Source organism: Crocodylus siamensis, chromosome 1, assembly GCF_052110815.1.
Source record: "Crocodylus siamensis isolate JL-2025a chromosome 1, ASM5211081v1, whole genome shotgun sequence".
Classification (NCBI taxonomy): Eukaryota; Metazoa; Chordata; order Crocodylia; family Crocodylidae; genus Crocodylus; species Crocodylus siamensis.
This window is the reverse complement of record NC_143395.1, coordinates 88,063,935-88,307,727: the sequence shown is the minus strand read 5'-3', so window position 1 is coordinate 88,307,727 and position 243,793 is coordinate 88,063,935. Positions and strand designations below refer to the sequence as shown.

The 243,793-nt window shown below is 44.3% G+C and overlaps 3 protein-coding genes and 1 pseudogene across 5 annotated transcripts; 1 reads left to right on the top strand and 3 right to left on the bottom strand.

The window, feature by feature from the left end:
* Nucleotides 1-1,076: 1,076 nt before the first annotated feature.
* Nucleotides 1,077-128,333, bottom strand: AFG1L (AFG1 like ATPase). 3 transcript variants are annotated; one of them, XM_090037644.1, is made up of 14 exons: nucleotides 127,988-128,294; nucleotides 118,296-118,519; nucleotides 105,110-105,161; nucleotides 104,391-104,492; nucleotides 94,273-94,403; nucleotides 87,650-87,749; nucleotides 84,589-84,647; nucleotides 80,724-80,810; nucleotides 63,436-63,518; nucleotides 57,132-57,202; nucleotides 56,775-56,875; nucleotides 26,278-26,418; nucleotides 7,398-7,511; nucleotides 1,077-6,460 (listed from the first exon to the last, which is right to left on the bottom strand). In XM_090037644.1, exons 1-14 carry the CDS (start codon nucleotides 128,133-128,135, stop codon nucleotides 6,326-6,328), a joined length of 1,548 nt encoding a protein of 515 aa, XP_089893770.1. In that variant the 5' UTR covers nucleotides 128,136-128,294; the 3' UTR covers nucleotides 1,077-6,325. The 3 variants fall into 3 exon arrangements, 2 of the variants coding, with proteins under 2 accessions (XP_089893770.1, XP_089893778.1); XM_090037652.1 differs by lacking the exon at nucleotides 80,724-80,810 and having other exon boundaries at nucleotides 1,078-6,460; nucleotides 127,988-128,146; XR_016441157.1 differs by lacking the exons at nucleotides 1,077-6,460; nucleotides 80,724-80,810 and adding an exon at nucleotides 19,775-20,090 and having other exon boundaries at nucleotides 127,988-128,333.
* Nucleotides 128,334-141,658: 13,325 nt separating this feature from the next.
* LOC149873008 (uncharacterized) lies at nucleotides 141,659-144,147 on the bottom strand (annotated as a pseudogene).
* Nucleotides 144,148-164,269: 20,122 nt separating this feature from the next.
* SNX3 (sorting nexin 3) lies at nucleotides 164,270-190,212 on the top strand. Its single transcript, XM_090037638.1, has 4 exons — nucleotides 164,270-164,559; nucleotides 184,972-185,067; nucleotides 185,461-185,585; nucleotides 189,531-190,212. The coding sequence occupies exons 1-4, from the start codon at nucleotides 164,398-164,400 to the stop codon at nucleotides 189,634-189,636; spliced, it is 489 nt and encodes a 162-aa protein (XP_089893764.1). The 5' UTR covers nucleotides 164,270-164,397; the 3' UTR covers nucleotides 189,637-190,212.
* A 9,175-nt stretch (nucleotides 190,213-199,387) lies between these two features.
* NR2E1 (nuclear receptor subfamily 2 group E member 1) lies at nucleotides 199,388-214,419 on the bottom strand. Its single transcript, XM_090031627.1, has 8 exons — nucleotides 213,832-214,419; nucleotides 212,375-212,462; nucleotides 211,408-211,643; nucleotides 210,034-210,180; nucleotides 204,706-204,802; nucleotides 204,167-204,316; nucleotides 203,805-203,910; nucleotides 199,388-199,925 (listed from the first exon to the last, which is right to left on the bottom strand). The coding sequence occupies exons 1-8, from the start codon at nucleotides 214,417-214,419 to the stop codon at nucleotides 199,763-199,765; spliced, it is 1,575 nt and encodes a 524-aa protein (XP_089887753.1). The 3' UTR covers nucleotides 199,388-199,762.
* Nucleotides 214,420-243,793: the final 29,374 nt, after the last annotated feature.

Here is a 243,793-nt window from a genome sequence, read left to right as displayed (position 1 = left end):
TACACATGCTTCCTTCTCTATACCTCCTGCCATCTGCAAAATTCTTCCTAGGTATTTCAAGTCACAGTCAAAACCACCATCTGTTACCGTTAGCTAATGGTTTTATAACTAGAATTTCAGAACTTGACAGAGATCTTTAAGAGATGTGGAACAGTTTGCATAGACTAGAATCATGGAGAAATCATGGAGTTCAACTGTACCGAGTAATTTTTTTTTGAAGCAGGTGGATATAATAGTGTTGAAGGAATTAAAAAAAAAAAAAAACTAAAGATGATTGCTGCCATCCCTTTAGTTCTTAATTATCATAGCAATTTCCTTTCTGGGGACGTTCATAATTTTAGCAGGAAGGTGAAATGGAGGAAATTCTGGATAGGTGCTTGTGAATTGGCTAAGGGCAGATATCGTGTCTGAATGCATGTAAAGAAGAATTTGGAATCTTTGTACTAGGAAGCGGGAATTCAATCTGGGAATGCAGGATTTGCATTGGAAAAGAGTGGATTTTGTGACTATTTAAATGAACAGTTTCAGCTAGAATGTGGATTAATTGAGCCAATCAAACTCTTCGCCCTGACAAAGAACTGGCTGGGGCGACTATGGCAACACATCCAAAATTTTACCAACATGAATGCAGAGCAATAGGTCAGGGAGAAGCATTTCTGTATTTTAATGGCACTCTCAGAATTAGAGTCATTTTAAAACAAAAGTAGTTTTACAAATATGTGGAGAATGCAGAAAGCTGGAGATGAGAGGAAATAAGTGGCTTGCATCCTCCATCTGGTGTCCTCCTCCTGTTCACTTGCACAATGGATTGCAACTACAAGTGCTTCTCCTCAGAAGCAGAAAATGAGAATGCCGCTATTGACCTACTCAAGGCAGGAAAAAAGTTCCATCTCAAAGGAGGCATGGATGGCTCCAGCTTTTGCTGAATCATACCAACTATTAAAGAGAAGTGGTCCTTAAATTCACCAGAAACTACTGAAAAATGATGGTGCATTCCACAGTAAGAAAATTCTCTATGACATTGTATTTCTCTTTAATTTAGTATTTAGGTGAGGGGGGAAAAGATACTCTTGTATCAAAGATCTTGTCCATCTTTGAAAGGAGACAAATAAAAGGGAACATAAAAAGAATATATTGAACAATACCAAGAAGATGAGAAGAACAGCAGCACCTGAACTGCCTCTTGGCAGAAGAACAAGGTGATATGTAATTAAATCACAAGATGGCAAATTCAAAATTGTAAATACTGGGAAATACTTTTTCACACTACATGTCATCAGAGCCTGGAAGTCACTGACATGAGATGCGACTAAGACAAAACTTTGGGCAAGGTTCAGATGCACTCAGATATGAGCATCAATGGAGAAGGTGCAAAAATAAGTTAAGACCCCTTTGCCTAAAATGCCTGCGTGGCACCTCTTTGAGGTACAGTCCAGACTCTCACTTTACCCACTCAGAATATGGAAGGTGAATGCAAACATAACATTTGAACACTTATAAGATTCTGCACTTCTCTATTAGTTTCAAGGTTTTTTTTTATTATAGCAAAAATGGTTTTTAAATAAGTGCATGTTTTAAAACCATTTAGCTGTTTACAGACAGAACTGAAATTCTAATTTATAAAACAATCAACATACAGGAAAATAGAAATCCCACAAAACTTGTTCAGATGCTTTATTTATCAATTAGAGGTCATTGTCAGAGGATGGTAAGAATTATATACTAAGTCTGTCATTGTAGAAAATAATAGTATAAAAGAATTGGTTAGATTTAATCACAAAATAAGTTTCCTTTATTTTTAAGTGCATGAATTGTTCAGGGAAAAGATGCAGCTACAAAAGAGGGACATGTACGTATAGCTCAGGACACGTACGTATTGCTCAGGAACTACACAGAATGTAAGTAGTGGCATTTATCCTCTATGCTCCTTTCTTGGTTAATGAAAATAGAGACTTATTTTCCAACATTATTTTTTCCACTGTTTATAGTTATTTATAAAATATTTTCTTCATCATAGTATCTGAGTACCTGATCTGAGTTATTAATTAACATCTGATAAAATTCTTGAGGTAGTAAAGTGGAAGCAACATTATCCCTACTTTTCAAATGGGAACCACAGGAGTACAGAGTTCAACCAGAAATCTGTGGCAAATCCAGATGTAAAATTAGCTTCTTGATGCTGTGTCTTGATCACAAGGTCATCCTTCCTTTTTATTGGATACTTGGCAACCATTCTTATTACCCTGTTTGAACTGTGATCATTTGGAAGGTTTAGAAGTGATATTCGTGGATGACATGCATATCCACTGATCTACTGCCTTCATTTTGGTCAAACTCATTCAAAAGGCTACTTATGGTTATAATAAGAATTTCTTCTTTTTATACCAAGAATTAAAAAAACAACAACCAAAAAACAAAATAACAAACAACCTCCCTCCCCACCAAAAAAAGACAAAAAACCCACCCTAAACACCAACTTCATTCTCAGCTAAGATCTTTGGAAGCCTACCTCATTATATTCAAAATACAAAACTGATCCTTTAAGGTCAGGTACAATAAGGTATAAATCTATCTTATCCAGGGTCTGCCTGAAAAAATAACTCCCCTTTGATTTTGTTTTGCAAGAGAAGAAAACAGCTAAAGAGTGCATAATTTAGCTAACAGGCACGGTTATTTGGGTAAATCTGATATCAGATTTACCCAAAGAACCTTGTCTGCTTAGGTCCTTAGACCAACACAGCTACAACTTATCCCCCTGTAATTCAGCTAGCAGGAATTTATTCCTTTTAATTGCCTGTCTGCACTTTTAAATCTATTCCAAATAGAATATTTTACATTTAAACATAAAAAATATCTCTGAGGTTGCAGGCCCTGCAGTATGATAGCAGTATGCTACAGGGACTAGAGTTCAAGTGCCCAGGGAACAGCTTGGGATGGATACAGTGTGTTCAACTACTAGAATTTGTGGGAAATATGAAATAATGTGCATTATTCATGAGTCACATGCTTTGGCCAGTGCCCAAAATGTAAATCACCTAGATTTGGAGACGCTTCATCCAGTCCTTATGTGGAATGAGGCTTGGTATAAATGTGGAACCTTTTAGGATGGTAAGAAGTACCATAAATAGAAGTGGGATCTAACTTTTTAAAGAAGATGTGTGTCCAAAATATGCCAAATTTATGCATGTGGTTACTGCAGTCACCTCTGCCAGTTTTCTCAGGTGTTCGAAACTATTTGGTCGCAGTAAAGTGGCAGTCCATCATGTGCAATTATATATATATAAGCCTTTGGCAGCCAATCAGAATGTGAATAAAGCATTATGGACATGGTGGCGGCGCAGTGGAGCACTACTATGACAGTGGGGACAGAGCAGGAGGGTGAGGCCAGCAGACCTCAAGCAGTGGGGGAGAGGGAAGACGGGGTGGGGAGTGGACATGGGCCGACATAATTGGGGGAGGGGGAAGGGAGGAGGAGGCCTGGGCCTGATGCAACAGTGGAGGGAGAGGAGGAAGGGCAGGGGGAGGGGAGGAGTGGGCTTGGCCCTGACCCCAGTAGGGGAGGGGGAGAAGAGGGCCTGTGCCTGACCCAGTGGGGGATGGGGGGAGAAGCGGGCCCAGGACTGATGTGCATGGGGTGGGGTGGGGGGAGGGGAAGGGGAGGAGTGGGACTGAACCCAACCTGGCAGGCGAGGGGTGGGGAAGAGAGGGCAGGGGACTGCCAGACAAAGGGCTCCATCCTGATCTGCCCATCATTCTTGATGGGCAATTTGCTAGTTCATCACTAAGTACAGTACAAAATTATGACTTGCTTGTCTTGGTGTCAGGCTCTCCACAAGTCCTCCACCAACTTTTCCATGACTATTACAAATGCTTCCCAAAAGTTCCAGACTATGACACTCTTGTGGAGTAAGGAGTCTAGGCCAAACAATAGTCCTGGCTTCTATTTTATGAACACGTTTGGGAAGTGGCATTGACTTATGGGGGCTTGATCTCCCCTCATAATTTTCTTTGACTCAGCAATATATCCTAGAAGGCCTTTTAAAACTTCTCAGAGGTTACTACTTTTGGAAGCTAAACAATTTGAGATAGATAACCAGGAAATAGAACACTGAAAAGTTTCAACCAAACTAGTAGGGATGCAAAACAGAGATGCAACTACTGAGAACATATACATACACCTATTGTGGGCATGTTGAACTAACAAATTTAATTACTCGTTACACCCTATCAATGAGAGACAATTCAATTCTCTAGCCTAGACACAGCCTCTGTGGTAGCAATGGAAACCTATATAGTAGCAGCATCTCTCCACATGAGCCCCAAAACCTTTCCCCCAGTTGCTCTTAAATTTTGGCTCTTCATTTCTTTTGCACCATATAGCGCAGGACAGTACTGTCAGAGTTAAAAAAAAGTCATGTTTAGCCTGAGGATTCATGAGGCACATCAGCCAAGACTTCAATATTTTTAAAAAAATTAAATGAGTTAATATATGAGCTTAAAAAATAAAAACACTCATCTCAATCTTATTTGCAGCTCCTCTCCTGGGACATTATATATTAAATCTACTTTGAGAATATGTCTGTTCTTTAGAAATTCCTAATTATATGCAAACTATGCAAACTCACCTATGGTAGAAATATTTTAAATAAATACCATACATTAAAATTTACCACTTATAATCATCCCATAGGAATAATAGATCTTACATTTATAAATTAAGAGTGTGAAGACTTTAAAAAGTATTTGAATGACTATTTTCCTGGGGAAACAGAGAAAAAGAAACAGGACTTACTAGATTAATACACCAACTATTAATCATCAACATTACCATAAAAAAGTCAAAGGACTGATTCTACAACTGTGGCAGTGGCTGTGATATGAGCATCATTAGGTTGGTAACAGATGGAGAGAGAAAAACAATACTGTGACAGGAGGTACAGAAATTTTTCACAGGAGAGTCAATGGTAAGATGAAAATTTAAGGCTTATACATCTTTTCCATTAAATAAAAGTCATGTCAAATTCTGTATGTAGTATATTTTCATCACTTCTCGGCCTCTTGAAGGCTCAGACCGAGCGAAAACATTTATTTTCCCTGTCCAAGTAAATTATTTTGCAGCATATTTTTAAACTGGTTTCTGACAGAAGTATTGTACCAGCCAGGATGGATAGTGCATAACATAGTTAAAAACCAGTCGAAAATACTATTCAATGAATTTTTTTTTTTTTTTTTTAAACTAAAGGAAACCTCACCCTAAACATGCAACTAAGCTTAGAGGGCACAATTACAGTATTGTGATTATCCCTACATCCCCCACTGATCAATACAGCTGTGTTACCAAAACTGTATTTAAAAATGAGTACCAAGCTAAGGGAAGTGAAGTATGGAAGATACCTCACAAACTTGAAGCTCCAAAGAATGAGTGGCTTTGAAAAACTGATCTACTACTGCCTTTTGGCAGAAGCACCCAGATCACAGTAGAGAAGCACTCTTCTTTCTTGAGCTCAGATGGACAGTCAAAAAAACAAAAAAGAAGAGTGTCCACTTTTCTATTATATTTATTCTGTCCCTAATATATTTTCTCTTGGCACACTTCTTTCTCTGGGCCTCCAATTTCTGAGGTGCTAAGTACCCTCACTCCTACTGGAGCTCCCTTCGCAGGATCAGGCCCCTTAGCTTTCAGACAGCAAGACAGCACAGATAAAAATGGTGCGTACATACATGCACCTGAGAAAAGGATCAGAATCACTGTGGTATATCCTTGTAGCAGAATAGATATCTGGAGTTCAGGAGATAGTTACATGTTAGAATTAAGATTTATTACCCCATAGTTCTTGAACATCACCGGCGGACTAATTTGTGAGTGGGAGCATCATACGAAGTACAAGTAGATTAGAGCTATGTGGTTTTGATCTTTCTTTTGCGAAAACTGTCTTCTAAATAACAAAATTAGTGCATACAGTCACTAGCACCATCTGAGTGTGGATATATCATATATCTACCATGAGCCCTGGCTTGTTCTGCAGACTTAAGAAGGATCTTGATCCAGTTTACCTTCTTGAATACTAAGTACATTTTATACTAGAGAAAGAAGCTGAAACATAAAAGCCCCACAAGTTAGTTGATGGTTTAAAAAAAAAAACAAACCCAACTTGTTGAGCCCTTAGATCTTAAACATAAAAACTGGAGATGGAAAAACTGTGGTCCAAGGAATAAAGTGCAACAATAATCAGTTAATTTATGTTAAAAAATCCTTCCAATTCTATTACAGTTTCTCTTCTTTGCATGCTATATTTTGTGTTTTGAGGTTTTGTACATCTTTGAATTACAACTGTTTCTTGCTTCTGTCTCCATCTTTCCAGTACTGCTCAGTCTGCATTTCTGTAAGCCGTGAGATAGTACGTTGAAATGCAAAGATTTCTTCCTCTCCTGTAAACATGGAAAGTCCTTCAGCTGAATCCTAGATTGATATGTAAAAAATAGTACAAAATTGTGAGAAACAGAACAGCATCTTATCCAAACTGTATCTTTCCATGCTTTAGAGAGCTAATACTACAAAACAGTTGACAATAAAAGTAAATAAATAAAAAAATTAAAATGCCAAAATTTAGTATAAAATTAAAAATCCAAAATTAGTGCTAAAGGAAATCCATACTTTGTCTAATAAATCCTCTGTAGAATTATAACAGACTTAGAAGTAAGACAATGATGTTGGAGCCTTCTATTTTCATTTTTCTTTTAATTTGAACTAAGTATACAACTACATTTTCTTGATTCTTTTAACGCACTGTTGTTAAAGTTTATTTGCTTATCTTAATCTCTGATAATACTTTACATTAAAAATAAATATTGAGTACTATGAACTTAAGCAAACAGAACTTAGCCAATATCTTTTGGGGCAATATTGCTTGCCTTGGTTATACTATGATGCAAAAATCTCCCCAAAATGCAACAATCGTAGAGAAGTGCTCTGTCTGGAGTCATTCAGTGAAAACTTTTTAAAAAGCTCTTAGCAGTTGTACTAAAATAGCTAGCTACATTCTCTGAGATGAGAGAAACCTATCAAGGGGCATTCAGAATAATATTCAGCATTCAGGATTAAACTTAGCTCATTGTTTTTGTACATAGCTGAGTGAACACTTGGAATAGTAAGAAAGGCAATGATCCACAAATTTATACAAAATGGTTCTCTATCTAGTCATTTTCTCTTTCAGCATATATAGGAGAGCATAAGTTTATGTTATAAAAGCAACAAATATGCCATACAGATTCTAGTGGAAAGCAGCAAATCATCAGTTAAACATTCACTAGACTTTTTCCTAAAATGCTGCCACGATTATCAGACCAAAACCAATTAGACTCTTGTAACAAATGAAGATGATGTTAATATCACTTACCTGGCTCAACCCCAAGTCATCCATCAACACTCTACTTTCCTCCAGCCCACCATCATGGTATTCTTGCAGAAACAAACTTTGGAGAGGCATGGATGCAGAACAAATAATACGAACCTGAAATATGGGAAAATGTGAAATGATACAATTACTTGTGCTTTACAGTGAAGGGGAAAAAAAATCCATCTTTCATGAAAAAGGCATTTGAAAAATTCTGCAGTAGTTTTTCCAAGTATCTTTCATCACTTTCATTGACCAGCATTCACCAATGCTGTTACCTGAATATATTATTTAGTCCTTTGCTAGTAAATAGACTTTAATGTATAAGAACCAAATTCTTGATCCAGAAATTATCACTGACTGCTGTCAGGGGAGAGGAGCCTTTCTAGTAAATAGTCATTAAATATTTTAAATATATTTGCTGTATGTTCAGGTGCAAAGTATTTATATGCCTGATTTACTGTTTAAAATAAACAACTCTTTAACATCTTCATTAATGATCTGGATTCAGGGGTCAGATGTGAACTGGGCAAGTTCGTGGACAATACCAAATTATAGGGGAGGGCGGTCACACCACAGGACAGGCTAGGGATACAGGCCAACTTGGACAAACTCTTAAGGTGGGCCGGCCAAAACCTGGTGGCCTTCAATGCAGAGAAGTGCAAGATTCTGCACCTCAGTAGGAAGAACCCCCAGCACACTTAAAGGCTCAACAGTGCTATGCTCACTCGCACCACGGCTGAAAGGGACTTGGGGGTCTTGATTGACCACAAAATGAATATGAGCCACCAATGTGATGCTATGGCTGGCAAAGCAAACCAAACTGCATCCAGTAGGATCACCTCTATGTGGTCACAAAGAAACAAAAATGATTTTTGGAACCTGGAGCATATGAACCTTAATGGACTATGCAAATAGTGACTGCCTCGAACGAAGGAAAGCAGTCGCCTCTCGTGAACTGAGTAAGTTCAACACTGATATTGCTGCCCTATCTGGAACTCCAGTGTACTGGAGAAGGACATCTGAAAGAAGAAGGTGGAGGATACACCTTCTTCTGGAGAGGGACAGCAGAAGAGCCACGGACACATGGAGTTGGTTTTGCCATCAAAAATGAACTGACTCTCAGAACTCCCAACAGGCGTTAATGAACACCTCATGACTCTCCGTCCGAAACTCACCAAAAACCAACAGGCGACAATTGTGACTGCATATGTCCCAACTCTTGAAGCCAATGAGATCATAAAGGAGAACTTCTACTGACAGCTTGACACCATCCTCTCAAATATCCCAAAGGAAGATAATACCACTCTTTGGAGATTTTAATGCCAGAGTGGGAAGAGACTCAAAACTTTGGAATGGTACTATTGGAAAAGAAGGCATTGGAAATTCAAATGCTAATGGGATCCTTCTCCTGACAAAGTGTGCAGAACACTGACTTGTCATTACAAATACCCTGTTCTGTCAAAGGAACAAAGTTCAAGATGTCCTGGAAACACCCTAGATCAAAACACTGGCATTTGATTGACTACATGATTGTTCGGACTCAAGATCACCAGGATGTCCTGATTATGAGAGCCATGACTAGCGCTGATGACTGCTGGGCTGACCACCGCCTCATCTGTTCCTGCATGTCCATCAGGATTGCTCCTAAATGAAGAATGCAAAGGAAGCAGATCAGGTGCAAGTTAAGCATCTAGTGCTGGAAGGACCTATTCAAGGAGAGAGAATTCCAGTAACTCCTGAATGAGACACTGCCAACACATCACCCAAGAGGAACTGAGGAGGACTTGAAACAGCTGTGAAAATACCATACGATACCAGACCAGAAAACACCTAGATTGGTTTGACGAAAATGACACTAAAATTCAAGATCTCATTTACAGGAAACGGAAAGTTTTGTGCCTAGCAGAATGACATCAACTCTGCCATCAAGAAAAATGCACACCAGCAAGGAAAATCAGAGGTGCAGAGGAGAACATGAGAACTGAAGAATGAGTGGTGGATTCAGAAATCAAAAGAAATCCAACATTTTGCTGACATCCATGACACTTGTGGCTTCTTCAGTGCTATCAAAGCTGTCTACAGCCCTAGAATTCAAGGCCTTAATCCTTTAAGATCAAAGGATGGAACAACATTCCTGAAAGACAGCGAATCCATCAATGCTTGCTGGAAGGGGCTCAGGAATAGAGTGGGCGCATGTGTGCAGTCAGCACATGTGGGTCCCCCATCCCAAACTCACTGGCAGCGGAGGAGGCGGTGGCGGCAGTGACAGCAGCTCATCCAGGTAAGTGTGGGGGGGGAGAAGGGAGGCGGCACAGCTGCAGAGGATCTGGAGGGGGAGCCCCCTGGATCCCTCTGATCTGAGCCAGCACGGAGCTGCGCTTCTGAGCCACGTGTGGGCAGCGTGCACAAACAGGCGCGCTTTGAGAGGGTGCGCCAGTGTTCACGCAAGGTGGGCATGCAGCAGTAACCGGAAGGAGCCTCCAGCAAGACAGAGAGGAAGACGCACAGCTCCATAGACATGGTAAGGATGCAGAGTACAGGTGCTACGGGTCCTACCCCGGCAGCACCACCTACCCTGGGCTCCTCTGAGGCCTCCACCCAGACAGAGCTCATGGTAGGGTCAGTGGCCCCTGCTCCCCTGTTTGTGGGGGCAGCCTGGCAGGGACCCAGAGGCCTGTGGTGGGAGAGGGGTCTGGTGGCTCCCTTGCCTGCCCCTCCTGTGCCTGACTTTGGGCTCTGGAGGAGCAGGTGGGGGAGCTCCAGGCTGAGGTGAGCCGGCTACAGGGGATCAGGGCTGCAGAGCATGAGATTGACACCTATTTCCGTTCACTGCAGGACCAGTTGTCCTGTGTACAGACCCCCCCAGGAGAGACACACAGCAAAGGAGTGGCAGAAGGTGCCCACCAGACCCACAGCTGCTTGGGCTAATGTGGTGGAGGCTCCCCATGTACAACTCAGAAACAGATAAGAGGCCCTGGCAGCTTTGGAGGAGAAGGACGAAGAGGATGTCTCCAGGGGGGATGGTGCCTCTCCATGCACAACACAGATGGCGCAGAGAGGGAGCACCAGGAGGAAGAAAGACTGAGTCCTTGTCATCGGAGATTCCATCCTGAGGGGAACAGAGGGTTCCATCTGCCAACCCGACTCCATGGCATGGGAGGTCTGCTATGTGCCTGGGGCTCAGATTCAGGATGTCACAGAAAGGATCCTGGCCTTCATTCGACCCTCAGACTTGTACCCCATGGTCTTAATCCATGCGGAAACAAATGACGCAGCCAGGGGCAACTCAGACCGCATCATGAAGGACTACAACGCGTTGGGGGCCAAGCTCAAAGAGACAGGGGCACAGGTGGTATTCTCTTCTATTCTCCCAGTAAGTATATGTGGATGGCATCACAAGGCCTGCATCAATGAGGTCAACCAGAGGCTTCAGAGTTGGTGCCACCAGGCAGGCCTCGGGTTCCTGGACAACAACTCACATTTTCGTGCAGGGGACATGCTCAGGTGGGATGGGCTTCACCTCTCCCCTAAAGGCAAGCGCGTCTTCTCTTCCAGGTTGGCTGATCTTGTATGGCGTGCTTTAAACTAGCTTTGCCGGGAGATGGTGCTAGAGGAGGACAAGAGGACACCTCCCAGCCAAGACAGGTGATGAGCACAAGAAGTACCCAGGTAAGTGACAAGGGTCCAGATAGTCCTAGGAATCAGGGGTGGGGGGTACATGCACCCACAGGAGCCTTAAATGCCTTTACACTAATGCTCAAGGTATGGGGACTAAGCAGGAGGAACTTGCCCTCTGGATAGCTGGTACAAACCCAGACATAGTAGGGCTCACTGAAACCTAGTGGGATTCAACCCACAACTGGGCGGTAAACATTCAGGGCTACAGACTATACAAATGGGACAGAATGGGGAGGAAAGGTGGGGGTGTGGCGCTGTACGTCAAAGAGCAATACACGACCTTAACTAACAGGATGGGGACAGAGGAGGAGCAGGCTGAAGTGCTCTGGATCAGAATACAAGGGGGTCGAGGGAAAGGAACTTAACAGTGGGTGTCTACTACAGACCACCCAACCAGGGGGAAGAGCTGGACGGGGAATTCTTGGGTCAGCTCGTGGAGGCAGTTAAGTCATGGGATGTGGTCGTCATGGGCGATCTAAACTACCCAGACTTTTGCTGAGAAGAGCAGTCAGCCAGGTCTGACTGCTCACATAGGTTCCTTGCTGGGATATAAGACCTCCACCTAACCCAGGAGGTGCACAGTCCCACCAGGGGGAATGCTCTGCTGGACCTGGTCCTGGCCACAGGCGGTGATGACCTGGTGAGGAGACTCCAGGTCCTCAACCACCTGGACGATAGTGATCATTGCCTACTGGACTTCACCATCCAGTGTAGCAAGGCAGCAGTCCTTGACTTCAGGAGGGCTGACTTCAGTGAGTTGAGGAGATTGGTAGGAGAGGCACTATGGTCCTGGAGAGTACAGGAAACTAGGTGTCCAACACGAGTGGTCATTCCTTAAGGAGACAATTCTCCGAGCCCAAGGGGTGACAGTCCCAATGTCAGAGTGGGCAAGAGTGCTCAGAAGGCCCCTTGGGTCACCAAAGGCATTCAGGAACATCTGAAAACCAAAAAGGAGGCATACATCCAGTGGAAGGGAGAGGCTATCACCAAAGAGGATTATACCTCCATTGCAAGAGTCTGTAGGGAGGCTGTTAGGAAGGCTAAGGCGAAGACCGAACTAGGGCTAGCAACAAGGATCAAGGACAACAAAAAGTCCTTTTTTAAATACATAGGGAGTAAAAAGAAGGCAACATGGGACCCCTGCAGGATATGCTTGGCAATCTAGCAGTTGCACAAGATGAAAAAGCAGGACTTTTTAACACATTCTTTGCCTCCATTTTTCTGAGCAGGGACCAGGACTTCTCCCCCACTGGGATCCAGGACGGACTCAGGAGTCACTCCTGAGTAAGGGAGGACCGAGTTAAGGAACTTCTGGGGGGGCTGGACGTATTCAAATCAGCAAGTCCAGATGCTCTCCACCCTAGGGCGCTGAGGGAATTGGCAGGGGTCATCGTGGGGCTCCTGCCACGGCTTTACACGTACTTGTGGTGCTCTGGCCAGGTGCCAAAAGACTGGAAGAAGGCCAATGTGGTCCCCATTTTCAAAAAAGGGAGGGAGGACCCAGGCAACTATAGGCCCGTTAGTCTTACTTTGGTCCTGGGGAAGCTCTTTGAAAAAATTATCCAGGAACATATCTGGGAGGGACCAGAAGGTGGGGGAAGATGCTCAAGGGCAACCAGTCTGGGTTCATTAAGGGCAGGTCCTGTCAGAGCAACCTGATGGCCTTTTACAGTCAGGTCAAAAAATGACTGGACACAGGTGTCGCGGTGGATGTAGTCTTTCTGGACTTCAAGAAGGCCTTTGACACCGTTTCCTACCCCATTCTCATTAAAAAGCTAAGCGACTGTGGCATTGATGCCTACACAGTCAGATGGGTTGCAAATTGGCTACGGGGCCGAATCCAGAGAGTGGTGGTGGAACGGTCATATTCGACCTGGAGGGAGGTGGGCAGTGGAGTCCCCCAGGGCTCAGTCCTCAGGCCCGTACTGTTCAATTTCTTTGTCAGCGACTTGGACAAGGGAATGAAACGTACCCTGTTCAAATTCGCTGATGACACCAAGATTTGGGGTGAGGTGGGGATGCTAGAAGGGAGGGACAGGATACAACTGGACCTGGACAAGTTACAGGGGTGGGCGAATGTGAATAGGATGGGATTCAATACTGACAAGTCTGCACTTGGGCAGGAAGGACCAGCAGCATACCTATAGGTTGGGAAACTCCCTTCTTGAAAGCACAGTGGCAGAAAGAGATCTTGGAGTCATTATCGATTCTAAAATGAACATGGGTCGCCAATGTGAGGACACAGCCAGGAAGGCTAACCACACCTTGTCATGCATCCACAGATGCATCACAAGTAGATCCAAGGAAGTGATCCTCCCCCTCTATGCAACATTGGTCAGGCTGCAATTGGGGTACTGTGTCCAGTTCTGGGTGCCACACTTCAGAAGGGATGTGGACAGCACTGAGAGGGTCCAAAGGAAGGCCACTTGCATGATTGGGGGAAGCAGGGCAGGCCCTATGAGGAGAAGCTATGGGACCTGAACCTGTTCAACCTCCACAAGAGAAGGCTGAGAGGGGATCTGGTGGCCATCTATAAACTTACCGGGGGGACCAGAGGGGAATGGGAGAGACCCTGTTCCCCCCGAGCACCTCCTGAAGTAACAAGGAATAATGGCCACAAATTGATTGAGAGTAGGTTCAGGCTAGACACCAGGAGGCACTATTTCACAGTCAGAGCAGCCATGGTCTGGAACCAGCTTCCAAGGGAAGTGGTGCTGGCTCCTACCTTAAGGGTCTTTAAAAGGAGGCTTGAGAACTACCTAGCTGGGGTCATATGAGCTTAACTTAGTAGGGGTCATACGAGTGCAGTATTCATCCTGCCTAGGGCAGGGGGTTGGATTTGATGATCTGCTCAGGTCCCCTCCAACCCCACATCTATGAAAGAACATTTCCAGGACCTTCTGAACTGTGACCCAACTGATGAGGAAGATAAGATCAACAACTTGTCGCAAAAAGCAATCAGAGAAGACCTCAGTTTGCCACCTACCCTGGCAAGGGTCAGGAGTGCCATTGGGAAAATGAAGAATAACAAGGCAGCTCGTGTTGACAGAATATCTGCATAGATTTTCAAAGGAGGAGGAGAACAACTTACGTGTCAGCTTTATGTCCTCATCCTTAAAATCTGGAACAAGGAAGAAATCCCAGCCAACCTAAAGGATGCCTTGATTGTTACCATCTTCAAGAAGGCAGATAGAGCTGATTGCAGAAACTACTGAGGCATCTCATTGTTGGCCACAATGAGTCATCACCTGTATCCTTGCTAACAGCCTCCTCCCACTTGTGGAAGAAATTCTTCCAGAATCTCAAAGCAGCTTCAAACCATCTCAAGGAACTGTGGACATGATCTTTGTAGCATGTCAAATCCAGGAGGAGTGTTGTGAGCAAAACTGACCTCTCTATTTCATAGATTTCATAGACATTAGGGCTGGAAGGGACCTCAGAAGATCATCCAGTCCAGCTCCCCCCCCCCAAAGGGCAGGAAGTCAGCTGGGGTCACAGGATCCCAGCAAGATAAGCATTCAATTTGCTCTTGAAGGTGTTCAATGTAGGCGCTTGAACCACCTCCGATGGCAGGCTGTTCCAGACCTTGGGGGCTCGGACAGTAAAGAAATTCTTCCTTATGTCCAGCCTGAAACAGTCTTGTAGTGGTTTATGACCGTTCGACCTCATCATTCCTTGGGGCACTCTGGTGAACAAACGTTCCCCCAGATCCTGGTGGTCACCCCTGATAAACTTATAGGTGGCCATCAGATCACCCCTGAGCCTGCGCTTTTCCAGGCTAAAGAGCCCCATGGCTCTCAGCCTGTCATCATAATGTCTGCTTTCCTGACCTCTAATCATGCGTGTGGCTCTTCTCTGGAATCTCTCAAGCTTCTCCACATCCTTTTTGAATTGTGGAGCCCAAAACTGGACACAGTACTCCAGCTGTGGCCTCACCAAGGCTGAGTACAGGGGGAGAAGGACATACTGGGATTTGCTTGAGAAGCATCTATGGATGCAAGCCAGCGTTTTAGTGGCTTTACTAGCTGCAGCATCACACTGCAGGCTCACGTTCACCTTGTGGTCAATGATGACCCCCAAGTCTCTTTCTTCCATAGTGCTAGCCAGCGTAGCACTGCCGAGCCTATAAGGATGCTGCAGGTTTTTTTCCCCCAAGGTGGAGAACCTTGCATTTTTCAGTGTTAAACACCATCAGGTTCTCATCCGCCCATTTGCTGAGCCTGTCCAGGTCAGCCTGGATCACCCACCTGTCTTCAGGTGTGGATGCTTTGCCCCAAAGCTTGGTGTCATCAGAGAACTTGGCCAGTCTGCTTCTGACTCCAATGTCCACATCATTAATGAAGGTGTTGAACAATATGGGTCCAAGGACAGAGCCTTGGGGGACCCCACTGGTCACAGGACACCATGATGAGTGACTGCCATCAACTACTACCCTCTGGGTCTAACCATGGAGCCAATTTCCCAGCCAGCAGATCATGGTGGACCCAAGGCCACATTTGGCCAGTTTCGCCAAGAGGTAATCATGGGATACCAGATCAAAGGTTTTTCTGAAGTCAAGATATATGATGTCAATCTCTTCTCCTTTGTCCAGGTGATAGATCACCTGGTTGTAGAAGGAAATGAGATTGGTCAAGCAAGACCTACCCACAACAAACCCGTGCTGGCTGTCCCTTAAGATGTTGGCGTCGGCCAGTCCATTAAGGATGGCCTCTTTAATAAATTTTTCTAAGATCTTTCCCGGGATAGAAATCAGGCTGATGGGCCTATAGTTAGCCAGATCCACTTTCCTCCCTTTCTTCAAAGACAGGCACCACATTGGCCTTCCAGTCTTCGGTCACTACACCAGAGCACCAGGAGTTTTCAAAGATCTGTGCCAGAGGCTGGGCTATGATGCTTGCCAGCTCCTTGAGTACCCTGAGGTGTAGACTGTCAGGGCTGGCTGACTTGAAGGTATCCAGCTTCTTAAGATGTTCCTTCATGAGGTCAGCATTTACGGAGGGCAGGGGATCTCCCTCACCTGGACCTCCCTGTCCTGTGGTGGGCATGGGCATCCCATGGGACTGATAAAAGACCAATGCAAAGCACCCATTTAATAGATTGGCTTTTTCCTGGGCATCGGTTGTCAGTTGCCCCATCTGGTTCAGCAGCGGTCCAATGTTGCCCTTGCTTTTCCTCCAACTCCCCACATATCTGAAAAAGGACTTTTTATTGTCCTTGATGCTCGAAGCTAGTTGGAGTTCAGTTGCAGCCTTGGCTTCCCTGGTTTGCTCCCTGCAGGACCAGACCAGTGCAGAATAATCCTCCTTGGAGGTGAATCCCGTCCTCCATCCTTTGTAGGCTTTCCTTTTTAGCCACAGGAGGTCTGCTAGGTCCCTGGAGAGCCAGGGGGGCTGCTGTGCCCTCTTGCTGCCTTTCCTCCGAGATGGAATAGACTTAGCTTGTGCATTGAGGATCACGCCCTTGAGAAGCAACCACTCTTCTTGAACTCCCCTCTCCCTGGGGTCATGGCCCCATAGGGCCTGACTGACAAGCCTCCCGAGCTTGTCAAAGTCGGCTTTCCTGAAGTCAAGGACTTCCGCGTTGCTGACTGAATTGCCAGCTTTACGGCAGATGGTGAAGGTGATCAGCTTGTGGTTGCTGTCACCCAGCTTCCCATCGATCACTAGGTTGCCGATGAGGTCATTCCCAGTAGCCAGAACCAGGTTGAGCAGTGCTTTGCCTCTCGTTGGCCCATAGACTTCTTGAGTCAGGTAGAGGTCATCTACGCATGAGAGGAAGCTTTGTGACCTCTCGGATTTTGCTGAGTGATCCTCCCACAAGATGTCCGGGTAATTGAAGTCACCCATGACAACCATGGTCCTGGAGCATGCGGCTTCAGACAGTTCCTGGGTGAACTCCTGGTCAAGCTCAGGACTTCGGGTGGGAAGTCTATAGTAGACTCCCACCGTTCTGTCCCCTGTGCTGTGTTCTCGTGGATTTTAACCCACAGGGTCTCCAGCTGTCCACCCTGGTCACCAATATCAGCTTGCAAGGACATGTAGCTTTCCTTAACATAGAGAGCTACACCCCCTTTCCTTTTATCTACACGATCCCTCCTGTACAGGGTATAGCCATCTATACCCATGGTCCAGTCATGGGTGGAGTCCCACCAGGCCTCCATTATCCCTATGACATCATAATTATTTGCATTGAACAGGAAGAGCTCCTCCTGCTTATTCCCCAAGCTCCAGGCATTTGAGTACAGGCATGCAAGTGTCCCCTTAGGGGCCCTTGCCTTGCCCACAGGTTATACCAGGGCTGGGACAAGGGTGGGCTCCATTAAGTGCCCTGGCCCACTGGCTTTGCAAGGGTTGCTCAACGGGACAGCAGTGGCGGTAGTCCCCCCATCCCCCAACAATCTTAGTTGAAAGTCCGGTGGAGCAGGTCAGCCAGTCTGGCTGAGAAGAGCCTCCTCCCCAGAGGAGAGAAGTGGAGGCCATCTCTTCCCAGCAGCTCGCTGCCTCTCTTGCCAAAGAAAGGGCTGTGGTCATGGAAGCCAAAGCCTTCCTGATGACACCAGCGCCGCAGTCTTTGGTTCACTACCTGGATCCTCCTCTCCCTCCTCAGCCCATACCCCCAGACTGGGAGGATCGACGAGAACACGACCTGTACCCCCAGACCCTTTAGCCCTGCTCCCAAATCCCTGTAGTGCCTCATGACCCAGCTGGGAGCCCTCCGAGCCGTGTCATTGGTGCCCACATGAATAAGGAGCATAGGATAGTGGTCTGTGGGCTAGAGGAGCTTTGGGATCTTCTCTGCAATGTCCCAGATGCGGGTCCCCGGGAAGCAGCAGGCTTCCCAGACTAAGGGGTCAGGGTGGCAGATTGCCCCCTCAGTCCCCCTCAGGATGGAGTCTCCCACAACAAACACCTTACGTTTTGTCTTGGGGAGAGTGGGGACGGTAGCTGCAGTTGAGCCTCTGTTGCCTGTGGGAGCTGCCAACTCAGCCGGCTCTGCTGAAGCAGCAAAAAGTGCATACCTGTTGCTAAGCTTTGGCGGGGCAGGGGCCTTGGTGCGGCAAGCCTTAGGGCTCTTGACTACCTTGGTCCATGCCCCTGACTGGACAGAGTGGGAGGTCCCAGAGTCCTCCTTTGTCCTGGAGGGAGATGGTGGTCTACCCTCTGGCTCCCAGGGGAGAAGGGCCTGGCAGTAGGAGTCTATCTCCTGCTCACAGTCCGTGATGGCACGCAGTCTCTGGACTGTGGCCTGGAGCTCCTCCAGCTGGCGCGCCAGAGACCCCAAAAGGGAGCAGACCCCACACGGGGAGGTGGCCATGCTCCTGGGTCCCAGAGCCTGAAAAAGGGACAGGCAGCCTGTGCAGCCGAGAGCCAGGGGCTCCATCTGCATGGAGGTCTCTGAGGTGCCCGATGGGGGAGCCACAGAGCCTGAGGGGACCCGAGGGGGGGTGGCACGTACCCATTTGTGTCATGCTTCTGGTAGGCTAGCTATAGCTGGGACCGTCTACACTAGGGTGGTTTGCAGGCAGGGTCTCGGGCCCTCCCGCGCACCCTCCTGCCCGAACTCCATGCTAACTCACGCGCCAGCAGACAAGTGTGCCTGTTTGTGCAGCCTGTTCGTGCAGCTCCAGTTGCATGGCTCCCTGAGGTGCTGGGTGCAGTAGGGGCCTGGGTGGGGCTTGACCCGGCCCAGCTCCATGCAGCCGCCTCCTCCCACTCAGTGAGGGGTTACCCCTTCTCACCATGGGCCCCGCTTGCCTCCGGCTGTGCTGGGGCTCGGCGGAGGCTCCGCAGCTGCTGGGGGGTGTCTGGGGGGTTTTGGGGAAGCAGGGGCGTGGCAGGATTTCACTCACGTGTCTCTCGCCGCTCTGGAGCCTAACTGGGGCTTTTTTTTGCTGTTGGCGGGCCCTTTTAAACTGTGGGCATGTGCAGTGGGCCCACCATTGGGGAAAGCTGCTCTTAGGCAAGGGGGGGGGCCCTGCCTGGGATTTGGGGGGGCCCTGCCGTACTGGAGGGGGACTGGTGAGTACCCCTCCTACCTCTCTCTCTCCCGAGGCTTGACCTGGCCCGGCTCCACACAGCTGCCTCCTCAGCAAGGAGTTAACCTCTTCCCACCACAGGCTCTGCTTGCCTCCGGCTGTGCTGGGGGGTGTCTGGGGGGTTTCGGGGGTGCAGCAGGCTTTCACCTGTGCATCTCTCGCTGTGATTTGGCCTTCATTTATCTTTCTAAAGCCTTCAATTTTATAAACCACAAAGCCCTATGGAAAATCCTGTCCAAAATTGGCTGCCCAAACGAGTTCATTAGCATTCTGAGACTTGTCTATGACAGTATGTCAGCAAGGGTTCTCAGCAACGGGAATCAAACAGAACAATTTGAGATGAAAACTGGAGTGAAGCAAGGTTGTGTCATCATTCTAACTTTGTTTTCCACCTTCATCTCCACCATAATGTACCTTGTCGACAGAAAGCTCCCACCTGGAATTGAAATTGTGTATAGGATGGACGGAAGACTCTTCAACCTCAACAGATTCAAGTCCAAAATGACCACGACAACATCCATAATGGAGCTCCAGTATGCGGATGACAATGATGTCATTGCTCAATCTGAAACGGACCTCCAAACCATTTTAAACATATTCTTGGAAGTCTACAAGAGTATTGGCCTAATTCTAAATATCAGGAAAACGCAAGTCCTTTACCAACCTGCTCCAAATGGAGAAACCACCCCTTTGCCCGAGAACATGGATCGCTTCACTTATCTTGGAAGTCATCTTTCATCAAAGGCAGACATCAACACGGAAATACAACACCAATTGAAGTGTGTGAGCACAGTCTTTGGAAATCTCAATAAGAGTCTTCTGAAATCATGACATCCTTGCTGAAACAAAGCTCTTGGTTTATCGAACACTGTCATTCCAACTCTGCTGTATGGCTTGGAAACTTGGACCACATACAGAAGACATCTCAAGAGTTTGGAGAAGTACCACCAATGGTGCCTTCGCAAGATCCTTCGGATTAGCTGAGAGGATAGATGCACAAACATCAGCATCTTAGCTGAAGCAAATTCCAACAGCAGTGAGGCCATGATCATCCAAAACCAACTTCACTGGACAGGTCACGTTGTTCGCATACTTGACTCCCACCTTCCAAAGAGAATCTTGTTCTCACAGCTGAAAGAAGGTCAGTGAAGTAGCAGAGGGCAAAGAAAGCACTTCAAAGACACCCTGAAGCCAAACATGAAGAAGCATAACATCGACATCAACTCTTGGGAGACCCTTCCTCAGGACTGACCAAGAGTTGATGGTGATGTACGTACCTACGTACCTTGCTGTACCAGGCATGGCTCATGAACAATGAGATGGTGGAGTGGATGGAGTATCCCACGGGAATGCGGGGGATGCATGCTTGGCAGCGGACCAAAAGTACTTCCATTCCACTTCTGGGTCACTGCAGAGTGCGCAGGGGACCCACCCCCCAAGCTCAGTGACTGGTGCCTCCTGGGTCTGGCGGGGCACCCAGGGTCCCCCTGCAGCCCATCACCAAGCCGTGGGGGTGTGGGAGGTCCCCCATGTGCTCAGCAGTGGACCCAGAAGTGGACTGGGAGTGCATCTGGTCTACTGCTTAGAGTGCGGGGGACCCCCCCTCCCCCACTCTCCTGTGGGATGCTCCATCCGCCCCATCATCTCAGCATTCATAAGCTGCACCTGGTACCTCTAGGTACATAGAAAAAACATCTAAAGCTGCGCCTATGGCTGAATCGCTGATTCCCTAAATCACCATCATATATTCAGATTTGGCCGAATCGAACCGGGACAGTGATCCAAATCAGCGAATCGAATCGCTGTCCCCTAAATGGGGCCTAATCCAAATCTGAATCGAATACTGCCTGCTTTGCACACCCCTCGTATTAAGCAGAGTTTGTTTAGGATACAATACTGGCTTGGAGGATGAACTGAGTATATACTGTATACATTATAAAAACTGTAGTTGACAACAAGGTCACAGATGGACCCCATAATTGTACTGGTATCCAATAATACTGGTATAAGCTGTTACAACATAACTATTACATCTTTTTGCTCCTATGGTGATAAAAAGTAAAGAAAAACATTGCCTCTTTAATCTAGTTTCATTCAAGATTAAAGTTACAGCAACTGAGCTCACCTGTCTGCTACAGGAACATGCATATGTAAGAGTTACGCTGTAACAGTTTATGTGCTCTCTTGATTAGCAGCTCTCCCTCCCCCTTTAAGGTAGTTAGAAGTTACATCTGTCCCAAGCTCCCCTTGGGTGGGGTAGCAGAGGACAGGATAACATCATCATCATAACTGACTGGGACACTGTGCTCAAAGAGCAGTCATCAATAGCTCAATGTCTAATTGAGAACAGGTAACAAGTAGAGTTCCCCAGAGGTTGTCCCTGGGTTTGGTACTGTTTTATCTATTCATTAATGATTTGGAGGATTGAGAGGACAGTAAACAAAATTTGAGGATGACACCAAGTTAGTTGGAACTGAAGCCACTTTGGAGGGTCGTTGCAAAAAAAAAAACAACCCCCCCAAAGAATACTGTACTGTATTAATATGAATATGAGCCACCAGTCTGATGCTACAGTTAGTGGAACAAACAATATGCTGGCATGCATCTACCCATGCATCTCAAGCAAAGCTAAGGAGGTTATTCTTCCATTGTACTCGGCATTGGTGAGGCAACAGCTGGAGTACTGTGTCCAGTTCTGGGCGCTGCTCTTCAAGAAGGATGTGGAGAAGCTTGAGAGAGTCCAGAGAAAAGCCACTCATATGATTAGAGGCCTGAAGAGCAAGCCATACAAGGAAAGGCTGACAGATATAGGACTGTTCAGCCTAGAAAAGAGAAGACTTTGGGGTGATTTGGTGGCAGCTTACAAATATATCAGGGGATAGGATCAGGGATTAGGCAAACAACTATTCACCAAAGCGCCTTAGGGGAAAACCAGGAGTAATGGTTATAAACTCCTCAAAGAAGGTTTCAGACTGGATATAAGGAAAAGACTCTAAAATAGATTCCCAGCAGGGGTGGTGCAGGCGCCTACCTTGGAGATCTTCAAAAGGAGACTGGATGTACACCTTGCTGGGGTTACTTGACCCCAGCAGTCTTTCCTGCCCAGAGCAGGGGGGCCAGACCCGATGATCTCACAAGGTCCCTTCCAGCCCTAAACTTCTGTGAATCTGTGAATATGAGCATCAATGGAAATCAAGGGAAGTGATTCTTCCTCTCTCTTCAGCAATGGTGAGGCCTGGTGACTGGTGTGTCTACGTTTAGTTTTGGGTGCTGTACTTCAAGACAGACATGAATAAAATTAGAAAGTCCAACAGAGTGTGACAAAAATTATCACAGGTCTGGGAAACGTGATTTATGAAGAAAGTGTGGAAGAACTGGCATTATTTAGCCTGAAGAAGAGAAGGCTGAGAAGGGATTTGATAACAGTCCTTACTTACCTGAAAGGTGGTTACAAAGAAGATGATGACAGACTATTTTCTGTGGCTGCAGGTGACAGGACAAGGAGTAATAGTCTTAAATTGCAGCAAGAGAAATATAGGTTGGATTTTTAGGAAGAACTTTCTCACTCTGATGGGAATTAAGCATTGGAACAGGTTATCTAGACAGGTTGTGTAATTGCCATCCTTAAAAGTTTTGAAGAACAGGATAGGCAATTGTCTTAGGGCCTTGTCATACAGGATGCTTAACACATGTTTTATCTAAGATTATAAGATAGTGGTCTCCAACCATTTTAAGTAGGAGATCACTTTTCAAATTTAAAAGCAACCCAAGATCTACTGTGTGCCTAGCAGGTAAGCCTGTGGGGAGGGGAGGAGCAGATCAAGGTGGAGGGAGAAAAACTTATTTGGGGGCATGCCCTCCCAGCAGGTAAGTCTATGGGGGAAGGGGAAGGGGGAGGGGGAAGGGCTGTAGGGGGGTGGAGCCGATTGAGGCCCCAGCCCTAGCCCCACTGCCGCTGGGGCCTCAGTCTGCCCCCCCCATGGTGGTGAGGGAGAAAGTAGGGCTGGGGCAGGGGCAGGCCCTGCACAGCTGGGACAGGGCATGGGACTGAGCCATGAGTGGCTCACCTGGGAGGAACGGGGGGGCATGGGGGACATGTGCCCCCAGATTTGCATGTGGGGTGGAGTGGGATGGGTTGCAGCGGCAAGGTGGGGCTAGGCTCTTCCTGGTGGGGGTGCTGGGCCATGCTGTGCTCAAGCCAGGAGACAGTGGTGCTGGGAGTGGGGCTATAAGGTGGGGGGGAGGGAGTTGCAGCCACCCAAAAGTTTGCCATAACCCTCCCCAACCCCTCCCTCCCAGCACTGCTGCCACCCTCCCCAAGCACAGCGTGGCCCAGCTCCCACACCAGGAAGAGCCCAGCACAGCCTCCCAGCCCCAACCCACCCTCTCCTGTGCACAGATCCTGGGCATATGGCCCCCATGCCTGCAGGGGGGGAGCAGAAGGAGGGGAAGGCTGCACTGGGCTCTTCCCAGAGGGGCACCTGGGCTGCGCTGCACTTGGGGTGGGTGACAGCGGTACTGGGACGGGATATTAGGAGGGGCTACAGTGAATTTTTGGGTGGCTGCAGCCCCCCTCATACCCTCACTCCCAGCGACACCACTACTGCTGCCTGACTTGAGCGCAGCCTGGCCCAATATCCTTGCGGAGAAAAGCCTGGCACTGCCCCAGCCCCAACCCACAGCCCACTCCACCTGGCGTGCAGATCCTGGGGCACATGCCCCCCATGCCTTCCCAGGGTGTGTGACCCACCTGCTTCCAGCGTCCCCCCAGATGAACCGCTTATGGCTCCGTCTCCTGCCCCAGCTGTGCAGAGCCCCAGCCCCACTTCCTCCCTCACCACTGCTGCAGCTGCCTATGCTGTCCTGTGTTGGGGAAGGGCATGTGCCCCCCCCATCTGTGTATGGTGGAGGTGGCTGCCATTGTGGGCTGGGCTTTGCACCCTGAGCTCCACTGCAGCTGGCCTAGGAGCAGCTGGATGCCATGTGTATCCTGCCGCTGGGCTGAGCTGCACACATACATGGCCAGCTGCAGCAGGGCTCAAGGTGCAGCAGGCAATGGCAGCAGCTTTTGACTCCCCAGAGATGGGGGGCATGTGCCCCCAGGGCCTCCACTGGGGTGCACCCAGCAGAAGGAGGCCTCCCCCACACCAGGCTCCAATCCTTCCGCCACCCGGCTGGGTTAGGGCCCCACTCACCTTCCCCTGCTCCTGTGTGCTGCATTCAGTCCATTCCTCACTATGGGGGCCTTGATCTGGCCACTGCATCTTCCCACCCCCACAGGCTGACCTGCTGGGCTGGGGGGGGTCACATGTGCACACACACCCAGGCCCCCCCAGCCTAGGATCAACCAAAAGAGGCTCCCCAATTATCTGGTTGGGGACCACTGCAGTAAGCATTACTGTGCCATATTAAAAAGTTCAAATGTGTTCTGAGTAGGCACATGATGATGCTTGCTAAGATCTCAGCTCACTATGGACAGGGCTGGAGCCTGCTGCGCCCACCCTCTATCCTTCCCTTCCTCCATCCCTGACACTGACCCCAGCAGTGGACACCACAGATCACATGTCTGCCCATGATAATATGCAACCCCCATACCCAAAGCCCATGCCCTCCCTGCTACATAACCAGGACTGCCTAATCTGGGAGCACCTGCTGCTGGCACACAGGGGCAAGCTAGGTTTCTTCTGCTAGCAGCAGGCAGAGGGAGGCACAGAAAGGCCAAGTCTAGAAGAAGGTGCTGCTTTTGCTGCTGGATCTGCACCTACCTCTGGATCCACAGAGTGAACTGAGTCCCTGCCACTGGAAGTCTTGAACCAGCTCTAGTGTGGTGCGGGTGCTGGAACTAAAAATCAGCTCATCTCAAGCTCCATTCTATGTGTGATCTGTTGATTGTCAGTCCCAGCCCCAGCACCACACCGGGGTCTTATATTCATGATATCTCCATGGAGCAGTCCAGTGACTGCTGAACATGTCTTACTTACTATGATCTGGAGATTCTCCCCCCATGAAAAGTCTTAACTTTGCTACTACAGGATTGTACTTTGTACATGTTTTACTCTCTGAACACATGGATGCTTGCATTTTAAGAGCAGCTAATACGTCTTAAATCTAATGTGACATGGCCGTTAGATAAGGCCTAAAGCAGGAGGTTGGACCTGATGATTTCTTGAGGTCCCTTCAAGCTTTACTTTTTTATGCTTTTGTTAATCTAGCCTACTGTATACATAATTTCTTAGAAAATATAACAATAGTTACAATTTCTAAAGCCATATATAACTTTAAGTAACTGAACTAACTTCAATAGACCACTCGTGAGATTCAAGTTAGGTACATGCTTAAGTATTTTGCTGAATCAGGGCCCTAGTGATCACTGATCATCTTGTCAGGACATTCTTGAGAAGTCTCAATCGATATGGCCTGATTACATAAATATTTAAGTGTGTGCATATGTAATCACACATAGTATGGAGCTTAATATCTTTCATTACTTTTTTAAAAAATGATCAGCTTAAACAAGAAATAGCTTTTTCTGTTGTTTTAATAGTGCTGATTTTGCTTTTATGATTGAAGCCTTTGTAAATCCAAGTTAAGTGCTATATTTATCATTACTATTCCATTAGCAGTTCTGCAACCTGATCTAATGTCTACAATGAATATTCTCCTAAAATTAATAACACGTTTGAACAAATCCATTAACACTTTAATACTCTGTGAATCCTTACCAGACAGGCAAACAGCCAAATGGTCCCTTCCAAGCTATTTTGAATATTCTGGAGGTGAGCTCAGTGATACAGTCATCAATTATTACAATGACAAAAATGTCAATGCAATTATTTATTTAATTGTTCCAGAAACCATCCTTATTCAAGATGTACATATAATCCCAGACCTACATTTATGCTGATGTTTAAGACTTAGTAACATATTTTAACACATTGTAATATTTACTGTTCTCAACTTAGGGTGTTGAGAACATTCTGGAATGTTGTTTTTGTTTTTAGCACATGGTAGCATTACAAGAAATGAATGACTTTCACATTACTAGCAAATAAATCAATAGGAAGCCATAATTTCTAAATTAGTCATTTTTCAAGACTAATGCATGTATATATCTGAAACAATTAGTTAGACTAATGCATGTATATATCTGAAACAATTAGTTCTCACCTTGTGCTCATAAAATGTATCAATAAGAGTAATAAAGCGGCGAGCTTGAGTCCTTTGTGCCATTGTCAATAGTGGTATGTTGCGAACAAAGACCGTATCAAAATTGGCAGATACTTCCAAATAGTCACTGGCTCCAAGTGGCTGAAATATAAAAACATTATTGCTGGAAACCCATTCTGGATTAATACATTAATTCCAGGTTTTGAAATACTACATTTAACCTACAGTGGGCAAAAACTAGCATATTTCTTACGTTCCTCCTTAATATATTTTATTTCTGTGATTCTTCAATTCTAGCTAAAGTCAACTATGATGTTCATTCCTAGAACTCGTATCTTAACCAAACAGTGCTTCACTGTTTAGAATTCAGCTCATCTGAAAAGTTCCCATTAACTACCTGACAAACATATTTTTTAGCTCGGACAACCTCAAACCCAACAACAACAACAAACCAAAGCAGAATAATAAACAGAATAGGGAACCTAGCCACAAAGTCCATTCAAAACATGAATAATTTAAGATGCAATTAGGAATATCCATTACTGATGCCTTTCAGCTGAAAGATCTGCAGTCAAAATACAAATCCATATTTTATACACTATATCTTGATCAAAATACTTATTTAATACTATCAAAAGTACTTGTGAATTCACAAAAATCCTTATGGTTCCAGATTCTGAAAGTAAATCACCTGTAAAAAATATCAATTATAGCAGTGTTCCCGGAAATCCCGCTTTATTTAAGAAAGATTATCATGATTTTACTTTCTTCAAACTTTAACCTATGATTAATGATGAATGAAAAGCTTTAGTAAAAAGTTTAGCTACTCACTTAAAGAACTGAAATCCTTAATAAAAGATATGCAGAGACAACTATCACATACAAGTACACATTCAGATGAATTTTTAAAAGATATTTTCTCGGTTACTTATATGTCAAGATCCTCCAGGAAAAATATGAGGGTAGGCAACATTTTATCATGAGCTATTCTATTCATAAATCATTGCTGTTAGAGGCAAAGGAAAAAGGTTCAAGTACTGATTTACAAGCTAGGAGTCAAATCTTATTTCCTTTTCTACAGGTAGCTCAGTATCTTGAATTGAGAGTTATGAGACTAGATGGGCAGGGTTTTGACCTATAAACAGAAATATCTTTACTCATTAATGAACTGCATCTAACCCCCAAAATGGAATATAGCAGTGCAGAGCAACACTGTTAAAAACTGGATATAAAAAACAAAGTGAAGCTATTTTCAGGGAAAAGGAATTTTCCAGGTAGGCCAAAGGCAATTACCTAGGCGACCTATAGCCCATGGAGCCTTTGGATCCAGCCTGCAGAGCCATGGCTTTGGGAGACGGGGGTTCTCCCCATGTTGTACTGCAATCAGGCATCCAGGGCTCTAGTAGAGGAGAGTTTTGCCCATGATGTACCACAGCTGGATGGCACAGGTTCCAGCAGAAAGGGAGCTCTCCCCTGAGCTTCAGGGAGAGGCATTGGAGATGGCCAGGACCTAGTGCTTGCTTGCCTCCAATCTGAGTTAGGTCATTCCAGCCGTCCACCAAAAAATGTTACCAACCGCTGACCTAAACTGTAATATAACATGGACTTTTCTTGCAAGACCTTGTATGAGAATTTTGGAGACTTTAAAATGATTTCTAACCCAATTTTCTTTTACCTTCCCTCATTCAAAATATCAAACAAAACAGACTCCTATGCAAAAGTTCTTTATTTTGCAAGCCATCTATGTGAAGCCGTACATGTAATTCCAGAGAACTCTTCTGAATAAAATGCATAGTTTTCAATTTATTAAGCTAACTGGCAAGTGTGGGTACCACAGAGGCTAATCCAGTCCCTCTCATAAGATCATCTCCCCTTCCATTACCAATTGAATGAATCATTTGCTTCCCTATTTATAATAAAGAAACATTCCTGTGAAAAGGACAACAGCTATTCAAATGGAAAAGTATGAGTATAAAAGTATTTATGTATTTTCATCTGTGTTTGTTGGGTACATAATATGGTCTCTCTCAAAACCTAAACATGCAGTATATTTGGTGTCACTCTCCTCCCTATTTCTAGTTGACAAGTGATACATAACTGACGGAAGGGGAAAGTCAGCACAATACGACCAAGCCACCAGTAATAGCTCCAAATACCATTATTTGGACTCTCTGCAGAATACTGACATGACTGCTTTCTGTATAAGAGTTCTAGGACCCTTTTCCCCCTTCTGAGCTTGCAAAGAAAGGCATAAGAAACCAAAACTGCGTTTGGTGACTGACTTGTGGTATGGGCATCTCAATGACACTCCTTTCCCTCATACCATATTCTTATTTCTCAAATACACTAGTAGTCTGGAGGGCATGACATAAGCACCTCTAGAGCAACTCTGTGCCATTAAAGGATATCTAGGATAGTTAAAACAGCTTTGTGGCCAGATTACATGTGCAGTGAAATAAAAAGCAGATGCAATGAATTAGAGCCTCTGTTTAATGATGCCATAGTAATATACAGAGGTTTCCATCTGCATGAAAGATTGGTAATCTACAAACAGAAAAAATATGGTTGCTGCCCTCATAGTGCCTTAGCAGATTTTCATGTTCCCTGAGTGCCACTTCACTGTTGCCAGCTGCACCTCTTCCAGAGGCTGCTCTCATGGATTGAGGAGATACAAAGCTGGGTGTTGCCAACAGCATTGGCAATGGAGCCCATGCATCTCTCAGACCAAAGCATTTCCTTCTGTCAGGATTCAGTGGGGCAAAGACTAGGTTTGACAAAAAAACCCAAACCCTACTTATTTTCCTCTTTCAAAGCATAGCATCAACACATACAAGTACAAACTACTGAACAAGGGAGGCAGTACATCCTAATGGAAAGCAACCCAGATCAAGAACCAGGAGACCTGGCTTCTGTTCTTGCCTCTCAATAGGCTGCTGAGTGACTGCAGGGAAGTTGATTCATTTGCCGCTTTGGCTCAGGATCTCACATATAAAAATGGGGATAATGACAGGCAGGGGGGTGGGGTGGGGATCGGAGGGTTGGGGGAGTGGGCGGGGCCAGGATGGGTCCCCTCCCATAGTCCCCTCCCTCTTCCTCCAGCCCCCCGACACCTTACTTATGGCACTGGAGCCCTGGTGCTAAAGCAGCTACCTGCCCTGCATAGGCAGGCCGCATGTTTCAGCACCAGGGTGAGGGGCAGCCAGAGCATCTCTGTGAAGGACCCAGCCTCTGGTAGACTCAGGGCACGGTCCAGGACTGTGCCCTGCCCCGCTTTAAGCTTCAGTTTTCTTAGACCCCCTGAATATTCAGGGGTCTAATTTTCTCGCCGTGCTGCAAACTTGCAGCAGGGGGAACATTTTTTTGTTCCTGCATGTGCCTCTTGCCCTGTCTCAAAGGGATTTGAGATGGGGCAAGAGGCACGTGCAGACTCATCTGGATGTGGCCAATAGAATTATAAAGATGTAAGTTATTTTATTTCATAAACAGTAATATAAGGTATTTTTCAAGCCAGAGTTAGTACTTTAAATTAGCATCATGTCCCATGTAAAATTGATTTTTTAAAATGAATTGAATACTGAATGGCATTTCAGTTAGGAGTATCTACAAGCATATTATCTCCACAAGATTATCTGGAACAAATCCTCATTATACAGATCACATTCCACATCATCCTATCTGAGCAATTAAAACACTTCAACACTGATACTTGTGGTTGTCGAAAAAGCAAAAAGGAAAAACACATATCTTGGTATTACCTATTCCACCTTAGTTTTGTAAAATTCTTACCAAAATGTGAAGAACTTGATATCATGCATTTACAGAAAATACCTGTCATTTACAGGGAGTATACAGTTGTCTCTAATACTGTGCAGACCTTTAATGGATAAAGATCTTACTTTATTGTTGAATTGTACGAAATGGGAAGGCAAGGTAGAACTGTTATAGATTTCTGTCATTAACTCTAATGCCAGGAGTCAGTATTTTACACTAATGTAAAACACATTAGCACTAACATAGGCTACCTCAAAACAAAGTGGCCAGTCCACTTCAGTTTGCACAATTGAGCTGTCAACTTTGTTCGTTTTTGTTTCACCATCTAGTTAATGCATTTTCTGCTATCATCATCTCAGTTCAAGTAGGATGTTTATTATCTACAGCTCTCTGTAGACTGTTTTAAGAGTTACTCTTCTTCTGTCTCCATTATATATTCCATGTAACAAGAGTATAAAGTGTCCTTCTTTGTTGACTCAGCAATGACAACAAAGCGCGTCTGTTAGGCTTGTTTTTAAGCAGACAAAAATGCTTTACATAAGTTAGGATGCAATATCTTTTTCTAATTTAAGGCAAAATGTTACATTAAATTGATGTTGAGAAAGATTACAGATTCAGTCTTAATGAAATATGTAGTTATCAATTGTTGGCTTTGTGTATAAATCAATTATTGAAATTCATGTGTATATAAAAAAAATAGGTATTTGGAAAAGAGAAAAAAAACAGATAAAGTTTGAGTGTACACATTCAACAATAAATATAAAAGGTCTTTCTATAGACTACAGGAAACTATACCTGCCAGCAGTATGGCTTATGCAGAAATAATATCTTTGGGGTGATGATTCAAGATGGAATTAACAGAACTTGAGGCATGATCAAAATTCAGTTACATTTCTAAATTTGAAGCTGAGGAACATGGATAACTAAGGCACTAACATCATGGTGAGGAGTGCAATATAAAAATGTAAATAAAAGGATGAATGGCATGTGCCCTGGAGAGCTTTGCAAATTTAAAAGGTAAAGGATAATGATTACCAGTGATCCCAGTTTCCTCCAAGTTAAAAAAACCCCAATTTTCAGATTTAAAAATGTATCCCAAAATCCACACTTTTCCGTGATCAAAATGAAACACGACTTCTATACATATATTCTAATAGTATAAAAGCCTTAGTCTGTCTGTTCATAATGCTTTATGTGCACTATGATTGGCTGACTGAAACAGCCAATCAGAGTGCTCCACAAGTGTTCAACAGGAGATGGCATGGTGGAGCACTGCCATGATGGCGAAGCAGCAGTAAGAACCGTTCCGAGCATGGCCTCAGCTCCCCTGCCTTGCTCCCTGCAAGTTGCACCGAGAACCAGGCAGAGTGTGGGGGAGATAAGGCCAGCACTGTCCATGCCTGTGCCCCCCACCCATCATTCGTGATGGGCAGTTGGCTAGAATAGACCGACAGACAGATTAGTGGTATTCATTTTGATCACAGAAAAATGTGGATTTTGGGTTACTTTTTTATGGCAAAAATTGGGGATTTTTTTATCATAGAAAACCAGGATCCCTGATGACCATATTTAGCGCATGGTTTTAGGCTGAAGATCTAATCTAATAAGCACATCTCCCAATTGACTTTCTCCTGAGAGGGACACAAAGGGCTGACTGCATTTAAAGTATCTACTGTGGAGATTCCTGAATCTTCTTTTGCACTAGATTTGGCAGTTTAAGAGATAAAATATTGACCAATGGTGGCTCCTATGCTATTTATTCATAAAATATGCAAAAAGAACATTATTAATAAGGTTGTGAAGTAAAGCACACAAATTTTAGGGAATGCCAGAATAAGTATCAGGATACAGTTTTTCATTATGATTTCTTGCACTATTTTTTTTCTATTGTGCCCCTCCTCATCTGGTGCACAAGTCACTTAGCACAAGTCTGTGCTACATGCATATGATACCAGCACTACTTGTGTATGGTAGCGAGGTCTCAAAACAAGCAGAAGGAACTGGCCCTCCTGCTAAACAAACAGAAGGAACTGGCCCTCCTGCTAAACAAGAATGACTACGATCTCATAGGGATAACAGAGACCTGGTGGGACCCATCTATGACTGAGCCACAGGTATAGATGGCTATACCTTGTACAGGAGAGATCGTGTAGACAAAAGGAGCAGGGGTGTAGCTCTCTCTGTCAAGGAAAGCTACACACCCCTGCAAGCCAACACTGGCATCCAGGATGGACGACTGGAGACTCTCTGGGTTAAAATCCGTGGTGAACATGGCACAGGGAACACAATGGTAGGAATCTACTACAGGCCTCCTAAGCAGGATCAGGAGCTCGAGCAAGAATTCACTAAGGAGCTGGCTGAGCTGCATGCTCCCGGTGCATGGTTGTCATGGGACACATCAACTACCCAGACATCTTGTGGGAATAGCACTTGGCCAAATCCGAACGGTCACAAAGCTTCCTCGTGTGTGGATGAGCTCTATCAGACTCAAGAAGTTTATAGACTGGCAAGAGGCAAAGCACTGCTTGACCTGGTACCAGCAATGGGAGATGATCTAATCAGCGACCTAATGATCGAAGGGGAGCTGGGAGACAGTGACTATGAGCCGATCACCTTCACTATCCACTGTAAAGCTAGCAAGTCAGCCAGCAATGCAGAAGTCCTCAATTTCAGGAAAGCTGACTTTGACAAGCTCAAGAGGCTTGTTGGTAAGGCCCTAAGGGACCACAACCCAAAGGAGAGGGGAGTTCAGGATGAGTTGTTTCTCCTCAAGGGAGCGATCCTGAAATCACAAGCAATGTCTATCCCATCTTGGAGGAAAGGCAGCAAAAGGGCACAGCAGCCCCCTTGGCTCTGCAGGGAACTTGTGGACCTCCTGCATCTCAAAAAGACCTATAAGGGATGGAAGACTGGATCCACCTCAAAGGAAGAGTATTCTGCACTGATCCTGAGCTTTAGGGAGCAAACCAGGAAAGCCAAGGCTGCGACTGAACTCCAACTGGCTACATGTATCAAAGACAATAAAAAGTCCTTTTTTAGATATGTGGGGAGCCAGAAGAAAAGCAAGGGTAACACTGGACCCTGGCTAAACCATACGGGACAACTGATGCCCAGGAATAAGCCAACCTGCTTAATGGGTATTTTGCATTGTTTTTTCACCAGTCCCAAGGGATGGCCCTACTTAATACGAAATGGGACGGCCAAGGTGAGGAAGAATTGTTACCCTTCAATGTAGACCATATGAAGGAGCATCCTGAGAGGCTGGACAACTACAAGTCAACTGGCCCAGACAGTTTACACCCCAGGGTACTTAAGGAGCTGGCAGGCATCATAGCTCAGCTACTGGCATGGATCTTCGAGAACTCCTGGCACTCAGGTGAAGTGCCCAAAGACTGAAAGAAGGCCAGTGCAGTACCTATCTTCAAGAAAGGGAAGAAAGTAGATCTAGGAAACAACAGGCCTATCAGCCTGACCTCTATCCCGAAGAAGAAAGATTATCAAAGAGACCATTCTTGACAAACTGGCTGATGGCAACATCCTGAGGGATAGCCAGCACAGGTTTGTTGTGGGTAGGTCTTACCTGACCAATCTCGTCTCCTTCTATGACCAGGTGACATATCACTTGGACAAAGGAGAAGAGATTGACTTCATGTATCTTCATTATAAAAAAGCCTTTGATCTGGTGTCCCATGATCTTCTCATGGAAAAATTGGTCAACTGCAGCCTCGGCTACATTACAGTCTAATGGCTGGGGAATTAGCTCTGAGTTCGGACCTACAGAGTGGTAGTCGATGGAAGAAAATCATCGTGGTGCGCTGTGACCAGTGGGGTCCCCCAAGGCTCCATCCTTGGGCTTATACTTTTTAATATTTTTATCAATGATCTGGATATTGGTATCAGAAGTGGACTGGCCAAGTTCGCCAATGACACCAAACTTTGGGGTAAAGCATCCACACCTGAGGACAGGATTGTGATCCAGGCCGACCTAGGCAGGCTCAGAAAATGGGTAGAGGAAAACCTGATGGTGTTCAACACTGAAAAATGCAAGATACTCCACCTTGGGGGAAAAAAAAACCTCACAGCATGCTTACAGGCTCGGCACCACCACAGCTGAAAGGGACCTGGGGGTCATGATTGACCACAAGATGAATATGAACCACTGATGCGATGTTGCAGCTGGTAAAGTGAGCAAGACTCTGGCTTGCATCCATAGATGCTTCTCAAACAAATCCCAGGATGTCATCCTCCCGCTGTACTCAGCCTTGGTGAGGCCTCAGTTGGAGTACTGCATCCAATTCTCCATAATTTAAAAAGGATGTGGAGAAGCTTGAGAGAGTCCAGAGGAGAGCCATGTGCATAATCAGAGGGCAGGACAACAGGCCTTATGATGAGAGGCTGAGAGCCACGGGACTCTTCAGCCTGGAAAAGCACAGGCTCAGGGGGAACCTGGTGGCTGCCTATAAGTATGTAAGGGGTGTGTATCTGGATCTGGGGGAATGTCTATTCACCAGAGTGCACCAAGAGATGACAAGGTCAAATGGTCACAAACTCCTCCAAGACTGTTTCAGGCTGGACATAAGGAAGAACTTTACTGTCTGAGCCCCCAAGGCCTGGAACAGACTGCCTCCAGAGGTGGTGCAAGCACCTACTCTGGACTCCTTTAAGAGATATTTGGATGTTTATCTTGCTGGAATCCTTTGACCCCAGCTGACTTCCTGCCCCTAGGGTAGGGGGCTGGACTTGATAATCTTCCAAGGTTCCTTCCAAGCCCTAATGTCTATGAAATCTATGAAAAATCTATGAACATTAATGTAGCGCTATCAGATGTTTCCTTTTGTATGATAAGCTCTCCATTCTCTTCTCTGCATCTGTTCCAATCTGAATTCAACTTACTTGAATATGAGTTGACCAGAATTGTTCATGGTATTCCAAACTAGGGTTGGGTATTTGACTGGTCAAAATCTCATTTAAAAAATGTAAAAAATTGCCAAGACATCTAAATAATACACAGATAAAGCACATATTTTCCACTAAGAAATGTGTCAAAAAACAATGAAAGAAATATTTTTTTCAATAAAACTGCAAAACATATGTATTTTTTGTAAAATTGCTATCTTTGGTCAAAAAATATGCTGTCAATTGACTGATCAATTAACAATATTTGACCCATCAATTGACCAGGTGGCCAACCCTATTCCAAACTTTTACAACTTCAGTCAGAAAAAAATACTGATAATTTTAGTTGATGACCCTCTTCTGTAGATCAGCACCAATGGACTAAATGGCTAGTAAGCATCACAGGTATTTGCTGACAGTGCTGGAAGGGTGAGACAGGACTGTTGCATTTCATTTCACTAGGAGCGTGTGTACTAGTAAAACACAGGATTTCTTTCTATTCCATACTAAGCACACAACCCCTTATATCCCATTAACACCAAACTGTTTCTCTACTGACCTCTCTTCACATCACTCAAATCCTCAATTCCAGTTTCATTCTCCCTACACAGCTACTACCAATCACTACTTCTTAAGTTTCTCATCCAAGTCCTGTATCTGTCTTGTATCCAAATTTCAGTCCCAGCTCCAAAGCAAGCTATGAGAACTTTTTGAAGAAAAAGGTATCAATATTGTTTAATGGGAACCGCCCCCCCTCCCCCCAATATATTTCATTAGATTCTTTCTATACTGCTTGTGGAAAATTTGTCTCCAAAAAGTTAAGGCAGATACTTGGCATGCAAAATATAGATTTAATGAGAAAAATTGCCAGTTATAAGCAACTGAAAAAACAGCCTTATAAAGAATGCTTGACACTTTCTTTATAACAGAGTAATTAAGAGTAAAGTAATAACCATGCAAGTTATAAAACATTCCCTTTTCCACTGGAAGAGAGTTCCCATTTCCCCAAAATTCAACTAAGAAAAACAATGAAAATGCATGCTTCTAAAATATATATTTTAAATAATTTGACCTCTATTTACTCTGGCACAGTTATTTGCAGCTATAATTATTTATTTAACCACCACCCCTCTTGAGGTAGATTAAACTTTACTTAGGATAAACAGCATTCAGGGACAGCAAAACTATTTCATAAGAGAAATTCTCTCCTCCAAATGAGTCAGAACCATCAAGCTGTAGATGTGCTGAACTATGCAATCATGCAGGGCAGGATTAACGAAAGGGTTCATGTGACACACAGTCAATGGAACTTGTATTCCTAAATTCCTTAGGTGCTTTTGAAAATTCCACTGGTGACCTTCTTAACTTACATTCACTTTCCATCCTTCCCCTCCATTTTCTTTAGCACTTGTTTGTTATATCTTCCATATTAAAAGAGCAAGCTATTCAGGCTAGACATTTAGTCTACTTAAATGTATATACAGTGCATAGGCACAATGGGGCCCCTGTGTATAATAACATCTGTGTATAAAATAATACATTCCACAATGGGGAACAGGGGAGTCAAACACACAGCTCTCAGAGCCGCTATATCCAGCCTGTGAGGCTACTGGTAGGCCACTAGAAGTTGAGAGTTGTGTCTAGAGGGGCCTGTTGCAGAATCTGGGGCCTTTGGGCCCCACTGGATACAGATCAGCAGCATGGGGGTAAGTGATAGCTAGCACAGCCCCAGCTGCCCTCCAGGTGATTCACCCATTGCCACTTCCACAGCCTTGTCTGCTGGTCCCACCATTGCTGCCACCTGTGCTGTACACTAAATCAGAGCCATAGTGGCTGTGTGCTCTATGCCTGAGCTGGAACTCCTGCCACAGCACAAGACATGTGGGCTGTAGCAGCTGCAGCTCTGGCATGGCACATGGGGTGGAAACCGGAGCTGCTGCCACCACTACAGGGTACACTGGACAGGAGCCAGAGCCACTGCCACCACCACCACCTGCACCAAGCAAGAGATAGATCTGGCACCACTGCCACTACGGCCACCCTGTGTTCTGAGTTGGATCCATCCCATAAAGAGCCCCATAGACCATGGTCTGGGGCAAGAGGTGAGTTTAACAGCCCTGCTTCATGAGATACATATAGCAGATTTCATTTTTTCTTTAATTACAATGTAATACATGATCCAGTAGTTAGAGCCTGCTTTGAGTCAGAACTCCTTGACACTATTTCTGTCTCCACCAGTAAAACACACACACACACACGCACACATACACCTTGGGCAAACCACTTAAGCTTTTACTCATTAATTTTCCCATTTACAAAATAGCCCCTACAGTTTACTGTGATGCTCAGAATTGGCTAATTAGTATTTGGACATAATTCTGGTCTGAACAACCTGCCATCGGAGGTGGTTCAAGCACCTACATTGAATACCTTCAAGAGCAAATTGGATGCTTATCTTGCTGGGATCCTATGACCCCAGCTGACTTTCTGCCCTTTGGGTGAGAGGCTGGACTTGATGATTTTCCGAGGTCCCTTCCAGCCCTAATGTCTATGAAATCTATGAAAATACAGTAAATATTGTATAGCATAACTTTATACTCAAATATCTGTCTATGTGAAAATAATTAAGATGTGCCTTGAATATGTAACATTAAAAAGCCAGTATTACCAGCAGAGGGCAGTATTCGCTACCCGTAAGCCAGAGGAAGAGTCTAAAAAGCAAGACCACACTGACAAGAGCCAGAACACATTCAAGTCCTTCAGATTAAGAACTACACTATGTCGGTAATGTGTACCTGATCCCACTTCACTTAAGACTGAAGAGTTCCAGCCCTTCTTAAAACTGGAAAAGGGAACAGAATCAATTTTTAAAAAAGCAGAATGGAAGAAACAAGAGAGCTTTTCCTAAGGAATCATAAAAAGCTAACTATAATATATGCAAATATGGAAAAATGTTACTTTAGTCCCATGAGGAGGAATTTTATTTGCAAATTTACAAAGATAGATACATATACACACAATCACTATATAAACACAAACATTGATTCTTTCCTCCTTCCCTTTTTGAAACAACTGTGATTCTACAGTCTTCTAGGATGAAGTGTAGCTAGTACACAATATAGACAAAGCACAGTTTTTATTCTTAAGGAACTGCTTGTGTTCTAGCTGCTGTCAATATAGTGTTTGCTTTTTAGACTCTTCCTCTTGCTGTTGAACAACACACACACACAATTATGCTTTATAAAAAATATATATATTTTCCCTTATTATATACTGATATCACTGTAGATGCCTGAATGGCAGAATGTGCTAACATAGGAAAGATATTGAAATTAACAATTGCATGGGCTTGTGCAAGGCCAATCCTGCCTGACTAACCTGGTCTCTTTCTATGACCAGGTAACAAAGAGCTTAGATGGGAAGGAGGAAGTCGACGTCATCTTCTTGGACTTCCAGAAGGCCTTTGATACAGTGTCCCACACAATTCTGGTGGGGCAAGCTGAGGGACTGCAGCATTGACGAATGCATGGTCACATGGGTGGCAAACTGGCTCTAGGAGAGAACCCAGAGGGGGGTGGTGGACGGGTTGAAGTCAACCTGGGAGGGTGTGGGCAGTGGAGTCCCCCAGGGCTCGGTCGGTCCTTGGGCCGGTTCTGTTCAACATCTTCATTAGCAACCTGGACGAGGGTGTGGACAGCACCCTGTTCAAGTTTGCTGATGACACCAAGCTGTGGGGTAAAGTGAATACACCGGCAGGCAGGGACCGCATCCAGGCAGACAGGGATTGGTTAGAGAAGTGGGCGGATCTGAACAGGATGCGTTCAACAAGGACAAGTGCAGGGTACTGAACCTGGGGAGAGGGAACCAGCATTATGGTTATAGGTTAGGGGCTGACCCTCTCAGCAGCACAGAGGCAGAGAGGGATCTTGGAGTCAGGATTGACTCCAGGATGAATATGAGTCGCCAATGCAATGAAGCAATAGGCAGAGCCAACCGCACCCTGTCATACATCAACAGGGGCATCACTAACAGGTTCAGAGTGGTCTTGCTCTCCCTGTACGCGCCGCACCAGTCAGGCTGCAGCTGGAGTAGTGTCCAGTTCTGGGCACTGCACTTCAAGAAGGACGTGGAGAACCTGGAGAGGGTCCAGAGAGGAAGGCCACTTGTATGGTCCAGGGCCTCCGTGGCCAGACCTATGAGGAGAGGCTGAGGGACCTGCATCTCTTCAGTCTCCGCAAGAGGAGACTGAGGGGGGATCTTGTGGCTGCCTACAACTTCATCAGGGGCCACTCAGTTATGGTGCTAGGTTTGCACACAGTACTTTCCTAAATGGAAGGAGTATGTCCATCTTATTGTGATGTAGTTTGCATGCGAGTAGCACTGAATTGGCTACACTACATCTGTGTGTACAACCTTCTGAACCAGAATGGACATAGTACATATCTCAGTATGCTGTTGTCTTGTGCCATTATTAAGCATTATGGATACACCCTTACACTCCACTGCAGTTGCAATATCTCTCTTTAGTTGCTAACTAGATTGCATATGACACTTAATAACAAAGTAAGTACTTTTTTTGTCCTTGTGTCACATAGGTAAGTTTATTTTTCACTGTACCAATGGAGAAATTGAGGGAAAGAGTTTAAGTGGGCAAAGAGAATGGGAAGTACTTACTCACTGCATTAGAACTCAGAAATTGTGACGGTCACAAGACATCACCAGAACAGATGGCTGCCTGACAACACCACAAATATTCCTGATCTCTGACCCCCTTAACTCCCCAAAAGCGTATCTTTTGTTTGTAAAATGCACACCCTATATAAAGGGGATCAATTTGAAAACCTACCCAGACAAAATTTGCTGAAAAATCCTCATTCAGAACCACTTACCACGTCTGTGGAATCAAAAATGGCTGCTGTACAGAGATAGAGAACAAGCAGAGGAGAAAAGGTAAAAGACAAAACAGCCTTTTTTGATCAGAATGGACTTTGGTGAGTCAGAAATCATAGCTTTAAAATCCTCTGTGGAAGCACAGTTTGATAAAAATCTAAGCAAAGATGAAAGAAATTGCAGGCAGGATCACAGACCAGGAGATAAAAGTGGAGGGAAGGCTGAAGTCAACAGCATATCTCCAAAATACAATTAAGGGGATTAGAAAAAAAATAGAAAAAGATCTTGTAGAGAAAATTGAGGTATCGAAAATTGTGAGAGAAGAAACAACCTAAGAATAAGAGGACTCCCAGAAGGTATGAAGAAGCGAGGTCCAGCAGAATATTTAGAGCAGGTATTCCACTCCTTCCTATAGCTGAAAACAATCAACAGTTTTTGTAGCCAGATCACATGGGGCTCTCTCCACACTCACAAATTCAAACATCCCAAGAGACATGATACTATATTTTCTCCATTTTGAACAAAAGCAGTAGATTCTGAAGGTTAGAGGCTATGTGCAGACTTTCAGTTTCTCCTGGGAGAGTCACAGTTCTCCTGGTAGAAACCACAAATGTACAATCTTTCCAAATTTTTCTACTAGAGCAAAAAATGCAGTTTCAGGAGACAAAATAAACCACACCAACTCGGCAGAAGTAATTCCTGATAGAGTTTCTCCTGGGAGACCAAATGTCTGTACACTCATCCTTCTGACAGAAGCTGCAGCATGATCCTTCAGTATCCCAGCACGCTTTATTCCCAACTATCCCCATATGTTCAGGGAGACTGTGTCACTTGAGTTGGACTCTACTACTTCCGCCAAGCAGGGAGCAAGACATTCCCCCCAAGTGCTCTGGGACCAAGAAAGTTTAGCCCCTTCACCATTCCCACACTGCACTCCAGGGCTGCAGGGACAGAGAGGTTCCCAAGGCATCTGTGTCGTCCCCCACCCCCCGGTGTGACCCTGAGTAGTCTGGGTCCGGTCCAAGAGGGGTAGGGATCCACTACAGGCTGCTGCCATAGAAGCTGATATTCCTGCAACTGGCAAGAGGGGAGAGAGACTCTGGATCTCCCCTCCCAAAGTCTCATAGGGAGGGAGGAAAGAGGTATTGTAAGCTGGCTGCCATGGGGCAGCCAGCAAATCAAACTGCCATCAGCTGCCTCCAGGTGGACAGGGGATCCTGCAGAGCACGCTAGAAAGTATACACAGAGGCTCCCTGTCTGTGGGCCACTGGCAGCACAGTCTCTATGTTCTTCACTAGGCAGGCCCCTCTAACATCTGGACTGTGCTTTACTGGTGGGTTCTTCTACCAGGAAAACAAAACCATGAGAATTATCTCAGATCATTTCAATGTGTATATGCAGCCAAAAAGACATTCTAATCCTATTCTGAGAAGACATAAAATCCAAGTGTTTCAAGACTTGTCACAGGCAACATTAAGGAAAAGGAAGGAACTTAGTGAAATTATAGCATCTCTCAGAGAAGCAAATAAAATAAAGATGGAATTTTAAATTTATCTTTACACATCAAGAACAGCAGTACTTTATACAAGGAAAAATAATGTCTTAAAATCCTTGAAAAACTAAAACTTAATGGAATCTCAACCTGAGACTGACGCATAGAGCAACAAGCAACACCATAAATAATGAAGTACAATTGCAAACTCTTAATAGGCCTGTGTGAATTGGCTTCGGATCTGGCCGCTACGGATGGCAGTGATCCGATTTGGAGCTCAGGACTGGGTTTCTGCCTCGATCTTGCCGAAGTGGCTACGAAGCTTCAGAGCCGCCTCAGAGATCCGGCCATAGGGTATAATGGGGGAATCAATGAAATATCTGTAACTTCACTGTTTTTTGTCTGATTTGGATGAAACTTGCAGGGATGGTAGCCTCTGGTGAGAGCATGAGACTTGCCAATCTCACCCATCTCCTCGACAGCTGGCAGGTGTCGTGGCCTCAGCAGGGGCCACCATCTCTGCAGCTGTCACCCCGCTGCACCTTAACACACACACAGTGTCACCCCTGGCATGAGTTTTGCTTGTCCACAGCTTGAGGGGCAGTTCCCCCCAAACCCCTGCACCGATCTTCTTGAAACTTGGCAGGCTTTGTGGCCTCAGCAAGAGCTACCAGCCCTGCAGTTTTGACCCCCATGTTGTAACAAAGACATGACAGGAGTTTTGCTTTCAAGAATTTGGGGTGCAGTTACCCCCAAACTCCTGCACCAATATTTTTGAAACTTGGCAGGCTTTGTGGCCTCAGCATAGGCTACCAACCCTGCAGTTTTCACACCCTCCTACGTTGTAATGCCTAGATGTGACATGAGTTTTGCTTTCAGGAATTTGGGGTGCATTTCCACCCAAACCCCTGCACCGAACTTCTTGAAACTTGGCAGGCGTCATGGTCTCTGCAGGGACTGCCACCCCTGAAAATGTAATCCAAATCAGACAAAAAAACAACAAAGTTATAGATGTTTTAGTGTTTCCCCATTATACCCTATGGCCGGATCTCCGAGGCAGTTCTGAAGTGCTTCAGAAGCTCTGAACTGCTTTGGGAAGCCTAACGAGGCCAACACTTCAACCCAGTCATGCTGCTTCGGACCCCAAAGCTATCAAAGCTTCTCCGGATCCAAAGCTCTGCCTGAAGCCTTGCACAGCCCTAACTCTTAAGCCCAAGAGAAAAAAAGATACCAAAGTACAAGGACAAGAACACTAGGTGAAGTCACAAAACTAGGGGTATTCAAGGATTTGAGTGGAACTGAATGAAAGAAAAGAAAAAAATGGAAGAGAGAATATCACAAATGGGAAAGAAAAGATAAAATGTTAATGTTGGGAACTGAAATAACTAGGAAAATGGGGAAATAAAGACACATTCTAAGGCTAAAAGCCAAAGGTAGGGGGTAGGAAAGGGGTATAAATATAGGGAAACATGGGAAGAGGCTGGGGACATGACTTACAAGGAAAGACTGAGGGAATTGAGCTTATTTAATCTAGAGAAGAGGAGACTGAGAGGAGTCTTAATAGCAGCCTTCAACTACCTGAAGGGGGGTTTGAAAGAGGATGGAGGTAAACTGTTCTCAGTGGTGGCAGATGACAGAGCAAGAAGCAATGGTCTCAAGTTGCAGCAGGGGAAGTTTAGGTTAGATATTAGGAAGAATTTTCTAACTAGAAGGGTAGTAAAACACTGGACCAGGTTGCCCAGAGAGGTGGTGGAAGCTCCATCCTTGGAGGTTTTCAAAACCCAGCTAGACAAAGCTTTGGGTGGGATGGCCTAGTTGGATCTGGTCCTACTTTGAGCAGGGAATTGGATTAGATGACCTCCTGAAGTCCCTTCCAACCCTAACTTTCTATGATTAACATATAAATTATTACCAAAGAATTATTATTTCCTTTGTAAGCATGTAATAACTCCAACCTCATGCAATTCTCATGTATCACTCCTGTGTTAGAGTTTTGTGGAGTATTTGCCTGAAGTTAAAAAGAAACTCAGAAATTTTAATCTCAATATTGTGCTCAGAACCTTTGCCAAGAACCTCTGACTAATGAAAACTATAATTTGCTCGAGATTTAGAAGAAAGAGGATGATGATGGGACAAAAAATCTGAGCTTAATAAAAGGGAGAAGTTATCTGGAACATCAGGAAAAAGAAGATCAGAAGTGGTTTGGGACAAGAAACCCCCCCAGAAAAACAAATGTATATTATCAGTTCTGACTGCTGGTAAAAGCAAGGGCCCTTCTACATGTGCAGGTAAAGGTGCAATGTGATCTAATGATGAGCAATCCACACAATTGCACTTTGTGCCACGCCACATGTGCATGGCAGGAGGCACGATTGCAGGATTGCATATTAGATCCCATCATGCATTACTGCCAGTGCAGGGGGGACCCAGGGTCATGATCGCTAATGGGGCTCACAGCGGGGGCTGCATTCTCCCTGCTGCCCTGCACCTCAGGAGGCTCACAGCAGGAGCAGTGTTCTCCCCACTACAAACCCCACAACTGACAAGGCTCACAGTGGGGGCAATGCCAGGAATGCTGCTGGCACTGAGTCTTGTCAGCTGTGGGACTGGTGGTGTACCCCTGTGACACCTGGCCACACATTCAGTTTATGGCATGATAATAACCAGCTACGAAGTTATTACACTTTTTTTTGTGGAATAACGTAGCTTATTACTTGTTTTATCACTCCATTAATTAGTGTAGCTGGGTCACAACTTAAAAAAATATCGTGTCTTAGATATAATGTGCAGATGAGGCCTAAGTGCTAATTATGCCAAGTCCTGCACTATCATCATAAATTTTTGGTGGGTCAGAGGATAAAACGGCCACTACTTTTAGGATCAACTCCCCACCCACCCTCAAACAAAATAGGTTAAACTTTTTTCATTCGGCTTTTCCTCCCATTTTCTTAAGCACTGTCGCATTTACTACTCACTTAAGAATTTATTGTATAGGTTTGATTTTAACTGAAGCTGGTCAAAACTAAGAAATTCTGTTGGATTTAGAAATTTATCAGCACTCTGAATCAGAATGAAAACCAATGATTTGTCATTACTGGCTAAACAGATATTCCCTCCAAAATAATTTTTAAAAAATATTTCCTTTTGCAAAAACAATTACAATTTTTACTTCCCAAGAAAAAATTTATTTTGAAATTTATTTTGATTTTATTATTTTACAGTATTTTGCGACGTCAGTAGTAAAAGTTCATAATATAATCTATCGGGTCAAGTCAATAACATGGCATGTCAGTAAAACATATTAGAAGTAGTCAAAATATTCTATTTATTTTTATGACTGTTAAGAACAGCTGCTACTTAGCACCAACTGAAACATTGTTTTCTAGATCAAAGAGCCTCCTGTTTATGTTGTAATGGAACAGTTTGACACTGAAACATTCAATAAAAAAAGCACTCGGTGTATTAATTAGAGGAGCAGCTGTTTTCTGTATTCTACTTTGATTTAGCAAATAAGAGAAGATTTTCAATCTGCATGAAGTAGCAGCTGCCCTTAATTTTAAAAATAAATTACAGGAATATTTCCAGTTATTATGCCATGATAGGACCTGACACATCAGAACATCTTATATTGTACACTATTATTACTGAAATGCTTTGGGATAATGTAACACAAAAATGAAGGGAAAAAAAAAAATCAAGATTTTATTTTGACATGAAATTTCAAAATCCCTCCTTCCTCCCCACCCCTTTGCCAAAACAGATATTTGATTGACATGATTTAGCAAAAAAGGCTTCAGCAAAATGTCATTTTCTTTCCATATTTCTTAATCTTCAAATAGTTGATTATAACTGGGAACTCTACTTATTTTTGGATTTTCATTAGTACAGACTGTACCATCACTGAGGCCCCTGACAGATGTTCAACTTAAAATGTAATGGGATCTAATCCTTGAGCCCAACAATCATTTGTCTTGCCATGCCATGTGGGCATGGCATGACATGAGATTTTGGAATCAGCAATTAGACCCCAATTGTGCTATACTTGCTGGGCTCCCCTGTGCAACAGCAAAATGGAACCAATCAGCTGATTGCCAATGGGGGCCAGGAACCAAACCAGTCCCCGGTCCCAGCTGACAATCAGCTCAATGTATGGGAAGCTTAGCATTGGGCTATAACAGCCCAGTGCTGGACTCCCCATACCTCAGAAGCTCTAAAATTAAGTGTGCTGCCCAACTGAGCAGCACACATAGTTTTGACAGGTCTAGGTACATGGGGTGCCTGGCACTGGGCTCCCTATGCACAAGGAACTGTATAAACCCTGTCTGCCACCAAGCTGGGTAGCACATGTGGTTTTATAGTTCTCTATATATAAGGAGCCCACCATCAGGCAGCACATGGAGTTTTGACAGGTCCTAGACACACATTCAATTTAAGGCATGATTCAAATGAGCATTATATATGGAATAACTTTGTGGCTTGTCTACATGCAGTTCAATTTATGGCATAATAATGCAAATGTGGCTGGTTACTACTTAAGGTGTAATTATCACTTAATTATGTTTTAAATGTAACGTGTTGGTCGTCTGAGTTACCATGAACAAATTTATAGCAAATTTCCATCCAGAACAAATATTAATTTTGTTTTCAGATTATAAATAACAGTATCTCTTTCTATATAGGAAGTCTTGTCATCTTGCACATCCTTGCTCCTTATGTACTCCAGCAGAGATTCATAAATTAAATAGCATTCTCTGAAATATTTAGGGCTGCCACAAGGTGGGAGAGGGGTGTCAGACTTGTGCGCTGAGCCAGATACAGACCATGGGGGTCCTTGTTAGCCAGACCTGGACCTGGGCATGAAGTTGCGGTAACAACTCCAGCAGTTCTGGCTCTAGACTGGAGAACATGGTGGTGGCTCCAGCCCCCACCAAGTGCCCTGCACTGGAGCTGCCACTTCTGTGTGTGCCCTGTCATTGCAGCAGCAGCAGTTTCAACTCCAGCTCAGAGTAGGTGGTAGGGCCTGAGGGCCACATCAGTGGTAACCAGCAAAGTGACTGGAGGGTGACTGTGGCTATTCTGCAGCAGCCCACTCTCCCTAGCCATGCCAGTAGTCCAGTGGGCTGGATGGAGTGGCTCTATGGACTAGATCCATCTTACAGACCACATATTTGACATCCCTACTGTACAGCCTTAACTTTACTGTGCTTCTTTGCCAAGAGATGATCATGTGCCAGACCAAGAAACTAGCATACACTTCAAATGTCACTACTACAATTACAGTGCACTCAATAAGAATTTCAAAGTGAAGTTAATACTCTCTAAATCAAGTACTGTTTTACAAATGGGTATACCAGTGATAAATGAGAGAGAGGTTTCATTTGTTAATGTATTTACATAAATATTTTAAGTTCCCCTGGTGGATGGTGATATAGATGCAACAGTGTCCGCACAAACTTTCTTTATAAACAAATACCTTATATATGTATCTCTACGTCTGTCAAGTAAATATCTCACACACACATGCTTGCACAGCAGATGGCTAGTCTCCATTATAAAACATGCTTCCTCTTCTTAAACCAGTGCGTTCAGCAGGGCTAGGGACAGAAGTTACACATAAACCAATTTAAGTGATCAGAAACTGGTTTAAACCTATAACAGAACAGAAGCTCAGTGCACATAAACCAGTTTCAAAAAGCCTGAAACTAGTTTAAGACAAACCTGGTTGAATGTAGTATCAGACTTAACTGATATGGGTCAAATCAGTTTATGACACTTCTGTCCCAGACCCCTTCCTGGTTCAAGTTAAATCACAGTCCCCCAGTATGCTTTGCAGCCCCAGATTGGGCTGTGCTGTCTGCTCCACAGAGTAGGGGCTGGCCCCGCCCCTGTGCTCCATAGCTTGAGCAGTGAGGGTTGGCTGACAAGAGTGTGGGGAGGCAAGTCCAGCTGGGGATGTAGCCCAGTCAGCAGCGGGGGAAGAGGAGGGAATGCCCTCCCCTCCCACCCCCCGGCAAACCCCAGCTGGAGTCTGAGGCCAGGGAGGGGGGAGTTAAATACCCCTTCCCGAGCTCAAACTTACTGCTGGTTGCAACTGTGGACTATAAATCCCAGAGGCACCTGGAAGCAAGAAGAGGAAGTGATGAGCAAGCATGCAGAGTCCTGTTGTTGTGATTGTGGACTGCAAATCCCAGAGACTTTAGGGGCAGCAGGAAGAGAAAGCAAATACATAGCCCACGCTGGCTATGTGCCAGAGAATCATGCTGTAGCACTCCCCAGCTTCTGGCTTGAACCCCTGAAGGCATGTGGCTGCATTTCCTGAATCAAAGGTAAATGTGTGTTCACTTCCATTTCAATTTAGTCTCTGTATCCTAGACTAACCTGCATGTACTGAATCAATACAGCCTAGGGCTTTTTGACTGTCTGTATTTAGCACAGAGGGTTTCTCCAATCTGCACTGAGCATACTTCATCTCCACATAGCTTCTGTCTGTGTGACCTTAGTGAGCACCAGGGATCTGTGTTTTCTGTTTGCCATGGGAAAACATGGATTTTCTCATTTAAAGGACAAAAACATGGATTTCCCCCCCTTAAAAGAGAACAATGCAGGAAACTTTGAGTTTTCCCTTGCAGGCTAGCAGTGTTCCAGCCTGGAAGGAGCTGCTTGGGGCTGGAAGGATCGAGGGAGAGGGCAACTGGAGGCAGGTAGGTGCCATATTCATGTATGCATGCACACATGTCTGGCATACAGCCAGGCAGGGTGGTGGGAACAGCGCCAGCAACTGGATAAAGGTAAGTCTATGGGGAAAGTTAGGGTTTGGGGACTATCCAGGGGCCTGTGGGGAATGGATGTGTGTGCGTGCGCATGTGTGGCAGGGGTGCGCAGAGTGGGGGTGGGCGCCTACCAGTGCTGGGGAAAGATATCCAGGCACAGGGGCTGTGGCAGGACAGCGGGGTTCTGAGGCAGTGTTGGGTGCCACCAGCAAGCCCAGCTCCGTGCTGTTGCCAACAGGGCCTGCCAGGGGGTGCTGCCCCTCCAGTGAGGGAAGGGGGCAGGGGGCCTTTTAGGCATCCCTCTTTTGCTTCCTCCAGCCCATGCTGGGACTGGAATTGCTGTGCTGCCACCTGCATGAGCCACAGTCACTGTGCTCCGACCCAGCTGGGATGGAGAGCACCTGGAGCCCCTTGCCATTCTCCTGCTGCCCACAGCATGGCCTAGGCCAGAACCACGCTTGGCTTCATGCCACTGCTGTGGAGCATGGCACTGCTCCTCCCCACAGCACCTGAGCCCCAGCCAGTGGTGCAGTGCAGTGTGGGGTGGCCCAGCTGCTACCTGTGCTTCTGCACGAGATGCACTGCATCCACCCCCTGCTGGAGGCCATCCTCACTGTGTCCCCACAGACCAACATCCTGTGAGTTGTGCAGGGCCAGTCAGGGTGGTGGGTAGCTGAGGGCCCCCTCTAGCAGGGCTTGAGTGAGAGGCACCAGTAGGGCTGGGGGCTGCAGACTGGGAGTGACAGGCACTGGCAGGGCCAGGGGTCAGCAGGTTGGGGGACTGTGGATCAGGACTGAGAGGGCACTGGCATGGGCACTTGGACAGGGGTAGGGCACCGGCATATCAGGACTGCTCAGCACCAAAGCACTGGGGCGGGTGGGGGACGGGGACTGCAGCTGGATCCTTACCCCGGTGAGCAAAGGGGGCAGGGGGAACTCTGATTTTCTATGACAAAAAAAAAAAAAACAAAATCAAATGCCAAAATATATAGGTATTTAGAATTTATTTTATTAAAGTGATTGAGGCACTGGTAGGCTTCTAGACTGCTTTAAAGCTGTAAATATATCAATAAAACATTGTGTTCAACTGATACCTATATTAGCGGTGTTTCATTTTAGTTGTGGAAAAATGCAGCTATGGGGGGTTTTAATTAGGGAATCTGCAGCATTTTTTGTCTTATTTTTTAATAAGAGAATTTGGGATTTTTAAACAGAGAAAACCAGGATCTCACTCATAGTCAGCACTCATTCCCCTGGAGAGTAATTAAGCATGACCAACCCCTGGGCTGTTGCGGCTGGGCAGCTTTCATGGCATTACTCCTTTTAACTGAGGGGAACCAGTGGAATAAATTGGCACCAAAAGACCATCTAGTATAACTTTTACATACCATTTAGTTCACTCACTCACCCCTCTATTGAGTCTAACAACTTATGTTTGTCTAAAATCTCTCTAATGGAAAGACATCCAATCTCTCTTATAGAAAGTTCTGAGAGATAGAGAATCCATTTCTTCCCTTTGCAGTTTGTTCAACTTTTACTGTTAAAAAATCTGCACCTAATTTCTGATTTGATTTGGTCTAGCTGTAGCTCCTAGTTAGTAGTTTTTTCTTATGTGTTCTTCTGTTGGATTAATCAGCTCTTTACATACCTAGTATTTTCTCTCTGTGAAGGTAGCCGTATCCTGTACTAAGGTACTTTCCCACCTTCTTTCTAATAAGGTAAACAGAGAGATTAATTTTTTTTTTACTGTAAAGCATTTTCTCTAGGCCTTGAATCATTTTTGCAGTTCTTTTGGCACTCTCTTTTTTCAACATCTTTAAAAAAATTGTTGACACACCAATATGGCATACAGTATTCTAGTACCAGTCTTATTAATGCTATGCAGAGATGTAAAATTACCTCCGTACTCTCCTGTTTATACATCCAAGAATCACACATTTTTTTAGCATCACTTAAGACTGAAGATTCATGTTGACTTGCTTTGGCCACTATAACCTCTAAATCCTTTTTAGGATTGCAGATTATTAAGTTATACAGAGTGCTCTGTATAACATTCATTTTCTTGCAATTTACCACTCTGTAACTCTTTACCTTAACTTAAATTTTTATCCACAGCAATTTCATATTTTCTTCCAGAAAACTGAAAAAAAAGTTGTTGAATAGCCCAGTACCAAGCCCTGTAGAACCTTGCATTCTTTTGATGATGATTCCCCACTGACAACTGTTTTGAGTTCTTTCATCTGGCCAATTTTTAATCCATTTGACATGTGCCTTCACATATCTCCCTTACCAATAAATAAGTATTCAATTACTGTGGTACTGTTGGAGTGATGTAGCTATGACAGTCTAGTGAGAGGCCAGGATATTTTTGGAGGTGATCTCTCTCTGGACCAAGTTCCTGGTCAGGAAAGATTTTAGATGAGCTTTTGAACACAAAGTACTGATATTTTATAGTGCCAATATTTTAATTAGCAGGTCAAATACCCTTAGTACATCATATCCATGCAGCTGCCTTTAAATCAACCAAATTTATAAATTACAGCAAAGAATCACAGCAGTTTTATTTGACATTACTTATTTTCCAGAAAACCATGTTGACTGGCATAAATTCTGTATCAGTTGAATCTTGTATCAGTTTTAACATTGGGCTGCCCAGAACCGGCAAAAACCTCACAACCCATGTCACTGCACTTGACATTTTAGAATGTTAACATTTTTGGTTAGTGGGAATTCCCTTGCATTCCGAAATTTATTAAAATGGATATCAGCAGGTCACAGATCTCTTTGATCAACTTTTTTAGGACTCTTAGAAGCAAATTATCCAAGCCTAATATCTAAACAATATCTAGTGATGATGTTCAACATCCTCCTTAGATACCAATGCCCTGGACAATACTTCATCGTTCTCCTGATATAAGAACATCAGCTGGCTTATAACCTAAAACAGAACAAAACTATTTGCTGAACATTTCTTCCATTTCTGTATTGTTATTGAAAATGTTACAATCTACATCTAGTAACAGGTCTATATTATTGTAAGAATGTCTTTTGAGCCTGTTAAACTTTAAAAATACCTTCTTATTGTCCTTTTGCCAGATATTTTTTCCTTGACATCTTTAGTTTCTCTTACACATTTTAGAAAGATTTTAATATTATTTGCCTTTGTCTATTTTTTTTTTATTGCTTCTTTATCTTTAAATTGGCTCCTTAACTGCCAGTGAATCAGGATAAACTTTTAGCCAAAAGGTGTTCAGGGAAATGGCAGCTTTTTGGATAACTAAAAAAACTTCTTTTCCTTAAGAAAGAGCTCCTGAGTTTCATTCACATTTTCTGTCAACATCTTCCCTCCCAGATAAATTTGTTTACGGTTTTCTTGAACTTCGGGAAATTTGAAGCACAGACAAATTTTATCAGTTGGGATTATTTTCAGCCATACCAAATATCATAAGGTCACAATCACTGGTCCCAATCCAAATATCAATCTCCAGTTCAGCAATTAATTAATCTTTATCTTAATGAGAACCAAGCTTATTTCATCTTGGGTCCAGGTCTGTTTATATTAAAAAATCTATCATTTTAGACCTTTTGTTTTAATACCTGCTGAATTATATTTTCAGCACCTCTCTCCCAAGCAGAAATCCCCCAGGATTTGTACAAACAATTTTTCTATATACATACTGCAGACAGATGTTTAAGAAAAAAACCACATCTGGTTTGATTCAGTGGCCTATCACGGATCGTTGTAAGTACTCCATTAAGCTACTTCCATAACCCAATCTGTGCTCTCTAAGCAGTCTATAACTATAGATTTTAACATTCTGATGACCCCAGTAGGTTTCAATAATATCAATTTTACCAGATTTCTTCTCATCAATTATTTTTTTCAATTCCTCCTCCTTGTTATCAGACTGCATAGGGTTGTATATAAAGCAATTGAGAAATGTTCTCTTCACTATCTTTGAGTACGGTTGTTAGTCACGTTAGTCTGAAGCAGACCACCTTTGAGTCTGTGGCCTACAAAACGTTATGCCAGTTAGCTTCTAGGGTGCTGCCTTGCCCTGCCTTCTGCTTCACTATCTTTGTAACATCAGTTTGTAACATCAGTTCAATTTATTTGTGACATAAGCAGCCTGTACTTCACTGGCTTTGGTATCATCTTTCCTTTGTATTGTTCACTTAATATGAACCAGGCTGCTACAAGCTAATCTCCAGCTGAGACTGACCTATGATGCAGACTGTCCTGTTCATAGAACTCCTCTTCCACTTAGCTGCCTTCTGATGTTCCACAAAATTAAAAATATTTAGTTTTGCTCCAGTCACTGAGCCAACAGCTTATCTCCAGGGTTTTTTTGTGTTTCTTTTCCCTCAGGCATGGTAGCAGAAGGGTCCCTGAGAAGATCACTTGGGAATTCATTGCCCTTCCTAACTCTCCAAAACAGTTTATAGCTGTATAGCTATAGATGAGGCCATAGCATCACTTCCAACATGGGATGATATTATACATCATTCATTAGTAATTTCATAGTCCCAGTTAATCTTGAAATTAAGTCTTGCATTTTCCATATTGCAAAATCTCTTTGTGAGGTCTGTGGCAATAAGTTCTGAGTCTGGTTGCCCAAGAAGCCATTATTTTCTCCATAGCTATTGTAGTATTTAAACTTATGCTTCTAAATTATGTATCTTTTCTCTACCATGACTTCCCAGCCTATACTTCATACACCAGAAATCAGCTGTGTCTACCAGCAGAAAGGAAAAACACAGGTCAAGCAGAGGTGTCTTTATTATCCATCTCTACTACTACTTGTAGAAACACCACAGCAGGAAAAAACTACCCACCACATCCTGTAAACTCGCTTGAAAACTCTCACTTGCCATTCCTGCCAGATTCTCAAGGATTTAGTAATTGACTTAAATATAAAGTCTTACTGCTTAGGTCTACTCCACTGCTGACAGGGAGAGATTAACCATTTTAATTTGAAACAATGAGTTTGATCCAAAATCTAAATATCCTTGTGTCTTGACAGTGACACAAAACAGATAACCGCTCTTAGCTGGGATATTCAGGACCCAAAACCCCAGTCTAGCATTTCTCATGAAGACAAAATGAACAAGAACATATCATTGAACACATACTTCCCTCTCTACTAATTTATTTTCCTTCCATGCACAGAATCCATGGCTATTCCTTCCAAAATCATGCTATCTGCAACTCACAGGATCGTAGGATCATGTTCTCATTGTCATGGTGTCAAGATAACAAGAAGAAAGTTGAAAGCTGCTTAGCTTGAATTCAGAGGGTAATGGAGGGAGAATGTGATACAAGAGGGCAATAACTAGTGTGGAAGGTTTAGAATGGGGCAAAGTAGAACAGGAGTGTAGGATTTTTAAATGTCAATGTTTTGCTGCTGCTGCTCAGGTACCCATTTTACCACTGGGATTCATGGCTACCTCTTATTTGTCCTACCCCTTAGGCAGTTGCTCTCAATTTTTTTAGACAAAAGACGCCCCTGCCTAACTTTTCTGAGTATAGTGGCTCTGCAATTCAAAAGTGTAATTATTACAGTGCATTAAAATAATGGTGTGCACATGCACACATGTACAAACACATACACATTTATAGCAAACTGGTCCATTAAATCAGCTGTACATGTAGCCACATGGAGAAATAGAACATGATGCCTTGACATGCAAGTGCAGAGGGCAGGGCATCTCCTTCATTCAGTGAGCCCTGAGTCTCATGGATTGGACCCTGGGGGTTCCACAGGGATTCACAAGATAGAGAGATGCCAAGGCAGGCTTCTTTGTTTCCCAGGGCAAAATGCACCTTATCTGCTAGGCAACTGATGGCACAACTCACCCAGCACCCTGGGAGAAAGTCAGGGCCCAATCCTCAGCTGGGGGATTTGGTACTGGAGTCTGAAGCATTGCTATTTTGCCCTGTCTGAGCCCAGCAGAAGAAGCATTTACTACAATGTATGTGGTCTGATTTCCTAGAGGTGCAACTAGTAAAGGTTGGGCCCTGAGCCAGCACTTCACAAATATGGTGGGTACTCTCATGCTTCCCCTTCTGCCTGCTGTGATGCTGCTCACCCTCCCACCCGCCTTGCCCTTCTCTACCCTGCTCCAGGAATTTCTCTGCACCACCTCCCCAAAGCATCCAAATGCCTACTGTCTCCCTAGCACTCCCAATCTGTACTGAGGGCTGCTCTCGCACACCCTACTGCAGCCTTGTCACTTACCCTGCTGCTGATTCACTTGTAAGCTGCACAAGCATGCAGGGGGAACCCAGAGTGGGTGGGCAACCACAGAAGTGCCCGCTGTACTTGGGAAATGTTGGCCCAGAGCACAAACCAGCAGGAAAAGGGGACCTCAGGTGGTCCTTTTCTAAAGTCAATGCCTGGGGCTCGTGTCCTCCTTAGCCGCCCCCTTCTGCCACAGCTGCTTCCTGCATGTCATCTCATAGAAACAGGCACAAGGTTGTTCTATCCTGAAGTGGCAGCCATGCACCATCCTGATCGTGAACAACTTCCCTAGCAAGCTGATCTCTATAATCTACTTTTGCTTCTAGTTATTGTTAGCTCACATGGCAGACATGTATTTTGTAGACCAAAAGTTCCTAACCACACTGATGATCCTAGACAGAGGTCAGTATGATTCTTCAGAATGGAATTCCCAAGTTTTTTAGTTTACTTCTTAAAATTCCTAAGGAATTGCCTAGGTTAAAAGACCACTGCGTCTGCAAAGTTGAACACTCCAAATTTAGGGAATTCCAGAATTAAAGTGTTCTTTGCCATCTTACTTGGCCACGAGTTTAATTGTGATACTATCTTGAATTACCAAGATCAGATGCCATTTTTCCACAGTACTGCTGTCTTATTGAGAGCACATAAGAAACAGCACTCACATAATGAATCAGGGTTGTATTATTTAACAAGGCTGTTGTCTATATTACTCCCACCTCCTTTGTTGAGGATTTCATAAGGTGCATAGCAAGTACATCAGGAGATTGCAGGAAAGAAAAGAAAAGATGGTCTCATGGTTCAGGCAGCTGAAGTCATCTCTGGAGAATTTAAATTATCTCTGTTTCTGCTGCAGAGTTACTATGTAATGCTGGATAAATCAATCCAAACTTTTTCATAGGTGGTCACTAACTGCATGTTTTCCATTTTGTGGGTGCCAGATCTGCTGAAATGATAAGCTCTCAGTGGCAACCGATGCCAATGGAAATTGGATATTGAATATACAAATGCTATCAAATGCTACATTCACTGAAAAAAAATCAGGCTCTTGGCATTTCAAGTCAGGCAACCAAACTTAGCAGACACTTCAGACATTTTGTGTTCCTTAATCCCCACCTGTAAAATGGACATGGTACCACCTTACCTGACACAGATGTTGTGAGGATGAATTAATTCACCTTTGTGAAACTCTTATATTATATTAGTGATGAGCACCATAGACAATTCCATGATGAAATAAATAATGCTGTATACAGAGCATGATTTGAATGGTATGTCACAAAAGGTATGAGCCACACACTGAATTATCAGGTTAGTACAGAAAATTGAATGTGTTCACATAAGCACTTTCCATCCTGTGCATTGAGGAAGACAGAGGGTCTATGTTAAAAAGTTTGTATGTGATCATGTAATGAATGACTACCATACTTCAGATATAGAACAAAATTGATTAAGCCTTATGGGCAGGGAATCCTGGCATATCCCAAATTCTGAGTGCCTGAATTTGTATCCTTAATGTTCTTTTAAACTTTGCTTTCATGTAATTTCTTGGAGGAAGGCTTCAGCTTAAAGAAAACAGTATACATAGATTCCTTTCCACAGAACCTTAATTACTCCCATATAGCTTAAAGCAAACAGTATACACAGATTCCTTTGCACAGAACCTTAATTACTCCAATATAGTTCGAATTTGGCAGAATCATAAGCAACTAAAAAAGGCTCTTCTAACAAAGAGTGCTGAAAAATGTTAATAATATATGTGTTATCAGTCTATCTTACAAATCCAGTTACTTAACAAGCTAAGATTATTATTTCAGAAACCAAATGAATGTTCAGTGGGCTACACTTGCTTTTTGACATCCATCTTCAAACTTTAGGTCATGTGTGAAACAATGTGATGCATCCCATTTACCTTATGACCACATCTTATAAATAGCATGGAGTGATGGCTGTTTACTATCTTTGCTTAGATGCAGCACAAGACTGAATAGCAGAACTAGTGTTAGTTATGACTGAGCTGTGCAATGACCCTAGCTGGAAGACACTTGGCATTCATTTGTTTGCTGCTTGGCAATGCCATCAGCCCCTTGAATGAGCATCAAGTTCTCCCAAAATCTTAACATCATGATAACTCTATTTAGATATGGATATATTTCAATATTCAACCAATAAAACAAAACTATTATATCAGCCACATAATTCTATTTGGATTCTCAATTAGATCCCAGATTGCCTTTAAGTGTGAGCTACTGTGCTATAATCCAAAAGGAAACATTTTCTGCTCTTTCCCAGGGCTATATTTCCCTTTTGAATTTAAATCTTTTCCCCAAGTTGTTAGAAGCTTGGAAGTTTGAGTTACTTGTAGTTCGGGAAATATCAAATTAAAAACATTGTGAAAAGACTGAGTGTTAACTGATCTAGATTTGACTGGGTACTCACTCTGTCACACAGCTCTTCAAATGTGAAGTCTGCAATGGTTCCACATGCTTTATTCAGCCTCAGCTCTCTGCCTTGCACTTTCAGAATCCTTGGTCTAGTTACTATGGGAACATGAACAAAGACTCAATCTTGTCTGGATAATTACTATAAAATTCATCTCTTACAGATAGGAAATGCATAGCTTGATGAATAATAGCACATGATTCAACACATAAATTAGACAAAATGCTGATACAATGACTGCCACTTGAGTGTGGCATCAACCCATATACAGCAATGGAACTTATTAATTGGTCAGTGGAGATTGGGCATTGTGTTCTAAATGTATTCTCTTTCAAGAGAAATTAACTTACGTACAATCATTTTGTTTCTGAGCCAGCTCATCAAACAACTTATCCATGACAGCCTCCACATCAGCTTCACTTGTGCTACAGTGAAAAGAATAATAGAATATGAAATTAATAACACTTGAAGCCAACATCAAACAGCTGCCTGAGCCTGCTTAGCTTTTTGCCCACAAAAAAAAAAAAAGAACAGGATGTTATGCTCTAAATACAAACATTAGATTTAGAATACACTTAAAAGTAGAGAATATTAACTCTCAGGTAGATGATTCTGCCTTATTTGCATACACTGAAAGACTTCTGTGTTTTGAGCTGTTTCCAGTAATGAGGCAATAGAGACATTGCAAATCCATTAACACTATGTGTACACAATGAGAAAAAAAGGCTTCTGGCTCAATCTGGCATGCAAAATAAGAGCAAATAGACAAGGCAAGGCAGTCAAGCATCTAAAGAAATATCCTTTGAAACCTCTGAGAGGGGACATAGCAAAATTAAATAGTGAAGCCATATTAAAAAAAAAAATCAAGTCAACTGATTATGCAGATCAAAAATTTATCAAAATTAAATCAACAGATCTGAGATGGCAACTGCTGTATATATCAATACCTGTATGAGAGTTCTTTGATGATTGTTTGGAAAAGGTCATCTATGAAAAGCAGTTTCACACAAAATGCTTTTGTTAGAAACTAAATAAACTTTCTACTCATCTGTAACCACTGTAAGACTTTTGCAATTTGTCTGATTACAGAATTTAAAAAAAATTCTAGTTAGAAGTTAGCATTTAAAGGCCCCAAGTTTACAACTGTGATAATTTTTGTGGCCTTTTTTCCTTACATTATTTATACAGATGAAGGGTAAATAATATACTCAGCAGAATTTAGAAACTGACAATAGTAATTAAAAGCTATTGCATACCTTCAAACTAAAATTTAGGTATAAAGTGCTTCCAACATGACACACACTGGCCATGTCTATATGAGATGCTTTACTGCACAGTAGACTAATCTATTGCATCTTAAAGCACCACAGTCTACATGTGCAGGCACCTACTGTGCAGTAAATTCGTTTACTGCGCAGTAAAGCTAAATAGCATTAATTGCATGTGTAGACATACAGACTAAATATAATTCTAATGTGAAACGTACATTTTGTAAAAGGCAGATATGCTGATGCTTCACTGATAATAAAGGCCTTCTCTAATTGAAAAATTATGATCAGTAATGTAATACGATTATTTTCTTAAGCACATTAACTACACTCATCATTGGAATCAAGTTGCAAGTACATTTGAGCTTAAGTTCAAAAATACAAAAAAAATCTTGTAAACTTACAAGAGAAAAGCCTCAAGTATTTCTGAGAAAAATGATTATAAATAGCATGAAGTCATAAAGGAGAATCAGGAGTGACAACTTCCTCAAGCACCATTTCAGAGAGTAACACTTAAAAGTGCTGCTGAATGGAAGCATTTTAGAATAAATTTCTACACATTTTATTTAAAAGTAGAATCTGTTTATAATAATAAATCAGTGGTGCGTTACTACAAGGAAATGATAATAGAAATGAACCAGCTCAAACCAGGAAAAAGATAAGTGTAAGTGAAACATCTATGCTACTGTTCAATGATAACAATGAGTATGAAGTGCATGAAAACTGCTTTTGGATATATATTTGTGCAGAGTTCCTGAGAATATTTCTTTTGAAAATGGAGCCTTTGGAGTGAAACAAAGAAAGTTTGCCTTGGACAGGACTCTTGTAACACTGACAAGCTAACCATTTGAAGATGAATGGAAAATAGTTTTAACAAATATTTATTTGCATATTTAAAATCAGAACAAACTCTATAAATTCTGGGGGAAGACAACGATTATGTTTTTAAAAATAATTCCAAGTCAGTGGCAGCCAACCCTCTTTACATGCATGCTACAAATTAAGCCCTGAACTTCCCCAAATGCCACTCTGATTAGCTACTTTCCCCTATCCAATCTGTTGCTCTGCCTGTTTCTCCCTCCCTGATCAGCTGCTCTGTTTTCTGCTCCCTGACCCCTCCTCCATCTGCCATGTGCAACAAAGAGATTGTCACTTGTGGCATGCATGCTGGAGGTTAGACACTCCTTTTCTAAGTGATCATTCTAGTGTCATTCCCAGTATGTTTGCATCTATTGAGTAGTCTTAAAACACAGCTAAAATAGTCATATATGTTGTTATCTACAGTCCTGCACTCAGGATAAACAGGGATCCTGACACCGATTAAACACACCTTAAGCTATTCACAGTTCACCCTGCTGGAACCAATGGAAATGAAACAGAAGTCATGTTCTAATCAATGGCATATACAATATTAATAAAGCATCTACAGAAGGCCATTAAAGAGGTTAGCATGTTTTAATCACACTTTCTGTTAAAATGTTTTGCTCATACAAACCTTTTATGAAGTCACATTTTTTTTTAAATGCAGATATAAAAAGGTACTGTATGAATTAAAGTTTTGCACGATGTATTATAGAATGATAAATGGATCCTTCTTTCCACCATTCCCTGAAAAATTTCCTCAGTTCCAAACTTCTATGGTACTAAAAGATCCAGACACTTTCCCCAAATAATCTTATGGAGAATTTTAACCTGCATAATTTAAAAAAATCCAAAACTTCTAGTACTCGGTAGGGTCATCATGCTACTGCAAGCAATATGTTGTTTTTGTTTTACATAGACAACCCTATTTCAGGTGAAGCTTGGAAGACTACCGCCCCAACTTCCACCCTGAACCTGGGGAAGTTTCCAATTTTCAGGGACACAGTTACCCAATTCTTTTATCAAAAGGAATACTGCTATGTAAGCAGAGGGTGTAAGAACTGGTTAATTCTGAAGAGGGAGGTAAGCAACAAAGATACAAGGTATAAGTGACAGCAAATGTTTTGCAGGCCTGACAGAAGAGTTAACACTGGCTTTGCAAGGCCAGAGGTCCTCATACACAATTTTAAAAATGATATGGTTCCCACACAGGTGGTCGGTAAGGTAAATGAAATCTCTACCTATGCATATAAAGGATCTCCTTTGTTTTTGTTGCTTTCTATCACTTTGCCTCAAGGACTTAAGAAGCAACTGATCTACTCCTGGTCTCAGAGAAGTGAATGGAACTACTATATTTATTTGAATATAAGATGATCCTGATTATAAGATGACCTGCCAATAATTATATTTTATATATATAGAAAAATTATAAATTTGTTATACTTTTCAGGTACAGAATCTAATAACTGGAGATTTATCTTGAATTTGTCCCCCTCCTATTGCTACAGCAAGGAAAATAAATGGGGGGGCCCGCGTTCAGGTATTCCCCTTGCCCTATGCCTCCCCTCAACTTGTTCCTCCTGCAGCCCCTTCCCCCCTTGCTTACTGTCAGACGCTGATCTCCCAGAGCACATGGAAATGAGAAGCAAATTTGAAAACAATGACCTTGAAATTAAACATAGCTATAGTAATTTGTATCTATATACTTAGTTCATGCAGAATTGATGCATGTCACCTTTTTTTGAAACTGCTGCAAGTTTTATCACTACTCCATAAACACACTTTTAAGCAACACTTAAAAATTAGCACTTACCTATTGTACATTATTTGGTATTAGTCCAAAGCCAAAAGGCTTGCAATTTACTATATAGGTCACTGGGCTGGGCCCCAGCAAAGTCAACAATGTTTCAAACTACGGTGATTCCAGAGCTCAGCACAGCTCAGTATGTGTGTGTACTCCAGACATTGCCCCCAAAGATCTATGTGCTAATTAGCTCCACTTATGATTGGAACTGGGTATTCTTGTCATAACTCCTGGGATGCTCCAAACAGTTATATGCAGATGAGGTGCAGGGCAACCTGGTCCAGTTCAGCTTCATAGAGGGTGGGACCACACTAATTATATAAGAGATGGAGCAACAAGGCAAACTGTTTGGGGCCTCATTTGGTGATGTTTGCCAGGCATTTAAGGCTGGTGAAGAAGTAAGAAACAGGAATAATTGGAAATAGGAAAAAGGCACAGTTCAGCTATGAGAGTGTAGAAGAAGTCAAAATTTATGTTGTATGTGTGTATATTGTGGCTCTTCATGACTTGGGGAAAAAAGCCAGCACTGAGGAGGACTATGTGCAATGGGGACTGCCATGTATCTTATTCAAATAGGCTGCACTAATCTGTCCTTGTGGTAGGCTCCCATTCATGATGAATACTACAACAAGTGAAAGGAATGGGCAAACAGGTGGGGGAGTTGGGGAGGGGACTGAGGTAGTCATTTGCATAACTGTGATGGGTTCAAGGTAACAGTAATGGGTGCATGGGTGAGCGGGCATGTGGAAACATGGGTATACAGTGCAGTCTTGGTAATGGGACTAAGAATGATGCAACTGTAAACGTGTGATTTGGACTGTCAAGTGAACCATAGTGGTCACAAGACAGGTCGTTAAATACAGTTGTGTATCTATTTATACATATAGAAATAAATATTTTTGCAAAAAAACAACACCAAAAACCCAACAAACCTGTTGTAGGTTCCCATCAGCATGTTTGATCAACATGGGTCATGTGTTTCATAGCCATGCTCAGTTTTGCTGCATTTAATCAGCTCCATAGTTGTTTTGCATTACTGGAAATGACAGCTGTGTATTTAATGAGGTTTCCTTGTATGCAAACGTTAGATGAGGGCTTTTGAGGAAAACCCCTTGTTTTATATTTGAGTATATCTTCAGTCCTTGTTGTTTATTCTGTAACAGGGTACTCACCATATATCCTAACAAATATATGCAACCTAGCACAAAAACTATGTTTTTTCTGAGGAGCCTGTAATTGCAGATGACATGTCTAGTCCTAGACATGTACAGGAAAGCATGTTTAAGATTTCATGTCTCTGAGGAGTAGGAGGTGGTGAGCAGACACTATACTTGTCAGAAAGAAAGCCTACAAGTTGGATAGGTGGCAGGAAACACAGCTTCAGCTTATGAGGGGTCTGGGAGGATTGTGAGTCAGAAGCCAGGATGAGACAAGGTAGGATGGCAATGAATAGTCTCAATTTGGTATTTCTAAGGAAACATAGAAAGCCAAGAATGACTGCCCAGTGGAGCTGACCACTTATTTACAGATTCTATCCCACAGAGGGTAACCATGTTAGATCCATCAGAGCATGTGAATAAGGAACTGGCATTTGAACCCTAGTCTCTCACATGACAGAATGCAGACCTATTCATAATTACCCAAATATTTAAGTGTAAGGTCCTAAACAGTGCCCAGGTCTCTGTGGGATCAGGGCCTAGATGCGTCCCATTTTAATCTAATAATTTCAATACTGCAGGAAAACATGCCAATACCAGACAAAAAGGAAAAATTCTCTAGCATCTAAATTTTGTTCTACTGTAACTTTTTTTATAAAGTAAATATTTAAAGAATAATTTCACTGCTGTAATTGTATTAATTAGTTTTTTCCAGATCAACATATAACTAATTCTAATAATAACTTAATTTTAAGAGGTCTGTCTCCCAAACTGGGAACCCCAAAGATGCTCAAAAACGTTTGTCACTGGAAACATACTTTGGTGCTAAATTAAAATTATACTTCAGGGGAAAAGGTATTACAGCAACACCTTTTATTTAAAACATATTTATCTGTGCTGCTTTTGTTGTCACTGATCTAATGATAGCTTACCCTAGCAGCAATTTGGAAAAGACAAGCATCTGCGATACAAAAGCATTCCAACATTTTAACTAAAAAAGTTGTTTCTATCAGATACATCCACAGTTGTAGTTATGTCTCTATTATGTATTACTTAAATATTTTATCTTCAAATAAGTGCTAAAGTAAATTCATCATAGTAAATACTAACAGATAATATGTCATAATAAGACTTTTTTTAAAATCCACAAATAGGAACACCAAACATTAAATGAATCCTTGTCAGAGAATTTCTATAAATACTTAATTACTTTAATACAATAAGGATGTTCTTCTATTACAAGTGAATTGTGCAATCTCTTTACAAGAGGATATTCATTACTTTGAAAGCATCTGTCACTTCAGTTCTCCAAACACTACACCTCCCCCCAAAAAATCTAATTAGTTTTAATTCAGTCACACATTATAAATGATGCTAGTGGGGATATTGAAAATTTAGCTAATGAAGTTAATATCATGGCATTATGCAAGGCGTTGTGCTGTACAAAATGGACCAGAAGGCCAAAAAAATTGCTAATTGTATTATGTATTTTTAATCTCTTCTTGACTAAGAAATTAACAGCTATTAAGAAGGAAAAAAGGGCAATACCTCACAATAAATCAACTTACAGGTAGTAGAGTTTCCCTGCTGCAGGAAGCACCCGTTTCCGGTAGTCTATTCCGGAATCAAGTTGGACAGTGTTGCAGTATTTCTAAAGAACAAAAAGAAGAAGAGATTGATTACTTTCTGCAAAGTGTTATTGCGATTGTACTTCTAATTCTTTGCATTAAGGGGAAGGCACTTATGCTGATGGCCTAACAGCAATCCAGCAGCTAAGTAGCTCCAAGTTAAGATTATGATGTCTATTTTGCATTCATTTTAGGAAAAATTCAACAGATTGGAGATCATTCACAAATTAGTAAGAAAAATAACTGAAAACTGATATAAGTTTGCTCAAAAAGAGAACATCTCTTTTCCAGGCATCAAACAGAAGTGTTTGATGGGACAAAAAATGTTCCAACCTTATGGAATGTATAAAACATGTATAAAACAGAAAATTAAAATAGTGGAAGTTTGTAGATAGAACATAGTCTATCATGCTCTAGCAATATAAAAAGTCCCCTAAAACTACAACTGTACTACAACTCTGTCAGCAAAAGAATCTTTATTTTTGTATGCAAGCAAGATGCTAATTCTTTGATCAAAGCAGAAATATAATCTTTTAAAATTATCAACTTATCTGAGTTTTGCTAAAAACAAAAACAAACCACAGAACACAGATAAAAACTTCCTCTTTATTCACTGTTTTATTTCTGTCTTACCTTAATAAGGAACGTACAATTTTATTCTTAAATAAACATTTACCAACTTTAAGTTTCCACATTTCAGCCATCCCCCTGATTAGTCACCAAATCTATTGTCACAACAATTCTAGCAAAAAGCATAGAAGCAACAGTACTAGAGTAAATCCTGATCCCACTGAAGTTGACAGTGAAACTCCAAATAACCAAAATAAGGTCAGGATGTCATCCTTCATTCTAAACCATGTGTGTGGTGGTGGCAGCAGCAGCAGTGACAAGTGCTCAAGATCCTTTTAGATGCTGAATAACCAGAAACCACAATGCTATGAACACCAAGAGAGGCCTTCAGAGAAAAACAGGGAACCTTTGAAGGTCGGACAGATAATTGTGAATCAATAAAATAATTAAAGCAATAAAGTAGATCAATCTATCTGTAAATCACTCCCATTAAGACCATCAAGGATTCCAAGAATCCACATGCTACCTAACTTCATGGATTTTCCAGATCTCCACCATCCCACACATTAATAGATTATTGTTAACAATTTTAATAGGGTTTCAAACTTTGTAGTTCAGATTTTTTTCAAAGATTCTCTAAAACTGTTCTATTAGCTTTGTTTGGTTAGAATTATATTATTCTCGTAAATATAATTCACAAGTATAAAGTCTAATTTATAAATTATTAGATTGAAGAAAAAAATTTTTTTTTTTAGAAGAACTACTTTAACTATTAACAATACCTCTTTCTGCTGAGTGTGCTACTTCCTTAGAACTTTATTAATAAAAAGTTCACATTGGAGACTGTGATAAGAGAATATATAGCATATTATAATTTTTCCTTGGTCAGTGTTGAAGATTCTGCAGATGTACATTTATCCATTGCATTTTTCAATGTATCCCTCTTTCAACTTTTAGAAAGTAGAAAAGTTAAAAGATGGTGAGACTATCAACATTGAAAGTACAAAATTCTAGGAAACACAATACTTAAACATGCCCAGGAAGAGAAAAGCCCTGCTATAAAACCAGTGTGGGGCTGAGCCAACATAGACCTGTGGGTCACAAGAATAAAAATGGAACGACATACAGTAATTGGAAAAATATGCTGCATATTATCAGGCTGCATCATGACCAAGCACATGAAGGATGTTTAAATTTCCCTCCACTTTTATCCATACCACCTGGTAGGCAAGACAAGGTAGTACAGTCCCAACTCCCACGCGTCATTACTGATCATCTCATTATCTTAGATAATCCAAGAAGTAGATAAGCCATTGAAGTATTTCCTTCAAAGTCAAGACATATATACTGGCAAAAGGTATCAGTGCTAGAAGGTCATGTAGATATGCTCTGGATTCTTGATAATACTCTGATCAGCTTTTTTTTTCTTTTGGAAACAACACAGGTATCTGAAAACACATGGGCATTCTGCTGGGGATTCTGGGAGTCTGGCCTCATTTCCTGCAATCTCTTCCAGGTTCTAGACAGCTTTGCAAAATTTTCCACTGCTCCAGGGAACTAGGCTAGAAGCTGCCTTGCTGCAACAAAACTGAAGTAGGGCCAAGAAGCAGAAGTGCACCTGAAACACTGGTTAACATGATCACTCCACACTGTGGTCATTTACTGGCGTTGTCTCACTGGTCTGACTACCAATGATTCTGTTTCAGCAAAGTAACTGTTCTGTAGACATATTCCTCAGAGTGCTGGAAAGGAACAGGGTCTGGCAGAAGTACATATTAGCCTGTGACCATTACAATCCACTGCTTTTGTTTCATCTTTGTTGTCCTGTTTAAATCTCCCATTTTTTGGGTACCATCTTTTTTCACTCCAAATCAGAACTTTCATTCACCGTCTCATTTCATATTTTTTAATCTCTTTAGCAGAAGATTATTAATTACTGTATATCAATACTTAGTGAATTAGATCTCAATACTGGTCTCCTTGTGCCATGGCTTGCCAGTCTAACACTCTACTCAGCATCATATATCAACAGTTGGCAATAAGCCACAGGGTTCCAACTAAGAGAGGGAAGTTATAAAAAGGATGTCCTTATTTTTTCTCTCTGGTCCTAGGAAAGATTTCCCTGAAACACAAAATCCCTATTAAAATCTGACTGTGAGCTATTTTGGGAAGGAATCATCTTTTACTTATGTGCATAAGCAGCAGCTAGCACAATAAAGTCTAGCTTAAGGACAGGGGCCTTTGGTGCCACCATGGAAAAAACATACAATACAAATAAAGGCCCTGGACACTAGTATAGAAACTGATGCAGCAAAGCAGTACATGTGAGTTCTGTTGTGAGCAGAGTTATTTACACAAAACTTAACATCTGTGCAAAAGAGCAGAGAACAGACAGGACATTTAATACGGGATGGCAGCAGGAAGGCTGTTTGTGCCAGTACATCAGTGCTTTCCACCCACACTAGTACATTTACTCAAATCCAAGATCAGCATTCCTCCCCCAACCCCCAAGTCAGCATTATGGGGAGCCTCATTTTAGATTCAACTACCAGTCCCTGTCAGGCACCAGCTAAGCTCTGGCTTTGGGCTGAAGCTGGAGCTGAGCCACTGCCTGTCCCAAGCCAGAATGGCTTGTTTGGGGGGAGAGGGGGAAATACAGTCAGGGAAAGCAAGGGTGCACTTTCAGCCTTCTTCCCCACTCCTTGCTCCCCATGCCTGTACTTTCTCCAACCCCTTCTTTCAACAGTGGCAAGAAAACCATACACCACTAAAGTCCATTGGTTCAGATACACAAGAGATGCCAAAAACATGGTTTTACATTCTAGTGTAGACAAGCCCCTGGCTAAATTATTTAAAAAAAACAACAAAAAACTTAGGATGCAAAAATTGCATGCACAAATACAGACTGGGAAATGAGTGGCTAGGCTACAGTACTGTAGAGAAGGACTATAAGCTAAATGTGAGCCAACAGCATGCTCTTGTTGCAAAAAAAAAGGCCAGCAGCATACTGGGTTGTATTAACAGTAGTATCACTTGCAAATCAAGGGAAGTGATTCTTCCCCTCTACTCAGCACTAAGAACTCATCTGAAGTACTATGTCCAGTTTGGGGCCCCATACTTCAAGGAGGATGTGAACAGAATGGAAAGAATCCAGTGCAGGGTAACAAAATGTGATTAGGCTCTTGGGAGGCATGACTTATGAGGAAAGGCTAAAAGAACTAGGGTTATTTAGTCTGAGGAAGAGAAGACTGAGGGGGAATTTGATAACAGTCTTCAAACACCTGAAGGGCAATTATAGCGTGGATGAAAATGGGCTTTTCTTCTATGGCCCTACAGAACAGGACTAGAAGGAATGGCCTCAAACTGCAGCAGGGGAAATTTAGATTGGAGATTAGGAGCAATTTTCTGACTATGTGGGTGGTCAAGCATTGGAACAAGCTACCCAGAGAAATTGTGGAATCTCCATCCTTGGGAATGTTCAAGAGCAGGTTAAACAGACACTTGACTGGGGTGATTTAATCGGAGATGATCCTGCCTTGAGCAGGGAGCTGGATTACATGACCTCATGAGGTCCTTTCCAGCATTAGTTTCCTATGATCCTATCATCATGTTTTGTTTTCATATTTTCAAACTGGATAACAGTTCCTTTCCCAATCTCACAGGAGTGTGGTGAAAAAAGTTAGCATTTGCAAATAACTCTGACAAGGAAATGCTATACATACTAGAAATAAAAATACATTAAAACATCAATTCAGAAGTTAGTTTTTACGTTTTGTTTTAAATTTAAAGGTGAAAATTACTGAAGGGCTATACCTACGTGGTTTCAAAAAGAAAAAAAGACCACACATATTGTTCAGAAGTACAAAAATGAAGTCATGGAGTGGGTGGATTGGCAATAAATCTCTATACTTTGGTTTACAGTAAGACTTTAAATTCATGCATTTAGGACTGGAAAAAATCTATTAAAATTTCCACATATGTTCTTAAAAACTTGGTCACAGACTTCCCTACCTTTTATCCTTCATCTTTTGTTAGCATTAAAAAGACTAATAGGAATTATACAAGTTTTAATTTCTCTCTCTTTGGGTAACTAACTTCTCCATCATAGGACTGATTAAACCCTACAGATGTGATTGCATTCTCACATTCACTAATCACCACCAAGAAATCCTAATCAGCAGCAAAAGAACTTTAACTGGAGTCCTTAGATTGTTAGTACTTAATTGACAAAGCCACAATCCAAACCACTGGTTTACATTTTTAAATAGAGTTTTAAACTTCAGAGTTCATTTGCTTATGATAGACTTCTCCTACTTTTATCCCTAAATAAATACATGTGGGGTCAAGGCTGCAGTTAGCCTAATCTGTCCTTGTGCAACTACTAATGGTTTTCAACAAATTTTCTGTACCATGGGGATATTTCAGAGCTGACTTCTTACCCTATTCAATTCAAATGCATAAAATTAATCAGCCATGCAATTTATTTTGAACTGGTTTATGTATTTATGTATACAAAGGGCAAATACAATTACAATCTGAAAATGTAATTAGTAAGTTAAAAATAGAGAGTTATCACGCACTCATTAACATAGAAGTGGGAGAATAGCTTCTGACTCCAAAAGGAAAAAAGGTGAAGCCTTAAAGGCACAACTTGACACAAACTGTGCTAAAGAAGAGGCCATGACACTTCAACCATAAGGGGTGGATTCAAATCACACTTTCAATAGCTCTAAAGCTACTGTCAAGAGTTATTAAATATACAACAGCTGTCTGAATAAAACATCCTTCCTCTAAGCACTATTTGTTACTGCATTTGTGTTTTTTGTTTTTAAATTTGTGATATCAAGGGCCCCCCTACATGTGGAGGTAAAGGTATGATGGGATCTAACGTACAATCCATACAATTGTGCCCCCTACCACACCACACAAATTATTCCTGCAGCATCTCATGTACCTCCAGGACTGGGAGACAGCAGCTGTCACAATCCTCCAGCCCCAGCAGTTTCACCCACCGTCTGGGTCCTGGCATCCAGCAACTGCAGCTGCGGGACTCTGTGTCCATTTGCTGCTGGGATCTAGAGTTGGCAGCTGCTGACACTGAGAGTCCCTTCAGTTGTGGGATGCTCATCCAGGCATGGTGCACCCTGTAGCTTGGAGCCCTGACAACTGATGGGGCTTCTAGCTGCAAATTAAAGCTCAATAGCAGCCAGCTATAATGTTAGTACATACTTTATAGCTGGTTGGAGCCTTTTATGGCATGATAGGTACTCTGCACATGTAGCTGGTCTCAAGGTAATTCCACAGTTAACTGCACGATCCCTGTAACCTGTAGAGGGTGCCTCATATACTGTACAACAGCTTGTTAAGTAGAGGAGCAAAGTTTTTAAAAGAAGTAAAAAATTCAGATGAACTTCAGACCCTTCTTTCTCTCACAGGCACAAGGTCCACAAGCAAAATCCCAGGTCTTAATTTTCTTTGGGAGCTGGTTCTTCCTCTGTACTGAACATTGGGAGCAAGCTAAACAGTTAGAGCTTTCCTACTGCTGACTTTAAAAGAAGGCTGAGTGAATAAGGACTCTTTCATTTTGGTGGCTACACCTAAAGAAAAACATTTCATTTCGAATCATACTAAAATTATGTTATTTAAGCCAACATTAAATATATTGTCCCTATATCATTGATTTCTTTTGTTTTTCTCCCACCCAGCCAATAGAAAGAAGGCAGAAGACCGAGAGAAAAGGGACCTCAACATTCATGAGCTGTTACCCTTTCAGTACTGTGCCACCTCCCTTCTGGTTGACCAACATTCCTTCTTGTGAATGGTCAGGGGTACATCCTTTGTGATCTTCTGTAGGAAACAGAAGACATGCACACACAAACACACCCATTTCCTCCCCCAGCCCAGCACACAACAGGCATAGGGAAAGTTGCTGTGATGCTGGGCTGTCAGCCTGCTGCCTGACCCCTGTGCATAGCGCCGCTGAACTCAGCGCCTGCTTTCCTTTGTTCTACAGCGGTCACTGCCCGTTGCCTCCTATACCCCACCATCCCCTAGCAACAAAATCTCCAGTTGCTGCAGCAGCATCTTCTCCCTGCAACCAGCCATGGGGGGGGTTGGGGTTACACCCTACACACTCACACCGTGCCCATCCGAGCTCTGTGCTCCTGCTGCCCGCCTGGGAGTAGGGTCCGGTCTCTGTGCTCTCCCAGCCCTGTCCCCATGCTCCTGGTGGCTACAGTAGCGGCAGCAGCAGCTCAGCCCAGCCCTGAAGCTGTGCATGCTGGCTGGGCTGGACACTTCTGCACATGAGGGTGGGAGCAAGGAGCACAGCCTGGGTAGGGTACAATTAATTGGTGGGTTCCTGCAGGCTGAATGAATGTGGATTTCATATCAGCTACCCTATTATCAAAACACAAAGAATAGATCACAGAATATATACATTCAAAAAAGTTTCAGATCAACTCCCCCCATACCATAATATGAAGCTTAATATACAGCAGATTTTGTAATTGCTCTCCCTTTTTCATAGCGTCATAGAATCGGCCTCCCCCTGCACCAGCATTAATGTGCAATGGGCTCCGATCCAGGAATCCAAAATCGCACCTCCTGCCATACATGTGTGGCATGACAGGAAGTATAATTGTTGGGAGCCCACATCAGATCCCCCTGTACCATTACTTTAAAATCTGTCTGAGGCAATAGTCTCTCAAGCTACAAAACTCTGCTCTAATAAAGTGTTAAAACTTTATAATACATTAGTCTTTTATGTGTGTATCAAAAATGCATAAGATGGAAAAATATTTTCCAAAAACAAGAGAAACCTGAAGAAATAAGTTCATTAATATTGCTACAAAGCAGAGGTAGTGGTTTTCAACTATTTTTCATTTGCAGACACCTAGAAGTTTTTTAATAAAGGTGAAGACCCCTTTGAAGTATTCACATACTTTTGATTGATCATAGTCATCTTTTGTGAACCCCTCAGGCATAGTCTGAGGACCCCTGGATGTCTGTGGACCACGGGTTGAAAGCCACCGTTACAAAGGGTTCCTCATCTCCATTCATAAAAAAAAGAGAAATAAGGAATTACAGATTCTGAGAGAGAACTTCTAAACTCATTTTAACATATACCTACAATATTTTAAAATGAATAAGTTTTAACTCTGAACATTCTTAAAAAGTGATGTAGGTTGCATCTCTCATCAAGAAATGTTGTTCACAAAGACAAGCTGTGTGGACTTGTATATTCCTCCAGGATACAAAATAAATTCTAAAAACTAAATTTTAAAACATTAACTCTATAATAATGCATATGCACGTAAGAAATTATTAAATTGGAGACTTGCTTATGTAAAACATAAGCAAATATTTAGCAGACAGGTGATGTTAAAAAACACCAACGTTAGAACAGCTGTTCTTACTCTGGATTTCAAATGTGTAATCACTGTTATTTTTTAAATGAACTAAAATGATTGACGGACATCTGAATCAGACATTTAAATACAAAAATGTATATGCTGCACTGTATGTTCTTTATAAATTTTTGAAAGCTAGCGTTCTTATATTATACAGTACTAAGCTGTTTGAACACTGAAATGCATCAAATATGAATACAGTATTTTTTAGTGCTGGAAAACCCTTATCCCCAATTACTACAGCAATCCAATCAACTTCCTGAGAGAGGTACTTAAAACCATTTAATAAAGGTCAGAATAGAAATCTAGAGTTGAAGCATACATGCAGGAGAACAAACTATGTCCTGGATCTTATGCTGAGCTTAAGTATTTCTAGTTATGCACATGCTCAACTTTGAGCTTCACTGTTATTACTCACATAAAATTAAATATATGGGTATATGCTTACATCATGAAGGCCTAAGGTTTAATAAACACATTCTGAATGATTGCAATATGCCCTAAATTGTGACAGTACCTTAATAATGAAGAATCATAGAAAATGAAAATTAAACATGTATTTTATACCAAGTTTATGTTTCACTCTTGAAAGATAGCTAAAGATCCAGTCTAAATTTTCAATCAATTGATATTAAACCAGCTTGTGGTTTCATTTTATTTTTGCCTGTAGGCTACTGTTCCCCTATGATAAGGTTTTATAGTATACTCTTTTACAGCACTATTTAAGAACAAATTACATACAACCTGTTTCTTCAAATTAACATTGCAGAAACTTGTTGGTGAATATATTTGATGCCTCAAATTTATATCTAAAAGAAAAATGATAAAATAGCTTATTCTTCCCCCAGCACAAGCTATTGTACTTACACATGCACCTGTAGTAAGTTTTAGAAAAATGCATGAACACTCACTATTCATAATCAAAGCAAGGCTAAGCCTGAGAAGTGCAACTCTGACTGAACTTTCTGAATAAAAAGATCAACGGCTACTGATTTAATTTCATTTTCCCTTTTCAATCCTACTCTCAATATCTAACTCCTTCACACAAGGTGACATCCAAACAAGCATACAGCAATAAGTGACACTACTGATTCAGACTCCCTTGTCTATGATTATTGATATGCTCTCCTTCCATTAAATTATGAAATAACGAGAAGTTCCATTCTCTTTTCCCAGTCTGGAGGAAAAGAAAAAAAACCCATTCTCTCCTCATGGAACCAATAAAACCATTATTGTGCCTGTACATGTACAGATAATTATAGCATGTCAGAGCAGACTCGATTAGTCAAGTCTGCTGGAGCATACTATTTAGCACACTCCAGCAAACCTCCATGTCTCATGTATTGGTGTCCCCATGCTTCAAAATGGCTGGGGGGGGGGTGCTTTAACTAAAGCTCTTTCAACAAGCCACTTTAATTAAAGCCTCCCCACCCCCCGCATCCAGAGCACATGTAAAAATGCCCTGTAAGTCTATCAGCAGCACTAGAATAAATACAGTTAAAATTCTTGGGCAAAGTCTAAAATTTAGCTGGTTTATTCAGTCTTTACCCAAATCTAGTTTAGATTAAAAGCAGTGCCCTTACTCTTAGGTTTTAAATTTCTGTCTGGGGAATATCATGAGAAGGCCAATAGATGCTTTCCAATTTGAATTATATCATTAAAATGGGAATTATTCACAACTACAATAAAACAAGAATTAACCAGGCATATATTTAATGAGTATGTTTTTCTGGGCCACCAAACTCATGATTTGAATTTTTTAATACTAGTCTATTTACAATGGGTAGTCTTAAAATCTTCAGTTTATGACGACCATAGTCTTTGTTCAGGATTTATAGATAAGAAGGCCAACATACAAACTGCTGAAGACAGTACATAACATAAGTTAATTCCACCTTTTATCTTGTTGGGATATACATAAGTAGTATGCTGGTTGCTCAAGGGTTCTCTCTCTACTTGGTCCACCTTCTGAAGAAATAGAGCCAGACTGAGGTGCACAGCAAGCATGACATGTAGGACCCTAAGAAGGGAGAGGTTTGCATGCTTTGTTTAGGTTTAAAATGGGCACAAATATTAAATGTGCATCTCACCTAACACTACAGTATGTAGACTCACAAGAATCTAAATTTGCTACAGCAAAAACAAGAAAAAGAAAGGATCAGGTATTTTGTGGCAAAAGAAAAAAATGGTCAAAGTATTGTTCAATATGCACTCGGGTTTTGTCTTCATGTTCAGATGTTGTTGAAACAGTAGACTTAAAAGAAAATGTCAATGAATCCTCACAAGCACTATACATGACCTCTGGGGTAATTAGCAATCATTCAAAAGCAACAAGACTAAAACGTTCTATTCTTTATTACTGTCAACTCTTATCTTGATCAGCATTTTAATAAAGATGGTTCGTTTCTAAGACAGTTTCATGAATCAGTCATAATTACATTCTGACATGCAGTGAATAGTAAAGCAAAACTAAATATCACTTCATCAACCTTTCTAACCTTTATGCAAGTATTAGCTGTAAATAATTTTTACACAATCCTACAACAGAAAATCTGCATATTTCTTAGCTTTGTACATACTCTACCCTAAGTGAATTTCCTGTGACCTATACCTGGAAAAAACAATCAGGCATAATTATTTAGTCCTGTGAAATATTCAGGTGTTGCCTTTCATAGCTCAAATCAACTTCATGTACAAAAGGCTACTTGTTCTGTACAACTCACAATGCTTCAAAACAGTTAACTGAAATGTTACTTTCTCTAGAGGCTTTCCCCCCCTTTTTTCAATAACTATGAAATAATAAAACATTGCAGATTACTTCAAGAGATTTAGAAATCCTGTGCGCGTCGCAATTTTAAAAACACATTGTTGAAAATCATCTACAAAGTTTATTTTCTCCATGTCATCTCGTTACATTTTGCACTTTATATTAAACCAAAATGCACGTACTGTTCCTGGAAGTTATGCAAGTTATATATGTGACTTTTTAAATAATGCTTTCATAATGGTTGAAACATCTAAGCAAATGAACAGTAGATTTTAATGTCTCCATCTTAGACTTGTCAGAGAAGCATTTTTAGCCTTAACCTGGATTTAACATAGGAATCATTTAGAAGCAGAATCCAGTTGATGCAAATTACAAATTTCTATCACCTGGAGGTGTTGTCCTAAAATTTCAACAATTAAAAAACAAATCACACTTTTCTAGCTTCTGCGTAAGGCCATAGGATTCATTTTAAAACTGTGATACAATGTATTTTACATTTCACCTATGAATAAGGTATACCTACAAGTAGGATGTAAACTACATAGTTCTAGTTTAAACAGTGGGTAATGACTGTAACAAAAATATTCTAAAGTTGAATAAACAGTTGAATGCATACTGAAGTTGAATACAAGGCACAATATTTTGGATAGTCAATCAAAATGAAAGATTTTTGTTTTTTCATTTTTGGGGAAGTATGGTTACAGCTGGGAGGAAAAAAAGCTAATGAATATGCTGCTTGTAGTAGGAGCTACTCTCAGTCTAAGATCTCTCACTTCACCTCACTCATTGAAGGAGACCTGCATCAAAGTATGTAAGATACATTTTTGACATTGCTTTGAAAATAGAAAAAACATTTAAAGATGCATACAACTCATAAGCTTAGTATTTTAACTGTTAGTGGCTTTAATGGTTTTCAAATAAGCAATATTTACTGATAAACAGAACATAACTGGAAGCATTTCACAATGGATCTAAAGTGTAATACTTAACAATGGGTCAAATTCATCCGTGGTGTAATTACTTTAATGAAGTTTCACCCCGGATGAGGCTGACCTGCTGTTTCTTGTTTTTCTTTTTTAAAATTCGATCTATATGGCTTTTCCCAGTATTAGCCTTTGCTCCTGCAAGAGCTGCCAGCAGGGGTTAAAAAAAAAAAAAAAGTGTTGATTTAAGAAACTAGATTTCCCAGAATAAAAAAAAAATGTGATTAAGAGCTAAACAAAAGCTAAAGATGGCTTACGCTTAGCTCTGATGAGGTCCACTACCTCATTACCAACAACTGAAAACTTCTGATGCATTTTGTTTCAAGAGAATCCAAAAGTCCTTGCTGTAAAGCAGGCTGGGGGGTGCAGAGTCCATTCACTCTTTCTGTATCACAACCATTATGTAAGAAGTATAAAACACTGCCTTTATGCTGCCAAACCACAATGACTCTTCTTACATCAAAGCATTTTCACCACTAGGGTTTTTTCTTCTAAATTTATTCAAGCCAAGGGCAGGGAGACAACAATTCATACACGCTAATTACACCTAATTATCTATTCCTTTTTTTTCCACCAACTTTGGCCAGTGTTATTTGCTATCTGGGTTTCTCACAACCTCCCCTTGCCCTGTCCATCCAGCTCAACAGTAAAGTCTTTGAAGAAAACAGTTGTGGCTTTTTAGAATTTTCACAATATAAGGTTCAACCCAAATTAAATTATTCTATTATGAGTTTTGACACGTTTATGTGTTAAATATGAAGGCCTCTTGGTTAATTTGGCAAATTCCTTACATCTCTTCATGGTTAGAATTGCTGGTAACACCCTCTCTTGTAGGAGCTTCTCCTCATGCTTTCTTTTCATGATCTAAATGAAATGTTTATTGGATTAAAGTTCTTCTCTGCAGACCTCCACGGTGGCCTGTGACAAAGAGCTTAAAAGCTTTATTAATTGGCTTGGGCTTTTTTTGGGAGGGGGAGGACCTTATTTCACATTACATCACAAGCAAAGAAAACTGCCACGTGTAATTAAACTAATTTAGCCTGTTACACTAAGAACTATTACATATCTATATAATATACTTTGATTAAAATGGAGGAATCAAATTTATTCACTGAAACACAACTGAGGAAAATCATACTGATTTAGGGAAAGAAAGTCAAGGAACACAAGACTCAGCTACAGTAGCAATTATTTTACTCTTTGGTGCCACAGCCTGCACTGGAAGAAGCTGCCTGGGGCTGAGGCTGATATTGCGAGAAAAAAAGGCTTTTAACACTATACTGTTAATAGTATGTATACAGGCCATGAGCAGATCATAAAAATAAAAAAGTCAAAAGCTCTTGAATTACACAGTTAAAGATAATGCTCATATTTACAAGCAAGAATTATATATTACACACACTATATTTACTTTTATTTAAAGTATTTAGAACAGAACTGTAAACCTCTAATCAAGCACATAGTTCTGTACATGCACTGTTTTACTTGTTAACATGTTCTGAAAATTAATTTGTAGCAAAAAAACCCTGTCCTTAACATCAGTATAGTTTAAGTAAAATGATTCATAACAGCAGTTACCCAAGACATTTTCTTGTTTAATTACTAGACACACTTCACAAAAATAAAACAAATACTGCCACAGCTTGCACAGAGAGAGAGAAAGAGAGTGAGCATGCGCACAAGCAAGCGAACGAGCCTTCTGCTCAAGAGTTTGCCTGGTTACATACTAAGAAGGGAAACAAAAGGCCTAACATCTTCAGTAATGAAAAAGTCAATTGATAGTCGAAACCATCACAATATCAAAGGATTAATCCCAGCAATTCTGACTCAGGTGACAGTTCAACAGAGGTCAGAGTGGCTGACACTGACCTCAAAAGCAGGTTTTAACTATTCAACATCCTGAAAGCTGCTGAGCTATCACAGAACTAGAATGGAACAAACTGACAAATCAATTTCATCAATAAAATGACTTTTTTAGAAATTGGCAGATCAACCAATCAACATATCTGTTTATTTCTAACACAGGTGGTTGGACAAAAGCTGAACACACAAAGAAATTTTATATCTCCTGAGTGCTTTTGTACTAAATAAGACTAAAAATTCACTTACGAACAGTTCTGAAGTTGTAAAATCCCAAACAGTTATCATCTTTGATATCCCCATATTTCCAACCTGCTCCCCCTCCCCCCCCCCCCCAAAAAAATTACAGTGAGCTGATAGGTATTTTAGAATTCCTTGAATGGTTTTGGAGGAAAGACACATGTTTAAAATATAATTATTCTATAGGATTTCTATGAATAAAATAGAAAATGAGGCTGTATAACCACTAACACTCAGAAAATGACAGTAATCTGCCTTCAACAGCAGTATGTAAGCAGTTCATTGTTTTGCATTAAGAGTTATTTTATACACAATAATTTAAAAACCTGAAATGACTGTTTTGGACTCAGAGAAAACTGAAGGCAAAGCTACAATAGTGTGCTATCACATGTCCCACATTATTTCCCTTCAGTTCAGAAGACAGCCCCAACCAAAACAGAGCATATTTGTGAACTGTACCAGTCAATAATATACTAATGCTATTAAGAACTTTTATTTTTAGTATTAGAACACACTGTAGTTTCAGTTCTATTTTATGCAATGAACTTGTATAAAAACAAGGTAGTATTTTCCACACAAACTGATGGTTCATATAACATCAAATGGTCTGAAGAGCCCTCCTTGATGGTCCAAAGAATTAAATGTTGAAGCAAACACAGAGGGATTAAGATATTGGAAAGTGCAGTGGGCCATGAGAGCTCTGTTACTAAGTGGACTAAGAGAATGAAGAAGTTGGTAAACAACTGCTAAAGAAAGTATTAAAGAATTCTTTCGTCCCTTTTCCTATTCAAACAAGAACTTGCTTCAGGTCTTGTCATCACATTTTTTTAAAGATGCATTGGTTTCAATTTTAAGTATAAATTATCTCTTAAAATGTCTAGAAAAAAATTCAGACTTAAATTTTGTTTCATTTACTTAGATTTCCTAAAAATGTGTGGCCAGATCCAGATGTGCAGGTATGCGGAGTCTGTGGCACCACAAACTGAATGCATTTGCTACCAGTATTTCCCAGTAGCAAAAAAAAAAAAAAAAAAGCAAAGCACACCAAATTGGCATGGAGGCATCTGTCTCTGCACACTTTTCACTCTGCACACTCCACGCTGGGCCACACTGCCTGAGGCACTCCACTCCATGCTGGGGCATCCTGCACCCCCTAGTGGCTGGCTGGGGTGCCAGGTGCCTCAAGACGGGGAGAAGGCAACCTTGGGCTGGCTGCTTGTCTCAGTGTGTCTCAGCATGGGGCCCCCACACTGAGGCACGTGGAGCCCCTGAACTGATGCACACTGAGTCCCAGCCAGTTGTGGCACAGCTGGCTGAGCCACAGTATGCCTTGAGACAAGGGAGCAGCCAGTCCAGCTGGCTGGGGTGCAGGGTCCCTCGGTGCAGGGCACTCCGCAGTGGGCAGAGATGGGTAGCCCTTGGTTGCCTGCTCCCCCGTCTCCATGTGCTGCTTCCCAGCCAGCCCCACCTGCAGCACATGGATCAGTGGGACAATGTGTCCCACTGCAAAGTACATGTACAGGGGTGTGCACTACAGCACAAATGTGCTGCTAGTATTTGTGATGCTGCAAATACACACCCTTGCTCATGTGGACACAGCCTCTGAGAGCAAAGCTTAAGGTGACAGCAAGAAGTGAGTATGCTCTGCCTGCTGAGAAACATTTGCCAATATGAAAAAAAAAAAGACTTCCATCTATGTTTATCATAAAGACACCTAAACTAGAGGTGTTGCATTAACTGTTCATACCAGAAAAAAATTGTAACAATGTGCAATTGTTGATTGATATCAACGTAACATCTCATATCTGAGTCACTATTCCTAAAATGGTTTGAACTGAAGCAGATGTCTGATTGGTTGTAGATTACAAGTCTATATGAATATTTTCCTACATTCTTTTCTTTAACATACCTACCAGAGGGGCAAAATGCAAAAATAAATTAATACTGGGTAATTCCCATGTTTCATTTTCATTTAATTTTAAAAAAATGCAAGAACCTAATATGACTGCCATGAAACTAAATACATCAGCTTAAGTATTACTGATATCTATCTGCATATTCCTCATGCTCTCATCTCTAACATACATTGGGCAAGAAACATAATTAATACCAATACATTATACTTAGCTCTCCTTCCGAGTTTGTATTATTAAAAAAATCGGCTGGTTTGGCCTTTCTGCAGCTACTTTTGTATTTGCACAGAGACTTTTGTTTTATGATCAACTCTAAAAGCATCAAGATCTGATTTTAACTTGTTTTCCACTATAGGAAAACAAGCCCACTATTTAAAAAAAAAAAGTCCTTTTATAATCCACCCCGAAAAGTTTCAGCCACAGCTAGTATGTTTTCTTGCTCACCCTACATAAACTGATTCAGGCTCTGTGTATGCACATAACAAAAAGTAATTTAAAATATGAACGCTTCATTAATACAACCTAAAAGACAAGGGGGAAAAGTGCAGATGAACATGGTAAAATGCAAAAGTCGAGTTCTCTTGGCTACCCATAGGTGAGGGAGATTACTTATCATATCATTGCTGCTATCAGGGTATTTGGGATCAGCATTGACTATACTGCGATTCCTGCTCTTTTCATAAATGTAGACTTTCCCTTCACTGACCAGCATTCCCAAAGAGCTGAGATAGTAGGGGTGCACTGACAGATTTTTTTGGCTGATACAGATAGCCAATTTTTAAGGAGGCATATCAGTTGATACTGATCCAATTTCCAATATGCAACCCTGAAGCTTGAAGAGCTCCATCCAACTGGAGTGTGTGGAGGGGGGCAGATCAAGGCACCTGTAGTGAGGGACAGAATGGGGTTGGGGCAGGCAGGGTGGGGAGGGATCCAGGACAGATCCGCAAGCAGCTTGTCCAGGGAGTGGGGCGGGGGGCAAGGGTGTGTCCCCTGGATCTGAATGGTATTGGATGGACTGCAGCTGTGGGCTGGGGCCGGGGAGGGTGCAGGATGGAGGCGTTGCTCATTGCAGGGGAGCAGGAAGGGGGTGGCAGTTCCTGTTGCTGTGTGCAGCTCGTCCAGTGCTCATCTGACAGCTCCTGTGGCTTGCCCGGAAGGGTATGGGGTGGGGGGCATGTGCCCCCGGAGCTACCCTGCTGGGAAATGCCCAGCCCCAGCCCACCCTGCCTCGTGCAGATCTGGGGGCACATGCCCCACAGATGAATGGACGGAAACCGCCAGACAAGCACCGGACAAGCCATGTGCAGTGGCAGGACCCGTCCTTCTCTCTTCCCTTCCACATCCCATGCCCGCCCAGGCCCTTGCCCCAGCTGGGCACCCCTTGCCGCAACCCCAGCCCCAACCCCACATCCTCACTCATCGTGGAGGCTTTGATCTGCCACCCCACACACCCTTCCCCCTCCCTCCACACCAAACTTACCAGCTGCATGCAGCTCCCCATGCTCCTGGCTCTGCTCCTCGCTGCATACGTGCTGTACTGTGGCTGCAAGCACACATGGGCATTTATCTGGCAAATTAAATTGCCCCATCAGGATGATTTCCAATACAGAAAACGTTCTTCATATTGGTGCCAATCCCATATCAGACCAAAGTATCAGTGCACCTCTACCAGATAGGGAATTCAAGTCTCTTCCATTGAGATGCCCTAGGCTCAAGGTGTTAAAACCTTATGGTTATGGTTCAAGATAATTATTGCCACCTCATGATGGCAAACAAGCCCAACGCTCGAATCTTAGCAGGAGGATATAAAGGGCTGGAGGAGATGTGTACAGTCTAGAAAGAGGGGTTAATACAACAGAAAATGTCCTGAAGACAAATCACAAATTCTCAGCTGAGTGCATTTATGTTGTGATATTTTTGAAATACAAAAAGTCACCCTAAGGAACCTGGTGAGGATAAGCAACAGGGGTCTTGCAGGCTCTGAAGATAAAATAGGGGCTGAGACCATTACAGATATCCACACTTCCATTTGGTTACTTTTTCATAAAAAACTTCAGAGAAAAAAAAGACAGTATTTTGGATTTTGTTTGTTGCACTTTCTAAATTTTACACACAAATAAGGTGAACACCAAAGAGATGCTTACAAGATTAATATCTTTAGTGTGAAAAAGTATGAAGCTAAAATGACAGTTTGCATACATACTTAGTTGCCTTTGGGAAAACAAAAATCAGCAGAATAAGTGACCAGAGAAACCAAACAGTTAAATTTTACACCTTCTGAACTGTGTTGCTCTATTTAAGATAACTTTTGAAGGTGGTTTTCTGTGCATCTTGTCATTACCATTCATGATGTTATTAAGGTCAAAGTAGCAGTTCCAGATAAGTCTCATATGATCTACATTTAAGACTTCACATTAAGGAAAAACAGCGTTATTTATAAGCAACCTTTGTTAAACTGATGCTTAAATATGGATTTAATTACACTGGTATGTAAGAATAGAAAACATTAAAAATATGCAGAACAGAGAAAACAAAAATTACCCTCCAAACTAATTTAAAAAGAAGCAAGCACAGTATCTTTCTGTGTTCTACATGCAAGGCTATGCATATGTATCTTTATTTGGTTTAAAAAGACATGAAGCCCACATTTAAATATTTTTCTCCTGGCAAAAAGGAAAAGCCAAGCTGGGATTCTTTAACCCAGCTATTAAAACAAAGAGAAGAATAAACTTCTTGGAAAATGAAACAGAGGAAGACACAGACAAATAAATGGCAAGGTAAAGAAGAGTTTCCAGTAATGAAGACTGAGCACAGAGTGGCATTTCAGGAAAATAACACACTTGAAATTGTCCTCTTTCTTGTAGAACAAGAAAATTTGCTTTAGAATAAACCCCTAAGAACAGAGTTCTGTATGAACTTAACTTTTATACTCTTATTTTTTATAAAGCGTTTACAGAAATTTAACATAAACCAAATGCAACAGTTGCCTTCCTGCATCTGTATATGCCATGCAATAGTAGTTTCAACAATACAGGATTTCCACATTCACCTCAATGAGATATTAAACTGAAATGTCAACATTAGATGGGATCTTCAAAAGGGGCTTATGCAATTATTCTCGCTAAACTTCAATTGTACAATTCTTTGCAAGTCAGTGAAATGACTACCAGTATTAAATATTATACTGCTTATCTTTTTAGAAAGAACATCAAACTAATATATTTGTACCACAACCCCAAACTGTTTCTGCTGATCCACAGATACCAAAACCTCCAATTTCCCTTTCCCTTGTTGACCTCAGGTACTTATATAGCTCATAGAAGATGAATGGCTAGTTAGCCTAATAAAAGATATCACATCTACCCAAAGAATCTTGCCTCACAATCTTTAAAGTATTTATGAGGCAAAGAAATATTGTTACCCTGTTTCACAAATAGGAAACTGAGGCAGAGAAGCTAGTATGACTTTAAAAAGATGATGAAGAAAATTTATTGCAAAGCAGAGATCTGAACCCCCACAATACCAGAATTGTAAGCTGACACCATGGAACCAAGATTACCGCCAGTGGCTACTGTACCAATTCTATTACTGATATTTAGCTCAATACCCTACTTTTTTAATTTAAATGAAGCTGTTTCAGAATTTCCAGTTTATTGTACCACAGTGCAAAGACTATAGGGAGCTTGCTTCAAAACATATGTCCACTTGCCATTCCTATTACACAGACACTCAGTAATACCCACTCAGCCAGCCATTGATACAGGAGAAAATTCACACTGACAGTAAAACTGACTTGAATTTTTAAAGATGGTGGGAGACCCAAAAATTTGAAAAGAAAAGAGACTGCCTCTAAGTAAAAAGCAAAACTATTAGACCCAACAATTAAGGTGATAATAGTGTGTCAGAATGATTTTCAAACTGTGGTTCACGGAACACTTGCTAGCAGTCTGCAGAGCTGGATGAACACATGGCAACGACTCTCATACTCAAACTTGTTGCTTTATTATTAGTAAGTGGAAAGAAGAACCTAGAAACAAAGGAATTAATCTGGCTAATGGTGCCCACCAGCAGGACAGGAACTCTCAGGAGCTCCATCAGGGGATGAGACCAATCAGGGGAAGAAAGTGGAACAGAAAAACATACAAGGTAAGAGAAGACAAAGGGAGACAAAGGCACAGGAAAAAGAGAAAGAATATAAACTGGTGGCCCCTCTCCATGGCCAAGACTACCCCCAACTCCCTGGTCCTTTTGGAGGGCTGTTTTATCCTCTGACATTTGGAAAAAACAAGGTATCAAATAAAACCATTCCTCTGTCCACTCTGCGGTACCAGTGCCAGAAGCTCCTTCTCTTCTATCCCCCTGTTCCTGACTCTACTTCAGTAACTTGTCCCTCTCCTGGGTCTTCTCTGACAGTCCTTTATGGAAAATGCTGAACCAACAGTGAGGTCTGTTAGTTAAACTTTACTGACACTCCCTCTCAGCCTTAAAAGGGGAAAGCCATGTTGTTACAGGATTTGAGCTAACGGGACTGCAGAGTTTAAAGTGAAAACTCAAAGCAAACAGTGGAATTACACACATATAGGGCAAGTAAAACTTCTTGAAAAAAATAATTTACTGTAGAGTATTGTAAAATACTCCTTCAGTTGTTTGCATTTTTTTTGTTAAACTGCATTAGCATAGTAATCACATAAGTAACATCTTTGTATACATGAAGACTTCTAAAAAAAAATTTCTGGTATAAAGAAAGCATGGCAGCAACATCTGCTTAACAGTATAGCAGGGGTGTCAAACTCACTTGGGGCCCAGGGCAGAACCTGGACCACAAAGTTTCTCATAGGTTGGATCCAGCTCAGGGCACAGAGGCGGCTGCTGCAGCCACTGCAGTGGTGGCAGGCCTAGTGGTAGCATGTGGTCCAGCAGCAGTGAGGTGCCCAAAGGCCTGCCACCACTGATGGCCACAGCCAGCAGGGCCAGAGAGCCCTGCCTTCTGCAGAGGCCATAGCACAGAACTTTCAGTAGCCTGACAGATTACAGAGAGATGCTCCACGGGCCAGATCTGAACTACAGGAATTATAGTCACACCACATACATACGCAGCAGTAATACAATGCTGTCCAAACAAATCCATTCTAGAGGGGTGTTTCTGGAAGTTAAATATTTTCTGTTAGACACTCAGGTGTTCTATTAACACAGACCACATTACCAATGAACAATTCTATCTGCTTATATTAATTTTGCTTTAAACCTATAATAATTAGTTTTTTTTCCCTGAAATCCTGTACAAACCCACATTTATCAACAGAGCAGACAAAAATGAAAAGCATTCAACAAGTGACTTTCCTTACCTTCAAGACAGCAATAAATGGTACAAAGTTGGCTCTCTGAAGCCCGTTTTTATAGAGGTCTGAAAGAGAAAACATGCATTAGCTTTGCCACTTAGTTTTCACATTAATGTCAGCTTGTCTTTTAGTCTGGTAAGTGAAGCTCTATGTTGATGGAGAGATAAAGGAAAAGAAAAGAAATAAGTGAAGCTAAAATTGACTTCTATTCTTTTGCTGTATGAAATTCATTATGTTCTTAAAAAAATAAGACAGACAAATGGAATTTAGTGTAATTAGATTTCAATCTCTAATGAGAACTAAACTAATTTTGGCAAAAAAGAGGTATAGAAAAGCTTCTGAATAAAAATAAGAACATAAAGAACTGGAAATATTGATAATCAGTCAGTGCAGCTATCCAGACAAACTATATACATGCTTAGTTTTAAAGATTTGGAAAAGGATTTGTACTGAAAATGAAATACTATAATGCCAATTTTCAGTTTTGATGTTGTAATTCTGTTTATTGGGATTACTTTTCTATCTTCTAGTAATTCTAAACACATCTATTACTTTTCAAGTCAAGGAAATGTGATTTTTACATAAATAAAATTACAAAGTATACAATCCTTCAAATTTTCACTAAATACCGCAAAAATTAAAATACGTTATAATGCAATATGTATTTGCATTTTAGAGAATATATAAAATAATAAATATAATCAGTTAAACAGCATTTTATATATATATATTTATATATAAAATGCTGTTTAACTGATTATATTTATTATTTTATATATTCTCTAAAATGCAAATACACACACACACACACACACACACACACCCCTCTTTAACTAAAATGCCTTTTCTGGAAAAATCACTACAGGGAGAGAATATTTTATTATAGTGGAGTTTTCACTTTAAAAGCTGTACTATGTACTACTAAGAATGGGCTATTCCATTTTATTAATACTGTTGCCATCTTTTTGCAAGGACCCAACACCTGTTAACAGGGCAAGACAATAGTAAAACAGAGGCACCAGTCACAAATTTCCACTAAAGGATGAGACTACATTTGATTTTTATTCAAAGGTACGTTGCAGTCATGTTTATGGGTTACAGCCATGTTGGGCTTCATTGTTTTATGAGATGTACTAACATTTAATGGTACAGACACAAGGTGGCATCCCTGAACAATCTGCAGGGTAGCAAATTCTGCATCCTAGCCAACAGCAAAGTTTGTATACAGACCTACAAGTGAAAATGGTACATGGCTAACAATGATTGTCAATGCATAATTTTTTAAAATAAGAAACAAGTGAGTGCAAGATTAGCTGGGGAAACCAGTGAATATTAAGAACTGTTTCCCATCTAGTAGTATTTTAAACATGCTGTTTGAGTATGATAAACCTACCTGTACTAGCTCCTCTAGTGAATGAGCACTAGTTGCCTTGTTTTCACTCTACTATTTTCTATTTTGGGAGAGCAAGGCGGGTGTGGGAAATGGAGGTTTTTGGAATCCCAGCTTTACTTTTCCCCCAACATACATTCAGTGTTTCCCTCTCACATTCCAGAACAGCAGTATGTGTAACGTAAATGTGGCACTTAGCCAATGAACAGGGTCAGTTTTCCCTCTAGCTAAAGTGCCACCTTGTGTTTCTTTATCCATAAGGAGGGGAAAAGAAATGCAGAACTCCTAAATTTTGGTACTTTAATGAGAATAATGCAGTGTATTAATGCCACACTACATCATGGACAAGGATTTTATTTCAGACGTGTCTTTAGATAGCAGGATTGATTCCATGTACACAAGAGGCAGGGGTGCTATGGTTTGCCCCATCAAATAGCACCACAACTCCACACCATGATGATAATCCTTACTGGAAACTGCAAGTGCAAACTAAATATACCCCATGCAGTTGCAGATTCTTTGTGGCCTTACATACCACTGAAGAAATGTACAAAAGCAGATAGATGACAGAACCCAACCGGTTTAGATTTATTTAAAAGGATAAAGAGGTGGGACCAAAGCCAAACTCACTATTTTATCACCCCTGAATTAAATTGTTTAAAGCTATGCTCTTAAAAACGACTCCCGAAACTGAACTAGTGCATGATTCTTTTTTGTGTACAGCTCAAGTTGCATTAATTATTCTCTTGCTATAATTCATAATTGGTCAAGCAAGTAACAAGCAAATGCTATGCAACATTCCAGTTATAACATTTAAACACTATTTTGCCTCATTCAAATATAGAATTTTTCTCTTTTTTAAGTTCAAAAGCTTTGGCAATTGTCTTACAAGCGAACAGAATTTTTAAAGCCTTTTGCTGTCACTTGAATTAAAAAAAAATTCATTAAAAAACAGTGCTAGACAATTCAAAACTTATGTTATTAACACTGTGGTTTTAAAAGTGTCATTTAGCAACAAAAATAAGATTCCTTTATCTTACGTGAATAAATCTTTTCAGATTTTGAGGTTTAACTATGTTCATAAACAGGCCAACTTTATGAATATATATAAGCTTTTGTTCATAATCTGGACTTCTCTGTTGTCAGAAAATGACCCCAAGGCAGGCAACACAGTCAGCTCAGTAGGTTGCACCCAGCCACCCACCTACCCACCCAAAGAAAAAAAGTAACATGAACTCCCAGGTTGCCAAAACTGAGGGAAGAAGAAATTACTTGCTTCCTCTGTGATCCACGCTCTGGCTCCTGCTTTCTTGCCTACCCAATCATGAGATAGCTTTTCACCCCTCTTCTAACTCTTCCCACATCACCAAACTCCCAGCTCTTGGTCTGGGGGGCGGGTGTGGATGGAATATAAATCACTTCAAGAGGCTGTAGATGTAGAAAAAAATTGGTAGTCAGGTGAGAAGACCTGAAGTCAGGACTCCAAATGCACCCTTTCTTCCAGATAAAGGGAAAAAACAGGAAGGGGTCTGTATTGTATAGCGAAAGTATGAGAGTCTCAAAAAAACACTAAAAATCTTGTCAGCATTAAAAGTTGAATAAATACAAACTAACTTCTATAAGAGGCTTCTTAAATTCACAGTGCTTGGATAGTGCTAGCAATGCATTTGGTTTTACCTTCCGGTGGCCTGTTGGATGTTGCCACAACAACCACCCCATTCTGGAACAGATTTTCAAAAAGCTGTTTCAGAATCATGGCATCAGCGATGTCAGTGACCTGTGGAAGACAACACATTTGTTTTATCCTGCTTTCAGCTTCTGCTGTATAGATCTGCAAATGGCTTCATAGTTTAAAAAAAAATGGCTTGTTAGTAAAATCCTTGGAGAAGGATTCTAATTATTGCTTGGGGAAAAATAAAGGGGATAATTAATAAGCAGAGAATGCATGACAGTCTTTTAAAACTTGTCTGCTCTTTATTACAGAACCCCATCATTTCTTTACCAATTGCTAAATGATTCCATGTTAACTTCTATTATAAAACTACAGGTGGGAGCCACAGAAAACAGACCTAAACATTTAAGAGGCCTAATTAATTAGAAGCAACATGAAATAACAGAAGATAGATAAAGAAAATACACACCGGCTGTTTTACATTTCTATTACCTTTGTAGCAAAGGTTCGGAGAGGTGACTTTAAATGGTCATGGGACTTTAGAAATAAAGACAAGTAGCCAACTATACATAATCAGCTGCTGTTGAAAATAGAATGATATGACATAGATACTATTGTGTGATTGTTGCACAAAACAATTCAACAGATGGCCCATCACAAAAATAAGCAATTTCATTGTTCTTTTTAAGTGCCTTCTATTACTGTCCATGAATAATCAAAAGGCACTGCAGTCACTTCCAGCATAGTCAGCCTCTTCTAACCTTCAGACACAAAACATTCACTTTAACAAAAAAGGGGTGGTACAAATAATACCAAAAAAAATTTGGCAAACAATAAGCAGTAAAGTGAAAATTCTTAGACAAACTATTTACGAAGGCTGATTATAACTCATAATATTTGGAAATGGAATAATACAAGCTTACAACGTCAAAAATACTGGGTGTGTCTACATGTGCACATTGAATTCGCATTAGCCCAATTTAAGGCACATTAAGGGCTTGTGTCTACATGTGCATGCACAAATAGTTAAATAACATTAGCGAACATGTAGACATGCTAATGTGCATTAATGAGATATGCGATGTGCCCATTGACTTAGGACTAACTTTAGTCCCATGTCAGTCCACACACCTGCCTTAACGTGCATTAGTGTGTGCACGTATAGACACACGGCTAAAAAGCCTTAATGTGCATTAGGCTAACATGCATTAAGTTTAGATGCATGTAAGAGCACATGTAGACATGCACCCTGTGTGTTAGAAAGAAAAATGTAGTAAACCTTTCTGAATACAGAGAAATCCAGTTTTATTGGTAATAATCAGAGATTATAGAATCTTGCAGACTGGCTAAAAACCATGGACCAAACAACAAACGAGGCTATGGGTAGGAAGGATGGATTCTTTCACCTCACCCCTCTGTCATATCCGCCTGTGCCTTGTCTTACAAGGGACCTGCCTATGTGGTGCCACATAGCAGGGCTGGAACCAGGGGCTTTGACCACGCAACTGACAGATGACATCCTGTGTGCACAGGAAGGTGGTAAGAGTGCTTCTGCCAATACAGCTTACTGATGTTCCCCAAATTGGGTAAGCTATACCAATAAAAAGCACTTTTTACTCGTATGAATGCATCTAAACTAGGGCTTTTGCCAGCATAAAATGCTGAAAAAACAATTACACTCCTTACAAACATTACTAGACTGGCAGAAGGTGTATACCAGACCTTAGGCTATAAATGCTTCAGAAGCAAGGTCATGGAGGAAATTAAAGTAAATGAAAGACACACTGCTTCCAGCCTCTGCTTAATCTACTGATTTGTGGGGAGCTAGGAAGGACAGAGATGGACCCTGCTTTGTCATCTATTAGAGGCAACAGGGGGAACCTTAAATGAAAGCAGGTTTTTCCTTACCTATCAACAATCTCTGGGCAACTATTCACTTAGTTCAAGGGTGAGGTTTCATTTTTTTTCTAGCTCAACATTAAACCATTTGATGAGTAATACAGTATGCAAACTGGATACATCATAAATTACCCAGTGTCCAGCCTACACTCTGTTCAGAGCCATGGAGATATTTCTTCCAAAGTTTGCATATGCTAACTCAAGAACACACTTGTCAAGTTTGGTTGCTTATATATTAGCTATTGTTTTCCTAAAGGTTCTCCTGAATTAATAAAATGTCATAAACTTCCAAGACAAGGCTCTTTGTGTGAATCTGATATCTTTTATTAGACCAACTTAAATAGTTGGAAAACAATTACTAAGCAAGCTTTTGGGTTCAAAAACCCTTTGTCAGGCTAAGGAAGTTTCAGCAGTTGGTGTGTGCTCTTCCTGGATGGAATGAAAAGTAAAGAAGTCAGAGGCTGGGCTGGTATGCATACAAGACAGGTAGTCCGTGAAAATGTAGAATGAGGAGTCAATGGGTGGTGGGGGGGGGAGAGAGAGAAGGGGGATGAATAGTGGAGAGATACCTAGGGAGTCAGATGTCAGGCAGGTTATCATGTGTCATAAATCCAATGTCTATATTTAGTCCATGATTTTTAATATCCAGGAGGTTGATGAAGTGGAGTTCATAGGCTCGTTGTCTCAAAAACTGAAGACATGGAAAGGGAAGTGGCACTTGCATCATTTGATTTGGAAGTCAAGATCGCTGAGTTTCTGCACAAACACTCTAGTACAAATAGTTTTGCCAACTGCTTGTACACATTGATAGTACTTTAAATAAGAAATCAGAGCACAAACACAAATTTTAAAAGCAACTGAAAACCTTAACTGAGCCATATAAGAGAGGTGTTAAAATTGTGAAATTATTCTGTTACAAACTAACATTTTTTTAAATTGCACAATATACAACACAGTATACTGTTTGAAAAAGGACATAAAGGACTGAAAAAAATTTATTTATCTATTCTACAAGGGAAATATTTATAATGGAGTAAAAAGAAAGAAAGTGATAGCTTTGTTGGCAACTTCCTGGGTGGAAGTTACAAAATTTTAATGTCACCTTACTAGAAAAAATAAAAACTTTTGAAGCTATATAAATAAAGCAAGAGTCACTTTGTATATCAGAAGATGATTTATGCTCTTTTGATCTTGTATAGTTTTTGAATGGTAGGATAATTTTATAGGGTAAGCAAACAGAAAACAATAACTCAAGCATTCTCATAGCTCAGGTTTTTTCTGTACCCAGCTTTCATTACAACCAAGAACAAAAGAGAAGGCTACAAATTACCAATAAGGAGAGTCTCCTAATGGAGAGAATGGAGAAATTTCATTAGCATTTAAGAGAAAAGATTTTTATGACCTAGCGCTGCTTTCCATTATGACTCACTTAAGTAAAAAAGAAAAAACTAATAGTTAATTTACATCTGTAAGTGCTTGAGACTCAGTCATCCACTGATTGGTACAGCTCCCTATAATGAATGACAAACATAAGCATGTATTATCAGTAATTAGTATTAGCTCAAAAAATAAGAGCATAGTTTTTTTATTAGAGGCTTTTAATAGCTTTGCTGGTTTGTAAAAACTGTCTAAATTGTAGTTCTTTTTAAACCCAAGTGATATCGATAGTATTTAAATACTGTCTCTGCATGATCATTCTGCTTACCAAGTCAGGATTCTATTTTCGTTAACATTACTACTTGCCACAAGTTACAGTATAGTACAAAATTAGAAGCCCTAATTACTTATGTATAGAGTTGTTTCAGAACTACCCAAAGTAAAAATAAATCTTTGACTTTACAGGCTTTTACTGTAAAGCAATAAAATTATAATTGTAAATAGCACAAATCTTGTTTTTTATGTTCAGGGCCAATTTTAAAAGGCCATACAATTTGCCTGGGTATAAAAAAAAAATTGTTAAATATTTACAGTAAAGTCCCATGGATCAAAGATTGTGAAAAGGAACACCACATAGTAAACACTGCAAACTTTGGCACTGAAGAAGTTTTTGGAAAGATGTAGTTGCTCAAAGGCTTAACGCAGCCAATAGCATAGCAGAAGCCACACCACTACCATAAAATGCACCTCTACTTCAAAACATTAATTATTTTAACATGGAAACATGTAAAATAATTCAATAGACTCATATACTTTTCTATGTCATTTAGTTAAGAGTAGTTACTCTAATTCCTTCTTTAACTCTTTATCCTACCACCTACTTTCAGGATACTTTATAACATTGTCTTTATAACATCATCATTGACTCTGGCTGGGGGTTTTGTTGGTCTTCCTCCAGATGTTAAATGAGACTTGCCAACTTCAACAATGAAGAAATACAATGATTTGCGATTTGATAACTGCTGAAATAAAAGTATCTTTAGTGTCTTCTGCTAGGAATAACATGGAATCTCCTGTCACTATATATATTTCTTCAGAGACACTGTCCACTTTTTTCCTATTTGTATCAATAAGTACCTGAAAGATATTTCAAGTCAATCTAAACAGCTATTCTGATCATGTCTACTTCCACATTGTAAGACCACGGTTCTACTGTGGGAGCATAGACCCTTGCTTCCTTCTGTTATCATTTAAATAAGTCCCAAGTTTTCAGTTTGGACAGCAATTTTGTCTGAATGGTCCATTATTTTCTCTGTCTCTTTTGCTTATTTTCCTCCTGTTGTACCTGCTTAAATGCAAACATGTGAAACTGTGAGTAAAATCTTGCCAGCCACACTTCTACTGTGAAAACAAATGAGTAGATGCAACTCAGTATTATGAACATTACCTCTTTTTAAGGTATTTTTTATTATTACTTCTACTATCAAAATAGATTTCCAAGTCATTCTATTCTATTACTTTGTGACTTGGGCAAGAAAGCAGTGTACTGAGAATGAGAGGCCTTAGTAAAATTTCAGAAAAAAATCAGAACTCTTTGTTAGTAATCAAAACCTATGTAGTACTCCATTGCTTATACATAATATGATTTGCTACAAATAAGACCCCTTGTGCTGCTGCTTTCAAAGCTTTAACTTCACTGTGGGTTTATAATAGAAGCAATAAATTAACAAGAATTGATATCTAAGATTTAAACGAAAGTTCAATAGCTGGGAAACCCCTGCATGTGTTCCAAGTAATCCTGTTGCATTTCCTTCTCAGCCAGACCACAAAGACAAAAAGTTATTTGATTCAGGAATGAGACTATTAAACCTTTAGCATGTCAACAGGGGGAGCAAGCAAGCAACCTGAGAAAAGCATCAAGAAGAATCAAAGTCTACCTTTGGAGTGCTGAAAGTATACAGTAGTGAAGCCCCTGACAAAGCAGCGGGTGAAAACCCACTCCTATGCAAGAGGAGAGTTATTTCCATTACCACACCCAAAACTGCGATTACAGAAAGGCCTCCTAGACAACTGTTTAAATTGTGCATCACTGAAAGCAGCGTGCTTACCAAAAATCTTCAGATTGCTTAACAGGAGAAGCATAAAATGCTGCATTGCAGAACCTGTGAAATATAGTTCAACACAGCTGTCTCTTCATACTCACTTCTATATAAAATTACCTTCAAACAATGAGGCTGGAAATCAGAAAAAAAAATACTGCATTCAAAGGCATAAGGTAAAATCCCCTGCATTAATTCAAGGTGAGTTTTTAAATTCCAATCCAAGTCCTAGAAAATGTAAGCTATAAGTGTCTTCCATTAGAATAGGACACGGGCAAAGAAAGCCAGAGAGCAATCAAAAACAAGGAGAAAACCCAGAGAAAATTCTACAGCGAGGCATGAAGATTAATATAGTAATGGCAAATACCTGTACCTGATACAGGGTTTGAATTGTCCTAGTAATATTTTCTAGATGGATAGAAGAGATCAGCAGTAAAACATAATGAATAAGTCAAGAACTCTTTTCCCAGATGGCAAATGAAGCATGCCTATCTGTGAAAACTTCAAAGACTAATCAATCTTTCATAACAGGAAAAATGGCACACACATTAAAACAATTAATTTTTACTTGTCTATTACAGAGTTTACTTGTCTTTGTAGAGCAGCTTCTCTCCCCAAAATTTCTTTAATGCACTTGTGAATTTTCAACATAACATTATGAGGCATATTAAAAATAAAGACCTCAAGAATTCTGGAGAATAAAAATAATTTAATCAAGTTAGTTTATGCAAAATATTTTGTCAGTTTATTATATATTTTCATACTGAATTCAATAAAAACTGCTTATGATTTAACTGGTGTTTACACAGTGCTGTCAAATAGACTCCAGCAGACCCCATACAAAATTACAGTTGCATTGGACACGATGTTCCCAAGTCCTTGATCATAGTCACTCAAAGATTTATTTGGTTATTTGAATGACAGTGACTAGGAGATACCAAGCAGGTATCAGGATACCAATGCACTCAGCACTGCACAAACATCGCAAAAAGGACATGTCTACCCCAAAGTGCTCATATAATCATCTCTTTAAGCATTAAATATCCCTACAGTGAATGAAATGATAATAATGTAGTGAAAATACTTGAAGTACATTAATCCAATTAACTTCTTCAGGAACTGGAAGCACAATTCCTATTCTTGAATTTTAGCCTTCTACCAATATGACTTATATGAAAAGTAAGAGATTCTAGAGTAAAAGATCAAAAACTTCAGGTTTTCCTGAAGTTATGAAACAATACCTACTTACTCACCTGAAATTCATCAAAACATAAGAGACAAGCTTCTTCACTTATTTCCTCAGCTACTGGGGCTATTGGGTCATATGATTTGGCCATAAGCCCTGGTTTTCTTTTTGGCAAGCTCTGTTTAAGGCGGTGTATCCCTGAGTTAAGAGAACAAAAATTAAAACATGATGTGTATTCCTTTATATGCTCCAGAGGAAAAGCTAGAAATGCACATTTTAATTTAGATACTAAAATGCAAGAGCATGAGCACTATATTTTAATTGGGCAAATAGAGTAATTTTTAAAACTTTTCATGTATTACAGATTTAGTACACTGCGTTTTCCTGCTTAAAATGTGTCAAATACTGCTTTGTAAGCCTCCTGGATCCTGATGATATCCACCTTCAAAGGGTGCAACTATTTTCATTGTTTCAAAAATCCTGCTGTTTTAATTGATAAAGGTTTAATTTTGTCATACTTAATTTATTACTTTGACTTTAGTTTGATTTCTTTGAGATCTCTAATATCCAGGACAATCTTCAAAGTATTTCAAAGTCAATCAGGGAAATATGCAATGTTTTAAGTCATACTTACAACTCTGTGGTCAAATTCTAGAATAAGAAGAAGAATCAGCTCAGAGAAACTAATCCCTACATTTCTGAACTTTACTTGAGAAAGACGGCATACAAAGTACTATAGTACAATATGACACTTTAGCTTATACTAAACAGAATCTCTAACACACTAAAAATCAACACTTGGTAAAGACAGACCTTGTGATGAGAAGTTAGTTTTATTAAGAACAGACATACTGCAACTTATGTACTTATTTGGTCTCCAAAATATGGACCACTCCGTGCAGTATTGGTCACTGTGTCACAGTGAATCATCATTGGTATGCTGTGGATGCAACATAGGACTACAACTATAATCAAATTTATGATTTATTTTGACATAAGGATGTTAAATTTTGAGGGAAAGATCAGGAAGGCTCCCAACTTGAAAACAGAAAACTTCAAAACAATCTTGAAGAAGTTTTGAGAGAGAAAATGAGTCAGCAATGTGACACTAACACAAAAAAAAGTATGAAAAGTTATGCAATCTGGGGCTGTATTAACAAAAGCACTGTATTCAAGACACAGGAGGTGACAGTATCCCTCTACTCAACTGCTGGTTAGGCCCCATCTAGAGTATTGTCTCCAATTCTAGGCACCACATTTTAAGGATGTTGAGAAAATGGGGAGGATTGGAGAGCAAGTGACAAAGATGATAACCGGGTTGGAATTCAATCCATAGAGGAAAGGCTGGTAGAACCAGGTCTGTTTAGTTTTAAGAGAGGGATATGATAGCAGTTTTCAAATATTTGAAAGCTGGTCATAAAGAATATAGAAAAGCATTGCTTTCTCTTACCACATAGGACAGGACATGAGGCAACAGATTTAAACTACAAGGCAGATCTATCGTATTTATTCAAATATAAGATGAGGTCCCCCCCATCAGGATATGGAAAAACACTGTTCATCCTGCATTGCATACAAGAAAATCTTATTAAATATGTTGCTTATCATTAAACTGTTGTCACAAGCAGCATGAAAACCAACTATAGAATTGATTAAATGAAGCCAACGCTGAGAATGACTATGAAACACATGGCCCATATTGAGCAATCATACTAGGAGGAAGCTTTTTTTGGGGCCTTTAAAAATAATGGAAGGGTGTTACTTCCACAGGGAACTGGCACCAGGTCTAGAGGTACTGCAGTATTAGGCTGGGATCAGGAGGGTCAGAGCCAGCCCTGACACCCTCCTCTTGGTGCCCGAAATGAACTTCTACATTTTTTTTTTTTTTTTTTTTTGGCTAAGATCAAAAGATGCTGATGGGAACCTACAGGAGGGTTTTTTCCAGGTCAAATTAGCCAAATCTGTTCTGAACCCTATCAGTTAAGCACAACTCAATCATTCAAAATGCCATATGTGGCACTACAACGAGCAAGTATCCTCCACCCCAGGCTTTTCAGTCTGGGGCTTCAGATACCCCCAAATCCATATGACAGGTATCCTACGTTCAGGCCCAAACCTGGAGGTCCTGAGGCTCAGATGTCCACCAGTCTCACTTGCCCTTAGCCAAATGGCCACACGAGCAAGCTGGGAATAGTTCCCACAAGGACAGCTTACTACCGACCATCTGAATTATTCAGTGCAAGATAAGATGCACCAATTGCGCTCAGTCCCTCTTAGCGCTGACTCTTTTTCAAGTCACCATGGGCCATGCCTACTAAATAGAATGTGACTTCTGTTTCATTCCCACAGCTGAGCTGTGCCTTTGTTTCCCATTTCCAATTATTCCTATATCCTCATGATCTTTAAATGTCTGGCAAACATCACCGAACAGGGCACCAAACAGTTCACCCAGAAACCCTGTCTCAGCCTGGTGCATAAGATTAGTATGTCCCTGCCCTCCATGGGGTGGAAGCAGACCAGGTCACCCTGTGCCTCATCTGCATATAAATCTTTGAAGGATCCTAGGACATTGACAATACCTAGTTCCAGTGGAGAGTATCTGGAGTATACAAACATACTGAGCAATTCATGGGGTTACCACGGCTTGAAATGCTATCGACTCTGCTGGGGCCCAACCCAGTGAACTATATGATAAATTATAAGCTTTTTGGCTTTCAACTAATATATTATGTATAGTTTGCACTAGTTGAATGAAATACTGGAGACTGTGGTGGCTATCTACAAGGAGCTGTACACCGAACGACCAGAGGACCTGTGGGACCTGTAGGATTGTCTGCAGATGCTCACCCAGATGTTTGGAGAGGGCAAACAGCTGATGCTGGTAAAGGAGTGGACCCTGGAGGAGGTTGACAAAACCCTCTGCAGTTTTGGGATCAGGTGGGCCCTGACCTACTCGAGGTCTTCAAAGACTGACTGCGAGAGGGCCACCTGGGGACAGGGATGGACCAGTGCCTCATGACCTGGGGGCAGGGATGGACCAGTATAAGAAGGGTCCAAGGGAAGAGTTGAAGAACTGGAGGCCCATAACTCTCCTGAACATCAACTATAAATTGCTGGCCAAGATGTTGGCTGAGTGCCTTAAATCTGTCATAGGGACAGCAATCCATGAAGACCAGATGTGCACAGTGCCAGGGAGACAGATTCATGGAGCCCTGATGCAGCTATGGGATGCTCTGCAATACCAGCAGGAGAGGGGCTGGAGCAGTGCCATGCTGAACTTTGACATGGGAAAAACCTATGACTGAATATCCCCCCGATTCCTGTTCGAGATGCTGAAGGAGATGGGGGTCCCACCAACCTTTGTCACCTGGATAAAGATACTGTACATGGACATAAGCAGCTGAGTGCTGGTAAACAGGCACCAATTGCAATGGAGTTGGGGGTCTGGCTGTTGGGGGTCCCACGCTTCACAACATCTGCACCTCTAGCTCAATCAAGAGGAAGCTAGGGTCCTGGCCTACATGGATGACCTCAACATCCTCTGCATGGACAAGCGGTCGATTAAAAAAGTATTGAAACACACACAGATACATGGAGTGATGGCAGATGCCAAGCTAATTTTGAGTAAAAGCACTTGCCAGGTACTGGGTGATCTGGGAGACTTGTTGTCTCTGGGGGTCCCCATACCCCCACAAGGAGGTGAAGATCCTCAGCTGGAGCTCAACACAGAGCTAACTGGGTGGAAGGTGTGGGAAAAGACAAAAGCTAAAGTTAATCAGAAATAGGAACTGTGCCACATGCACTGCCTGTCAAAGGGGGGGGGCACATAGCACTCAGGAAGGCAGTGCTGCTACTGGTGCTTCTGTAAGTTGCCCTTGTCTTCCCCAACTTGGAACAAATTGCCCACACAATCCAGAGGACCATATGCATCTTCTTTTGGGGCTCTGGATTGGAGAGAGTGAAGAGGAAAACCTTGTACAAGGCTAAATGGACAGGGGCCCGAGGAAAGCCAGACATAATGCTTTTCCTCTCGGCCAAATACATAAGCCAGATATGCAAACTGGTAACTGGGGCAGAGCCTAAAACAGTCTGCTTCATGAAGAATTTTCTGGTAACATGCTACGATGTTGGAGGATACGTGTGCTGTCACCTAGCTACCTGGGAACCGCCGTGGTTCTATAGAACCCTGGAGCAGTTCCGCAGCAAGTATGCACTATAGATGGCCTGATGACCCTAAGGAACCACCACAAAAATGCAGGAGGTGGTGAGGAAACAGGATGTGGTGTCAGCCATGGACCTACTCCCCAATGACACCTGCCAAGCCACGTGGGAGAGGGTCATCCACAAGGACCTGCAAAAAGAGCACAAAGACATGAAATGGCAAGTAGCCCACTGCATACTCCCAGTATCACAGAGAAACCAACTATACTGTTCCAGGAAAACCTGCCCATGGAAAGCAGAAACAACTGACCACCTCCTGTGGTAGTGTCCTTTAGTCAAAGGGGTGTGCAGGAAAGTGTTTATACAGTTCTCAAGATTGTGACAGGGTCCAAACCCTGACCAGAGAAGTGGTGCTCTTTGGGCACTTGTCCAAACAGAAGGGGTCCCTGGTGACCTACTTAAATCAGTTCATTTCCTACTTTAGAAATGCCTATGGAAGTCCAGGAACTTCTTCATATATGAGCGCACAAACCTCTCAATAGAGGCCTGTGTCAGAATGGGACTAAGCAAGATGCAAGGGTACTACAGGAAAGTGCTGGAAGATGTTGGAGAGGTGGTGGGGATCATCTAAAGGAGGATGAACTGGCAAAGATTGTTCAAGGGCGTGACCCATGAAGAAAGTGATGACAATGATGACAATGGTGGTGGCAGCGGCGATGAGGAGAGAGAAGAAAGTGACAATGGCAGTGATGACTGAAAGGACTGGGAAAGAAATAGACGGGGTGGAGGAGAAGGACGGGGTAAGCTTAGGGTGTAGGGAAAAGTTGCGTGTCTTTGTGACTGGCAAGGGTGATGGCGATGAAAATGCAGGTGTGTGGACATGTAAGAGCGCAGGTGCTCAGTGCAGATATTGTGATGGGAAGATGTATGACGTAATGGCAATGATATGCTTTGGACTGTCAAGTGAACCATAGCAGCCACAGGACAGTTTTCGTAGAAGTACTGCAATATATATATATATATATTTGCAAAAAAGTATATTTTGTACTATATATAAGTAGCTACAAAAGTGCTGCTTAAAAGTGCTTTTATGAAGTACCTGTGCTAAAACCCACAGCAATTTCAAAAAGGTAAAATACCTTAATTCTGGATAGTACCCATAGTAATTTGCCTATATGTAAGTTATTACAGGCATGTTCATTTCAAAGTCAGTGTTTTCAGCTTTACGCCTTACTTCCATGCATTTAAGGGAGAGCAGGGTCTGACAGTAAGGGGGAAGAGGTTGCAGGAGGAAGTTGTGGGGGGAGGCAGCAGAGGACAAACTGGCCACCTAACCCTCAAAATTTTATTTTCCCTGCTGTAGCAGTGGGAGGGGACAAATTCAAGGCAAACCTGCAATAATTAAATTCTATACCTGCAAAATTATAACAAATGTATACATTTTCCAGGTATAAAATTGAATTCTTGGGGTCATCTTGTATTCAGGGTTATCTTATATTTAAGTAAATACAGTAGCTCAAAACTCCAAAAAAAAATTTCTAGCTGCAATAATAGGAGGAGAAGAGAACAAGTCACAATAGGGCAAGAGTTTTCAACCTTTTTTAATAAGTATACCCCCGGTGGGCAAAGCAGAGGTGTGATGAGCAGTGGCAGTGCTCCATCCCCACCTGCCCCAGCGTATCCCCTGGGATCTTTCAAAGTATCCCCAGGGGTATGCCTACCCCCCCAGTTGATAACCCTTGCCATAGGAAATCTGTGGTGGTTTGCTTTTGGAGGTTTACTAAGAGGACAAGAACCTGTTTAGGCTGCTTTAGAATAGTGGTTCTTAATAGGGGTGCACTGATACAGATTTTTTGGGTCAATACCGATGGCCTATTTTTAATGAGCCACATCAGCCGACATCAATCCAATTGCTTTCGTGCATTCGGGCAGCTTGGAGAGCAGCATCCAGCAGTAAGTCTGTTGTGGGGGAAAGGGCATGGGGGATAGATCAAGGCCACACAGAGAGGGAGGGAGTGGGGCAGAGCTTAGGATGCAGCCATGAGTGGCTTGTTAGGGGGAAACAGGGGGTGGGGAGGAAGGGTGGTGTCTCATGCTGCTACATGCATTCCAGAAGGACATGGGGGGGCATGTTCCCCCAAATCTGTGTGTGCGGCAAGGGTGGGCTGCCGCTGTGGGCTGGGGCCAGGAGTGGCACTGGACTCTTCCTGGTGCAGGGGATGGGCTGGGCTGGGCTAGGCTCGGGGTGGGTGGTGGCAACACCAGGAGAGGGACTACAGGGGGCTTCAGCCACCCCAAAATTCCCCGTAGCCTTCGCTTGGTGCCTCCGCCTGCCCCAAGTGCAGTCTAACCCTGCCCCCAACTTGGAAGAACCCAGCACTGCTCCCAGTCCCAGCAGCAGCCCACCCTCGCCCTGCATGCAGATCCGAGGGCACATTTCCCCCATGCCCTCCCAGGGTGCATACAGCAGTGGGAGCTGCGCCCCCGCCCCCCCACCCATGGCCCCTGGACGAGCTGCTTACAGCTCCGTCCTGTATCCTGCCCCAGCTGTGCAACACCTGCCCCAGCCCCACTCCCACCCTCACCACAGGGGCCACCATCTGCCCCCTCCCGCCCCTTCCCTCACAACAGACTTACCAGCCAAACCCAACTGCTCCCCATGCTGCCAGGCTGAGTTCCTGGCTGCTTGCATGCTGCACTGCAACTGCACATGCATGGGGCATTTATCAGAGACATTATTAGCCACATTAGCCAAAAAAAAAGCCAACTGCTGATACTGTCAATTTTCCTTATATCAGTGCTGATCCAATATGGGTCTTATGTATCAGTGCACCTCTAGTTCTTAACCTTTTCAGAGTAAGGGCACCCCTCCATACCTTTATTTGAACATGGCAGTATTCCCAACCAAGAACCATTGTTATGCTCAACTTATCTCAGTGATTCTCAACTCGGTGTCACAACTGTCACTGGTAAAACTGCCCCATGTATGTTGTGCATAGGCAGACAGGAATGGGCTCTGGTACATGCATGCTCCTCCTGCATTAGGGTTCTCTGATAACTCTAAAGCAGGAGGGAGCTTGCTTATGCTGCTGCCCTGATGGTTTTAACCTACATGGCATTTCCTAGAAACAGAGACATGTGGAACTGTTTCATATGCCTCTGTTTCCACGTGGAACTTGATGGGAAATGGAAAGGCTGCAGCATTAACCAGCTCTCCTGCCTGATTTAGGGTTATCAGACACCCCTACTGCAGGAGATGCATGGGCATACTGCATCCCTGCACAGAGGGCGTTTTACCTGGCTGCTGCCTGTGTCACTACACCACTGAGGGGTCTTGGGGCCCGTCGTTTCAAAGCCACTGCCTTAGGAACAGCAAATCCTGCATCTGTACAAAGTAATGGGTACCATAAAGTCCCTCCCAGACCTGTGATTTCTAAAAACAGTTGATAGGAATTGTTTATAATGATAAAAACTTTGCATAATGTTGGAGTTACGATACTTGATGTGATTCTTCAAGAGGCTGAGAATTATTTCTTTACAAGTGTTCGGCATTCTGGAATCAAAGAACTTGTAAGTCATTGTCTAAGGTACTCTAATACAGTTCCCCAACTTGAAACTTGTAAATAGAGGTACACAGATATACTGGTCCATTTCTATCGGCACTGATAAAAGAAAAATTGACTTTATCAGCAATGGGCATTTTTTGGCCAATGTGGCTGATAAAGTCACAGACAAATGCCATGTGCATGTGCGTGCAACATGCATGCAGGCAGGAGTGCAGCCCCGGCAGCTTGGAGAGCAGCATCTGACTGGTAAGTCTTTGAAGGGGGGAAAAGGGGTGTGGGAGGACAGATCCAGGCCCTCACAGTGAAGGGGGGAGGGAGTGGGACTGGGTCAAGGGCAGAGGAAGGGGCTGCCCAGCTGGGCAGGGCAGAGCACGGGACAAGAGCCATGGGTGGCTCATCTGGGGGGCAGCTCCTGCTGCTGTGAGCACCCCTGGGCATATGTCCCCAGGATTTGTGCGTGGGGTGAAGGCAGGCTGTGCACTATGGGCCCAGGGCTGGGGGCTGTGCAAGGGCTGCACTCGGGCCTGGTGGTGGCAGTGCTAGGTTGGGGGCCTACAGGGGGTATGGGTAATTTTGGGGCAACTGTAGCCCACCTCATACCCTCCCTCCCCCAAGCACAGCCTCCTGCCCCAACCCACAGTGGACAGCCCACCTTTGCCCCATGCACAAATCTGGGGGCACATGCCCCCCATACCTTGCCAGAGGTGTGCGCAGCAGCAGGAGCTGCCCCCCCTCACAAGCCCCCTTGCCAGATGAGCCACCTGCAGCTCTGTCCCTCACTCCGCCCCAGCTGGGCAGTGTCTGTCCCTGCCTCAGCCCCACTCCCTTCCTCACCACGTGGGTCTAGATCTGCTTCCCCCCATGCCCCTTCCCCCTACAGACTTACTCGCCAGATACTGCTCTCCAAGCTGCTGGGCTGCATATCAGTAAGCTGACTGGTATCAGCCAATATGGCTGGTTAATAATCAGCCATCAGCACTAGCCAAAAAAATCCTTATCAGTGCACCCCTACTTGTAAATAAGTCCACAATGTTCGGATGCTTCCTGATATTTAGGATGAATTTCCTTTTACTATATTTATCAACATATTCCTAGTTGACATCAGCTTTGCCTCTCTAAAACAGCTCTCATCCTCAGTAGTGTTTAAACCCTTCAAATATTTTTATGCTTAAAAGGACTCCTGAGACTTCCCACTAATGATTTTCTCTTGCCTTATGCAAGGGCATCCAATATCATGTTGGACAGTCAAGCAAGGGTTTTTCCTTTTAAATATTCTAGAAATAAAGAGAGAAGAAATAACAGATGAGATTAAGTTCACTATTTGGTATTTCATGTTGTATACATTTTGACTTTTCCCCCCCTCCTTCCACCTCTTTCTGCCTATATTTTATTAATATTCTGAAGAGTTTTTCTTTTAGTGGTATATGGGTACAGATTACTTGCTGAAAACAAAATACCTCATGAAACTGAGAGAGGGGTCAGACAACAACAACAAAAGTAAAATTTATATTGCCCTATGTTACCAGCTGTGTTACCTGATCTGATCCTCACAACATAAGGTGCTGTGGTTGGAAACATTTCCATCCAGGGTTGAGAAAGGAAAGCAAAAGAACAAGGGTAGCAATGAATGAAATAACATGATTATTAAATAAGGTAAATACAGACCTTGATAGCATTAGCCTATATTCCTCCAGGCTTAATGAACTGATTTCATTATTTCTAAATTGTCCCTACTAGAAAAATGGCTAGTCTAAGGTTTAATAAATCAAATAAATCAAGTAATGAAGTGCCTTTTGAGGTTTTTTTGTTTGTTTGTTTTTTTAACTGGTTTTAAAGTGCTCATTGGGAATAATCAATCTCAGTCTTAAAAACATTCCTTTACCTAACTGTAAAACACGTTTCTGTTTGTCACATTCTCTAGGTGGAAGATATCTTCCCCCCTAGCCCTGTCTCCATTCTTTCCTCTCGCCCCCAAACTTAGTTTTATTTTCTCTCCTTTTTCTCTCTCTCCCTCTCTTTAGAACTGTGGAGTATTATGTTCAAATGAAGCCACCAACTGAGGCCAAACATAGTTAATTATAGTTCTGATTTTACACATAAAATCTGGCTTTTTTGGAACAGCATCACATTATCACATTCAACATATAATTCACTATTGGCATCAATAATCTATAGAATTTAGTGTAACATACTAGGTAAATAAAGGATATCAAGTAAATGAATACAGAATATACATCTAATTTCATACATACTCAGCACTATATTATCTTTTGAGGAGGCATTCCTAAACAAACATGCTGCTAGTATCTACACTGGAATAAGAGAAAATCCTTTCCAAAACCTGTTTTTATTAGTTTTTTAAAAGAGAGTCAAACTGGCTCATATGAAAAGAAAACAGGTTTGCTTTATAGATTTGACATTTATAAATCACAGTAAGTATACGAAAATTTGCACTTACTTTTGTGTACATCTAGCATGAAACCATGAAAATGGACTCTCTTTTTCCTCTCTACCTCCAGATGAGAATAAAATATGTCCATCACCATTGTCTTTCCTGTGCCTTCAAATAATAAAAAACAAAAACACAAACACACCCTACAGGTAGTTAATTTAACAACAGTAGGTACTGATTACAATAATGATTGTTCAATAGCTTTGAACTAATGAAAGTAGCTCTTCTGCAGAACAGTACAAGACCAGCTTGTTTGGGAAGAGGTTATATTTTATGTTTAAATAGCTAGAAGAACAGCTGTACTTTTATTTTTTCATACTGATTGGTGTACACAAATGGCTCAAAGCCCTGTACAAGGGGCTGTATGTCTTCATATGAAATATCCTCCATATTTTCCTTAAGAGCAAGGGTGTTTTTGCGGTATATTGGCACAGTTGGAATACATTCTTCCTTTCTTTTCTCTCTCAATCAGTATTTAATAATATGGTTAATTTGGGCAATACCATGTCAAAATCAGAAATAAATTAATGAACAAAAATGTAACTGCTCATAGACTCCTAACTCTATTTAAAAACCATCTCATATTCTAAAAGAAAACTAGCCTGAAAAGCTCATAAAATGCAAGTCATTTGCTATACAAATGAACTTTAACATAAAAATGATACCTTAGAACTTCAGTAAACACACAGAGAAAACTTTTTAGTGAAATCTCTGATGAAACTTACCAACATCTCCATAGACATAAAGGCCTTTTGGAGGTTTTCTTTTTGCAAACAGCTGCAAATCATGAGAAAAAACCATCATTTTATTTAAATATAGTATGTAATACATCTAAGTCTACTGCTGGCTGAAAGAAAACCAGGTGCATTGAACTAAATAAGGCTACAATGCAAAATATTTTTGATAAAACATTATTGATATGGTATTATTTTATACTCATTTGAAAAAAATGATGCCTCTAATAAATTACTAGCTCAAAAACTGATATGGAATCCATGTGGATTGAAAGGTGAAAATGGGCCAAAAATCCTGAAAACTGGTTCATGTGAAATGTGGCCCATTGTTCTTGGCACATGCTATTTAACATCACATACAAAACTACTGCAACTTCACTCAATTCATGATCAAAAACTCTTCCACCAAGCTCTTTGAGCACACAGAATGGAAAGAATTTAGGAACATTGATTTTGTACGGTGAACCAGTATTTGCAAGTATATATTCCAGATCAGCAGCAATGTTGAGGATGTGATTGTAAAAAGAAGGTAGAGTAGCAATGGTGAATATTCCATCATATCTCTTCATCCAGTACCTCTGAGCCTAACTTATGCTCCTTTAAACTTCATTCAAAGCAATGGAAATACAACAGCTAGAAATATGTCTGTTTATCCACAAATCATTCAACTTGGAAGCAAGTATTTTATTCACCACTATTTTATCTAGTTAAATGCATTTATCTTGAATGCATAATGTTGAAGTGTTTTCAGTCTCTGCTTACATGTATTTGACACACACTCTACTGCTTTTGAATGCTCATTTTTGGAATTTCACTTCTAACTGGAAATACTTTTGTATAGGTGGCTTTGTGAAATAGTTTGCATTTATCTTAAGAGTCTCAGTTTACTTAATTTTTTCAATAACTGAGCAGAAACATTTGCAAATATGTAACTTTAAGCAGAAATAGTTTATAAAGAAAAGAACCATTAAAAAATTCTAATCAATTTGCAAAACTAAAACTGACATCCACAACTGTATTTCACAAGGGTACTTGTTTGGCTATTTTAAAATGCTGCAATTTGAGAGCTATAAAAGCAAAGCAAGAACAGAGGAAAATTAAAATTACAACCCTGTGGTCTCATTTGGAGCTGTGTAATTGCTAAACAACTTGAATCTAGAGCACATTTCAAAATACAGTGTTATATTAAAAAACAGTGTTTTTTTTCTAGCAAAACAGTCATTAATAGACATATAAAAGAAAACATAATGCATGACCAAAACCAGCAAGATGCATTTCTTAGATTTACATGCCTTTATAGTACCAATATCTCTCACAAATATGCAAGGCTGACAATTATAATAGAACCACTTACAAATTTAATTTAGAGCTACATTAATATGATACTCAAAATTTATTAATCTAATCTGCAGTTTCAACAAGGTTTCAGATGTTCTGAAACAGTTCCATTAGCAGAGATGACTGCAACTATTTGCTAGTGCTTTGAAAATACAGCACGACAATTTAATTGATGAACATTTTTCTGTGTCCGTTTTCTTTAAAAGGCTTGCTCTCCATACAACTGCTAACTCTCAAAGTTGGACAGTTAAGAAAGAAAAACAGAAGAAATGGAGAAAGGGATATTTGTATAAAAATGCAGAACCAAAAACATATCTTTTAAAAAGAAAGAGAATTTCTCTAGATTAAATTTAAAATTACTGATCACAATTTGTCTTTTTTCATTTTTCACACAGAGAAATAAATACATTATTTTTAAAGATAAAAAACATCTACTAATGCAACACAGTTTCTACAGCTTTGAAACTCATATACACATACACACCAAGAAACTTAAAAAAGGCAAGGCTAACAGGTGCATTACATATACCTGTATGGTATGCATGGTATGTGCAGTGATACCTACACAATAACACAAACTACTGTACGCAATTTTTCTGCTCCAAAGCGCCTCTCTCAGCTGCTTAGAATTTCCCTGAAATTCAGTGTTTTGACAAGATATTCTGCATGTTTTGCTCTTAATTTAACAACTGGTATTTCTGGAAAGTCAACATGAAAATGTTCTGGGCCAAAGGAAAGACTTGTGATTATCTGGACTCCGTGAAGGTCCAAATTAATGTTTGGGATCAAAGAATTTGTCGTTATAACAACATACGTTTGGTAAATGATACAGAATTGAGAGAGGAAATGGACAGATACTATTAAAACAATCTCAGTGAATAATCAGTGATTGCCTCTGAACTTAAATTTAGTCCCGGGGCAAGCTCTACACACTAGCAGAAAATACATCAGAATCTTTTCACATCCTAATGAATTAATTTTTTCTTTCAGCTGAAGTTGCCAGGAAATACAACATAAGGATTACATTTCGGATACATCTTTGAAAACCCTGTCAAATAGTATAGCAAATGGTTTATTTAAGATTCTTAAACCTAAGAGTTATATTTTTAAAATTTGAATATTTTTCATTTAAAAAAATTACCAGAAGTTTTTGAGTACTGCCAAACACAAATTTGGAAAAGTCCTAAGCCAGGATGCAAAAGTCACAAGATTAGCTTAAAAGTCTCATAATTAAAAAATAATAATTTGAAGTTTTATTTATTTTGAGTATTTTGATTTATTAACTTTTTTATTTTGGTCATATTTCCAAGGGGTTTTTTGGTGATTGTAAAGGAAGAAATTATTACTGAATGAAATGTACACTTCTTCCCATAATCTTCAGAAGCTTAAAAAGGTCTATAAGTAAAACACGAAGGCTGTTTACAGACATGAAAAAAACCAAAACAGCATTTTACTTAAGCTCAGTACACGTCCACACCAAGCACAGTGCATGCCCAGTTTGACATGTCTCACCCAACGTCTGTATAGATCAGGCACTTCAGCGGGGCTTTTTGGTGCTTTTATCTAATAGCTGACTTTTTTCACATCTGTCAGCAGCCTATGATTGTGAAACTTGCAATACAATTGAGAGAACTGGCAACATTAGATGGATATCTTTAGGACAGAGCTAGCTGCCAGGCCAAACTTCTGTATTATATTGATGAAAGTCAGTGGAGGGTGTGGCAAAACAGGAATCTGAGCTAGACAGTATAGAAACCTGCAGGAGCCAGAGAAATGTAGGAACTTCTCCTATAAAAGGAAAGCCATAAGGTTGAGTTTATTAAACATCCAATGCACTTGAAGCTTCAAATAATGAATGAGAGAGAGGACTGCACATTCTAATATCTCATCTACAGGGGAAAGGTTTTATTGGTCAGACTAGTATAACCCTATGCACAGTTGCTTCTACTTCACAGCATTTTCTTCCATTTTTATTCTAAAACAGCTCCCAGGGAACAAAGTAATCTAAGGAAGGTAAGTTTTTGCCACAAACACACTTGCAAGAAAAACAGCTAAAGATTTGTGGCTTTAGCTAGTCTGATAACCCTCCCAAGAGGGGCATTCAGGATATTGCCGAGAAGTCTCAGTGGTTTCCTTAAGTCCTGACACAAATGAATTGGAATAATCTGGATATTATCTCATTAATACATTACATTCAACTACACCGCTTCATGTGAGGAATCACTGAAATAGGTACATACAGAAGATCTGTATTTTTATTATTTTGCCAAGTTTCTACATGTACTTTACTCCGTTGTATTGTATTTCAACTAGTAAGTTTCATCCAGCTTCATATTCTCCTGTTAAAACAAACAAATAAAACCAACCTTCCTTTATTTATCACTATTCTATTCCATCCCCAGTACCATTTTGATAGAAACTTTCACTTCAAGCCAAAAAAATCCCGCATTCTTCCCAATTTTAACAATGGGTCTTGCTTTTTATTTTCAATCTTGGAAATTACAAGAAGTGATAATTATTCCTAAGAAAGCTAAGAACTAAGTTTAAGCCATTTTAGGTCAGAATCTATTTGTCAATATCCAATTATTCGTTCAAATATACAACATTTGGAAGGCAAGTCTCTAGTTTCAAGAAAATAGTAGCAGGAGATTAGATATTAGGGTGGGGTAGGGTAGGTAAAATATGGCTTGAGGGATCTGGCCTGCCAACTGATTGGATCCAGCCCACAGGTGAGTACCCATGAGTTGATTGGATCTGGCCCGCAGCTGCCCTTGCAGCACCCTGCATAGGGCCGAGCCCTGGCTACTCCTGGCCACTGGCCCCAGCCCCAGCCAGCATGCATAACTTCTCAGCAAGGCTGTTCCCAGTGCAGCTGCAGCTGCCCATGTGCTGTTTCGCTTCCCCACCCCAGCCTCCAACAGCTCCACCTCCTCCTGCTGTGCCTCCCTCTGGGCAGGGGGAGGAAGCTTCAGCCAGGTGGATCCTGTTCCTGCATGCGGGGCTCCAGCTCCTGGTTGCCTTCCACCCGCTCTGCCCACCCATTGTGATGAGCAGCCACCCGCAGGCGACCAAGCAGGTGGAAAGCAACTAGGAGCTGGAGCCCCGTGTGCTGGGCCAGAATCCAGCTAGTTGGAGCATCCCCCATACCTGGAGTGGCACAGCAAGGGCAGGAGGAGAAGGAGCCGCTGGAGTTGGGGGGAGCTGAGTGGTACCTGGGGGACTATAGCAGCAGCAGGGCCAGGGCAGGTGTGGGTGGAAGCATGGTACAGGTTGCCCCAGATGAGAGTTGCTGAGGCTTGACACCAGCTACCTGTAGCTACTGGGCTGCACTGTGCCCCAAACCCCGCAGGGCTCTGCCTGCCCCCACTCACCCCAGCTCCTGCTGCAGCAGCTCCGGGAGCAGCCAGTGCCAGCTGCCTGTATGGGTTGCACCATGCCCTGGTGCAGGCAGCTGGTGTCAGCCACTCCTGGGGTCACCGCAGCCAAGGTGGGGTGAGTGCTGTACCCTGCACCACCCAGGGCGCTGCTTGTCCACACATACCCTGGCCCAGGGGTGTGCAAAATGTAGCCCACAGGCTGGATCCAGCCCATGAGGCCATTCTATTTGGCCTGCAGGACCCCTGAAAAAATTCAGAAAATAAATATTTATCTGTCCTTGGTCCCTGTCAAAAATGACAGAAGCCAGGGGCAGTAGGACCCAGGGGGAGCCCCGGCGGGCTCCTGCAAGAGCAAGGCCTGCCCAGCCCCGCCCCCCCAGCCAGAAGCCCCAGTATGGGCTTTTGGCCTGGAAGCATGTGGCTCCTTATGGCTGCCCCAGCGCAGGAAACTCAGGTAAGGCGGGGGGAGGGCAGGGGAGCACCACAAGCAGGGAAGGAGCTCTGGTGCTGAGTGTGGGGAAAAGCAGACCCTCGCCCACCTCATGGCCAGTGCTCCACACTGCAGCCACTCGCAGCCCACTCAGGAGCAGCACTCTTGTGCAGCCCTGGGAGCAGCACTCCTCCCCCCACCCCTTCCCTAGTCCCAGCCTCACCGCCAGGGGAACCTATCCCTATTTATTACATTGTAAAGTGGGTTCACTTTATGCAAATTCAATTTATGCACTGTTCTCTGGGAACGCATGTACCGCATAAATCGAGGGAAACCTGTATCTTATTAAAGGTGTGTGTGTGGCCCTCAACAGCTCACCAGAACTTAAGTGGCCCACCAGCCAAAATAACTTCCCACCCCGTACTAGGGAATATCCTTTATTAGAGAGTAGGTCTGGCACACACTCTCTTCTCAGATCTTCTTTTGGTTGCAACTGTATCTGAAAACATTTTCATGGCCCTGAGGCAGGTCTGCAGTTGTTCGTACCCTACTTCAACACATGGTTTCACCAGGAGTCGAGGCTGTCTCAAGTAATTAAAATATAGCCACCATTAAAATGTCCAAATTGGTGTTTATGCTGCAAAACTTGAGATCTGCAACATGTATACAAATTTGTGGTCTTGAACTTCAGTTCCAAGATCTAACAATACATAAACACATAGGGTCATCTTTTCTGAAAGTTGAAGAACAAAATTAAATAAATACAGTAAAATCACTGCTCAAAACCAAAGATTATTAGCTTTGAAAAACATAAATGTATCTAACTTCAAATTCATTTCAGCTAATCCAAGGAATTATCCTTCACTGTTAGCAAATGTCATGAGGAAGAGAGCATAACATTTTTAAAACCGCTCATTTTTTAATTTTCTGCTATGTTTAAAGCTAACATTGCTTTTTTGGGGAAACCTGCAGTAGGATTTTTAAATTATATATAATACTAAGGTTTGTATGCTAATATTATTTTCACTGTAACTTTAGCAAATTCATCTTGACATAGTGGGTTGTAGATAGGCCTGAGGATGTCCCCAAGTGACTGGATTTCACTGGTGGGTGAATGTGTGCGCAGCTGTTTGGCTGGAAACCAGTTCCAAGGCTGCCTTCATTGGGTGAACATGGAATAGTTGGCAAGTCATGATGCTGGGGAATTACTAGCTGAACACAACCACCTATGACCATCAGCTCCAAGCAGTAGAGTTCTACCACCAGAGCTACACCAGCCACCCCAAATTCAAGAGAGGCCAGGACTGGGGTAGAATCAGTGCATCATGGGATGCCTGGAAAATAGATTGGGCCAGTTGTCCCAAGACAATATCCTAGCACAACCTTTCATACACACATTGCAATGTCCCAACAGAAACTATCAGTACCTCTCCTGCGTTCATTTTCAGGCCTTGCCCTGGAACACCAGCAATGGATATCTGCTCATAACCTGAGACTTAAGTAATGCTAATTGAAAAACAGAAGCGTTTTAAAGGAACTAGTAGTCAGCACCACAAATGTAATAGTGAATTCTACACATTCTACAACTGAGGGCATCTGACCAGCAGTAGATAAAGAAATGTGCTGTTACATGATCCCTACTGAAATGAATATTATCCCTCAATGATCAAGTAGCAATCATGACTATAGGCACCATTGCCAACTAATGTGATGATCAGTCAGCCCTCTCAAACTACAACCCTATTGTGTTCATAGTTACATACTTTCTAGGGTCGGAAGAGACCTGAGCAGATCACTGAGTCAGACCCCTGCCATGGCAGGAAAGAGTACTGGGGTCAAATGACGCCAGCAAGGTGTACATCTAACCTCCTCTTAAAGACCCCCAGGGTAGGAGCCAGCACCACTTCACATGGAAGTTGGTTCCAGATCCTAGCTGCCCTGACAGTGAAGTAGCGCCTCCTGATATCTAGCCTAAATCTACTTTCTGCCAGCTTGTGACCATTATTCCTGGTCACTCCTGGTAGCGGTCAGGGGAACAGGGACTTCCCCAATGCCTGCTGGTCCCCTCTGGACTAGTTTGTAACAGGCCACTAGATCCCCCCTCAGCCTTCTCTTGTGGAGGCTGAACACATTCAGGTCCCGTAGCCTTTCCCTGCAGGGCCTGCCCTGCTACTCCCCCGATCATGCAAGTGGCCCTCCTCTGGACCCTCTTCATGTTGTCCACATCCCTCTTGAAGTGCGCCGCCCAGAACTGAACGCAGTACTCCAGCTGCGGCCTGACCAGTGCTGCATAGAGGGGGAGGATCACCTCCTTGGATCTGCTTGAGATGCATCTGTGGATGCATGATAAGGTGCGGTTGGCCTTCCTGACTGCATCCCCACACTGCTGGCCCATGTTCATCTTGGCATCAATGATGACTCCAAGATCCTTTTCTGCCTCTGCACTGATGAGAAGGGAGTTCCCCAGCCTGTAGGTATGGTGCCGGTTGTTCCTCCCCAGGTGCATCACCTTGCACTTGTCAGTGTTGAATCTCATCCTATTCTTGTCTGCCCACCCTTGTAACCTGTCTAGGTCCGATTGTAGCCTATTCCTCCCTTCTAGCGTGCCCACATCCCCCCACATCTTAGTGTCGTCAGCAAATTTGAACAGGGTTCTATTTACCCCCTCGTCCAAGTCACTGATGAAGATGTTGAACAGTGCGGGCCCGAGGACCGAGCCCTGGGGGACCCCACTGCCCACATCCCTCCAAGTCGAAAATGACCCATCCACCATGACTCTCTGGGTGCGGCCCTCCAGCCAGTTGGCGACCCATTTGACTGTGTGGGTGTCGACACCACAGTCCCCCAGTTTCTTAATGAGAACGGGGTGAGAGACAGTGTCGAAGGCCTTCCGAAAGTCCAGGAAGACTATGTCCACCGCTACCCCTGTATCTCAGGATTTGGTGATCTGGTCCTAGAAGGCCACCAGGTTGGTCTGACAGGACCTGCCACTAACGAACCCGTGTTGATAGCTCCTAAGCATGATCTTCCCTGCTGGCCCCTCGTGGATATGTCCCAGAATAATTTTCTCAAAAAGCTTGCCCAGGATTGAGGTAAGACTAACTGGTCTATAGTTTCCCAGATCCTCCCTCCTCCCCTTTTTGAAGATGGGAACCACGTTGGCCCTCTTCCAGTCTTCTGACACCACACCAGAGCACCACAGGTGCTTGTAAAGCCGTGCCGGGGTCCCACAATGACCTCAGCTAATTCCCTCAATGCTCAATGGTGGAGATAGTCCGGACTTGTTGATTTGAATACAACCAGTCCTTCCAGAAGTTACCTAACTAGTTCCTCCCTGACCCTTGGCCTAGGTGTGCCTCCCCTGGGATCTAAGGGGGAGCCATGGGGGGGGTGACTGTTCCGGTCCCTGCTCAGGAAAATGGAGGCAAAGAAATCGTTAAATATGTTGGCTTTGTCGTCTGGTGTGATGACCAAATTTCCTAGCGTGTCCTGTAGGGGCCCCACATGACCCGGAACCTTCTTTTTGCCCCCAATGTATTTAAAAAAGAACTTCTTGTTTTCCTTGATCCAGGAAGCTAGTCCCAGTTCCATCTCTGCCTTTGCCTTCCTGACTGCCCCCCGCTACATCCCCGAGCAACTGCAGTATAATCCTCCCTGGTGATGGCCCCTCCCTTCCATTGGGTGTGCGCCTCCCTTTTAGATAGGAGACATTCCCGGATGCTTTTGGTAAGCCATGGGGGCTTTTGTGTCCTCCTGCTCCCTTTGATCCATGTTGGGATTACCTCCCTTTGGGCTTGGAGGATCATCTCCTTAAGGAGCAACCACTTTTCTTGAACACCTGGCTCCCCTCCCCTCCGGGACCTCAGTGCTTCCCCGACTATCCTCCTTAGCTCACTGAAGTCCACCCTCCTGAAATCTAGGGCTGCTGCCTTACTGTAGGCCTTTGCCACCTTGCGCTGGATGAATTCCAGCAGATGATGATACTGTCGCCCAGGTAGTTGAGCACCCGCAGCTCCCTCACCAGGTTATCGCCCATGGCCAGCACCAGGTCCAACAAGGCGTCTCCCCTGGTGGGGCTGCGCACCTCCTGGGTTAGATGGAGGTCCTGCATTCTGGCTAGGAACCTATGTGAATGGTCAGACCTGGCTGACTGCTCTTCCCAGCAGATGTCTGGAAAGTTCAGGTCCCCCATGATGACCACATCCTGTTATTTAATGTTTGTCACCTGAAAGCTAGACTAGTTTTACCAGAAAAAAGAGAAGCTAGAACTGTGTACAATATTCTAAGCAGTGTATTATTTTTGTTCTGTGAAAAACAGATTTGCTTCCCCCATCACTCCTGGCACCTTCAAATTCTGGTCCAGATTTATACAGCCCTTAAAGAGATAATTACATATATACAATCATTCAGGATATTCTCATTAAGACAGCTTAGGTATAAATGTCAGGCATTGAAACTAAAGTTCTCTTAACAGTACTTCCAAGGCTTCTGGACAATCTCCCAGCTACTCATCACCTGTCTACAGTGCCTAATTGCAGGGCATGGGGCATACATATTAAGAGCAAGTGGATGGGCTTTATTTCTCAGTAGCAGTTCCAGGCTTGGAGGGAAGGCAATATAAACATGACCAATAAGACTCAGCTCTTCCCACTGCATTTTTTTAATAAAAACAAAAAAAGAAAGAAAAAACAGAAGACAGCATGTTTAAAAGATACAGAGGCATGTCTAGAGAGCTATTTAAATTGTGGTTTTACAATTTTCATGGAAACCATGAAAAAAGTGGTTTCTACAAATGGCCAAGAAAATGGTATTTCCTGTGATTTTGCATAGAATTGCCTGGGGAAAAAAAAAAATATCAGAAAACAAGCACTGCAATTCCTGCAGCCATAAAGCACGTGGTTTGAGAGAGAGCTACTGAGAGGCTGAGCTACTGATGTGGACTTAGAGAAGGCACCAGTCAGACAAGCAAAAGGGTTTTGGTGCCAGCTTTTAAGACGCCAGGTGCAATGCTGGAATCTAATGATGACTAACTGGCTTCTTGGCCAATCAATGACGAGGCATGGGACCATCAGGGACCCACGGACAGTCAGTGGTGAAGGAGGGCTTGCCATGAAAAGACTGCAAAATTGGTTCTGCACGCCATGAAAAATCACTTCATCCTGCCATGATTTAGTTAGGTCCCTAAGCCCAACTAACTCAAAGCAGGGCAAATAACCAGCTTCCCTTCCCAGTATTTCCCACTTCCTTCTCTTCTAATGCATGTACAGGGCTTGGGAAAAAAAAGATAGGGATGGGGACTTTAGAACTGATGATGATGAGACACAGGCAGCATGCACTGAAGCTGAAAACTCAAAAATAGGTCTGTGGCCACCTGTTGGGAAGCTCAGTGGAAGGTGAACAGCTCATGCAAATTTTAAGTCTGACAAGACAAGTTTATAAAGAAAAAATATGTTTGCTATTATCATCATGAGCCTACCTACAAAAAAAGGGAGCCTTAATAACTCTTAGAAGCTTTTGTTTAACATAAATAGAAATGCTGTACCCTTGGAAAGGAATAAGTCTCCCAAAGGCCTATAATATTTCAACTTTAATATTTTAAGTTCAGAACAGAAAAATCAATGTTTAGGTGTTCTCAGATGGCCATCAATTTTATTAAATACACCGATACAATATTTGATAGTTTGTTTTAAAGTCACTAGAGTGAATTATTTTGCCTTTCCTGTGATTAGCAAAGAGACTAACCTTTCCAGAATGACAGAGGAGAACAACTAAATGGAAATGTCAGTAAGTGGCTCAATAGGGAACAGTTTTCCCTCAACTAACTGGAAATAGTAGACATTTGGAATATTTGCTTCCCCTGAACACGCAATTGTCTTTCTTAAAAATACCCCCAAAAACTATGTTCCCTTTCTCTACTAGTAGCCAAAACTGATTTTCAGATATTTATGTTTAGAGTCAAAAGCAGTGCGTTTCAAAGGCCTCAAGGTAATTACCATCCCTGGGCATATATCACCTACAAAAGAAACCTCAAAAATAGCAGAGACATACATTTTCAGGCAACACACATTAACTAGTAATAAAGTCTCTACATGTATAATATACCAGTTTTTTTCTCAAATAAATCCCAAAGAAAGCAACAAGGCACTGTGAAGGGATAGGCTGATCCAACAGCTGGGAAAGGTCAAGATATGTTCCAAACACCTGCAGAGCACCAGTTAACTCCTCAGAGCCCTCTTTAACAAAGATTCAAAGCCACACAAGCCAAAATACACTAAGTGATCTTCAGGGTCTTGTCTTGCCCTTTTGTCCCTGTTGCTTCGTAATCTTTACATCCCTCTTTTCAGGGCTTCATCATCCTCCCCACCTGAGGTTTACCACCAGCTGACACCTGCTTCCTCACAAAAGGAGCAGAGAGTCTTCTTCCAGGTCTTTCTCTGATGACGTATTTCTCCTGCCTGCTAACCTCTGCTCTAGCTGCAGGAGACGCAGATGCTATTTCCTAAATGGCACATGACTGGTAAAATGTGACCTGCAGTGACAGGGCTTGGGGCCCAAGGAATACAACAGGTACACTGGAACACACACATATACTCCAAGGTTTTATACCCTGTTACAGATGTAACAAGCACTGCGCTAACCTTTCACTGGTGTAATTCTTGCCCTACAAAACCTTCTCCTTTTCACCTTCTATTTATTTTTATCCCATAATGTTTCAAATATATCATAGTCTACAACTGCCTAACTGTAGGACTTATAGTTTCATAGTTTCTAGGGTCGGACGGGACCTGAGTAGATCATCTAGTCCGACCCCCTGCCATGGCAGGAAGGATTACTGGGGTCAAATGACCCCAGCAAGGTGTACATCTAACTTCCTCTTAAAGACCCCCAGGGTACGGGCCAGCACCACTTCTCTTGGAAGTTGGTTCCAGATCCTAGCCGCCCTAACAGTGAAGTAGCGCCTCCTGATATCTAGCCTAAATCTACCCTCTACCAGCTTGTGACCATTATTCCTGGTCACTCCTGGCAGTGCTCGGGGGAACAAAGACTTCCCCAATACCTGCTGATCCCCCCCATGACTGGTTTGTAACAGGCCACTAGCTCCCCCCTCAGCCTTCTCTTGTGGAGGCTGAACACATTCAGGTCCTGTAGCCTCTCCTCATAAGGCCTGCCCTGCTGCCCCCTGATCATATGAGTGGCCCTCCTCTGGACCCTCTCCATGTTGTCCACATCCCTCTTGAAGTGTGGCGCCCAGAACTGAACGCAGTACTCCAGCTGCGGCCTGACCGGTGCCACATAGAGGGGGAGGATCTCCTCCTTGGACCTGCTCGAGATGCATCTGTGGATGCATGACAAAGTGCGGTTGGCCTTCCTGACTGCATCCCCACACTGCTGGTCCATGTTCATCTTGGAGTCAGTGATGACTCCAAGATCCTTTTCTGCCTCTGCACTGATGAGAAGGGAGTTCCCCAGCCTGTAGGTATGGTGCCGGTTGTTCCTCCCCAGGTGTATCACTTTGCACTTGTCAGTGTTGAGGACTTAATTGCTTCAGGCAGTACCATACTCATTTATGGCACTGTTATGGATATTGAAATAATTTAGGTTCACTCATTTTTTGTTTTAAATTATTTTACAAACATTCAGATGAATTAGAATCCTCTTCTTTGTTAAAATCAAAAAAAAGTTGGTATTTGCCTGCAATGTTCACGACCCAATCAGATCAACATTCTGAAACTGATCTGGCCCTTTTGCTGCAAAAGCAAAATACAAGAAAAGGAGACATGGCAAAATGTACCTTGGATTTAGTTTCACTTTAACGAGCCCGTTATTCCCATGCAAGAGACATTTTATAAACTAACATCATAGATGTAGGAACAAGTGTCAGGCTATGAAACTCTGATTGCATCCAAAGCTACTCATGAAAAAAGTTGGTTATATAATTGCCACTGCCCTTCTAAACATACCCACCTAGACAGGATGTTTCCAGAAGTTTATAAAGAAAAAATATGTTTGCTATTAATATCATGAGCCTCACCTTTGATAGAAGGTTTTTTGAACTAACACTGTAGCCTTTTAAGCTCTCATGTAACTTCTGCAAACACTGCACAACTTGCCGTTGCTGTTCATCACTCCTCAGATCTTCTTCTTTGATCAGAAAGTCATAGTGTTCCAATGGTCCACTGCAAACCAGCAGGGCTTTAGAGTTCACGTCTGATAGAGTTTTAGGAGCTACTTTCTCAGCAGCATAAACTGTGTATGCTGCAAAATAAAAAAATATTTAACTGTTTATAGATCAGTTCCTAAAACTGCCAAATATACTGTAAAACAACACATACCAGGTAGCTTTTTTAAATAAAATAATATGCTATGAAATACTTTTACTTTGTAGCAAGAGGAAAAATCAGATAAATATCCACCAATGTACTGTCTACAATTCTAATATTATAAAAGCCTAAGTCTGTCCGTAACATTTTAATCGCACTCTAACTGGCTGACAAACAGCCAATCAGGGTGTGAAGAAGCATTTGGACAGGTGGCAGCCCACCGCCATGATGGTAGGGACACAGAGCATGGAGTTGGGGGGGGTGAGGCCTCACCCCACCCCCACCTCCCTCCCCGGTGGCTGGAACATCAGCCCAACCAAAGAGCAGCAGCACTGGCCTTATCCCCCCTTCCCTGCCCTGCTCCCTGCGGGTGGTGACAATGGAGTTGGGGGTAGGGAGGGGAGACCACCAGAGCTGGCCGCACCCCCCTCCCTTGCTCCTTGGAGGTAACAGCGGCAGTGGCAGCATGCGGTCAGGATGCTGCGGAGGGGCGAGACCACCGGTGCTGGCCTCGGCCTGCCCCTCCCCTCCTGTCATCGCCGCCTGCAGGGCTGACTCAGTGGCAGTGGGGGGAGGAGTGGGCCCAACACAGAGAGGGAAGGAGCTGTCTTTGCACCCACACCCTGCTCCTTGGAGCCGGTGACGCCATGGGGTGAAGTGGGCCCAGACCCCGTGGTGGGGGTGGGGAGGGAAGCGGCCCTAGCCCCAGCTGGTCGTGGGCCCGGCCCAACCACAATGGCAGGGAAGGGAGGAGTGGGCCTGCACCTGCTCCTGCCCTCCCCCTGGTGCCGCAGTACAGAACAGGGGGAGCAGTCCCAGACCCCAAGTGGAAGGGCGGGGGAGCAGGCCCAAGCCTGGCATGGCGGGGGTGGGGGGGTGGGAAGAGTGGACCCACTGTGGTTGGGGGCTGGGGGGGGGAGAAGCAGGCCTGGGTTGATGCAGTGGGAGTGGGGGGAGGGGTGAACTGGGCCCAGTGGTGGTGTGGGGTATGGGGGAGGATCAGGCTCAAGGCGGGGAGGAGAAGCCAGCCTGCTGTGGCAGTGGGTGGATAGGAGCTGTTGCAGAGAGGGGAGGAGCAGTCCCAGACCCCAAGCAGCAGGAGGGAAGTAGGAAGCAGGCCCAGATGAGGGAGAGGAGGGCCACAGGGCTCCATCCCCACACACTCCTCACCCCCCGCCATCCCATCACTCTTGACAGGCAATTGGCTAGTCTTTTTCTATTTCTCTAAAGCAACTTTTAAAATATCATTCCTAAGTGGGAGTCACTTTAGTAGCATGTTTTAACATGTTTGCACATGTACACACACACCAGCCCAACCAAAGAGCAGGTCACAACTTAGAATTTCTTTTCCATGAGAAGTTCTGATGTTTCAAAGTTTGTTTTTGTTGCAACTTGAACAACACAGACCTCAATGCATGATTTCTTCAAGAACCTTAAACTTCTTGCCATTTCTTATTCTAATAGTTGTTTTTATTTATATCTTGTTTGAGGTATTTGTTATCTTTTCAATAATAAGCCCCCCATCGGGTTCCCCACAGGCCTGAAAATTTAGGGGCGGGGTGTGGTGCTGTCAAATATCCGGACCTGTGGGGAACCCCAGGGGCCAGATAACATGGCCCAGCATGCTGGATCGGGTTAGCAGGGAGATGTAGGGCCCAATCATGGCATGCAGGGTCAGGCATGGCCAGGTGGCACGGGGCTCAATCCCAGCGTGCAGGGGCTAGGCAGAGGCGGCACAGGTTCTCATCCCTGAATATGGGCTGGGTGGAGGCAGTGGAGGACTCTGTCCTGGCCTAGGGGCCCAACCCAGCCCACACCACAGCCCCATGCTGCTCATCTGGCCCACAGGCCCAGGAGGTTGAGCACCACTGTTCTAGAGCATAGAAACTGAGTTCCTACTGTGTCTCTTCCAGCCTTATTTTCTAGTCTTTGCATTACATATGGTTACCATAGTTCCAAGAGAACACCTGTTGGGTGAGGGGGGTTAATATGACTGGGGGGGCAAGGATATGCTACTACCCTACCCCTCATTCCCAAGCCACAGAGCACCCCCCCAGCCCTGCCGCTGCTCCTCACTCCCAACCCACATATCCCTGGCTGTGCCACTGCCCTGCACTCCCAACCCACAGTATGCCGCTCCCCGCCTCCCCACAAATCTGTGTTGATGACCCTCACTCCAAATCCAGAGTCCCCTGGGCACTACCTGTGCCCTGCACTCCTGACTCACAGTCCCCCACCCCTCCTGGTGCCTCTCACTCACAAGCCGCACAGATGCACGTGCTCCCCACTGTCTCCAGTTTTCCTTCCCCTAGCCCCAAGAAGCTCTTTGCTACGGTAAGCTGGAAAGTGCTGGGAAAAACTTCAATGATAAGCAAAGCAAAATCCCAGACATTTGATGATATTTTAAAAAAATGCCCATATAGAGATTGGAGGACATATCCAGAAAATCCCACATGTATGGTGATTCCATATCACATATTGCTCCCTTAAACTGTGAAATCCGTGTCTAATATTCCGATATGGTCACACCAGCCTGTAAAGTAACACGATCATTGCCTTTGCTTTACTGTACAGAAACGTTCATATTTATTCATAACCAGAATTAACTCCCAGAAACAAGCTGCATCACAAACTTTATGTTCCTATACACCAACAACCTTTCTAATTTTTAATTCTCTGCTTAGAGCTGCCTCCAGTTTATATGTTTTATTTCTGTTCTTAAAATGTACATATTCAAATTGATTCTCATTTTATTTCAAACAGCACAATTGGACACATTAATTTGTTCTGCAGAATATTTACTACCCCAGCTTTACTGATTAAAATACCAAAGGCCAAATATTATGCTACAACGTGAAATTTCTTTTTATTAGAAGACAGGAAAAAAATATATATATATATATACACACACACACACACACACACACACACACACACACTGAGGCAAATAAGAACATATGAGCTCAGTTAGGGTTTGAAATATTCATGTGCAAATACAAAGATTTCCCTGGCAGAGGAGAATCTCAGAACAACTTCCACAGAATCCAAGCTTTCCTTTAATTGTTTACAGTTGTAAAGATAATCATCTGAATGTGAACCAAACATAAAACAATGAAGTCTATTTCCCAAGCCTGGGGTCCCTCTGGTTTGCTAAGCTGGAGCAGAATGAAAGGCTAGCAGTTTTTAATACAGCTATTATGAACTTTGGAATGATTTGTCAGCAATGACGCTGTAGAGACTCACAGCAAGTTTCACCCGGTTGCTTGTGAAAGCAAGTCAGCAGCTCATGTGGACACAAGGGATTCACAAAGGCCAACCCAAAACAGAACTTGAGGGAAATACATACTAGCCTCACAGCACTCAGAAGGCTCAAGGAGGGATGTGACAAACACCTCTGTTCCCAGAAATCAGGTAGGTTGTGGGGTGCCCAAGATGCAGAATACTCTTTTTAATTTTATAGCAATCATAAAGTGCTACTGAGGCTTCAGACTAAATAGGTTCTGCCTGTCTACACACTGAAGAAACCCTAGCAATGCCCCCCCACCCCCAATTCCTTGCAGCAATTCTTAACAGGAGCAGCTTCTACATGTAATCCAAGTCCCCCCACCCCCCACCTCAATTTTCAGCTAGGAGGTAAAACAGAAAAGAAGCTGGGCCTAAATATCCCTGATAAACTCTCCTCCCCCACCTCAACTTTTCGGTTATACTCCAATTAACAGCTCTGATCCTCTGAATACTAGGTACCTGGTAAGTTTACTCAAGGTCTGAACTTTCAACAGTTATGCAAAGAAAATAGATCTTCAGTTTTAAATGTCTACCTGCTGTTCATAGGGAAAAATGCTGCTAGGAAAAGCACTTTTCACTCTTCTAATTGAGAGTTAAATTAAAATTTGGGCTACAAGACTCATTACTGTAATTAGATTTTTAACGTATATTAAACAACCATTACAAGTGCATTTATAATTATAGGTCTGCTTTATAGCTTTGATGGAGAAGTAACTATAAAAAAAAAAGGGAAAACAATGATAAGTAAGAAATCTCATTAAAGAAGAAGGGATTAAATTAGAACACACAAGTGGGACTTTTGTCCTTTTATACAAAAATGAATGTCACTATTTAGGCCTACAGAGGTGTAGGTTGTAGGCCTACATGTTAACAGAAAATTAGTAGAGAGAGGCTGAAGCAGATGCAGGATTTCATAAAGGAGAATGCAAGAGCACCTACCAGTTCTGCAGGGGTGGCTGCATCCCCTGTTCTTAGCCCCCTTCCCCACTCAGGGCAGTCAGATATTGCCACAGGAACAGCAATAGAGGACTTCTTAAGATCCCAAAGCAGGTAAGAATATCCCCCCCCTTCTCTTTCATGCTCAGGGGGCATGACTGATCCCCACCTGCCACTGCCCCCACTGTTCCAGCAAGAGAAGCTCCACAGCTCTTCCAGGCAGGCTCAACCAGGACAGCGGCAGCAGGCAGGCAGGATCCCCAACCCTGCATCCATTCCCAGAATGGCAGGGAACGGTGGGGAGACCAAGATGGGAGGGAGAACCGGCTCACTTGCTACTGCTGCTCTTGTTCCAGGTGGAGCCCAGCCCCTGAGCAGCCCAATTAGTTTGGGACAGGAACATCCATCACACCCAGGACAACAAGGACAGTGGCAACAGCAGGCAAAGAAAGGGGGCATGGAAGGGAAGGGGACATGCTTCTGAGCATGGAGAAGAATGGAGCAGGGGGAATTATTACCTTCCCAAGGAACTTAAAAGTCCTTCACTGCTGCTCCTACCATGTGGTCAGAAAGACAGATGCAGCTATGCTCCCTGGAGAGACGTAGTTAATTAGTCTGAAGTCAAGCAGACAGCAGGGAATATTGTCTTACAGACCAACTCAGAGATGCATAAGCCTTCATAAGCAACAGTTTACTTCATCAGATGCACCTGATGAAATGAGCTGCTTCTTAGGAAGGTTTATGAATCTCTGATTGAGTTGATCTGTAAAGTACAAGTCTACCTTGTCTTCTGGAAGATTAGTCCCAGACATCATATACCTGGAAGAGGTTGTATTATTCTTTTTTTCAAAAAATTATGTTGGAATAGAAACTCAAGCAACTGATAATGAGATCTTCAATCTGAAGACATCTTCCAGTTGTCTGGTACAGCAATGATCAGACACCATTTTCATTCATTGATTTATGGATGAATAGAAACATCAGGTAGCCACCTGCGTATCAGTGATCACAGCCTTTGAAATTTTATTCATTTAGCTCTATATTAAGACCAATGGCCTGCATCTGGCTAACACACATCTTCCCAAAAGGGATCCTTTGATTTGAAGATGTAAAAAATAAAGAAACCACTACTTCCACTGATAATGTGCTACTGTTGCCAAATAAAAAAATTGGTTTTATTACCATCTGATAACTGCTGGGGAAGGACAATCCAAATACTTTTCATAAAGACCCCTACATATGCATCCAAAACCACTGTGATAGCCACCTCAGTGACAACCACAGCAGCAAATGTAGCCAACCACTGAATGACCAAAGACTAGAACTGATTCTGTTAAACCAGCATTGAGGCATATTGCCAAAATAGCAGGCACATCTGTGTTGTTATTGTTTTGCAGACAGCATTCTGTCTCAAGAGCTTTTCAGAAGCACTGAAATTTGCATTAAAAAAATGTAATAGGGGAAAAAAATAATTTTAAAAAATTAGTTTATCACCTCAGCAATTCAACCAGAAGACAAATACCTATGTTTGAATAACTAAAGAACCAAACAATGCTTGAAAGCTAAAAAAAACCAACAACCCTTACATAGCACTCTGTCACTTGGCTGAAGAAATCCTCCTTCTACCTTTACAGCCATGACACCAAAGTCTTAGGGCACCTATACACATGCCCAACACCTGCTCCAATGTGTACTAATTAGCACACTCCAGCAGCCTCAGCATCATGTGTATTCAGCATCCCCATGCTTCAAAATGGCAGCAGGGGCACTTTAACAAAAGCTCAGCAAATGAGCTTTATTTAAAACACCCCCAGCACCATTCTGAAGCATGGGATGCTAAATACACAAGACACCGCAGGCACTTCAATTATAGTGACTCCAAAGAGCTGCTCTAGTTAAAGTGCATGCCCCCGCCCCCACCCCGGAACATGTGTAAAGATTCCCCTAGGAAGTAAGACTATTGAAATGGCTAGTCTCCAACCCTTTGGGCTGCTGTTACTAAATCTTTTTCTTTTTCTGGAGGAAGAGGGGGATTTCCACGGCTCTGTCTTCTCATGATAATTCTGCAAGGTGAGGGGAGAAGACTAGTTGGGCCATTGCACCCTGACATTCTCGTTTTGGCAGAGGAGATAGGGTATTAGTGAGACACACTCCTTGTACTCATAGTCTGTAATACATTACTGCTGTTCCTTTCTTGTCTGCTTTAGGTCATAATTCTGTAAAAATGTACATCTCTGTTTTATTTTAAATCATATAAATAATCCCACTGTCTTCTAGGACTCAGATGACTTCAAAAACAGTTAGAGAGATGCTTTCAGTTAAGCATGTACAGATTTGTAGTAAGTGAGAGCCTTGGAATATAAGCTCTTCAAGAGGCCATACCTTATTCTGACTCATTAATAGGCTTGGCAGGATTCCATTTTTAATGCTAAACATAGATAAACATCAATTTCACCTAACACTCACAGACCAATGAACAAATATTTTCATTGGTTATAATCAAAATTCACAGAAAGAAGACATAAGAAAACATAGTCTGGAAGGGGGGTAAGGAAATCCAGGAGAGGGGGTGCCACACATATGTGCATATGCACATACATACACACATATACAGAGGGGGCAGAGGGAGCCCTGGCTGCAACACCCGTGTGCTGTTCTCGCGGTAGTGGCCTGAGCAGCTGCTTCAGGAGCTAGGGACCATGCTCAGAAGGGGGGGTTGGTCAGATGCCAGCTGCTAGTGACAGAGCCTAGAAGGTGGGACACTACTTAAGGGTCCCCCTGCACAGGGGCAGGGCTGGCAGCCAAGAGGTCAGTGCTGTTGACCACTCGCTCTGCCCAGGTCCCAGCCAGGGATCAGGTGCCAAATACCCTCCAAGCCCGGCCCCTGCCCTGGCACTCCACTGTGAGAGCGAAGGCTCCAGCCTGGCATGACTGTACTACCAAATGAACAGAAAGTATGCTTATTGATTTATGGATATTTACTTTTTATATTTTGACATGTGATTTTATAAAGCTTTTAACAGTATTCTGTCATTACTAGATGAGCTGCCCCACACCCTTAATTTCATGCAATCCCAAAAATTTTAATTGATAAAAATCAAAATAAATGCTTAAAATAACCATTGGTTTAATCTACTGAAATTATTCAAAAATAAAACTCAAATCCTGCACGTACACTCATAAAGCACTATCTTGAAATGCATTTTACAACTAGGGGTGAGAAAGGGAGATGCATCCTAACCCTCAGTTACTCTTTTTATCTAAAAATAAACAAGTTAAAGAATCCTCGGATAAGTCAGCAGAAGCCACACCAGCATCTTTTTTTTAAATGAGAGCTCAGTGGACGAAGGACATCTTACATATGTTTGTTAACATCAGTGGTTCAAACTGCAGAACAATGCTGACATTAAAGCAAGAAAACTTGTAGTCGGGATTCTTCGGCTATTCTCTCATCTTTGTCACAGACTTACATGACCTTGAGCACATCACTGAACTTCTTTATAGTCTACATATTAAGCATCTATGTGCAGTAGCATTTATAAAACTGCTTCTTGCCTCTATTACTACACTGATAAAAGGGTATGGCCTGCGCCATTGCTACTCACACCCCATGTATTCCACAGTCCCACAGCATAAGAATTTGCTATGGAAACCTCCTCTTATCACAGAAACTATGTTAAGATTCTTTAATTTTCTGCTCTTAAGGTTGGAAACATCTGGAAAACATGAACAGAGACCAAATCAAAGCAGCAATGGCTGCTCAGGACCTCAGACCTTGTTCAACACCAACCTAACAAGGGAGACTCTACTGATGACAATGCAGCAAGTCTGAAACACAAATTCGGCAAGTTAAATATGCCACTGGCTAATTATTTTAGTGTGTATGATTATATGTGTTAATAAAGCACTTTTCACAAAACCCCAAACCGCTTCCTTTTCCTTCCCAGGAGCTAAATCCTTTGATTGACTGCTTATGCCAAGAATTCTCAAACAGGGTTTTAGGGCAGCCTATGGTGCTGCAAGATCTTTGGGGGGTGATGTGAGGTGTGAGGAGATAAGCAGATAAACTAAGCAGGCAAGTGCAGGCTCAGACTTGTCCCTGCCTGGCCAACCCTCCATCCCCACTACCAGGCCCCTCTGCAAGAGAGCAAGCACTGTGTTCTATAAATTCATTTCTAAAATGGGCTGCCACTCAATTCACAAAACTTATGAAGGGGCCTGGAGTCCAAGGGGTGGTTTGAGTCCAAACAGATTGGAAGGCACTGGTCTAGCACTAACCAGCCGCAGAACACATTACCAACCATCTGTGTGGCCGCAGCACCGAAGGAACCCAGCTCAACACGGGACAATCCCAAAAGGAACATGGCATGAGACAAGACAGGCCCAGGGACCAGCAAGGTGGCATGGATCCATGCTGTAAATCGGAGCCTCTGTTTTAAACTAGACTGTTTGGAGCTAGGACATTCTCAGTGGTGGCAGATCACAGAACGAGGAGCAACGGTCTCAAGCTGCAGCAACAGAAGTCTGGGTTAGATATTAGAAACTATTTTCTCAACAGGAGGGTAGCAAAGCATGGGAACAGGTAACCCAAAGAGGTGGTGGAAGCTCCATCCTTGAAGGTTTTCAAAACCCAGCTAGACAAAGCTTTGGCTGGGATGGCCTAGTTGGATCTGGTCCTACTTTGAGCAGGGAATTGGATTAGATGACCTCCTGAAGTCCCTTCTAGCCCTCATGTGCTGTTTCTAAGCAGGCTGGCAGCCAGCAGGGGAATTCGTTTTGGCCGAGGCCTTAAACTCTTCTAAACGTTTCTGTGCCAAGAAGAGGTTCCCAGAGTAGATCCTTCCTCCGTGGGACGATGCACTACGCGAGCAGCAGCCGCCCAGGCCAGGCCCTTCCCTCCGCGTGGTGAGAGCAGCTTGGTAAACGCCGGCGCCGGGCAGAAGGGGGACCCCGGCCCGCACCCACCTGCGGCTGGAGCCAGCACTGCACCGAGGAGCTGTAACGCAAGAGCAGCCGCAGCGGCCCGGCAGCAGGCAAGGGCCGGGCCAGACCAGCGGCGGCCTGGAAGAGCCGGCTCCCGCCCCGCCCCGCCCCGTCTCGTCCTGCCCGGGGGAGCGGAGCTGGTGCGGAACAACGAGGACCCCCGTCCCGTCCCGTCCCGTCCCGTCCCCCTGGCACTAACCTCTCGGCGGGGCGACAGCGCGAACCAGCAGCGAGCGGGCTGGAGGGCGCCAGGCCCCGGCCCGGAACAGGCAGCACGCAGTAACCAAGGGCGACGCGGGCGACACCATCTTGCCGAGCGCTGCGGGGGGCGGTGCATGCTGGGACATGTAGTCCTGGCCCAAGGCGTGGGGGGGGGGTGCGTAATGCTGCCCCGGCCGGGCCTTGCTGCGCTGCGGATTATGAAAAGCAGTGGTGGCAGCGCCAAGGCCCAGCCTGAAACACGTGTTAGTAAGACAAAGTACGGCGTCACTGTGCCCTGCTCTCCCTCAGCCACCCCCAATGTAGGGTCGGCCCTCCAGCCCTGCTTTAGGGTTGCCCACCCATCCGGGAATTAGATGGACATCTCCAGGAGACAGCTGAGAGTCACCCAGGAGATAAATGATAGGGCATTCATTCAAATAAATATTAAATGTTGAATCCAATTGATATCCCATGGGTTGTTTAAATGTAATAGTCAAGTGCATTTGCCTTCCCTACTTAAAGTCTGTGCACCATAATTAATGTCATTATGTCATGTGATCAAACCCTCCAGAATAGATGTAAACAGAGTTAGCAACCCTTCCCCTGTTACAGACCCCCACCATGTCGCCAGCCCCTGCCTTACAGAGCCCCCCCATGTAGAGCCAGCGCCCCAGCCCCTCTTACAGAGCCACCCCCCCACTCCCCTCAACGCCCAGCCTGCTCCACATCAAATATAATGGCAAAGGCAATGTCCCAGTGCAGGTGTGGAAGAGTTGAAGGGCATCATCTGAGACCCAGTGACCCCCCATGGCATTGCAAAGTCCCCACCGTCTAAGCAGGAAGTTGGCGGGACAGGTCACGCTCCCCTCAGCCACTGGGTACAGAGTGGAGGAGATGGGATCCAGGGTCCCATATTAAAGGAGCCAGGCATAGTCAGCTTGCAGTAAAAAGTGCTTAAGGTGGGGACATGCTCACTGTCTTCCAATCCCTGAAGGGCTGCCTTAAAGAAGAGGGAAAGCATCTTTTCTCTCTAGCTGCAGAGAGCAGGATGCGGCCCAGTGGACTGAAGTGGCAACAAAGGAGGTTTAGACAGACTTGCAAGAAACACTTCTTCGCTGCTAGAACAGCCAGCTTGTGGGACAGGCTTCCTCCAGAAGTTGCGGACTCTGGCTGGAGGGGTACCACAGGTTTCAGAAATCTGGCCAGGGAAGTGGTGCTCTGCGGGCACCCGACTAGACATCAAGGGGCCTCAACAGCCGGCTTCAACCAGTTCATATCCTGCTTCAGGTATACACCATTGAAAGCCAGGACCCTGCTCATAAACAGACTCTCAGACCCCACAGCCAAGAACTGTATTAAAATGGAACTAAGTGAATTGTACTGGTATTACAGGAAGACAGAAGAGGATGACAGGAAAGAAATGGCAGACCTCATATGGTAGAGGGGGGTCTGGCATAGACTTTTTCAAGGGCAGGCCCTCTGAGGAGGGCAGTGGGTAGGGGTACAGGTATGGAGATTGGTGCGCAGATATGCAGTGCAAACTGTGTAACAGGTTTTTAATGGTTTAACTGTCAAAAGTGTGCTTTGATCTGCCAAGTGAACCACATGGGACACTTCACAGCATAAATGACATGTGCCCCCAACAGGGGAGCACGGCTGCACTGGCAGCGGTGGGAGCGCGGTGGCATTAAGAGTGGAGCTCCCAAAGATACCACCAGCACTGTTGGCGGCGAGAGGGGAAAGGGTAGCAAGCGCCAACCAGGGGTCGGCGACCATCTACAGGTGCCGCTGGCAGCATCAGCAGCGGCCAGCAGGGATTGCTAACTGCCCGCAGATGCTGGCAGCAGGGTGGTGAGCAGTGACCGCCTGTTGGCAGCACCTTTTTGCAGGGGGTGTACCACCACGCTCAGAGAGTGCATGTGCATCCGCATTCACCCCCTACACATTGCCCCTGCTTGGCAGAGTGTTGCAGGTAAAGAGAGAGAGAGAGAAATAGTAGGGCTGTGTAAAGCTTTGGTTCCTGATTCTATTTGGCAGAGATTCAGCCTGATTCGGTGGCCGAATCTCCGAATCCAAATTGAATCAGAGGACCCTTTAATCTCTCCGAATCGAATCAGAACCCTCCAAATCAATTTGGAAAGATTTGGTGATTCGGACATAGACACAGTTTTAAATGTTTTTTCTACATACCTTGAGGTAGCAGGCGGCTTGTGAATGTTGCAATGCTGTGGCGGATGGAGCATCCCACAAAAGCACAGGGGGCTCCCCAGATCACTTGGCAGCAGACCCAGAAGTGGACCAGAAGCACTTCCCAGTCCAACGGTGGCGTGTACTGGAAGTTCCCCCCATTCCCCACCAGCTCAGTGACTGGTGCCTCCTGGGCGGGGGGCGGGTACCTGAAGTCCCCCTATGGCCGATCACTGAGCTAGAGAGGCGGGGGGGGGCAGTACGCTGTCCAGCAGACCCAGAAGTGGACCTGAAGTACTTCATCACTGAGCACATGGAGGGCCCCCCAGCACTCCTGTGGGACGCTCCATGCATCCCAGCATTGCAGCGATCATGAGCCATGCCTGCTACCTCAAGGTATGTAGAAAATTAAAGCTGTGTTTATGTCCGAATCACTGATTTTTCAAATCGGCATCGAATCTTCAGTTTCCGATTCTGCCAGATGGAATCAGGGACAGTGGTCTGAATCAACTAATTGAATCACTGTCCCTGATTTGGGCTGAATCTGAATCGAATGGGGCCTGCTTCACACATCCCTAATAGATAAATAGATCTAGATATAGATAATACATAGAAATAAATATTTTTGCAAAAAACTAAAAAAAAAAAAGATGAGAAGCAGTCACTTACCCAAACAGCAAGGGGGCCCCTAGTGCAGGAATTCCCAGTGGGGTTTGGGGAATTTCCATAGGTCGGTCTTGCAGGTAAACGACTATGCATTTTCTCCCAAGCAATGATGCACGCTTTCTGAGGCTTGTATCCATAAGGGATGGCATCTTCCAGATAAGAGCATGATTCAAAACCTAAAATAGTGAGTGGCTCAGCCACCAGTATAAAGTCTCAGCGCGCCCAAACAGCGGAGGAGACGTTCAAGATTGACACTGGAACCATCACCTTTGACTCGATCAGTCAGAGACTGAGGTCGTGACGATGATCACACCAGACCATGCCTCACCGGCCAGAGTCAGCTCACAAACTCAGGGACACCTGACTTGTGAGAGGCTAACAAACCCTAATTAGGCAGAAAGTGCACACACTTGGCAACCGGCTCCAACTGATAAGTGCCACTGATACATGTTTATGTTTGTGGTGTTAGTGTATGTTATAGTCACATTTTGTGTTTTATTGTTATTTGTAACCATCCCTTTGTTGTTAAACACAGTCGTTTAAATAAACCTTCTCCATGATCTAACGCAGAAATCTCTAGAACCTTCTCTCAGATCCAGCCGACTATTAATCAGGCGTGACACCCCTCAGCCTGCTTTGACCGGTTCATCACCTGCCCTGTACGCCCTGTTCACAAATCGGCACTCAGACCCCACAGTTGAGGAATGTACTCAGACTCCATTCCTGTATTAAAATGGGGTTGCGTAAAATGTACCGGTACTACAAGGCAGGAGAAGACGATAGGAAAAAGATGGTGGACTTCATATGGTGGAGAGTGGACTGGCATAGATAGACTTTTCAGAAGCAAGCCCTCCACAGACAGCAATGAGGACAACGGTAAGGATAGTGACTACGATGAGGACCAAAATGATGACAAGTGAAAGCACAAGAATGGTGTGCAGTGCGAACATTGTAATGGGACTAAAATACTTTAACTTGTTGGGTTGGTAGAGGTACATTTATATATATGTAGAAACGAATATTTAAAAAAAAAAATTGATGGTGGTTTCAGCCTAGTCAATAGGGCTGTGTGAAACAGCACCATTTCGTTTTGACTTCCATTTCGCTGTTTTGACAGGACAATGTTTCATTTCGAGTTTCATTTAGTTTTGAAAACACTGTTCTGTTTTGTTTCATCAAAACTGTTTCAACACTGTTTCGACCCTTCGCCCATAGGCTATAATGGGGAAGCACAAAACTACCTATAACTTCGCATTTTTTGGCAGATTTAATTTAAAACAGCAGGGATGGTAGCCCTTTCTAAGGGCATGAAGTCTACCAGGTTTCAAGGAGACAGGTGCAGGGGTTTCTGGGAAACTGCACCTCAAGCTGCTGACAAGCAAAACTTGTGACATGTGACTGTGTGTGTGTGTTAAGGTTTCATAGACATTAGGGCTGGAAGGGACCTCAGAAGATCATCGAGTCCAGACCCCCGCCCAAAGGGCAGGAAGTCAGCTGGGGTCATAGGATCCCAGCAAGATAAGCATCCAGTTTTCTCTTGAAGGTGTTCAATGTAGATGCTTGAACCACCTCCAATGGCACAGACAGTAAAGAAATTCTTCCTTATGTCCAGCCTGAAATGGTCTCGTAGTAGTTTATAACCGTTCGACCTAGTCACCCCTCAGGGCGCTCTGGTGAACAAACGTTCCCCCAGATCCTGGTGGTCACCCCTAATAAAACTTACAGGTGGCCATCAGATCACCCCGAGCCTGCACTTTTCCAGGCTAAAGAGCCCCATAACTCTCAGCCTGTCATCATACGGTCTGTTTTCCTGACCTCTGATCATGAACATAGCTCTTCTCTCGACTCTCTCAAGCTTCTCCACATCCTTTTTGAATTGTGCAGCCCAAAACTGGACGCAGTACTCCAGCTGCGGCCTCATCAAGGCCGAGTACAAAGAGAGAATGATGTCCCGGGATTTGCTTTAGAAGCATCTATGGATGCAAGCCAGCATTTTGGTCACTTTACTAGCCCCAGCATCACGTTGCAGGCTCATGTTCATCTTGTGGTCAATGATGACCCCCAAGTCTCTTTCTTCCATAGTGCTAGCCAGCGTAGCACTGCCGAGCCTATAAGGGTGCTACAGGTCTTTCCTCCCAAGATGGAGAACCTTGCATTTTTCAGTGTTAAACACCATCAGGTTCTCGTCCGCCCATTTGCTGAGCCTGTCCAGGTTAGCCTGAATCGCCCTCCTATCTTCAGGTATGGATGCTTTGCCCCAGAGTTTGGTGTCATTGGCGAGCTTGGCCAGTCCACTTCTGACTCCAATGTCCACATCATTAATGAAGATGTTGAACAATATGGGTCCAAGGACAGAGCCTTGGGGGACCCCACTGGTCATAGGGCACCATGACGATTGACTTCTGTCAGTTACTACCCTCTGGTTCCAACCACGGAGCCAATTTCCCAATCAGCAGAGGTGCAATTTCCCAAGGCCAAGAGGTGATCATGGGATACCAGATGGAAGGCTTTTTTGAAGCCAAGATATGACATCAATCTCTTTTCCCTTGTCCAGGTGATAGGTCACCTGGTTGTAAAAGCAAATGAGATTGGTCAAGCAAGACCTACCTACAAACCTATGCTGGCTATCCCTCAGGATGTTGGCGTCAGCCAGTCCATTAAGGATGGCCTCTTTAATAAACTTTTCTAAGACCTTCCCCAGGATAGAGGTCAGGCTGATGGGCCTGTAGTTAGCCAGATCCACTTTCCTCCCTTTCTTGAAAATAGGCACCACATTGGCCTTCTTCCAGTCTTCGGGCACTACACCAGAGCACCAGGAGTTCTCAAAGATCCGTGCCAGAGGCTGGGCCATGATGCTCGCCAGCTCCTTGAGTACCCTGGGGTATAGATTGTCAGGGCTGGCTGACTTGAAGGTGTCCAGCTTCTCAAAGTGTTCCTTCACGAGGTCAGCATTGATGGAGGGCAGGGGATCTCCCTCACCCGGACCTGCCTGTGAGCACCTCACTGGTGCTGGGGCCTCTACACAACCCAGTAGTGTGCCCCAATGAGGTCTCCTCCTCCCCTACAGCCTCAGGCCAGTCCACCACTTTAAATAACAACAGGTAAAATAATAGCTTAGTGAGCAGCAGCACAGAAGCACCAGCAGCATCTCAGGCAGCCAAACTGTGAAAGAGACTTTCTTTCCTTTCCTGCGGGAGCTTCTTCTCTAGTGTGTGTGTTAAGGCATGCCCTCACTGTGTCCTTCCCCACTCTTCCTGCTCCCTCTCCTTACTTTTGTTTCCCTGCAGGCAAGCCCAGGTTCATCTGCGAAACTCAAAATGTTTTGAAACATTTTGACTGCCCTCGTTTTGTTTCGAGACTGTTTCGAAGCTCTTCGTTTCATTTCTATTTCGCTCTTTTGAGCTTGAAACAGCATTGAAATGAAACAGCCAATGAAATTTCATACAGCCCTACTAGTCAAGTGCCTATACACAGAGCTGCCTTTCTGGTCAGGGTTATGAACTCTGTCACCACCAGGAGGAGTATGCATACTTTCTTCCACATCTCTTCTGCGTATGGGCTGCCAAAGAGGAAGTGGTCTATTGTTTTGGCCTCCCACTGGCAGGATTGCCTTAAGCAGCAAAGGACCCCAGCAGCTTGCTTTGCCTAATTCATTTCCTGCTTCAGGAACCCCCTGTGGAAGACAAGGAACTCGCTCAAACAGTCTCACAAACCTCCAAGTCAAGGGCTGCATTAAAATGGAGCTAAGTGAGATGTACTGGTACTACAGGAAGATCGAAGCAGGCAATAGGCAAGAGAGGGCGAACATGCCAGTCTTTTCTCTTCCATAGGCTGTTCAGAGGTGAACCCCCTGAAGAGACCAATGATGAGGATGACACTGGAGACAACAATGAACACAATGAGTGAAAGGACTGGTAAAACGGGTGAGAGGGGCAGTTGGGACGGGGGAAAAGAGACGGGAGGTGGGAGGGCACTGAGATAGTCCCTTGAGTAACTGTGATGATGAGTTAAAGAAGACAGTGACAGGTGCACGGTGCAGTTTTTGTAATGAGACTAAGAATGGTGTAACTGTAAGTGTGTTTTGGGCTGTCTCATAAACCACAGTGGTCACAAAACAGCTTGGTAGAGGTATATATAATTTTTTTTTTTTGCAAAACTTGATGATTCAGCTTATGTGGTTTTACTTGCCTGACAGGGGAGATAACCTTCTTCTTGGCCTTGAATGACTCAGTATAGTTAGAGGGTGAAGGCCTGTCCCTTGTACTACTGGCAGGCTCACCCCTGCAAGAGTACATAATGCTTCCCGTCATGGCTTTTGTCACAGGATGGAGACCTGCAGGATGCTTGTGATCTCCCCAAGGCCCCCTTACCATGCCAAGTTGGCCCACTGGGCACCCTCTATTCTTACCCGCCACGTTTTTGATGATATGAATGATAAGGAGGCTGCCGCTAAGTCCTCTTGGACATGGTCAAGATTGATTCTCAGGACCCTGTGGGTCCCTGGAGCCCTGGTGGGTCTCATTCCAAGATGGATGTCAGAATGGGTGTTTCAGGGCACCCTAGCTTTATGGGCTATGTGCAGCTCTAACCACCCCTTCACCACGCCCCAAGCCTCACAGATGGTACCAACATTGCTTGGTCTGGGCTTTGTTGTAATTTGGCCCCCTTGTCCTCCCTGGGCTCTCCACAGCCCCATCATGCTCTGTGCCTCACTAGCGCTTGGGCTCTCCACAGTCCCATCTCATTCTGTGCCTCCCTGGCGCTCAGGCTCTCCGCAGCCCTGCAAAGTGCTGTGCACTCTCTGGCACTGGGGTCTGTGCACCCCCAAATGTTGCGCACTCTCTGGTGCTGGGGTCTGTGCACCCCCCCATGAGGCCTCCTTCTTCCCCTAATAGCCTCACCCAAACCACCGGTCTTATAGAGCAGTAAACAAAACATAAGCCCCTGGGCTGCAACATAAATTCAAGCCATCCGGCTACAACATCATTCAAACCATACCAGGGAATACTCTGTCCCTCAACAGCATCAGAAGCTGCTCCTGCAGTCAGGTCTCTCCCCTTTACTTGCTCTGGGAGAGCTCCTTCCTCCTTTGCTGCTGGCCGGGAACTGCCCTCTTGGCCTCAGCCCTTTGCTTTATATATGAGCCAGGCCCTGCCCCTTCTGGTCAGCTGACTGCTGGCAGGTGTGGGCTGCTAGCCTGTTCTGGCTGCCTTGGTAACCTGTAGCTGGGGCTTCCAACTCACCACTAGGGCTCTTCCCCTGGCAGTTTCAGTCCTTTAAAGGAGCAGGGCCCCCTTAAGACCTACACTTACCGGGGGGGAGGGGGCACTTTGCATTTTCAGGTAATGGATCTGTCCTGGGCTCTTCTCAGCCTTTCTTCAGTCACCCAGCAGCTCTGGAACAGAAGACAGAGGTTTCCAGGTGCCTCCTACTCGCCTTTTCCCCAAGGGCGCACCATGTGGGATTTGGGAGTTACCCCGCCACAGGTAGTCGCCCCACATTAGCCAGCCTTGGTAGAGTACAACTTAGGCCTGTCTTTTCTCCTCTTCTACAGCCCTTCAACATGAAGAGAAAGCCTCCTCCCTCCTCCTGGGAGAGCTGCTTCCTGTTACTTGGGGTGCCTTTAACACTTTATTCCTCAAGTGCCCCTGACCCCTTCTCTGGGCCCCTTGTAAAGAGTCCCTTCTCCCTTGGGTTTCCTGCCAGCCCATGAGCCTTCCCCAAAGCTCCCACTGCACCCTAAGTGCTCTCTGGGCATATTCCTCCCTCCAAAATTCTATCTTTCTCTGGCCAGTGGATCTTCTGCCAGGCCCTGTATTCACCTTCACAATGGCTACTCCCCGACTCTAGCTTCAATTAATTTCCTCAGGGTCCACCATTTAACTCGCCCTGGGAGATTACAAACATATATACATGGCCTTCTTCCCCCTATTCGTTCCTTCTCTGACCAGATTACCTTTGGTGTTGAGGAACCTTCTGCTTCCTTAGCTCGGCCCACAGTCTGGGTCTGGCATGGCTTTTGCTTCTGTGCAGGGCTTGGTAGCTTGTCCTCAAGGTGGAGCTTGGGGTGTACCTCTATTTCCACCCTAGCTTCCCTGGGGTGTTGGCCCCTTCTCCTCATCTCAGGCCCTGGGGCCCACCTTTTACCTAGGGTTTCTGCCGCCCTCCCTCCTTCAAAACCTACATCTGGTCTGCTATATGTCAGGGCTTGGGCCATCTTTGGTCTCTGGCCTTTCTGTGTTGGATGTTGCCTCTTTGGGGTGTGGCCTTGGTAGCTGGGATCACTGTTCTCACCTCTCACCCCAAACCACTCGCTGTCCTGCACAGCTGCCATATCTCCCTTATCTACCTTCATCTGTTGTACCTGTTTTGGCCCTGGCAATATCCCAGAATCATACCTTCTGGCAAGTTTTCCTAATTTTTCTCCCAAGTAGTTCATTCCCTCTACATACTAGCTTAGCCAGTGACTCTGTTTTTGCTCTAGGTACTTGATAACTGTGGAGATACTTTCTTCCCCCATTGTTGTAGAATCTGTTTCAGGAGGTCTCTCCGTCATCGTATTCTTTTCCTGCTGTTGTACTGCCCTCTCATTCCTGGAGATTCCTAGCCCAGTATTCCTGGGTGATTCTGGGTTTTCCTGGACCTTCAGGTGTATGAGCTGCACAGTTTCTACCCATTTTTCGGTCTCTATCAAGAAGCCTGTGACAGCAGTATTGCTACTGGAGCCTTTCTATTGGTGACTCTGCCCTCCTGTTATGGGCCAACTGCCTGCTTACTCACCTGCCATACCTTGATCTTAATTGATTGATTGATGTAATTAGCAGGAGGCTGACCACTTTACACGCCCCAGTGCCAGGGGGCGCTATCTGCGGCTCCTTTTCCTCCTCTACGCTGAAGCCCAAGCCGCGCAGATGGTACTGACGTGGTTTTGACCTGGGCCCTGCTGTGATTTGACCCTCTCCTTGCCTTCTCTCAGGGGCTTCTCACTGCCCCCCTGCTCTGGGGCTCCTCACTCCTCGCGACCCTCTCTCCAGGCTCCTCACTGCCTCCCTTGCTCTGGGGCTGGGGTCAATGCAACCCAAATACTGTGCCCTCTCTGGCGCCAGGGTCCCCACACTACCGTGGAACACTTATGAGGCCTCCTCCAACCCCCAATAGCCTCACCCGGTCCTCCGGTTAAAACAGCAAAACACAAAAGCACAAAGCCCCTGGGCTATAACATAAAAAGCTAAACCGTCTGGCCAAACAACATTCAATCCCTACCAGAAAATACTCCAACCCATAGCAGCAATCAGGGGTGCTCACGCAGTCAAGGTTCTCCCCTGTCTGCACTGGCCGAGCTCCTCCTCCCTTGGCCGCCAGAGGGGAACTGCCCTCCTGGCCACACGCCTGGGCTTATATGGGCCAGGCCCTGCCCCTTCCTGTCAGCTGGCTCCCCAGCGGTTGTCCTAGCAACCAGCACCTGTGACTCTGGCTGCCCTGGTAACTGGCACCTGGGCCTTCCCCTTCTTGCCACTAGGGGTTTCTCCCTAGCTGTTCCTGCTCTCAAGCACAGGGCACCTGTGGGGGAGGTGTGTCGCAAAGCACTCTTTAACTCCAGACTCACTGAGCAGAGTCTTCATCCTCGCCCAGCTGCTTCACCTGTCTGGGGCTCTCCTCTCGGCCCTATCCCAGGCACCCAGAACTTCAGGTACAAGAGACAAAGGTTTTCAGGTGCCTCCTACTCACCTTTTACCCAAGACGCACCGTGTGGGATCTGTTGGGAGTTATCCGCCACAGGTAGTCCCCCCACACTAGCCAACCTTGGTAGGGTGCCGCTTTGGCCTGTTTTCTTTCTACATTTGAAATGTTCGGGCGGATGGTTCTGGGCATGGCGTACCCCTCTGATGGAGGTGGCAGATACATCACTGCAGTTGTTGGGAGTCCGCCTCCCTGTCACCCCTCTATTTTTCTCCTTTATCTGGCATCCTCCTGTTCTTCCTGGCCCCACTTCTTCCTCGTATTGTCTCGAGAAGAAATCGGCATTTACGTTTTGGGTTCCAGGGTGGTGCTTTACCTCAAAACAATATGGCTGCAGACTAAGGGCCCACCTCATCACCCTTGTGTTATTAGTCTCCATGCTCTGCAGCCAGCGCAGGGATGCGTGGTCGGTGATCAAGGTGAGCCGCCGCCCTAACAAGTAATATCATTGTGTCTCAATACCCCACTTAGTTGCCAGACACTCCTCCTCCACCGTGGTGTAACTCTGTTTCGGTGGGTGTAATTTCTTACTTATGTAGGCTATAGGGTGTTCTTCTTCTCCTTCTTTCTGTACCAACACGGCTCCGACAGCCACCTCTGACGCATTGGTCTGCACCAGGAAAGGTTTATTGAAATCCGGAGTATACAAGAGCGGATGTAGGCACAGTGCATCCTTCACCACTCAGAATGCCTTTTCTGCCTCCAGTGTCCATTCCACTTTGGTTGGAGCCCCTGCTTTTATCATGTCCATCAACGGTACCACTACATCCGTGAAATGAGGTATAAACTTTCTATAATAACTGGCCAGCCCCAAGAAAGCCCTCACTTGCTTTTTAGTATGGGGTGCTTGATATCTCCACAATGCCTCCACTTAACTCAAAGGTCTCATTTTCCCGCATCTTACTAGGAACCCCAGGTACTGCATTTCCTTTTTTCCTACTGTACATTTCTTTGGGTTGGCTGTCAGCCCAGCATTTCTTAAACCTCGTAGTAGTGCTCTCAGGGTGGTGAGTTGTTCAGCCCAGCCCTCAGTGTATATGACAATGTCATCAATATACACCATGGCGTAATCCCCGTGCGGGGCCAAGATTCTGTCCATTAACCGCTGGAACGTGGCTGCAGTTCCATGCAACCCGAACAGCATTCACCAAAATTGAAAAAGACCCCATGGGGTGGCGAATACCTTCTTCTCCTGATCTTTGGGGGCCACTGGGACCTGCCAGTAACCTTTGGTCAGGTCTAACGTAGAAATGTAGTGAGCTTGCCCGATGCTCTTCACCAGTTCATCCACTCGGGGCATCGGATAGGCGTCAAACTTAGCCACTGCATTCACCTTCCGGTAGTCGATACAGAGGCGGATTTTCCCATTGGGCTTAGGTACCACTATGATGGGGCTCTGCCAATCACTGTGAAACTCACAAATAATACCCTTCTCTAGCATCATCGTAATCTCCGCTCTTATCGGGTCTTGGAGTTGCTGGGGAATCCGTCTCCAATTCTCACGTATTACCTGGTCCAGAGGAGTTTTTATCCAGGGGTTCCCTGGAATATGTCTTCATACTCCTTGACTAACTCAGCAGCCTGTCTTCTCTGTTCTTCCAACAGTCATGGGGCTAGTTCTACATCCCCCAGCCCACTTCCCTCCATTAATGTAGGTCCCAATTCCAACTCCTCGGGATGAAGGGCTAAATACATACACTCCCGATCTTCCCACCTCTTCAACATATTGACATGGTATACTTGCTTCTTTTTCTTTTCATCTATATGGTACATCTCATAGTCCACAGGTCCCACTTGGCGTATGACTTCATAGGGTTCCTGCCACCGGGCAAGTAGCTTGCTCTCACTGTCTGGCAGTAGAACCAACACGCGGTCCCCCATGTCAAATCTCCTTTCCTGGGTGCCTCGGTTGTAATGCCTTGCTTGTCGTTGCTGGGCCTCTCTGAGATTTTCCACCATCACGTTCCGGGCCGCTTCAAGGCATTCCTGCAGTTGGATCATGTATTGGATGACGTTCTGGTATCTATTCTGCTGTTCTTCTCAACTCTCCTTAATTAGTTCCAGAATCCCCCTTGGTTGCCAGCCGTACAATAACTCAAAAGGTGAAAACCCAGTCGAGGCCTGGGGTGCCTCTCTTACTGCAAACAGCAAAGGTGGTATCATTTTGTCCCAATTCTGTGGGCTGTCCACCACAAACTTTTTTAGCATTTGCTTCAATGTCTGATTGAAGCATTCCACAAGCCCTTTCATTTGGGGATGATATACGGTTGTCCTCAGGTGTTTGATCCCCAAAGCTTTACTCACTGCTTCGAACATGCGTGATGTAAAGTTCATCGCTTGATCAGTCAGTAGTTCCTTAGGGAGTCCTATTTGGGAGAATATTTTCAACAGTTTGTTGCCACCTTTGGCACGGACACTGTCCGCATCAGTACTGCTTCTAGGTACCTAATTGCATAATCTAATAGAACTAGTATATAGTGGTTCCCAGTGCTACTCAGGGAAAGTGGCCCCATGATGTCCACTGCTACCCTCTCAAAGGGAACCTCTACCAGAGGCATTGGAATTAAAGGAGGCTTTAGGGGTGGCATTGGGTTTACTTTTTGGCAGACGGGGCACAAAGCACAATATCTTGTGACTTCCCACATCAGTCCTGGCCAATAAAACCTTGCTCAAATGCGTGCTTCTGTTTTGTCCCAGCCCAGATGCCCGCCCATGGGGAGCTCATGAGCCACCTTCAGTAAGGCCCATTGATACCACTGAGGGACCAACAGCTGAGCAACCACCCCTCCTTCTGGTTTCCCTTGCTCAATCCAGTATAGGAGGCTGTTTCATACCTTGAACCTTGGGGTTGTCCTCATCAGTTCCGGTTTCAATACCTCGTCATTTCTTCAAGCGGGGTGTCCCTGCAGCTCCTGCCGAAAGTCCATCTCCTGACTCTGCTCCAGCTGAAAATGCTCGTCTTCCCATAAATGGGCAATGTCCACCCTTTGTTCCACTTCCTTGTCAGGGGGAGACTGCTGGATTTCACCTCGGGGGTTGTCCTCATCAGTTCCGGTCTCAATACCTTGTCATTTCTTCAAGCGAGGTGTCCCTGCAGCGCCTGCCGAAAGTCCATCTCCTGACTCTGCTCCAGCTGAAAATGCTCGTCTTCCAATAAATGGGCAATGTCCACCCTTTGTTCCACTTCCTCGTCAGGGGAAGACTGCTGGATTTCACCCATGAAACCCTCTGTGGTCTCCTCGCGCCTCATGCCAACTATCCCTTTAGCAACTCGGGCCAGTCGCAGCCCAGTACTACTGGGTAGGGTAAATGCTCTGTGACCCCCACTAGCATCCAGCAGGTCTTGTTGCCTACTCACAGAATGACCCTCACCTTGTCAAAAATGAGGGCGTCCCTGCACCAACACTGCACCCTTGCATGATCTACTATTTCCCTCTCCCTTGTCAGTAGCACATCGCTCCGCACCAGCGTCTCCCGTGAGCCCAAGTCCATTACAGCTACTAGTCTTTTCCCCTGTATTGTTACTTCCGCTAACAGTGCGGGTGGCTCATCTCCCACCTCAGGGTCGACTTGGGCTCCATAGCTGCACAATCCTACCTGCATCATTGGCCAGGGTCAGGTGCTTTTGATCATGGTGGTTAACAGGGTCTGTTGCCTTACGGCTTGGTCCAGTAGGCCTTGCACCGTTCGAAGAAGTTGATCCAAAGCTTGTTCTCCTGACTCCAGGCTGGAGATTAGCATCTGCTCTCGTTCCTTTCTCCGCATGGACTCAAGGGCTCTCTTCTTTATACAGGCAAACCAGTGTCTTATGATGCATGCTGCCATATAAAACATTCCCAGCCAATGCACCATTGTGACAGAAGTATCGCTACTGGCGCCTTTCTATTGGTGACTCCGCCCTCCTGTTATGGGCCAACCGCCTGCTTACTCGCCTGCCATGCCTTGATCTTAATTGATCGATTGATGTAATTAGCAGGAGGCTGCCCACTTTACGTGCCCCAGTGCCAGGTTTTGACTGGGCCCTGCTGTGATTTGGCCCTCTCCTTGCCTTCTCTCAGGGGCTTCCCACTGCCCCCCCCTTTGCTCTGGGGCTCCTCACTGCCCCCCTTGCTCTGGGGCTGGGGTCAATGCACCCCAAATTCTGTGCCCTCTCTGGCGTGAGGGTCCCTATGCTACCGTGGAGTCCTTACGAAGCCTCCTCCAACCCCCGATAGCCTCACCCGGTCCTCTGGTTAAAACAGCGAACACAAAAACACAAAGCCCCTGGGCTATAACATAAAAAGCTAAACCGTCTGGCCAAACAACATTCAATCCCTACCGGGAAATACTCCAACCCATAGCAGCAATCAGGGGTTGCGCACACAGTCAGGGTTCTCCCCTCTGTCTGCACTGGCTGAGCTCCTCCTCCCTTGGCCGCCAGAAGGGAACTGCCCTCCTGGCCACACGCCTGGGCTTATATGGGCCAGGCCCTGCCCCTTCCTGTCAGCTGGCTCCCCAACAGTTGTCCTAGCAACCAGCACCTGTGACTCTGGCTGCCCTGGTAACTGGCACCTGGGCCTTCCCCTTCTTGCCAGTAGAGGTCTCTCCCGAGCTGTTTCTGCTCTCAGGCGCGGGGCACCTGAGTGCTCTGTGGCAAACCCTTTCAAGGCTTCAAGCTCTTGCAAATGCTCCTGGCATTCTGCATTAGCCCTGGATGCATGTTCCTCCAATTGCATGCCTATTGCAGTCAGTCCATCTCTTTGTGATTGAGCGGCCTGTAATGGTTGCTGCTTGGTCTTCCCCTGCAACGCTGTTTCCCTGGCTGTGGCCTCTTCCAAAAGGGTCTTCAGGGACTGTATCTCTTCCCATAGTTGGTCCTTTTCTTCTTTCACCTTTTGCCACTGAGCTCACAATTCTGCACACTCCTCAGTTCTGGCTCTTTCTTCTGTTTCGAGGGACTGCTTCTGATCTTGTAATGCCTTGTGGTTCACCATATAATCCTTGATTTTCTCCATCTCTCTGGCAATCACCTTCCTTGTTTCCTCTGGACCTGGTTTCTAACTAGCTTGCCTCGCAGCTCTTCCACATGTTGTTTGGCTTGCCTGCATCTCAGTTGCCAATTCTCCAACTCCTCCTGTATCTGGTCCACCTGGCTCCGGACTTCTTTCTGGAAGACTCCAATGAGGCTTTCAATATCTCTAGCTTCTGAATGACATCCTTTTGTTCCCCCGTCTGGTCTATCCCAGGTCCAGAAGGCTTGATCCTCCATCTCCTTTTGCATCTCTTGCAATTTTCTTCCCATTGCCTGCTCTTCTTGGCCTCCTTCACCATGAACCGTTCCAGCACTCAGGCCTTTTCTGCCTCTGCTGCCAGCAGGCACATGATTTCTTTTGACCCATCTTCTTTTTTCCCAGGTTGTGCCTGCAACTCTAAAGCAGCCACCTTTGCCTTGGCTTGCTCCTTGTGTAATCTCATCGTTTCTAATTTAAACTCTAGACGGGCAGCTTTTTCCTCCACCTCGTCCACCCACAACTGCCAGGTGAAGGCTTCTTGCTGCCTGCCTTCCGGAGTTGCTACTCCTGCCATGGTTCTACTTCTTCCTAGGCCAGACCTAACATCTTCCTCTCTACAATCTCTAACGGCAGTCTAATCTTTAACCTCGGCTCATCTTCCTGACCCCCGGTCTCATTGCCTTTCACTTTACTGTGTTGTACTTCTGTACTGGCCCACAGGTTCATTTCCCTAATTAGGGACACAGGGTTCTTCCCCATGCATGGCCTTACTTCCCAGCCAGTGCACCACTTTGTCATGGGATGGGGTCCTGCAGGATGGCTGTGATCTACCCAAGGCCCCCTTACCATGCCAAGTTGGCCCACTGGGCACCCTCTATTCTTTCCTGCCACGTCTTTGATGGTATGAATGATAGGGAGGCTGCCTCTAAGTCCTCTTGGACATGGTCAAGATTGATTCTCAGGACCCCATGGGTCTTTGGAGCCCTGCTGCATCCCACTCCAAGATGGATGTCACAATGGAGCACCCTAGCCTTATGGGCTATGTGTGGCTTCAACCACCCCTTTACCATGCCCCAAGCCTCGCAGATGGCACTGACGTTGTTTGGTCTGGGCCTTGTTGTAATTTGGCCCCTTCGTCCTCCCTGGGCTCTCCACAGCCCTGTCTCATTCTGTGCCTCACTGTTGTTCGTGCTCTCTGCAGCCCCATCTCACTCTGCGCCTCACTAGTGTTTGGGATCTCCACAGCCCTGCAAAGTGCTGCGCTTTCTCTGGTGCTGGGGTCTGTGCACCCCAAATGCTGTGCTCTCTCTGGCACTGAGGTCTGTGCACCCACAAATGCTGTGCCCTCTCTGGCGCTGGGGTCTGTGCACCCCCAAATGCTGCGCACTCTCTGGTGCTGGGGTCTGTGCACCCCCCATGAGGCCTCCTTCTTCCCCTAATAGCCTCACCCAAACCACCGGTCTTATAGAGCAGTAAACAAAACATAAGCCCCTGGGCTGCAACATAAATTCAAGCCATCCAGCTACAACATCATTCAAACCATAGCAGGGAATACTCTGTCCCTCAACAGCATCAGAAGCTGCTCCTGCAGTCAGGTCTCTCCCCTTTACTTGCTCTGGGAGAGCTCTTTCCCCCTTTGCTGCTGGCAGGGAACTGCCCTCTTGGGCTCAGCCCTGGGATTTATATGTGAGCCAGGCCCTGCTGCTTCTGGTCAGCCGACCAGTGGCAGGTGTGGACCACTAGCCTGTTCTGGCTGCTCTGGTAACCCGCAGCTGGGGCTTCCAACTCACCACTAGGGCTCTTCCCCTGGCAGTTTCAGTCCTTTAAAGGAGCAGGGCACTAATGCCCTGTGACAGCCATCCCTAGAGGTGAGCAAGCGGGGCAGCTGCCCCAGGTCCTGCACTTTGGGGAACCCCACAGACAGTGCCATACAGGCCCCATTGCAGCCACTGGGTGCCACGGGCTCCACAGTCCATCCACTTGCCACTCCCTCCCCCCAGCCCTGGGCCCTACACACCCTTAGGGAGGCTCTGCCTCCAGTGCAAAGAACTTGGCTACACAATGTATGGTAATGAGGAATTGTTCTTGTGCTTTCCTTCTAGCTTGCTTCTCTGGCTTTTTGGCTGGGGGCAAGTGAGACTGGGAGGCATCTGAACTCCAATGCCTCCAGGCTTGGTTCTGACACCTAGGATGCCTGCCATGGATTTGGGAGTGTCTGAAGCCTCAAGCTGAAGAGGCTGGAAGGTAGGATACTTGCCGATGGTAGCACCACACAGACTTGAACAATTGAGCTCTGTTCAGTCAATAGAATTTGAAACTGATTTGACTGATTTGGCCCAAGACAAAAAATTTGAAAGAAAAGAAAAGAGGTTGGACAAACACATGAGCTGGTCTAGGATTTTGAAAAGGGGAGTGCAAATGGTGAGGTACAGCATCTCATATGAAACAATGCACATGTTTCTCCAGTTAGACACTAGAAGCTTTACTAGCATGCTAGGAGCCTGGGGCTGGAGTACACAGCTTAAGATGGAAGCACAAACAAATATAGCTTAATCAGAATGAGTTAAAAAATATCTGCAGGGCTGCAAAATAAGAGCTTCATGATTAGGAGCAGCTAATAGACAGCAGCATTACAGAACAAAAGCTAGCTTGATTGGTGGAATATCACGACCATTAAAAAGAAGAGAGGGTTGTTAAGGCCTGCAGAATGAAGAGTTTAGAAGGGATGGGGTAGATTATAATGAGCCAAGAAGTCAATTGAGTCCCTCAGCAGCTGTCTGACTAGAAATGCTGCTGCCACTGCCAGGCAGTTCATTTTAAACTTTGGACAGAGCAGGAATCAAAGTGGGGTACAACTGTACTTGTGCACACCCCATGATCCATCCTGGGACAAGCATTGACTAGGGATAATCTAGGCATAGTTGTGCCAGGAGTGCTCTGCAAAGAGCAACAGTTGGAAGGCCAGGAACACGCCCCTGGCCCCTTTCCTAGCTAGCTGGAAGGTAACAGAAGAGCTCTTGAAGAGCAAGTGGATATTGGAGAGGACCATGCTCAGCAGTAAAAGAATGAAGCAGAGTTTCACAACTGGCATAGTTATGCAAGAACATTAAAGCAGCAAGCATAAGCCTATGGATGGGATACAGAAAGGGGTGTTCAGGTTCTCCAGTTAGAGGGTGCAGCGTGTGGAGTTATGTCTTGCAATCCCCAAGTTGCAGAGCCGAATGGGGGATCTTTGTTTTTTCCCATGCTTCTGGGCTTTTCCAGTTGCCACATGGGGCCAGAAAGGGTTTTTTTTCCCCTCCTGTTGCTAGAGGGAGTAGATTCGTCTTCCTCAGAAGCATAGGGTGTTGACTGCAGTCAAATTGGGGATTTTGACAACAATGTGCCAATCAATGCTCCTACTGGGACTAAAAACTGGAGATTCCTGGTTAGAGGTTCTTGCCCCACAATTTAGCATCAAACCAATTACCAGATTTGGGATCAAGAAGGAATTTAACTGCATGGTCATACTGGTATGGACTCTAGGGGGTTTGCCTTTCTATGTAGCAGGAGCATGGCTTTCTTGGATCTCTCAAGTGCATTTTAACAGCCGTTGCAGCAGCAGGATGCTGACAGCCCTCATCCCCCTGCTTTACCTGTGGTGAGTGAGGTGCTTTTGGTGTCTTTGGGCAATATGCCTTGTATTTGTGTAATGGGGTTGATTGTGTGGTTTTAGGAATCGGTTTGACAAGGATTTGTATGAGATGGTGTGGATACGGATGATCCTGCCTCGAATGGGGGATTGGACTAGATGACCTCTAGAAGTCCCTTCCAGCCCTACTTTTCTGATTCTCTGATAACAATCTCCAGGTACATTTTTACATAGAATAGAAAAGAATGAGCAATTTTGATAATGCATTTTGCATTTTCATAGTGCATTTATTTTTTCTAAGACTGTTTAAAAATAGCATATTAATGCCTTGATGTGACACCTTTATAGAAGGTAAATTATATCCTGAATACAGTGATTTAAAAAAAATAATAATTATGATTGAAAATATAGCAATGATTAAAGTGCTACTTTAAACATGGTCTGTTGTTTTACATTTTTGTAGTTACTCAAAAATGCATCTTCTTTGCAATCTACACATAATTTAGTAGCGATCTAAAATGCCTCTTTTATCTCATCTTAAAAGAGTTGATGTCAGAGTATTTCCTTTCCACCCTTCCTTATTGAGCATTTATTGGTTTTGACTCATTTCTGCACGTTATGTACATCAACACCTGTGCCCATTTAGCAATGAATTTCACTACAAATCACAGGGAATTGAATAGACATCTCAAAGATGCATTACAATTGTTGCAATATTTTTAGAAACTCAAACAAGGAAATAAACAACTTCAGTAAAAGTGATTTAAATAACAAATAACTTATCTTTATAAACAGCTTATCTCCTTGAGAACAAAGAATAAACAAGGAGACAAGAGCCTTTTTTTCCTCTTCCATTATTAATTCAGATCACAATATGAATGGGTGAAATGTCAAGAATAATTGGAGAAAATCACAGCATAATCTTCAGCAAAAACATCTGATTTATTTAAATTGTCAGTGTTTTTCTTAATAGATCTTCTGTTTAACCTTGTTATCCAAGATAGTGGGTAAAAAACTTCACATTTTGATCTACTCTGAGTTTTTCAGCCTAACTCTGTGTGCCTGCTATGGTGCTGTGAACCACTAATATCACCCTCACATTGTGTAACAGAGATGCATTGGGTTGGGCATCGGAGGTGCTGGAATTACACTAGTGCACACCTCCCAGAGTAGTACAGTAGACTCCCAGCTTATGCGTATATTGCTTTCCTGAGAAACCTTGTGTATGTCAAATGTGCACGACTCAAGGTGAATTTTCCCATAGGAAATAACTGAAAAGTGAGGGTTGCATTCCTTAGACCTCACATTTATGACACCAAAGGTACCAAAATAAAACCTGTACTGCTACCACAATGGCGACACTGAGACTGAGCGAGCCTCCAGAATCCTGCTTGGGAACCCAAGCTGTGCGTAACTCTGTTTCACTCAGTCTGCGCATCTTACAAGGCATTCATGTATCTGCGCGAATGATGGACGTCTCAGGATGTATTTTTCTGCTTGGGTGTTAATATTAATTTGCATAAACACGAGACACAGGTAAGTCGAATACACGTAAAAAGGGTGTCTACTGTACTTTGTTTTCCATGTAAATCACCGGTATTTCTTAGATGTTGCAGGCAGTAGATTATGGGAAATGTATTCCTTGGGAAATGCAATATAATGGGTACAGGTCTGCAGCATTTTCAGTATACGTTATCCTTAATGCTTCTTCTTCCTCTTTCGTTTCCAAGGAAGGAGGTTTGAACAGTGAAGAACTGAGACTGACATATGACTGCCCAATCCAACACAACTGGTCACCAGCCAAAATATAGGTAATCTAGGGCACAACTGGGTTTAAAATCATGGCTGAGATTCACTTTTGCTTGCTCATGGAAGCACAAATTCCCCCCTGCTTGTCAAAGCATGATTCATTCAACCTTAGAGGAGCTTGCCAAAAAATAGTTAGTCAGGACTGGCTCATATTGCCGTCCTCTGGATATCTGTAGGAAGAGGACAAGTTTATTTACCCTGGAAGCTCTGTGGTAGTCAAACCAATGGGACCTGCCCTAGCCATCCTAGCCACATCTCTTTTCAGTCTAGTACTAGCTATTTTGGGAGCTGGGCTAGCTGTATATGGTCACTCCAGTAGAAATTAATTCATGGTTGCTTCTCAACCCTACAGCTTCCTCAAAAGAAATTTCACTGCTGAGTTCCAGTTCCTGTTCCTGGGCTCCTGCTAATAGGTTCTGAGCTGAGCCAGGGCTGCTTATATTCAAAAAGGAAACAAGCATGTCACCAACAACTTGTGCTGCTTATAATGTCTTAGATTAATAAGGATGCAGATTTGTTCCAAATATAATTAAGTTTGTACTATTTAAGCTATGTTTACTCACTTGGCTTGAACAGCAGAACTGTCACTGAAGAGTGAGCAGGAACATGGGTATCATGAGATGATAAATTAAAGCACTGTCTTTAACGTTTTGTTTTCATGACTACAGCAGAACTGCAAAAAGTGCTAAATATAGAAGTGGTTAGCTTTGCTCAGATCATGCACATTGTACTAGTGATATGTGTGCTTGTGGATTGTTAGAAGATGTTTAATGTGTGGGCATGAGATATTTTACAGGTGTGCTAGGACATGTTAGTAGTGATAATAGCACTGGAATATTTTCATCTAGTCTAGTCTAATTTGACTCCCTTAAACCTACTCAATTCCATGCCACTGGGAGGGAGAGAAGGAACCAGCAGGCTCCAAGGCTGTAGGGCTGAGCGGAGGGTCAGCGGCCCCAGGTCCACAGCCGCAAAGAGACTGGCAGAAATTCCCCTTACCCCGGTGTGTGGAGAAGGGAGGGGCCGGTATTTTCCCCGCCGGTATAAAGGAGAGGCCGGGACCGGAAAGTGGCAGCAATGCAGAACCAGAAAGAGGACTAGGAGGAGGTGGTGCACGCCGGCGCACGCTGCGAGGAATGCTGAGAGCAACGCTGAATGTGGGTAGGAGCCTCTGGCAAAAAGCTAAACACCAGAGGGGTTTTTGAACCCAGCCTGCCGGTCCCTGTGGGGAATAGGACTGTTGGTTTGCCACGAGCTGGTGGAGCCCAGCAGGAAAAGGGTACCGTAAAGACCCTAATAGGAGGGCACTACTAACTTTGGGTGCCGTAGTCCCTGTAAGAGGGGCGCAGTTCAACTACGAACTTAAATTGTTAAAAAGGGAACCGTGTAAAGCCCTACAAGAGGGCTCGACCCCTAGGAGGACAAGTTTGAATAGGAAGGTGGCTGCGGATGGCTGGAGCAGCTGCCCCGATCAAGGGACCCGTCTTGGTTGTAGTGCTTGTTTTGATTTTTATTCCTTCTTTTGTGGCTTATCTGAGTGGACTTGAGGACACGTGGCCGTACCAATTAGTTGGTCACTAGCCCGGTGGTACGGGTGAGGGTGTAGGGGAGGAGGAGCCCTCAGCAACACGGGACCTCACAAGACATTGGCAAGACTCATAACTGGATTACGCGCGTCAGACATCTGAACCAACTCCGTTAACATCAAAGTCATGGCAAGCGAAACACACGCATGGGACACTCCAATTACAGGTGACGACACACTGAACCACTGGCAGGTGGCGTCGGTTGGGTCCCCGGGGCACAGGAACCCCGACAGCCACCAATATGTAAAGAAGTCAAATTTGATATAATTTCTACGTTAAAGAGCCAGAAGGTGTAAACTAAAATAGTTCATGGAGTATATCCATGAGAAAATGTCTGAGTGAAAATGGACATACAAAAATAGGCCAAATAGAAAAAGTATAGGACAGAAAAGTACATTTGGGAATCACTTTTGTAGAAATGGATAAGTGAACATAATTTTCAGTCAATCTGTGGCCAAAAGCTCGTCTAACATATCTCCCAAATACACAATTAGTTCAATAAAAAATTAATACAAAAAAATCCTTGTCTCTCATGCAACTTATTTTTTCAAGTTTCATGGTCTTCTATATCTGCTAGTTCATACATGCACGAACAGTTAATCTTTTCTTTAAAAGATGATGATGACAAAAACATTCAAACCTAATGCAAGAGCATCAGCTGCTTGATGCAGAGATCAGGAAATCACTTTTCCATGTAAAGTGTTGCACAATTGGTTCAGCATATTATGCTTTTTTTGTATACCTCTGAGTCAGCATTCCCCAAAATCTTGACAAAATGTGTTGATGTTTACTAAATGTATCATCTTGGGCAACTGATAGAAAGCTGGAGCATCCTGATTGGTTTCTTTCTGATTAAATATACCTGTAATTTTCTCCACTCCTACCCACCCCTCTTAAAAGTAAAGGATTTTTACTATAAAAATAAATAGAAAAGATTAGTATCTTTATACATATACTTATAGATCCACACTTTGTTAAGAGCAGTAAGAATTTCCTGTATGCCAGAATAACTTTGTTTAATTGTAAAGTAAAAAAATAATGTAGCAACTCCATGGGTTGTGATTCTAAACGCGGAATTTTGGATCAGAAAGGGATACCAGGAATACAAGATATACTTATTCTAAACTGGCCATCATCTTCTCCAAGTTCAGATGAGAGTTTTTTTTAATTTTCAGACAAGAAGAAGCTACCACAAATAGTTCAACCCCAAAAGTTCATAGATTCCATCACGGTCCAAAACTTTCTTGCATGTAAGTTCACTTAACTGAAAAATCAGAGAAGAGAGCTCTTAGCAAGTTGATACAAGCTTTTATTCACCCTAGTCATTGGCACACTGGCACAGAAGAATTCGCTTTCTCATAAGACCATAAAACCATAAGAATTGTCATTTACTGGGTCAGACTATGGGTCCATCTCACCCAGTTTTACAGAGTGGCAAAAAGTAGATTGGGGCAGACAAAATATAGCCCGTGGGCCAGATCTAGCCCTCCAGGCCATTCTGTCTGGCCTGTGGAGCCCATAAAATGTTTTGATAATTAATATTTATTTGCTCCTGGCTGCCTGTCAAAGATGACAGGAGACAGGGGCAGTAGGACAGGGGAAGCTGGCAGGACCCAGAAGTAAGGCCAGCCTGACCTTGACCCACCCATAGCTCCTCCCACCTCCACCCCCCACCCAGAAGCCTCTGCTTGCTGCACCTTTCACTGCTTCCCTGCCCACTTGCCAGCTGCTCCAGCACCACATGGGTCCTGGCTGCATTGCCAGACCGCAGGAGCATGGGGCTACACCAGTACTCTGAGGCCAGGAGCAGGAGGTTGTGTGTGTGTGTGTGTGTGTGTGTGCGCGCGCGCGCGTGTGCAGTGGCGATGTGTAGGGGGTGCACAGGGGTGCATGTGCATCCCCTGAGAATGCTGGTGCACCCCTCACAGCCAGCGTTCTCTGCTTAGGCAGTGGGCAGCAGGGGAAGGTGGGAGCACCAGCTGGAGAGTGGGGTCATCAGGAGAATCACCACTGGCACTTCTGGGCGTGCCCCTGGCCCTTCCAGGCATGCCACTGGCACTACTGGGTTGGCACGATCAGCTGTGGGGGGACTCCCCCTGGTCACTGACTGGCTGCTGGGGGAGTAAGTGCCCCCACAACTCAGGAGGCACCAGTTGCCTCTGTGCGTGTGTGTCTGTCCATGCAATGAGGGAGGTGGAGAGAGAGACAGAGAGAGCAATGAGGAAGGGAGAGAGAGAGAGAGAGAGAGAGAGAGAGAGAGAGAGAGTGTGTGTGTGTGTGTGTGTGTGTTCATAGGGTGAGGGACTTCTGGTGGCAAAGATCGGGTGATAGGGGACGGAACTTCTGGTCCTAAGATGGTGACCAGGAGGCGGAGCACCTGTCAAGGGGGGGCGCTACCCATGCGGCCCTCAACAGCTTGCCAAAACTCAGTAAGCAGCCCTTTGCCAGAAATAATTACCCACCCCTGGAGTAGTTGCTGAAGGGGAGAATGAACTGGGTCTGACTAAGATTTTTTTCCACTGTTTCTCTCTTACTTGCAGACTGTAACAGGGAGCCAGTGGCTCTGTTATGGAGCCACCCGAGATGGGTTAATTGCCCATTAAGAATGCACAGGTCGGTGCTGGAGTTGATTGGCAAACTTGTTAACTGCTAATTAAGGACTCCTTGTCCAGTGGCGGGGCCGGCCAGGAGTGTGTTAATTGCCACTTAAGGACTTTTGTATAAGAGGACCAGAAGCTGAATGAAGATTGTTCCCTAGAAAGGGAACCAGAGCAGCGGTTTAGAGCAAGCCAGTGCAATGGGGCAGTTTTCCTGTGCAGAGGCGCAGGCTCAAGAAAGAACAGGAGCTTTCCCTCAAGGACGACAGACAGTGGTGCCTGTGGAACACTGTAAGTGAAGCCGGCACAACTATCTCCAGGACAGGTACTCAATGTTAATGAGAGACTTTGAATGAATGAAAAGGGGACTGGATGAATATGAAATGTCCCATGTAACAGTATGTCAGTGAGGGAAGAGAGAAGAGTACAAGCTGCCGTACGTGGCATTGATACGGCGAGCGGTTGTTTCTTTTCATGGTGGAGGGCAGGATGAGCTGCAGTTTGTGCTTCCTAAACCTAACGAAGTATGACTGGCCTTGCATATACGTTGTACCAGCATGAGCCTGAACCTGTGACAGCTGCAAGAGATAGCAGCAGTATGGGGAGTGGCATGTTGTCATTATTAAAAATCAGAAGCTTTCCACCTGTGAGTTTTTACGTTTGTTTACTCCCAACAAGTCGTGGCAGCAAAGAACAAGGGCAGGTACAGGAGGCAGGACCGAACATGTCGTTTAGATCGATCCAGGAATCCTGCTCACACAGACCTTAGAATTTATGGTCTAGGAAATTCTAATTTAGAGGCTGTATCCCTAACTCCCATGCTCAAGAGCTACTGATGCCCTTGTCCCTCAGAATTTGTCCAACTCCTTTTTCAATTGGGATAACTGTCAGCTTCTACAGCATCTGGTGGCAATTAGTTCAACAACTGAATTACACACTTTGTGAAAAATAACTTCCTTTTAGTTTTAAACTCACTACCTACTAGTTTCATTTTTGTGGAAATGAAAATAGGATATCTAGTAGTGCTCACTATTGTTGATATGGGATGCACCCAAACAATGTTAAGGGCAGATTTAGTGACACCAGAGATGGGAGAATTGGTGACACCAGTAAATATGGTCTGTATCCATGGAGCTTCAGACACCTATCAGAGGAAGAGATTGAGGTTAACAGTATTGAACCAAACAGAAGAAATCGTGATGGGCCTGGCCGAGTCACTTCCTTGACCTATGCTGTTGGGAACAGACTGGCCTCATTTGCAAGAGGTCATCACAAAAGCTATGGGGGAACTTAGCACCCAAGATTACGTGAGACAGGTTGAAGAAGTCTTGGCCAGGGCCAGGGTTATAGCACCAAAGATGGACAGGGCCAAAGAAGCAGGAATAGATTTACAGGATACAAAAGGAGAAGTCCACTTCAGAGAATCCCAAGAGCAGAAGCTGTTGTTTCAGAACATCTATGAAGAGAACCTAGCCAAGAGGGAGGAAGAGGTACTTAGACCCGAGTTGGCGGAGGTGCTACCTCGGTTTGAGGTAAGAAATGGGATCTTGTACTGGGTGGATAAAGGCAAGGGAGGAGAGGAGGTAGCACAGATCTTGGTTGCAGTTGTTGGCAGTAGCACACACGTAGCCCATAAGACAGAGGCACGATTGAAACAAAGGGTTTTTTGGCCCGGTATCTATAAGCTAGTAGAGAAATATTGTAAGGAATGCTCAGGTGTATCAGGGGGTATTGAGTTATAAACCTGCGAGAGTCCTATTAATACCAATGCCCCAGGCAGAACATCCTTTTGAGAGGATAGCCTTGGATATTGAGGGACCTTTCCCAAAGAGTGCAGTGGGGTATCAATATGTGCTGGTTATGGTAGATTACACTACATGTTTACCAGAGGCAATACTGCTGAGAAATGTTACAGCACCTAAGGTAGCAGAGGAATTAATAAAGTGGGTATCTAGAGTGGGGATTCCCTAAGAAATTCTAACAGATCAAGGGAAGACATTCATGTCAGGAGTACTGAGGGAGTGTGTAAGATTCTCAAGATAAAACAGCTCAGAACCTCAGTCTATCATCCCCAGATGGATGGGCTAGTTGAGAGATTTAATTGAAGGGTATGCTAAGGGCATGCATTCAGGGAGATTCATGAAAGTGGGAGTCTCTGTTGCCCCCACTATTGTTTGCAATCAGAGAAGCTCCTCAGGCCTCCATGGGGTGCACCCCGTTTGAACTAGTTTAAGTATAAGCCGAGGGGGGCTACTTGATATTACATGTGAAGGGTGGTCCGAGGGGCACCCTGAAAGAATGAAACAGCCCCAGTTCACCCAAGATTTTCAAGAACAGTTAGAAAGGGTCTGGGAAGTGTCCCAAGAGAACCTGGGACTGAGCCAGCAAAGACAAAAACTAAATTACAAGACACATGCCAGGGAGAGAAATTTTCAAGTGGGAGATTGGGTTCTAGTGTTCTTGCCAGACAATAGCCATAAATTACTGTCCCAATGGCAAGGCCCATTCCAGGTGACTAGATGGTTGAGGTCAGTAAATTACAAGGCCCAAAGGACCAAACCAGTTAGGAGGAAGCAGAACTATCACATTAACCTGTTACAAAAATGGAATGGTAGAGAGGCATGGTTGATGAAGGAAGATGTAGGGGATTTGGATGAAGTAGAGGATCTTAGAATAGCGGAATTGGAGCCAGGAGAACCCCAGGTAGGGGATAAACTGTCAATGGGACAGAGAGAACTAACATGATCGATACTGGAATTCCCTGATGTGTTCAAAGCCAAACCTGGTAAAGCAAAGGGGGAGTACACATTATTAGGATACCCAAAGGGTGCATGGTAAGAGACCACTGGAGGAAGTTACCCCAGCATTTGTGGGAAGTTGTGAGGCATGAAATCACCCATATGTTAGAGGCCAGGGATCATACAGGAGTCCAGTAGCCCATTGTGGAGCCCGCTGGTGATAGTGCCAAAGGTGGACAGCACCATACAAGTTTGTGTAGATTTTAGAAAGATAAATGAAGTGGTGACTTTCAACTCATTGCTTATGCCCCAGATAGAGGAAATGTTGGAAAAAAATGGGCAGACCAAGTATATATCAACCTTGGACCTAACAAAGGGTTACTGGCAAAAGTGGCAGGGACAGGAACAACCCATAGCATACACAAGGAAAAAATTCTCGAAATTGGAGACCAGATATTCAACGACAGAACAAGAATTCCTGGCTATTCAGTGGGGAATCAAACTGTTTAGGTATTATTTATTAAGTTGGAAATTTGTGCTGATTACAGATCATGCACCATTGAAGTGGTTACAAACTGCAAAGACTGATAACTCTCAAATAATACGATGGGCTCTTGTGTTGCAGCCTTTCCATTTTACAGTGGAATATCAAGTGGGAAAGAAGAACATAGCAGATTTCTTGTCCCGATCTACAGCTAACATGGATGAATGACATTAAAGATAGGGAAGTGGGCAAAGAGAACAGGAAGAGATGCCACAGATAGGAAGATCAACGTGGGAGCTCCGACTAAAAAGGGAGGTGTGTAACAGGGAGCCAGTGGCCCTGTTACAGAGCCGCCTGAGAGGAGTTAATTGCCCATTAAGGTTGGTGCTGGAGCCGATTAGCAAACTTGTTAATTCCTAATTAAGGACTCCCCGCCCAACGGAGGGGCCGTCCAGAAGTGTGTTAATTGCCACTTAAGGACTTTTGTATAAGAGAACCAGAAGCTGAATGAAAATTGTTCCCTAGAATGGGAACTGGAGCAGTGGCTGAAAGCAAGCCACAGCAACGGGGCAGTTTTCCTGCGCCGATGCACAGGCTCGAGAAATAAGGGAAGCTTTCTTTCAAGGACGACAGATGGTGGTGCCTATGGAGCACTATGAGTGAAGCCAGCACAACTATCTCCAGGACAGGTACCCAATGTTAATGAGAGACTGTGAATGAATGAAAAGGGGATCGGGTGACTATGCAATGTCCCACATAACAGTATATCATTTAAGAACTTGCCCCATCCCAGATAGAGGTGAGGGAAGAGAGAAGATTACAAGCTGCCGTACACAGCATTGATATGGCGAGCGGTTGTTTCTTTTCATGGTGGAGGGTGGGACGAGCTGCAGTTTGTGCTTCCTAAACCTAACAAGTGTGACCGAGCTTGCATATACGTTGTACCAGCATGAGCCTGAATCCGTGACAGCTGCAAGAGATAGCAGCAGTATGGGTGAGTGGCATGTTGTCATTATTAAAAATCAGAAGCTTTCCACCTGTGAGTTTTTACGTTTGTTTACTCCCATCAAGTCGTGGCAGCAAAGAACAAGGGCAGGTACAGGAGGCAGGACCGAACATGTCCTTTATATCGATCCAGGAATCCTGCTCACACAGACCTTAGAATTTATGGTCTAGGAAATTCTAATTTAGAGGCTGTATCCCTAACTCCCATGCTCAAGAGCTACTGATGCCCTTGTCCCTCAGAATTTGTCCAACTCCTTTTTCAATTGGGATAACTGTCAGCTTCTACAGCATCTGGTGGCAATGAGTTCAACAATTGAATTACACACTTTGCGAAAAATAACTTCCTTTTAGTTTTAAACTTACTACCTACTAGTTTCATTTTGTGAAAGAGAGTATATAATAAATCTTTACTTACTTTCTTTTTGCCATTTAGTATTTTGTAAACACTTATCATGTCCCACCTCAAGCGTCTCTTTTCTAAACTGTACAGACCTAGCCTCTTTAGTCTCTCCTCATCTGGAAGCTCCTCCGTAGTGCTAATTATCATTTTTGCATTTCTCTGTACCTTCTCTAAGTCTTCTATATCCTTTTTGAGTGGTGGGGTTGGACATAGTATTCAAGATGTGGATTAGGGATGTGAATTGGTAAACATTTCAATGTTTAACCATTCACATAATGATAACCAGTAATACCTTATCGATTATCATTTAGTGCAGGGTGGGCAGCAGTCTGGTAGGGAAGGAGGGGAAAGGAAGCTGTGCAGTGCCTCTGAAGGTGGCAGGGCAGGTAGGATGGAAGAAGGAGGGAGGAAGAGGGGACTAGTACTTAGTATCATGGGGAAGCAGCAGGAGAGCTACAAGAGGCCTGATTTTTTTGTGGCAGTGTATCCCACCCCTTCCCCACCATCTGCCTTGAAGTGCACATGTACCCATTGCCAGCACTGAGCCAGGCCAGGGCTCTGCAGACCTTGGTGCAGATGTTTGCAGCCTCCTGGCTGCTCATGGCAGGCAGCAAGGAGGCTGCAAGCAGCTGCACTGGGGTCTGTGGAATCTGGGCCCAGCTCATTGCTGGTGGTGGGTGCATGCATGCCTTGGGATAGGTGGGAAGGGGCAGGGCTGCGCTGCTACAAGAAGGATAGGGTCCCTTGCAGCTTCCCCACCATCTGTCTTTAGCCTCTGTGGACCCTGGTACAGCCACTTGCAACCCCAGCCCCTGGGCAGCCAGATGCCAGCAGCAGCAGCTAGCAAGGGGCTTTCCCAGCCCACTGCTGCCATTAGTGCATGGCTGCTTAGGGGGCAGGGCTGCCTGCAGCCAGCAGCAGTGTGCCACACTACAACCCCATAAAGCTGTGAGCAGCAGCAGCAGACCCGGGGCTTTTCTAGATCACTGCTGGTGCCCAGAGAATGAGTGAATACAGGCAGGGGCCAATTCCTGGTAGATACATGTTATCAGTTAACCGTTTAACCAATAACATTAGGGAAGTTTAAATGGGTACTTAATTGGTATTTACATTCCTACTGTGGATGCATCATGGATTTAGAAAGGGGCATAATGATATTTTCCTCTTTACTTAAATATTTCCTAATAATCCCTAACATTTTATTTGCCTTATTCACAGCTGCTCAGCAATGAGTCGATGTTTTAAGTGAACTGTCTACAACAGTGGTCACCAACCAGTGGTAGATCTCAGAGCATCTTGTGGTCAATCTGGGGCTGGGGCGGGGAGCTGAGTGCCCATGTGCATGCACACGCACACCCCAGACTAGCAGGTCAGTCCGTGGTGGGGGAAGGGATGGGGGCTAGATCAAGGCCTCCGTGGTGAGGGATAGTGCTGTAGAGGCAGGAGCAGGGTAAGTTGAGTGGGGCCCAGCCAGGTGGGACTAACCTGCTGGGGGGGCACACCCTCAAATAATTTTTTCTCCCTCCGCCTCGATCTCTGTCCCCCCTTCCCTCCCCACAGACTTACCTGCTGGGTGGGGTGCAGGGGGAGGGGGAGAGAGTGGTGGCAGCGCACAGTAGATCTTGGGTTGCTTTTAAATGGCAGAGGTGCTCTCCTACTTAAAAAGGTTGGAGACCACTGGTGTACAATGACTCACAGATCTCTTTCCTGTGTGGTAACAGAGTCCATCATAGTTTATACCTTCATGAGCCAGCATGGTAGATCCGATCCTCCCATTTTCCTCCATGAAACTCCCCAATTCTCAGAGGATTTGGGTGCAGCACTAAGAGAGAGTGCAGAAGAAAGGCATTGAATCTTTAAGCCTTGATGTTGTCAATATTCACTTATCAGATCCTTTTCCTGATTTATCTCACACATATACAAAATAGTAAATCCCATGTTTTGGTTGAATGGAGAGAGGAGCCAGTTCTGGCCAGGAAGTGGCAAGAAGACTATTTTAGTCCTTTTCAGTCTTCTTGAGATAATACCAATACTCTTCTATACATTTACATTTGTCCTCAGATATGGTAGCTTGGATTTTACAACAATCAAACATTTTATAGGTATGAATGCATTAATCCCAGAGGATTTCATAGGTTTTGACTGCATAACTGCAAGATCAAATTAAAATCTAATGAAGTAATAGATATTGTCTATTAATTTAATAGTTGGGAGTTACTACCAAAGGAAAAGGTGACATCAGAAAAGAGAGGAAAAAGTTTGAAGGAATTGTGAATGGCACACACACACACGCGCGCGCGCGCGTGCGTGTGCAAAATGACTGACTAATCTACAAACCACGTTCTAGCTAAAGGAACAGTTTGTTTTAAGAACCGGAACATATCTCTTCTTTTAAGAATATACCCACTTATCATTCTATCTAACTACAATCCAAATATACTTGCTGTTGCTAATTTTCACAGTGCCTAGGCACTGCCTAAATTGATTCCCTACCATTCTGTTTACTGCTTGGATATACATTTTTATTGAACAAAAATGCAGGAGTAATTTTTCTACCACCATGAGCTAGCTAACTGCCACCAAAATCCTTTCTTATTCTTTCATAAGCAGTGGAATAAGATTACATTTTCATCTTGTTGGCTTCTTATCAGAGCTTGATAAAAAAGGACTGTCCCACCTGGAGGATGACCAAAGGAATCATCTGAAAGCATTAGCAATGTATCTGTTTCTGAAGTGTTACCATCTACTGATGTGTTAGGTTCAGAAAGAAAGCAAACTTTCTTATGCCTAATGCCCGTTACCCTAGATCCATGGATCAGTTACAGAAAAATCAAAGACCCTATGCTGACCATTCCTTCAGCCTCATACCTCTCTCATTCTCCTGTCTTGCCTCCCCTTTCCCTCATAGTACTAACTCCTACCAGTGTCAATTTATAAGCACAATAACAGCAATTTTATCCCACACAGATGAGATAAAATTCAACTGTTGCTAATATAAATTGTGGAGCATAAAAACCGAAAGCACAATGCTAAGCTGCTATAAAATGTTTTTGAACATAAAAGAATCAGATGTTTTTAAAGCTTTTTGCCTGTTGCTTTAACCATATCCTCTTTTTTTCTCCATCTCCCCATTAGCTCTCACTTCTCCAGCGCATCAATCTTAAGCTCTTTATCTTTGTTTCCACTGCCAGTCATATATTTGTGTATTTTATTCTGTGTTTTTATTTGGTCTTTTACTATAAGCTGCCCTGAGCCTTTTTTGGGAAGAGTGGCATGTAAATCTAATAAATGAATGCCTTATCCTTACTCTATCCTTTCATTACTGAAAGGTCAGCTTTAATCTCCAGTTAGCCCATGATGATCAGTTAGCATCTCCTGTTTGCTAATTCCACCTATACTTCTTCTTAGGCTTAGGTACATTTAGTAAACTTCTAGAAAATGAATACTTTGAAGCCTTCCTTAATGAGGCAATGTTGGCTACTGGAAAAAGCACTGAACTGGGACTCAGGAGATCCAGATCTTATTGCTGGCTCTTTGGCTAGCCTGATGGGTGACCTTGGGCCAGTTAGTTAACCCTCCATGCCTCCGTTTCCCCATCTGTGGAAAGGTAATAATGAAATTTACCTCCATGTAAAGTGCTTTGAAAGTGTTAAATTTGAGCTCAGTATCATCACCATGATTCAAATTACTGTATAATAATTGTATTTTTAATTAAATAGTAGTAGTAATAATAATAGTCATCATCATCATAATAGCCATCATCATAGGTAATAATAAAAATCTCTTTTGCTGTGATGCTTATGTGACAGGCTGGCTGGCAGTGACCTGGCCCAGGGGTTTTGAAAGGGCAAAAGATGATTGGAGGATTTGGGATTCCCTTTCCTCACCAATCTGGTAATGATTTGGCCCAGGGGTTTTGAAGGGGTAAAAGATGATTGGAGGACTTGGGATTCCCTTTCCGTACCAATCAGGCCCCAGAGTTTTTTCCCCCCTTTCTCCCCCTCCAGGTACCAAGGCCTATGTTTCCTTGTCATTTTGCATTTTGTGCCCTTTGTATATTTCACCAACCCGTATTGTTTTGCTGTTTGAGTTTTATATTTTGTTAACCCTGTTTTATCAGTGATTGTGTCTAACTTTTGTTGAATCCTGCCCCCCTTGGGGCGTTGTAGTGTCCACTATACCCTCTGATTTATGCCTGTTATGTTCCCAGTATTAAAAGGTATATGGTTAAGTCCCCATTGGTGGTCTGGCTCTGTTCTATAGGGGGAGGAGAGTCCCTACACCTCCCACAGCGCTTGTGCACCTGCTTTGATCCTTTCAATTGGAGACGGGGTACCTCTTGGAGTACTGCCTGGGTTACACTTAGAAACAACTTGAAATAAAGTTACTCACTAGTTACAGTAGAGGGAGCAGACAGAGGATACTAGGAAACTAATACAGACTTCTGGTAGCAGGTGTTCTTGATGAAGATTCTTGACTTTGGGAGTTGTTTCCTTCCTTGGTTTGCCAGAATATCATTTTAGTAACTTTCAGGGTGTTCTATTCCTTTCTATCCATTTTGAGTTTTTTGTATAGGGTGGAATATAAATCTAAACTGTGCTCATCACTGTAATATCAAAGTGGCTGCCTGCCACTAGTGCACTAACCAGCATGACTACCATATGTCATGTGTTGTTTATTCTCTCATCCTCTTCCCAGGGAGTGAAGTACATCTGGTAGAATGTCCTGTTTTAATATTTGCTTTCAATAAATATATGTGTTGCTATGTCTTTTACTTAGAAAAGGATGGCTTGGACTTGGAGGGCAAAGCACCAATGTTTGTGATAGTCCTTAGCTCCTCTGAAGTTCCTTCTAAACCAGACTAACCCCTGACAAGGGTCCATCTCCCACAGGGGGGAGTTTTCCCCTGATTAGAGATAATTCCCTTGTGCCAGAGAAGTGAGACTGTGTCTGTAGCCTGAGCTTTGGTGGTCTTTTACACATCCTAAACCTAGTCCATACAGAACCTTAAAAACAAGAACTGAGACTTCAGTATTGTGTTGAATCAAGTACAGAATGTGGAGGTACAATGTGGAGTACAATGTACTTTCCAGTAGGGTGTATTGTTGATGCAATGCACTATGGCATGTTGTACTAGCTGGAGTTTCCAAAGCACTGAAAGTTTCTTGCTCAAAACATACAGCACTAACATAGTCCAGCAGAGAGGTGACAAAGACAGTAAATGATTGAGGTGACATTATTGTTTACCAGAATGGTGTGGAGTCTCCTATCCAACACAAGGAAGGTAGCGTTACTGGGAGATGCTACCTCAGGAGAATTCTGTATCAGCGAGGAACCTAAGTTACTGAGCACAATGCTGTATTGTGGGCGAATACCTCCAACTGAATGAAACTGCATGGTAGAGCTTCCAGCAGTATCACTACCATCTTGCAGCTGGCTGTCGGGTAGGGAACAGAGCAAGGGTTCCAGTTCGGAAGAGGGTTTAATGAGGGTGGACGCTAAAAAGGAATTTCCATTTACGGTTGCAGAAAACGTTTTTGTAGGTAACCCTGGGCAAGTAACTTAGAGATCCTGCCGAGGCCAGCTGCAGTGATGGACCGTTCCTTCACTTTGGACTCAAGATGGATATTTCTAAGCAACACGTGAAGTTATTGTTTTGTAATGGTCTTTATGGCAGTTTCTTTCGATGTGGGTGTTCAGGTACTTCTCTAGGGCTAAAAAACGGATGACTGGTTTAATTTGGGGATGATTGCCCTGGGGTTTTGACTCGCATCAAAACAGGCTGGACCTGTGGCTCACACACAGCATGAATGGTGATTATTCCAGATTTGCCTCCAGTGTCCTGGGGCAGAGCGCTAATTCGGATACGCCACAGGCACTTAAAATCGGAAAGAGGAGCTTGTAGGTCTGTTGGATCCCAGGCTAAAAGTCATTGTCTCAGGATAACCCGGCCCTCTAGTTTTAAACCTAAATGCCTCCAGAGTTGGGCTCAAGCAATCAATCACATCAGACCTTGCCCCACTGCGGCAACGCTTGGCAACACTTCAACCCCTGTTGCCACATGTCCCTTGGCCGCACAGACAGGCCACAGCGCAGCAACCCTGCATGCCCTGGCTACCCCGCCAGGGGAGCAGCGAGGGAGAGAAGTGCAAAGCCTCCGCCTCAGCCCCGCAACGTCCAGCCGCAGCAGGATTGGGCCCGGGCGCTGCCCACGGCCTGCTCCCTCCGGCCCAACGGATCCACCCCACCCCTTGCGGCCGGACCTGCAAAGCCCCTTCTCAGCGCCCTCCGCTTCGCGAAGCACTCTGGGAGTTGCAGTTCTCCACCCCCTTCCCGCGCGTTCCCCGCAGCGGCGGGAGGACTACAGCTCCCGGCGTGCCCCGCGCAGGCTCCCAGTGCATCCGCTGCGGCCGGGCGGGGGCGGGGGCGCGGGGCCGTCAGCTGTGCGCGGGGGGATAAGAGACGCGCGGGCGGGTGGGGGTAGGTACCAGTTACTGTCTTCTGCCACTCGCTTGATTCTGTGGGTGTGGTGTGCTGCGAGAGGCAGTGCCGGCGCGGGCAGGCGGGCGCGGACATGGCTGAGACCGTGGCGGACACCCGGCGCCTCCTCAGCAAGCCCCAGAACCTGAACGACGCCTACGGGCCGCCCAGCAACTTCCTCGAGATCGACGTGGGCAACCCGCAGACCACGGGCGTGGGCCGCGCCCGCTTCACCACCTACGAGATCAGGGTCAAGGTCAGGGGAGGCCCAGGCCCGTGGGCGGGATCCCCGTGGGGATGGCATGGGGGGGGTCTCTTGCGCGCCCCTGCCTGGGCTGCTCTTCCGCGGGGGCCTGCGGCCCTGCTCTGGGCTGGGGGGGAAGGTGGCTTCTTCCCCACGCTGGGAGCCCCCTGCAGCTGCTGTCTTCCTGCCCAGGGGGCTGCTGCTCAGGATCCCTGAGGGGAGCTGGGCACTGTGTGTTCTCCCTGCTGGAGGCAAGTGGATCCTGGGAGGTTGATGTAACCACAACCCCACCTGCAGGGGCCTGAACCCATTGGGAGACGCGTTCTAGACTGGAGGAGGGAGTGGAGCTGGGGACAAGCCCCTGGTCATGTGCCTGCTTGTCTGCCCCCTTTCACCCTTTGTGCTCTGACCCTGTGCCATGCAGGAGGGGACCCACTCTACCCCAGTTCTTGCATTTGTAATGAGGCCTCTATCTTGCCCACCCCATAGGTGTCTGGAATTGGGGTGGGGGCAGGCAGATCAGGCTTTCTACTTGGGAGCTCCCTCTTGTGTTTTGAAGGGCTTGTATGGCCCCCAGCTTCTGGCAGGGCTGGCTTTGCCCTGGGGGTTCTCAACCTCCTTTTTTTTTTTTTTTTGTACCAGCACCCATTTGTAAATACCAACAGCCAGTGCACCCCAGTGCCCCTCACTCCTGACCTGCTGCCCCCAGTGTGTGGGGTGGGACCCCAAGCAGCCCTTCATAGGCTGGGATTCTGCCAGCTTGCAGAGGAAAACCATGGTTTTCCACCTCTTTCTTCCTTAAAAGAGAATCCATTTTTTAAAGCTTGTTTGTGACCCTTTATATAGTCTTGTGACCTGTTTCTGGGTCATGATGACCCACTGCTCAGCTGCTGATGCCTAGCTTGTGGGAATCTTCCCAGTGTTTTCACACACACCACCTAGAGGTAGGGGAGGGCCTGTGCTACTGCTACACCCTCTGCTGGGGAGCACTCTCCTGTGGAAAAAATGCTGAGTTCTAGTTTGGAGCCATAACAAGATGCTTGCTCTATGAAATTTGAAGCTGTTCTTTGTGGCCTTGCTGCTACCCCAAAGGCTTCTGATTAGGAGAAGTGAAACTAATGATATACTGGTTTTCCACCCAGTGCAGTTCCAGAGGCATTGAAGCTGCCTGTTGGGGGAGACAAATGTTAATTCAGGTTGTGCACCTCCTCTCTTTTTTTGTTGGTAACCTAGAAATGTAAACATCAAGTGAAACCATTAGCAATCACTTATGAACACTTCCTCTAGGCTCTCTCAGATATTGCCACCACTTAATTGAGAACCTGGCAGGTGTTTTGGAGGTTTTAATGATGAAAGTGTCCTAAATGCCAGTCTGGGAGAAACTGGCTGCTGGAGGCTACACTGATTGGAACCTACATCTTTCTATCTTGATCCTTCTGATTTTTTTTTTAAAAACAAATTCACCTAATCTTTGTCAAGTATGGTGAGCTTGTACATCTTCTGATACTTGGAAGTTCTTCTGGATTGTCAAGCCCACACTGACTCCTAACTGAAAGATTACTTCTACAACTTTTAGGGCACTTGGCTGCTGTCTTTCACAACTTTTTTCTTTTTGAAATTCATTCTAATAAGCATACTTATACATAGTATACTGCCAGGTGAGCACTTCTCACTTCAGTTAGTGAATGGGTTTCAAAGTTGCTTCAATTATTTGGGGAATACCAGAGCTGTACAGCTTCCTCTTGTTCTTTGTGCATCTACCTCAACATTTTATCTGGCAACACCAAACATGTGCTGCAAAAGGTAGAGTTCTGCACTCTGGTAGAATAAGCCCTGAACTGGGTATCTCTGGTCCCTGCACAGTGAAGAGTATGGTGTCCAAAAATGGCTTCCACTGAAGCCAGAATCCTGAGACCCCTGATAAAGAGGGGTGTGATCCAAATCTTTAAGTGTCTTGCCAACCTAAGTTTATGGGGAAGCATTTCTTCACAATTTGGCCTTAATTTCAGCTCTAATTCCAAGGAGAAGATCCAAGTGCTCTTTTTTTCTGGAGGGACTAGAGATGGGGTAGCAATGGTTGCTGTTCACTCTTCCCAATGGCCCAGAGGTTAGAATTGTCACCCAAGAAATGAGACCTAGATTCAACAGTCTTATTGGCCTGAGAAGCTTCAAAACTACATCTGCCTACCAGAAGAGTTTCCTAACTACCAGGTTGTTCGGGGGGCATTGAGCTATTGGAAGCTAACACTTTTTTAAGAATGCCCAGAAATAGACTTTTGAGTGCTGGGGGGTATATGTGTGGGCAGAGCTAGGTGTTTTTAGTATCCCTTTGTCTTTTGTTAAAAGGCCTTGGGTTTCTAAATGGTGTTGCCAGACATCACTGTAGCTATAGTGTTAGGTTCTGAAATGGGTTCCAACTCCAACTGATAATAGGGGTTGAGTTCAGTAACTAAAGGCTACACCTTTTTTTTTTTTCCTCCTTCTCTTTGGAGGCAAAGTGTTATAATGGGTAGAATAGCTAGTCAACCTGCTGGCTGTCAGGCCTTCATGGTTAACTGTACTAACTATTTGCATTTAACATTAACTATTTAATGAGAAACTAAATGCTGGTTTGTATAGCTAGTCTAGTTAACAATGAGTGTACACTAAGCAATGTCTGCCCTACTGGACCAAGTAATTGGTGGCAGACTATAAAACAAGAGGCAACAGTCTCAAGTTGCGGCAAGGGATGTTTAGGTTACATATTAGGAAAAACCTTCCCATGAAGATAGAGTAAAGTACTGGAACAGGTTACCCAGAGCAATCTCTAGCTTTAGAAGTTTAAGAGTCAGCTAGACTGAGCCTTAGCTGGGATGAGCTAGTGGGATGGTTCTGCTTTTGAGCAGGGGGTTGGACTAGATGACCTCCTGAGGCCCCTTCCAATCCTAACTTTCTATGATTTATAGCAGCATCTTTCAAACAAGCATGTTGTTCTTAACATTGCACCTTCAATCTGCACAAGTAATAGAGCTGAGCAAGATGGCAGGAGATGTTTGTATCATGTTGATAGATGGAATCCTGTCATGGCTGAAGTGCTTTGCTGAAATAGCAAGTGTGAAGGAGACCACCTTTTTTTCCTTTTTTTTTTTTTTTAAAAAGGAGGCTTAGAATAGACTTCTCAACTAGTAGTTACTGCCAACAGATGCCTTGGCAATGAGTCACTAGATGACAGGATCTCCGCTTTCCTTGGAGGGAAAGGATGAGGCAAGAAGGAAGTGACCCAACAGGATCTGGGTCAACTATTGTTTGGGAGTTAAACACTCTGAAATGTTGTTTCTCTTCTACAAGATGCAAGTGTGCTGAACTTGTGCTCCAGTCTAAGCTACTTATTGCTTGAGGAAGATGCTGAGCCTTCTCTCTCAATTTTTGGTTTTGTTCATGCACGTGGGATGCTCTTGGAGATGGTCACTGAAGTTATTTACTTGCAGATGATTGGGCTTTTGAGGATAGAGGAGTCCTCTTCTCCAAATAAGGAGACTTCAGGACATCTAGAGTGGGTTGGACCTTACTCCCAACTAGAAGTTGTCACCATGCACATGTCCCTGCAAGCCTCAGTCAAAAAGAGGGTGGTGCAAGTTCCTTTCTTTTTCCCACTTATCGTCTAACTGGTTGTTGGACAGTGGCATAGTTTCCTGAACTTGAATGAACTACAGTAATACCAATCCAGGCTATTCAACTACATTCATGTACTTTAAAACCATATATACCCCTAGCAGATCTTATGCTTAAGATTACAGTTAACTGCTTAATTGTCTTAAGGTGCAACCTGGCCACACATTCATGCAATTGATTGATAAGAAGCAAAACCAGCCTCAAAATTATTACACAAAAAATGTAATAAGTTTTGTTTCTGTTTCCAGCTAGCCTTAAAATGAACCTCAGTGCAGTCTACCCAGCCACATTTTTTCAAATGAACCCTAGCATGTTCCTGGCCAGCTGCTGATCAGTAGAAGTATTAGGAGTACACCCAGACCCCAGTGTGCTCCCTGATGGCTGTTGAACTATTTCAGTGGCCAGCAGGGATTACGCTGAAGCCCACTTGAGCCCTGGTGTTGTCCTGCTGCTGCTGATGACTGTTGGGCACTTGTTGGGATTGATCCAAAGTTCCCCCTGCGCTGGTGGTATGGCAGGAAGTAGTATTGGAATTGCAGATCAGATCCCATTATGCTTTTTAACTGAATGTTTATAGGTGCAGGCCATTTTGCCACTTGTTCAACTGAGTCATTTGAAATTGTCCGGGAACAGCAAATCTGTAACCTGAACCTGTCCTGTTTCAAGTAGTTTGCTGATGCTATGGTGACTTCTTGTGATGACATTCTGCTGGCTACCAGTCCCATCAAACTTGAATATCTTCAATGCTGACTTTTTAAAATGTCATGATGTGTAGTGATATGAGAAATAAACCCCTTGCTTATCGTGCTATTTGAACCCAAACCCTGAAGTTCTAGAGTAAGGTAAGCAACTGGAAGAGAAAATGTTGTAATGTAACTTGTTGCTCTGTAAAAATATATTTGGAGCTTCCATTTATAGGTGGCCTGAGTCCCTAGCCAATATTTTATTACACATGAATCTGCCAGGCAAATATGTTTCCTGCATAGCTCAAACTAACTTATTTTAAAGTAGACTCTTGTGGCCAAAACCCAATGACAAGACACTTATAAATGAGACACTTTATTGGCGAACTACTTAAAGCCTCTTCTGCCTTCTTTCTGAAGTCTCTCTTGCCTGTCATCTCTAACCAGTGTCCCTGGAATTTTGGCAGTAGGCTTCAGCACCTCTTTCTTAAGAGAATGTCTTTTTTTTAATTGTTTGTCTACTTTTATGGGAAGACTAAAGTAATTGATATTAACTTGATGCATATGAAGGTGACTAGGCAATTCTGCTCAAAAGGCCCTGTCAGTGGAACGGGGATGACATACTTGAGTATCTTTTGAGGTAGAGGGCAACCAGTGAACTTCTTAATGGCAGCTCTTTCAGAATTGTGAAACTTTTTTTTTTTTTTTTTTTGATGATCTGTACTACCAGACCTGCAGATTATCAGAACTCCAAGAGGCAAGAGAACACGAGACCTGCAGAATGGCAAACTTGATAGCTATTCCTCAGAAAATGAATGGTTTGGACAATTATAGGACAGTTGTATGCTATCAGAGGACAAGCCAACACTATAAAATTATTTTGAAGGAAAGAACTGAGGCTAAGCGTTTTCTATTGGCTGCTAGTTTGAAGCATTGCAAGGAGAGGAGGATTGGGATATCAACGTGATTCTTTTTAAACTATTGTATTTCATTCCACTTCTGTTCGCAGTCAAAGTGCAAAGTCATGCACTTAGATCCAAGCTTATAGGCACTATCAGTGGGAAATGATAGGAGGCATGGGTGTGTCTTGACTGTCACAAGATGACTCCACCAACAATGTAACATCTGAAAATGGCAAATTATTGCCTGATGGACTATTAAGTGCATCTCCCACTAGAATTAGAAGTACTCACAATTTTTAAAAGGCCCTAGTAAAACCTTATCTAGGACCCTGTTTAAAATTTTCCATGGTCAAGAAAGGTTAGGTTAAGCTGGAATAAGTATGAAGAGCTGCTAGGATGACTAATAAATGAATCCTTTTTAGGAGAGGAGACTACTACTAGAGTCCTAGCCTATCAATGAAGCTTGAAAGGAGTTATGAGTGTTCTGTGTCGAACAAAGTATTTTGTTCCCTGGAGCTGTGAATGGATGGGGTGAACACCAAGGAGGAAGATGCTGTATGTCAAGTAAAAGACTATGCTGCCATTTTGCACTTTTCTTCCCTATGCTATAAACAAACTTGGGCTGTAGAATATAGAAGAGACTGATTAGCAGGGTAAGAAGGTTATAGAATGGACTTCTGGGGGGGAGGGAGGGTGCAGAAAAAAAAAAAAGTGCTTCTCCCTTATGGGCAAATAGCAATCACTTTCGTGATGGTTGAGACTGGTCATGACTCTGGGTTCCTGCAGTACTATGTCATGCAGTTGTCCCAGTAACATGAGCTGTTTGTGGCCTGCTAGTGTTCTTGAAGACTGCTTTGAGACCTTCTGAATGAAACTTGTCTTCATACCTAGTCTATTGTAGACCTCTAATGCTGCTGTCATCCCTACTAAATTTAAGCCCATCTTGTGTGCGTCTAAAGTCTGATGATGCAGGAAGCATTTCGGTCCCTTAAAGCAATGCTAATTCACAAGCAAACAGCTGTGGTTGAACTGTGGTTTGTTTGTTTTTTGTTGTTGTTTTTTTTTTTTTTTTTTTAAATTCTTGCCTGATTTTTTTTTGATGGAGGCAAAGAGTTCCATTAATCTTGCAGCTTCCTTCCAGCATAAAGCATTGCTGTCCTGAGCACTTCTTTTTAAAAGTGTGCCACTTTAATGTGAAGCTTGACTAAATAGTGCTGGGACTACTACTTGCTAGAAATACTCTCAAGATTTAAAATGTAATGGGCTGTTAACAAAGCCACAAATGGTATCTTGGACAATTCATCAATACACTGTGTAGTCAGATTATGACTCTTCATGGAACTAAATCAATGCTGCCTCACTAGCATGCTTTCCAAGCATAGCTATGGGTGGAACTAAAATGTTGTATAGGTTAATAAAAGCTTATTTGTCTTTGAGGTGGGGGGAGCAAATCTGATTTGGGAAGAGTCCCTGATAAGGGTTTATCTTTAGATTCAAAGACAGAAACTGACCTTGAGGAGAATATTCTCCAAGTCTAAAAAGCCTCCATTAACATGGAGGGAGACCAGATAGATTTTATAAACCATTTGTTTCTCATGAAAGCATGTTCTTGGCCACTTGGCATGCTTGTAGCCTACCTGCTGTGATGGTTCTGAACTCTAATTTTAAAAGGGGCATGCTTACTTGCCTTTCAGAGGTTAATAGCTGTGAACAGTTGATCTATTGAGAGGTTCTGTAGCCCTAATTAATGGAGCTTGTTGAGAGAGTCCTTGTTGCATCCCTCCCAACTGAAGGTTTAGAAAGTTAATAATTATTGATATTACCAAATGGGATGACGGTCAGTGATGGTGTGGAACCCATGTTGTTACAATCAACAGGAGGCAAATGCTTATACTTGAGGTGCAGAAGGAAAGCCCGTTCTCTGCTTTGGTAGAGGTACGTTGCTTTGTGACATACTTCATAGTAAAGGTTGAGTTGTTGTAATTGTGCTCAAAACAAACAAAGTTTACATGGCTTTGGAAAAACTGTTACTGTAACAAGAATAATATTCTTGGTATCTGAATCTTGGTACTATCTCCTATAGACTTATAGGATGATACCTTACTCTAGCAGTGACCAGCTAAATGGTCTGTTCTGAAATCTCAAACTTGAAAGAGGCAACACAGCATGGTAAATTTTCTTTGCAGGTGTTGTTGTATTTAAAACACTTTCTGAGTGGAAGCTATTTCAGTAGTGAGTTTGATTCGGTTTGCCTTTCGGCTATAAAAGGCGCAGTACTAGTACCAAGCTTTACCGCTTCTTTTTAGGCAAGAGTTAACCTATAAACTTCCTCTGGAAGGGAATTAAACAGTTGGTACACAAGATCCAAATTACTTGAACAGCATTGGGCTACATGAGTGTTTCATGGCTTAGGTGTACCATCTCTGAGATGGATGGTGTTCTGACTAGTTGGAATGCTACCCCTCTAAAGAATTTAGTTACTCTTCCCTAAAATTAACTTCCTGAAATTCTTTGCATCAATGCAAAGGAATGTTTGCTTTTGGTTTAAGTTCCTCATTTGCTGTTAACGCTACTTGGCTATAGATGCAGTAGTCTGGGAGCTGACCTTGCCTGTGAAGACTGAAGTGAAAAAGGCATGGAGTACTTCAGTCTCTTCTGTTTCATCTGTCACTAAGTTGCCTCCCTCATTCAGTAAGGGACCCAAACTTCTCATCTTTCTCTTGTTGCTGACATGCTTGTAGAAACCCTTCACTTCCCTTCCAGTTGCACTTTGGCCTTCCTGACTTCATCCCTGCGTGCCTGAGCAATACTTTTATATTCCCTTCCTAGTTTTGTTCAAGAAGTAGAAACTTCTTATAAGCTTCCTTCTTGTGTATTACTGCACTAAAGAGTTCCCTAAGGCAAGCTGGTCTTCTGCCATACTTACTAGTCTTCCTGCTCACTGGGGTAGCTTGTTCCTGCTTCTTCAAAAATACACCAGCTCTCCTGGGCTCCTGTTTCCCTAAATAACCAGATCTGCTTTTCTGAAGTCTAGGGTCATTATTCTGCTGTTCCCCTTTCTTCCTTTTTCTAAGGATTCTGAATTCTATCATCTTGTGTTTGGTCACTGCTGCCCAAGCTGGCATGTGTTACTACATTTCCCCACCAATTCCTCTGTTTGAGGTAGCAGGTCAAGAAGAGCATGGTCCCCAGCTGGCCTCCCTAACACTGTCCAAAAACTTCCTGGATGCCTTTTTGTATTGCTCTCCCAGCAGATGTCAAGGTGGTGGTTTTGGGTTTTTTTGTTTATTTTGTTCTTTGCTTTTTGTTGTTGTTGTGTGGTTTTTTTAAGTCTCTTATGAGAACCAGGGCCTGTGATCTGGAAACTAATGCTAGCTGCCTAAAGAGAACCTCTACCTCCTTGACCTGGTAGTCTGTAGCAGGTGCTCACCATGACATCACCCTTGCTGCTCTGTCACCTGCCAGATGCAGGCATCCAGGAAGTTTTTGGAGAGTGTTAGGGAAGCCAGCTAGGGGCCATGCTCTTCTTGACCTGCTACCTCAAACAGAGGAATTGGTGGGGAAATGTAGTAACATGCCAGCTTGGGCAGCAGTGACCAAACACAAGATGATAGAATTCAGAATCCTTAGAAAAGGAAGGAAGGGGAACAGCAGAACAATGACCCTAGACTTCAGAAAAGCAGACCTAGTTACTTAAACTCATGAGTGGAAACCTTGACAATGAGTAGTCCTGCATGGACAAACACCTCCCAGGTGCAAGCAGAAGAGCTGGCAGTGGCAGTTGTTCTGGCGTTATGAGATCCTCCAGCCATTTATCTGGGTCTCTTAAGTGCCCACCTCTTTCTGCCCCTCATCTTCAAACAAACTTGCCCTAGCAAACTCTCCTGTAGGCTGCCTGTTTGCTGCTCCTTGATCCCAAAAAGTTCCCTTTTTTTTTTTTTTTTTTCCTTGTTAACCTGTTTCTTCTCACCAAGCTTACAGTGAAGGAAGATGAGGAGGGGGTAAACTCCCCCTTTTACTTTTCCAGACTCTAACTTAGACCCTTAACTGCTGAGCATTAACTACCTACACTAAATATGTAAGTTAGCTTTGCATGCTCTTAGTGTTACAAGTGCACCAAATTGCCTAACTTGAACCCCATATGAAGCAAGGCTAAAGCTATTGCTATAGAAGCAGGCAGAGCATATTGGATGCATCTTAACAGCTGATGCATCCTGCCCAGTAGGAGCTCCCTGTCCCCTTCTGAAGCAGCTGAAAGCTACCTGTGTCCATGGCCTTTAATTCAGTGGATCTTAACCAGTGTGCCAGGGTCTCCCTTCCTTGTCTTGCCCTGCCTAGTCACTTCCCCCCGCCCCAGCCCCTGACTGCCTGGTCTCTCTGCAAGGAGGTAAGCACTGTAATACATTCTGTATTGAAATGGGGTGCCACAAGCATTGGAGAAGTGCCTTGAGTCTTGAAAGGCTGAAAACAGCCTCTCCACATAAGTGGGGGTGGCATTTCCCCCTCCCTTCCTTCCCCCCCCCCCCCCCCCCCAACGGGGCCATCCCCACTGATAGCAGATGCTTGCCAGCTCTGCCCCTGCCTCTGCTGGCAGCTTCTGTAGTTGCTGCTCCAACATGGGAGGTACCAGTCACCCAAGATGTGATAGTCTGTTATTTCAGTAATGTTTACCATTTTGTCTGAAAACTTAATGCATGCTCAACAGCCTGCATTTCCTATATCGATCTTGGATAATGTACAGGCATATTGTAGTCAGACTTTTGTTCATAACTTACTGTAGCTTGTAACCTGAAAATAGGACCTCTAGCCTCCCATGGATAGCACCTGTCAGATCTTGGAAGCAGTTCAGCTACAAGCTGCTACATCAACCAGTAGAATAGAGATGCAGTACTATGTAGTACACAAGCTTATGAGCAGTACTGTTAACTTTGTAGTTGGTAGTATTGTGTTTTTTGTACTAATATTGTACTCTTAAAAGTAGAGATGCAGTGCTATGTTAAAGCTTGAGAACAGGTTGTTTCCACTTAGTGGCAAGCTGAGGAGGGTGCAGAAATAGTTGCTGTTCAGATAATCAAGGATGTGCTGTAACTCCATTCTTTTTACTTGTTTATTTTCTCTCTCTCTCTCTCTCCAAGGGGAGAGAATCTGTTCTTGAGCTAGACTGCTGAGGATGCAGAACTACTGCTCCTTAACCTGAGTACCCATCACTCATTCTGTTTTCTTGATCCTCTAACATGGTGAGGGGTTTTGGGAGTAAACAAGGCTGTAGCAATCCTGGCTTTCCTAGAATACAAACTACTTGCTTTTTGCCTCATTCTAAATGTGGAACATGTGACAGTTGTTATCTTTTGTTTGAACATCCAGACTGTAGCCCTCTGCTTCCACTGTCTTGTACTCTGTATCCTAAGTTGCTGTCATGACCTACCTCCCTACCTATCCTGGCCCTTGTTGCATCTTCTGCATATTCAGTTCAGAGTCTTGGATATTAACTTCAGTAGAAGAGTTGCAGACACTTGGATATTAAAGCAAAAATGGCTTATGAGCAGGACTTGCTCCCTGTAATGAGTCCACAGAACTTGATGAATACCCAGAACATAGGGGTTTTGGCAGATCTTAAAGAGCTAGAAAGGTTAATCCATCTGAACAAGACCCTGCTTTAGAAGCTGTGATGGGGAGAACTCTTTGCTATAGTTAGGATCTCAAATTTTGCTAGTTTCATCAAAACATGGGGGGGTGGGGAAGGGAATGGAGTCATAGTTCTTGGAGTACTGTAGGAGGCAAATTGGCAGGGTGCTTTGAAAGGGCATCATAACTCTCCCAATTTTGCATACTACTGACTTGCAGTGCATCATATATTTTGATTGTAAATAGTGTCACAAAAATGTGATGCTCTTTCCTCTGCTAAAGACCCCCAAAGGTTGCATGTTCATGGCTGTAAAGATCTTTCCATAACCTCTTTTTTTGGAAGATAATGGCCTATGAGCCTCTAGCAGAAATAAGTTAACTTTTATTTTATCCAAACTATTTTAATGGAAATAGTTATATCAAGGTTACCCATAACTACTTTGCTGTCTTTTCAAGTATGATGCTATGGCAACAGAGCAGCTTTATTTTCATGTCTGTAAAAGTAGGAAGGGACTAATAATTCTTGAGTCCAATTGGCAGCCTTTAATTAAATTTTGCAGTCTCAAGGAAATGTGGAGTAACTGCAGCTATTAGACATTAGCTGCAGCAGCCCACAACTCCCTTTAAGTGGCTTTTTCCAGTTCCTGCAGAACAGAGCAACCTGAATACCACGGAATGCTTTCAGTATGGCAAGGTATTTGCCTTTTTCTAGAGCAGCAAGAAAAAAAAATAGTTGGTGGAACCAATGGGCTACCCATAGGCTGTGGGTGGGGGGTGTGGTGTTTTGTTTTGTTTTTTGTTTTCAAACAAGTCTAAAATATATTGGTAAGTAGTTCCATGAATACCTAGTTATAGGGCAATATGGCTACAACCTGTATTCCTAGTTGCAGGCAAAGCTTTCATTCTGGTTTTAATGACCGGTCTATTAGTTTTACTTTGACCTGTATCTATATGCAGTTTAAAGTAAGTTGCATGAAAAAGAACAGCAAAGCATTCCCTTTCTTGAACTCTTAAACTTGAATAGTGGTTTTCAACTTTTTTAGGCTTAAAGGATTCCTCTGAAAATGCCAGCTCTTTAAATTTTTTTCTGTAGTCAAGAAATGAAAGTTTTAATAGAGCAGTTATTCTGTTGTGAAGTAACCAAAGCTCACAACAGGTCAGAATGGCATTGGGTTTTTTGTCTTGGGTGTTTTTTGTTTTGCAGATTCCTTATTGAAGTCTCTGGGCTTTATCTTGTGAATCCATTTTAACACTTAAGTGTGCAGTCCATTGTATGGTACCCTGTGCCACCCTTGAAAAAGATTGCAAAGCTCTGGCTTTTGATTGCAAACCATCTTCCTGGTTGAGCATCATTGCTGTAGAGGGTGAAGACCAACTTGCAGTAAAATAACTTGCATACAATAATGGGTGGGCAAGCAGAGATTTGAGCCCTGGTACCCAAGTGGATCATGAGTAGGGTGCCTCACCCTGCTGCTTCTATCTTGCCCTTGCATTCATCTAGCTCCAGCAAGAAGCAGTGGTGCAGGAACAGACCTCTGAATGAGAAGTTTTGTATAGAATGTAGTTCTATAGGGTCACACTTGCAACACGGGCATCTTTTTATTAACATCTCCTCTCAATAGCGGTGAACTCTAGCTGCAGCTTCTGCCTGCTGTCAGCCCTGTATGCGGGTAGGAGGAGTAGGCCTGGCCAGTTGGACCTTGGCTGACTTAAAGACCTTGTTGCACACTACACTGAACTTATCAAATATTGATCCATATTGGTGCTGGCTCAAGCTTAGAGAAGTTGCACAGTCAGGCTAGCAGAGGCCTAGAGGACTGAAAAATAAGAACCTAGCCCTCCTCCCCCAGTTTACTTGTGGCTGCCTGGTCTGTCTGTCCTGGGGAAGCAGGCAGCGGGGGGGGGGGGAATTAGCCTAGCTGCCAGGCCCCTGCCACTGCTGTTCTTCTCCAGGTTGAGCCTAGCCTGGAGAGCGGTAGCAGCAGCTAGCCAGGCAGATTAACTCTTTTCTGCCTGTTCCCATGGACAGATGGTGGGGGCAGTGGGACTGATCTGGGTCAGGGGGTTGACACTGGAGTGGCTATACCGTGGTGTAACACAAGCTAGCTAACAGATCAGAGAGAACTGTGCCCTGAAGTAGTGCAACTCTGGAGCACCTATACATATACAGAGTGGCTGCTCTGACATCCTGTAATTGAAATGTCTTGGAGCAGATGTGAGGAATTGCATGTGCATCTGTACCCCTGTGCTGAAAAATGGTAGTGGCAGCACTCTTAAAGCTTGTTCAAGCTTTAGTTAGTGCCACCACTACCTTTTTTTTCCAGCACCAGGATGCTGATGCACATGGTGCTCTGGGTGCTTTTAATTGGAGCAGCTTGGAACTGCTCTAAAGCACCCCCTCAGCACTTTCTATAAACACAACTATTGTCAAACGAGTGCTTTTAAAACTAGTTTTGGGTGTTAATATGTAGACAGTCCAGGAGTTGAATGCTCCAGGAGCTGCCCAAAATCACAGTCCTAACAATACTGGCTGTCCATGTGCATTGCATACCATATACTTCACCTCAAGTCTGTCTTAAATCCTTAGCGCTAGCTGAGAATGACTGCTTTGACCAACCCACAGCCAGACTGCTTCTAGAACGACTAGGCTTAGATGAGCAGCTGCAATAACCAGGATTCGGTTCTGATGTGCTGGAGTTCTTGAGATGCACTTGTGGATGCATGACAAGGTCTGGTTAACCCTGCTGACTGGAACCTCACATTGTTGGCCCATGTTCATCTTGGAGTCAATAATGACTCCAAGATCCCTTTTTGCCTCTGCTCTCAAGAAGGGAGTTTCCTATCTTTATAAGTGTGCTGCTGCTTACTACTGCCCACGTGCAGCACCCTGCACTTGTCAGTGTTGAAATGCATCCTGTTTGTTAGCTGACCCCTGTAACCTATCCAGGTCTTGCTGCAGTCTTTCCCTCTACTAGCATGCTCACCTCACCCCAAATTTTGGTATCAGCAAACTTAAACAGGTTGTTCTTCACCCTGTCATCCAAATTGCTGATGAAGAAATTGAACAGTGTGGGCCCAAGGACTGAGCCCTGGGGGGACTCCACTGCCCACTTCTCCCCAGGTCGAATATGACCCGTCCACCACCACCCTCTGAGTGTCATCCTTCAGCCAATCTGCAATCCATCTGACTGTGTAGGCACCAATGCCACAGTTGCCTAGTTCTCTTGTTTTTTAATGAGGATGGGGTGGGAGACAGTGTCAAAGGCCTTGCTGAAGTCCAGAAAGACTACATCCATGGCGACACCTGCGTCCAGTGCTTTTGTGGCCTGATCATAAAAAGGCAATCGGGTTGGCTAGACATGACCTGCCCCTAATGAAACCATGCTGATTTTTCCTTGAGCATCCCTGAGGCCTGCCCATTGCAGATCTGCTCCTTAATGATGATCTTCTCAAAGTTTTCCCTGGGATTGAGGTAAGACTGACAGGCCTATAGTTGTCTGGGTATCCCTTTCTTAAAGATGGGGACCACATTGGCTATTTTCCAATCATCTGCCACCTGGTCCGAGCACCACAAGTGCTCATATTGCAGGGCCCTTGGCATGGCTTTAACCCCTGCTAGCTCCTTCAACACCCAGGGGTGGAGAACATCTGGACCTGCTGACTTGAACATGTCCAGCCCCTCCAGAAGCTCTCTAACCCGGTCTTCCCCAACCTGAGGTCTGGAGGCGTTCCCCTCAAGTCCATCTTGCATCATGGTGGGGAAGTCCTGGTCCCTGCACAAGAAAACGGAGGTGAAGAATTGGTTAAAGAGGTCTGCTTTCTCCTCTGGCGCAACTACCAGATTGCCCAAAAAAAAAAAAAAAGCAGTGTACATCCAGTGGAAGGGGGTGCTGCCTCCTCTGCTCAGGCCTGTAGGGGGGCTGTCAGGAAAGCTAAGGCGGACATAGAGCTAGGACTAGTGTCCAAGATCAAAAATAAAGTCCTTTTTCAAATGTATAGAAAGAATGAAGAAGGCACTGAGAAATGTGGGGCCCCTGCAAGATTCTCTGGGCAATCGGGCATTCCTGGATGCCCTTGATGAGCCAGCGGGGCTTTTGGGCACTCTTGCCACCCCCCCCCCCCCTTGCTTGTTAGGATGGTCACCCCTTGGGCCTGGAGTATAGTCTCCTTAAGGAACAACCACTCATCTTGGGTACTGAGTTCCCCTGCCCTCGAACCCTATTGCCTCTCCCACTAATCTTAACTTGTTGAAGTTGGCCCTCTTGAAGTCTAGAGCTACTACCTTGCTGCAGGCCCTTGACACCCTGTGCTGGATGATGAGTCCAGCAAGCGATGATCACTATCACCTAGCTGGTAAGGGGCCTCCAGGTTCTTGACCATGTCACCACCTGTGGCCAGGACCAGGTCCAAAGGGCATTTCCTCTGGGACTGTGCACCTCCTGAATTAAGTGGAGGTCCTGTATCTCAGCCAGGAACCTCTTGGAATGGGCCAACCTGGCTGACTCTCTTCCTCCCAGCAGATGTCCAGGTAATTTTTAAATCATCCATGACAAATACATCCCTTGCGTTAAGTGCCTCTGCAAGCTGGCCCAAAAATTCCTGGTCTAGCTCCTCTGCTTGGCTGGGGGCGGGGGGGTGTCTGTAGTAGACCCCCCCCCACCATTAAATCTCTCTCCCCATGGCCCCCTCATATCTTGATCCAGAGCACTTCAGCTTGCCCCTCCTCTGACCCTATTCTGCTGGCAGAGGATGTGTATTGCTCCTTGACAGAGCGCCACACCCCCACCTTTCCTTCCTTCTCTATCCTGCCAGTATAGCCTATAATGCCAACCGCCCAGTCATGGGGTGAATCCCACCATGTTTCTGTAAACCCTGTGTCCTACACTAATGTATGCTACCTCTCAAAACAGGCTACTCTACTGCAAGCACATGCCTGTGCTCTGCAAATACCACTTAGCTTTGTGTTTTGAGTGTGTATATTGGCTTGTCAGGGTTGCTCCCGAGCTATGCTCTTAGCCACTTGTTCTGCACCTAGCAAATTCTAAGGTTTTAGTTCCTGGGCACATCATGACTCTGGGTTTGGTAGATTAGAAGAGAGGTCACTTAAGTTCCCACAACAGTAAGTTGGAAGAAACAAACCCTCCAGTAATTCTGTGTAGTTGAGCAGTAACCAGAAGTCCAAAGAACGTTTTTTCCCCTTCTCCAGAGTTCTGCTTTAGTGGCACAATTGTACCTTTTTTTCTTAACTATTTCAAAGAAAACTTAATCATGATTATTTTTATGCACCTTTGTAGAGGTGGGAAATGGTATAGGACCCTGTGCATGTTGGGTACATACACCAGCTATGTTAACATAATCCAAAGATGCATAATCTGTGGTAGCCAATGGTAAAGAGGTTAAGAAATTACTGAATAACACTTGAAACAAGACCCCATATATAATAACTGAATTGGTACAGAGTTTACAAGTTGTAAAACTGTCTTGGGCAACGTTTTGTATGCTGTATGCAAAATTGCTGTTGTAAGAAATGTTCAAGAGCCTTAAACAGTCCTTGAGCCCATGATGGGTGCATGTGTATTTGAGGGGACTAACTGAATTCTCCCCCACTCCTTTTACCATCTCTTCTGATGGGTAGTCTCAGCCAGCTGTCTCTCTTGAGCACATCATAGGTCATTGCCAATATGCAGACATCTGATTGTTGGTGTCCAGATACCATGAGGTGCCTCAAACTTGACTAAACTAGCAACTTAGCTGGATTTGTACCAAACTTTTTTTTTTTAATAAACTCCCTGAGCCAAATCTAAGACTGCATTGCCTCCATTTCAACAGGAACTGCAGCTTCTTTTGATGCCTTTCTAGGCTTAGATCTGAATCTCTTGTGGCTCTCTTACACAGCAAGTAGGCCACCTACACTGTAACATAATACTTTCTTGGATACTCCTGAATACCCCCAACCCTGACTTCTGTTTCAGAAGGGTGGTGTGTTGTTGTTTTTTTTGCGGGGGGGGAGGGATGCTTCCAGAAATCCTAGAATTGACAGCAGTGGTCCTGAACTAAAGCAGGAATGCCACCCACTAGTCCCAAACACTGTTTAGTGTAACTTGTTTTTTGTTTTTTGTTTCCAACTGAGTTTAGTAGAATTTAAGTGTCTTTTCCCAGGACCAGCTACTTGGGCTCCTAGAGTATCTGGTTATGGTTATAGCTGAGGTTCTTGGTGCTTCTGGATCATAGCTTAAGTCAGGGAAACTCTGGCCTAGTTGTCCAATTGTCCACTTGAGCAGCCATGTGCCTTTTTTAAATTTGAAAGACTTAATGTATATCACTATTTTTAAGCTCAGTAAATAAGACATTGCCTAGAGCCTTTCTTAATTGGTAGAATTTTATGAAAGGGAAGAATGAGTCTTCAACTGGACTATAAGAATAGATGTCCTTTTTTTTTTTTTTAAGCTGGAATTTAACTGTTGGACACAATCGGGTGTCTAAAGGTACCTCCATCTATTGCCAACAATGGGGTTGGGGATTCATGGGTCAAATTCTGGCCTAAAGGATTTCTTCCCCATAGCCTACACTGCTGAGAAGAGATTGGAGTCATCTGGCTACAAAACCACCTGTAGAAGCCAAAAACATGCTTCTTGAGCTATTAACTGTAGGATTGACTTGCAGAATAAATCTTATTTCTTACCCTTGTCATCTCTTCCTGGTGGAAAATGAAGCATTGGCTTCAATGGCCTGACTTCTGTAGAGTACATGAGACACCCTGATGGTGCATAATTTTGACAGATTTGTAATCCACCTTACTTCTTGTAACATGAAAAGAAAAGTGGCAGTCTCTTGGAATAACCCCTTGGTATAATTCTGATATCGGTAACAGAGTCAAAGATGCTATTTCTATAGTCTCCTCTCTCTGCTGATGATGCTTATTGCTTTTTAATCATGGAAAGTTGTCATTGCTCTAGAGGTGATCTAGACTTGTCGTCTGTTGCCTATCTACTAATGGCACGTTCAGAAAGAGAGAATGTAGCTGGACTTCAGGAGCCATTAGTCCCTGCTCCCTCAGGAGCAGTTATTCCCTCCCTCATGCAACTCTTTTTTTCTTTTGACTGACTTGCTGAGTAACAGAATGAAAAGCTAATCTTGCTACGGGGGGGGGAGGGGAAGTGCCTAATGCGTACATGGGTTTAGGAGGACTGCTTGTTTGTATTGGCACCACAAATTGTACCTACTTCTGACTTGGCAAGATCTCCCTTTTAAGGAGAAATAGGGGTCTTAAATTTTGTGTTTAAGCCCTTGCCTTCTAGCACTTCACTCCACTCCTATGAAACATTGTGGTACAGTAGATAGGAGCCTGACTTGTTCCTCTCAACTTTTTAGTACATAAAATTTAATCATGGTTATCTATATCAGTAACTTACTAGATGCACAAGCATTGTTTGAATTGGTCAAGAGACTCATCATGAAGTGTCACTCAGTATGCTGATGTATTGGGTGGAGATTTCCCAAATGCTACAAAGTGGATCTAGTGATTCGCTAATCTTCAAAACCTGAGGAAGTACCTCAGGAAAGAGAGGAAATGCATTGCAAGTACTGAAATAGTTAAGCTTTGAGTTAAAGAATCACATGCATGTCAAAAGTTCAAAAGGGAATGTGGAAGGTAAGATGAGCTGAACTGGCACTTCTGCTGCATTATATCTGTAAGCCTGATATATTGTTCAGAGATTAACTTCACAGACTTCATACCCAAGAATTTTCATACTTCTGGAAAACTTTTTCACAGGTTTTGATCTTAACATTGAATAAAAGAGCAGCTAATCCCTTTTGTCAAGTAACTTGAGGAGGGATCTTAATGTAAACTCTCACCTGCAGAAAATACTCTGCATTGTAAAGGCCTCCCTATCTTTAGACACTTACAAAGACTTAATATCTTAATAAGGAAGGCTGAACTTGGTTAAAAAGCCAATAGGTGAAATCGGAGAGAGATAATCCAGTGCTCTGTTTCTGGGAATCTCCATTCTGCACTCTAGGGGGCTTAACTTTATTCCCTGTTGGGGGGAAAAGATTATTCTCCAGCACAAAGCCAGCATCCTTAAATATAAGCTTGACTTTGCACCTAATAAGACTCTTATTATGCTAAATTTTGCTCTTAGTTATTGCTTGCTGTAGTTACCTGTGAAAGGCTTCAAGTGCTTTTAAACCTTCAGAGATTAGATTGCATGCCTGGAAACATGGTGTTAAAACAGCCTCTGTGGAAGATATGAAACCAAGCAGAGTTGCTTATGAATTTCTGGGACTTGGTACCAAGTTTGTCTAAACTGAACTGCTCTCTATAGAAACTTATTTGGGATCTATGCACACATCATGTTTATTTCATAAGATGCATGGCACTTCTAGGTCATTTAACTTTGTCATTCTGCCCAGAACAAACCTTGAGTAACCACTAGGCTTAAGTGCCCGCTTCCAACGATCCTATGAATGGCCCTCAAACAAATATGCAGTGGTCAGTTTTTTTCTTTCTCTCTTCCTCATTTAACTTTAACTTTAAATCCAGGGCTGTCTAACTTGTGTGGCCCTAGAAAAAGTGGCCCCTACCAGGCACTGCTCACCCCATTCCCCTGCTGCAACATGCAGGCATACAAATGATATTGTCTTTTTGCCCACTGCTGCACAAAAGGTCTTCTACACGAACCTGGGCTTGCCCTCAGTGCCCCTTGCCCCCTCACTGCCACCTGGGGGCAGAGATGGGTTGGGGAGCCTAGAGACTATGGCAGCTGTTGCTGTCAGAGCAATGAGGGTTAGGGGGAGAAGCTGCAGGCCCCAGACTGCCACACTTCAACTCCTTGCATGCAGCTGTGGGCTGCCAAGTAGACTTCCCTAGTTTAGTCTATGAAATCTCTAACTTCACAATGGGTTAAAATAGTGAAACATGAAAGCTGTTCAAGCAGCCAGTGGCTGCACTACCTGTTTGCTGATGAGGGGTCCCTATTTCCCTACACCAGGAACCTTACCACCTCCTACAGTACCTCTTACCCATATTTGAGGATCTCTAAAGTCTGGGCAGCTCATTCCTCCCATCCTTGAGACTGGTTTTTGGTTTTAATACAAGTCCAACCTTGATGCAGGAACAGGACTTGAAAATCCAATCAAACAAAAACCGTCAGCATCCTTTTCTAGCCTGTATGCATGGACCAAATCTCCTTCCTTAATATCACTTTACATGGACTTTGCCTACTTTCTATGAGGAGCATTCTCTTTCCTATGCATCGTCTATCCTCCAGCTCTCCAGTTGCTCAGGATTCCTTCTTTCTTCTCCCACTTCTGACATCAGTGACTTTGGTTCCCTCTACAGTCCCTGGTGACCTCTGTGTAGTCCTTGGATGTTTGTGCTGGACCAACACTGGGCTTAAGGCAGAATTGCATGTCTGGAATTCTGCAGTGTTTTTTCTGCTTGACTAGAGGAAAGGATCTTGTGCATCCTGACTCAGACTGCTTTTTTTTGTTAAGAAGCAGTTTCCTCTTCTGTCATTCTTCCTGTAGTGGTGGCTGATAAGTGATGTGCTCTCTTTCAGACAAATCTTCCTATCTTCAAATTAAAAGAATCTACTGTCAGAAGAAGGTACAGTGACTTTGAATGGCTGAGAAATGAGCTAGAAAGAGAAAGCAAGGTGAGTAATGCTAAAAAATAAAAAGTAAAGCTACCTAGTACTCAATTACAAAATTAACTAGTAAAAATATACAACGGTTGTATATAAGTGGTGGCATGGCTTCTCTGGGTTCAGCTAGGTGTTTTAAACAATGGTCCAGTGTTGCAACTTTTTTTTTAATTTTTGAAATAAAACTGAGTGTTCTTAGCACCCTGAAGTGGCTGAAAGGTCTAATTGTAATTGCAACTCAAGAATGAGATTTGTGTGGGTGACCTTGCTTCTGCGTGGGCAACACTAGCTTATTCTGATGAATGGACTATAACTACACTACGAAGTCACTGCTAGAGACAGTTTTTTATGTGCTTGCTGGTCAGGGTTTATGGAGATGATGACTTTATTTATTTCTAATTTCAGGTTGTGGTACCACCTTTACCTGGAAAAGCACTTCTTCGTCAGCTTCCTTTTAGAGGAGACGATGGCATTTTTGATGATTCTTTTATAGAAGAAAGAAAACAAGGTCTTGAGCAATTCATAAACAAGTGAGTTGTGAACTTTTTTTTTTTTCTCTTAGCATTCTAAACCAAAAAATAGTCTCTAAACTCAAACTTCAGTGGTGATGCTATATACAGAACAATCATATGCACAGCTTTCTGGCTGAAGCAAAAACCAGTTGAAAGCTCCAAGTTTACAATGTTAAAACTTAATATTAACACCTGAATAACTGAGGCAAGGGTATGATCTTGGGGGCTTTTGCTTTTAATTTATGCACTCAAAGAGTTTTTGCTTGTCAAACTGAAAGGGGTATGATTCACCAGATGAACAATAAAGTTTGCAATGGATTTGTAGCCATTTAGTTTGATTGCAGATGGAAGGAAGGTATTGGTAGCTTATAACGATGCTTTTTTATTATTATAAAATATCCCTTCTGAAAGTGTTTCTCTCCAATAGAAAATTAGGGTTAAAAGGAACCTCAGGAAGTCATCTAGTCCAACCTCAAAGCAGGACCATCTCCAACTAGCTTATTCTCGCTAAGACTCTCTCCATAACCACAAAGCCAGGGATCTAACTGCCTTCTATGATGAGGTTGATTTAAGCTTGACTTGCCCCTGGTGGAGAAGATCAGGAACAGTCGACATGGATTCAAGCCCTTTAGAAATAGTCCTTGAGAACCTGCTCCATGATTTGGGTTTTCTTTTGCTGCTTCCCACTCCCCTTCCCCCACATCCTCCTCCTTCCTTTCAAAGTTCAGACAAATAAGTGGTGCAAAAGAAAGCCTTTTATATACCTCCATCCTCCTGGTCTTGTGGTCAGTAGCAGACACACCTACCATGACATCACCTTTTCTTGTACTTGCTTCTGACTCTAACCCAGAGTTTCAGTAGCCCCATCTCCAGTTTCATACGCCTGTCTTCATAATCTCAAATAGTGTTCTAGCTACATGCCAAGTAACAAACTACCCAGGTAATTCTATTATTTCTACACAGCCCAACTTGGTAACATAAGAAGTCTCTCAAGGAAGTGGAGCTTATTACTTGAGTTTAGACCTACAGTGATGATAAACTTAATGCCAGTTGCACCCACAGATTATTGGAAAGTAAAGAGAAATGCTGCATAAATCTATGAAGATGCATTTCTCAACCTTGGTGTTTTTTTTTGTTTGTTTGTTTTTGTTTGTTTTTTTTAAATTTAGAACTGATCATACTGGAAGATGAATAAGTAAACTTGTAAACATGTCCCAATGTATCTGGGTAATGGTTCTCACTATAAATCAATTGGAGTACTCAACAGTTTTTGGTTTGTCTGGGGAAAGGCTTGTGTGGTGTGGGCATGTCCACAAGTTGGAGGCTGTATAGTAAAAAATGTAAGCTACTGAGGTGTGTTTTTCAAATGTGGCTTAGATCAGTAGGGGCATGTGTGCACTGGTGGATAGTGTCTGTCTTTAAAAACATCTCAGTTCAAGACATTTATTGACCTCTGAGTATTCAGTACTCAAACTTTTTTTTTTTTTTTTAAGTGTGGATTAAATGCATATTTTGAAGAGTAACTTGAGCCTGGGGATAGCAGATCTACTTGAGTATAAACTTGATCTGTTCCAACTCATTCTAGAGTGCTTCATTTGTCTCTAATAACAGACCCTAATTCCTCTGGAATCACTTAATTACTTGCAAATGGTCCTCTCAATACCCTCATAAACCAATACGAAACCCACTTTTTTTTTTTTAATTCATGTTTGGTGTGCTCGGGCATCTTTTATTTATTGTCCAGATTTATGAAGCACATGGATTACCTAACCTGTTCAGAAGTCTGCCACCTTTCCCAGATCAGAATGCTAATGATACTTTTATTGGTATCTTTCTGAAAAACTACAAACTGGGGTCTGGAGGCTGGTAACTCTCCCTCTCCCTCTCTCCAACTAGTTGTCATTGCTAAATGACCACTAGTGCTTTAACAAGCAAATGTCTCCATCAGTGATGCTTACAGCCTTCTTCCTAGAGAGAGTGCCCTTAAGTAGGTGGCTTGCCTGATGCTTAATGTCTTATGCCTGTAACAGGATTTCATGGTGAAACCACTCTATTCTTCAAATTTGAAGACGTTTGAGCTCATGGCAAGCCTCCTTTTTAGAAGTGCGTACTGCACTGAGCATAACACTTAACGCTCATCTCTTGGAAGAAAAAATGGAAGGGGAAGCAACTATCTTACTGGCAAGCTTTTCTTGATCAGCATACAGTGAAAGCAAAAAGCATCTTGCAACAGCAAAGTCTTTGGGTTCCTTTAATTGGCTGTTTTGCCCCTAGACAGACTTAGTGTTGTCCATAAGCTTGCTGGGGAAAAACTGAATCTATTTTGAATAGCTAACAACGCATTGATCTTGTTGACTTTTTTTCCTCTACATTTCCACCTGAGAGACTGGCTTTTAATGTAGTTGGTTATTGCTGCTGGTCCAGCTGTATTTCAAGAGGCATCAATTACTGTGGTGTCTTTTTTTTTTTTTTCCATTTTTGTTTTGGTTCTTTTTTTTTGTCTTTAAATAAAAAGAACCAAACAAACAAGAGTTTTGCCTGAATCAATAAGGAGGTATTCAGCATAATCTACCTTTTTAATGGCTTGAGCTAAGCTAATGAAAAAAGCTTTTTCTAACAATAATGCATGCTGCTGTTTGGAAATAAAGGTAGGGAACCAACATCTCCCCTATGGTGTGTGTATTTTTTAAAGCAAGCATTTGTCATACTATGCTTCCATGTTCCCTCCTTTAAAATCTAAGGCTGAAGTTCAGCTAGTACTAGTGGTTTTTGTTTTTCTTGTGTTTTTAACAAGAATTCTCTTAGGTCAACTAGTATAAAAATTGCTGGGACATTGTTGAAGCCAGTAGGGAGTAGCTTCTAGGAGAGCTGCTGCCAAAGCTTTTGGTTTGTGGAGGCTTGTGGCTTGTGTGTTTTTTGTGGGGTGTGTTTTTTATGGGTGGCTTGTCTGGTTTTTTTTGATTTTCCTTGGTAACCTGTGAAGACGACAAGCTCAGGTAGAACTTTTTTTAAAATAGCACTATATCATTTTGGCTATTTCCATTTCTTCCCCCCCTCCCCCCCCATGCAGTTGCCCTGATAGACTTAGACTTAGTGGCAGTCTTGACATGAGTCTTTGCTTCAAGGCTAATTTGTCTTGGTGACTTTAGTATAGTACCCAGAGCAGACTTTCTGGTATAGCTCTTGCAATGCAACTAGTGCTGTTCCTCTTACCAGAAAAAGGGTATTTACCGCATTTAGTAACACTTCAGAATAGTGTTGCAGCAAGCAGTTGGACCTGGAGATGTAAGATTACCCTTTTTTCGCACCTTTTTGATATTGGGTGGATACAAGATGGCACTTGCCTGCCTCCTTTCCCCCTTCCCCACTCCTTTTTCTTGGACTGATCAAGGTAGCTGTGTTTTTGAGGGGGTTAAGTTTGAGGGACAAGAACAAATTGACTTGTCATCTTTGGACACAAGCTACCACTTAAAGCACTATATTACTAGGTCATAGTTGGAGATTTACGTCCCTGTCTTTTAAAGATGGCTGTAGCTTGTTTGTCTAATGAACTAACATGCAATTCTTGCTTGAACATAGGTGTGGCATGGTCCTTTCATGATATGCAGAACAGACAGTAGTCTCCTGATGCTACTGGAGGGCTCTCTCTCTAAATGTACCACTAGATATATACTTATCTTTCACCTTAGGTCCATAAGAGCATCCACAAGCTGAAGTACTGAAAGATTTAATGTAGCAATGGCTTACACTTCCTGTAGAGAGGAAAAGATTGGCATCCAGCTTGGTGATTACTTATGTTTGGTTTGTGTATGCCAGACTTGTGGCTGTGAGAGGTGGTTTTTTGTTTGTCTTTGTTTTTTTTGTGTTTTAAGAGATCTCTTGGGCTCTAACCTCCTAAAACCTGAGCACTTGAGCAGAACGCTCTTTGCTTGCAGTACTAACCTGTCTTTCTTTCTCTCCTAGAGTTGCTGGCCATCCTTTGGCTCAGAATGAGCGCTGTCTTCACATGTTTCTACAAGATGAAGTAATAGACAAAAACTACACACCATCCAAAATAAGACACACCTGAATGCTGAAAACAACTCCAACTCCAAAATGCTTAGTGATTCTTACACTTGGTTTTAAGAGGTTATAGTTTGTCTTAGCATGCTGCAGATAAACTGGCACAGTAAGCCTCCACTAACCTCATCAGTACACTGCTTGGTCTTTGCATTTATTTTTATGGTATTAAAGAGCTCGCCCATTTGTAACTAAATCCCTATGACTAGACTCTTAAGATATTATGACGATCCACTTTCACAAGTCTCTCCACTCTTATCTGCAATGACCTAACAAAATTTACTGACTTGGCCTTATTTTGAATTTGCACTGTTCTAGTATCACACTCACTTTAGTCAACTCTTATTCACTAGATCATTTCTTTAACTGATGTAGTCTGTGTAACTTGTGTAGAAATGAGGCAGTCTGTTTTGGATACCCCCATGTAAGAAACACCGTATGCAACTGTGTCTTTAAGCTTGTAAAACACTTTATACTGAAGTAATGAGGGAATTATCTTTATATTCTGTAAAGAAGAATCAGATTTATATACTAAAAGTCATTTGTCTAAAATTTTGAAATAAAAATGAAAATGCACTTCAGAGAACTCCCTTTTTTTTTCCTGTCTGTCATTGGACACTTTTTTTTTTTTAAATTTTTATTATCTTCTTCATAAAGCACCAAAACATTCATGTAATATATCCCCACATCCTAGGGGAGTATACTGCCAGCCCACAGCTGGTAACAATCCCCCCCCCCCCCCCGCCCACAAAAGAAGGGAGCTGTGACATGGCTTTTTACAGCTCCTTTTTTCAGGCATGTACAATCTTCCTTCCCTGCCCCCCCATACACTTAACTCCAACCAGTTTTATCTCTTTGTACTATCTTTCCTATTGAAGAAAGACCTTCTTGCTTTCATCTAAATTTTTCCTTTTGAGAGATTGCAAGTTGATTGGAGTGAGCTGGTAAAGCTTGCTTGCTTGCTTGCTTGCTTGCTTGCTTGCTTGCTTGCTTGCTTGCTTGCTTGCTTGCTTGCTTGCTTGCTTGCATTTCTGCCATAGCAAGCAAGCAAGCAAGCAAGAGATGGGTTGTTCTTGACAAATTTTAAACTTGAATTTTGAAACTTGTCAGAACTTTTATGGCACTTGCTGAACTGCAGACCAGTTCACCCCTTTTTTTCTTTAAATCATGCAAGGTGTAAACTTGCAGTACTTTGACATCTCTAGATTTTTATTAGCCCTGGGCAGGGGGGTTGTGTGGTATGGTTTTTTTGAGGGGGTGGCTGTTGTTTTGTGCTAGTGGCTTATTTTCCTGGCTTTTGGGAAAGCCCTTTGGCAACTGTCATTTGTTCTGGATGACATTTGCTGTCCAAAAAGCTAACAATGCAATAAGCATAGGCTTTAAGCCTGGGGAGATCATGATTTTATCATTTTCTTATGGAGAGCTTGGATAACTGGTCTTCCCTGACTTTAATGCTAGTCGGATGTAGTTCTTAGAAATATGTTGTAGTAACGAAGATTCCTGAACTTGCATGTAATTAATTTAAAAACACTGCAGTAAATAACTCCATCTTCTTGGATGGGATGAAGAACAGCCATGAGGTTCTAGTAATGATCTGGATTGGGGCCAGCTACCAACTCCCAGATCAAGCCAAGGAAGATCCAACCCTGCCCAGGGCAGCAAGAGGAGAATTGGTAGCACAAAGCTGCAGCGTGCCACAAATCTGCTCTACAGCCCTCCCTGTTATGTCTGCCATGTAAGGGGCCAGGTATCTGCGGCAGGACTGGGGATCTGTGGCCTGTGGTGGTTGGTGTTTTTAAATTGCCAACCCTTGCTAGAGAGAGCTGCAGTGGAATAGAATGAGGGCTGTATTTCTAGGTTGGTTCTCAACCTCTTCACACACAAGAAAATGCCACTTCTTAGTTTTCACTTTGTTTGCTTTATTTTTTTTCCTGTAATAAAACAAGCAACTCTTCTGTTGCAAAAAATTCAAGACCACAACAGGTTAGAATCATTTTGATACCATGGATTCTTCTTGTGAATCATTTGCACATAGTACATGGCAGCGTGTACCACCCATGAAAGGTTCTTAAGGCACCCTAGTATGCTGACATACCTTGGTTGAGAATCACTGATCTAGTTGGTTAAACCTTCCCAGCAAGACCTTATTTCCTGTATATCAAATGGGGAGCTAATATTAACATGACCTGGCTGCATATGGTGGTCTGAAGGGTAAGCTTTTCTCCTTTACCCCATAATGTTGGTAGAAAGCTCAATATTTTAGAGGTTCTGCTCCCTCTTGCTCCACTACTATTGTCTGTTGAAGTTGACTGTCCCACTTGTCTAAGGAAAGTGGGATACAGGTATGGTGTTTTTTGGCTAGTGGGGTGACTTCAATATAAAAGAGCCTGTGATCAATCTCACTTTAAAGAGGTATTGTATTGAATGCATCTATACAGTACACTTTGCAGAGTGTCGTCATCTACACAAGCAGATGCTGCACTGGGCCCTGTACGTGCCTGCCTAGGCCTGCCATTGCTGGGACTTGCGTGGAGGCCCAGGGAGCCATGCTGAAACTCTCCCTGATGCCAAATGCCACCTGCCAGGACTGTAACTGATCCTAGGAAGAGGCCAAGGTCCTTGGCCATTTTACACAGAGCAGATGATTGAACATAGGCCCTCCTTAGATGTGCATATCAAGCTGCATACTAGAGTACAGGACTGACCTGTTGGCACCTAGTGCCATATAAAGGTCAATGCCTTGTGGGCACAGTGGGTCACCATCACTGACCACAACTACTAGTTGGGGGCTGCCTTCAAGTCCATAGCCTTTATGCAGTAATTGGATGACATCCTCATGCCCCAGGACCCTGGCCTGAGCCATGCCATGTACTTGAGTACAGGTGGCCTCCCTTAGTCTCTGCTACAGCCTAGCATCTATGGTGATGTCATGGGGAGAGGGCCCCTCAAGCCACCAGGAGGCCAGCCTGACATGCTCCCTGGTCTTGCCCAGGAACACAGGCTAGCAGCTGCCCTGCTAGCTGCACAGGTGCAACTCTGTCCAGGAGAGCAAGTTGGCTATGGCAGCTCCAGCCCCAGAGGAGGCCTCTGCCTGGGTAGCCAGGTGCCACAGCCCTGTGCCCCAGGACACAGCCAGGAGCTGCACATCCTCACTGCTGCCAAGGACTTACTTGGGCTGCCAAGCACACCTGCCACGCCCACCTGGTAAGCCCCTGGGGGGGCAGGGGAAGGAGGCCCTTCCTGCTCCAGCCCTGGCCCCTGCCTGGCCTGGCTGCCTTCCCCTAGTCCTGGGTTCCCCCTGATAGCACAAAACCTTATTGAGCAGCTTCTGCCTCTGCAGGTCTGGCCATGGCCCTCCCACATGTGGAGGAAAATGTTGATGCCAGTGGTGATGTTGTCCTTGGCCGTGGGGAGCAGAGGCATGGAGCACAGCTGCAGGTAGTTGTCCAGGCAGTGGTGAGGTCATGGGGCAGGGCGGCGTTGGCCTCCACACCATCAAAGCTCAGGGTCCTGTGACAGGTTTGCAGCTGCACCTGGAGTACCACGGTGATCAACAGCAATAGGGCACAGTGGGTCAGGTACCCCCTGGTCCACATAAACAGCTCCTTGTGGTGTGCCTGGGACACACTCAATAGGGGTACACTTGGGGCACAGAGCCAGTGTGGGGGGGACAGCTGGCCCCACGGTGCCTCCCTGGAGAGACCCTTGGGGGGAGGGTGGGAATACCATATCCCAACTCCACCCCTGAGTGGAGGCTACAGAGGAGGACTGCCAGGTGATGGACACCATCCTGGCCTGGCAGTTGCCTTCATGCCACCTGCTGCCCTGGTCCTAGCCCTACCCTGCCTGCCTGCTGGTAGCTGCCTGCCCCCCAGCAGCAGTCCCCATCCCCATGGGCCTGGGCTGAGGTGCAGCAGCACCTCCACTAGTCAGCTGCTCCTACCCCGGGGCCTCCACCACCCAGCCCCTCTACCTGAGCTCAGACCCACCACTCACCCTGGCTTCAAGGGCCCTGGAGCAGGAGCTGCCAGCAGTGGGGCCAGCGCTGCAAGTGGGCCACGCTGGCTTGGCCTGCTGGCTGCTGGAGGAACAGCTGGCTGCACTGGCAGTGCCTGCCATCGCCCACAGGTGAGCCCTCTGCCTCCTGGGCTTGCTTCAGTATGCACGCCCGTAGGGGTGCAGCCAGAGGCCAGGGTGCTGGGCGCCTGTCCCTGGGCTCCGCCCCCTAGGTGCCCCCATCTGACTGCCCCCCATTCTAGGAGGGCACATACAGCACACACTGTACATAGTCTGCATAGAGATGAGGATGCTTTATTGGTGGTGGGTGGTGGAGGGGCTCTGTGTGGAGCAGGGTGATGGGTCTGGCGTGGGGTGGGTAAAGGTTCTGTTGGGGAGGGAGGTGGAAGTGGGAGGTCTGTGTTTGTGGAGGGGAATAAACCGCTTTTCTGAAAACTGTCTGCAGTGAGTGTGCTGCTGGGAGTGCATGGTGGGGCTGGGGCTTGGGGCCAGGTGGGCTACAACAGGGGGTGCAAGAGGAGGTGGTTGGCCCCCACTGGTGGGTGAGTGACTCACCTGGGGCCCTGACTGGGGGGCCATCTTTAAAAGCCATCCCTATTCCCTGACTACCTGCCTTCCCAGCTCGAAGCACAGAGCATACAGTGGTTGTCACCAGAGCCTCTGCCTGCTGTGCCATGGCTGCTCCACCCCCAGGCCCCGGGAATGATGTCCTCTGCCCTGGACTCCTACTTGCCACCCTGCTCACTGTGCTGCCCCACTGTGGGGACCGCCACTGTCGCTGCCACCACAGCTGCTACTCCCAGTGTCAGGCATCCTCGGCTTGCTGAGTCCTCTCCGCCTGGGCCTCACAGAACAGCTTCCCCCAGGCCTCAAAAATATTATGCAGTTCTTTGGTTGCAATGATGACCTGCGGGATGTTGGCTTCAGCAACTTTGAGTTGGGTGGTGAGAGTGCACCAGCATCCCTTGAGGCAACTGAAGGCACACTCCACCAGGGCACAGGTCCTGCCCAGGCACCAGTTAAAGTGTGCCTGGTGAGGGTCCAGCTGGCTGATGTAGGGGTGCATGAGCCAGGGGAGGCGGTGGAGTCCTGATGAGGAGAGGCAGGACTGCCATCTTGCCCAGCTGGAGGTCTGGCACCCTGGGTGCAAAGCACCTGGTCTCCACCAGGGCTGGCAAGGTAGAGTTGCAGAAGACACAAGCATCTTGGGCACTGCCCACCGAGCTGCCTCTTACATTGGTGGAGGCGCCGCAGTGGTCAATGTAGTAGGGGCAGTCACTGCAGGACCGGTAGGTGACATGAATGTCAGTCTCATCCAGGGCCCTGATGCACTGGGGGAAGCCCAGAGGATGGACCCCACCACCATCTCCAGGGGGTGTGCATCCAGAGCACGGTGTGTCTCAGCACCTCCTGGAGGGCACCATACACCTCCAGGATGGCCTCCCTGACAGTCACCTTGCCCATGCTGAAGAGCTGGCTGACAGCTCAGGTTGGCAGGCGTGGCCAGCTTGAGCAGAGCGATGGGCCACCAGGTCTCCATGGGGAGGAGCCACTACACAGTGGTGGTCTGCTGCTCTAGGTGCAGTGACGCTGATTGAGGAGCTCCTGGAAGGTGGCCTGGGTCATCTGGAATGGCTCCAGCTACTGCTTCTTGCCCTAGATGGTCTGGATGATGCGCATCCACCAGTCCTGGCTGGCCGGACAGGCCCACAGGTGGTGGGGTAGGAAGCTAAGAAGCATGTGGATGGCCCCCATGGTGGCATCCAGGTGCGAGGCATCAGCATCCCTGCCAGGGTCTGAGCAGCACCATGAGGTCCAGGCAGCAGGCGCATGGTGGGAGGAGGCCTGGGACACTGTGGTAAGCCAGGCCAGGTGGCTGTGCCACATAGCAGGGCCACCAGGGCCAAGACTGACTTGGCCCAGGTGGTGATCACCATGGCGGGGCAGCACAGCGAGCACGGTGATGAGCAGGAGCCCAGGGCAGAGGATGTCACTTCTGGGGCCTGAGGGTGGAGCAGCCATGCCACAGTGGGCAGAGGCACTGGTGACACCCACCATGTGCTGGCACTGTGCTCTGCAGGCTGCTCCAGGCCAGGAAGGCAGTTGGCTAGGGAGCAGGGAGTAGGGCTGTCTTTTAAAGATGGCCCCCAGGGGGCAGGAGCTGATTGTTGCCAAGAGTAACAAATCTGCTCCCAAAACCCTGCATGTGTAGATGCCTGCCCATGGTGAGTTTACTCCACAGTAAATTACTTTGAAGTAAACCCATCCAAGAGTATTTGTATGTGTAGATGTGTGCACTGAGGAACAGACTTGGAGGAAGTGGCTACTTCCTAAGCATGAGGGTTTACTTACCATGCCAGCTCCTCATACTTTGTTTTTTACTACATCTATTCATATTTGAGCCCTGCTAAAGCCATAATTTAGGGAAGGGCCTTCCAGTGAAATTCTGCCAATAGAGAGCATCATCTACCCTGCTGAAATGATACTAAGCTTATTTCTCTTTCTCCTAACACACATGATCTTCTGTGGGAAGGGAGTTCTGTCTTTATATAGCTCGTTCTTGATTCTACTGCCTGGGGCGTCCAGGTTCCACCTCAGGCTGGGGTAGGCCTACTGCTATGGGGATGATGACTCCAAATGCATCATTGGTGGCACTTGGCTGGTTGCTGACTGCTTGCTGGGGGCCACGTGCCCCCCCCAACTAAGGTGGCACCAGTTGCCCATGGTCCTCTCTGCCTACAAGCTATGTTCTTCTCAGTCAGAGTATGACATTCCCAGAGCAATGCACCCAGTTTCATGCAGTTATGGACAAACACCTATGCCTTTTTTAGCTATGGCAAAATAGATGTAAAAATGATCATTGGACAGTTTGCTTTTGTGAATAATTTATTTGCTGCAAGGCAGTTTCAGGTTCATCAATTCTTAGTAAATTGGAGAATAATATAGCTAGTAGTTTTGGTGGCATAAAGAAGAAAGCTTTAAACATAGAAACAGTTTGTTTCCATATTGCCCAAAAGTTTGAACTGCTTAGTTTTGAAAGGCTCACATGAGACTTTAGACACCATTCAGAACCAGCAAGGACAAGAGGAGTAGTCTTTAACACTTGCTTGCAGTGTGGGAGGCAAAGGTTGAAATCCACTCAGTGCATGATTCTTAGCAGAGATTTGAACTCAGGTCTACTCATATCTCAAGGGAGTGCCTGAACTACCAGGTTATAGTGGCATTTGCTCTCTCAGTCAACATGTTAACCATGTATGCACAGCAAAACAGCTTCTACAGTGGAGCCCGAGACACGTACTCCAGAATATCCAGTGCTGGTGGCAAGGAGTTCTCCTGAAACATGAACTTACTTCAGATTCCTGCTCTGAATCCAACAGAGGGATTTTGAACCTACCTTCCTGGTGTAGATGCCTGTCCTTGTTGTGTATCTTAATGACTAGCATATACAGCAAGAGCAAGGTTATTAGCACTATAGTGTTAGAGCTACTATAGGCTAAAAGGGACTCCACCATCATGTTGTCCTCTTCACTGGTTTTATGAATGGTACCGAGGTCCTGTTGTGAATCTAACATTTTGCTTTTTTTAAAACAAGCCTAAACATGATGAATTGTTTGTACAGAAATGGATTTTTAAATATATTTTTCAGCAAATTTATTTTTCAGCCAAATGTAGTTAGTCGTACACCCCTAGATCCAAGAGTCTGACCATCTTAAGATACATACAGCAAGGTCTAATGAATGTGGTTGCAGAATTATATTATTGCTGCTATTTGCTATAATTATGCTGATTTTTGGTTTCTTGTATTTAACACAGCTGTCTATTTAAATTGGCATTAAAAAGATGAAAAACTACATACCTTGAATCTTAAAACAAGGTGATTTTACAGGCAGTTAAATTAGATACATACATACTAGCCAGAGCTTCATGCAGTCCCTTCTTAGCACTTGAAATAAATTGTGGCTCTCTGCCATGTCATGTTCCCTCTGCTCCTCCCAGGTGCAGAGAGAGCAGAAAACACAAGTCCTTACATGTGCTGTGGGAATACTGCTTAGAGAGGATTTAGGGGGAACATGATTCCAGGATTTGCCTCGCTTTCAGAAGGATGCTTCCACTCACTCCATAGCCACACATACAAGAGGGCAATTCCTCAGATGCTGAAAGAGCAACCCTGTTTGCTTTTTTTGGCCACCTTGGAATGTGTGACATGCGAAAGTCTTCACAGATCTGAACAACTGGAAAACATCTGGGGTGAAATCTTGGCTTCACTAAAGTCAGTTTTACCACTGAATTCAGTGGAGCCAGGATTTCATTTTTCATCTTTATTTCTTGACATTTATAAATAGCAACATACTGTTGCATTCTGGTACCTCCATATAGTATTTTCACTGTATGTTCTTGAGTCACCACTCAACAATCCTTGTCCTTCAATTTCTTCCCTGCTTTTTGTTGACCTCCTAACTTTTTCTCTCCATCTGGGAGCTGATTCCCTCTTTTTATGGATTGAATACATAATTGCACACCTAAGTAAAACTGTCTTAATTGATTTTTGCCTCAAGAGCCTCTTGTTAGCTGCATAGTTGTTTAGCTATCAGCAATGTGCAATAGCATAGGAACTGCCATGATAGAATAGATCTGTGATCCACCTAACCTTTTATTTTGTTTCCAAAAGGAGTTGTACTAGATGCTTCAGAGGAAGATGTAAAAAGGCCGGTGGCAAGTAGACATCTATTTGAAGAATATGTCTGCTCTCTGTTTAGGAGAGTATAATGCTACCTAGAGGAAATTAAAACAGGGGTGGAGTGAAACAAGTTAAAAAAAAAACAAAGAAAGGCTAATTTAAATCCAATATATTTTTATTCTTTGTAAATACAATGAGTACAACTTTTTAACTTCACAAATCAGTTAATCCACTTTGTACAAGAAAAGTTTTACTCATTCTATGATAGTCCAAGTGCTGATTTTTCTCAGTGCTAGTTTCTAACAACAAATCAAAATTTGTAAAGTACAGCAGCTATCTTTTAAGTGATTTTTCCTACTTTTTCATATGTATTGTCTCATATCAAATAAGCAGCTTATAATGTGTGTAGATGATCAAGGCTTTCGTTAGAACCTGGAGTTTTCTAAAAAAAAAGGCATTGGAGAGTCTCAAAGACTGTTAGCATTGTACCAATCAGCCATTTTATTTCTTCTAAAGTAAGCTTTTTTTCCCCATTATTTTTGTGAGTTATTTCACCTTTCTGCACATCTCACTGACAAATAGTTTGGCCACCATTGCCTTTGGTTTCAGCACTATGTCAATGGGACAGCGATCTGCATGCTTAAATCAATCGTCTCCATTTTATTTGGTTTTGCTGTTTTAGTCTTATCAGACTTGTCTTTTATTTTGTTTTTAGGGATGGATGTGCGTGCGTGCGTGCGTGCATGTGTGTGTAAAGCTCTTTTGTCTTTTAGATGTTAACCAAACCAAAATTCTGGTGAGGTTCTTATCAAAGTTCACCAGTTCATTTTACAGGAAGGCCTGGCCTATTGGTTCCCAAACATAATTGCCATCATAAGCTACTTTAAAATCAGTTCTGAAGGCCACTTTATGATGTATTACAACAGAAGCAATGTTTTGGTAACCTGATTTTAAATGTTTCCTATAATATTAAGAACATATTCACCAACATAAGCTACTCTTAAAACAGTTCTGAAGGCCACCTCATGTCGCATAACAAATAGGAGCAAAGTTTGGTTACACAATTCCAAATATTGAAAGAAATATAAAGTACCTTCTTTCACATTTTATCTTAATCTGCCGGCTAAAGGAGAGAATAGCATAGTCTTTGTTAACTGTGACTGACAAATGAATTGCTACCACCCTGTAGTAACGGGAGAAGCAGCCAAATTCCATCCATTGCAGTCCATCTGTGTGGAAAAGCATTCTCTCCATGATCTAAAGCACTCTGTTCAAGGCAGAAGAATCATATCTACTGGGATACTTTTCCTTTGTCAGTGAGTTTAAAGGCTAACCATTCCCAGGCTTATGCTTCCTGTAGAGTGTGTTAGTTGAGGCTTATTCTTCATGAATAAAAGTTCTTCTCAAACTGTCCATCCTGATTGTTTATTCTTAAGGTAATTTATATGTCACTGGATTTGTACATATCTGAAAGCAGTCTTGTAATTGGCACATTCCCAATGGTCTTTTTGAAAAACACTTCTTCTATTGTAGATGGGCTTATTGAACGTAAAGCCGGCAACAGCAATAAGAGTTTTCCAAAACGGCAGGGTTGTGTGGGATACCTAGAATACAAAAACATAGGGAATCTTACTGAGGTTTTCCACATTTCTCTAAAAGTCAAATTAGCTTACCTCATAGAATAGCAAATACCCGATTCAGCAAATTGTTTGATTGGATGTTACTTGTGGGATGAACCTTTATATTATATGAGTCCTTACTCATAGATTCATAGATTATAGAGTCAGAAGGGACCACAATGAATCATCATATCTGACCCCCTGCCCTTGGCAGGAAAGAGGACCGAGGTCAGATGACCCAGCCAGATGACTATCAAGCCTCCTCTTGAAGACCTCCAAGTTAGGTGACAGCACCACCTCTCTTGAAAGCTCATTCCAGATTCTGGCCACCCTTACCGCAAAAAAATTCTTCCTAATTTCTAACCTAAATCTACTCTCCACTAGTTTTATCCTTTTCTTACATGAGCTGAAATGTTGACTTTAGTGGGAATGCTCCTGTGTGAGTTTAGCAGGATTTGAGCCAATATTTGTTATCTAGATATTTTGTTTAGTTCCCTCAGAAGGATAACTCCTACAGAGACAAAATTTTGTCCCGGCATCTCAGACAATAATCATGAATTAGGTGCAATTCACATGAGAATCATAAGTAAACTGTGTTGATAATATTAAAAATTAAATTTACCCAGCATGTTATATGAATTATTTTGCATGCTTCTGGGTGCTATATAAATACTGTGTAAATATTAGCAGTTTACATTTAAAATAGTAAAACTCTGATTAAGTAGCTAAATTGCCTCCCCTGCCCTCAGAAAATCTGCATGTATAAAAGGCAGTTCTACATTCTCTTCAGTCACAGATCCCTTCCAGTTTTTAAAAAGTAAAACAATATGAGGCACATTTGGATCTTACTCATGCTGGTTTAACACCAACATAACTCTGCTAAATTCAGAGCAATTACTCCTACCTTACATAGTGTAAGTGAAAAAGGAATTGGGTCTAGTATGAGAACATTCCTACTGCAGCCATTTAAACCTGGAGCAGTTGCCCTGAAATCAAATGATTTCACCAACATGAAATCAAAAGATTGACACAAGTGTAAAATGAGAGCGAGAGCAGAATCAAGCCATCTCTGTTCATGAGAATGAAATCCTGATCCCATTGAAATCAATGTGGGCTGCAGCATAGTTTTTGTGTCACTCAGTCAGTAAGTCCCAAGCTTATGCCCAGGATTTTTGGAACCTAATTCTCCTCCAACACTGAAGCATGTGGAACTATACCAGTGTACAACTAGTGTAAATAAGAGGATTTCCCATGCATTCACCAGCGGAAAATCTGTTCCCATGGAACGTGGAGCGTAACATCTTTGGCTTCTCCCTCTGAGTGCTCATTTAAGCCTGAATCCCATAGCATAATATTAATGTGGAGATTCTTCCACAGGCTACAAAGATACCACTTTGGCCCTTTCAGTATGTACTGCTGCAACAGGCTGCTGTGTGTTTGTTAACTTCCACAGTGTAGGTTACTTTCTTTCATCTAAACAAGTGGACTTCAAAGACAGTGAGCATCATTTTTCTTATAGATATAAAGCAATTAAAAATGTTCTTGGGTTTGGAAAATAATTGAATTTAAGCGTAGGTGATAGCTGTGTTTAATTTTTAGGATTTCCTTAGGGATGTGTTGCCATTTGAATTCACACATGTAACTCACTGATCATTAAATCATATCCTTTATTTTATTCTGTTCCTATATAATGCTTAATGCCACCATTTCTTAGTTAGTCACATATTTGTTCTCTCCTTCTGTCACCAGAGACAGAAATGTGTCTAGTGGAGTGTTTTGTTTTAGATGTACACACAAATAAACACGTAAACGGACACTGTTGTATGTTCATATTTAGGGCAAAGTCAAAGGAAGGGCCCGGCGCTTGGAGCAGAAGATGGTGAGGTTTGTGGTCATTTCTGAGGAAATTCATTCAACAGTCTTTGACTGTCTCCTGAGAAAGCTATTTCTTGCACAGAAGAGCTTTATCTTTTTTTCACAAGAGAGCTCCATTGTCCCAGAAGAGTGAAGGGGTCCAGTGGAAGGTGAGGAAAAGCCCTTTTTCAAAAGAGTAAATTTGAGTGTTGCCCATTCTTAGAACAATAGTAGAGGAAGATGCCAACAGTGGATCCAGGATTTACCTCAAAGAGGGGTGCAGGAACAGCAACCTGCACTGCAGGGGTGGTTACACCCCTCACTGCCAGCCTTTTTTGCCCCCCCCCGATGCAAAAAGACCCCTTTAAAAGCCTCCTTCTTCAAGTCCCTAAAGCAGGTGAAAATCCCCACTCTCCTTCCCTCCTCTCAACCCCTCCCTTCATCTGGAGATAGGGATAGCAGCCACAGCATGACAGAAGAGTAGTTCCCTCCTCCCTGCCCCATCTCCTGAAAGCAGCTGCAGGGCAGGGGATTCCCCCTGCCCATCCGCACTGCCATTGTCACCATCCCCAACTGAGCCCAGCCTGCATGTGGCCAGGCTGGGGGAGAAGGAACAGCCCCTGGTGCTTCTCCCACCCCCAGGACAGCAAAGAAAGCAACAGCACCAGGTGGGGGAGATAGAGAAGAGGAGGGGAGGGGGGATTTGCAGCTCCTTTAGGATTTTAAAAAAGTCCCCAGAGGCTCCTGTGGTGCAGTCCAATCCAAAAGGGGAGGGTGCAGCCACACTACTGTGGATCCAGGCCTGGAAGAAGCAGTTTGATATGATTAGACCATGGTTCCTAACCCTTTTTTGCTGCAACCTGGTGGTGGGAGTGGAGCCTGGGGGCAGGGGCTTCGGAGCTCCCACCATGCGGTGCAGCTTGTTCTTGGTGTGCGGTGCCACTGAAATTGCCTCTGCAACCCTCATTGGGTCACGACCCAAGGTTGGGAACCACTGCATTAGGCATTACATAAATTTAGACGGGGACAAGGGTAGTGAACTGCAAAGTGAACGGGAAAGCTGCAATGTACCACAGAGAAGTTACACCCCTTCCTTTCCTTTCTACCTACTCCCTCCATCTCTAAATTGCCTCATTTTCAAGGCCAACTTAAGTAAGGGCAAGACCATTCAGAACTTATCACTGCAGCCCCTCAAATATCTGGAAGAGTTGCAAAGAATGAGCTAGAAGATGCACCCTTTCTCCCTTTGCACTTTTTCCCCCTATGCATCTCTCCCCACAGTGTCCTAGTTGCCAAATGAATGGCTTGGGCCACACTCTTAGACTTGTGGCCCAAGTTGGGAAGTTATTCTAAGCAGCGGTAATATTAAAAAGATGGCTTATATAGTAAGACGACTAGTAGAGTGGTTTGTAGACTGCATAGTGCCTTCCCAGTTTTATTCTTGTTAATTTTAAAAGGTGACAGTTGCACTTTCTTATGGTTGTTTTCTGCATCTGATTATGTTACACAGGACTAGACTGAAGTGAAAATCTTCTTTATATGTTTTAACTCTCATAATTTTTGTTGCTATGGCCCTAACTAAGAGTCACAAGATCTCAGTTTTTCTGTTCCCACCTCTGGAATGGGTTCATTCTAGGGTCTTGGATGAGTGATTTGACTTCTCTGTGCTTCAGTTTCCCCACCTCAAAATGGGTATAACAAAACAGTAAAAAGTTTTAAATTCTTGGAAGAAAAGTGCTGTTATTGTTATATGTGTTATTGCTTTTATTGTTTTTGTTATTTAATGCTGTGAAAAATCCCAGATGGAAAAAACTCCATTTTCCCATTTATCTGAATACACTCCATATCCCTTATTCCATTTGCAGAATCTAGATTCTACCACAGACGTACAGTCATCATTGACCTGGTGAGTGAAATTTTGGCCCCATTAAATTAATGGAAATGTGCCACTGCCTTCATGGAGGGCATCTACAGCATTTTAAAAGCATATTGAAAAAAAAAAGCAGTCACCTGGTATGGATGTAACTGTTCAGAGTGAGCTGAGCTTCATCTTGAAGGGCTGCAATGGCGGCAGCATTTCGAAAACTTCTGAGTTCAGAACCACTGTGTGTAGGTACTGGAAAGCAGATCCGTAACCAGTCAGTTTGACTCTTCAGTTGGTCAAAAACATTTACATTAGTGTTAATTAAATGTATCTAAGAATGCACTATGATTTGTACAATGTTTTTAATGCTTACATGAAACACTGCCTATCAGTACTGAGCAGCAGAACACTGTAAACCGATGTAACTGGATCTCTGCTACAAAATGTTGTTTTAAGTAGCTAACCAATAGTAACCAGAGTGAAAAAGCAAGGGGATATTTCTGCTTACCAGCTTTAAAAGTGACAATGCATTTGAGACAGGCAAATTCGGTAGCATCTAGCCGAAGTTGTCTAAATCTAGCCACAACCTCCTGTAAAGCCTGTATTTCTGAAATAATTTTATTCAGCTTCTGAGAGTCTGTATTGTCACCATTCATGCCTACAATAAAAACATGTGAAATAAATACTCTAATATTAAGGCATTTGCAGTATTTTATATTGATTTCTGACAAAATCCTCTGTATCAATATCTATTCAATTGTCACTCTTAGATATCTGATGCCATGTAAACTGACTATATTGTATGAAAGTTAATATAAAATCTTCTCTTGAATGATAACAAACACAGTAATTTGCATTTAAATGACAATGCAAGCAGTCATGAATACAACAAAACAACATTATTTGCATTTAAATATAGATTTATAAATGACAGGTATGCTCTATTGTTCAGTACAAATTTGTTATTCTTTACATGTTGTTCTTTTTTCAGTAATGTATTTTTATGGTAATTTCTATAACAAAGTCATTAAATTGTGCAATTCTTACCAGATACAGCCAGTAGAGTGTTAGCATCAACTGGAATGGCCCATTGTGCTATTCCTAGAACAAACAGTTCTCTCCAAGCATCTTCCAAAAGCATCAGCTGTCATACAATAGATGTACAATATAACATGGTGTATAATTTATAGATTTATAAACAATTTCACTATGTAAATTTCTGTTATTTTAAAAACTACTTTAAATGCCTGTCATGGTATTTTTCCCTCTGAGTACTTTAGCTTTTCTTTCATCTTTTTGATAAGGTATCTATGCCTAACCATATGCATTGTAGATATATTACTGGGACTAATGACTTGTTTTAGGCTGTGGGTGGAGAGAATCTCCATGGTGTTAGGTGCTGTACAAACAGAAACAGAGACAGATCCTGCCACAAAGGCCTTGCATATTTTTCTTGAGTAGGCTTCTACAGTGAAAGGTCTCTTTTCTTTATGTGCACCTCAGTGTTGGAGTCCCCTGGGGTTCAGTGGTAGAATAGTTGTCTGCCATACAGGACACCTGGGTTTGATTCCTGGATGCTTATACAACCACAGCCATGGAGGCACCAAACAACTGGACTCAGTCTGGCCTTTGGATTTGGTCTCAGTGGCATAAAGGGGAGATGAAAGATCTGGGTAGCCTCCACTCCCCCCTAGTCATATGTGTTGAAGGTCTGAGTGACCTCTCATGCATGCACCATGATCTGGAAGGATTAATGGTTGCCACTAAAACCCTCAGTGTTAACAAGTATACATGTAGAGGGGGGAATAGAACCTGAACAGTTCTTTTGGTGATGTTTCTTCTACATTAGAATGTTTTACGTTACAAATATATGATTTATCAAATCAATGGTGACCTCATTTGCTATAGAGTTCCTTCAAAGCACTACTTTATGATCACCAGAAATAGCTTTTTTACCTTTAACCCATTCTTGGCTGAACACATCTGTCATTCTTAGATAGTACACGTAGATACTTGCATATTTTCAATTTGACTTGTTTTCCTACTTTTGCTTAAGATAATCCTTGCAAACTGGTCGCTGATTTTTTTTTCCCTTCAGAGTGAGACCCTTAGCTACAAACTTCCCTCGCCTGTTTGAATCCAGACCCAAGCATTTTGGCTTGTCCTTCTCTCTGCATAATGGACCAAACAATTCCAAACCCAAGCAACCAAGAAGTCTGGGGTACCAAGATTTAGATCTGATCAGTGCAGTTTGTGGCATGGTTTGCTAACTCATTCGGTGATGTAGATTTTTTTTCACAGGGAGGCTGAATGGCAACCACTGTGCTATGCTTGACTCTTCTTTTGCACTAAGACAATCCAGTTGATTTCACTGGAGATGCACTGGTGTACAGGAGAAGAGAATTCAGCTTTGTTATGGCTTAGACTAGTAAAAACAGCACAGTATAATTTTGCATTTATGGACTTTTGGCCTAGCCCACTTCCTTTGCCAAAACTTCATTAGTTCCATGATCTGAGCTGGGGGACATGCCACAGAGAGCACACGGTAGGATCACCATACTTCTTTGTACTCCAAGATAAAGTGGAAGTGATTTTGGGAGCAAGGCAGGAAGCTCAGGAAGCACTGTTTGGTGACTTCCCTGTAATGACGCTGCTTTGCCCTTTTAGGAAAAGGAGGCAAAGGTTAGGACTTGATGATGCTACTGCCATGCTAAGACTTCTGTAAGGGGTTGCAAAAGTGGCCATTCCAGTGCTTTGAAACTGGTGGAAGAGGTGGAGGGATTCCTAACTATCTGATTAACCTCAGCCTAATAAATTTTGCATGTTAGCCAAAGATTTTGTTTATAAACTCAGATATCTCAACTATATAGTTTATTAGGGGAAAGGGAAAGTCACCTATCAGGCCTACCAATTCTGGCAATGTTTCTTTAACATAGAAAAAAGGTAGACAAAATTTTAATTGAATTTTCATTTTCTTAGATTCGAATGTGTAAGCAGTATATATCACTAGTATCAATATCATGCAAAAATGTAATTTCCTTATTATATGCCTAATGTTTAATACTTAGTATTTCAAACTGCACAGCGTTCATTAGATTGAGGGATAGAGCTTCGTTAAGTCAAAATACTTACCATCACAGTCATTTCATACTATCTAAAATGTGTTGCAGAGATTTAATACAACATCGAGATAGTGACTGCAAAGTAAGTAATCATAACTATTTATACATAATCAATGTTTAAATAATTACATTGGCTTTTACAGTAACAAAGACTGCACAGCATATTATGCTACAGTTGAAAAAATGTGAAGTGCAGTATCCTTCTCAGGTCTGCTTTGAGTAGAACAGAATGAACTCCTAATTATTTCCGAACACTGGAGACTATAAGCTATATCCTCCTCCAGATAATCTTTGCTTTATAAAGAACTGATATCTCTTTTAGATATGCAGGTTTCTGTGTTGTATGAAGAAATCAATTCAGATCCACTTATTTCCTTTAAAAAATCTTTTTGTCACTCAGTCATGCAGATACAACGAGAATGAACTGTGTTTCCTGGAAGATATCAATTTCGTATTTTCTTTCCCACCTGAAGCCTGAAGACTTCAGAAAGTTAAAGGGCTTTATTCTCTGATAGCTGAGTTTCTTCAAATTCCTATGCATAAAGCTTTAAAAGCACCAGTTTGATTAATTCATGCTTAATTTATAAATGACCCTTGTTTCTCAAAGTAATTAAAAAAATCTCTGGGTTTTTTGAGATTTGACCATTATTTCTACTTTGCTCCAGAATAGGCAATGGTCTTGAACAGCTGTGACCAAACTGGCTTCTGAGCTGCATGTAGCTTCCAGGCAGCTTATATGCAGCTCCCGAAGAAAATCATTTAATGACAAATTATTATTTGACCCAGAGTACTATACTCAGATCATGGACTCTGAAGCATATGCATCTCCAGAGTTGTGTGTCCTACAGCTGGTCTGAAAGGATGACCTTTTGTTAGTGATGGGCATATTGTCAACAGGCAGGTTTTCACACTTTTCAAGATAGAACTGTGACATATAGTTATAGATTCACAATATTTTAATTTTTCTAGATGATTTCTAAACAAAAACAGATCCTAGGAAATGATTTCGGACTCTGTTCAGGCAGACATCAGAGATATACAAAGGAAATTCAGACATCAATATCCATACCACTGTCAAATTAAATTGAATAGTTGTTCAATTACAAGAATCAACTCTCTGATTAATTATGGGAAAAAAGGATTTAAAAATCAGATCTTTGAAATTCTCCTGAGTGTGATAGAGGAACCAAGGTAGAAAGAAATTCAAACAAAATCCCAGAACTGAAAATGTCTTAAATTTGAGAAGTCTTGATTATTTGAGCCAGAGTACTAATCTCAGATTATGGACTCTGGAGTGTATGCATTTCCAGAGTTGTGTGTCCTGCAGCTGGTCTGAAAGGATGACCTCCTGTTACTGATGGGCATATCTAAAAAGATCCTTGAAACTTTTTCAACTCACCCATTTCTAGAAAATGTACAGAATAATGGAAAAGATGAAAGGCTTCCACTTTAAAAGAGACTCAATGGCTATTACAACTTCTTTATATGCAGTATTTGTAAAATAAAATATGTAGCTGGTTCTCTTAAGATGACAGGATATTCTGATGTCTGTGACAGGTAATTGTCCTATCTTTCTGAGGAATGTTGAGTGGTATAGAATGGTCTGTATTCTCAGAAATTCTTCCACTACCCCACCTCACTCCTCTAACAGGCATGGCCTCTGGGGGAATTTTTATAAATCAAACTAAATTAAGTCCTGGCCCAGGTGGACTGCCATTAATAGTAATGATCCAGGGCTGAACTGGGCCACAGTTTGCGTTATGAGAGAGCTTTCTTATTGAAGTGGCTGTGATATTCAGAGCAAAGCCCATTATACATGTGGTCCAGGCCTAATTGTACTTCCTTTGAACTCTGTGATAGTCAGATCCAGCCACACAGGAACAACTGTAATTAAGCCAATGGTGGTGGCTTGCATTCAGCAGTGGAAGAATCTGGGCCATTGTCTTCATAAATACAGTTTCCTTTTCACTGTTAAGTCTTTGGCTTATGCCCTCACTGCAGCATCTCAGCCAGTGGCCCTGAATGTACAAATCTGATTCACCAGTGACAATGCTTAGAGGGAAAATGAATGAGGCCCTGCCTATTTAATTCTGCAAAAGTACCCTCAAAATCTGGGACTAGCCCTGGCAAAGGGATATTTCAATTTATCTAAATAAATGCCTTTCTGTTTTAGGAAGACAACACCATAGCCCTTCTAAAAAGATCTTTTTTAGCTCCGAATGTGCACTTGTTTTGTCCAATAAGGCTTACAATGTTTGGTCTATGATACATTAGTGTATTCTATTTGGTGACTCTTAGAAGAGTCAATTAATATCGTTATATGTGCTATTTAAAATACAGTGTTTTTCTTCCCAGTAATCATATTACGTAATTAAACTAAATAACATGAAAATATTAAGAATATTTTGTGATTGGAGTTTTGTATTGATTTTTTTCTTTTATTATTGCCTGATTACTTTTCAGAATTAATACAGTATACACAATGCATCATGTCCTCATCAAAAATCAAGTCATTAAGAAATGACTTGGTTCGCACACAATTTACTTGAGGCAAAGGCAAGTTGTCACAGAGGAAAACAAGACAAATTAAGGAAGATTTTAATTAACAAAAAAGGGCAAGCCAAATTCTGCTCTCATCATCACACTGGCATGAATGTGAAGTAACTCCACCAACATAGAATGATTGCAAAATCAACTGACAAATGTATACTACTAGAATTAAGAAGTATAATATCTAATTCATAAAGTACTTTTCATCCATAAGCACCAACAGATTTTAAAATACAGAATAAATATCATTACCCCCATTTTACAGAAGGGGAGGCTGAAACACAGAGAAGCTAAGTGATTCACCAAAGCTTACATAGCAGTAGAGCTGTGGAAGAACCCAGAAGTAAAATCATGGATCCATGAAGTCAGACTGACTTTGTTAACACTGATTTCAGTGGGGCTGGGATTTCACCTTGCGTCTCTTGTTTTCCTGCCTTGTGCCCTGCCCTCTGGAGTGTGCTGCCTCTTAAGAAAAATGATCTTATATCATCATTTGTTCCCTTTTTGAGTTTCATCTGCTCTATAAAATAGCTATTTCAGTCACATTAAAATTTCTGTTAAAATAATATATCTTTGTTACTAGCCAGAACAAAAGCATTTAGAGCTCTGGAATGGTGAAAATCCAGATGCAGATCCGAATTTTAAAGACTGAACCCCTCTTAAATACTAAGCTAAGGGTAATTCCTTATTGTGTAATCCTTACCTGATCTTGTAATGACAAAGTGGAAAAGGCTGGAACGCTTTTGGCCCATTTGATGCTCATAAAGAGAAGTCTGGCTGCGGATTCACAAACAGATTCAGTAGCCACTTCATAGAGATACATAGGTGTACCATTGACTTCATGTGGATACTGTTAGAAGAAATAAAATAAGTCAATATGATAAGATGAAGAGAAAACATCACATTTTTCACACATACACCCACCTGCACTTCAGCAATTATTCTCCTGTACAGTATATAATTCCAGCAATCCCATCCTTCAGCCAACAAAAAAATCTTCCATTGGTTTCAGTGCCCCCTCTCTAAAGCATGTTACGTGATTGCTGTTCATGTGGATAAATGATGTAGGATTGCACTACATTAAAAGTAAAGGCAGACCATACCTGTAACAGTTAATAAAAAAGTCTGATGATATATAGCTTGATCCCCTACCTGCAGAAGTTTTCAAATTCTGCTATAAGAGCAGGGAAATACTGTATATGTTAGGAGCCCCCAATTCAAAAACTGATTCAGGCTTTATAAACCAGTTTGATTTACAATAATTTAGATGGTTATCTGTGCAAATGTGCCTATATATATTTTGATAAAGCAATATGGATGTATTTTGGTTCTTATGAATAACTCTCAGATAGCTCCTCAGTTTTCAGGTTACTGATACTCTGTTTATATCATTTCAAAGCCAAGAAATAAACAGGAAGATTAATCACATTTGTGAACACAGCCATCTGGATAGACTGCAGTGATTTGTTTGGGACCTGACAATGGATTAGGGACTAACTGTTACAGAGGTGGAACTTTTATTGAACGGAAAGTCAACAATTCTCCTAGTCTAGCATCTAGTAAGGCTGAAACAAGTCGGCTGATGTGTAGTCTGTAGGTGGCAGTACTTATGCATTGTTCCACTGCACATGTGTGCGTTTCTATGTAACACATATGCATATGTAAGACTGTTTAAAGTGCATGTGAGTGTGTTTAACGGCATAAAGCAAGAAACTCATATTTTACCCTCCATGTCAAAATGATCTTATGAATATTGAGGGTCCCATCTGGCAGTTCTGATTCCAACACAATTCTTGAGAAAACCAAGGGAATTTCTCACCCCTCTTAATGAACCCAACTCTAAGCTGAGGTTCTCCCCACCTTGATTTTGTTTCTCAGTATTTTCCCTTAAATGTAACATCTTTTTGCCAGTGCTCTGCTGAGTAGAAACATAGAAAGACAAGGATGGAAAAGGGACTTCAAGAAGTTATCTAATCCAATCTGCTGCCCAAGGCAGGGCCATTCCTGGTTAACCCATCTCATCCAAGTGTTCATCTAGCCTGCAAAGTGCGAGATACTTCAGCAGGAGAGAGCTGACCTTTGGAGTTGGCTGTGCAAGTCCCACTAAGGTCTGCCTTTCTGGAGTAGTGGACACAGCAGCCAGCTCTAGATTGTGGGGTTCCAGCTGGGTGACAGCAGTGAAGAAGGCAGGGGCGGGTAAAGCAGCAGAGGGAAAGTGTGGGGTAGCTCCATTCTCTTCCTTGTGTCCTCTGAAATACAGAGCGACTTGCTTCCTTATTGTGGATGTCCGTGGGCCCCTTTCATGCTGAACAGCTGGAGGTGGGGGGGAAGGGGAGGAAAAAAGGCTCAGTTAGGAAATCAAGTGATTCAGAAAGGCTCCTGTTGGCTTCACCAGGGCTCCTAAGGCACAGTCACCTACTGAGCTGTGCTGAAGTAGTGGATCCTGCATATCCAATGCCTTCTAGCATGCACAGCATTTATCTCCCAGGGCAGATTTTTTTACCCAGACCCATTCAAAGCATGATCTGGTGTGCCTGGACATGCATAGCCATTTCTCCAGCCCCTCTCTGTTACTAGTTATGTAAGTGCCAGCAGGAGATTTAGAGTTATCATCACTTTCCCCTGCCCTGCTCACAGGTGGGTAGGTGGTGGGTGTGTCACAGCAGGCTGCAGGGCAGATCTGCCAAAGCCCAGGTGTTCATACTTGGCAAGGTCCTGGCTCTGCCCTTGCCAGGCAGTGTCTCAGATCCAGCAAAGCCTTCTGCCTTGACAGGAGTCAAGCCTGAGCTGGGGGGGAGAGCGATCACTCAAGGCTGTGACCTACCTGGGCCCCCGGGGAAGATTCCTAAGTGGTAGATCTAAAAGGCTTCCAGGACACATGGGACCTGGGATGGGATGGAGCTGGCATTATACGAGCCTGTGCCTGCCTCGCACACCATGCAACCCCTGCCTTTGCCCTTGACCCTCTCATCTCCCAGAGCCCGGGGGAGTGAGTGCCCAGATCTAGGCTTCATTTGCCCAGGCAGGCCAAAGGGTTCAACTACCATCTTTGTTCATGTTGACTTCCAGGCACTTCTTCAGCCGGCAGGCCCGGCATTGGTTCCGGTGCGTCTTGTCCACTGGGCAGCCCCCCTGCAACAAGCACAGCACAGCCCTGCCATGAGAAGGGGGGACTGGGACAACCCAATGCCTGCCCCACCATGCAGACTACACCCTGCCCTGGGTCCAGAAGAGGGCAACAAAGACGATCAGTGATCTGGAGCGGTTCCCTAGGTGGAGATGCTACACTACAGATGCTAGGCCTGTTCAGTTTGGAAGCGAGATAGATGCTTGATGGTGGGACATGACAGGGTCCTCAACATACTAAACAGTGCAGAGAAAGGACACAGGGATTTTTGATGTGCTCTCTCTCACAGTTCAAGAGCTGGGAGTCATGAAATGAAAGGAGTAGGCAGGCAGCTTAAATGTAACACAAGGAGGTTCCTGTTCACTCAGCATGGCGCTGCAGTGCAGACAGAACTCCTGGCCACCCAGAAGTGGGGAAGCTGACAGGTTAGCCACATTTGAAAAAGGGCTTGGGCACATTCTTGGAGGAAAGGGGCATCAGGAGCTATTAGGGACACAGCCACTGAATCATAACTAGACCTTAAACTTCTGGAGGCTGCAAGGCAGGAAGGAACAGTGAGGAGGGAGGAAACCCTGGTCAGACTCAGTTCACTCCCCCTTTTAGCCTCCACTCTGTCACTGTGTGACAGGAGGTGGAGCAAGAAGGACCTATGGTCTGACATTGGCAATTCCTATGTTCTTATCCCTTGGGAGTGCCCCAGACCCCCTGGGCACCTGGCTCCAGATCTGGGCTTAGCTGGACCAGGGAAATCTGGAGTGGGATCCACACGTGGCCTGGGCAGGCAAGCCCTGGGGAAGTGGTGTTGAGCAGGAGACAGCTACCAGCCAGAGGACACCCAGCCCTGCCCTCACCTTATTCTTACAGCCCAGCTCTGCCTGTGCCCCAGCCTTAGCCCCATGCCCAAGGCTAGTCCCTTCCTCTGCCAACCTGTCTCACAGACACAGAGGGGCACAGGGCTGGAAGGGGACATGTAGCTGGCTGGGGTTAGGGGAAAGGTGCGGAGAGAAGGCAGCGGGGAGCTGGGGGTTGGGGGGGCAGCTTTGTCCCATCCTGCCCCTCATCCTCTCCTGGGCCCCTCCAACCACCGCATGTGGCTGCACTGCCTGGGGTGGGGCTGGTCAGATAGGGTTAGGGCCAGTGGAGTGGCTGTGCCCGGGCCAGGCCATCCATGTCCTGGAGACTGAGGTTTGACCTCGGGTCTTGGGAGCAGTGCCAGGAGCTGCCAGTGTTCCCAGGGCAGGGGGGATCCCATGGGGGCCCAACAAGGTTCAGCTCACGCCCTGCTGGCCGCTGTCCTGGTGTGTGTGTGTGGGGGGGAATGCCCAGGCAGGGGAGATGCCAGTCCTGGTCCCTACAGCCCGGGGGTACCAGTACCTGGTTTCCTGACTTGCAGACGTAGGTCCTGTTCCTGCGGATGCTCCGCTTGAAGAAGCCAGAGCAGCCATCACAGGCATAGACGCCATAGTGCTTCCCAGAGCTGCGGTCCCCACACACTTTGCAGGGGATGTCGAGGATGCGACCTGTGGGCAGGTGGGCACAGGGAGCGGCGCTGAGCAGGGCTCGCCAGGGACCCTGAGCAGGGCTTGCGGCCCGCACCGCCCCCAGCAGCAGGAGCTGGGCGGGGGCAGGGGCAGAGGCTGGGGTTACAGCAGGGGCTGGGCCCCCTGTCCCAGCGAGGGGGACTGTCCGCACAGGGCTCCCCCTGCCGCACTCTGCAGCCTCCCGCGGTGGAGGGAGCCCCGAGGTGCATGCCCCGCAGCTCACCCCGACCCCATGCCTACTTTGCCAGCCAGGTCCCCCTTCTCCCCTCCCGCAGCCAGTCCAGCTAAACCCTCGGGCCCGGGCTCGAGCCGGTTGGCAGCCCCGACCTTTGTTCGCAAGGAGCCCATGGGGAGGGGGGCTGGGCTGGAGCCTCCTCCGCGGCCCCTGGAGAGTTTCGGAGGCCGGGCTGCTTTGAGACATGTCTGCCCGCGGCTGTGAAACAGCGCCTCCGGCCAGACAATGGGGACATTAGATAAAGTGTTAACTTAATGATTTCCCCCATTGAGACCCGTTTGACTGCCTCCAATCAGCCCGGGCTGCCAGCTACTCCCCTAAATGAGACTCGACAGCTGCTATACACAGCGCGGCGAGGGGACGGGGATTAGGGCAGGGCCGGGAGGCAGGAGGGGGAGGGGAAACTTGGAGGCGAGGAGTACCCCGCGCCAGGGGACCCCCGCGCCCCACCGGCCCCGGGCCCAGGGGGCGCGGGCTGGGCCCGGGCCGGCAGGTCGGGCTGGGCCCGGCGCGGGGCCCGCGTGATGACGAGCCTTCCTCGCCACCTGCCTGTTGGGTCACCAGTGACCCGGCAAAAAGAGTAGCATGGGAATGCGGGTAGTGCACAATGCGGCGGGGGACGCGCCCCCCGCAGCCTCCCTGCGGCACTTCCCGCACGCGGGGGGGCGGCTCCGCTCCCGGCTCCCGCCGCCGCCCCGCTCCTGCGTTTCTGGCAGGGCCGAGTTTATCTCTTCTTTCCGCTCTCTCTCCTTGGCCCCCTCCAGGCTCCGTGCACCGGGGCCTCGCGGGCCAGAGCCGGGCAAAGCAACCCGCCGCACTCGGGGCTGACACCTGCCCTTTTTATTCCCCAGGCTGGCTCCTCTCCTGCAGCTCTGCCCTCGGCATTTGGGGCTCCTCTGCCCCCTGCCCTCCCCCATCGCGCCCGGATCCAGCCAGTCTCGTCTTCCCAAGGGCCCGGCTCCTCGGATCCCTCCCGCTTTTCTGCGCGGCTCGTGCCGAGCCGGAGCCCCGGCCTGCGCGCCGCGGCCCGGCTCCGCGAGCCAGGCTCCAGAGCCCCCAGCTCCGGCCCTAGCCATACACGGATAGTGATATAGATACATGCGTGCGTGTACGTGCATGTGCATGTGTATATATATATATGCATGTGTATCCTTGTGTATATATATATAAATATATATATATGTGTGTGTATAGATGTGTGTGGATATGTGTATATATATATATGTATTTGTGTATGTGTATATATGTGCGTGTGTGTATTTTTGGGCAGGACGAGGCTGCGAGAGGGCGGCTGGGGGAGGACGGGAGGTCCCTGCTGCCCCCGCCCCAGGCAGGCCTGGCCGGGCCGCGCCGGAGCTGGGTCCCAGGAGCCGGGCGCGGGGAGCGGGGCTGGCCCGCGAAGCCGTTGTGAACATGCCCCGACAGGGGGTCCCGCGGGGCTCTTTGTGTGTCATAATTGCTTAAAGATATATGGCAGCTTCGATTACTGTAATTACCATCAGGGGCTGTTGAAAGAAGCGGGGCTGGGCTGCGGGGACTGCTGGCCGGGGTCTCGCCGCCACCCAGGCAGGGATCACAGCGGCCCGAGCTCCTGGGAGGGGCCGGGCCGGGCCGGGCCCGGGGGCTGCGGAACCAACCCCGCCAGCCCTCCCGCGCCCCGGCCGCGCGCTACTGGCCCCTGCCCGCGGCCCCGGCGGCTTTGCCCGCTGCCCTCCCCGTGTGCCCGCTCCCCCGGGGGAGACGCAGGGGAGTGCCCGCCCGGCCCGCCCGGCCCCGCACCTGCCCCTGCCCCCGGCCCCGCAAGGCCCCGCTGGACGCCGAGGGGCGAAGCCGCTGCGGAAAGCGCCGAGCCCGGGCGCCGCCGCCTGCCCCGGGCCCGCTGCGCTGCACTCCGGGCACCCCGGCCCGGCCTTCTCCGCCCCGCGGGGAGCGGGCTGGCTGTGCCCGGGCCCCGGGGAAGGAAGGGCCTGTGGCCGCGGCTGCAGCCGGGCCCCTGCCCCACGCACCACCCGGGCGGCGGGGCTGTCCCGCGGGAGCAGCTCGGAGCCCAGCGGGCTGGGGCACCCCGGTGGCGGGATGCCACCGCCCTCGCAGCAGGCCCGGAGCGGCGTGGCGCGGCCGGGTTGTGTCCCCGCCGCCTGCTCCGTCTCGCAGATCCGCTGGATCCCGCCCGCCCTACAACCCCGCAGGGATCCACCGCACCCGGGCCCGATCCCTGCCGCCTCTGCCCCGGCGGCGCCCCGGCACTTGGGATCGGCTCCTCGCGGCTCAGCCCGGCCTGCCCGGGCCTCGCCCTCGCCCTCGCCCTCGCGACACGCAGCGCCTTTCCCCGGCGGGGCGGGCGGCGGGCTCGCACGGCCCGGGGACAAAGGAGGATTAGGGGCAGGAGCAAGGGACGAGGCGCGCAGCCCGGGCCCGCCAGTGCCCGCCGCCGCCCTGCCTATCCGCGCTTTTGTTACCGGCTCCATCCACTTTCCACCCCCGACAGCCCCGCCGGGGATTACCCGCCCGGCCCGCGGTGCGCCGGGCTTTAAATCCCCCAGTTATGCGGGACGCGGATTTAGGACTTAAGGGAAATGTGACTTTTCAGTTGTTTCTGTTCCCTCTCTGCAGGATTACGAAGTGCTGCCTCGCAATCCTCTTGCCCCCGAGGGGCCGATGCGGCTCCGTGTCACCGACCCAGCTGAGTTCCCAAGTCTTGGGGCTCGGGTTTTGGGGGCTTGGGGGTGTTTTTAGAGAAAGGAGCGCACGCAGCCCGGGCGCCTCGCAGCGCCTCTCGGCCAGCACCCGGCGGCGCGGCCGGACGCGGGCAGACCTGTTGCGCGCCCGGCGGGACCGGGCGGGCAGCGCGATGCGGAGCAGCCGAGCCGGGGGCAGCGCGCGGGCAGCGCCGCGGACGACACGAAACGAGGCTTTGCAAGCCCTCCCCGCCCCCCTCCACCGCGTATTACCCACTTGTTGATCCCGCCGGCTTGCTCATGCTGGAGTCCCCCGCGATCGCGACCTCCGGACAAAGTCTCGCCGCGCGGGAGTGGGCCCTGCCCCGGGCTCCTGCCACTGACAGGTGCTTCCCAAGCGGCTAGAAGCGGCCCCGCGGGGCCGGGCGCCGCATCCCGGCGGCTCCGCCCCGGGCGCGGAGGAATGTCCCCGGAGCCCGAGAGAAAGTTTGCGGGGCCCCGAGCCGGTCCTGCAAAGGGAAAACAACACAAGAAGCGAGAAGAAGCACAGAGGAGAATCCTTCCGGGAGGGCAGGGCTGGCCTGGCAGCGGCGCCGGGAGCCGGAGGAGGTAGGCGCGGGCCGGGGCGGCGAGGCAGCGCCGGCGGCGGGGACGGGCCGTATAAGAGGGAAAGGATCCCCGGGCCCGCGCCGCTTCCCCGCGCTTCCCCCCAACTCCTGGCGGGGTGTGACGTCAGCCGTGGGCTGGGGAGGGGGAGGGGGGCAGGGAGGGGGTTAAATGCTAATGATATTAATGAACCTCCAAGCGGCTCCGGCGAGAATGCAGCCGGGCCGGCCGGGGGGAGGGGGGGCTGCTCCGGGCCGCGTCCCGCTTTCGTCCCTCTCCCGCACCAAGCCCCCGGCCGGTGTGTGTGCGTGCGCGTGTGTATATCTGTGTGCGTGTGTCCGCGTGAGTGTGTGTGAAAGTGTGTGTGTTTATGTATGTGTCAGTGTGTCTATGTATGGATGTGCGTTTGGTTGTGTGTATGTTTGTGCGTCTCTGTGTGTGCGGATGTGTGCGCGTATCTGTATGCATATGTGTATGGATGTGTGTGTGTTTTTGGATGTGTGTATGTCTGTGTGCTGTGCGTGCATCTGTGTGCATGTATCTGTGTGTGTATGTATACGTGTATGTCTGTGTGTGCGAGGGGGGAGGCCCCGAGGTGCCCGAGGCCCGGCCGAGGCAGGAGGTAAGCGAGGCCGCCCAAGCCCGGCCTCGGCCGCTCCGCAGGGGCGGGGCGGGGCGGGGCGGGGCGGGGCAGGGTCCCCCCCGGCCGCGCTGGAGCCAGAGCTGGAGGACAAGGCTCTGCTCCCGCGTGTCCCCGCCGGGGTCTCCCCACGCCCCGCCGACCCGGCTGCACGGGCTGGGGCTCAGGAGCCCGCTTGCGTTGCAGGACGGGGCCCGGGGGGAGCCCGCCTGCGCCCCCCGGCCGGGCCCCGGAGGGTGCAGGCGGGGCGGTTCCCTCTGGCCCACCCCGGGGGCGCCGCCGGCACGGGGACACGGTGCCCCGGGCCGGGGCCGGGCCGGGCGAGGGCTGCAGACAGGCGCCTGCCCCGCACTCCGCCACCCCGCGCCCGAGCCGTGCGCCCCGTCCGTGCCCGCCCCGCGGGCCGGGGAGCGGAGCCGTGCTCGGCGGGAGCTGGCGCAGGCCGGCGCCAGCCCGCAGCTAACGGGGCTCGGGGCCCCGCGGGGAGCCCAGCCTGCCCGCACCCGGGGCCGCACTGCCACGGCGGCCGTGCCTTTCTGCCCGCTCCTTGCGGCGAGGCGGCGAGGCCGGGCGCGGCGAGCAGTGCTGAGCCAAGAGCCCCGCGCCTCCCAGCTCGGCCGCTGTGCCCGAGCCCCAGGCGGGCCGGCCCGGGAGGGGCACAGCCAGAGAGCCGGAGGGATCGAGACACGCTCCCAGCCCTGCCCGGGAACCGGGCGCGGGGGCAAGGGAAGCCGAAATGAAGGTGGCAGGCACCCCCCCCCCCCACCTCTGTGCTGGCCTCGCTACGCCCTCTCCCCCGCCTGCCGGCCTCGCCGCCTTGGAAGCGGGCGTCCCTTCGCAGCGCAACGACTCCCCGCGTTTCGGAGCCTCGCGGTCCCCGGCGTCGGTGGGGTCGCTGCAGCCAGGGGCAAAAGCCAACGCTTGGCAGAGACGTTTGTTTCCCAGGGTTTGCAGGGGGACATCCCCTGGCGTGGGAGGGGAAAAATCAAATCAAATCATCTTTTCCCGGTGTCCCTGCAGCGGGACCTGACCATGGGAAAGCAGAGCAAGACTTGTGGCCCGCACCCCTCTCCCCCGCACGCACGTGCGTGCCAGCCGGCCTGGGCCGGGGCTGTGAGTTCTCCGTGGAGATGCCGTCCGGTCCAGCCTCAAGGACATTTGGGCAGACGAGCCTTTTCTTCGGACACTGAGTTGTTCCCGTTGCCTGTCTCAGGGCAGTGCTCAGAAAGCCCCGCTTGGGGCTGGGTTGGGCAGGGCCGATCCTGCCCCGGGCAGGGGGTAGGACCCGTGGAGTTACCTTCCAGCCCTACTTCTCTACCATCCTCTGGTCCTGCTGGGATGGGAGGTGCTGGCAAAGCCCCGCTTGGGCTCCCGGCAGCCGAGTGAGAGCCAGCTCATCTCAGGAAAAAGTGACTCGAGTGGGAATCGATGTAGACCTCGCCCCTTCTATTATTTAACATGCCACCCGATCTTTTCTGGAGGAGGAAGTTCATAGCCATGAATGGCTTTGGCAAGATTATTTTACAATCCGCGGGGTAGGAGCATTCAACGGATAGCCTGCATTCCTCCAGTTCCCTTCCTGTAAACGATAGCGCCTAATTTACCTGTCAAAGATGTGCCATTGCTGTAGGAAAAGCTTAGCAGCTGCCCTCACGGGAGCACGTTTTTGGGTGTATCGGCGTGGGTGAAAATAGGCAGGCTCCATTTCTTTGCACGGGTCGGTTTCCAAAGCACACTGGTGTTTCATTTTAGAATTAAAAATAATGACTCGCGCATTCCTGTGATCTAAAATAATCTAGCCTAAACGAGGGACGGCTCTTTTGCACCATAAAGACAATGCGCAGATATCCAGGTTATTCAAACAAGCAGAACTGTGCATCCTCGGATGCTTACGCTAAAATGGGTAGTAATCACGGAAGGAGGACTCTAGTAAAATAGCTGAAAATCTTATTATACCGAGCAATTTTCCGTAAGGCGCAGGGTCCTTTCCCCCCCTACTTTGATCAGAGATGTTAATAACTTGAAGATGACATTTTACTGTTCATATATATAAGTTCTCTGCGTTTCCAAGACCACTTGCCATTCTTGTAAGAAAAAAAGGCAAGAAGGAATTTGAAGAAATGTTGTGTGTGGGATAAAATTGTCATGATTGTGGATGCTTGGTGGCTTTTTTCTATTTCTCACATGTCATTATTTAATGCATGATTTGGCACAAAAATTATTGCTATTTAAGGGTACAGTCTTGCAAGATCTTACTTGTGCAATCCCACTGAAATGAGTAGGACTACTGCCATGAAAAAGGATCTACAACATCAATGAGTACTGTTGAATTACATACACACATATGTGCATATATTGAATTACATACATATATCAAATCATTTTCTATGTATGTGCAATTATACATAATAATATAATATAATATTCTAAAATAGTGTTGGTATTATCAACACTATAGGTGTATACATATATACAAAATCGATGATATATGTGCGTATGGCTATGTAATAGTGTTAATATAGCAGTGAAACCTACTGTATTGCTATGCATGCTTTGGGAGTGTAAATAGCTATCACAGGTCACAAGTGGTGTTCATAAACTTTAAATTAAATTTCTTACAGGATTCCAGAATAATGCAAGTGTTTTATGGTCATTTTTTGGCTCTCTTGTGCTGTAGCAGCAGAGACAAGGGGATTTATTATTTGTCCATGATGTTATTTCCTCTCATTGTGTCTTATCACCCCCTAAAAACAAAAGAGCAACTTTTCTTAAAACAAAAATACTTCTTTTCCTCTTGCCTTGTGCTTATTACCTATTAACTGGAACTAAAGCTCATAGCTCTACAGTGAAAGTAGTTTTTTGGAGGTGGGATGAGAGACCAGGGAGATTCAAGCTACAAGAGGCAGTGGATGACTTACTTTCTGTTGACAAAAGTCATAATTAAACAATGAGAGAATTACTTTCATGAGAGAGAAGTGCCTATATGTCTGAGGGTGGTGGGCTTGGCTGGACTGTGATGCTCTTATTTTTCTGTTAATAGGGGACAGAGCAGGAAGGTCAGCTTAACCTTGGAAGTGATGAAGGAAAAGACTGAGCTATTTTTCTGGGCTTGGAGAAACCAGAATTTAACATGAATTTAAATGAGCTATCCTCATTTCCCCACATTAACTGATGATACCAGATGGAAAGGGCTACCATGTATCTCACACAGGAATGAAGCTTTTACATGAAGGGTAAACTGACCTCTAAATGGTAGTGCAAAGAGTGCAGATGTCTTGAGAACCTAGATTAAAGTCTTCTGGATTTGTAGGTCCATCCTGGAGGCTGAGCCTTCTTCCTTCCAAGCCTTCTTTTCTATTTAAAACAGCCTTTCTTCAGTAACTTCCAGTGATCTCCTTTCACTTTGTCTTTCTGGGGGGAAACACTGGATCATTCATTCCCTTTCAAAAAGTTTTGTAAGAATTCCTCAGCACTCAGTGACTGCTGACCCCTCCTGCCAACGTCCCCAAGAACCCCCCTCCCAATAAGTCTTGAATAACAGGGAAAGTATAAAAAACCTTGGACGGCATACTATACTATAGTCCCCTACCAATTGTAGTAAATGGTTAGCACAAGGCATTAGTAACATTTTAATGGCGACCATCCCAAAAGTGTCACCATAGACTTACCAAGGACTTTTCATGCATGTCTTCAGTGACTGTGAAAGCCCAAAGCAGGAATTCTTTGGACATGGCAGTGTGGTATGCTATACTGGTAGAAGTTGTAACTCCAGCTTCTGGAATGGGATGCATATGCCTTCCTGATATGTTTCCTCCCTATGCTCTAGGACTTTTAAATCTCAATTCATTCCTAGTCAGCATATCTGGGTTCTTGATCCTGTAAACAAAATCTTTTATTGGTCCCTATTTCTGGTGTTAAGTGTCTTTCTGCTTTTCCTCTTTCTTTTTATTTTGGAAGCCTGTGACTCATGATGTCAGACACTCATTTTGAAGGATTATGCTTTGCACATTTGGGGCAGTAAACTAACTCTGCTAGTCACACTGAAAAGAGCTATTCTAACAAACTTAAAACTCAGTGCAAGATACCACTTCCAAGATGGGTGCCACCTAGGGAAAGCAAAGGTGTTACTTGGCAACACACCTATATGATCACCGTTACTGGGTTTTTGGGAAAAGCCTTGATGTCTCTTAGGGGGTGGTGAATATGAAGCCCACAAAAGCCTCAGCAAGCTCCCTGGTGAATTAAAGCAACACTGGGTAAACAGGCTGTTGTATGGTTACATATAGGGGAAAGATATTTCTGTTACTTGTCTGCTTTCTGTTTCTGCTCTTTTTCACACCACTGTTTGGGGCAGAAGTCTGGGCCTGGTCAGGCCATGCCTTACTAGGCACTGGGGCAAGGTGTGTCAAGGAACATGAGAACAAAAATAAAACCTGAGTATCTCATGCAGGCAGAAGAGAGCATAAGCTGGTTGGCTCTCTCACAGAATAGGGGTGGGGAAAGAGCATGTGTATCTATTGGAAAGATTACATATTGTGGTATGAAACTCTATTTTACATGCTTATGCTTCTCTTGTCATTATAGTCTTGGTGCTTTCCAATAGCACATTAAACAGCATGACTAACCTTTACATTTGTTCCCTCATCCTTTCCCCAGGGGAAAAAGTACATGCAAGAGCCTTCTTTTTGAAGTTATTACATTATAATATATACTCTTTATATAATATATACTTACCTGTTTTCTGTGGTTATGTTATGTTTATGTTAGAACAAGCAAGATCTAAGAAACTCACCTTACATTTGAGTTGGTGAGATTTGTGATGGTATCTAGCTCCTATGAGAGTTCATTCCACAGTATTAATTTGGTCCCTGAAGCATAGGCATGTCAGGGCACCTTCATGCCATGGGCAGCAGCATCATATGGGGCAGTGCTGGCTGCTATGCTGTCAGTGGTCATAGTTATTTTTGCTCACTCCTTCCCCCTCACAAGGCAGCATCCAGGGCTGCTGCCCCAGTTGCCCCCTCAGCCATGCTACTGCTCTGAAGAAGCTTGTTCTCACACCTTAAAGCCTGAATGCCTAATTGATATAAATGGTAGTGTGCAAGGGGTGTAGGTGTTTCTCCTGGCAGGGATGTGATGGGGGAAGAAACACATGTCCTTGGGTAATGCACATGATGAAGTACCGCAGAGGAGCAGAAAGGTGAAGGATGAATAGTTTTGTATTTGGATGTTTCATATGATGAGTGCAAGGGTTTGCTAAGTGGCACTGTAAATGGATGGAGCATGAAGGGAAAGGGTGAGCCCACATAGAGCTTTAGACTATTAGAAGCCTTTCCACCAGGATCATGTTTTCTCCGGTGTGGGAAGGAAGTAGCTTATTACCTGTCTCTCACCAAATATTCCCTAGAGTAGCGGCTGGTGGGGACCATCCCCTGCCCTTTGATTTTCAATCATGTTTATAGGTAAAATCAAAACAAATGAAAAAGACCTATTATTAATTTGAACAGAAATAACTTGATAAAGTTCTGTGGCCTGTGGTATGCAGGAAATCACATTGGGTGATCACAGTATTCCTTTCTGGTCCTTTTTCTGGCCATCCATGAGTTAATGAGTTTTGATTTCACATAATTGGTTAACCATTGACATCTCTCTTGGGCACAGCCAGAATATCTGACTCAGAGTATTTTTCTTCAACTAATATTTTTCAAGTAAGAGAAACAAAAGTTTATAAGCAGAGAGAATGGTAAGTGGAATTGATGCTTGAGACTGTCCTCTAAATATTATTCCTACCAGGTGCATACATTAAATTTAATCTTCTTTATTATTTCATTTGTATTTTGACACACAAAATATTGAATGTGTCTATCTGATGCTAGGTACATAGTATTCAAGTGCTTCATTCTCTGTAATGTGTGTCATATCACTCAATGATTACATTAGATGATATTCGTATAGCCTCTATGTATAGGTTCTATATGGATATTGTCAGGAGTGGCGCTAGGGGAGGTTTAGGGGGCTATAGCTACCTCAAAATTTTCCTTAGCCTCCCCATAGCCACCCCTCCCAGCGCCACCTTTGTCCAAGCCCTCTTCCTTCCCCCCACATGCTACTGCTGCCCTGCTCCCACTCACAGCCCACAGAGGCATGGCATTTAAGTGGGTATTGTTAAAAAAACGAGTAACTATGTTTGGCCAGAAGATGTATAGCACAGCCCTGCCCCTCCAATTTTCTGTCCAACCCACCTTAGCCCCCCATTGGGAAGAGGCTGGTGCCACCCCTGGATATTGTATATGAACCTGGAGGATATAGGTACTGTGTGTAAAAGCAGAAGAAGTGCTATCTAGGAAAAGAGTCACTGCAGTTGCAAAATATTTCAGTCACCGAGCTTCTTCTCAGTACTTTTTATTCATCACAGATGAAGCAAGGCGCTCAGGACCACTAGGCTTATTCGCAGCATTAATGAAATGCCCCATTAATCGCCTATGTCCTTGGAAAAGGAAATGTCAGGCTCAGCATGTACACCCACATTGGTATCTGACCCCATTAGGACAATCAGAAGCAAAATCCCTAGCAAAGCAGTTCTAACTGGTATCTTGACTTATTTGTTACTTAATTAGTTAGAAATAAATCCCAGTGCCTTATTAGGCTAGTAGCTTAACTGCAGATACATTCATTTTGGAAAGAAAGTATTTAAGTTTAATCTATTTATACAAATTTGTGTTACCACTTACACCAATGACACCATTGAAGATAGTGGAGCAATGCTGATGTAAAACTAATGCAGTGAAGCTAGAGACAGATCCAGTGTATTTGGAGGAAGGAAAAGCTACAGTATGCCAGATTTATGCTTTTAAATCATAAAAGAAAGGACACAGACAAGTAGCTGTTGATACTATTTGTAGCTATGCTGCAACATTTTAAAACTTTGTACAAAAGTATTAAAGAAATAATGGGGGCAAAGGGGTGTATGTGTGTGTGTGTTTATTTGGAAAGGCTGTCTCAAATGTTACTCTGTTTATTATAGATCAATGACAGGTGGACTGGTTCCACACTTTGTGTGAATATCAAACAAAGGATTGTAGAAAAATAAGGCTGGAGGGACCTCAAGGGATCTCTAGTTTGATCTTCTGCTCAAGGCAGGATCATCCCCATTAAAGCTATCCCAACCAACATTTAGCAAACCTACATTTAAAAACTTTCAAGGATGGAAAATTAACTTCTCATATTTCCAGGCTTGGAGCAGGCAAGCAGGTGGGCAAGGGTCTGCTGGGGATTTTCCTTGAAGATATATCCTAGCAGCCCAGAAATCCTTGTATCAGATTCAGGTAACCACGGCACCAATCTGGATGCAGCTACATGGGTATGAACCTCTATAGGCAATTTGGTCTAGTCCTCAACTACCCTTACAGTTAGAAAATCTCCTGTGCTACAATTTAAGCCCAATGCAGCTTCTCCTAGTCCATGTGGACACAGAAAAATTGATCACCATCATATTTATAATGGCCCTTTTCATATTTGAAGACTGTTATCCAACCATTCCTACATCCACCTCTCTTGCTAAATCCCCACAAGGAATAACAGGTTGCACTAAGATGCTGGGAAGCTCATTCTGCATATCTTTTCAAAGGACTAGATTCTGAACTGTAAGCAGACTCCACTAACTTTAATTGTGTCTATTTACAGGAGCTGAGGCAGTGCTCCAACATGTCTATTTAAGCAACTTCAGAGCCAACAGAAATAAAGATTTCCATATGCAACATGGAGTCAGTTGATGGTGATGCTGCTTGAGACTATTGAATCAAGGAGTGTAGCTTGATCTTATAAAAAGTTGAATAATAGTATGATCACAGTAACATTTATTGGCTTGCTGTATGATGTCAGATAAGAAGTTGCTTCATCACTGGTGGTGTTCAAGTTAGAAGAGGTTGGACAGCCACTGGTTGGGGATGATCTAGACGAAGCCATGGCTATGTTCTACTATGGGTATTTCCTACACTTTTGGGCTCTGCTGATTGCTGCAGGAGGGAATTCTGCCTTCTCTGCCCCCCTGGATGCTACATGTGCCAGGGTTATTTTTTTAAGCCTTCCTCACAGGCATTGGGCTTTGGCTGCAGCCAGGGCTGGGGATTTTGACTGGGGTTTGCCCTGTTGGGACTTAAAGCTGGAGGTTCCTGGTTAGCTAGGGGGTCTTGCCAGACTGATCACCATATTTGGGGTTAGGAAGGAATTTTCTCCAATGGTCATATCCTTCAGGGTAAGATCACTTAGAAAGGTTAGGAAGCAAATATAGCACTGTATACTGCATTGTACAATTGGCCAGATACAGAGTCTGCCCTCTTCTGACATTTTGGTCACTGATGAAGGCAGGTTAGTGAATGAGATGGACTAGTGGTCTGATTTAAACACAGCAAATCCAAGTGTTCTATGAGCTAAGTAATTAACAAAACATAGAGGTTTGTTTTAGGCATACGAAGTCATGCTTATCAACCAGCTGTACTCACCTTTTAATCCCTGAATGTATTATGCAGTATCCCACATGCATGTTTGAGGGACATATTCTAACTGTTCAGTCCTTAATTGTAAGTACTGGCTTCATTGGTTTCAGTGGGTCTGCTCATGTGAATAAGGCTTGCAGAATGAATGAACACATGTCCAGCTAGGCACACGTGCATGGATTTGAAATAACAATTGATCATGTGTTAGCTGAGGTTTCACTCATTGAAATGCAATGCCCTTCTTTTTCAGTGGTTCTTAGAGTGTGGTCCCTGGAGTTCACTCTGAGATTTGTAGTCTGATCTGTACCATGAGCAAAGCCATCAACTCAGGAGCAAGGCAGAATTCTGCATACCTTAACTTTGTGAGTTGACTTCCTTTTCCTGACTGAAGCAGAGACTACTAATAAAAAGTGGACCAGCTGGCCCTCAAGGGAAACTTACCTTTGTCTATGAGTACCCTGCCAGAAGAGAGAAGCTTTAGCTTAATACTGGGATTTCCTGGGAGTTCCACTGGTGAATCCTGCACCAGCATCTCTCCTAGGTATCCTGATGGAGCAGGTGTCGACCACCATAATGTGCTGGTCAGCTCCTGGCCAACTACTGAAGCTTGCATCACTGCAATCCCCCCACATGCTATCCTTGGATGGATTTTTCATTTCCAGGCATCCAAAGACTAGAAGATAAATCACCGGTATATTGATGATGGCATATGAACAATCTGTGACAATGCAGGGCTTACTCTTAAATGCAAAGAGACCAATATCTACTTTTAACAATAAAAGCAAGAAGGACACATATATTTTAAACTGAATACTGATCTTTCAAGATATTTGTTGTCCTGGCTGTTGAGTTCACTCATTACCTTTCACAAAGGTAGAAACTAGAAACTAGAAACTTTCACAAACTAGAGTAAGGCCTGATTGAGGCCAATGGACAGTTTAGTGGTTTAAGCAAAAAGAAAAACCTTCAAGCCCAGAGCCAAACACTAACAGCAAAACCAACCTGAACCACAATAGACCTTGAAGGGACCTTGCCTTTTCTTAACCTCTCCCCTGCCTGTTCTTCGTCACCCTTGCTCATTTTGTAATTTCTGCTATTTACTGGTAGATTGCAAGCTGTTGTGCACTGGTGCTGTGGCCATAATTCAGAAGCTTAAGGAAGTGTAAATGAGATGCTCCCCATATGCTTATTTTATATAGTCTTATATACAGGGCTGGATTAATGCATAGGCAAACTAGGCACATGCCTGGGGCCCTGAACTGTGGAGGCCCTGTCCTTCCCTCCATGGAGATGGTGCAAATGGTCCTGTCTACCTCTCTTCCCTTTCCCTCCTCTCTTCCAGCCTCGCTGCCATGGTGGCTGCTTCCCAGTGGCAGCTCTGAGCTCCGCTCCCCACAGGGCATAGAGCCAAAGTGGGGAGGGGGGTCTCAACTGGCTCAGGGCCCATGAGTTTGTTTGTGTAGGGCCCACTAAAAGGTTAATCCAGCCCTACTTATATACACTTAAAACTGCTCTAATGTTGCATAACAAAGTTTAAAAGAGGATAAATTATACATTGTAGAACCAGAAAAAGGAGTAACTTAAAGCTAGCCTGCCTTATTTTATAAGACAATATTCTCAGTCCATGAAATGTAGGTTACATCTACTTACACACTCTTGCAGCTCAAGAAAACTAGGGGTAGAAGGGGAATGAAGGTGACTGTAACGTGTTCTAATTTTTACCATCCTAATGATAGTTTGAACTTAGCCCTATGTTTTGTAAAGTGTTTTGTATAAGTCCATACAATAACAAATGGCAAGTTAGCAATAGTCAAGTGATGAACGTCTTGAGTGAAGTAAATTGTCTTGCCTTATTGATAATAGATTTTAAATGATCTGATGGAAGAATTAAGCTTGATATCACCCAGTGATGGAATTTCAATAATGTATTGCAAAATGTTAGGTTGAGTGTCAAACACATTTTCAGGGCTCCCACTACTGTCGACAACTTGCCCTTGACCTACCTTAAAAGATTTACCTTGGAGATCTGTTTTCTCAGGTTGGTTTTGTTCCCCTTTGGCCAATCTACTTGGAAACTTTTGGCTAAAGATCCCTGTTACAAAAGAATTACTCATTATTGATTAAGCTGGCATCTTTTGCTGAGGCTGGACACCTGCCATGCACACATTTGCTAATCCCAAGTAGGATACAGTTTCTTGGTGTGTACACCCCTGACCCTATGAGTCAGGCTGTTCATGTCCTCCCAGCTGCTTTTGGGTAAATAGAGGGCTTTATGATCCAGCATCACAGGACTTACGTAAGCTTCTCTTCCACCCACTACATACATACATGCCTGTGAAAAGGTGTTCCAGGAAGGGAGGTGAAGTCACATGAGATTAAGTTTTGTTTTTAACTCTTTCCCATATGGTTGCTGTAAAGGGAGGTTATTGAAACTTGATCCATTACAATAGCTCAACTTCCTGTCTTATGTATATTTCTGGATGTTTGATAGGGTGTCAGCACTCCAGAATGTTGCTCTCCAGTGCTAGGGTATGTTCTGGTCCCCTCCGTCTCTGCTAGGCTGTCTGCATGTTTACAGGTAGCACCTAGAATAGAGGGTCAGGGTTATATCTACCTGGGCCCTGTCCCTGTAGGGGCATGAACTAAGGATGAAGAGTCAGAGTGGACACAGGAGGGTGTGATCCTACCAGAGTTTGGATGGTGCAATGGGACTGAGCATTATCAGGGCTTGTGCAAGCTGTGCGTGTTTATGGCTTTGGCTAGTAAAAATATTATAACATCTCAATATTAAACTCACTGCTGGGATGAGACCATTATAGGGACTCTTCTGCTAGGATGGGGTATGCAAATAGCTATGGTTGGCATTTGAAAGGGAGCAGATCCTTTGCTGGTGTAATTGGTCCTAGCTCCACTGAAGTCAACAGAACTAGAACAGTTTACATTGGCTGAGGATCTGGCTCAAAAAAGAGTGTGGGCCTGTGTCACCTCCTCCCTACCCCCAGGCCTAAGGTAGCTGGTATGAAATGCTACCATTCTGGTCCATTCATGGGTTCTGTCCTTCTTATGTTGGTGTCACTGATGATCCTTGGTATAGGGCTCTGGAGGGTCAGGCCCAGCCTGATGCTCTGAGAGCTGTTTTGACCTTCTGGCAAAGTGCTGGAGCTGGCAAAACTTGCCATGTTGTGTAGAAAGCATAACAACGGCATGTAAAAGAACCCCTCTGAAAGGCTTTAAGAAGTCAGAGCTGCTATACAACAGCCTGGGAGCTTGTTAGCTCCCCTGCTACATCTGTCTTGAGATGAACAAGAGCTCCATCCCTCCCATTTACTCTTCACTTGATCTGCTCAAGATAAACAAGAGTTCCCATCTATAGCAATTTTACCTTCCCCTAATTCAGCCTGCCCCACTTTCCAGGACAGATCCACAGACAGACAGACAAACAGACAGACAGAGAGGGATGCACATTTTTTTTGGCGTGGCTTTTTGCTTTTAAAGGTTGCTGCTGACAAATCTATCTATTTGGGGCAAATTGTCAGTGAGAAACTTCCGCTCGAACTCTTTGGGACAAAACTGGCTCTTTGAAAGGGTAAATCCCGTTGCATGAAGGTCTGAACAATGGCCAAATGTGTTGCTGCTGCTGCCGCCACTGCTGCTGCTGCTGCTGAGGCTGGGGCTGTGACAAAGAGCGGATTAATTGGTGCCGCGGCTGACTGGTTCGAGATGGCTCCACTCAGCCCGCGCTGCGGGGAGCCCCATTGACTGGGCCCCGAGTCCCACTTTTCACAAACTCCAAACAAAAGTCAATTTCTTTTTTATAAGGCGGGGGAAGAAAAAAAAAATCAGTTCATGTTTGAGCTCGGGAAGTTGACTTGTTGGATTATCGGGTGTTATGTTCTCCCTGTCTCTCTCCCTAGCTTTAAAAGTTGCTACTCCCCAGAAGACAAGAGTGAGAAAAAAATGGAAGTAAAAGCAAATCATCCATGCTGAGGGCTGTGTGTGTGAGTGTATATGTACCAGGGAGTAAACTCCAGCAAACAATCTCAGTTCTAGTAGAGTGAGGACGTAAGTGTTGGGGATTTGTGCTCATGCTCTTGTGTAACAACGATAAAATTCTCCATATGGTATAAGACCATTCTTGTCATTTTGTGCAATGCTTTTGATCCTTGGCTGAAAGGCACCATATGAGTACAAGGTTGCATAAGGGGGATCATACGTATGAATACATTCATGCAGGACATCATGGCCTACTCCTGCTTTACCCTTGTTTATAGTCATTGTGTAGACTTTCTCTTATGAGAATTGGCTGTGCACGTTTATTATTTTAGATCTGACTTGTGCAGCCTCTCCTGCATTTCTTGCATTCCTCCAAGCAGAATAAGGCCCATAAACATTCAGGCAAGCTTGCAATTTATATAGAAGCAATCAGACAGAGAGTGAGAATGAGGAAATTTCCTTTTTAAACTTCCAGCTGTATACAGATGCTAATAGTCATTTCTGCAGTCCTACTATAATTGAGGTAATATTGGAATATTTTTGGGGTAGGTAATTATATCAATGGCTATGATGATCTCATGGTATTGGTATAACATTTCATCATGCTTAGTCCTTCTTTCAAAAGGCTTGTTCCTTTTAACATCACATGTGAAGAAAAGAGTTGTTCTCATGTGGCTGCTAGCTTTCCCTTCCACAGGGCAGTGTGATAGAACCAGAAATAAGACCTTTTCTTGTCTTTATTCAGTGTAGCTGTTTGATTTTGCTCTCATTGGTTTTCCGCCTATTTGGGTGAATTGCTTTGATAATGCTTATTACACCATACGATTAGAATTATTCCACTTAAGAAAATTTCATATTTAAGATATTATTTCAATCTAAATATTAACTTTTAGGAGAAATAACTTGTACTGATACCTTTAGCTTTGTAACCGATTCTGTATTATTTTCTATGGCTTTGTGATAGATTCTATAGTAGGCAAACCAAGCTTGAAATTGAGGCTTAAGAGCATGAAGTGAAGTGGTGTCGATTTCCCAGTTTGATTTTAAATGGTTTTCATGTATTATGTCTCTGCAGCTGCATTTACACGAGTTGCTTACTGCATAGTAACTCGTTACTTACTGCACAGCAGCTTGCAGCCTGTATGTTCTAGGCCTGAGGTTATGATTTGCTCTCCACACAATTGATTTTTGATTTTTAATGCTTTCAGTGGACCTTATACATTCTACTAGAATTAAATGGTAGCAACATCCATTTACATTGCTCGTGTAGCTTTGGAAGGATTTTTCCATTTGAAAAGAGTCTTCTAGTGAGAGAAGGTAACTAGCTTCATCACTGAATTGCAGAGTTGAAAAAAAACTCCCTCTTGAATCCTTGGCTACAACCCCTGGTATGCAAAAGGGTCTGCTTCTACTTTATATGAACTATCCTGAAAATGTATCTACCCTGACTTTGAACACATTGTATAAAAATGATTCCATTACTCCCATTGCCTAATTCTCTTATTTTTATTTCCCCCTTGTATGTCTAGCCTGAACTATTCTATTCTTAGTTTTCATTCTGAATAAACGCAATCCTTACAATAGGTGAGTCTAAGGAAAGGTCATATTTTGTTTACAATTATTCCCTGTTTTCATCCTCCTCAGGAATCCCTATGTGGAGAGCATGACTATTTAAAGGCAAAATCTTCCACAAATTGAAGAGGGATTCAAGGTGTGAGCTATGGCTTGATGGCAGACTCAGGTCCTTATGCAAATGGGAGATCATCAGCCTGAATCTTCCTCACGACTATGTTTTGCTCTCAGAATCTTCATGGTTCCTTCCATGATAAAAGAACACGATGACCATCCTCGCTTCTCTCTATCCTATTATGATCCTGGTTCTGTCTATTTAGCTAAAACAAAAAAATGGAAATTTGTGGGAGAGTAACCAAGCTGTATGAGGCTTCAAAGACAGGAATATGAGTTGTATCAAAGGTGGTGGAAAAAAAATAAAAAAAAGGGGGAAGAACAGGCAGTTGGACTTGACTGAAAGGAGGTCATTAGTGATTTTAGTGAGAACAATTCCTTCAGAGTGAAGTGGCTAAAAAAACAGATTGAAGAGTGCCAGAGAGAAAGAGAATAGGTGAGTTCAAGAGTATGGGAGCAAAGTACTCACTTGAAAAGATGAGAGGTGAAGAAGAGGAAAAAATGTAATATAGGTAGAGAGAAGGGGAAAAACTGGGAGAGGCATGCATTTTTAGTGGGGATACAGGAGCTTATTTGAAAATAAGGCAAGAGATCATTTAGGGATCAAGGAAAGAGAGAGAAAAAAGTAGCAAGTAAATGAAAAAACCGGGTGTGGGTGAAGTCTAAGGGGCAGGTTGTGGGACAAGATGAAGAAAAGGGGAAAGGTCTCGGATCCAGAAAAGATGGAAAGGACAAAAGGATGAAAAGCAAGGGTGAGGACTTTTTTGCCCAGGGCCATTCAGCATACCATAAGCAAGAGATGAGGGAGCAGAAAAGAGTAGGAGTGTTGGGGGAATTAAAAGGCAATGGGTGTCAGATGCTGGGGAGAGGAGAGTTGTGGGTACATGCTGCGAAATCAGTGGATTCATAGATTCATAGATTCATAGGTGCTAGGGTCGGAAGGGACCTCAATAGATCATCGAGTCCGACCCCCTGCATAAGCAGGAAAGAGTGCTGGGCCTACATTACCCCAGCTAGATACACATCCAACCTTCTCTTGAATACCCCCAGGGTAGGGGAGAGCACCACCTCCCTTGGGAGCCCGTTCCAGAGCTTGGCCACTCGAACTGTGAAGAAGTTCCTCCTAATATCTAATCTAAATCTGCTCTCCTCCAGCTTGTGGCCATTATTTCTTGTAACCCCCGGGGGCGCCTTGGTGAATAAATACTCACCAATTCCCTTCTGTGCCCCCCTGACGAACTTATAGGCAGCCACCAGGTCGCCTCTCAACCTTCTCTTGCGGAGGCTGAAAAGGTCCAGTTTCTCTAATCTCTCCTCATAGGGCTTGGCCTGCAGGCCCTTAACCATACGAGTGGCCCTTCTCTGGACCCTCTCCAGATTATCCGTATCCTTCTTGAAGTGCGGCGCCCAGAATTGCACGCAGTACTCCAGCTGCGGTCTGACCAGCGCCCGATAGAGGGGAAGTATCACCTCCTTGGACCTATTTGTCATGCATCTGCTGATGCACGATAAAGTGCCATTGGCTTTTCTGATGGTTTCGTCACACTGCCGACTCATGTTCATCTTGGAGTCTACTAGGACTCCAAGATCCCTTTCCACTTCCGTGCCACCCAGCAGGTCATTTCCTAGGCTGTAGGTGTGCTGGACATTTTTCCTCCCTAGATGCAGCACTTTGCATTTCTCCTTGTTGAACTGCATTCTGTTGTTTTCTGCCCACTTGTCTAACCTGTCCAGGTCTGCTTGCAGCTGTTCCCTGCCCTCCGGCGTGTCCACTTCGCCCCATAGCTTAGTGTCATCTGCAAACTTGGACAGAGTACATTTCACCCCCTTGTCCAAGTCGCTGATGAAGACATTAAAGAGTATCGGTCCAAGCACCGAGCCCTGCGGGACCCCACTGCCCACACTCTTCCAGGTCGAAACCGACCCATCCACCACAACTCTCTGGGTGCGACCCTCCAGCCAATTCTCCACCCACCGGACTGTGCAGTCATCCAAGTCACAGCCCCTTAACTTGTTCACCAGTATGGGGTGGGATACCGTGTCAAAGGCCTTCCTGAAGTCCAAGTATACGACATCCACCCCTCCTCCTGCGTCGAGGCGTTTTGTGACCTGGTCATAAAAAGAGACTAGATTGGTCAGGCACGATCTACCTGCCACGAACCCGTGCTGGTTTCCCCTCAGCATAATTTGTCCTGCCGGGCTCTCACAAATGTGAGCCTTGATAATTTTCTCAAAGATTTTGCCAAGGATGGATTGGCACGAGGGCAGAGAGACTTGAAGGCTGGAAGTACCAAAAGGCATGAAAGGAACAGGCGATGATCGAAGGGTGGAAATGGTGGTGAGCAGGACTAAAAGAAACGCTGTTTCTTTCTCCTAGTCTCCCTCTCACCAGCATCTCTACACTTTGTCCTGTCAGTGAATGGTCCTGGCAGTAGAGGTTATCAGGAGACTTTTGGGGGGCTCTACTGCTGAATGAGGAGGAGAGGTGACAGGTCTTGCATTTGAATAGGTCATTGTTTCCCAAACTTTTGATACCTAGGGTCCCCATTTTTTCTGGATTAAAATTGGTGGCACACTTCACTCTTACAACTGAAAAGTGTGTGCATGTGTGTGTAATCTTCAAAACAAAGGAAATCATATCAGTGGTGAGATGTACTGTTAAAAAATGACACAAAATACATTTTTCTTCAAGCAAAGGATTAGTCTCTATACCAGCAATTCTCAACCTTCTTATCCTCAAGGCACTCCTGCATAACTTTTCTGAATTTTATAGGACCATCATCGAAAAATCACTGAGATAGATCTAAATTCCAAAAAAATACAGAGGGGGACCTTGAGAAAAAAACACTTGAGAAGCACTGGTCTAGCTGGTGTCACTTAGGGGTGGTTGGCGTAGACTTCACACTGCTGTGCCTTGCTCTTTCTGCTGTCTACCCCCTGCCCCTTCCCACTTCCTGTACCTTAGGGGTCAAAGGCAGTCCCTGCTGCTGAGGTTGCTTCTCCAGGGTCCCACATGTCGGCAACCATCCCCATGGCCCCTTGTACCAATGCCAGGAGCATGGATGGAGTGGAGAGGATGAGCTGCATAGTCTGTATCCACCTGTCTATGCATTCCTGAGAGTTGGGGAGAAGGCAGCACAGGGGCTGCCTGGGGGCAAGGAAGGATAGGGGGAGGTACTAGCAACAGCTCCAGTCCTCAGAGGAGCAGCCACAGGCACCACTAGAGTAGCTAGGGCAGGTGCAGAGTAACAGACAGGGGAAGAGAGCATTTACCTCCTTACACAGGAGAATCTCAGGGCACACTTCCATTCCTCTTGCACCATGTTAGTGTGCTGCTGCACTCCTTTGGGAATCACTGGAATAGATTGTCATGTGGCATTGGCATTTAAAATAGGACTGAAAAGGAGACAGAGAAGTCAGGAAGACAAGAGGAGGAGCAGGAAGAGGGTACCAGGAAGACTATTATTGGAAGTAACTTTGAATAGAAGAAAAAAGACTTGCACCTTAGGTATGAATTGCAGGATTAGAGAGAGATGAAGGGGAACTAAAACAGGACAGGGCCTCTTTCAAAACAGGAAGTTTTGAAACAAGAATACTTGCAGGCACCTAGTCTCAGGTAAGGGTCTGTCTTAGTTGAACAGTGGGCGTGTCTACATGAGATGTTTTACTTGAGATTAGAGCAAATTACTGCACAGCAAGTGTCACTGTCTACTCATGTAGATGCTTACTTCACAGTAATTTGTTCTAATTGCCAGTACATTTGCTACTTGTAAATACAAGTAGCAAATTTACTCCCAATTACTTACTGCTCAGTAGTGCATGTGTAGAAGGCCAGCTGGGAACAAATGTGCTCCTGGTTAGCTGGGCAGCAGGGGAAGAGAAATTGCTCCTTGACCCCAGGAGCTGCCTGCTGCTGGGCAGGCTCTGCCACTGGAGCTCAGGTGGGGATGATGTCCCCCTGCCTTGGCAGCAGGGAGCTCCCCACCCCCACTTTGTGATCATGATCGGGGAGCAGGGGCTGAGAGATTCTTAACTCCCAGCCCTTAGCTCTGTGGTCTTGGGGCCTGGGCTAGGAGATTCTGATAACAATTTCCAACTGAGGCCCCGTGACTGTGGAGCTAGTGCTGGAAGATAAGACTCTCCCATCCCCAGCTCTGCAACTGCAATCATGGAGTGGGGGCTCGGAGCTCCCTGCTGCCGGGGCAAGGGGGACATTGTCCCTGCCCAGGCTTCTGTGGCAGAGTCTACCCAGGCAGCAGGCAACTCCCTGGGGCAGGGAGCAATGTCTCAGCCCTTTCTAGGAGACAGCTGTCTCTTGGCCCTGTGCTCCCTGCCAGCCCCTGTGCTAGCAACCAGGGGAGCCTACAGTTCCCCTGGCTGCTGCAGGGGGCCAGTACAGGGCCAGCAAGGGTGGGAGCAAACTGCTGCCATGAGCAGCAAATATGCTCCTGCTTCCTTGCACATATAGATGCCTGCCCTGGGTGGGTTTCCTCTAGAGTAAATTATTCTAGAGTAATCCCAGCTTGGAGCTGTAACCTGGGTGGTACTGCAAGAGGTACCCCCTCTCCAATTGAAGGGATCAAAGCAGGTGCACAAGCGCTGTGGGAGGTGGAGGGACTCTCCTCCCCCTATAGAACAGAGCCAGACCACCAATGGGGACTTAACCATATACCTTTTAATGAGAGAACAATACTGGGAACATAACCAGTATAAACCAGGGGGTATAGGGGACACTACAATGCGGGGGGCAGGATTCAACAAAGGCTAGGCACTTACAGTCATAGACATATTCATCCAGTTGACAAAAGACAGGGTTAATCAAAATGTAAAACACAAACAGCAGAACAAACAATACTGGTTGGTGAAATGTAAAAGGTACAAAATAGAAAATGTCAAATGACAAGGAATATAGGGCCTAGGTACCTGGAGGGGGAAAACACAATGGCCCCTTTCCACTGCAAGAAGAACTTCTCCCTGTTAGTTCACTCACCCCAATTGGGACTTGAACTCAACTCTCACACATGGTAGGAAAGCAATACTACCACACAGCCACCAGTGCTGGTACTATACCAAGCTGCAAGGGGTCTTGACCTTCCTGGAGACCCAGCATCACATTGAGCTGCCTGGCTTCTGATTGGAGGAGCTGGAAGCAGGGCTGGGAACCTCTCAGATCACTGTTCAGATCCTTGCTGGAGCAGGGCAGCCTTTCCTGCTGGCTGCAGCCTCTTGTAGGGGGATCCTGGAGCCCAGTGGGGAGACTCTCCTGCTGGCTGCACGCCGCCCTGCTGAGGGTCCAACTGCTGCCTGCAGTTCCTGCTCCTTCAGATGCTTCTGGGACAACTGCTCCTGCCCCACTGGCCCAACTCTTTGAATCTCCTTCCTTGTGGTCCCTCACTGGTCTCCCCTGAATCAGCCACACTGCCCCTTTTATCCCCTTCCAGGCAACCCAAGGGGCCAATCAGGGGACATGGAGGGTGAGTCTCTGGGGCCTGATTGGTGAGGAAAGGGAATCCCAAGTCCTCCAATCATCTTTTGCCTTTTCAAAACCCCTGGGCTAAGGCACTGCCAGACAGCCTTTCACAGAGCATTTGCACATGTAGATACACCCACTGTAGACATGGTGAATCCAGGTTTGCCCATTTTTATTGTTCTGTTCTTTATCAGCATGTCTCTTTGGCCAATAAATCCCCAAAGCTTTGATACTTCATTTGCTACAGTTTGCTCCTTCTGAGTGCTCAGCCTCAGGACTGAAAAATGGCTTTGCACTTACCCAGAGCTTGCACTTACTCAAACATCATGTATATAAGGCTCATTAAGTACACAGCACTATCAGTGCTGTGGTAGTAGCAGTCCCCAAACTGAATAACTCTTATCCTTTTCCTTCTAGATGAAGCCCTGACACTGAGTGGATCCCCTTAATGTCAATGTTTCTAATGGCAGCCCTTTGACAGCTACTCCCTTTCAACATCTCCAAGTACTTAACCTTACAATTACATTACAAAGTAGACAGTGGGCCTTAAAGACGCTATCGCTTAAATTAGAGATATCAAAGATATGGCTGACAGGCCATAATTTGGGGTATAGACCCCTGATGGGATATGTTTTGGAGGTGGTGGGGTGAGCAATGGCTGCATTAAACTGTGTGGCTCTCTCAGGTCACTTGCCCTGTTGCCACTACTGCTCACTCTGATACCAGAAGTGAGTCTGGATTTGGCATGCAAACAGCATGTGGTTAAGATCTGGCCTGGGGGTGGGGGCAAGTAAGTTTGACTGGTTTAAATTTTCAACCCAGTGGTTCGCAACTGGGGTGAAAGATCCCCTCAGAGGTGCTGTGGTGGCAGTGGTAGCCAAATAAAACTTCCCCGTGTACACAGCTGAAGCCTGTGTAGGCTTTTCTGATAACCCTAAAGCAGGCAGAAGAACTAGCTCATGCTGTAGCTCTTCTGGGTCTGCCACCCTCCCTCCTACACTCTCCCCATATTCCCAGGAGATGCTGTGCAGGACCATACCAGGAAGGGTCACAGTATGAGCAGGCTTTCTTGCTCACGTTAGCCTTATCAGAGAACCTGAATGAGGCAGGGAAATGTGTATGTGCCACTGCCTTGTGCACCAGGTGTGCAAGAATGTTTTACCTGGAACCAGTGTCATTCAGTTGAGAACCACTGAGATACGTTGAACACAACAGTGGTTTTCATTCAGGGGTGCTACCACATTAAAAAAAGTTGTGAAGCGGGGGGCCCTGACTGAAAAGGTTGAGAACCACTGATCTAACCAATAGGTAAATAACTAGAGTATATTAAAATGTAGGCCAGGTCTGTGGCCTGCAAGGGCTTAAATGCAGCCTGTGGGCTCTAACCTCGTAACTACTTTCCTCATCACTCTGGCTATTGCCTGGGTCTCCATGCTTCTCCTACCTCCTCTGGCATTTGTTCTCCCTCTTTATGACAGCCTTTAAGATGTTTGAAAACTGCTATCATGCCCCCTTAATTTCCTTCTCTTCATCATCACCCCTCCCCCCCCCAAGTCACTCCTAATGCAGTCACATCTTTTCTTCTTGGACTTCTTCACTAGCTCTTCCTGTCTCACTCTTTCTCAAGTTTTTTTCTCATTCTCAAGGGTCTGGCCTTTCCCACTCCTCTGCTCTTCTATTGCCCCTTGCCTCTTTTGTCCTATGATTGATGGTATCTACCAGTGAGCTTTCTTTTCCAACAGCCATCTTGGTGTTCTCTTCCACACTGCCCCATTCATGTAGGACATCCTACCTAAATCCATCAATGAAGCCACCTCAGCTGTGATGCCTGCAAAAAATCAGCATAATTCAGGACTAACTGGCTGTATTTAAGGTATTATCTTCAGAATGGTCAGGTCAAACAATACCTATGTACAGAACCACATGATTATGTTTCCATTGTTCTTGTTTCCTCCCTTACCCCTACCCTCTGTTGGCTTGTCCTGTGCTTGGCACAATGTGGGAGCTGATCCTGACTAAAGCCTTCATGTACCAGTTCAATACAGATAGTGAGTAATATCAGTAAGAAGTGGAGGTTGCAGGACCTTGCATCTCAGTTGGTGCATCTACATGTGTGCTTTACTGAGGAGTGGTCTAATTAGCTTCTCAGTAAAGCATCACCATCTACATGTGCACCGGTATTAGGGCACAGTAAACTAATTAACTCCACTGTAAAATAGTACTGTTGGGGACAGCACTACCTTACAGCAGAGAACTTTACTGCACTGAAACATGTGTGGATGCCAACCCCAGGTGTAAATTGCACTTGGTCAGTGCAGCCAGCTGAGGACCTGCTCTCTAACCTGGCTCAAAGTGATGCTGTCCTGGGCACATGTGTAGATGCTGTGCTCAGGAGCAGTGTACTCCAGCACAAACTGCACCAGAGTTTATTGTATCACATCAATTGCATGTGCAGATGCACCCAGCATTTCTTTTTGTGATAAGAATAACTTCCTTTGTTTTTCATGCCTAATGAACTTCTGTTCTGAAAAGAGGCTATCTAGATACTAAGGGCCAGATGGGCAAGGGGACCTTTTGTTGCCTAACTCCTTCCTTTAGTGCCTACATCCAAAATATATGTAAGCACCTAATCCCCCTAAGCACCTAAGTTCTTCTGAAAATTCCCCTGGGTGCCTAAGGTTCCGCTGCTGGGTATAAACAGAACTATTTATGTCTTGACAGTTAGTACAGAAATAGCTTGTAACCTGTTACAACCCCAATAGGATTCACAGCCTCACCCTCTTCAGGATCTATTGTAGCATCTGATTTCAGAAGTGTGCTCAGAATACCTTTTACTGGGCACTGAGCCTATTGCTCTGCAGTTTATTGCTCCCAGGAAGCTCCTGGGTACATGATTTACATGTGCACCCAGAGTGCAGTGCATTGAGCCAGGTCACAGCAACCTTGGCTGGCATCGGGGCCTGGGGTCAGCCTGCCAGCCTGGCATTGCTTTGACTGGGCTCAATGTGCTATGGAGAAGCTGGCTGGGGCATGTGTGTGCTTCAATATGGGGCTAGCCAGCAGGCAGCCCCTGCACTGAAACACCCTCATCTGTCAGGCAGCCAGCTCAGCTGCAGACTTGTATTTACTAATAAGTTTTGTGCACCCTCATAGAGACAGGTGTAGACGCTGAAACATTAATTGTGCAGTTAATTAGGCAACTGAGAAGTAAATGTCTCATGTAGATGTGCACACTCCATATGAAACACAACCAGGAGCTGGAGGCATCCTTCCTATACACAAGTGGCTAGTGGACTCCTCAGAGACATGGGAGGCCAAATTTCAGTTCCTTCCTCAGCCTGATTTAGAGCAGAACCTGGAACCCAGATCTCTGAGTAAAGTACCCTAATGATGGGATGCTCCAAAGAGGCTCTTTCTCTCTTGTTGTAGCTGTCCCAGTTTTATATAAAAATAATTAAATATTCATTGGCACAAGGACTGGATCCTGGTCTCCCCGGCATTCTCAATTTCTTTCTGGCTTGTGAATGAATATTTAAGAAATATGTATCAAATGGATTAGTATGAGGGAGACAGCCCAGAAGTCCAGCATTAGGGAATTTTCCTAGGAGGCAGGAGAACTGAAATCAAATCAGATAAGGGAGAGATTAAAACCTGGGTCTCTATCATGCCACTGACTCCAGAGAGCAATCCCCCAGCTCCCATTTTTGGCACGATAAGACTGGTCTGGCTGACTCCAACTGGGAATTCTAAGCAGCTATTTGGGAGAGTGCAGATTAGATCCAAAAATCACGTTAGCATTTTCTATTGGCTATCTTGGGTAGTGCCTGCTCTTTATGGCAGTTGCCCATTCTGAGATGCCTAAATCTCTCCATGCATTATGTAAGGATCCTCAGGTTGCAAATTCCACTAAGGACACCTAAAAATTGGGAATTGCAATGCTTGGAACCATATAATGCCTAAGTCCCTCTTGTTAATCTAGTTTGACCCTTTTGCTTGGCTCTGGCCTGAAAGTGAGGCAAATGCTACAGCTGTATGGGATCTTCGAATGTAAATCAAGCCCATTGTGTTCAAACATCATACAGCTGACCTGCTCGGTGCATGTATTCAGTCATATCTGCTGACCTATGTTAGAAAAATGAGTTTTGCTGGTTTTTTGTTGTTAGCTCTGTGGTGCCATTACTGCAAACAGTAGGAGCAGAATTCTTTTCCACTTTGTATCTTGTCAACAGCACTGGCAGTGGCTACTCAGTTCCCGTTAGTAACACATGGGCAAGCTCACTGAAGGCCAAGTGTTGCTCAGGTGTGACTTTGAGCACAATTGGGCTGCAGAACTCTAATTGACTCTTGACCAGCTACAAAAAGAAAAGAGGACTGTTCAATTTGAATAGCACAGGGTGAATTTTGGGGGGCTACCACGTAGGCAAAACATGTGCAAATTAAACACATCTGATGTGAAACCTTTATGACATAATATATGTGCAATGCCCTGCTATTCTTTTTTATGAAGTCACTTTTCAGAGATGAATTTAATTTTGAGTCCACAAGGACAGCAATTGATATCTTTATTTTTGATGAGTGGATGTGCTGACTTCTCTAAGCAAGAGTGTTCTCCCTTTTTTGGATAAAATCTGAAAGTATGTTATCCTGTTGAATCAGTCAAGCCAGCGTAACATGGATTCTCTGTGAGGACGGAATTTTAGTCAGCTAAGCTAAGTTTTAAAGCAAAGGCTTTAATGTCTGCAGCTTCCAAGACCAAATCAGAAAATGAGGTAAAAGTAGTTCAGTAAAATGTGCATGTGGTTGGTCATAATTCCATTGCTATCTTCATATTAATCTGTTCAAGTGGATTTTTTTACATAATGGCTTGGTAACAGAGCCAGTTTTCCACTAGAACTATTTTTCATGGCTATTTGTGCTAAATTGTGGTTGTTTCTGTATAAAAACTGGCTACATTTAGTTTAACCATGTAGTAGAACACTCTGCAACAATATCTGGTAAAAGCAATTGATTTAATCTAAATAGAGTCTGAAATTGGAGGAAAGGACTAAATTCTAGTCAGTACATTTTTGTGGCTTTCTGAGTCTGATTTGACTCGATGGATTCAGATAGCTAGCTCATATCCTTATATACACAAAACCATCCATAGATTATGTGATACAAATGTCTCAGATGGCAGGAAATGTTTTCACAGTGATTGTGTTCAGTATGACAACATTTCAAGACGTAAAATCTATTGTGTGGGGTTGAAGACAGATTTTATATTTTACTCTAAAACAGGGATGCCCAACTGGTGTCCAGGCCCCAAAGAGTTAAAGTGTGGCCTGTGGATATCAGCTCAGCCACTACTACCTCCATTGCAGTGGCCACTAGAGTCTCTGAGGCAGAGCAGGGTAGCAGTAAGCTTGCTGCTTGTGCAGCGGGGCTTGAGCTTTTGCATGGTGGAGTAGGGAGCAGTGGCAGGGAAACCTTGCATTGTGATGGGGCAGTTGGCACAGGCCCAGGAGCCCTCCCGGTGTGTAGTCCCCACAGCCTATATAGCCCACTCAATCTGCAGGACAGGGCCTGTGACTGGTGTAGCCTGTGACCCTAGGTTCTCTGAAATTGTTAGGACAGCCCTGCCCTAACACATTATTGAATTTGTATCTGACCCATGTATCCAGAATTTACTCTCTCCGGCACTGTTAAAGACGCACAGACAGTTAAAAGAAAATGTGCAATGCATCTAAGTTATTATGCCTTTATTTTTATCATAGTACCTAGATGTCCCAACCAAAATTAGGCCCCTATTGCTCTAGGCAGCATACAGGCACTCAACTCAGTCTCAAAGGGCTTAATAGTCTAAGTAGACAGGACAAGCAAAAGGTGGGAGAAAGAAGACAGTGCTATCAGGAATATGTCTGTACAGGCAGAGGCTGGTGTTGGGGCACTGAAAATGTTCAGGCAAATAGGTCACAAAGATAAAACCGAGTAATACAATAGCCAGTAATACAGT

Excerpts from the sequence above, each read along its gene's own strand:
- AFG1L (XM_090037644.1), bottom strand. The coding sequence starts at position 128,135 with ATGTCCCAGCATGCACCGCCCCCCGCAGCGCTCGGCAAGATGGTGTCG. Across the intron at positions 80,811-84,588 it reads CATTTATTGCTGTCTTGAAG|ATAAATGCCCATGTGTGCTT; the intron begins GTAAGGAAAGTC and ends TTAATTTGCCAG. Across the intron at positions 56,876-57,131 it reads GGCTCAGAAACAAAATGATT|TAACTAGACCAAGGATTCTG; the intron begins GTACGTAAGTTA and ends ATGTTCCCATAG.
- SNX3 (XM_090037638.1), top strand. The coding sequence starts at position 164,398 with ATGGCTGAGACCGTGGCGGACACCCGGCGCCTCCTCAGCAAGCCCCAG. Across the intron at positions 164,560-184,971 it reads CCTACGAGATCAGGGTCAAG|ACAAATCTTCCTATCTTCAA; the intron begins GTCAGGGGAGGC and ends GCTCTCTTTCAG. Across the intron at positions 185,068-185,460 it reads AGCTAGAAAGAGAAAGCAAG|GTTGTGGTACCACCTTTACC; the intron begins GTGAGTAATGCT and ends TTCTAATTTCAG.
- NR2E1 (XM_090031627.1), bottom strand. The coding sequence starts at position 214,419 with ATGTCTCAAAGCAGCCCGGCCTCCGAAACTCTCCAGGGGCCGCGGAGG. Across the intron at positions 204,803-210,033 it reads CTTTGTCATTACAAGATCAG|CTGATGCTTTTGGAAGATGC; the intron begins GTAAGGATTACA and ends ATTGTATGACAG. Across the intron at positions 199,926-203,804 it reads AACAGTTACATCCATACCAG|GTATCCCACACAACCCTGCC; the intron begins GTGACTGCTTTT and ends TTTGTATTCTAG.